The sequence below is a fragment of the Amblyomma americanum genome, chromosome 5 (assembly GCF_052857255.1).
Source record: "Amblyomma americanum isolate KBUSLIRL-KWMA chromosome 5, ASM5285725v1, whole genome shotgun sequence".
Taxonomy (NCBI): domain Eukaryota; kingdom Metazoa; phylum Arthropoda; class Arachnida; order Ixodida; family Ixodidae; genus Amblyomma; species Amblyomma americanum.
Window position 1 is genome coordinate 58,134,599 of NC_135501.1, and position 240,289 is coordinate 58,374,887.

The following is a 240,289-nucleotide window of genomic DNA, read 5'->3' on the forward strand; positions in this document are numbered from 1 at the left end:
CGGCCGCGTCGATAGAAACCACCTCCTCCTAGACGGCGGAGGAAGCGGCAATAGCCTTAGCTATAGTGAACACGTGGGCTGATATTATATTCAGTCACTCCAAAACAGCCATTCGCAATTTTGCGAGGGGCCGTATCACATCTACTTTATTCCGCATCCTTCGAAACGCCCCCCTTCTGATTAGAGAAGTTGAAGTGATCTGGGTCCCGCCCACTCGTCTAATCCAGGGAACGAGGCGGCTCACACGCAAGCCCGAGGTTTCGTCGAGCGGGCAGTGAGCGCGCCCTCCAACCCGAATTTCACGAGAGACGGGTTAATCTCATTTCATGACATCACCCATCACTTTAGGCTGGAGAGACGCGCATATCCCCCCTCCCCCCAAATCGTTACCTGGAAGTTACCTGGCGCCGACTGCAAACACGCTTTCTTCTGAATCTGGCAGTGCTTGCCCTCATGTACACTGTCCAATACGACCCAAGGTGCCATAACTGTGGTGAAAGGGCCACATACGACCACAATCTCTGGAACTCCGCAAATGGTCCGCCTCTGGCGGAGTTGATACAGCTCCCTTCTCCCGAGCGGTGGGAGGCCGTGCTGGTTAGCTCGGACCCTAACATTCAAGTACGGGCAGTTGAGCGGGCCAATGAGGTCGCCGCCAGCCATGGGCTAGCGGCCATCTAGTATGTGTCTCCTGCAACCTGCTCTCGACGCAATAAATGTTATAATCAATCAATCAATCCCGCGGCTCGCTCGTCTTCTGGCACGAATCACTGATCTGCCACGGAGGCCGCTGCTGTCACCGTATCGCCCGGCCACCGCGTGTGTCTTGACTTGACCGCCGTCGGCCGTGAGCGAGAAGCCACGCGAGGTGAGCGGAACTACAGTGTACTAGAATATTATAGTTCAATACAGCGCAACCTTCCTGCCCCACCATTTTGTGTGCGTTCCACACCCCCCCCCCCCCCCCCCCTTGTGCTTTTCACCCCCGTACGCGAGCGGAACACTCCCTCGTTACGGCGTTGTTTTGTTGCTGCTACTTGTATTGTTCGGGAGCAATAAGTGCTCATGCGAGTAGAATACTCGTGTTTGTCTCCTCTGGCCTGATTGAGACCCGCCGTGATGGCGACTTACCGCACCGCGGGTTGGGGGTCACAGCACTGACTGCTACGGCTGGCGCGCTGGTGCTGGAGAGCAACCACTGCTTTTAGCCATTTGAGCGTTATTGGAAGAATATCCTTCCTACCACCTCGGCCTCAATCTTCTTTCTTATTTTTATGCTAATGTCTCATGACTTCCTTGACTAATGACGTCATATGACCTATGACGTCGGTACCTTGTGATGTCACAGGGGACCAACTTCCGGCGACAGATTTTGCGGACACTTCTGGCGTCAACATAGCCATGGAATGCTTTCGCGTTAACAAACTTAGAGGGAAAACAGAACGCTTACTGCGATTGGCCAGCCTTGAGCTGGTCGGACTCCATTTGATTTTGCGGAGTGAACGCATGCGTGGCACATGAGCGCGCAGATAAGCCTGGTAAACCCAGGCGCTGAGCCATCCTCTGTGCTCCATCCCATGCAAGCCTTACACTTACGTCTAGTGCGATCTGCAGCAGCGTCAACGAGCACCGAGAATAGGGAATCCGACCACCTAAGAGTCATTCAAAAAAAATTGTTCTCTTCTAATATCACGCTATATTTGTGCTAAGTACTACACAAAGCTGGTTGTTAGAAATGCAAGGAGGAAGGCAATATGATTTCAGACACCACAGTTTATTGGTAAAATATACAATTCTCAACCAACTCGTTGCAAAGCCACGGCCTGTGTGCCTCTGCAATTCAAGTCACACGGACGCTTCAAAAGAATCCACGCAACTTCTCGTCTGGAGACTCAGAATTAGACCGGCACCGCTGAGCGAAGGCATTCTGCAGTCCCTGTACAGCTCCTTCAAGAGCTTCGATGGACTTCGTTTGTTGACTGAAAATTTTGGCGTCTTCTATCCGCTCGCGTTTGCCCGCCATGTCCATACTCTCCACCTTCTCTAAGAGAGTGTAAAGTGTTTGAAGTGCCTTCCGCTGAAGGTTTTGCAACTCGGCTACCTCGGCACCAAGTTTTTCAAGGGCTGCAGGATCGTTGGCGGTGATATTGCTGCGGTGAACCTTGGGTGCTCGCTGATACATCCTGCAAAAAAGACGTGTGCAGTGAAACCTCTGTGATGTCGTTGATATTGGATTCATGTGGATGATTCCAGTATTGCAAAATCATAAACTTCTCTGAAGAGGACGAAGTAGGTAAGGTGCGATTGTAAGTTCAGAACATCAGAGCGGATAACTCACTGCGGCACTCACGTGACTGAAAGCAACTCTTTCCTCTCTGCTTACCTGAAGACTGGCGCATAATATGCTTGAAGACAATCACAATTGAAACACTACGCCTAGAAGACAGTGTCTTCAATTGTTTACGCTAAAACAAAATATATTTTGAAGGAATTGCTTTCGTTAGTCTTGCGGAAAATGCCGCTAAACTTTCAAAACTAATACACTCTGACTACGAGGACCCATTCACAATAAATTAACGGATCACATTATAGCCCGCAAGGAGCTGTCCGGGCCCGCTTACAAAGCATAAAATTAAAAACCGTTTGAACGCAGCTCGCCGCCTAGTGGTGCCTGAAATGTATATTCACGTTTGCCATGTGCCCTGTATGTGAACCTCGTTACATTGATGTATACTGGCATTCGGCAATGACCAACTTTGTGAACGCATACGCGTGCGTGCGATATTTGTGTATTGGGAATATTGTTGCAGCATATATTTAAGGGGAGGGGCAGTGCCACAAAAGTCGTCGCATATTTGGATAGCTGGTGAGGCACGAAAGAAATCTAGCCTGCGCGCCGCTGAAGGATGGATAACCTTGGAGAAACAACCCCCCGATAAACCATGCCGAGCGCGTAACCTTGAGCGTGCTGTGTGGGCTCCTCTGCACTTCGCCCGGAAGCGACAGCTTGGGGTCGGAAAGAAACAACTCGAGTCTTCTAGAACTTGTGTCCACGCCTGTCTTATGGCGACGCTAGTCCGAAGCGCGGAGAGGTGTTTGTACTTTTCATGCTAAGCGTGTGTGCGCGCATGCCTTGGCGCAAAGTTGCATACGTGGAACGCTTATATATAAAGAGCATTTAGTGCCGTCATTCAGCCTGTGTCGTAGTACTAGCTTTGAAGAATCGCTCCAGCATGACTCCCAGGGCAACAGCACTCGCCCTGCCACAATATGCGAGGCGTCGTGCCCCAGTCTCCGGGACGGCTTAATCGTGAGGCTCCGGTCGACTGTCGCAGCGCCCGGTGAACAAATGGTGTTGTCTATTGTTTGCCCTCGTACTGTGTATTTGTGCACTGTAGTTGCGAGATCTGCTTTGTATTGCAGCTTCAGTTGCATATTGTGCTGCATGTGTTACATTGTTCTGGAAAACACTGTACACATGTTGCATGTGTTCTTATTGATGCTGTGAAAATCCTGTGTACCGTATCTTTGTTATATAAAGCTTTGTTTTTGTAATTGAACCTTTGACTCCAACCCACTCTCTCTCCACCTCCAACAATGTCAGTCCAACTGGCCCAGAACTCTACCGTGATGAACCTTATCTCTCCAACATTCGGCTCTTTTCTCTGTTGCCACTTATCCTGTCCACTTTTCTTCCCTCGTCTTGTCGTGTCGCGGTTCTTTTTACCGCCTTTAACATGTCGGATAAATTGGCCAAGATCATCGCTGTGCTGAACCTGATCTATCCAAAATTCGGCTCTTTTCTGTGTTACCACTTATCCTGTCGAGTTCTCTTTCCACGTCTTGTCCTGTCGCGGTTCTTTTTACCGCCTTTAAAGGGACATTGAGGAGAAATTGAAGTTGGCTTGTATCCATAGAATACCAGCTCCTGATCACAAAAACGCCACTCTTTCTGAAAACAAAGCTCTTGTAATGTAGAAAATAGCAAGAACCAAAATACAGGTATCGCCGCCACAGGCCAATCTCGCAAGTACAAGCGTGATGACTTCCTAGGACAAGAGGCGCCACCATGAAGGAATTTTCCTTACTTCATGGTGGTCACGAATCTCTCAGGCTTGCAAAGGAAGGTTGCGCACCGCACCGCTACCCGCCAGAAATCACGGAGTCTCCCTTTACGTCACGTTTCACGTCACTCCGTTCTGTGTCGTCATAAGAGTTCTCCGTGTCGTCATAAGAGTTCTCGAGTTTGAATCGAAGCGGCGGGAAAAAATTTTTCAACTTCGAATCCAAATTTCTTTGAAATAAATGCATCTTTCGCTCCCGGACAAGCGTCAACAAAGCCATGAAATGCCGAACTATCAGATATTGCTAACAAAAAAATTTTGATAGGGTTCTCCTCAGTGTCCCTTTAACATGTCGGATGAATTGGCAAAGATCTTCGCGGTGCCGAACCTGATCTATCCGAAATTGGGCTCTTTCCTCTGTTACCACTGTGAGATGCCTATTCCCACTGTGAGATGCCTTTTCCCACGTCCTGTTCATGTAGTGACTCTTAAGCCCCTCTAATAGGTCTGACCAACTGGCCCAGAACTTAGCCTTGCTGAACTTCACCAATATTGGGCTCTTTTCTGTGATACCGGTTTCACTCAGTAACGACATTGCGTCCATTCTAAACTTTAATTTACTTTTTGCTGGCAGATCTCCTTCATCGATTCTTAACATATCTGTGATTTAGGCGCTACACCAAGGAAGCAGTTTTTCCACGGCATCAAATCATTTTTCGAATGAAACAGCCGCCGTACCTTGTCGACGCGAATTACGTTTAAGCCTATTTCCAGGATTTCTACTATGCTTTCAACGTTTCGGCTGAATGGATCGCTTTTAACCAGTTCGTCTAAATGGCGCGTTTAAAATTTTATTAATTTCCGTATTGATAATTGAAGATAACTCTTCCTGCTCGATTGTCAATCCTAAATTTTAATGCTTATACAGTCATAGTTTTAATCATCCGATGAACTGTTTATTAGGCACGGACCATTATATAGCCGATCACACACGGCCAAGTCTGACATCAGAGTCATTGTATGTAACGGAGTGTGGCGAGCGAGGCGCTGCGGCTTTTCTCGGAGAACAATATACTAAAGAGGCCCGTTTGGTAGAATTCATCAAGCACTTTCTTTTTTCACTCTTCTCGATAGCTTTAGTTTCCCTGACGAGTCAAATGTCCTGCACGTAGAATGCGGCAGGTGCGGAAGCATTTTAAAATTAAGAATTTGAAACTGTGAAAATATTATTCAGCATATTAATTTGCTATGACTATCAGTATACTTTTACGCACTGATAAATTAATGTGACATTGAGCAAGCATACAGATAACTGAACACCATTTTTTCTGATGCGGTAAATGAAGAGAGCAGCTGGACATAGCACTTGCAATAAACGCGAGTACGTAAACTTGGTATAATCCGGGGTAAGTGTTCCAGGTTCATATATTTTTCGGCATTCGGCCTACTTTTCTTAATGTTTATTTCAAGACACAACTATCAGCTTCTTTACTGCAGAGTTCCGTGTTCTGAGAGTGCATTATCGCCCGTTTTCTGTAGTAAATATAGGATCTCTGCGCTGTTACCTGTCACTTACAATTTGTCATGCGTTTATCATAGTTTCGTCGGTTGACATAAAAGTAATTCACGCAGCAATGTTAGTGTTTACACCCCTGGTGGGACCTGGTATTTTTATTCCGATAATTTAAAGCAAAATATATTCACTGGGAGCCATGCCTGCAGAAAAAGGAAAAGTGGAAATATGCTTTGCCATCCTCTTTAGCTTTCTTGTGCGCGTGCAAATATTTATTCCTCGCGAAGCGCTCCCGACACGTTTCGCTAAAGGAAAGATGTATGAAACTAGAGAGCACTCCACGAAAGGAGCGTTTTGGGTGGCAAGCAAATAAAGGAATTCACAAAATGCCTCAAGCACCCACATACCCGTAGATGAGTTTGCAATGGCCAATAAGCACCCCGTTAAATCCTAAACAAAAAATATTTGATTTGAACGCGACAGCGTTAAAGGCCACGTGTCGCAGAAAAGCCGGTGTCATCGTCGGCCGTGAGCGAAAAATCCTAGAAGGATCAATAAGTAGACACCAGTAGGAAACCGAACCAGCTGCGGTTCGATCGAGCTGGGGAATCGAACCAGGGCCTCCTCCAGAGTGCGAGACGAGCGCGCTAACAACTCCGCCACGCCAGCTCGATGGTTTGGAATGAACAGGGGCTTGTAGTGAATACGGTGTTGTTTTAGAAGGGTGCTTTAGAGACATATTCTGTGGTGAGTATTAGTAATTATCTGGATGAAAATTACAGAAGTCGCAGTTAAGCGAGTAGCAAAGTACGTTACCGCTAATTTTCCCCTTCGCTTGGCGCGCAAGTAGCGCCATCAGGCGGCGCCCAATAAAACAACTCCCTCCTCCTCACAATGTACGCCATTACCCCAACAGATAGCGCGCGTCGGCAGCGCCTCTAACTCGTCAAGTTCAGGCGCATGGGGCCGTGCGGGGACGCAGGAATCACGCGGCGAGCGGCGAACAACGCAGCGCACATCCAATACGCGTTCACCACCAAGCTTGCGGCTTGCGGTCCGTTCGTTCGGCACTGAAACTATGCTGGCGTTCGTGGCATCGGGTTTGTCGAGAACGATGTGCCGGCGAACTACTGCTGCAACTTGAGTCCCGCGGGTTTCGGCAAGGCGCCTGGCAGCCCGTCTCTGTGGTTTTCCTCTCCGCGCGTCCGTTTCACCGTATGCAGCATCAGCAGCATCAGATTCACGCGGCGTCGAATGCGTTGGCCTTGAGCGAAACGTCCCTGAATGATTAATAAATAAAAATTAGTAGCCAGTTTGGTCAAGGTAAGGAATCCATAACCGGTTACGCTATCGCGTCATAATCTCAAGGCGGGGCTTGAGTGCTCCCTCCAGTTTTTGTGACGTTTGAGTGCAGTATGAGTGCAGTATGAGTGCAGTATGGCGTGAAATCGGCTTGTGTTCGATTACTGACATTGCCACCATCTTTTTATGCAGTGAAAAACCAACTTAAGTAGCGGCCCAAAGCCAGTGGTGATAGCCTATGAGGACATAGCGGTAAACTATAGAAGGTGCCGCTTGGCGAGGACCTGGAACGTTGCATTCAGAAACAGCGTCTCTGTAAGGTAGCAGAGTAGAGCCCCAACACTCACGAAGTGCGTCTTTATTGAACATCATCATTTCATCGCAAAACTGGCTTGTGTGCTCTTGTCACCAAATGGAACTCGTGTCCAATAGCCAAGTACGTCTCATAGTCGTGTGAAGGACATTTATGAGAGTGACTTTTTCTTTGGCAACCTTACTTCAACAGATTAGTCAGGCGTGCATGTACGGGCGCTGGTATCGTGAGCGGCGCTGATGACGAAGATGAAGCTTGAAGAGCGACAGGCCATATACCTGAGGTGAAGAAGAAGAAGAAGACAGAACAGAGAAATCTCGGCAACTGGCCTGGCCAGCAGCGTCGACAGTCCGCTCCGTCGGCTAACCAGCCGCGGCTCCAGACCTCTTTCAATAAATGTGGATCGCCTTTCACATCCGGCGGCTGTGCACGAGAGCTTCGACGCACGCAACGCCGCACCTACCGGACTACGCTCCAGCCCGTCCTATACCTCCGCTTGGCGTTGCCGCCGCACGTCCGCTGTTCGCGCCAGGCTTTCGGCAGTTTCTTCTCGCCGCCATGAAAGCGCCTCCTATTGTATCCGCTGAGCTCCTCTAGCCGTGTCAGCACTAATTTCTTCCTCGGCAGCCCGGCTAGCTTGCGTTTTAAGCCGGGAACCCCGTTGTGTGGCTGGCGCTGCTGGACTCGCACTTTCAGGTCAATTACTTGTCCACTCAGCTTCTGCGTTATCAGCACGCCAGCCGTGAACTCCCAGCCAGACTCCAGGCAAAACTTCGGTTGCCGCCTTCTGGCCCAAACATTTACGACGACTTCAACAAGGCCCTGATAGCGTACTTTGGTTTGGAGCTCCCGCCGCCTTCCTGCGCTCCTGTTCCGGGCTCAGAAGCTGCACCGCCACTCAACTCACGACCACTAGCCGAGTTCTCTAGCCGAGGTGCTTCGGCTGCGTACGCCCATCCACCTGCGAGCTCCCGCCCCACTGCGCCTTCTGCCCAGCACTGCCTGGAAACTGTGGCGCCTGCCCAGGCAAAAGCAAGGGTGATGGGCCAAGACTCACCACCAGAAGAGCTCTCTCTCGGTCCGGGCCCCAACTCGCTTCTAGTCGCATGTTCGCCGGCTACCTAAAGCATCCACAGTGAGCCCGTCTGTCTTTGTTGTCGCGCGGCGCGCATACAAGCCACACCAGAGCCATGTCGCGCATCATGCGTCACCCGAACCGCCTGCCATAGATCCCTGCCCAACTCGCGCCTTCACAAGTGACAGAGCCTCCGCGACAGGCGAGACAGCTATCGCAGGAGGTGCCATGCATGCGACGCATTACAGCGTGCCCTATCCAACATCGCCAATGGACTCAGCTCTGCTGTTTCCTTCCCATTCCGACCCCTGCGTCCCGGACTTGTGCCTTCTGTTCCCAGCAAGCGGTCCCAACGGCACCGTGGTCTCGCTTCTGCAGACAGCCGGTAAAGCCTGTGGCCCGCTTTGACTACTCCCTAACAAAGCAGCCCGAGCTCCACGCAGCAGACCTCAAGCTCAGTGCCTTCCGCCGTCGTTTGGCCATCGCCAGCGGCCGAGGCATCGCCTTCCCTTCTACGGCTGTGGTTTCCCCACGCTATACCTTCGTTCCCACCGACTGGGCCAGCGCACATCGCATATCTCCCGTAAATCCCCATGCGGCCACATTTTCTCAGTTGGCATTTCCCGGTCGACTTCAACCTAAATACCGGCCCCACCAGTGGGCCTTACGACTCAAGCACGCCTAGCTTGCCTCTAATTCTTCGATGACTTTTCCCGCCTGTTCCTTCCGTCATCATCCTCATGTTTTGGCTCCCCTCAACCTTTGTGAAGCAGCCAGGCTTGACCACCCGAGCTCCTTTCTCCCGTCCGACGACCTTCACGAACTCTAATTCGAACTTCAGAGGAATGAAGAAACTTGTAGATACCGTTCTATTTCTTCTTGCCGCGCTGCGGTGGCTCAGTGGTTAGCGCGCTCGGCTACTGATCCGGAGTTCCCGGGTTCGAACCCGACCGCGGCGGCTGCGCATTTATGGAGGCAAAGCGCTAAGGCGCCCGTGCGCTGTGCGATGTCAGGGCACGTTAAAGATCCCCAGGTGGTCGAAATTATTTAGTAGCCCTCCACTATGGCACCTATCTCTTCCTTTCTTCTTTCACTCCCTCCTTTATCCCTTCCCTTACGGCGCTGTTGAGGTGTCCAACGATATATGAGACAGATACTGCACCATTTCCTTTCCCCAAAAAACAATTATTATTATTATTATTATTTTTTTCTTATCGCGCACCGGGTTAGCGGGGGAACATCTGGTGCGGCGCTGGCATCGCCAGCGGCATTGATGAAGATGACGCTTGGAGCGCGACCTCGCTCGCGCAGAAAAGAGCACATTCGGCAACCGGCCTGGCCAGCAGCGTCGACAGCCCGCTCCGCCGGCTGACCAGCCGCGGCTACCGAGCCTCCTTCAATAAATGTGGGTCGCCTTCCCCATGCGTTTTAAGGCGACAGCCTTTAATGGCTCATACTCGCGTCCATCTGTTGCAATTTAGGTCACGTGACCTTGTGATGTCACGTGATCTCTCTCTGCCACGCTCGCGCCAGGTGATCTTCTCTTCTGTCGTGAAATGAATTAAAGCGCGGCAAATTCAAATCAGTGCAATGAGTCGCTAAAGGCTTCCGCCTTCCCGCAATTAAGAGATATCTAAGTGCCTCCAACGAATTTTTCCTTTTTTTCTTCCTGCCTAAACAAATAACTTAGTCTCTTGTTCAAATAAGTCGGTAATAAGGGCAGAAATATATCGATTTTTTGCCCGAAGACTGCGGGTTACTGTTCCGTCCAGCCCTTGCAAAAACCGAAGGTCAGTGTGCATACCCTTCGCAGTCGCGTATCAACTCTCCAGCGTCCATAATTCTGGTAGCTGCTGTTTGTCTCGCCTCTGGAGACATTGTATAAGAATTCCATGCCTTGTCGTAGCACATCTTCTGGGTCGGACCATATCTGGAACGATAACAAGTGTGGCTGTTTTACCCGAGGAAGCAGATAAAACATGTACAGTAGCTTGTGGTGTAACACCCGGTATTTAGAAGACCAGGTTTCATCTGCGTCATATCTCGGCGAAATATTCCTTGCGTTCAGTTTTATGCCCCATAAAAAGCAACCGAAGGCCAAAATACCATTAGAGATCTCCCAAAATCAGCTTATTAATTTCAGGTTTTCGAAATTTCCCCTGGTACCAAACGCCAAAACTGTCATGTTGTGCAACAAGAGGCGGTCAGCATTCGACACACTAAGATGCTTAACACACTGAGCGTAACAGTAGCTGTTTTGATTTGACTGAAAACTTTGGCGGCCAAAAGTGGCACCGGTGACTTCACGACCGCCATACACCTGCTAGCAAGGCTGTGATCCACGTGCGCTGGCGCACTTGTCTTCATCGTCGTATCGGAGCGAGCGTGGGCTAGAGAGTGCAATGTTCATGATCGCATGCCCTTCTCCAATGACGCGTGCATGTTTGTGACGGCAGCGGCGTTGTTACGTAACGGAGAAGCAAGCTATATACTCGTGAGTTTGACGTGAGAGCAGCGCTGTTACGTTTTCGGGAACATGGCAGTTATGGCGGAGCCGTCCAGCCGTTGCAACCTTACTGCAGCGTCCTGCGGGGACTCATGCCCTTTCTTTGAGTCATTGGAAAAGATTTCAAAGCGCCACACTTCTTTTCCGTTCGCTATTGCGCATGAAATGTATATGGCCGCCGCAGCCAAATTATTCCACAACCGGGAGCCCCAACTCCCAGGGAGTTCACTAGTGTCGACGCCTATCCATAGCCCACGGGTAGTTCTCTAAGATATGCATACGTCTTTAATGTGTTGCTTAAAGAGAAGTGGTAATTATTTCCTCCGTTCTTTGAGCTGTTTATCGTATACCTAATATCGCTGTGCGCGGGGGTTTCCGCTGTCAGTTATAAAAATGACGGTGTAGCAATGGACCCGCCCGAACACACAAATGTCCCTCCTGTGTTGCTAACGTAACAGAGCGGCAGCCACACACCTTCCAGACATAAAGACGTGGAGAGGGAGATTGTGGTACTCTGAAAAAAAAAACTAGCAGAGGTTTAGTGCTTGTTAAACCTACTGATACGAGCGAAAGCTTTGTTAAGCATGTTTACGCATGGTTTGGCGCCGGAGTCGGTCCGGCGCGCGCCTCATCCGTTGCGAGACTGAGCGACCGAGCGCCAGCGAAGCAGCTGTTATACCCTCGCTAGTCACGTGGTACAGCAACGGCGAGGCTCCGAGCGATGGCCGCTGCGACGCCTCTCCACAGTGAGTCACGTGGTATGACGTCACTTTCCACACCTCCGCTGTGCTTTCTGAAGGTCAAATGCGCACAGAATTTGACCTTGAGAGTTGTAGCGCGAAGAGTAGAGCTGCCGCTCTAAAGGTTTTCAATCAGTCTATCATTTCCCGGCCCTATAGCGGCGGTCCAGAAAAGACACGCATCAAGACAAACACTGCACCTGGCACGAACCGCTGCTGTACACAAAGCCCCGTCACTTTACAACATGTCGAGGTGAGGCTTGGTTATAGTTCTTTACCGTAAGCCACTGTGATAAAACATGCGCATTAGCATTAAGCTGCGGACGTAAGGGACTTAGTTGAAAGCACGGCGTTGCTCTAACGGGAGCTCAGTGTTCCGCCGCTGGTTTGCTTCAGACGTCGCTATAGTGTTGATGTTGTGTCATTGCGTGCTTTTGACCCGCATTAAAGCAGCGCTCCACACCCTGTATGTGACAATGCCACTCTTGAACCTGATGGATGCATGCATTCTGAACCTCAAGTTCAATGTAAAGACTCTAACAGGATTTGCTCACAAGCTACAGTCTAAGAAAAAAATGGACTAGAAGGGAGCGAGAGCCAAGTTGATAGATTTCCTTAAAACGCGCGGAGTCGCGCCCTGTGCCGCTAATTGGAGGACTTTTTTTCTATGTTTTTGTGCCAAATTTTTCAGTAGTGACTAAAAAACGAGGTTTTCTTCTTACACTCGAAGAAAAAAGTCACTATAAGGGGCGAGAAGCTAGTCGACTAACTGATCTGCCACGATCGCTGCTCCTTTTCGGGACTACCTGCAGAGGGTCTAATTTCTGGACCTCTAGAAAAGAGGTGCAACAGTTAGTTTCTGGGAGCAGTCAATTAAAGAAAAAAATTTGGACTAAGCGTGAGTTCCAGGGCAATTTAGTTCGAGATAGTTTTCGATAGCACTTATCGCACATAATAACAATGAAAACATAAAGAACATGAAAATACCAGCATTCAAACCAACAACATTTGGGTTGGGAACCGAGAGCGGATATGACCAGGGTGGAAATGAAGACTGTTTGGAGCAGGAAATTGAAGCCTTATAGGCGAAGCACACACATCGCTTCGGTTTACCCCACGCGGTTTTATTAAACGCATTGTGGGTTAAAGCAAAGGGTGCTTATTTTGCTTTATGCGCTTTTGCGACAACCTGTGGTAAGCCACAAAACATACGGTCTAAATCGCATTTAGAGCTGTGCCTTCTAAAGTGCTGAACCATGTGTACTTTATGCCCAGTCGGTTTCGAACCCGGCCGCAGCGGCTGCTTTTTTATGGAGGCAAAACGCTGAGTTGCCCGTGTGCTGCGCGATGTCAGTGCACGTTAAAGATCCTAGGTGGTCGAAATTATTGCGGAGCCCTCCACTACGGCACCTCTTTCTTCCTTTCTTCTTTCACTCCCTCCTTTATCCCTTCACTTACGGCGTGGTTCAGGTGTCCGGCGATATATGAGACAGATACTGCGCCATTTCCTTTGCCCCAAATCCAATTATTATTATTATTATTATTATTATTATTATTATTATTATTATTATTATTATTATTATTATTATTATTATTCACATTATAGCCTGGCCTCTTGAAAACTAATACAGAACGCCGTGTTTCAATTCGTTTTTTTTGTTACTGGCGGGCAGAGGTGACGGTGAATTGACTATTTGCCACTCGTCGTTTCGCTAAGTGTAGCCGATACTTACGATCACATAGCCGCCGCGGTGGCTCAATGCACAGTTATGGCGCTCGGCTGCTGACCCGAAAAACGCGGGTTCGATCCCGGCGGCTGCGGTCGAATTTCGAAGGGGGCGAAATTCTAGAGGCCCGTGTACGGTGTGATGTCAGTGCGCGTTAAAGAACGCCAGGTGGTCGAAATTACCGGAGACCTTCACTACGGCGTCCCTTATAGCCTGAGTCGCTTTGGGACCTTAAACCCCATAAACCAAACCAAACTTACGGCCACTTAAGCTCATTAAAAAACAGCAACGAAATGAAAGTACGCATTGCTTAACGCCACCCTTACGACTCACATTCGACACGTTTTGAAGTTCGTAGTACTGTTTTATGCACTTTCTCAGCTGCCGGTCGCTTCGGTAACAGGAAGATTTTCGCGCAAAACAGTCTCTCCGCTTCGGCACGGACAGCGGTGGAGTGGCGGTGCTCTCACTGGTTTCAAACGGCAATCTGCGTTTTTGAAAATCGAGTACTGTTGCATTCGAGGCCTTGGCGTGCGATTTCTGCGTGCTGCTATGCTGCGGTTCGGCCCCTCGTTGGTCTCTTTCTGAGCAGTTAGTCCGTTTAGGTTGCGCATGGCAAACATTTGTGGCAATAGGTCCTGATAAGTTCTGTGAATTGTTTCTTAATTCATGCACCCTCCCTTTTAAGCCACGGCGACCACTACGTTTCCGCACTCCTCGCTAAGCTGCAGCCGCTGATAATTTTTTTTAGCTGCATCGCTTTGAATAGCTTCAGAAGCTTTGCCCCGTCTTTTACAGTCTCGTGGCTTACTGGTAATTTCATGGAGACCTCCTTCCTTAAGTACTTCAGAAAAAGCGCCGTCTGTATTATATTGTGTTGTGTTAAATTCGTCCTTGTCAAATAAAATGCCTGTTGATTCTATCGTCCCAGAGATCGATTCTTGGTTAGCTTTTGTTTTTACCTTGTATTAATGAGATTGTTAGAGATATTTCGGTTGGTGTTGTTGATAATTCAGTGTAGTAGGAAAATATTTCTTCCGTTGCCGTCAGCTTAGGCAGAATCGTGATATTAAACAGGCTCTAACATAGTGTAATGATTTGCAAGCAGAAATTAGCTTTGATAAAATAATCTTTATGAGAATATTACAAAAAAGAATAATTTATTTTAGGACTAAAATGCGCACATCTTTCTTTTGGAGGTAACCGAATATAAATGCTTGGCCTCGTGAAACAAACTTTTTGACTCTGTAAAAGCTAACTTCCTCCGAGAACGATTATTCTTGATACGATCTCTATAATTTGCTACACCCGACCTGCACTTTGTTGCCTACAATGTCATCCTTGGACCAATGTTAGCATATGCATAGGCGTATGGAATCTCTTTGTTATTAATCGGAGAAATGAAAGAATAGGGCTTTATGATTTATTTACATCTCATACAAGTGCACATCTATTGCAGGGCTCCTCAAGGGAAGCGGGTTGCCATCGGTGCCGTAAAGGAGGCGAGCATGGCGGCTAAAAATTTTCTCTCAGCTTATAAATGGACGCTATAGCATTGATACATTGCGAATTCTCACTTTTTCCACTCGTTATGCTATACAACAACACTCGCTGACAATACCGCAATTAACCTCTCGAAAAAATTCCTTCACGTTTTCCTTTCCCCCTAGAAGCATTGGAGAATGGAATTGTCCTTTTAAACTAACGTTCATTGTCCTTATTTGACTCACATATGTTTTTGTGTAGCGAGAAATACTATTTTGCGCTCTTATCATTGCCTTTTATGTGTTTTGTTACATTTGAACAATTGCGTTGGTTTTTTTACTTAGGGTGTAACTTATGCGTCATTGGTCGTGAAACTGATTCTGTGCATTTAGTTTTCAATTTTTTGTTTCCAGCCTGGAAAAGACATGGAAGTAAGGACGAAGATATCATTAAATAAATAAGTAAATAAATGAACAAATAGAGCTGTGCTTTTATTGTCATCCTCGCGATCAAACTACCAAAAGGTGAGTACCACCTCATATATTGCAGACTCATAAACGTTGCCACAAAAATTTCACCGAATCCCATAGGTCGACGTTGGTTTACATATGATGATCTCCTGATTGTGCGCCCCACAGCAGGCCGCTGTGATGACTACTCTGCATACACCAGAGCTAGAAATGATAAAAACCTTCACGCTCCAAGAACCAGTTATTATGAAGCCAATTGCGGTGCTTACCTGCAGAACAGTTGCTCCTTGTCTTTGGCCCAGAGTTTATCGTAGTCATTCTCCATTTCATCTTCACCATGTTCATCCGCAATGCAATTCCGCATTTTCCGCGGTTCCACACAATCTCTGGCTGCAAACACATCTGCGAGCGAAGTGATAGCAAAATTCCTTCGAGCATTTATTTTTCAACGACATGGGAAGGACACTAATTATGCTCTATGATCTATAAAACGTGGTAATGGTAGATCACTAGTTATCGCAATTCCGTACATAGAACCAGTGTACTAAGTGTAGCAGTGCGAATATATCCCAACAAAATGCAATGCATGGCATGGTACCACACTTTACATGACGAAATTTCCTTGTATCTTTTCTTTCATAGACTTCGGCAAAAGTGCCCGCTTAGTTCTTTCGATAGACTTACCAGCCGTGTCTTTATTATGAGTATATAGGACTTTTTCGTGAGATGCGACACCATCTTGCATGTGGTCGAAAATGAAATGAAATTGCTCGCCTACTATGGAGAAACGTGGTTGAGAAAAGAGGCGCATTAACCTTGGAGGTCTGATCCTCTTCTGTAAGGCACCAAATGCGAATCAGTAGTGGGTTGTTCGTGCAGAAAGCTGCCGCGTATGCGCCTGTTTACAACGTGCACTGCGCATGTGCGGTACAATCCAGCGGTTGATTTTTAATCAGTGCTGCCTGGAAGAGAGAAGCCAATGAAAGACGAGCATCCTATGAGCGGTCTAATGAAAAGGCAAATTATGTATGCGCAATTTGTAGAATTTATTTTTCCCGCTTCTCTGCAGCCCTAACGTTCTGCTTGGCTCTGCCTCGTCACAACTTTTTGAATTCAGAATTTTGGAAAAGGGGGTGCATCAAAAGGCGCCGTGGTGTAAGGCTCACAGACAGCCCTGTCAGGTCGGCACTCCAGTCTCGTGTTCTGAGCTAGTGGGTTCGATTTTACTACTTTCGTGCACAAAGCAGCATAGGATACTCAGCGTAATGTAACAAAATCAATTGTAGTTCGTCTGTCCAAGAGAGTTCACGTAAGCCGGCCCCTAAGGAATAGTATTGTTTGAGAAAATTTTAGCGAGAAACGTTCTAGAGGGAAGAATGCTTCAATCAGAGTTCGATGGTTCGCTGCCAACGTCCAGCAGTTTCGTGAATCTTCTTGTTGACACCGACCTGGGCGACTGAGAGACAGCGTTTCCGCCGAAGCAAGACGAGCGAATTAGTTAAAACAAGCGTAACAGAAAATATGTGTGATACGTGGGTTTTGACGTTCCGAAGCGACACGTGTTATGACAGACGCCGTAGTTGATGGCTCTGTGTCAGTTTATACCAAATGGCCTTATTTTATGTCTGCGCATATCACGCCGCACACCGCTACTTTTGCATTTCACCTCCATCGAAATGTGGCCACCACAGCGGGATTTCGACATCTTGAAATTGGGACCACCTGCCGAACTCCAAATCCACTCAGCCGCTGCTGTGCTGCGTGTTTTATTTTTCTGCAAGCGTTGGTGCCCGTATCAAGATAGCGCACAGTGGTCCTTAGCGTCGCCACCGACAGATGCCGCTGTACCTCCCAGCACTGCCACGCGTGCACTTCTTGACAGCTGACTGTAGAGCCGCAAACTTCAATGTTTACCAGCGGTTCTTCCTCGTGGATTTTCTGTTATGTTAGCCGCCCTGCTGCAGTGAATTCGCTTAAAAAGCGCGTCTTTTTTTTGTGTCTGATGCGAACAGACTAAGGTAAATCGCTCGAGCTTAGAATGGGGAAAGAATTAGCAGTATCCTCAGTGCAGTGGCAAACAACTTTCCAAAACTGTGAAATTGCTGGACGAGAAAGGAGGTTTTTTTGAGTAAGCAGCTTATCTCTAGAAAGTCAAGTGTTGGTTTAGGTTGAGAATAAAATATAGAGCACGAAAATATCGTTATTTGCCTGCATTTTGGTTATTCGTCTATCTTACAGAGAAGAACGCCTGAGCTTTTCCCCACCAAACTGTAAGGCGTTTTGGGGTCACATTTAATAAAAACCGTCATATAATCATCTGCATACCGAATAGTGTGAAGTAGCCTTTTCCGAAAAATAAGAGATATTCACAAGAAAGCTGGACAGGACTACGCAACGCATTTTGCGCAAACCTATGTACGCAGAACTATGCATCGACTAGCCCAGGAACAAGTGTTACTTGAGCAGCCTTTTTAAGAGGCGTGGAAACTCATTTTAATGAGACCTGCGAAGTGCCAACTATGTTTTCAAATTTCGCAAAAACTGAATCTGTTTAGAAATGAGCGGCAGCAAAAATTTCGAGATCATTTTACAATGCAAGGTGACATTCCATTTTAAGTCAGAAAAATGCACTCGACTGTAGAATGTAGGCAGAATGGCTGGTCTTGTGAGCATGTTGGGGCACTCGCAAGTGCATAGCCGATTGATCGGGCACAAGCGCCACTGCCGTTTTGAAGTGCTGTGGTGGCGGATAGCCCCTGGCACAGTGTTTACGTCCATTTTCTTCACCATTCTCTTTACTTTAAAAATACTGCCTTTAAATTAACGGCTTCTGAGAAACAAAAACCACTGACTTTTTGAGCTCCAATTTTCGAGCTTGCTGCTAACCTTCAATCTAAACGTTTCTGCGTTGGGTTCGAGCCACCACTCATTCGAGATTTCTCACTCGCTGCAGTCGAGAAACATGGTTTGCAGACACCATTTGTTTCGTTTTCGCTACGACCTCTGTATTCCCAATCCTCCCTCGTGGAAGCCGCATATCAGTACCAGTGGAAAAAGGTCCAATCTCCATCCGCCTGCCATGTGCCTTAGCCATCGTGCCCCGCAGCATAGAGCAAATAGCTGATTTTAGAGTAAGCCACGATAGAAAAGTCGGGATGGAATTGGCAAGAAACATCGCGGCGCCTAGCACAAGTTTGCTGCGAATGGCAAAGCTGCACTTTGGGTGGTTGCCTGCTTGCGTCGCGCATAAGGTCCCCGGGAGGAAAGAAACAGGGAGAGCTTGCAAAACGATTGGTCAGAAAGCTTGGCTCTGCTTTGTTTAATTGGAAAAACTTCGGATAAAACAATTTTAATGCAAAGTAATAACGAAAATTCTATTCAAAAAAATTTCGTACGCTCTTGCTTTGCAAGCTATTTTGTTTGCTAAATTCATGGAGGCGCGAATATTTAAAAATTCCGATCAGCAAACCGAATATACGTCTATTCGACTCGCGGAACGAGAGGAATAGTGCACGTTGGAAATTATTTAGAACAAATCAAATCATTTCTAAAGTTATCGCGTGTTTTCGAGAAATTACGACTAAGTTAAATAAAGCACGCTCGAGTCTTTTTTTTTTTTTCAAGAGCTGTTTATCAAACAGCATGCTGCCGCGACCAGTCTGCGAGGGAAAGAGGGTTCAGCGCCATGCCGTGGCGCATTCGTGCGGCGGTGTTCATGATGTTCTCAAATATGTCCTAAAAGACTTAACGATGTGGCAGTGTTCGACATGTTTCACAAACTACGGCTTCCTGCTTGATATCGGAGTCCATAGCTAAAATTCGCGCCCCCTTCATTAGTAGAGATTATGTTCTAGTTTGTTCGCGGTCGACATGAGTAACAAAATGTAGTTTTACTATGCATATAATATTGACGGTCGCCCAGTACAATACAGCGTTGTCTGTGTCCTAGCGGAGGAAACATATACGCTCTTTGACAGCTAGAGCTTTAGGTTCATAATTAATAACGCCGCCACATCAGCTTGTCAGCATTAAATATTCAATTTATCTGAATACTGTAAGAAACAGCGCAATATCACAAAGATTTACAATTCCTACTGGATTCGACTTTCAACTTCAGTATCCGTTTTCGATTCGGTAAGAAAACCGCAGCGGTGGTCTAGTTAGTGGCCTTGGCATCCGCCTGGCACGCGGGAGGTGCGGGGTTCGATCCCTATTGTTGCCGGGTACCCACTGGTGATACAATGAATACAAGCTTTCCTCTGGTCTGGTGCTCGACTTGTTTATGATGAATTGCTTGAGAAGTGGGTTTTTGAACCCGCCTTTAGCAAACGAAAATATCTTGTGGCATGGCGTTCTTTGGTTTCAAATGCCCTTGCACCATAAAAGGTCTCATCATTAGCATCAATGAAAAAGTGCTCCTTTCGCAGACATCTATTTATATTCCTGTTCGGAACCCTTCACACAGAACATGAGAATAATCAAGGGACAAGAGCCAATGGCGAAGCAGTGTCGCTGAATAGCCCGGTTTTCGACCGGGCGCATTGATCGTGCTTGGGCCGGAGGGGGTATGAAGTGTTCGAACTTAAGTCTCACGTTTGTACGCCTCTTTATCACAGGCCAAAGCCCGAAACGCTTTGTAGCCCTCTTCTCTTCGAGTGAAGTTTGCTTTTCTAGAGTAGTGACAGCGGTTGAAACCCACCTCGTAGCAGGACGACGCCTCAGTGAAGACACTGCAATCACACAAAACTCAGATATATCTTCATGCCATACTTAAGTCGAATGAGTTAATCACTTTCATCACCTTGCATGTCAGGTGCAGTGAGAAGCACAGGACTCTCCCCCCCATAGTTATCTCTCATCACCCTTTCCTGACCATCCGGCAATAATGTGGAAACCTTCCAAATCACCTCAGCCGCTGAGACCTGCGACAACCGATACAAGAGATCACCTGCTGATCAAGACCGGGCAATCTAGGCGTTGCTGCTGTACGTTACAAAATTAAGAATGTCGCATCACAAACTTCTATTCCCGTGTTGAAACCCTTTGTTCACTGTTCGTGCCAAGAAAGGCCGGGATGTTTTTAGTGTGTCGCCCACTAGTAGGCCCTACTATATTGAGCACCGGGGCAATAGCACACACAGAGCTGCTGTATGCCGCCTACCCCGAAGGCCACAGAATGGCACACTAACAAGTAGGCGCCCAGCAACGTAATTGTCGTGGGTGTGCCGTGTGCCACACATCAGGAGCTTAATTTTTGCTGTCGAGTGGCACAACTACGAGCCGCACTTTCGGTTCTTCCACCACGCTGGCACTCTTGCGAGAAGCGTGCCGCAAGTCTTGCATTTTGCATCGAAGGAGATGCTGGGGCTCTATTCTCATCGCATGCGGCCTTGGCGCAGCATTCTGGACTCTGCCAAAGGGTAACCACGTGGTCAAGTTTCTTAGTATAAAACATAATGTAACAAACAATGAAAACGAGAGCATAAAAAGTACGAGAATGCTGTCCTTGCACTTGTTGTGCTCCCGTGTCCGTTCCTAGTTTTATTATGCTTGGTACGTTTTGCTAAGCGTCACCAATTTAGGTCCACAGCACGACCAGTTATCCCCCTTAGAGCGGTGGCAATTGGCAACGAGTGTGGGACTCGGTGGTCTTGCAGACAACCCACCGCGCTTACGGGGAGCCATGTTCATGGTCTTCGGCCTCGCTCACATTGCAACGCGGTCCTAACACCCCTGGGAATATGGCTTTTTCCCAAGGGAACGAAATCATACTCGTGTCTGATTAACTCATTGAGGCCCTATGGCCACCGTTGCATTCATAAGAACTCAAACTTTTATCGGGGAGTGTCCGACCCCAGGCAGCGATATCTTAGTTTCACGATGATTTAGAATCCTTCATATCGGAAAGTGGGTGAGCACTCTCCACAAAAGGGGTGTGTTCGCTATTTTAAAAATGGTGTGCATGCCGCCTGAATAGGATAATCAGACTGGAAGAGCGTTACGTTCACTTGGGGAACAAGCATAATTTGCTTAACGGAAGCCCGCGATTTTAAATAATGTGATAGAAGCCAAATATCACGAAATAATATAAGTGCGCCGTAAAAGTCAAATAACAGGCAAATAATAATTGGTAAATAGCGATACGCAACGTTTTTCAGCACAGCAAAATTCTAGGCACATCGTCCACCGCTTTCGTAGAGAAAGATGCCGACTGCTAATATTACCATTTTTTTACGAACTTCTTCGATCTTGTGCAAATTCGAAGGAGAAATTTGTTTTACGATCCACCAGCAGTTTGAGAAATCTTGCTATTTCGATACTGCTGTCTTCAGCCATTCAGACACTTCATATGAAATTTTGTATATGCCGCGAGAAAAATAGTCGTTGGTGTTTTGTGTTCCAAGCTAACAAATAGTTTCCTTGAGGCGTGAATATACAATCTAAGAGAGAAAATATTTATTGAATTCATAATACCAATAATCAGTGGTGCCTGAAAGAGTTTAATGCTGATAAATCCACAGCGGTTTTGTTTTGTCTACAGCTGCCGTGATTATTCTTTGACGACGCACACAAAGTAGTACGGCTGACATTTTTCGCTTCTAAGGAGAATCGCCCAACGGATCATACAGCGTTCATGGTGATGGTAGATAATTTCAAATTTGCACCTTTGACTCAAAAAGATACCCCATACGTCTAACCTACTTTTGAAGGAGTGTACGATGGGGGGCTAGTTGGTAATCCATGAACTAAGAACGAAAACCACGCAAAGGACGATACACAGGAAAGAAGTAGACAGTGTGTAAGCGAGGCTTCGGTCTATCTGTACAAGAAGGAGCTGAAGTTCTTGAACTCGATAAAATAGAGTTTGCTTGTTGCGCATGCGTAGGGTTGGTGATGGAAGGAAGATGTGTTTCAATAAACAGTTGCAAGTCCGCGCTCATCCTGTCTACTTCTTCCCTGTGTATCGTCCTTTGCGTGGTTTTCGTTCTTAGTCTAACCTACTTCTCATTTCTGCTCCAGCTCTCGTAAATATGGTGAACAAAATCATCCTGTATATAAAAACCGTTGTTTTTTAATATTCTATAAAACCAACACCAAATAGATTACGTGTAGCGGCAAACATGTGCAATGTATGTTTTTCCATCGTTTGCAACAATTGAGCCGCTCACTTTAGAGGTGCGCCAAGAAGGGTCATTTTTTTTAGGTATTTCTCATGGCCAGAGTGAAAACGAACGCTTACCTGCAGGCTTTGTTGTAGACTTCGTCGCTAAGAGTGTTCGCGCTGCCATAAGCGGGCGCGTAGGTGTAGAAAATATTGTCGTACTCTTCGTAGCAGCGGGAAATTTCTTGTTGCGTGCATTTGGTCATGACCGGGGTGCGTGGAGTACCTGCGAGACGCTGTTGTTAAGGGTGCAGGCGCCGATGGCGCAACGTGTGTTTCCAAGTATGCTTGGTATTGGTTGGCATAGAAGTGTGCGGGATCGGCGAAAGCAAGAGGTTGCTTTTTCTGGTTAAATAAGTCTTATCGCGTTTTACCCAAATAGAACTTCAACGCGGATATTGCTGTGTCTTGCAGGCTAACGTTTCAAGCATTTGCGCGTTGGCCACTCTGACAAAGTTGGTACTATTTCTTGCCGCACTCTTGCCTGTTCCCACAGTTTTATTCCCCGCACACCACAGGATTGGAACCGCCTTCCAGGACTTATTGCCGCCATAGCATACCTTCATGCTTTTAAAAATGCACTAACATTGTATATTTAGGAGCCTAAAATCTTTTGTTTCTATTTTTTGTTGAGCTTGCTTTCGTTTAATGTATCATCTCTTAATCACTCCTCTCTGTAATGCAAAAAGGCCCCGAAGGTATTAATAAATGAAATGAAATTAAATCACACAATATGTTAGAATAATCATACCTTATATAGTAACATGTAAAGTTTATTCCATTTTCAATAAGGGAATATTTTTACGTAATTATGTATACACAACTTACTTGAAGTATGATTGATAAAAAATTTGATAAAGGAAGAATGAGCGCTCGCGATTATTTTACAAAAGAGTTGGCAAAAGAAAAATAGCATTATTCGATCTGATTAGTTCTTAAATATATCGCAATTTAATGACTGAACGATTCGAGATTATCTTGTAAATTTTGCCATGACTGAACACTTTATTCTCAACTACAGGAAATGAAGAAATACTCAGAAGACATTACGTCGCTTGTTCTGCCAGCTTAAAAATGTGACGAGAACGGTGACAGCGATAACTAGAGCTTCATTTCAGTAATGTCTTAATAGTTCATCGCGCAAAACAGAGTCATGTCCCAAGCGTCATGCACAAGTTTTCTTCAGACAACACTGCGCCGGTGGGTTTCAGGAAATAAAGAAGCGTCCTTATCTTCTTGAAGTGTCGCATTATCGTGGTAATTATTTATTTAAAACATTCCAGTCCTGCTTAGTTTGTTTCTTCAGTTACGAAACGCACTCTGCCGCATTCTGCATTTGAAAAAAAAAATGAACTACTGTTTGCCTTCTTGGTTTCCACTGCGGCAAGTGGTGACATTACCTTTCCTTACTCGGCAATAACAAAGCATTGAATATCCCACTTTGTGAACACATTTATGCTCATGCAAGAAACGACAGCACTAGAAAATCGCTCATTAGAGGTCATAACAGATATTGCTGCAACACAAAGCTTTTCCCTACACAATGGTTACCGCCGGAGGCACTACGTATCTGTAATCAGGGCTGTGTCCTGCAATTTTATTGTGTCCCTGTCTCAAAGTTTTTGCCCAGATTTTTTCAAGATCTCTTCGCTCCCTCTGCTGGGCGCGAACCCAGCGCCGTGGAGCAGTTAGCATAATGTTCGAGCTTCTTTTGAGCGTGTGGTTTAACTACCCTACGTCGAAAGTTTGGTGCCAAATTTAAACTCATCGCAGCCCAGAAGGGCGGGCATGCTCCCTGCTGCGACCGCCACTCTGACTTGCTGCTGCCGTTGCCACCGAGCTGTTCGATTTTACTGGCGCAAATCTGCGCGATAAACCGTTTAAGTCTAAAACTTGTTTCTTCTCATTTTTCTAGCCTCTGATTTCTTTGGGAACTTCTTGGGTAGCTCGGAATACGGCCCCTTTTTTTACTCTCGAGAACGCATGAGGGCATAAAATATGCCATTCTGCTCACCCAGTGCACTTATATAGGCCAACGGAAATCTGCTACCCGACCTCTTCAAGAGAACGTGATTCTGCAAATCGTGTTTTCATTAACGTTTAGCTTGTGGGCAAAGCTTCATTATAGTATAGTTTCATGCTATTACCGGCAAGCCCATTGGTTTCTTCTTTCTGTGTGCGCGTGCGCGCTCGTTTGTGTGTGTGTGGGGGGGGGGGGGGAGTATGTGCGTGCTTGTGGTGCTCGTGAGTGCGTGCGTATGCGCAAGCACGCATTTGAAGAATAAAGCAACAAATTAGGTTGCTGCGAACCTTCGTTCGATGCCAGTTATTCAGCTTAGATAACGTTTGTTGTCATCATTCTAATTTAAGTAATTGCTTGTAATTACCTGCAATACGTAATTACCTCGCTCATAATTACCTGAGGCTGTTGTTCCTCTCAAGGTCCTCCGCTGCTACAGCAGTAAAGTGTAGCATGAACAATACATAAAGGCCTCACGCGTGTCCTTTGAAATATCTCACCTTCTGGAAGAGCGCTGACGACATAGAAGCTTAGCAGCAGTGCACCGGCAAAAGCCGTCGCCATGAAGCCCACGAACTCCTTTGTAGACATCTTTCTTCACTGAACTGAGAAGTTCAAGTTTTTACCGTTTAGCAGCAGCTTTTATATAGCGACTGGAGAAAATGCTACAAAGTGTATGCCCTCTCCTGATGCTCTTCATGCGCCATTAACGTCACCCACGGTATCAGCGGCGCCTTACGCTTGTTTGGGTGTGCTGCCATCCGCCTGGAAGTGGGCTGTTATCATATTCCAGCGCACGCGCGCATTTATCTACAACGCCAAACATATTGCACCTTCCTGGAAACTCCGGCGAAAAACACGGCATCATACATGCTCTGGCCTGTCGCTACAAATATAGAGCCTAACATTTCCGGTGAGCCATTCTGATTGCACGTTCTTTATTTCGGCGGAAAGGGTGTGCATGGCTGTAAGATAAACTTGAAAAAGTATCGAAGCAAATGAAAAATGATGACAGAATTGAGTGCCGCTCGGCAGGAGGACGTGGTGTAACTGGTGAAAATGGGGGGGGGGGGGGGGGGGGGGGGGCAAGGAGCGGCAAGAACAGGTAATTTCTTCCACGCTGTCCGCATGCATTGTGACCCCCATCCTGCTGTTACAAAAGCTAAATTGAGCCTTCAGTTTTGATTGGCTTTGGCACTTTGTTCACATTTTTCTCCACAACCACACACACTCGTTTGCTCAAGAACTCGGAACGCTCAATGTGTTTCGATGTTTTGCTAGAATTATTATTCCTTGGTATCCTCTGGCCAGATCAGGGCGTGACTGAGAGGAATCTTCCCTTCTGGCTGCTCCTGCAATTAAGCATATATGTCTGCCACAGAGTAATATAACTGTGATGCGAACAGGTGTCCTGTACCAGTGGGGCAGCTAGTTCTATCCGCATGATGAGAAGTCAATTAATAGAACCTACGCAACCGCGGTCAACGAGAAGACAGACAAAACCTCGGGTTTTGACTGAGAAGCCAGACAAAACTCACTGCCTTCAAAGCCATCGCCACCGATGTCATCATCATCATCATCATCAGCCTTACTACACCCACTGCAGGGCAAAGGCCTCTCCCATGTCTCTCCAATTAACCCTATCCTTTGCCAGCTGCATCCACTCTTTGCCTGCAAACTTCTTAATCTCATCCGCCCACCTAACCTTCTGCCGCCCCCTGCTACGCTTACTTTCTCTTGGAACCCACTCCGTTACCCTTAAAGACCAGCGGTTATCCTGCCTTCGCATTACATGCCCTGCCCAAGCCCATTTCTTTCTCTTGATTTCGACTACGATGTCATTAACCCGTGTTTGTTCCCTCACCCACTCTGCCCGCTTCCGATCTCTTAACGTTACACCAATCATTTTTCTTTCCATGGCTCGCTGCGTTGTCCTTAACTTAAGCTGAACTCTTTTCGTTAGCCTCCACGTTTCTGCCCCGTAGGTGAGTACCGGTAAGATTATGCTGTTGTACACTTTCCTCTTGAGGGAAATTGGTAAACTGCCACTCATGATCAGCGAGAATTTGCCATATGCGCTCCACCCCATTCTTATCCTTCTAGTTATCTCCCTCTCATGATCCGGATCAGCTGTCACTACCTGCCCTAAGTAGACGTATTCCGGGACAATTTCTAGGCTCTCCCTGCCAACTGTGAACTGTTGTTCCCTTGCTAGGCTGTTGAACATTACCTTGGTTTTCTGCATGTTAATTTTTAGACCCATCGATCTGCTCTGCCTGTCTAACTCGTTGATCATGATTTGCAGTTCACCTCCTGAGTGACTCAGCAAGGCAATGTCATCAGCAAATCGCAGATTATTTAGGTATTCTCCATTTATTCTTATTCCCAACTGTTCCCAATTCAGGCCTCGAAAAACCTCCTGCAAACATGCGGTGAACAGCATTGGCGAGATCGTGTCTCCTTTTCTGACACCCTTCCTTATTGGAATTTTATTGCTGACTTTATGGAGGACTATAGTAGCTGTGCAGTTGCTATATATATCTTCCAGTATTTTGACATAAGGCTCTTCTACCCCCTGATTACGCAATGCCTGTATGACTGCTGAGGTTTCCACTGAGTCGAATGCTTTCTCGTAATCAATGAAAGCTATATAGAGAGGTTGGTTATATTCTGCGCATTTCTCTATCACCTGATTGATAGTGTGAATATGATCTATTGTGGAATATCCTTTACGAAAGCCTGCCTGATCATTTGGTTGATTAAAGTCTAACGTTGCCCTGACTCTATTAGCGATTACCTTAGTAAATACTTTGTAGGCAACGGATAGTAAGCTGATCGGCCTGTAATTTTTCAAGTCCTTGGCGTCTCCCTTCTTATGAATTAAGATAATGTTTGCATTCTTCCAAGCTTCTGGTACAGTCGAGGTCATAAGGCATTGCGTATACAGGGTGGCTAGTTTTTCTAGCACGATGTCCCCTCCATCCTTCAACAGATCTGCTGTTACCTGATCCTCCCCAGCTGCTTTTCCCCTTTTCATTGCTTCTAAGGCTTTCTTTACTTCATCTTTCGTTACTGGCGGGATGACGCATTGCTGTGCACTGCTGTTCTCATTAGCGCTCCGATTACATTGGCTACTGTACAGGTCTGTGTAGAACTCTTCGGCTACGTTAACTATCTTATCCATATTGCTAATGACATTGCCCTGCTTGTCTCTTAATGCATACATCTGGTTTTTACCTATGCCTAGTTTCCTCTTCACTGTTTTTAGGCTACCTCCGTTCTTTATAGCATGCTCGATTCTCTCCATGTTAAACTTCCTTATGTCGGCTACCTTGCGCTTATTTATTAACTTTGATAGCTCCATTAGCTCTATTCTATCGGTAGTGTTAGATGCCTTCATGTTTTGGCGCTTCTTAATCAGATCTTTCGTCACCTGAGATAGCTTCCCGGTATCTTTTCGAGCGGTCCTACCGCCTACTTCTACTGCGCACTCCGTAATTATTGATGTCAGGTTATCGTGCATTGAATGAACATCAAGATCATCGTCCTCAGTTAAAGCCGAATATCTGTTTTGCAGCGCTATCCTAAACTCTTGTGCTTTCCCTCTTACGGCTAACTCGTTAATGGTCTTCTTCTTCGCTAGCTTCTTCCGTTCCCTCTTCAAGTCTAAGCTAATTCTAGACCTTATCATTCTATGGTCGCTGCAACGCACCCTTCCGAGGACGGCCACATCCTGAATGATGCCAGGTTTAGCGCATAGTATGAAGTCGATTTCATTTTTAATCTCACCATTGGGGCTCTTCCAGGTCCACTTCCTGTTTTCTCGTTTGCGGAAGAAGGTATTCATGATCCGTAAATTATTTCTATCCGCGAATTCGACCAATAACTCTCCCATGCTATTTCTAGAGCCTATCCCATAGTCACCTACTGCGTGGTCGTCAGCCTGCTTCTTGCCCACCTTCGCATTGAAGTCGCCCATCAGTACAGTGTACTGCGATTTTACTTTATTCATTGCTGATTCTACGTCCTCATAGAAGCTTTCAACGGTCTGGTCATCATGGCTGGATGTGGGTGCGTAGGCCTGCACCACTTTCAGCTTGTGCCTCGTATTCAGCCTAATTACTAGAGCTGCTACCCTCTCGTTAATACTGTAGAACTCCTCTACGTTACCAGCTATATCCTTATTAATGAGGAAACCCACACCTAGTTCTCGTCTATCCTCTAACCCGCGATAGCACAGTATGTGTCCGTCCTTTAGTACTGTATACGCCTCACCGGTCCTCCTAACTTCGCTAAGCCCTATCACATCCCATTTAATTCCCGCTAGTTCCTCAAACAGCACTGCTAGGCTAGCCTCACTAGCTAAAGTTCTAGCGTTAAACGTTGCCAGGTTCAGATTCCAATGGCGGCCTGTCCGGAGCCAGAGATTCTTAGCACCCTCCGCTGCGTCACAGGTCTGACCGCCGCCGTGGTCAGTTGCTCTGCAGCCGCTGGGGACTGAGGGCCGAGGGTTAATTGGTTTGATCATAGAAGGTTGTGGCCAAGTACTACACCAGGGTGGCCAAATCCTGCTCTGGTGAGGGAGTGCGTTTGTCGGTTTTCGTCACCGAGATCAGGCCGCACTCCAGGCCTGGTTATGCAATTCCATCGACACGCGGATTTTTTTTTTTTAAACCCGGTGGAGAATTGCGTGGCACCAGGATTTGAACCCTGGTCCTCTTGCACGCGAGGCGGATGTTCTACCTCTACGCCATCGCTGCATTCTCTACGCCATCGCTGCATTCCACCGATGTATCAAGCTACAAAAGGCAGCTTTAATCAAGTGCCATTGTAGACTAGAAGATCCGAGAAAAGGAATCGTGAAACACTGCAGAAGGGCATCTTTGGTTACATGAAGGGCCGCTGGTGATTCATTTACTCTTACAGCCGTTAAGGTTTCCTTATGCCAGAGCCCCTTTTACAATCAGATTCACTGAACCAGAGTCCGCGTTCGCTTTTGAGCCCTTAAACTGTTACTTGTTTGCACTTCAGCCGGTTAGCTCCACTCGGACAGATTCACTAAAAGCGGCAGTGTTCCCAGGCAGCAGAATAGCATTGGGCGTACACTGGGCGACCATTGGACAAAAGTGGCATGAACGGAGGTCCTATATTAACATTTAGGCAAAGCGCTACCACTTTGACACATTGGCCCCATTTCCAGGCCAGTTGTGGGCCAAAGTTCGGCCGATCGAGCGGCCAACGCAGGCCTGGCTTTCGTTCCGCGACATGGGCTAGTAGAGGCCTCGGATTGGCTTTCCAGCTTTCGAACATTGGTATCCAGCTATCAATCACTGGTATCCTGCTTTCGAAATTAGCATATGCAACATAACCCACTGCCCAATGACTAGAACTGTGGAAGTAGCGCTCAGCCTATAGCAAATATCCATAAATGAGGGTACCTAAGAATTCAGGACAAAGACCGGTTTATGGCATCGAGCTGCAAGGATCACGCTTCTGGCGCACGCAGAATGGCTTGCGTCGCTACCAGTCATCCTGGGAAATAAAGGAAAGGAGTACCCAAGATCATGATGGCAGAGGCTCTGGGAAAATCATTTATTTTCAAGTTTGCTGCGTGCCGACGGTTCAGGTTGGACAACGCCGCTCGGCAAGCTGCTCTAGCACGCCCAAGACATCCACAAAGTGCTTAACGGAGACGTCATCAAGTGAACTAATCAGTCATAGCTGAAGTAATCGTTGCACTCCTCTTGCAAGAGGACTCTTCCACTGCACTAAAATTTCTGGTCCAGCTCTTGCACGATGACCTCACAATGCGTCGAGCCTCCAAAGAGAGGCATGATGAGCCTAAATATGGCCGTCACAGGGCAAAAACAGAAATGAATAATTAGCACTGAATTTTGTGAGCCACAGTCGGCGTGAAGACACTCGACACACATTTTACAGAATATTTTGTAACAACTAACACCGCATTTTTTGCACAAAGTGAAACTCAATTTGACTTGTACCAAAATGGTAATATTTAGTTTAATGCGCAGTTTCGCACCTTCAGTAAAGATATTCAATGTAAAAAAACAACTACAAAACAATGCGATACTGAAATGAAATTAATGTATTATTTTGTTTTAATGTCATAACTACGTATCTCTAAATTGAGGGCGCACTTTTTATTCAGATGAAGATGCACAGGTTGTAGCATCTCCTCCATATAGACGTCAAAACAGCAGTTTTGAACAAAGCTCATTTTTCTGAACGGGTTTAAACATGAATACGGTGGACGGAAAAAACTCAGAACATCTTTGTTTTTTTAAATCCAACAGTTTATCTTAGTCGCTTCAAATGCATGTAATACAGATTCGAAACTGACTTGAAAACCACACAAAACACCCGCCTGACTGTCCTGAGTAATGCCCTTTTTTCATTGAGAGATAACTTGGCAGAAGCTTTAACCATAAATTGCAGATTTTCTATTGCACCTCCAAGTGTATTTGCCAAAGAGAAACAGCGCGGAAGTAGTACACATATCCTTACTGACTGGTCTGTAGTGGAACAAAAAGCAGTTCTGATTCCTATCTTGCATAAGGGGTACATGACAAACGTATTCCTGAATGCATCGGATGTCAGGTCAAATGAATTCAAACCCGCTGTTCGACAAAGAAGTGAATGTTTGGGGAATTTATTGCACTAAAGACGAAAAATAAAGTTCTTACCATTCGGGCAGATCTGCACTGCGCACGACTTCAAGCCAGACATTTGGCAAGGAGAGTAGGTACATAGAAGTCGTCCTCGTGCTTTGTCTCGTTCTCTTTTCCTTCCGGAAAAAATAAGGCCGCATGTGGTCAAAGCAACACTTACTCCCCAAAGCACATTCATTTCCGAACGTATCTCAAGATAAAATATTTGTAGTACTTACAAATAAGACATTGCAGGCCAGGATAGGGAACCGCGTCAGAGCTCTCTTATAGTATCGGATTTGGGTTTTCGCTTGCGCAGACTACGAACGGAGCCAGCTTGAGTGTGCTTGCTCTTTCGTCGCGATGGTTGGGCGGTTGGGCGCCGTCGTGCCAGTCAAGGCAAGACTGGTCCAGTCAAGAATGTGTCGTGGCGATACAATCGCGGTGTGAGTAGTGGCAGGGGACCCGACGGCGGTGGTGGTGGGGGAGGGGGGGGAATGGTGTTGGCTGCAGGAGGGAGAACCATTATTTTTTCACACAGCTTTTGTTGTCGCAAAAAAAAAAATGTTTCCAGCTGAAAGGTGGAGGAAAGAAGATATTGGGGGGGGGGGGGGGGGGGGGGGCACGAACGGCGGCGCACGGGAAAAATAGCTAGGAGAAAGCGGGTAAAAAAAAAAGCGCTTCGCGGAGTAGGGGTTAGCACGCTGCCTTCAAAAGGGCACGTTCGGGAGATGAGTTGGGGAGATGCGAGACTTCAAAAGAGAGAGGGGACGGGGCCGAGACATGTGAAAGAGGTTTGGAATTCTCACAGAGTGAGTCATAAGCAGTTTTGAAGGCAAGGGTGTGGAAAAAGCGGAAGGTTCAAAGTATTCTTGCAAAGCCGCAGGAGAAGCATCACGTCCGCCGACTGAAAACTTTGAATCGAAAAACGTAGAGCTTCGAGGTGAATTTCGTCAAAACGAATGCAGACACTCGTGCATTTGTGGGGCCGTGTGTTAGTTCAAGATGCCCTAAAGTTATATCATGAAATAACAAAAACATAAAACAATGAACAAAATATTATGCTGGCCAATTCGCACTCTTTCTTAGTATTACATACAGGACATGTGACAAACAAGGTAGGTTGACATGCGTCTAACACCATTTGTCAGTATAGTTATTTGCGGTTCGTCCAAGAATCCTCCAACTTTTTGTTGGTGTGGAAATTTCAGGTAAAAAGTTAAAACAAACAAAACCGTGTTGAATTGTGTCTCGCAACTATTTCCGATGCTTTTATTCAATAAAGGAAATGCTCAAAAGCAAAAAAAAATTATTTTGTGAGCAAATAATTAAAGACGTCAGCAAGAGTTTTACACCTAAATGCAAAGTACGCAACAGAACAATAAAATTCACACCAAACAACATTTTGAAACATTAAGATCTGCAGAATAGGAAGAAAAAAGCAAATCGGAAAACACAGGGGAAGGCGCGATCACAGGGATCGACATACGGAAGCTTAGGAATCTCTTCCCGCGTGATCGCGTGCTTTCATGAAGCGGCGGCCTTATATTTCACGCGTGCGCAACTGATCATTGTAAATTACAATGCTACTGCTTCGTTTCTAGACGTTGCTAAATTTGCACACAAAGTCGGCTTATGGAATGCACTTGCACTAAGTTAATACGTTTGATTTAGGATCTCCATTAAGCAGACACCTTTTGCGCAGTGTGGAAGTGAATTCTCTATAGAGTGAAGCAAACAAGCGCTTTTTTAATAAAAAAAATTGTGAAATGAAAGTCTTGATTTTTTTTAGAAGGAAGCCCTCTTTGGCTGGTTTTGAGATACTCGCGCAAGCAGAGCGTGCAAAAACGCCTTCAAATACATAAATTCCATCAAAATAGGCAGATTATTACATCCAGAAATCGGACAAAGCAACAGCGTGAGCTCTCTCTGTGCACTGCTCAAAAAAAGCATATTTTTTTTCTAGCAACTTGGCTAAGCCATACATAGTTATACGAGTCATTACAACTGGGTCATGCCAGCGCGCATTCGTTAATTACTAAATTTACGAGACCTTTTAAAAGGAATTTTAGTGGTTTGTTGCAGCCGCTTCTAGTTTCCCATTATTAACGACAGAATTCTCTAGATCTGTAGTTGTCCATCTGGATGGTGTCGTCGTCGGCCTTATGCGACAGAGCGGTTCCTCTGTGGCGGAATATGCACAGTTCACTGACCACCACCGAAGTCGCCGTCACGTCGTTGCACAACTAAAAATCAGCGAACGGAAAGAACAAAAGTCGATGGCAGCAGCACCATTGCTATAAAGCTAGTGAATGCGTTTGGGAATTGTTGCGAAGCACTTTAGAACCCAACTAATCAGCGACGGAGCCCGCGGCAGACTTCGCCGCGGTGCGCCTCGACGACGTCGACAAGCTCCACCTTTAGTTTCTCCTGTACGAGAGCTCCCTTTGGCCAGCGCGATATGCAACAGCTTCGGTTTCGCTTAGTTTTTTTTTTCATAACAATGCCTCTATCTCCGACTGCGCAGTCGGAAAATATTCGTTCTTTATCCGACTCCACACCTATACTGCGAAAGTTTTCGGTAAGAAAAAGATGAATAAAACTTCCAATTTTTGAACTCGCAAAAGCCCAGCCCAGGAGCTCAAACGAGTTTTAGCGCGTTCGAAAATTATAAACTGCCGATATGGTACTCGACCACAAAATCAATCTTCTACACAGTATAAACGTTGGTGGTACAAAGTTCAACTTCTGCCAGTATACAGTGGAGAAGGGGTGGCAAGCCAGGACCAATATAGCCAGGTATCGAAACTGACAGATAATTCTGGCAACGAGTGGGAGAACTCTGGCTAACATGACCCCTGATAGCCAGGTTTCGAAAATGACTCAGCCAATTCTGGCAGAGAGTGGGATAACTCAGGCTAACATGGCCCATGATAGCCAGGTTTCGAAAATGGCTTAGCCACATCTGGCAACGAATTTGAGAACTCTGGCTAACGTGGCCCCTGATAGCCACGTTTCGAAAATGGCTTAGCCAATTCTGGCAGAGTGTGGGAGAAGGCTGGCTAACATTTCCCATGATAGACATGTTTTGATGATGACACAGCCAATATCAAATGCTCATTGGCAGCTTTGGGCCTACTTAGGGCCACCCTTTGCCCGTGGCTTTCTAATATTGGCCCGCTGTCATGTGCTACCTGGGGCCCGCTGTCATGTGCCAATGGGCCTACGGACCGCGATCGTCCGTTTTGTGTGACGCGAGGCCCGAATGACAATCTAAGGAAAGGAAATGACGTCTGTCGCACATATCTCAGTGGACACACAAACCGCGCCGTAAGGGAGCGAATATTTCCGACGTGCGGCGCCGATAGTTACAACTACGCGTACCGGTAAATATTAGGTTGGCAACTGCTTCGAAAAGGGTTGTCGTCATTCGAAGCCCTCGTGTGAACGGCAAACCGCATAATGTATGATAACGGCACTTGAAAACAATGCTAAGCATGTTTACTTCTCCGCGCATATGTTTCCCGGTAAAGCTTACGACTGCGTTTTCCTGTGGTTGTAAGCTAAAAACGCCAGGCTGAAAATTGGATCAAAACAGCATAGCTTCGCTGTCCGACCACCTTCACAGCGTGGATTGGAGCGACAATTTTGTTTATTTTCAACGCGCGGTGCCGACAATTACAACTACGCGTTCCGGTAAACATGAGGTTTGCAGCTGCTTCGAAAGGGGTTGGCGTAACTTGAAGCACTCGTGTGAAGGGCAAACCGCATAATGCATGATAACGGCGCCTGCAAACAATGCGAAATACATTCCTTCTCCCCACGTGTGTTTCCCGGTGAACATTATGGTTGCGTTTTCGTGTCGCTGTTGGGAGCAAGAAAAGTCAGGCTAAAAATTGAATGTGAACCGTACATCTCCTTTGCAATCAGGTATACAGCAATCAGCTCAAGCACATTTCACTTCTCTGTGGTTTCACTCCTTGTAGAGCCACGTGTATGAATTTTTAAGTGAGGTCGCAATGGGTCTTTGGGTGTCGTTTTACAGCTTCGCTGTCCAGCCACCTTCACAGCGTGGATTCAGGTGGAAGTTTCTTACGTTCTTCTCAACAAACACGAGGCTGTTAACTGTCTTCTGCCGCTGAATTTCCCCATGCACTCCGGGTTTTGGACGACCGGAAGTAACAGAAACTGCAGCAAGCGTACCAGCAAGGTGTGAATGATAAACGAGGCATGCTGCCCCTGCTCTTGGGATGAAAACGAGATACACATATTGAAATAGTACCTTGAAGAACTGATCCAAGAAATGGAACTTACACCCATATCATGCCATGAATGCGTCACTAACACGGTCAGTGCCTTGTGTGCGTTTCAAACACATCTCGAGAAGATTGGGAATAGTCGCGTTTTTGCTCTCGCCAAAAATTTCAACGTGAGGCAATTGTTGCTCGCAGCGAAGGCAGAAGTTTCTTCTCGAGTTTCCAGCAATTCACCTTGCCTGTCCAGCGACCTCTTTGTCCAGGTAAGAATTTCGCCGTTAGAGAAATATTTCTTTTTTCCTGGCTATTAATTTGCACGAAAGATCTCCTTTAGTGACCTCCATTCTTGTTTGCATTCTGAAGGCGTGGGTGAAAGCCACTCGGTTTGTGCGTTACAGAAAACACAACCACAATACTGCAACACCCTCTTATTGCGTAAGTGGTGGTATACTGGCATCGCATAAAGGTAAAGACGACAGGTGCTTAGCATTTCACATTAAGAAATTATATCTTTTCACTTGGTGCGTACCCACAACTTTAAGTTCTGTAAATGTGCGGCTAATCAAAGCCGACGATTTGTACATTCTACTGTGGCATACTGTGCCATTTCACCGACCTACCTGAAAGCAGTGGGACACTGAAAAAATGCATTGGACAACTCTAAAATTATGTTAAGTGTTTCTCGTGTTAAATGTGTTATTAACTTACCACATTATAGGCAGTTTAGTCTGTGGTTAACGAGAACAACAACAACAGTAATTTTGTTCCTCCACACGTTAGTGATTACAGAAGCTGGAGTAAGTTGTTTGCGTTCCATAAGGCACTGACATCTTTCGACATTTGAAAGTAGCTGTTTATTATTTGATATTTTTTATCCATTTAGTTTGCTTTTAAATCATGCCTGCTTTAAGCTGTGGCTACGAAGGAATTAATTGAAGCTTTGCAGCCGTGATTCATTTAACTTTTCATTCCATATTAACCAGACCGCTTTTTTTGTATCAGACTGTTCGATGCTTTTATGCTTTTTGCGTCTTTTGAAAATTCTCAGCTCTGTGTGTTATATTTCTTTTTAAATAGTTCCTAGAAAAGACCTCACAACATTCGCACCTGTCAATGGAATGTGAATAATACTTTTTAGAAAATTTATATCAGTGAAAGTAAAGGCGCTAAGAAAAAGACACAATACACGATACACCGCTATTGACCTGGGGGACCCCTCCGTTTAGTGTTTTTTTTATTTCACGCTTTCCACCTCACCGCTGTTGACAAATTCGCCTTGCGGTCTGCCATTTAGAAATATCTTGTCTAATCTAATCTAAAGGGAGGTGCGCAAGCCCATTTCTCTTCCCTACGATGAAGCCTGAAGCAGCACGTTGTTTTGAGCAGCATGCACTTAAAGCAACAAAATTACTCTAATATCAAGAGTGCATGCTGCTGGGCCAGTCAGTCGTACATGGTTAAGCAAGGGTACTGCGCAGAGAAAAACACGGGAGAGAAGACGACACGGCCGGGCAGAGACTCGCGACGCGGTTTATTCAAAGCATAAATACTTCTATCGTAATTCTTTCCATCTTCTGCTGTTCTTCCTGTGTCTGTTTTTAAAGTGTGCGGAACTGATCTTTACGAACAACTTACATTGGCATGGCTGCCACAACATTTACTACGCGGTACCTAGAAGCCTGCTTTCTGTCTGATACAACTTTATGAAGGTGTCGCTGAAGCAATCGTCTTTTTTGTTCTTAATAAAAAAAAAAGCTTCAGCAAGCTCACGTGCCATCTGGTCACTACTACGCCTCAAACTTCGGTTCTTCCCAACAAAGTCAGGCACGGATTAATGTCGGTAGTCAAAGCACATGCACCGCAGTGCAAAGCCACACAGAATCCTTTTCTGGTCTTTATCGAAAGCTGGTGCTCCCTTGGCCATTCGTTTAAATATCGGCAAATTTGGCCGATGTAAACTTTCCCACAGGTAAGAGGGATTTCGTATACAACACCTAACGAAGTAGGTGCCGTGACGCTTCGTGCCCCCTCACACATGCCTTTCTCCGGATACAATCCTGGGGCGCAGTCAGGCCACCTTGAAGAACGTAGCGATCGGTTACGTTCTTCAGGTTGTGGACACCCCATGAATATAGTGGGCAACCACCGGCCTGAATCCTTCTCGACCGCAAACATCCTGAGGTGCTCTGACCTTCAACCTCTGCTGGAGCTTCTGCAACGCTGCTACCACGACTGAAATATGGAAGCCAGCTTTCAGCAACCTACCAACCTGATTATTGAGGATGTCATGTACAAGATTAACATATGATTTCTTCAAGGCTCCCCTCAAGCAGAACGTACCAATGGTCCGTTTTACCGTCTTGGAATGCGCAGGTTCAAACGGCAGCAGGTCTACGGGCTAGTGGCGAGTATGTCTAGCTCGTATGACCTAGTTTTAGAGTCAAGTTAACATCCAAAAATTGCTGTTTATTCTGGTCAGGCACCTCGTAGGGGAAGGGCAGACCCCTCCCGGGTTGTTTAAAAACCGTTAGTCTCTTGCGCGTTGTCCGTGTGTATAAAACCGGGTTACTCTTTAAGCACCAAACAGTCATCTACGTATCTAAACACCTAAAAAACTCTCTCATCATCCAAATAGCACACCAGATCACGATCAATGCTGGCCAAAAAAGTATCAGCAAGCACAGGTGCCACACAAGAACCGGTGAAAATACCGTCGCGTTGAACAATGACCTCATTGTCCGAAATTGTAAAGGTTGGCTCATGATAGAATTCAAGGAGGGTTAAAAATTTTTCCAGGGTCCAACCAGTGGTGTCCATTTTGCAATAATGTCACCTCTACTAGCTCCACACTTGCTCCCTTTCTCTTAAGACCATCCCTGCAAAACGAGCCTTCGCAAAAAACACAAAAACAACCTCCTGGACAGCTCAGTACTAATAATGAAAGATTAAGCGTCGTCAGGCTTCAAACACTTACTTGAACTACTCTCTGCTTCTTTCGGATAAGACTAACAAAAAGGATGCGACAATATTCCATTGCACCCTCGGCTTTACAGTCACCTAGCTCAAAACTGTGTCGTACATCAAGCCACTGCTATTGAAAGATGAAAGAATTTGGTCTTCCTTGTTTCCGCCAGTGATATGTTATACACTGCTTTTATCGAACTGTTGCAGTGAAGTCCCTTCTGTTGACGTTTTCGGAGCCCTTGTGCACTGGCTTGATAAAAGAAGACTGGAGATTTTCGACGAAGGCAGAATCAAGGCTTTCTCCAAGTTATTTACAGTAGGTATAGAGGTGCCGGAAAAAGCAAAGATCTGCATCCTGTCTAGCCGACCACCTTCCAGTTGAAGCCTCGCAACCACGTCCCCACCACTGAGCCTAGCGCTCCTTGCTCGCACCAGCCGTCAGCAGAGCTCCCCGCGTTCCGGCTGACTGAACGCGTGATAGTGAGAAAGGGAGCCTCCCTCGAAGCTTCGCGGCGCTTCACTCGCCTCGCTACCCTCTCGTGAAAATAACAGAAACCAAAAAATAAAAGAATGAACTTCCTCTTTCTGGCCGGCCTTGAGCTGAGTCATGGCTGTCAGTCTTCCAGGAGTGAGCATGTCCTTCGCACATGAGCGCGCAGACAAGCCGGGTAAACCCAGACTCTGAGGCATGCCCCTTCCAAACATGCCATCATTACACTTCCTTCGAACCGGAGGTGCCACAGCGTTCAGAAGACTCCCGCAAGAGGAAGACCGACCACCCAAGATTGGTTCAATAAAAATGCTTGTTTCCCCTCCTACCTCTACTTGTGCTCACAACTACACCAAATTGATTACGAGAAAAGTATGGTGGAACACAAAAAGGACTTCAGAGAGCCCATTTTATTAGTGAATTATGCTATTTTCGAGTAGTTGGTTGAAAGGACATTGCCTGTGCGCGTCTACTAGTTACATCAGACAGAGGCTTCAAAACAGCCCACGTGATTTCTCGTCAGGAGACTCGGAATCAGACTTGCATCGCTGAGCAATGTCTTTCTGCAGTCCCTGTACAACTCCTTCAAGAGCTTCGATGGACTTCATTTGCTGGTGGACAATCTTGGCGTCTTCTATGCGCTCACGTTTGCCCGCCCTGTCCATACTCTCCACCTTCTCTAAGAGAGTGTAAAGTGTCTGAAGTGCCTTCCGCTGAAGGTTTTGCATCTCGGCTACCTCGGCACCAAGTTTCTCAAGGGCTGCAGGATCACCGGCGGTGATATTGCTGCGGTGAACCTTGGGCGCTCGCTGATACATCCTGCAAAACACGCGTTAAAGTGCAAGTGATTACGTTCCTTCGATTACGTTCGTATTGGTTTCGTGTGCGATGGCTCTCATATTAAAAAATCAATAACTTATCTGAAGACGAGGAGGAGGGGGTACGATTGTGGGTCCACAGCATCACACAGATTGAGCCAATGCGCCATTGAATCGCGTGAAAGCAAATATCACCCAGCTGCGTCCTTGAGCAGTCATGAATCACGATGGATGCAAATGAGATAAATAATAACGGAAATTTTAGTCTTAAAAGTCAGTGTCTCCATTTGAGATGCGTGCGCTCGGTTTCGGGGGCGGCAGTGGATTGACGTCATAGCTGTCACACGGTTTCTCCTCGGTTTAAGGTCAAAGTCGCGCACACGGCAAAGAAGCTACGGAGCGGAGTAGTAAAAGTTTGCGTTTTCAAAAACCATGCTTTCACATAACATTTCGTGCTTAGCAATGTTAAACAGCCAGCCATTTTTTTTGGTCAAAACATCACTTAAATATAAGAATCACCTCTACTTTGATCGTTCTCTATTCTACACCTAAAGCAAATTTCAATCTCTAGCTCAAATATACTGGCAATACCACCCAAAATATGTTAAGTTATTTTGCCCCAAGCCTAAGGAGATAGACATGTAGCTCATACAGCGCTTGCAAAAACCCTGAATAGAAAAATGTAAATTGGTTTTTATGGAAAGAAAATGGATCAGTAACGCCTGAGACCTCGCTAGACGCCTGAACCGCGCCGAGGTTGGAAGGAAAGTTTTATGGTTTATGGGGGCTTAACGTCCCAAAGCAACTCAGGCTATGAGGGACGCCGTAATGAAGGGCTCCGTAAGTTTCGACCACCTGGGGTTCTTTTGCGTGCATTGACATCGCACAGTAGACGGGCCTCTAGAATTTCGCTTCGATCGAAATTCGGCCGCCGCGGCTGGGATCGAAAAGAACAAAGCGATGAAAAGGTGCCGTAGTGGAGGTCTCCGGAATAATGTTGACCACCTGAGGATTTTAATTTGCACGGACATCACACAGCACATGGGCACCTTTCCTTTTCGCCTCCATCGAAATGCAGCTTCCGCGGCCGGTTCGAACACGAGAAATCTGGCTCAGTAGCTTCGTGCTCTAGAAACCCATGATCATAGTTAATACCTTTCGCAGTCGTGTATCAACTCTGCAGCGGCCATAATTTTGGTAATGGCTGTTTGTCTCGACTCGACAGACAGAGGACAAGACGAATTCAGTGTCTTTTCGAAGCACATCTTTTGGGTTGGGCCGTATCTGAAACGAAAACAAGCATGGCAGTTTTTCTCGAGGAAGGACACAAAACTTGCGGTGTAACAACTACGATTTAGAAGAGAAGCTATCAGCTCTGTCATAAGTTTGCAAAAATCTTTACTTTCCGATTAATTTCCAAAAGAAACTATCCAGAGCCTAAATAACACCACAGGTCTTTCGAAATAATTTTATTCACTGTAGTTTTCCAAAGTCCCGCTGGCACCTAATGCAAAACCGTCATGCTGTGCAACAAGAGGAAGTCATTATTCCAAAATCTAGGATACCGCACTCAGTTAACAGTAACTATTCATTAAACTCGAAAGTTTGAAGGCCAATAAAGGCATCTGTGGCCCTCACGACCCCCATGGAACCGCGTGCAGGGCTGTGATTCACGCGCACTGGGGTCTTAATCTTGATCGCAGTCAGAAGAAAAGAATGCGCCTATGAGTGCATGGGCACGTACATGTGCATGATAGCAACGACCATGCTAGATAAAGAAAGAGCAAGCTGATAAAGAGGGAAATTTGTGCTAGCGCTGTTGGCACATGGCTACGTTTTCGCGAAATTGTCCATTCTTGCTGCCCCGTTCCGCCGCTGCGACATTACTGAACCATTCCTTAACAATTCACACTCTTCTTTCGAAACAGTAGAAAAATTTTCACAACACCGCCCTCAACTTCTTCACGCTGCCGGGCACGGCTGGTACATGGCTACCGCAGCACAGTTTTATGATAACGGGTACCACCAGCTTCTCTAAGGTGTTCGGTAGGAGCGATGCCTTTACAAAGTGTCTGGGCTGCCCTCTAAGATGTGCGTACGTACCTAAATATGATCATGTAATGGCGGATGCGCGCGATACCACAAAAGTGATGACTGCTGAGAGGAGATGAGAAGGAAAATGCGGTACTATTAAAAAAAATTTTGAGTGTCCCGTCCAATCCCTACAGCAACAGTCTAACGGGGTCAAGCATCTAAGCAGACACGGTATGTGCATGAACTGCTGCTCCACACAGATCCCCGTCAGTAAAACACGTTGATGTGATGCTGGCATAGGCTTCTTTACTTCGAGCTGCGCTGATGGTACGCGCTGTATATTGTTCAAATGCGTGCGTAAGGGGCTTATTTGTATAGCTTAGCCTTGGCCTAACGGGAGGGCAGGTGGTGTTCTCCGTATCACCGCTGTATTGTTGTACTCGTCGGACCGGTGTCACTGTTGCGCCGTTGCTTGATTTTAATAAAGTGGCGCATCAGCTCGTGTTTGTGGGAGCGCTGCGCGTGAGTCTGATCCGCTATAATTATGATTATGACACACACTATGCCTCCTCGCTGCTCTGGCAACAGTATCATGTCTAATATATTCTGCCTACAAGCTGTTACGGTCCCATGCTCGTGTGAGTGCCATTTCTGCGTTTGCGTGCGTCCGAGATGTGTGAAACAGCCGATGGCGGGCGCTCTATGCTGTACACGAAAAGGATTGGCCAAGCTGTAGCAATGGCTGATAGCAGTTTAATCTGCTCGAGCATCAGAGCAGACACAATGGTGACATAAATATCACGTGGTATGTACAAGCAATGAGAACACGAAAGCAAAAAAGTTGCAGAATTACGACCAAACAAAAATTGTACTAGCAACGCAACTGATCGCATATTTTACGGCTTTTTTGTGTTATGTGATGTGAACTGTCTCCGAACACTTCGACTTTTAGTTTTAAGACACTGTGACCACCGTTGTCCGCACACTTATCTATGATGTTGCCGCTTATAATGAATGGCGTTTTATTATATTAGTTTTAATAGCTCATTGAGCCTTGCATCTGTTATCGACTCTCTTAACCTTAATTCTAATTTTAGGGAGATCTTTCTTGCGTTATTTTTGTCAATCTGCTTTCATTTTCAGCCTCATCATCAAACGTCCAGCGGCTTTGTGCCGAATGATAATGTAGATTCATAAAAATTACCCGAGTAATTAAACAAATCCCATTATCCGCCTTTTGACTTTGGATAATGATCCTCTTATGCACACCGCAGCTTTAAACTCTGAAGATTAGTCTGCATACGCCACACTAAAAAAAAATAGTTGTGGTTTAACTCCATGCTGAACCTGGATAGCGCGCGAAAGCTGCGCTTCATCGGGCAAGCAGACGCGGCTTAGCGTCGGTAAGGTTGACTGCGTTCCGCACACTGGATAGGTTGCGTGCCCAGTCCGCTACCCTGGCAGGTGACAGTTAAAGTAATGGTTGATCGCGAGAGGTTGACACGCAGTGAACGCTGCGGCCTATTCTACCGCCCTCTACCGGCGAATAGAAAAGTCATAGTTGAAGTGGTGCGACACAGCGGTGGATCACATATGATAAGGTCTACAGCCGCACGTCATTAGGCTCACTTGGAGGTTAAAGGGCAACGCACGGCGAAATGAGGTCTACCTAGCGTAGTGAAGATTTCGCTGCAAAAAAATAAACAAATCACTGAAGAAATGGCTCCTCAAAATTTTTTTCGTGAAGTTTGCTGCGGCACTTACCTGCAGAAAAGTTTCTCGTAGTCTCTGTCAAACTCAAATTCACCATGTTCTTCTTCCATACATTCGCGCATTTTACGTGGGTCCGGACATAACCTTACTGTTGTCACGCCTGCAAACGAGATTGTAATAAAATTAGTTTCGGGGCTTATTTTTCATGATACAAGGACACCGTGTATCCTGCGAGAAAGATTGTTTTGTAACATAAGACAGGCAGTTTTCGCAAGTCCTGTAGGACCACAGCGCCAAACGTGGCGATGCGAATGCAGCCATGCAGAAAGCTCTAACACCAATGCTGACATGCTTTCTGTGATGAAATTTCATTTTAATTTTTGTTTTACAGACTTGCCCAAAGGCCTTATCGTGAGTGCGCGAAATTAATGCTACACTCAAAGATCGTTGGAAACAACTGCGCGTTAAAGCTGTAGCCGTGATACACTTTGGTGAGTAAGCAACTATGCATTAGCGGCAAGTTTGCGCTCTCATCTGCCGCTTGAGCCTATCTCCAGAAGAAACTGCACATGCGCGGCACAAGGCGGATACTCGTTTTCAACCAGTGCGGTCGTGGAGAGGGAGTGGAGATGAGGCGCACAGGCGCACAGATGCCTTGCGAACAAGGGTATTAATGTTTGCCAGTTCCTGGCATCACCTTGTTAGAGTCACTCCCGCTTCCTGTGGGCAACTTGCGCTGAAGTTTGTGGTGCAGTATGCAGCGCCATAACGCACTGCCTAGCGAGAAGAGCAAGCAGTTTTGGGTAGTACTGGATGGGTGCGTGGGTGGATGGATGGATGGATGGATGGATGGATGGATGGATGGATGGATGGATGGATGGATGGATGGATGGATGGATGGATGGATGGATGGATGGATGGATGGATGGATGGATGGTAGGAGCGTCCCCTTTGAAACGGGGCAGTGGTTGTTGCCACTATTCTCAGTTTTTTTTCATTTATTTTGTTTACTCTGCTGTAAGTTGTTAATACAATTCGCCATTTCCTTTAAAAAAAACGTCTTCCTACACTTTAAATCTGATGTCACCTCTCTGCTTTTGTACCACCAATCCTCCAATCGCTTTTTGCTAATTTTCACCGCAGATTTATTTACATGACTATTGTTATCTCTAAATCCTAAGGCCTCAGGAAGAGTGACTGTGCCTGCATCGACATCGGGATGGATACCATCACATTTTAGAATGAGGTGCTCTGTTGTTTTTACAGATTTACCGCACACAGCACATGTGTCATCTTCTTCGTTGAATTTCTTTTTGTAGCTGCGCGTTCTAAGACACCCTGACCTAGCTTCAAAGAGGAGGGCACTGCCTCTTGAGTTATCATAAAACGTTTCCGTCCTGATCTGCCTTTTCCAGCATCGATATAGTTCTACACCATGCTTCTTCTTCATTGCATCTATCCAATTTTTACCTTCGGCGTTTTTAACCAGTCGTTTAATGCTCTTTCTTTCTCCTTCCTTGCCTCTGGCAAACTTACTGGCCAGCTTTCTAGTGCGTTTCCGCCGCTATGTGTCAACGCTCTTTCTGTACACGTATTTAAATACCTTAGCTGCCCACCTGTAATCATCTAGTTTCCTCAGGCGTTCTTCGTATTATACTTTATTACTCTGAGCTTTCCGTGCTTCGAACGTTGCCCAGCCCATATCCCCCTGTACTGCCTCGTTTGTGGTTTTCCCGTGGGCACCTAGTGGTAATCTTCCAACAGTTCTCTGATTTACTTCTAATCGCGACTTAACTTCAGCCCTTAAGCATACAACCGCATTCCCTAAAGTAAACCCGGCACCATTATTTCTTCCCAAATACATCTGAGGACTTCATACCTGTTGTACCTCCAAAATGCCCTATGTTTCATTATCCCGGCATCTCTTCGCCCTTTTGCTATGAGAGACTGTTCGTGCTTTTTCGTGTACATATGCCCTTTGTTTACCCATACCTCGATATTTTTGTATTCGGCCACTCGGGCTATTTCATGACCTTGTATTGTAAGCTCCTGATCAGTTGTACCGTTGAAAACCATCACACCTGATTTAGTTGTGCAAAAACTGAAACCTAGACTGTCTCCTTCGTCTCCACAGCAATTCGCCAAAGTTTGCAAATCTTCCTGGCTATCTGCTAACAGTACAATATCGTCCGCATACATTAAACCCGGTAGTCGTTGCTCAACAACCTTTCCGCCTAATGTGTACGACAGATCATAACCTAGATTGCTTCCTTGTAGCCTTCTTTCCATACTTATCATATAAAACATGAACAGCAGCGGTGATAGAGGACAACCTTGCCTTAATCCGTTGTGTACCTGGACAGTTGTTGTACTCTTAATTCCTTCCCCCGTTATTTCAACTCCATTTTCTCGATATATTTTCTGTAGAAAATTAATTACCTCGTGAACGACACCGTCACCTTTCAATATGTTCCACAGGAGTGCCCTGTTCACGTTGTCGTACGCACCGCTTATGTCCTCTATTAATACTTTTCAGCGCCACCTTCGGGCGCTTTTATTGGCGTGAGCCTCCGCGCTCTGTCGAAGGCGCACGTGCCGTGCGTCAGCTATCTGGGCTACGCCGAGAGAAGCTAGGCAATGAATGCTGTCAGCCAAACGTGGGTATCAATTCGCGCAGAATGTGTTCTCGCGTTTGCAGCGGCCCAAGCGACTGACAAAAGCAGTTTTCATACCCGACCCCTCAATGCCCGGCATGCCCGGCCAGAGCCACGGACGAACACCTTTTGCGGCGCTGCCCTGCTTTTGACGTGGTGCGGGAGCGAGCACTTCAGTCCCTGGGTGGGCACCGACCTGGCACCTTGCAGGAATGGGTCGATCCACCATTACACATCGGATCATCGGACGCACTCCGGCTCTGGCGGGCTTTTCTCCTATACTTCAAGGAAGAAGAAGGGCCTGGCCGTTTCTTCGCAGAGCCGACCACAGGACCACCCCATTTCGAAGAAGAAGTGGAGACCGGCCCTCCTCCCCCTCCCCCACCTCCACCCCCATTAAGCCCCTCATTTCTGCCGCAAGGCTAGGCCTATTTTATGCAGAAATAAAGACGCTTTTAAAAAAGCAGTTTTGAGTCACCGAATGGAACGATTGCAGTGCACTTTGGCAGCGCCGGTTCCCCATACGCCTAACAAAAGGTAGTTCACATGATGCCGCCCTTGAGAAATAAGGTAGTTTTAGATGGTTTCAGCGAGTTACGTTCTGGAGTGAGGAATGTTTTGGCTAGCGAGCGAACGTTCGCCGTCAGCTTGCAGCAGATTGGTGCGTGTCCTTGTTGGCTCCGGACTAATTTAGGCCACTTGTGGCACGTGCCATCATCAGCACGCCTAACATGAACGCTCGAGCACGTGTCTTCAACTGCCATTAGCGCCACTGGGCTTCGGCTGCTGGGTCTAAGACAATATTAGGGTGAAAGCAGGGCACAAGCTGTTTCCAACCGCTCAAACACACCATGCAGCATGGTCTCGCACTCAGCGCCCATCGCACAGGGGCTGTAATATATATGAGCGCAGGACGCGCAGTGGAGCGTTCGTGTTAGCGGCTTGACGGCTGCAGTAAACCGACATCCCAGATGACAGGAGGGCTGTTTTGCTTTACGCTCGCAATGAAATGCCGCTGACGTGGAGGAGATTCAGCGCCGGGACCATGCGATCGGCAGTCAGACCATGGCAGGTTGAAAACAAGCGCCGGTACTTCGAGCTACATGATTGCATAGAGCTAGCATGCTGACTCGAAACAGAAAGCTGCTGCTGCCCTCTCATGCAAATTCCTGATGACCGCAATGACAGCCACTGCAGTAATGCCACTTCATAGCCGTCCATTACTCCGCTGAGAGAATACGTACTACTGGGGCAACAATCTTCTTCCTGCGAATCTTTTATGAGGTCACAGTGCTCACAAATATAGAAATTTTCCCGTTAGACAGATATGAAACATTTTTCTGCAATAGGTTGTTCATTTCGCACCTCTTTATGTGCAGAAAATCTTGGTACTGTCGTGATGACACGATACAGCCCGTAGCACAGCCGCCGGCAGATCGCCCTATAGCGCCCGGCACAGCCATGTGTGCGCGCATGTGAGAGCTGGATTCACGGCCGCGGACTTGGTCTTTAGTAATGGCTCTGACGCTACTCGTTGCAATTTATTTCTTAATTTAGCGTATTTAAAATGCCTGCAAGGGGGAATTACATGAGGGGTGTGTTAAGGATGGATAGCGTGCCAACAGTAGTCAGTGCACAGAAGAAACGCACTTTTTTTAAAGGAGTACATAACGTAGGCAGTTACTCAGGATTAGCATGGATCAGCGGGATACTTAATGCAGTGGCAGCCAAACATCTTTTCACGATTTTTAAATATTGTTTGCGAAAGGAAGTGCCTTGAGCAAGAGGCTTATGAGGATATGGTGTTGGAACGAGATCCCATCGTAATACCGGTATTTTCGCCTTCTGTGTATCTTACAGAGTAAAACCCCTGAGATATTACCGAATTCATGAAACAACATTCTGAATTTCTCGTAAAGTGAATCTTATTATGAGCTAAATTGTGAACCCCATGGACTGTTCCTTTCGACCGCTCAGCACACTGATGTTAATGAGACCTCCGAGTTCGCAAGCAGGGCGCAAATTGCTCGGCGCATGCATGCATGGAAGCACGCAAGCAGCAGATGCTCAAATTTCCCAACCATTTTTAAGAACGGGCGTCATTTAATGTTTGTTAATAAAAATTACCCCGTGCATGAATGCCTGCGTCTATTGCTAGACACATATCTAGAAATCCCGGTTTTGTGAGCACAAAGCTTATTCACGAGCAAAATTTTAAGGGATGCCCGAACACCCGAACAGGTGGCTGACTCGTCGGACATGGGTGCCACAAACTTTTGAAACCGTATGGCTCAGTATTCTTACTTGAACTTTTACCAGTGTTGGAACCTTTAAAAAGTGCCCTTTTCAAATTGAGTTTCTGAAAGCCATTATGTATTGAATTTAGGCTCCGCCTTTCGAGTTAACTGCTAACTTTCGGTATTTACCCTTCTGCTCTGGTTTTATGCCATCAACTTCGGTAGCCACACTCATACCTTATGGGTGGTGCATATCGCTACCTGCGTAATTGGTGCCGATTCGCCGTCCGCGCAGCACATGCATCAACCGCCGTACTGCGCAACTTGCAGCGAAGTGCTATTGTAGCGAATACAGCGCCGAAAAAATAGGCACGGGATAGGTTAGAACCATTACGGCATCTAGAATGGAGTGCGCTTCGGACGGCGAAGTAGCCAGTAGAAAGGGCGAGGAAAGGTTGCAGCTACAGGGATCTCAGCAGATAACTTCAGAGGCTGCGGTTTATCAGACGGCGGAAGAGCGTATAATAAAATTGTAATGGAAGCTATTAATTAAAATTACAATGCATACAAATCACATAAAATGTGTATTTAGGTGGGACTACCTCACAGAGAGTTTGGGACCTATTCATGGGTCGGGGCCCGACGATGAAGCAATGTTGCTGTGTAGCCCGGTTGCCGACCAGGCCCAGTGTTCGTGCTTGGAGCGAACAAGGTAATAAATGCTGCAATGGCGCCTGATGGCTCACCTTTGTACGCTTCTTTATCACAGGCCAAAGCGCGAAGCGCTCTGTAACCTTCCTCTCTTCGAGTGAAGTTGGCTTTCACAGAGTCGGGACAGCGGTCGAAACCAGCGTAGCATGAAGACGTCTCGTTAAAGGCACTGTAATCAAACAAAAATACAGCTAAAGCATCGTGCACTACTGAAGTGCCCCAAGGTCAACAGCATAACTATCATCACACATTGTGCGATGAAGTGAAAAACAAAGGAGCCCTGTGGTTATCTCTCCTTTCTTGACGCCTCCAATAATGCATTAAGGGCATCACTACCGCACCAAGTCCGCTCAAACCGCGCGTTTCAACTGTGCGTTGTCATATTACAACTGTCACGCAATAGAAACAGGTATTATTCTTCTAATAACCTGAATTCAAAACAAATGTTCGCCGTTCGAGACCAGAAACGCGGGAAGGTTCTTTCTGTACGGACAGCTACGTATATTGCGCGTAACACACCATGGGCGACATATGTTGCACGCCGTCCTTCCCGGGTGTCACAGAATGGGACACGTAACACATACGCCGCTGAGCGACGTGAACTCATGAGCGTGCTGTGTGCGCTAATTCGGCAGCAAGTGATGGCTATTCTGGTCCTCAATCCTTGCCATGTACGGCCTTGGCGCGGCGTTCTTGACTACCTTTGCTATGCACTAGTTTCTTTGTGGAACACGAACCGCCATAAACCACCCTTACAGCGGTGGCTGTTCGGAACGAGCGTGACCTCCCTCGTCGTGCTGACAACTACAAACGCAGTGGGGCGATGATGAGGCTATGTCGCTAGGTAACCGAGTTTTCGACCGGGTCCCTGTGTTCATGCTTGGAGCTCAAGGGGTAAGAATGACGCTTCGCTCCTGTCTCCCGCGTTGTCCTGAATGTTTTAAAATTATCAGGTTCATGCTCGTAGTGATTAGCATTTATTTGCTTGCTCAAGATTTGATCAGTTCTTTTTTAATCCCCATGACCACAGTTTTGTTTTACTGACTTCAAAACTGTTTTTTCTTGATTACTGCTTTGTTTTATTAACATAATAATCAATTGTGGCCTTTGTTTCGTTTGCAGACTGTTTTATTTTTATTTTCGTTTCTGCATGTCAGCGCTGAGCAAATATTTTTGGGGGATTGCAGTACAATAAATTAATAAATCTGTCAACATGTCGATTCTATAATATTTGCCGTACCTCACATTACAACCGTGAGCTGGAGGCGCTGAGATTTTGGTTTTTCTCTAAGGTCACGAAACACTATTCTTCATAAAGTCTTAATGCGGAGTAGTTGGCTCATGTAAAAATAAAGTAGGACTGCGCAAATAAGACAAGGAGAGGAAACATAGGAACGAAAACGACGCTACGAGCCGCCGCGGTGGCTGAGTGGTTACGGCGATCGGCTGCTATCCCGAAAGACACGGGTTCGATCCCGGCCGAGGCGGTCGAATTTCGATGGAGGAGAAATTCTAGAGGCCCGTGTACGGTGCGACGTCAGTGCACGTTAAAGAACCCCAGTTGGTCGAAATTTCCGGAGCCCTTCACTACGGCGTCCCTCATAGCCTGAGTCCCTTTGGGACGTTAAACCCTATAAACCAAACCAAACCAAAACGACGCCACGGGAGCAAACTTCCAACTAACTTTTACAGGTTACACTTACAATTACTCATTGCAGGCGGCACGTAACAGCCCTGTGTACGTAGCTAGTTATCAAATTTTTCGAAGAGTGTGCTGCAACTACTAGTGATGTTTTCTCTGAGAAAAATTTAGCATCTTTTATTTCGCAACAAAAAGAGGCGCATTCCGGACAAAACAGCGCGAGTTTGCTATTTACACAAGACTGGCAACGCACCGGAAAGGGTTAACAAGACGCGAAAAGCTTTCCGCCACCTAGTGCAACAGTCATAATATTAATGGCGCCGTTCAAGGGTGTTGTTTTGAGCGAGACCAAGGTTCCGTAAATAATATAAACAGCAAGTGAACAGGCACAGAATCTTTCATTATAAACGAATAGGCAAATAGGCATTAAGTAATATTTGTCCACACAGTGAACATGGAAGCAAATCTTCCGCCATTTTCATACAAAAAAATCTAGGAGAGCACTTAAGTCGCCTCTCGTGCATCAAGGTGAACGCCTTGCTGTCTCAGTAAAAAGCCGTCGTGGCGCAGTGCATGGAAGCGTCCCCGTATCGAAAGCCAAAGACCCTGGTGCGATTCCCAGCCTCGACCCTTGTTTTTTTTATTCACGGCACTGATGACGTCAATTGATTGACAGCTAAAGCGGGACACTTTCTGCGGATGGACGGAAAACGATCTGCCATGTAAGGTAATCGCCTTAAAAGATCCTCCCATATTATTTATTTTTGAATTTGTGTCATCATGCGCACATTGGAAGCCGGAATCGATTCAGTGATTCTCAGTGCATTCAGCTGAGAATTTCTGGCATTTCTACATCACAGTTTGTGCCTAGTCAGGCACAGCGCGAAATTTTGTGCATGCCTAGAAAACTTCATTCGTTGGTGTTTTGCGCTTAAAAAATAACAAAATGGCTTTCATGGGGCCTGCATATGCAAGTTAGGCGGAAAAATATTTCTTTTCAGTCGAAATTATCGGCGTCGCCAGAAAGGGGTAATAGCAGGCAAATCCACCGCCGCCGTCAATCTTCTACTACGACGCGCACATAGCTGATAGTCGTCGACGGCAACTATTTCAAAAATTTTTCGATTCTCAAGCAAGTCACCCATCAGTGCTTTCATTTTAAGTAAACGCGATTTAACTGTTGCACATTTCATTGAAAGAAATTCCTACTGCAAAAAAGCTTCACCGGGCCTCATATTCCACTCATCTCACCAGTTTTCTTTTTCTGAAATGAAAATGCCCAACAGATTCGTTCTTTCACATAAAAATCTTTCTTTTTTTCACCTTTTCTAAGAAACATTCGATTACTCACCCATTAAAATGGGTGTGACGGCTCATGCATGCAACACCTCTTTTGCAATCGTTTCCTTGACTTGGGAGGCTCATTTTTAGGTATGGAAAGAGAGATGACATTTTTTACACAGTTCCCGCGCACAGCCTCCATCCGAGGCAAAAGTGAAATGAAGGAGCTTACCTGCAGACCTTGGTGTACGCGTCTTCGCTCAATGTGTTCTCACTGCCATGCTGAGGCGCGTAGCTGTAGAAAATTTCGACGTACTCAGTGTAGCAGCGGGTAATTTCCTTTTGGGTGCATTCTGTCAGTTCCGGAGTGTCTGGGGTGCCTGGAAGAAAAAAAATTATTATAGGTGTACGCGACGGTTCCCAGTAAATATTATCAGGTATGCATAGCGTTTGTTCGTGTATATCCTGTCTGAGGGATGGAGGAGCGACAGGTAATTTGTTTGCTTGAGAACATCTTATCACGCATCACAAAACGGAACTTCTATTCCGAAATTGTGGCGTTTCGCGGGCAAGTTTGCCCAGTGTTTTCACAAGATACATATAATTTTCGTATTCATCCAGCCATAATGGGTAATTTTATTTTAAACACTTAACTTTTTCGTAAAAAAAAAACTGCTTTACATATTTTACCTATTGGCATACTGATACTGATTTTACTCAGCTGATTCTACTGGAGCAACAACATACGCTAATACCTACTACCCCTTGCCGAAAAGGAAAATACTCTTTGAGAGCACGGCTCCCTCTTCATTCCGTGCCAGGGTATAACGATTTCATAAGGACTAAAATTACCCGCGTGGTGAATATATTTTTCGGTTCAGGCAATATTCACTTCATATTCTAATTCATCCGTAAGGAAAAAAACGAAATAGCGTTCGTGATTCCGGCATTATCAAATTCGTACTGGCTTCGGCCGTTCAAGAAACAACATCAAAAAAACGCTCTGTGCGAGCTGTACCAGACAGATATTGTTTTCATTATTAAACGGCACTTTATCGCTTCAATCCGGCTGCACAAGACATAGTCAACTGACTCTTCTAAACTTTATTTCATAAAAGCACGCAAATGCAGTTTCTTTTCATTCCGAAGGCACCAATTAAAGAAAAAAAAATGTGTCATAGCGGAACCGCCAGGATCACCAAAGATGGGCGCATTATTACGTCGGCCACAACGGTATATTTGAACTCATTCAGTTCGCTGCAGAGACCACTTTCCTTAACATCTTAGCTCTGTTCCTGAGGTCAAACAAACACATGCTTCATACCAGCATTCAGAAGTCATGGATCAAAAATTTAGAACTGACTCGGAACACAAACAGTTTAAACGTTTAAACAACAGTGCGAGTTCACGAACCTCCATAAACCCTATCCTCTAGATATAAACCACTTCGATCCTCATCAATTTAAGGCCGCCATCCAGGGAATCAGCATTCGAACGCTCAGCGCATCACACACGTAATGCAGGTCCGTGGGACATTTGGCCTGTTATAAAATAAATAAATAAATAAATCAATAAATAAATAAATAAAAAAAATAAGGGCGCACACATGTGACCTGCGTTCGCAAACGTTTTAGCAAGAAGAGTAAGGAATTATCGGCTCAGAGTTATTAAGCACGTCTCTGTTTCAACGCAGAAGGCTTTCTGAATTGATTTCAAACCTTGCCGTAATTAGGGACCGGTTCTTCAGCATTTGACACAAAACTGCACAAAATAAAATTTTGCATTCATAAATTGCATTCTTTCCTCAGCCGCGTCATAAAAGTGGCAAGACAAGTTGCACAGGTAGAGAAAATCCCACTTGAAAAACGGCTGCTGTAGCTCACCACACAAAATGGAGAAGCACTTCACATACGTTGTGGAGTTCTGCTACGAAGTGTTCAATCAATCATTCAATCAATCAATCAATCAATCAATCAATCAATCAATCAATCAATCAATCAATCAATAAATCAATCAATCAATTAATCAATCAATCCATCAATCAATCAATCAAAAATCAAAAAGGTTTATTCCATATCAGAGATGTCAGGGATGGGAGCCTAGGTATAGGCTTGACGTAGGGTCCCCGCCCCGTACAGCAACTTCATTGAGTACAAGACCTAAAATTACACAACGCCACAGCACTACAGCACCTAATATGCATATCGACATATTTGTTACAGAAAAATGTTATCTTATTTACCAATATACATTCGCAAAGTATAAATACGGTAAATAAACATAAAATATGCATTTGAAGAGAACAGCATATTGTGATGCAATGCGGGATCACGCAGTGGCTCAGGGTAACAGCAGTGTCTAAAATTCGCTTGAAAAATTGAAAATTGCTTTTTGGGGAAAGGAACTCGCTTGAATAAATAGATTTTCTGCCTGCCTGCCTGTGCCTCAGCTAATATTGGATTTATACCTCTTATGCAAAAGGAAAGGGTGAAATTGTGCAATGGGCACAATGTGCAGTGCCTCAAAGACAGGCTTTGTGTCTGCATCACGTGGAATGCTGTTAATTACACGAACTGCTTTGTGTTGTACTATATGAAGTTTCATATTATTGGAGACAGTGAGTGGTTGTGCGCCAAAACTAAGAAGCAATAAACTATAACAATTGAAAGCAATGAACCATACAATAGTTTGCTATGCATTGTGGAAGAAAGTACAGAAACTTTGAAACAACAACAAATATTAGTAGCCGCCATGTCTACGTGAAAATCCCGTGAAAAATTCTCCTGAAGCACGACACGTAGGATTTTAACTCAAGAAGAAATGTGTGTTATTTTATGGAGAACCAATTGATAACATTGGCTATGACACGGACTTACTTCGGGGTCTAAAGAAGGCAGCTTTTCTCTTGTATATGCTAATATTCAGCAGGTTAGAAGTGGACCAATTGCATAAAAAATGGAGGCATCTTCTAGCACCTGCTTCGAGGCTCTGCACACATCGCGATATAATTAATGAACTGGTACAATCAGCGTTAATGACAAAATTCGTGTTAGGATCAATATTCACAATATCTTTACATAGAGACTGACAAAAAGGCGCCCGAATATTATACCCGGAATGATTTTAATATATTAAGATTAATATATTGAGACTAGCGTTTAAACGAAGTAGGATGAAAATGAATAAGGCAGGACACACCTTTTCTCTTTATTATTCCTCGTTTAAGCGCTATTCCTTTTATATCAGCTTGAACAAACAAACAGCCAAACTTTATGCCTTGGCTTGTTTCTACAAGTTTCTTAACAGGGTTTCTATAAAAACACTGTGTTCTCGTAGCATCCTGTAATCATTTAAATTTGTATCTCAGGATTTTAATCACTGCTTCGCACGTGTTTTGTTTCTTTTGCAAGTGGGGCCCTCTTGGAGCGCCTTTTTCGCGCCTTGTGTATTAAGCAAAACAAACCACTGAAAAGCCCGCGTCACCGAAGATTTTCCGGGCAAGAAGCTAAAGACAGCTTTGGAAATGACTCATTGGACACCATTACGAATATTGCTGCGACACCATTTTTTCTACATTCTCTGGTTACCCCTGCAGGGAGAAGTTAATCCGTTTGTTCCCTCTGAGAAAAGCTACTAGACCATCCTGCATCGGTACTGACCATGCTCAGCTCTTTGTACGATGTTCAAGAATTTTTCCGGTGTTTTTTTTTAGTGCCCTCACTAAAAGTTGCTCACCTTTAAGCTCAGCACGGGAGAGAACGTAATATATTGTCACCTCTGCAACCGACACCTTCCTTGGCCGCAAGCTTGACCAATAAAAAGTTTTTAGTTTAACGCTATGTCCTTCTCATTTCAGAGGTCCATTTTCAGTATGATCTGCTTGACCGCTACCACCGAAAGATCTTGTTGGAAAGCCCTGAAAATTGACGCTTTCTGTTACCCTCAAGACCACTTCAGGGCACGAAACATACAATTCCGCTTGCTCTAAATCCTTGCAACGGCCAACACAAAACTTCGAATACATCAGCTTAAGAAATGTTTAATCTCAAAATCTCCTATACATTAACGTTTCTCTTTCAGGCAAGACTTCGTGGTAGCGTCACCATTATCATTCTCATAATCATGAATTTATTTACACCCATATCCCATATATCTCCAATTAAACACTTGTGAGCCTGCTGCGGCGGCTTTATCCCCGCAGGCTTCCTAATCTCATCCACCCACGTGACTATCGGCCGCCCTTGCACGATTGCGTTCTCTTGGAATCCAGTTAGGTAGACTTAATGACCACCGGTTATCTCTTCTTCGCATTACATGACCCGCCCATGCCTAAAGCTTCTTTGTTTAGACTAGAATGTTATTCCCGAGAATAATATACCTTCACTCACTCTGCTTTCTTCCCTACTCCTAATATTACTTGCCATTTTCCTTACCATGGCTCCGTGCGTTGCCCTCAGCTTATGTTCTCCCCCTCTTCGTTAGCCTCTGTTTAGTTACCTCAGTTGCATACAGCTGCTATATGATTCTCCCTTCAGGGATATGCAGACTGCTACTCTTCCCTGATAATGCGAGCGAAATTAACTCCAAGTCATTCTTATTCTGCTATTTATTTCACTCCTTTGGGCGGCATCTGATTTCACTACCATCGCTATGTTGATTCATTTCCTCACGTTTACAAAAATTTCGCTTCTTATCTCTTTTCTCTTGCGAGGATATTCAACATTACTTTAGTTTTCAGCAAGTTCCCTTTTAGACCCAGCGCTCTTTTTTGGTTTAATGGGCTTTAATATCCCAATGCGATTCAGGCTCTGAGAGGCGCCGTATTGGAGGACTCCAGAAAATTCAACTTCCTGGGGTTCTTTTAACGTGCAATATCGCACAGTACAAAGGCCTTTAACATTTCGCCTCCATCGAAATGTGACTGCCATGGCCGGAATCGAATACCCGTCTTTCGGGTCAGTAGCCGAGCACCGTAATCACTGAGCCATCGCGACGGCAGACCGACCGTTTCTTTTTCAAGCTTTTCAATATTGCTTCGCAATTCTGCCCCTGAGTTACTTAGCAAGGCAATGTTGCCAGGAAATCGGATGTTGCTAAGGCATTTTTCATTTAAATTTGTTCTCATCACTTGCCAGTCTAGATCTCTGAACAACTCATGTAAACACATGGTGAAAATTACTGGAGAAATCATTTCTCCTAGCCTGACAACCTTCTTGATTGCGATTTTATTGCTTTCTACCTGAAGGAAAGGTTGCTTGTACGGTTCGCAGGTATCTACATATTGATCAAATGTGTGAATGTGATATACTGTCGAATAACCTTCCCGAAAGCCTGCCTGACCATTCCATTGACTGCAGTCTATAGTGCTTTCCTTACTCTATTTGCGATTACTTGTAGGCCTTGTAGGAAACGGAGGTTAAGTTGATCTCTTAGCAATTTTAATGTCCTTGACGCCCCATTTCTTAAGCCTGAGATAGCGTTGGCGTTGTTCCAAGATTCTGGCACGCCATACGTCAGGATGCAGTGCGTGTCCAGAGTGGCTAGTTTTTCGACCACGGTTTTCTCGACGTCGAACAAATATCTTGTGGTAACTGCTCCACACCAGCTGCTTGCGCTCTGTGCATTGCTTGGAAAGATTTTGTAATTTTCTCTTTCGAACGTTACCGGTGGGATGCCCAATTCTTTTGCACTCGTGCCTCCGACATTATCGTTCTCATTATCTTCTATACTGTAAAATCAATTAAAGATCTCAGACTGCCTTATTATATTATCAATGTGGTCAGTGCCACTGTCCTCTTCGTTTTTAGCCTCTACATGTGAATTTTACCTATGCCTAGTTTCCTGCTGACCATGCTAGGAATAAGTTAATTCTGTAGCACATGGTCGATTCTAGGTCTTTTATACTTCGTTATGTCGGCTACCTTACGCACTCATTAACTCTGACCACGCTGCGAGTACTTCTATATTTTTGGGGCTAGAGGTTTTTTTGCTTTGTAATTTCTCATTCACATCTTTTGTCTTCTGAAAGAGCTTTTCGGTACCTTGTGCGGCTACCCTACCTCCAAATTTTATTGTGCATTCTGTAAAGATATCTATCACGTAACATATAGGCTCTCACTCTTGCATGGTTTCAAACGGACGACGTTCAAGACGTCGTCCTTTTCTCCTCCACGTTAGACCGCCATCTACATCGTCTTTATACGATACTTACCTTCTTCCGCCACGCAGGTCTTGAAATCATCTCAAAGAAGTGCAGCTTTGGATATTGCCATACTAAAGTCCTTATTGCGCCCTTATTTGTTTGGGCGGCTCTTCTGCGCCGTTGCGCACCGTCATGCCTTGTGTCGGCTGTATTCTCTTAAAGACCCTACAGGCCGTCTGGGCCGCTCCGCCGTGAGGTTGCAGGAAGACACGTCAACTGTGCACTACAAGTGCGGCCGACTGCATAAAAACGCTCGCTCTTTATCCCGCCATCCCTTTGATCCTCCCCATTTCCCACACCGTGAAGCCGACGATTGCGTTTTAACCGTAACGTACTTCGTGCTCATCGGCGACGAGCAGTGTCATGACCATATCTGCGCCCCATAGTCCACCGCCTCTGCAGCGATCATTGCGATCTTTCTCTTAACCGATACGCGCTGCGTCACTATTTTTACACAGGCGAACTATGCACCTTGATGGCGCCAACCTCTTGCTCGTCATTCCGACCCAACCTCGTTCCAGCGCCTGTGTTGTGACTGTCTTTCTCTGTCCCTTTGTCCCGTTTTGCGCTACTCTCACTTTCCATGCCTCTAATGATGGGCCCCTCGGCGTGTCACGCACGCGCGACAACGTGCGCAGGCGGCTCTTCTGGCGTGAACTTTACCCTCTGTCCGCGGTTTTGCTGCTTCTTGAGAGCAATTCCACCGAAGGAAAAATCTCCGGCTTCAACCGAGTGGCCATCTTAAACCTATCGACATTCCGACTCACCCATTTTTCTGTGTTGGCCTCGAGCTGCTTGGGACTTTTCCCATATCAGTTTTCGGTTACAAGTGGATTGCCGTCACAACTGGTTACGCTACCCAGTACGTTATGACGCACGCTATGCCAACCAGGTGTGCCTATGATTTCGCTGACTCTCTTTCCCGTGGCGTCATCCTGTTTCTCTACGCTTGTTGACAGCTGCTTAAGGCCGCTGCATGCTTTCTTTATAGAGCGGTTCACGACCTTCTGCGATGATGATCAAGTTCACGACATCCTCAAACGAACGGCTTTACTGAGCGCCTCAACCGCACGCTCACGGACATGTTGTCAATGTATGTTTCGGACCAACATCATGGTTGAGACGTGAGTTTAGCTGCCATTCCTTGCGCCATGATACCACCGAATACTCTCCCACCTATGCAGTCTTTGGCCACGACCCTTTGCAACCCTTCGAAATCGTACTGCTTCATGACGCTTGGCCCAGTAGCGACGCTTGTGACGCCATTGCCCGTGCTGACGCCGTCACCAAATTGCCCAGGGCAGTCTCGACACTTCTCAGATCACTCAGGAAATCCACTAAAATCATCACCACCGTTACCGCCACTACCCTCCCGGCTCCCTAGTCTTGCCCTGGCTCCCTGCGCCCCCGTGTGGTCCTGTGTGAGAAACTACTGCCTCGTTGCATGGGTCCTTACCGCTTCTGGAGGAAAGTGAGGAATGTGACCTACGAAATCGCGTCCCTGCACCCCAGTCTCCATCAGCTGTACCATCCACTAAGCTTTTGCATGTCGCCTTTTTTAAGCCCCATCATTCGAATTCCCCGCCTTAGGACGCTCAGGCACGCGCTTCTTCCGTGCGGTGTGGGGGTTAGTTTTACGGTCCACAGACTCGAGGCGGAGAGGACTTTGTTCTGTCGCGGAGCTGTTGACGACGACGAGGCCGTTGCAGCTAGAGCTGGGGCGACCTGGTTTCTGTGTGCTCCCTGACTTCGGCCTTTGGCGCCTGCTGCTGAGTAAATCCCGTAAGAATATATTGCTTCAACATTAAGGTCACCATTCATGGTTAAAGTGGAATATATCTTCTCTATTGAGAACCTAAGTTCCTCTACTTTCCTACCTTCCACTACCTCATCAATGTGTTCGTCCTATGTTGTTTCCCCCGTTCCCTGTGCAAGTATAGACTAATTCAAGATCTTACCATCCCGTAGTTTCTACAGCTCATTTTATCGCGTCCTCCATATCCTACACGCCGCCATTATGCGCACACAGTGTGAAATCTACTTCATTTGCGGTCTCACTGTTTGAGCTGTTCCACGTCTATTCCAAGTTCTCCCGTGTGGAGAGAAAACGTATTCACGATCCGAAAATACGTCGTTCTTTGAGCATATATAATACCTCCCCTGTGATAATCCTAGAACCTAAGCCATAGTCACCACGTGCCTGGTCTCCTGCCTGCGTCTTGCTTTCCTTGGCATTCATTTGGCATTGAAAGCGCTCACCAACCCATCCGGTTAAATGTGTTTTCCCCTTACTCATTGCAGATTCCGCGTCTGCGTACAAGCTTTAGACCATCCGCTCATTGTCACTAGATGTAGGCACGTAGCCCAGGGCCGTGTTAAATTTGACCGCTTTATTTAGAATAGTTACCATAACTGTCACCCTGGAGTTAATGCCAAACAAATCCTATATACTTATCTCGAAAAATCACATACACGTGCAACTGTTTTCAATTTGTCCAATATTGTTACAGTTGCTTTGACGCCTTATCTTGATGGTTCCTCACCGCCATCAAATTGAGCGCCACCAAGAGCGGCCGGCGTTCTTCTCGACGACAGCCGAGTACAACTGCGGTTATCGTCAACGCAGATTTAGCCAGTTATTCAACACAACAAAGTTTCTTTAGGAAGTCCTTTTTGGTGTGTTCCTGACTACGGTTGACACTACGCGAAAATATTCACAGAGCAAATAACTCCGCGCGAGTCCGTAAAATAGTTCACAACTGATCTCACTACGGAACAATGAAGTGTGCAAGGTAAGCACCGCCTAAATCAGACTGGTTATGTTCAGATAGGGAGTGTTTGGTAATCGCGTAGTTGCCTTTTTCCTCTCTTCCATCTGTCCTAAAAGCCAGTGAGAGGAATGTATGGAATGTCGTGAATACTGTTATCGTTCATGTTTTTTTCGGCGCGCCAGCGTGCCTCTCATTTACGATCCAGTGTAAGTTAATCAGTGCTAGTAAAATACCTTACCATCAGCGTTGCACGCACTTCTACGTTACCAAGTAACCTTAAACTGTGGCTTTCAATTTGACATTAATTGTTTTTGTGCTCCTGAAACACATATTTCCTCCCAACTTGCGATCCAGTATTCCGAATTTGAAGAAATAGCAAACGCTGTGTTTTGCAGCTGTTTTGGAGTAGGATTTTGCCCCAAAAAACTACGTTTCTTACAAAACTTAGGTCCATTCCTTGGTTAGCACAGGTTTGCACTTCACAAATAAAATATTATTCAAAATAGAAAAATGGTCATCAGAGCTCGATTCGATTCTTTTCGTACACACATATACAGTGGCGATGGTTTGTTCGAACATCTAAATTTTGGGCTAATTTGCTGACAGCTGTTTTGATGCCGATAACTATGCTTTAATAATGTGAAGAAATAATCACATGCTATATCGTTTTGCCGCGTCTTCATTCGTTATTATTTGTCAGCTTAACGACATGAGTCTCTTTTCGCTATAAATGTTCTCTGCTGTTGTAGTCAAACGACTCCTGAACCTAACTACAGCGCAAAGCCGAATCATGCCGGTCGTTTCAAAAGCACTTACCTGCTTCAACAGCGATGATGACATGGAAACTCTGCACCAGAGCAGCGGCGAAAACCAACGCCTTGAAGGTGATGAGCTCGTCTGTAGACATGTCTGTTTACTGACCGAAGAAGTGCGCAGTCTCCCAGTGTCCTCGTTTAGTAGCAGCAACCGCAGCTTCTAAGCAGAGTGACGAGATCGCCACACGCTCTTCGCAAGCTTTCCGCACGCCTTGAAAGCGAGCCAAGCAATCATCAGAACCTCACGCTTGTTACGGGTGCCGCCCACATCCGCGTAGGCGAGCGGTATCAGTTCGTGTCTACGCACTTGCGTTTCTTTCAAGCCCAAACATAACGAGCATGCTGGAACCTAGCGACAACATAGAATCCAATACTCTGTGGCATGGCGATAGAGATACAAGGACTAATATTTCCGGCAAAGAACAGGAAAACATTGTGCAATCTCGATTTATGTGGAAGGGCGTGCGTGATTGTGAGAGAAACGTGAACAATGCAGCGAAGAAAAGAAAACAAAATGCCCAATTAAGCGCTGTTCGCAAGATGCCGTGAGGCCACTTCCGCCACGGTGCGGGGAAGGAGTGGAGAAGGAGCACCCTTTCGCCGCGCCGACCCAGAGATGACCGAGGAAAAGAAAGTTCAGTTTTAGTGCGTGGCGTAAAAGAAGAACTCTTTGGTAGCCTCGTCCACCAGCCGCCGTAAACAGTCGACGAATTCATGCAAGCAGCCTGCACGATAGAGAAGACCCTCGACGTCCGGGCTCGGCAGTACAACCGCCCTTCCTTTGTCTGTGCAATCCGTACGAACACGACGACCACCACCAGCGACAACTTGCGGGAAGTGATCCGTGAAATCGTCCGCGAGGAGCTACGCCTACTACAGACATCCTCCTCACAGCCGCAAGCAGCGACTCTCAAGGATGTGGTACGGGATGAAGTGCAACAGGCACTTGGCACCCCGACGGCCACAGATCTCTATGCCATGACCTACGCTGCTGCAGTACGCACTCCCCATTCTCAACGACAACCACTACGTCCTCTCAGACGTGAACAACTTGTTCCCGGACGCTGCTTCCCTGCCCCCGCCCGCCCAGCCCATGAGCGACGCTCAAGTCCCACGAAACGGGACGCCTGGAGGATTTCCGACAACTGCCCGTTGTGGTTTCATTGCGGTGAGGCAGGCCATTTTCTTCGTTACTGCCCGTACCGACGTACCGCCCTTCGAGGATTTGCCGTTGAAGCTCCGCAATCACGCTTCGGCCAATGTCCGCAGGAAATCGACGAGTACCTGCGTCGAGACATGTACACGACGAACCGGCTATCGCACTCACCATCACCGTCAACCTCGCGCTTTGCGTCGCCACGCCGCAGCTACGCAGCCTCGGTACGAGGAACTTCCCCCAGCCCCCGTAGGGGAAACTAAAGACAGCAACCTCTGGAGGTAAGGTGGCTCACGAGCTAGACGCGGAAGATCCTCAACCGACCATGCCTCATGAAGACGCTGCACCCGCTACGCCGCATGAAGACGCTGCAGTCGCTGTACCGACACCGCACAAAATAACAACCGCGACCACGACGGGAACTGCCTTCGAAACGACGTCGCCCCCCAGAAAGCCTTCGGCGACTGGCCGCACACGCGATTCTCATATGCGACGAAGCCTTGACCCGACGCCGAGAGCAACATGTAATGCAAGAGCCAGGGCATCCGACTTAAAGGTGACTATCAACGGCCGGAATGTTACCGCTCTAGTCGACACAGGAGCCGATTTCTCACTGATGAATGGAACATTCGCTGCGCAGCTCAGGAAAGTCATGACCGCTTGGGACGGCCCCCAATTTCGCACCGCATGGGGCCACCTCACAGCGCCATCAGGACGATGCACAGCGCGAGAGACTGTCAAAAGAGATACCTATCCTGCGTCCTTCGCCGTGCTGCGGGAATGTCCCCGCGAAGTGACCTTGGGCATATATTTCCTCGGTGAGCATGAGGTGATCATCGACCTGCGATCCAAGCTGATCACGCTTTCGACGGACGAGGACATCCCTTCGATGAGTACTCTGGAAAATCACGTTACCCTGAGTATCCCAGAGGAATAAGTGAGAGTCCCACCCCGTTCAAGCGTTATCGTGAACGTAGGCGCCGCTAAAGCCATTAACGCGGAAGCCATCATCGATGGGAACATGCAGTTGCTTCTATACCGAGGAATCAGCATCGCAAGAGGTATCGCACATTTCTGTAAGGGCCAGGCCGAAGCACTGCTGACTAACTTCAGCGAAGAATACCGGCACATTAACAAAGAGACGACGATTGCTTCCTTTGACGAAATATTCGACGTACGAGACTCCCTCGCCCTCTCCGACCCCTCCGCAGATGATTCGCCTGACCAGTAGAACTCGCCCACTTTTGACATCAATCCAGCCCTGCCCCGGAAAAAAACAAGACAAGATCCGCAATCTTCTTCGAAGCTACAGGGAGTGTTTTTCATCGGAAGGTCCGACGAACGCCAATTGCCAAGCATCGCATTTTAACCGACCAGCACGCCGGACCTCTCCGTCAAAGCCGCTACCGTGTGTAGCCGCGAGAACGACAAGCCATCCTGGACCAAGCGGAAGAAATGCTTCGTGATTACGTCATCCAGCCTTCAAACAGCCCATGGGCGGCACCGGTTGTTCTAGTGAGAAAGAAAGACGGCGCACTTCGATTCTGCGTTGGTTACCACCGCTTGAACAGCATAACAAAAAAGGACGTATACCCTCTCCCCCGTATCGACGACACACTGTACTGACTCTGCAACGCCAAGTAATTCTCATCGATGGAGCTCAAGAGCAGCCACCAGCAAATTGAGGTCGATGAATGAGATCGCGAGAGGACGGAATTCATCACTCCGGATGGGATCTTTGAGTTTAAGGCGGTGCTATTTGGTCTCTGTTGCGCGCCAGCGACGTTTCAGGAAGTAACAGATACAGTGCTGACAGGCCTGAAGTGGAAAATTTCTCTCGTATATTTAGATGACGCCGTTGTCTTCGCCTCGAACATTGAAAAGCATGTCAAAAGACTTCGATCAGTGCTAGACGGCATCAAGTCGTCTGGCCTAACCTTGAAAACAGAGAAGTGACACTTTTCCTCTAAAGAGCTGCTGCTTCTAGGCTATATTGTTAGCAAGAAGGGACTATGCCCACACCTGCGGAAAACAGCTGCTATTGAACATTTTGCGCCATCGGCCGATAAGAAAGCATTGCGCAGATCCGTTGGACTGTGCGCATATTACAGACGATTTGTGAAAAACGTTTCGCGCGTCGCCGAACCCCTGACCAACTGACAAAGGCAGACGTGCCATTTAAATTGGAAGCGCCGCAAGCAGAAGCCTTCAAAGAACTTCAGCATCGTTCACAGTCCTCATCGATCCTCGCGCCTTTTGATGTAAACTCCGATACTAAAGTTCATACCGACGCAAGCAGTGTGGGCCTAGACGCCATCCTCGTTCAAAAAAGCGACGGGCTGGAGATTCATCCCATACACTAGTCATTACCCTTCCAAGGCCGAGACTAACTATTCGACAACTGAGGAGGAAGTGCCTTGCTATCATCGGGGATGCGTCAAATCCGCCCCTACTTGTTCGGAGGACCGTTCAAGGTGGTCAGCGATCACCACGCGCTATGCTAGCTAGCCAATTTGAATTACCCCTCCGGCCGCCTCGCTCGATGAAGTCTGCGGCTCCAGGAGTTTTACGTCACCGTTGTTTCGAAGTCCGGACCCAAGCACTCCGACGCCGATTGCTTCTCACGAGCCCTTGTAGATGCACCGTCGCTGGACATCGATGACGACGCCTTCCTCGGATCCATCAGCCACAGCTCTTTTGCACCTCAGCAATGCTCGGTCCCTGACCAAAAACGCCTCATCAACTACTTGGAATTCAAAGTTTCTTCATCCCCGCCTCATTCAAGCGAGGAATGTCTTCTTTCTGAGTACAGATTGACGTCCTCATGAAGAACTTCGCAGCGGACAAAACAGCCTACCTCTTTCTTGTAGAAGAACTGCAGATTGGGCTAGTTGGTGATGCATAGTGGTGGTTCGACAGCGCAACAGCACACACAGACCAAGTAGGAGACGAGACACACAAATCAGCGCTGAACTTACAACTGGTTTTTTATTGGGAAGAAGCACGTCATATATAGTCACGAAAAAACAGCGCACACGCGCAATGTCAAGAAGACACCCAGTGATAGTAAATGGTAAAAACAGCTTTAAAAGCACGTGTGCATCCGCTGGACCGCTACCCACTATGTAGCAGATTGATTTCTAGAGGCGATAATGAAACAGATGGCGTACTCACGCACCTTCACTTTTTCTGATAATATGAAATGCCTCAGCTACTTCCCGAGTGCGCTGGTCAGGATGAACGAACAGGACATCAGTGTCATCAAAAAATGGCGTGCATTTGCACGCGAAACAATGTTTAGCCAGGTTAGTTTCTTCATTACAGAATTAGCGTGCTCCATGAGCCACACGTTAACGCAGCGCCAGTCTGTCCTATGTATGCAAGGCCACAGGACAGGGGAATTTGATACACAACGCCCGTCTTGCAGGGAACATATCTATTTTCATGGTTTATGCTGCAAGCATTTCTTCTGCGCCCTTCATGCCTTCTTTGAACTGCCGCCCCCACCCTTCCTAGTTTGTTAGATGCAGAGAACAGAACCTTTACCCCATGCTTGCTCCCCACCATTTTATTCCGGTGCGACAGCTTGTGGACATATGGCATAACCACTACCCTCCTGCTTTCTTCCGAACCCTTTTCCAGCCCCGAGGTACTTGCAGACAATTTCAGGGAACGGCGGACTTTGCCCGCACTCGAGACGAGAACTGAGTCCGGGAAACCAGCTTCCCTACATCTGTCTGCCTGGGCTCTGAGACTGGGCATCATTTTATGATAACAAGATATCTTTACTGCCATGCCTAAGCATCCCGTAACGATACCGCTTTTTACAAGCTTTGAATGAAAGGACCTGTAATTCAAAAGAGGCTTTTCACTCCTGGGTGATTACTACCAACAGACATGGTTTGATTCTAAAGGCAACTTTAAATCATGGAATTGCAACACTGTTTCCTGAGGTACTTCATGTGTGAACCTCAGCCCCGACCCCTTCTGTGCAAGAACATCAAGAACATTTGACACAAATTCTGGATTCACGGACCTAGCCAGTACCAGGTAATCGTCCACATAACGAAAAATGCGTATACAACAACCGGCTAGATCAGTCTCAACTTTCATATCAACCCGGCTTAGAGAAATGTTACTGAGAGTGGGGGCTACCTTTGCACCTGTGCACACACCCGATTTTTGCATATAAATTTGGCCATCCCACTCAACAAACGTGTTACTCAGGTAGTAGGTTAACAGTTGCAGAAAGGATCCTGTCGTGATTCCACACTCATTTTGAAACACGCATTCATCGTTGTCCTCCGTGATACATTGCTGAACATATTGGATTAGTTCATAGTGTGGAAGAGAATAAAACAAGTAAACCACATCGACGCTAAATCCATCACATAGTGCTGGGCTCTCATTTCGGAGGAAATCAGCGACTGCCTCAGAATTAAGTACGAGAAACGGATCCTTTACGCGAAGTGAAGACAAATGTTTGCACAGATAGGTAGACACAACCAACTGCCAAGAATTGCGCTCAGATACGATTGCCCGGAAAGGAACGTTAGGCTTGTGCGTGTTAGCACTAAAGAAAATTTCTAGCACCGAGTGTTCAGCCTCCCTCACTTTCTTTGCCATACCTTCTAGCTCAAACTTCCGAAGCAAAGTCACTGCCCTCTTCTTGCTCAGCACCGGATTCCTAGTGACACTTTTGAAGTTCTTCATAACTGCTTCATGGGCTTTAGAAGAGACATCTCGTGCAAGTGCCAACCTTTCGACGGTCATCATGCCCGATTCTAGACAAAACTTCGGTCCAAGACGTAAAGTTTGTGCATGCCTTGGATCCACGGCGATGTCTGCAAGTACCAAAAGCTTCCCTCCCGCGGAAATACGCCTCTTGGCTGTGGGAAGGGAAGACCGGACGACGTTCCACAGGAATTCCGTAAGCTGGTCTGTAGTCCTACACCAATCACGAAAAACACGCTGGCTCTGGCGAGGTGTCCCGCTGGCGCATCTTGACCACAACACATCTTTGAAGAATCTTGCCTGGCGCATCCATTCACTTCGAAGAATCTTGCAGACCCTCTTCGTTCATTCTGACCAGCGCACTCGAGAAGCAGCTGAGGCATTTCATATCATCAGAAAAAGTGAAGGATGCGTGAGTACGCCATCTGTTTCATTATCGCCTCTAGAAATCAATCTGCTACATAGTGGGTAGCGGTCCAGCGGATGCACACGTACATTAGGGGTCTTCTTGACATTGCGCATGTGCGCTGTTTTTTCGGGACTATATATGACGTGCTTCTTCCCAATAAAAAACCAGTAGTTGTAAGTTCAGCGCTGATTTGTGTGTCTCTTCTCCTACTTGATCTGTGTGTGCTCTTGCGCTGTCGAACCACTCCTTCTTGTATCTCCTTGTATCCGCGAAGAAGTTCTACAGGTTTCACACGACGAGCCGACATCTGGACACCTCGGGCTTACTCGTACCCTCCGCCGCATTCAAGACAAGTATTACTGGCCCCGACTGTCTGCCGATGCCGCATATTATGTGAAAACCAGCCGAGATTGTCAGCGACGAATGACGCCTCCCACCCGACCAGCAGGATTTCTAAACCCCATTGAACCCCCATCAATGCCCTTTCAGCAGATCGGGATGGACTTGCTTGGCCCTTTCCCGATGTCAACGTCTGGAAATAAGTGAATCATTATATCGACCGACTACCTGACTCGCTCCGCCGAGGCAAGAGCCCTACCGAACGAAACAGCAGCAGAAGTCGGTAAACGTTCGTTAGATAAGGCGTGACAAAACTTTTAGCGCCGAACCGCGCTCCGTAATTTACATATGGGCGGGGGTACGCGTGCTTCCCGCACACATCGTAATATCCTCCCAGACCGCATGGCGTTGCTAAACAGTGCACTACCCGCAGCCTTCATTACCTTACGCTGAACAACGCATTCATCTTCTAGACCAAACCAACATGGCGGGTCTAGTTCTTGGAGCGCGATGAGATTTGAACTGCGCATTTCGCACATCGTCTGGCGGACGCCTTCTTGCCTTCGAGATACTCTATGAGACTTTTTAGGGCTCCAGCAGTGCTGACTTGTGAAAGCTGCTGATTCCGATGTGCTTGTAGGAAGCCTCGCCGTTCTTTAGTGCCATTGCTTAATGGCCAGAGGTTCGTGACAAGCAGCCTTCGTCAGGGTGCTTCCGTCCAGACTTGTAGACCACATAGCTTCCAACTCTTGAAGTCGTAATCATGAATCAGAAATCGGTGATCGAAAATGCATTGAAGGTCAAAACCTTAAACGAATCGTGATGATTGCAGTAAAGCTTGAATGGTGTTCTCTGCACGTGACGGTGGTATATGAGTGCAATCCACAGTTTTCCGGTCGTCGACAGTGGTCCGCCTCATTTAACTGAGCGTACTTAAAGCGGGTTATTCCTCACTAAATATTCCTCTTAGTTAAGACATACACGCCTCCTAGACCAACGCTCCTTGAGTTGGCAATAATTTCAGTCGTGATCGTTACATCACCCTATAAAGAAGAAAACTGTGCAGGACGCCGCATTGAATCGGTAGCTTGTAGAAGTTATATGACGCATCTACTTTAAAGGTAAAGGTGTAAGGGATACGCGTAATGTAGAATAATAGTTAATAATTAACTTTATTAATAATAATAAATATTAATTACGGTGGGTGACACATCCGTCATTAATTAAGGAGCCAAACAGTAATAGTTAAAAGGTGAACTTTCAGTATTCGTTTGCGAGCCTGCAACTTAGCGGGTCTTCGCTGTATTCTGATGTACTACAGAGCTAACAATGCTCTGCCGAAAAAAGCGCTGTTCTAACTAAAACGACTATCTTTAAATATTGTGTAAAATCTCAGGTGAGATACCGAGTATATTTTGGTAGTATCGATTAACAATAAAACCCTACTAGTTCACATTATTGATATTTAGCACTAATATTTCTCTATTTCGCTCCACCTCCTGCCATAGAGGCTCATTGCATTGCGGCAGGTATAAGTAAATAAAATAACTATACATAAATTGCGCTTTACACATCAGAAGCCATGAATAGAGTAAACTCCAAAAAGGTTGCAGTGCAGAGATAGATGTCTTACAGTTCAATAATGCATTAACACCCGAGTGAGGCAAACAGAAGGACCGAAATTTTTCCACCGGGCACTGCGACAGTTCAACGACCGGTAAATAACGGAAGTAATTCTGGCTCGCCTTCCTTCGCTTGTCCGCTCGTTGGGCGACACTGCTGTTGCCCCCGGAAATGTGCGGTAGCGCTTTCGTTAAAGCAACCGACTCGGCAACTCTACGGCGCGCCTCCACCGCCGGCTCTGAACGCCCTTCTCTTACAGACGCACCGGGTCTGTTATTTATTTCACATCAAAGCGGGCCGCGCGCATAGACCAGTATTAACTGCACAAGCGCTTGCTCATCCTCCAGCTGGTCCGCGCGTTCCCTTCGGTGAGCACAGGACGAGCCATCCAGAACGTATGAGTGATTTCTCACCCTGCCGGCCGCTACTGCTTCTGAGCGAAGTTGGGAGAGGTTCCCATGACAGCCACGGAGCCACGCGCTATGCGCCGGCAATGGCAGGATTTTTTCTATTGTTTTCATACCGAGTTTGCAAACAGTAATTCAGCAAAGGGGTTTGCTTCTTAGCCTTTTAGCGGGGCACTTATGACACCCCGTAGGCTCTCAATCTGCCTAATGCAAGGAGAACTTTTGCCCTTACCTTTGTAGAAACAAGGCACGAGACGAGAGACGCGATCAAAAGGCCTCCGCGGTGCGGCTGTGAAGCTAACCACTTTTGGTGGTTACATCTGAAGACGACAGTACGCTCAACGGCGAGCGCAGGCGCGCTTTTACTCGCACTCTGCTGGGTTCACTAATGTATGCCGAATTTTGAGACCGCCTTTATCTCTCTTCCTATTTTCGCTCTTTTCTTCACCCTTTCTTCACGGCGGGGTTGATGTTATAACCGAGAGCCGAGACAATATCTTCTCAACACTTTTCCTTGCAAGAGCACATTGAGCAGCAGTGGTTGTACCGTCGTCTAAAGACCTGTCTAGAGCGTACCGATGTGTACACTTCTATAATTTACGACTGGCCTGGCGCTCAAAAGAAGGCCTTATCGAGCATGCACATTCTCAAGTGTTTGAAAACTATATTGGGGCCTCCAGGTGGCAAAGACTGTCGTAAATGCAAAATAAAGATCGCTGGTGAAGCGCTCTAAACAGTGGTGTCGACGACTGTACATTAGAATAACCAGTGAAACCCATTACACACAGCCCATGGGTGACGTCAGACACTTTGAGAGGAGGTGGTGTCATACTAGTGGGATGTCGTTAAACGTTAAAAAGGGCACCACGCATGATAAAAAGAGATTGAGTGGCCGTGGTATAACATAAAGCCTTCCGCGGGCTGCCGCATTTTGTACGGAATCCTGCTCGTATCGTTTTCGAAAGCAACAAGCAGATATGGCTCGACAGAAGCCCCTGTGACATTTGTGATATGAAAAGCAGAAGAGCTGACACGTTTCGACTGATACTCTTCATATTTGCGCGGTGGTCGTTGTGGCTGCGTTCAAAACACGCTCAGGACGGGCAGCACAGACGAATTGTTCAGCAACAATGAGAATATGGGGGTTGTAGTTAGGCTTATCAACAAGTACTCGCACAAGTTGAAGCATGTGCAAGCATATGCACCTACATTTAGTAATGAGGATGCTTTTGTTCCAAACGTTTTATGAAAAAGCAAAATCGGCAATAAGTAAGGCATAAACAGTAAAATGCAATGACAGGTGTTTTCATAAGTGCTTTATAAAATACGTATTATAAGGTTGAAATGCTCATGACTGGGGGGAGCGTGATTATTTTCTTCGGCTCCAGTTAAATGAATACTTAGCAGGCGGTTTGATGAGGAGTAGGAATAGGAAGAACGGTATACAGCAGGATTTGCGTGTTACTTGTGTGCAAGCAGCGTAATTTAATGCCAGGCGCACTGAAGAATGAACCTAACTTCAGGCCCGTCGGTCACGGTGTTACTATGCTAGGATTTAACTTGTTTGATGTCTGTAACCGCTTGGATTCAGTCTGCAGCGAAAGGCTCGAGGTTTTATTTCGAGGCACTTGGGACAAAGACGCAAAATATTTGACACGCATTCGAAATGAACGCCAAAAATTTGTTTCGAAACTGGCGTTTATGTTTTTTCCAGTATTTTCTCCGGTGTGGATTCCTTGAATAAGATTTCGTTCCCTTCTTTTTCAGACAAATTGTGAATTGTAGTGTTTAAGGTCTAGAAGCCACTAATGGGCTATGGGGGACGCAGTAGTGGAAAGCTGCGGAATAATTTAAACCACCTGGGGATCTTAAGCGCATCGCATAGAACAAAGGCATTTGTTTTAAATTTGCATTCATGAAGCAAACTAAGAATCCTCAATTGACCTGATCTGTATACACCACAATTTACGAATGAATTGAGTCCTAAAAAATAAATGTCAGACACTCAGAACAGTTCATTACGATGTTGACATACGATCACCCGACAAAAAATTTATAGTTTTGCATTAAAAATTGTGCCTTTGCGCTTTCCAGTTTGAAATACAGAAATTTTTAACGTTTCGAGACTGAAGGCGCAGTAACAACAACAAAAATCCTGGGCAAGAACGAGGGCGACGTGAAAGCAAAAACAAGAAAGCAAGCTGGCGCCAGTTTTTATTCAGCGTTGGTGCGTATAGACCACTTGAGCGGTGCGGCCGCCGATAAGCTTCAGCATATATCGCGGCATGCAGCGCGTATAAAAGGGCTCCCGGCACAGTACGTACAGCGCAGGCTCGGCAAGGATTGTTGCCATACGCTTCTGCCCCCAGCTATTGCCGCTGCATTAAGTACCAGCTTGTCCTGATATTGTACCGAAAGTTTCGAGGTGCCGGTGAAAAAACGTTTATCTGGAGGTTTCAGGGATTGACCATAAGCACTGTTCTTAAATGCCTCTGAGAATCAGTCGCCGGGTTCTGATGTACACCAAGTCTATAGGAAATTCCTTGCCGCAAGTTAGATAGATAAAGAAGAGGAGGGAAAGACAGGGATGTTACCCAGAAAGGGGTTCCTGTTGTCTACCCTGCACTGGGGAAGAGGGGTAGGGGGCTAAAAGGAGGAAGAGAGAAGGGGAAAAAGGCATAACACACACACACACACGCACAACGCTGTCACAATTTGTCACTCAATCCAGTCGCTCTCAAGTAGGCAAAGAGTGCCTTGGGGGGGTTGACTTGGGGAGATAAGTACGTTCTCCCCACTCAATCGCGGCTGACACGGTTCAAAGCCACCCGGACCCCACCCCGTGATCGCGTACGCTACCGAGCGCTCGCCGAACACGGCGGGGCTTGCTCTGTGGGAACAAAGGAACGACACATTGGCTGACCCAAACAGGCATTTATTGCTACAGCAACAATAACGCCAGCTAGCAACAAGGTACGCTAATGAATCAAGGTCGTCCGACTCACCAGCAAGGTTCCGAGCGAATGTTCGCCCGCGCTAGGGCAAGGGATATATACTCCGAAGGCCGGACGGGGCGAGTACGGGAGCCTGTCTCCCCGTCGCTTCCTCGCCCCGCCGGCGAAGAGCAGATCCGCGAGCGGCACGTCCACTCGCGCCGAAGATCCCAGCAGAAGCCCCCATGCCCCCTCTCCCGCGCGCCGGCTTCGGCAGTCTCCCGCGCAGCGATGCTGGCGCCCTCTCTTGCCAGTTAATGTAACTGACAAGGGAATGCGCTCAGCCTCGAGGTGAGACTGCCGCTGCATGGTGCCTCGCGGGAAAGCAAACTCAGGGGGCTGCAGGGCAGGTCCCCACATCCCCTCAACCTTAAATACACCCACGTGCCTAAAGGTACATGCTATGGAGGAGTCTCCTGGTCTTCATGTCCTTGAGGCACGTCTTGCAGCGGAGGTCACGCCGACAGCGTCCACGCAGACTTCCGCGGTATTCCGAAGGCGGCGTGAAGGTCTTCGCTGGAACGACTCGCATGGCCCGCGGACTACCGTGTCCGCAGGCCCTCGAATCGAAGGCTGGTGGGAAAACTGTAGGCTAGGATCCTGCAGTAGTCGCCAGGGCAGCAGCAGCCGGAGGTGACTGCTGACTGGTCTCGCCACAGCTGCCCGGGATGGATGCGGCGAACAGGATACAGGCCGCTCCGTCGCAGCAGGTGGAAGCGAGACGATGTGCACCGGACAGCAAGCCTGGGTGGCTCCACCGGATCTGCAAAATTGCCGAAACGCTCTCGGCGTGCCTTTAACGTAGGTCACGGGAGGGGAAACGGCATCCTAAAGGGCCTCGTGGCACATTGCCTAACTCGCTAGCAAAACGTGTCGGCGGTTGTGCAGACGCAAAGTTCGAGTGAACAAAGCCCTTTCTTGAGTTGAACGAGACTGCTCAGTACGTGCAAGGTTACAAAAAAAACGGGCGGGCAGCAAAGTGCGCCCCCTCTCAACGACACGGTCCGGTGGTCGTGTCTCTTTTAACGTGGTGCAGGCAGCTCCGAAAAGCCTCAGGCCTAACTACCACTCCGACAACTACCGTGACCACAACAAAGACCCGAAACGGGTTATGTGCGAGCAGCAGCGAGTAGACGTCAGCTTTGTAGGGTGGTCCTACCCCGCTCACTGCACAAAGCAGCTTCTGAGCGGTCGGCGACCACCGTGTCGGACGGTGTCGGAGCGCCCGGTGCCGAGCTGCAATCGTAGCGGCACCCGTGGCCCCAGGCCACCCGGAGCCGCGACTCTCAGAGTCGCAAAAGAGACAGTAGAGAAAATATATACAGCAACTCGGACCACCCACGCGGCTTCCGTACTCACTCGCTTCGGGCTCGGCGACTCCGCGGGCGCTAGGCCTCGCGCTCCCTCGATGCGGACCAAGTGATTCTCGCGAAGAATCTCCAGGGAAAAAAATGTGCTGAGCATGTCGAAAAGTTCAGACATGCTGCAGCGCAATACATCTCGCAATCAAGAAAGCATGCCGCAGGTCCTAGCGATCAAAATTCACTCTAGGCCTAGCACTTGTCAAATCCGGACAAAGACCGTTCCTCGGACCGACAGTCCACCAATGTTCCAAGAGCAGGCCCCACGTTGGGCTGCCAGATGTGGGGTTTGAATGGGGAGATAAGTACGTTCTCCCCACTCAATCGCGGCTGACACGGTTCAAAGCCGCCCGGACCCCAACCCGTGATCGCGTACGCTACCGAGCGCTCGCCGACCACGGCGGGCCTTGCTCTGGGGGAACAAAGGAACGACACATTGGCTGACACAAACAGGCATTTATTGCTACAGCAACAATAACGCCAGCTAGCAACAAGGTACACTAATGAATCGAGGTCGTCCGACTCACCAGCAAGGTTCCGAGCGAATGCTCGCCCGCGCTAGGTCAAGGGATATATACTCCGAAGGCCGGACGATGTGGGGTTGAATTGGGGAGATATGTATGTTCTCCCCACTCAATCGCGGCTGACACGGTTCAAAGCCGCCCGGACCCCACCCCGTGATCGCGTACGCTACCGAGCGCTCGCCGACCACGGCGGGCCTTGCTCTGGGGGAACAAAGGAATGACACATTGGCTGACAAAAACAGGCCTTTATTCCTACAGCAACAATAACGCCAGCTAGCAACAAGGTACGCTAATGAATCAAGGTCGTCCGACTCATTAGCAAGGTTCCGAGCGAATGTTCGCCCGCGCTAGGGCAAGGGATATAAACTCCGCAGGCCGGACGGGACGAGTACGGGAGCCTGTCTCCCCGTCGCTTCTTCACCCCGCTGGCGAAGAGCGGAGCCGCGAGCGACACGTCCGCCCGGTGCCGACGATCCCAGCCGAAGAGACCCCATCTCGCGCGGGCGGGCTTCAGCAGTCTCCCGCGCAGCGACGCTGGCGCCCTCTCTTGCCAGTTAATGTAACTGACAAGGGAACGCGTTCATCCTCGGAGTGAGACTACTGCTGCACGGTGTCTCGCGGGAAACCAGGCTCAGGGGGCTGCAGGGCAGGTCCCCACATCCCCCCAACCTTAAATAGACCCACGCGCCTGAAGGTACGTGCTATGGAGGAGTCTCCTGGTCTCCATGTCCTTGAGGCACGTCTTGCAGCGGAGGTCACGCCGGCAGCGTCCACGCAGACTTCCGCGGTATTCCGAAGGCGGCGTGAAGGTCTCCGCTGGGACGACTCGCATGGCCCGCGGACTACCATGTCCGCAGGCCCGCGAATCAAAAGGCCGGTGGGAAAACTGAAGGCCAGGGTTCTGCAGTGGTCACCAGGGCAGCAGCAGCCGGAGGTGACTGCTGATTGGTCTCGCCACAGCTACCCCGGATGGATGCGGCGAACAGGATACAGGCCGCTCCGTCGCAGCGAGACGATGTGCACCGGACAGCAAGCCTGGGTGGCTCAACCGGATCTGCAAAATTGCCGAAACGCTCTCGGCGTGCCTTTAACGTAGGTCACGCGAGGGGAAACGGCATACGCAAGGGCCTCGTGGCACATTGCTTAACTCGCTAGCAAAACGTGTCGGCGGTTGTGCAAACGCAAAGTTCGAGTGAACAAAGCCCTTTCTTGAGTTGAACGAGACTGCTCAGTACGTGCAAGGTTACAAAAAAAAACGGGCGGGCAGCAAAGTGCGCCCCCTCTCAACGACACGGTCCGGTGGTCGCGTCTATTTTAACGTGGTGCAGGCAGCTCCGAAAGCCTCAGGCCTAACTACCACTCCGACAACGACCGTGACCACAACAAAGACCCGAAACGGGTTATGTGCTCGCAGCCGCGAGGAGACGTCAGCTTTGTGGGGTGGTCCTACCCCGCTCACTGCACAAAGCAGCTTCCGAGCGGTCGGCGCCCACCGTATCGGACGGTGTCGGAGCGCCCGGTGCCGAGCTGCAATACCAGCGATCTCGTAGCGGCACCCGTGGCCCCAGGCCACCCGGCTCCCGGAGCCGCGACTCCCAGAGTCGAAAAAGAAACAGAGAAAATATATACAGAAACTCGGACCACCCACGCGGCTTCCGTACTCACTCGCTTCGGGCTCGGCGACTCCGCGGGCGCTAGGCCTCGCGCTCCCTCGATGCGGACCAAGTGATTCTCGCGAACAATCTACAGGGAAAAAAAATGTGCTGAGCATTTCGAAAAGTTCAAACATGCTGCAGCGCAATACACCTCGCACTCAAGAAAGCATGCCGCAGGTCCTAGCGATCAAAATTCACTCTAGGCCTAGCACTTGTCAAGTCCGGACAAAGAGCGTTCCTCGAACCGAACCGACAGTCATCCAATGTTCCAAGAGCAGGCCCCACGTTGGGCGCCAGATGTGGGTTTGAATTGTGGAGATAAGTATGTTCTCCCCACTCAATCGCGGCTGACACGGTTCAAAGCCGCCCGGACCCCACCCCGTGATCGCGTACGCTACCGAGCGCTCGCCTTGCGGGCCTTGCTCTGGGGGAACAAAGGAACGACACATTGGCTGACACAAACAGGCATTTATTGCTACAGCAACAATAACGCCAGGTAGCAACAAGGTACGCTAATGAATCACGGTCGTCCGAATCACCAGCAAGGTTCCGAGCGAATGTTCGCCCGCGCTAGGGCAAGGGATATTAACTCCGTAGGCCGGACGGGATGAGTATGGGAGCCTGTCTCCCCGTCGCTTCTTCGCCCCGCCAGCGAAGAGCGGAGCCGCGAGCGACACGTCCGCCCGGTGCCGACGATCCCAGCCGAAGAGACCCCATCTCCCGCGTGCGGGCTTCAGCAGTATCCCGCGCAGTGACGCTGGCGCCCTCTCTTGCCAGTTAATGTAACTGACAAGGGAACGCGTTCATCCTCGGGGTGAGACTGCTGCTGCACGATGCCTCGCGGGAAACCAAACTCAGGGGGCTGCAGGGCAGGTCCCAACAGCCTTGAAGGCAGTCGACTGCTGTGACCACGGACCGAGGATCTTTTGCTCTGTTAATAGGCGAGGATCGAGGCGGTCCAGGGCACAACACAGTGTATGTCTTGCACTCGCAAATGCAGGGCACTCACAGAGAAGATGAGCGATGGTCTCCTCACAACCGCAGCTTTCACAGGCAGGACTGTCGGCCATCCCCATCCGGAAAGCATAGTGGTTGGTAAAAGCAACGCCGATCCATAAACGGCATAACAATGTTGCGTCGCGACGTGGTAAGTTACGTGGAAGACGAAGGCGCAGTCCAGGGTCCAGTGCCTTGAGGCGGAGGTTGCAAAACTCTCCCGTGTTCCAAGCAAAAAGTGTGAGCTCCAGCGCCAAAGGGCGAAGCCCACACGCTGCGTCAGGTCCTGATGTTGATCACATAAAATATAATACATTGCCGACATGTCTTGTATATACTCGTCGTTTGTTGGGAATTCAGTACATACATGCCGTATTCGTAAATGAAACGGCTGCCATTAGCGCATCATCTTCGTTGCCTGTTTTTAGTGCATCACCTCCACAGTCGTCTTCCTAAAATATCCTAATGCGGAAGCTTTACATGGCTAGTCGACGCCTAAATCTGGAGTCGCCCAAAAAAGTGGCGGGGTTACAAAACCGGGATTGGTCGAAGAAGCACGCCTTCATCAAAGGCGAGAATATATGATATGTTACATAGCAATGGTTACTTCGAGCGTATGCAACTGCAACAACTACAAATAAATATATTTTGGAATCGATTTAGTATAGAATAAGAACAAAATCGGAATAGAATTACAATCCTTTCTTATTACTCGCTCGCAAGTTGCTTATCTGCTTCCGGTAAATATTAATTATCTAAAACATAGGGCTTTCGAGGTTCATCGCGCACCAGTTTCCAACTCGAGAAGAAAGGAACTGGAAGGTAGCGAGTGTAGATGGAAAACGTTTGCAGACGAAGCGGTAACAAGAATTTTAACAGAAGTTTTTGTCATGCTTTCCGAACAAACAGGAGCATAGGATAAACAGCAACATTTATTGCTTTCTCTCGTGCTAGTCTTCCGTTCCTCCAAACATTAGCCCAGTGCTGCATCTACTAACTCAGGAGCAATTTCCAGACACGTCTTGAAGTTCTGCTTCCGCTGCGGCGTCACGCGGCGTGAACTTGATCCTGAGACCCGTGCGAGGCCGCAGCACCATTTCAGAGACGAGCGCAACCTGGTCGCGCTGATCGAGCGACTGGACCCGGAAGCGACGGAGGATGTTGGCCACCACAATCTTCTCCTCGGCCAGCGCGAACCTCTGGCCTGAAACATGGGACGAGAGAAAGAATTCACACACAATCAAAGCGTTTGATTCGGCGTAGTATTCGTTAGGATTTGGGACACCACTGCGTAGCGCCACCCTTGCCCATAAGCGCTGGTGAACACTCTCAAGGTTTGCTTACACCCAATAAACATAAATAGAAATGAGAGCAGCAGATTGGACAGCCGTCGCGGTAGCTCAGTTGGTAGAGCGCCGGACGCGATATTCGGAGGTCGTGGTTTCGGATCCTACCGGCGGCATGGTTGTTTTTTCTGCTGCTTCATAAGTAATTTTCTTTAAGCGATAGATTAATCCAAGTATTGTTATCATACTGATAAGCACAACACACATAAAAAAATTAGACATAACCCTATGTACCTTGGTTTCGGTGTACCTTTACCTTATATATATATATATATATATATATATATATATATATATATATATATATATATATATATATATATATATATATATATATATATATATATATATATATCACCGCTGAGAAGTTTCCAAAGCATACATTAGAGGAAACTTGCATAGTTAGGTGAAGGATCTAGGCAAGAAGATTAAGAGAAGTTTGAACACCGCTCCGGTTCCCTTACAATGTAGGCTGTTTTTCGTAGAAGCCCATATGGCTTTTCCGGAACAGTGAAGTTCTGGCTAGATCTTCTTAATACATTGTGAAGTAAGCATCGAGAATTCGGCGAGCGGTATCAAGCATGTCAATAAATTCGACCTGCTGCTGATAAAGTTTTGCACCCGATTTTATTGTCACGCAGGCGGGCATACGCCAGGACGACAGGGTGATGCACGCAGACACGGTGGAAAGAACACCGGTGATCTCTCAAAAAGCCCCACTTGCCAGCACTTCGTCATGCACTGCGGTGTCTCACCCCGAAATTAGGCCTTTAAAAATGCACTTTAAAGCGAAAGCTTTACTGGCCGCGAACTTGCGATTTCACCGGGGCGGTTCTTCGAGGAGGCACATGACGTCACAACGCACGCCTCGCCATGGAGCCGAAGCGGTCTGGCCTAGTCTGGCCGGGCCGGTAGCGGCTGGCGCACTCGGCGCGAAATAGAGCCAAGCTCCAAGTCTCCGCCAGTGCGGGCAGAGTGCATTGAAGCCGTCGAACGAGTCCGCGGTCAAGCACAGTCGGAGTATAGAGGGTCTCCCTTTGGCCGACGTGACGTCGCCACGCAGCCCGCGCTCCCGTTAGGCCGGAGTATAAACGCTCCTTAACAGAGCATGCACTTAACTGCTAACCAACGTAATCGGTGGCGGCATCTATGGGAGCCACTGAAACCCCGGCACACTCACTGAATAAAAAAAAAGTTGTACCGAGGCTCGGAATCGAACCAGTGCGTTTAGCGTGTGAGGCGGGGACGTTACCACTCCGCCACGACGGCTCAAGCTTTAACCATGAATAAAGGTGCTTCTAGTGAATGCCCTCTCTCGATGCAGAAATCGCCGCGGTTTCGCTACGTATGTCCTGGCCTAACAGAGCTAGGCCATCAGGAATTTTTTTTTCCTTTTTAAACAGGAGGGTGAAAAGAAGAGGAAATAATTCCAGATAGAGGGCCAAGAACACTGTAAAGGCAACCGACACAATATCGGTTTTTGTGAAGTAGTATTGTTTTGTCCTTTAAAACAATCAGCAGTTGTTTCTTGTGTTAAGAAAGCGCAAGCGCCTCAACTGTTAATGTATACATTTTACTTTCAATAAATGGTAGTCTACGCTGGTACCGCTCCATTTCTTGCCTTCCTCGAAAAAAAAATCCCGATGTTTTGCACCGCTACTGCAGATTGTAATATTTACCCGTATCTAAGGTTCCAGCTCTATAGATTGAAGAGCCACGCAAACACGCCTCAGCAAAGACAGCCAACGATTAGAGTGCACCACCTACCGATGCAGTTCCTCGGTCCGGCCGAGAAAGGGATGTAGGCGTACGGGTGGCGCCCCTTCGCGTTCTCCGGGAAAAAGCGCTCCGGGTGGAACTCCTCGGGCTTGGGAAATACTTCCGGGTCCCGGTGCAGAAAGTACGTCTCTACGTTGATGATGGAGCCCTTTGGCAGGGTTGTTCCGCCTGGAGTCACGAGAACAGCGACTTTCGAGGTTATATAGATCGAACAGAAAGTATCACTAATGTAGTGCGAAAGCAATAATATATGCGGGTGGTTGTATGCCGCGGCAACAGGGATATTTACTTCAATAATATATTGAAAGGGTTGTAACCATATCTGTACAAGGTAAATTAACTCGCCTAAAGCAGCACTATATTTACCAACTACACAGCGAGAGCTGTGAATCGCTCTTTTCGCGGCTTTCACTTCGTTGTGGTTGTAGTAATAGTCGGCGTAACCAGAAAGTGGAGACCACGTGGAAGGAGGAGAGCAATGTGAGAGCTCAGGACTGCCCAACCGGAAGGTGATTGCCTCGGGAACGATCGGAAGAGAGGTTACCGTGGAAGATTGACTTCTAAGGTTACCGCAGAAAGGGAGCATGGAGAGGGGGAAGAAAGCGTAACCGAAACATGGCCGCACCGGGTGCTTGAGGAGCAGCCACTTTTGCTATTAGCTGGTTATCTTTATTATACGAAATTTTTGGGCTTGCTTAAGGTTCATGGCTTATGAGTGTTTGGAATTGTATACCACTGCTTGTGGCTGCCGTAATATCGTCGCTCTCCTCCTTCGGCACGAGTTCACTGTTTCGACCCTAATCGCGCTGGCCGCTTTTCCACCAAGCCAAACATAAAAACGCGCATGTACTGTTATTTCAGTTAGCGTTCATCTTCCAGGCTGCGAAGCAGACGTCAATCAACTACGCTGAGAAGGCTACGGCTTGGCGTTGGCTTCAGAAACCACGAAGCATCTAACTCGAATTTGGTCAGTGCTCCAATAATTGTTTCTCACAGGTGCGGCTAACAGCCCTGCCCGCGCCGTCTGCGGCTTTGTTGAAATGATGAAACATAATCTGTGCGGGCGTTGTATTTAGAGCGCAGAAATACTGACTAAGCAGCATGATACATCGTTTCGATCGCTGTAGCCTGAATAGATATCAACGTATTTTAACATGGATTGAAAGACCCCGCGCATTGAAGAGATTCCGTGTGCCATACCGCTTCCAGAAGTCGTCTTGCAGTGCGATATGATACAATTTTGCTACGCACATGTTTTAACTGACGCTCTTCATCTTGAACTCACTCCTTTCTCATTAGAAAGGATCTGTTTTCGCTCTCTCAGTGCAATGTACATAACCGGTGCAAGGTTTTTGTCAACCGGCAAATATATTTGAAGCTCACGTAAGAACTGTAAATTATGTGAGGAAGTGACAATAAGAAATACTGATTAGGACATCTTGCTACACGAGAATTTTCTTACATTTAATCTGTAAAGCATGTAATTTGACTGCAGCTACTGTATGCAAAATTACAGCAGACACCACGTTGCGACTCGCTGCCATCAGAAACACGTTGTGCTAAAATAGGCGCAAAAACAAACCTATCGCAGACGGAAACTCATCATGTAAACCACGTTGCGCAATACCGTTCTATAAGGCTGGCAAAATCAATTATGCTAGTCAGTCACGCATGCAAATTATAATATTCCTGCCACACCGACAAACATGATGCCCAATGAGTCACTGACCGTCGAAATCCTCAAGGGCCATTCAGAGCACCGCTGTCGCGTGGCGAGACTTTGTGGAGATTGAGAAGTGAGTATGGGATCGGACGTATTTCATTTTCAACAGATTTATGACAGAAGGCAGCGCGCGATCTAGGAGAAGGAGTTAGATGCAGTGACAGTCCAAACAGCTTGGGTGAAGCAGTAAGCCAAAGTAGTATATGGAAGTGACTGCTATTTTCAAGTAAGCCGCGTTTAGGAAAAGCTAATCCAGTACTTCCCAATTTAGTAGAATTCTTAGAGAGGCAGTGACAGCGGAGCTACAATAGGCAATGGCGGCTGTCTATCACCAGCCGCCTTCATCATTACCTTCGCATTCAACTCAGGCTTTAGCGCAGTGCACGAGGTCAATGAGAGGGACAGTAGCGCACAGTAATGGGACAGCCTCCATCTAAAGAAAGAGGAAGTAAAGAAAGCCTTAAGAGCGATGCAAAGGGGGAAAGCGGCAGGTGGGGATTAAATGACCGCAGATTTCTTGAAGGACGGTGGGCAGATTTTGCGACAAAAACTAGCCACCTTCTATGCGCAATGCCTTAGGGCGTCGGGCGTACCGGAAGCTTGAAAAACGCTGACATAATCTGAATCCATAAGAACGGGGACGTCGAGGTCTTCAAAAATACACGCCGATCCCCTTACTGTCTGTTGTTACATGCCAGACAATTTACTAAGGTAATCGCAAATAAGGTCAGGACAACGATGCATTTCCAACAACCAAATAATCGGGCAGTGTTTCGGAAAGCCGACCGGATAATATATGATCTTCAATCTGCCAGTATGATCATAGAGAAGTACACGGAATATTTCAAACCCCTATTACAGCCTTCATAGATTACAAGCCATTTGACACAGTCGAAACCTCAGTAATAATGCAGCCATTACGGAAGAAGAGCATAGATGAGCCTTATGCAAAAATACTGGAATATATCAGTAACGGTTGCACAGCCACCAATGTCCTTCATAAAGTCAGCAACAGATATTCGATACGAGACGGCGTCAGGCATGGTAACGCAATCTCGCCTATTATATTCACCGCCTGTCTAAAAAAGGTAATCAGAGGCTTGGATTGCGAACGTTTGGGGATAAGAGGTAATGAAGAATACCTCAGTAGTATCGTGTTCGACTGACATTGCCTTGAGAAAACACACAGGGGATGAAATGCAAGGCATAATCAATGACACGGACACGCACAGCTGCACAGTAGGTCAAAAATTCATGCATAAAAACCAAAGTAATGTTCAAGAGTCTCGGAAGGGAACAGCAATTTACAACTGGCAGCAAAGCTCTGGAACTGGTTAGACAAACATCTACTTAGGGCAGGTAGTGACTGCAGATCCGGATCAAGAGAGAAAAATAACTAGAAGAAAAAAATGGGGTGAAGCACATTTGGCAGGCTCTCTCAGATCATGACTGGCAGTTTACCTACACCCTTCAAGAGAAAATATGTGAGCTGTATCTTACCGATACTCACTTCACGGACTGAAAAGAGGAGGCTAACGAAAAGTGTTCAACTTAAATTGAGGAAAATGCAGAGAGGTATGAAAATTAAATCCTTCAACCTGGTAAGATATGCTAAGAGAAGATTGCACAATACATAAAAAATGAGCTAAATGATAACGTTGGGCCTAAGACACCAAGTAGGTACTGCTTAGAAAAAGAAGCACTTAGAACACCACGCAAAAATACAAACTATTGCACGCAACACTTAAACTCTCCAGTCCCCCTATATTTAAATAACCTAGGAAAATGGGTTGATTTCAGGGCACGTATTCACAAAGAAGTCACTCAGAAAATTCCTGCTGGAGAGTGAAATAATAAATGATTAACTTTATAATTTCTCTTCATGTTGCTTTTTAAAATACAATAATTTAACTTTCCGTTTAAACGTGTGCTACATATGTGTGATGCATTTTATATGCTTGATAGTGTTTTTTACAGTTTTATGTTCTCTTCACTTTCAACGTTTGCTGTCTGTGCAAGATGTATGGTATATGCTTGCAAGTTTTGTCTGAAATTCCACCTTGTCTGCCGTTACTGCTCAATAGGGCAGGAGCCCCTGTCAGGCTGCGCCTTTAGCTCCTGCTTTATTGCGCGTTTGTTACCTGTTGCACAATTAATAAACTTCAAGCTTCAAACTACAGATGTGGTATCGGCTTGCTGGATTGGATGCATGAGTAGAGGAAGCAGAGTGAAAATACGAGGACGGAGACCAAAGCGACAGGACAGGCGACAAGAAGAGACGCCTGTACTGTCGCTTCTGTCTTCGTCCTCGTCTTTTCGCTTTCCTTCTTCTAGTCTTGTATGAAACGGAAGATGATATGTCTAACGTTAAGAGACTGCAAGAGGGCAGAATGGATCAAGGAACAAACGCCGATTAGAGATATCCTATGTGAACTCAAGAAGAGGAAATGGGGCTGGCCAAGGCATGCAATTCGAACGCAAGGTAACCGATGGTAGCTAAGGGTAACGCAGTGGATACCAAGAGAGGGCAAGCGTGGCACAGGGCGGCAGAATATTAGGTGGGTGGTTTAGGTTGCTCAGTTTGCGGGGTGAGGCGGCCGCACTGGCGCAGTACAAGGTTAATTGCAGATATACTTGAGGTGCGTTTGTTCTGCAGTTGACGTAGCCCGGATGATCATGATAACTGCATTATTTTATTCTTTATGGTTTGGGAGATTTCTTGGAACGGACGGACTGTTGTTCACCGTGGTTGGATGTCGTGGAGGAGGTTGGAATAGTTTTCGTAGCATCTCTTAGTAAGCTTAATTTCAATTACCACCATTTCATTTTAATCCGGAAGATTTCATTGATGTCACCAATAGTATCCTTATTGACCAAGTGACCTGCACCTATATCTTCTCTCTCCGGTAAATCAGAATATGGCAATACGTATGACCCTTTACGACTAGATATAATTCTTCTGCGATCATAAACTTGGCAAGCTCCACCATATATAATAATGCTGAAAATATTCTCGAAAAAGACCGCTATAAGCAACTTCACTCGAAAATTTTGCGCTAACAAAATGGGACAAAGGGGAGAAGAGACACAGAGGTGCCTTCATCTGTGTCTCTTCTCCATTTGGTCCCGTTTTGTTGGCGTAAAGTCCTCCTTAAGATGTTTCACTAACTCTCCCAGCAATCGCCCTTAAAAATAGTATGTTTACATTAAACGTTCATAGGATCAGTTTTGTACGGCGGTCTAATCTCATCCAGAGATTCTCAGCAGCTTCCACTGCGTCAAAAGTCTGACAGCCGTCATGCCAGTTGCTCCGCAGCCGTTCAATTGTGTCGGCCGGAGTTAGCATATTCGTTCGGGAGAAAAAAGTGGCGGGATCATTCGGAAAAGTCTTCTATAGAACAGATTAGCATTTTTCAGGAGCAATGCAAATTCGCGTTCTGCGGTTCTGCTTTTTAATTAAAAGGTTAGTCTCTCTCTCTCTCATCTAATAACAACTCTTGATTGTGGAGCCAGAGATTGTATATAAAATTTTATGGCCTTACTAACAAAACAAACCAATATATAATTAGCTGATATATGTCGCTTACCCACTGTGAAAGGTTCCATGCAGGCTCTAGTGATTAGCGGCACGGACGGGTATATGCGCTGGCATTCCTGCAAAGAGAACGGGCAGGAATGAAGAAAGCGTAGGAAATGAACAAAGTCATTGGGCGATCGGGGGCCATGAGTTGCTTTGAAAAAAGTAACGTTCAGGCTGCGCCGAGAAAAGGATCGTATCTTCGAAAGGTGAATAAGCCTATTTACAACGCGAAGATGGTACGAACCGAACCGGCATTAACCGACTGCTGTGAAATGACCGAACGCCGTTTTGAGGTCGATAGCTATCTTGAATGGTCAAGGGCACTGGTTCAGAAGGCAAGCAGCTGTCCGATACCAGCTTGGGCGGAAGCTGGCCACCACGCATGGCATAACCATGTGCTGCCGACTGAATGCCGGCTTCTCCTTTAATGCTGCGTCGGAAATGGGTAGACGCAACGCTGAGTTCTTGTCAAGGGAATACCGACCTTAACTGAAGGCTGCGCGCAATTTCAGTAATCGCTGTCATGACCATTATCGCCGTCATCATCAGCCCATATGCGTCTGCTATAGGAGAAAGACCTCCCCCGTATCCCTCCAGATAACCCTACCTTGTGCCAGCTGCAACCTTATCAACCCCAGGAACTCCCTAATTTCAACCGTCTACCGAAATTTCTGCCACCCCCTGCTACGATTGCCTTTTCTTGGTTTCTAATACGGTACCTTCAAAGAACACCGATTATCGTTCCTTCGTACAATATACCTACCGCGGTGGCTCAGTGATTATGGCACTCTGCCGCTGACTCGAAAGACGCGGTTTCGATCCCGGCGGCGGGGGTCGAATTTCGATGGAGGCGAAATTCTAGAGGCCTCTGTACTGTGCGATGTCAGTGCACGTTAAAGAATCCCAGTTGGTCGAAATTTCCGTAGCCCTTCACTACGGCGTCCCTCATACCCTGAGTCGCTTTGGGATGTTAAACACCCATAAACCATTAACCATCTTCCCAATGCAGATCTCTCAGGAGTTTCTGCAAGCACGCGGTGATTAGTACTGGAGTTATTGCACCCGCTCGTTTAACGCCCTTCCTTACTGGGATTTTATTATTTTTCCTATAGAGAACTGTCGGTTGTATGCAGCTGCTCTAAAGATTTTGCAGCACTTTTCCATATGTCTCTTCTAAACACTGGTTCAGTAATGCCTGCATTAATTTATGATTTCTGCTGTGTCAAATATATCTAGCGATCTAGATGTTGGTAGAAATATGCCGATGTAATGAACGTATGAAAAAAAGCCAACCAGTATGTCAATGAATCAGGGCTTTCCCGCAATCTATGAAGGCTACATATATACCTGTGGTTTACATTGTGCGCATTTCTGTCTCGTCTGGTTCCTGGTGTGAGTAGGGTCCACTATCGAGTAGCCTGCATGAAATCAAGTTCTGGTCTACGATTACTAGGATTTGTAAGTATTTACTTCAATAGATACCATGTAGGCAACGGACGTTAAGATCATCGGTCAATAATTTGGCAAGTCCTTCGTGTTCTATTTCCATGGTTTCTTCCGTGGTTAAGCTGAACGCAGACCCTCAACGTATGCCGAATTTTCATGAAACTAAACATTCCACTCCATATAGAGGTTATAGACGTGTCCCTCCTAGTCAATCTAAGCCTACCGGAAGCACAGCCAGTTTTCAATAGCCAAATGCTGCACAGCGAGCCTCGCGTTCGGCCATCTCATATTTTATCAGAGCACTTTCGACCTCGTGGCCTTGGCCACCCACCCTAGACGTTCTGCTCATAGATGTTTCCTTCTTGTTGCGGCCAATTTTGATAACTCCACTGACCGTTTGGAGGGGGCGGCGTTTGCCTCCGATCCGCATGCTAGCAGGTTCGAGTCGATCCCTTTAACTGTCGTGCTTTGCAGGCCACTGTAAGTCAGCCGCGCCGCCGCTTCGATTTAAGGTCTTCATATTTTTCTTTTTACAATTAGTGGAGCTTTTCAATGCAATAACATTAGTCATCACACCAAACCCGATCCGATGTCCGGTGTCGTGAAATTCTTTGAAAGAGGTCCCGTTACCTTATAACGTCATTACAACCTGCACTCATGGGCCACCCTGATTGGTCCAGAGAGGTCACATTGTATTGTGACGTAATCACAGACTGCCCATCGTAGGGGATGGTAACGTGACTAACGGATTGTGACCAACCAGCCCGTCTTCTTAGGTGGTAGTAAATTTAGAACTGGTCAAGGGACATTCATGGCTTCGCATTCCACGCATCAGGTAACTGAGACATCAATATAGTTTTTTTTTGTTATTTAAATACGCAAGAATTTCAGTTGTCGATGCCGGCTCCAGTGGCTTAGGCAGCTAACGCGTACAAAATATCCCTGGCGGCCAGCGATCAGCTAAGCCCTCTTTCTGCCATCTGTTCCGTCCAGCGAGGCTTTGGAGCAGGCCCTCCAGTATTTGGCGGGATCTCGTCATTCAGTGCTTTCAATTGAGGTACACAAAGGTAACATTAAACCAAGCGTGATCAGTCGCAAGTTCCCTGCCTCCGCCGTGTTCCTCATGCGGTTGATAGATTTCAGCGCAAGGTAATTGGTCCGTAGCAAGAATGTCCCAGTTGTAGCTGGAGAGCCTACTAGGGTACGCCCGACGCAACTTTCCCAATGCAGCCAGTGCAGAGCACCTCGCTGACGGGCCAATTAGGTAGCGCAGCCGAGCCAAGAGGCCTTCACGTGCGTCTAGTGGTGCTGAAGTTACGTGAAGCTCCAGCTAACGGTGAAAGCACATTGAAACAGCAGTTATGTAGGCCACTCACCCTCTTTCCGGATATATCCTACCACCTACTCGTCTAAAATGCGTGCGTTGAGAATTGTTTTAAGTTAATTTCTTTTTTTACACGCTCATTTATCTAGCCATTGGTTATTAAATCACTGCAAGTCTTAGCGCTCTTTAATCGTCATTTCTGTCAACACAACGTCATTTTCGTTGCTCGAAGCAACGTTATATCGGACTCAAGCTTTTCCAGACGTTAAATGAGCGCCCCAATCAATATCTGCTTGCGCATGCGCATTCCAGGCAAGCTTGAAAAATTACATGTGCATGGCGGTTTGAAGACAGTTTGTCGGTGTGTGGTCGGGAAACTCTTGAACACACTGTGTGTGCGTGCACACATACCACTGTGGTTTAACGTGATGTTATCAGACATTATTTCTTTGTGCTTTCGAACATCTAGTATTAAGGTTAGATATCCTACATAATTCATTAAGCAGTCTACTTTTCCAATTTACACTGTGTTTCGGGCATTTTTAATGTTCAAGAAATTAAATTCTGCCAAAGAAACTGTGCCATTTAATATTTTACATCTAAACCCACTGACACGATAAGACACCTACGCCAAAATTTATTTTTTTTATTTGTAACAATTTAAATACAAAAATTTCTACACACCAGTTAACTCCGTCCACAACTTTAACATGCATCAGCGGCGTAAACGCCTCACCTTTCATTACTAAGTATTGCTTTTAAGCCAAGCATTGAAATGCTTTACTGCGTCGCTGCAGTAGGCCCAGTTGGCCAAGCCGACCCTAATAAAAATTCATAAAAACTCGAAAGAATAACAGCCTCCTCCCCCCTATTTGAGACTCGATGACGAATGAATTGCTTTTTTTCGAAAAGGCAGCCGTATTGTCGCAATGTTTATTAATTGAATGTCCTCGAAATAGCTCAGGGCCCCGCGTGGCAGTGGCAAAATACCGACATCACAACGGCCGCTATTTTCCCTATTTGCGGTTTATATTTCTGAGATTCTGTCTTCAGCGTACTCTACACAATAATGTCTTTCTCGCATCATGCATAATGAACACCACAATCCGCAGTGTCTCACCTTTAAGGCGCACTCGAGGTACTTCATCTGCTTCAGGTCCTCAGAGGTGACGTGGCGTTCTCGGTCCTCCCCGAAGATTAGGTCCAGTTCCTCGTGTATGAGCTGCTGCTCCCTTGGATGATGGCCAATGAGGAACAGCGCCCAGCTGATCCCCATCGCCGTCGTGTCGTGGCCCTGGAACGGTAGGTGCACATAATTACCGCGGCTCTATCATCATCATCTTCATTATCATGTGCTTAACTACTCGCACTTCAGAATAAAGCCCTCCCACAGATCTCTCCAGTTATCCGGGTCAACTGCCAGCTGCGACCAACTTATCCCCGCGCGCAGACTTCCTGGTAGACTTTCTACCCCCCTCCCCTCCCCCTGCTGCGCTTTCCTCTTCAAATCCCGTCTCTTACCATAACGGCAACCGGCTACACTAACTTCGCCTTACATGCCCTGCTTATGGTCATTTTTTCTTGCTTTCGACAAGGATGGCATTAGTTAGCGTTTACTCTCGGACGCACTCCGCTTTCTTCCTGTCTCTTAACGCTGCATCAATCATTTTCCGTTGCACTGGTGGCTCTGTTGCCCTGAATTTATGTCCAAGCCTGTTCGTTAGTCTTCACGTTTCGGCCCCATACCTTAGTACAGGTAATATATCTTGCAAAGAAAGCTTAAAGTCCCGAAAAAGAAATGCATTCAGTGAAAGAGATATCTGGCATAGTAATTCAACATTAGGAATTGTAATCTCAATTAAAATACTTGGTGTTGTCTTCAGGAGACAGTTCTCATAGAATGATAAGGCTGATCATATTATACACAATTTGTCTCGGGTCGTTGGCTTCACTAATTTAAACAAACATATACATGCTGTTCTTAACTATTTACGAATAGTTACCTTAAACACTGCGAGAGTTACATCGGTGTGGTTTGTGGAGGTGAAGTGTACCGCAAGGCGGACATTACGTACGTGATTGAGCTCAGTGATGAAACGATTAAATACCGAAATTTAAGTAATCAACATTTCACTTCTGATTTCATTAAATTAAGAAATCGAAGGCTGTCAACAAAGAATCTGAGTACAGTTTTTAATTTTTTTCCGGCAATGCGTTTCAAAGTATTTAACGTCAAAAGTACGCATTTTTAGAGCCTACAGTTTGTTTCACACATTGCATAATATAAAAATGGTGTCGCTGGGCGTAGCATTTTCACAGAAATTACACTCACTGCTTCTATCACATAAAATGGTGAAACGGGATCTGTGTTCACTGTATTAGAAATGAGAAGGACGCCATTTTAAAAATGTGCATTGCGGAATCGCAGCTTTACGAGCTAAAAATGCGTATTTTTGAAGTTAAATATTTCGAAATGCGTTGCCGATAAGAAAAATTAAAAGCTTCACTCAGCTTTTATGCTGACGGTCATCAATTTCTTTATATAATGTTGACCCCTAAAATCAAAAGTAAAAAGTTGACAACTTAATTTTAGTTTATTAATCGTTTAATCAGGGAGCTCTATCATGTACAGTCTTGGTCAACAGTCCAATGGCCAAAGGCTTTTCGCTTCTGCCGCGTAACAGAACTGTTACGACACTATTAAAGGCCGGGTTACCATGAAACGCTAGAAGAAGACAGTAGACAAGCTGTAGACAAGCTGCAGACAAGCAGTAGACAAGCTTCCTGTCTGACTTGTTTTGAATGATCCGCTACACGGAGCATTCTAGGAACAGTCATTTCGTTGCAGCTGGACGCTGAGGTCTTAAGACTTTTCACCAAGACTGTACGTTATGTCCGCCCTGCTGTACAATCTACCTGTACAGACCGCACCAACGTGTCTATTGCAGCTTGTTTCAAATAAAGATTGCAAAGAGTAAAAAGAAAACAGGTATATTCGTACCAAGGTTAAAATCATTATATACCATGCACTCGGCACATAAGATCTTGTTACTTGGTCTGGAGAACGACCATGCTAAATAACATGAATAAAATATCTTCATGTTGGAACAAAGCGCCAATGAATATTTCTGACAGCCCTTATGACCTAACGTGGCTTCCGCTCTTTCAGGAATTTAACATAATGGCCATATACGATATGTACGCTTACAACAGAGTTTCAGTCTATCAAAGAGAAATTTAGTAGTAGTAGTAAGTATAGAAGAACTTTTTGTTGGGCCAGATGGTGCATTTTGTAACAAAAGAACTGTAGCGCAACCAAGACGAACACAAGAAAGAGGCACACAGGACTAGCGATAAACTTTATCTAACTTTTTTTACAGGCATATTTTTAGCGCAAAGGACGGGACGAGATAAAGACAAGACGAGCACGGGCGCTACTGACAACTGCTTTATTGAAGAAAGATCGAGGCATATAAATACATATCTGGCCTGCGCCAGCGCTACCTAACAAGGAACTTGGAATCACAGCAGATGACGCGATAGGAAATTGATCTCAGCATTATACAAAACGACAGACGTGTCACTAACGCAGTTCTGACCCCCTTTCCTGATAAAGAAAGCTTCCAAAGTTTCACGGGCAGTTTTTTGACAACTTCTGCCAAGGATTGAAGCACTCCGGAACCGTGGCTCACACTTGGTGCAAGCAATGCAGTGGGCAACTAAATTCGTGCGTTCCTTATTGTAGATATCTTTAGCATGCTCCCGGAGTCGATCGTTTACGCAGCGCCCTGTCTGGCCGATGTACACTTTGCCACATGACAGGGGAATCCTGTACACGACGTTCATAGCGCACTGCACAAACCGTTTTTCGTGGTTCTTATGACAGCCCCTTTTTTTGTCTTCGCAAGTAATGCGGCGGCTCAGCTGAGCAAGTTTCTTAGGGGCTGAAAAAACCATAGGCACGTCAAACCTATTAGCCACCTTTTTCAGGTTGTGGGATACCTTGTGCAGGTACGGTACCACTTCCGGCTTTTGCTGACCATCCATAGTCTTTGCTGCAGATGTGCGCTTACCAGGATTCATTTTCTTGAGGAGCGTTTCCGCGACTGCCATCACGACCGACCCAGGGAAGCCGGCTGAAAACAGCCTACCCAATTGATGCTCAAAACTTGCCTGCATCTCATGGACACACGACTTCCTTAGCGCCAAATCCAAGCAGAGAGTTGCTATGCCTCTCTTTACTATTTTCGAATGAGAGGAGTCATACGGCAAGAGCTCTTTTTGTGCTCGGGGAGAATACGCCCAGCAAACGTGCTTTTCCCTGAACATAAGCCTCAAGTCTAAAAACTGAAGAATCCCTTCGACTGGAAGTTCGTAGGTAAAACTGAGCCCTCTGCCATGTAGTTTAAAATCATCAAGAACACACTGTAGTGTTCGCTCATTAGAAATGGGGCAGAGGTTGTTTAAAACAATTAAAAAGTCGTCCATAAAACGAAAAACTTTAAGGACTTTGTCATTGTTAAAATGATTAAAATGATCGTGTAAAGAGCGATCAATATATGATAAAAAAATGTTGCATGTTCAAAAAGAGTTTTGAAGATCTTACGCTCGGAACTGTGGCGCCAAGTGCGTTTATATTTCGACTGGCTGAGGACTGCCATTTCTGCTCAGTTTCCGGAATGGATTGCTGACAAGATATTCTTCTCCTTGAAACGTGAAGCAGCGCGCCTGACTGAATTTTGGTGGAGCTACAACCTTCGATGGATCCTTGGTACCTTGGGGAAGCCGAAGGTCTCTAAACACCGAAAGGGAGGCCTAATCGTGATGGGTGGTGCTTCCATTCCCTCCAACATTTCGAATCTTCTTGACAAGGGTCCCAAGTTCGGACTGGAGCCCTCGGTTCCACCACACGAACTCGTAGCCTTGAATAGGAAAATGGCTAAGAGGGCCCAGCAGGAAGACTGGGAACGATGCCTCTTGGAAGGAATCGACTGCTTGGCCAAGAATGTGAAAGTGACTGGTCCCAAGTGTGCTAAGGATGGTTTGCAGAATGTTGTGAACTTTTTCAAGGATAATGAGCTCTGTCTTTTGCAAGCAGATAAGGTGGGTGGCTTTGTTGCCTTGCCTAGGTCTATGTACAATGAAAAAGCAGCTTCCCAAGAACTTTGTCCTAGTGAAAAAAGGCCAAACAAGAGTTAAGACTAAAGCAGCCGAACTTTGCAAGCGTTTAAATCTGGAGAGGCTCGCAAGGGATATTGCAGTTAGTGAAAGTTCCGCGTTGCAGGTGTTCTTTAGTGTTAAAACCCATAAACCGGATTCCCCTTTCCGCACTATTGTGAACGAACGTGGTACATGGCAGCATTGTGTCAGTAAGTTTCTTTTGAAGGTGTTGAATGGCCTTGTGATAAATGACCCCTTCCTCGTGAAGAACTCCACCGATATAGTTCGATTTTTTGAAGAGAATAGTGACGTGAAGTATGCCTTCTCTATCGATGTAGAAGAGCTCTTTTATGCTGTGCCTCACCCTGAATTGTTTGCTGCCGTCAAAGATTGCATTGATGAAAATGGTGCTGTGGCTTTCCAGAATGCTGCAGGTTTGACGGTAGACAACTTTTTAGGCCTTTTAGAATTTTATCTTCGTTCCACTTTTATCAAATTTGACGACCAGTTTTATCTACAAAAGAAAGGCATTTGCATTGGTTCATGCATCGCCCCTGGCTTGTGCAACATTTTTTTATCATATATTGATCGCTCTTTACACGATCATTTTAATCATTTTAACAATGACAAAGTCCTTAAAGTTTTTCGTTTTATGGACGACTTTTTAATTGTTTTAAACAACCTCTGCCCCATTTCTAATGAGCGAACACTACAGTGTGTTCTTGATGATTTTAAACTACATGGCAGAGGGCTCAGTTTTACCTACGAACTTCCAGTCGAAGGGATTCTTCAGTTTTTAGACTTGAGGCTTATGTTCAGGGAAAAGCACGTTTGCTGGGCGTATTCTCCCCGAGCACAAAAAGAGCTCTTGCCGTATGACTCCTCTCATTCGAAAATAGTAAAGAGAGGCATAGCAACTCTCTGCTTGGATTTGGCGCTAAGGAAGTCGTGTGTCCATGAGATGCAGGCAAGTTTTGAGCATCAATTGGGTAGGCTGTTTTCAGCCGGCTTCCCTGGGTCGGTCGTGATGGCAGTCGCGGAAACGCTCCTCAAGAAAATGAATCCTGGTAAGCGCACATCTGCAGCAAAGACTATGGATGGTCAGCAAAAGCCGGAAGTGGTACCGTACCTGCACAAGGTATCCCACAACCTGAAAAAGGTGGCTAATAGGTTTGACGTGCCTATGGTTTTTTCAGCCCCTAAGAAACTTGCTCAGCTGAGCCGCCGCATTACTTGCGAAGACAAAAAAAGGGGCTGTCATAAGAACCACGAAAAACGGTTTGTGCAGTGCGCTATGAACGTCGTGTACAGGATTCCCCTGTCATGTGGCAACGTGTACATCGGCCAGACAGGGCGCTGCGTAAACGATCGACTCCGGGAGCATGCTAAAGATATCTACAATAAGGAACGCACGAATTTAGTTGCCCACTGCATTGCTTGCACCAAGTGTGAGCCACGGTTCCGGAGTGCTTCAATCCTTGGCAGAAGTGGTCAAAAAACTGCCCGTGAAACTTTGGAAGCTTTCTTTATCAGGAAAGGGGGTCAGAACTGCGTTAGTGACACGTCTGTCGTTTTGTATAATGCTGAGATCAATTTCCTATCGCGTCATCTGCTGTGATTCCAAGTTCCTTGTTAGGTAGCGCTGGCGCAGGCCAGATATGTATTTATATGCCTCGATCTTTCTTCAATAAAGCAGTTGTCAGTAGCGCCCGTGCTCGTCTTGTCTTTATCTCGTCCCGTCCTTTGCGCTAAAAATATGCCTGTAAAATCCGAACACCAACTAGCCCAACAACTCACCCTGTTGAAGTATATTTATCTAACTTTATACACTGGCAACGCAGCAAATATAACGAAAAACCACACCAAGTGCAGATACCAGTTCACACACACCAGTATCAACCAAACCGTTCAAGATATGCCATCTCCGATTTGTATTGATTCACAGACGTGTCGCTAACACAATATACACATCTCTTCCTTATATGAAATGCCTCCAGTAGTTCCCTTGCCCTAGTATCTTTGCTTTTACCTAAAATCTTTATCTCATGAAACCGTGGTTGGCACTTTTTGCAGGACTGGCATCTAGCCTGCGGCAAATGTTCTGCCGCTCGATGGCACTCAAAACACTCAGCGCAGTGCTGAGGAAGATGCGCACCACTTAGGTCTTTCAGTGAGCGCGCGTGCTCACCTGCCCTTTCATTTATGCACCGCCCTGTTTGGCCCACATAGACCTTCCCGCATGACAGCGGTATCTGGTGTACCACCCCGTTGCAGCAATTCGTGAACCTCTTTCCATGTCTGACGCGGCAACCACTCTTGTTGCTCGCAATGCACGCGAAGAACTGTGCCAGCTTGCGTGGGGCCGAGAAGGCAACCGGCACGCCATGTTTGTTAGCCACTTTTTTCAAGTGGCGGGCTACTTTGTGCACATACGGCACAACCTCCGGTTTGAGAGCCGTTCGTCTGCTGACACATGGCTGCTGCAACTTGATGGTTTTCATCTTCTGTAAGAGAGCTTCAGCAACCGCTTTGATGACTGTGCCTGGGAACCCCGCCGAAAGTAATCTGTCTACCTGCTTGTCATAGCTCCCTTGCATAGTATGACAGCACGATTTCATGAGAGCCGATTCAAGGCAAAGCTTGGCAATGACACGTTTCACAGTTTTCGACTGAGCCGAAGCATACGGTAGTAGCTCCTTCTGTGCACGCGGTGCATATTTCCAACATGCATGACATTCTCCCCCAGTGATGTTTATGCCTAACAACTGTAAAGAGCCCCGCACAGGCCGTCCATGCGTGAACCTCAGTCCCCCTCCCATATCTTTAAAGGTATTTAACACTGAGCTCACAACATCTGTGTACGTCAACTCATTCTGTTTAAAAAAAACAGTAGCATCGCTGCAACTGTTGTTGGTCATTGTTTGAAAGACTCTTTACTTCCTCTTCCGTTATGACAGGACGCCCTATATCTCTGCTCCGCTACCTTAAAGAATTTATCAACATTGGTAATCACATTTCCCTTCTTGTCTAGTAGGCTGTGCGTCCGATTTTTTCGATGCCTAATTTCCTCTCGACCGCCTTAAGGCTACCTTTGTTTTTCTAGGCATGCTCGATTCTCTGCTAATTATATTTCCTTAGCTCGGTTACCTTAAGCTTATTTAATAAATTCGGAATATATTCCAGGTCTTTTCTACGTATCTGGTAAAAGGCTTTGACGCTTCCTCGTTTTTCAGCCCGATCTTTCCTATCGTGAGAGAGGTTACCGGCATACTGTCTAGCTATACCCTACACTACTTATATTTCCCACTCCTTATTGATATAAGGAAGATCATCTTTCATCGCTTGAAAACTTTAGTCACTTTCCTCGGATAAAAGGCGCTGCTTTTTATGTAACGATATCCTTAATTCCTCTGTTTTCCCTCTTGTGGCTGACTCTTTGGTGAGCTTCTTGCTAACTTCCTTCAAGTCCAGGTTAATCTAACGCCTCACTATCCTACGCTTACTATATTTTATCGAATACATCCAAATCCTGCAGGATGCTAGGATATGCGCACAATAATAATTCTGTATCGTCTTCCGGTTCGCCTGTTTGCACAACAAGCTGCCCATGATCTCTAAATTATTCCGTTCTGCAAATTCTACTAATATCTCCGCACTGCTGTGTCTAGAAACTAAACTGACTCATCTCTTGCCTGCTCCCTCTGTAACTAAGTACACTGCTCCCTTCAGCGCAGTGTACCTAGTTTTCACTTCATTTTTGGCGATTTTTAGTCTTCGTGACGATGTAGTTGCGTCGGCCTGTAACACCTTCAATTTGTGCCTCTTAATGAAGTTAATATTGTAACTGCCAACTTTTAATTAACGCTATTGTATTCTTCTACGTTCGCAGCGGTATCTTTATTAAGGATGAATCCGTCACCTTGTTCTCGTTTCTCTGCTAAACCACGATAGAGCAGTACGTGTCGGCACTTTATCACCGTGTACGCTTCATCTATTATCCTAACCGCGCGATTTTGTATGTCACCCCATTTAATGACCGCTGGTTGGTCAAACACCACTTCTAGGATAGCTTCACTGGATATGGTTTCCATTCAGTTTCCACTTCAATTTCCATTTGCGCCTGTCCGAAACCAGACATTCTTAGCGCCATCCGCTGCGTCACAGGTCTGACGACCGCCTTGGCCAGTTACTCCGTAGCTGCTGGGGTCAGGGGGCAGAACTTAACTGGTGTGTTCATATAGTAGGTTGCGATCAAGTACTAAGTAAGAGTTGTGAAATCATGTTCTAGTGCGGGGGTGGGGGGAAGGGGGGTTGAGTTCTCTCCTTTGGGCGCTTAGATCAGACTGCATCCCAGTCATGTTTACTCAATAGACCCCCGTTTTACGACTGTAGCTGTGAACAGTACACTCACAGGATTTCGTGTGGAGCACACCACCGCTAACTCGCAGCGCTCCTGATTATCCCGCTTCTAGCTACACAGTGAGGGGGAGAAATACAGCGCTCCCTGACACAGTCACAAGAAGAATGGATGGCAAGAGTGTTGCCTTTGAAACAAGCTGGTGGCGGACGTCATGAGAGACAATAGATTTCTTTTTTATTTAAAAATCTTTTTTAACAAAAACAAGGTCAACCTGAGGAGCCATATTTGTATTGAATACAAATTCTAATATTTTTAAGGTTATCACAACGACTCCCGAAAAGACTCACTGAAGCCCTCATAAAACCTTCTTAAAGACATGATCGCTGCACCGATAGTGGCTACTGCACGATAAACCGAGCTAGACTTGCCGATGCACATTGGCGGAGGGCTTAGCGTCACGCTTACTGCCGGTGTTTGCCTCTTCATGATCTCCTCCCCTTTACAGACCTCAGCTGCAGCGAACGTGAGCGCAAAGGGGAACAGTTCACAGTTCACAAAAGGGCACAGTTTTGCGCTCGGGTCTCGTGGTGTCCCTATGTGGTGTTGTCCCTTTGTCTTGAATCTATCGCTCCTCAGTCTAAGAAGCACAGTTAACGTGTGGCCACCAAATGGTGCCGTTACCGGCGCATTATCGTGAAGGGACGTCTTGTAAGAATTGCATCAAAGGGGCGAGCCTTCAAGCAACGCCAAAAAAAAGACGGCCAAGGCAATGGTGCAGACACTCGAAGTAATGCTTACACAAGAAAATTGAACGTGGTGGAAACGCGCCGCATAGGGTGTGAATAGTGCTCGATTTCCTCCGTTACTGTAATATCAGAAATATCACCACGACCTGTGGCCTGGCTGCTCATTGCGGCACAAAATTGGGAGTCCCCTGAGATTTATTAGAAAAGATAAGGAAACCACAATATTTTTTTAGAGAAAAACCTGAAACGAAGATTTTTCAGCACATGGTGTCAATCGCTGCATGAACGTTTTTGCTTTAAATTGCATGATTTAAATCCAATTTTGACATCCTGCTTTTCAAAACAAATACGATCGTCAGAGAACAGTGATTTTTATGGCTTGGCCGTACTCAGCTCGAACATCCCTTATTAAGTCTGAGGTGTTGGTGGTAACGCCGTACCCTAGGCAATGAATAATTTTTGAGTATAGGCGGTACTTGTGCACGTTTAAAACTGCCACAGTAAAATGAACAGCCGGCTCGTAATTCACTCCTCTCCAAAATGTTCTACGAGGTAAGAAGCCAAGCATGATTACAAATTTCAACAACAGATAAAATTCAGGTTATGCATGTAACCGACTTACAGGAAATACTATGAATGACTGCCTTGTTTCTTTGGCGCACTGATTTTGTTCCTCTACACTGAAAACGTAATGCATAAGATGCAAGAAATGTAGTTATAACACCATGCCGCACTTCAGCTTAGATGCGCGAAACTGACGGACTGCTTTGCTCTTCTAGTGAGCAGTCCACGCCATAGAAGCGCACCTCGAACATGAAGGTGTCGACCTCTTCCCTGATGCCTTCCTCCGTGATGTTGTTCTTGAAGTGTTCCAGCAGGAGCAGGTCCATGAAGGGGCGGGCCTTTTTGCGTCCCCCTTCGGAGCTGTCGTCTTCGAGGCTGATCACGCCGCTGTCCAGTTCGTTGCGGAGCTCTTGCTTACGCTCGGCTATCACCTGCGGCAGAGCACCAAGAAAATTGAAATACAGGTAGTTATTGAACTCTAGCTTTACGTGTACTCAGATCAAAGAACATTTTATTATTAATATTTTGAAGAGACATAGCAACATGGCTTTCTGCAAATACATAATGTATGTTTTACAGTGAACGATTTTATATGCAGCCCTCCCTTTCAGACTCAGGTGGTGAACTGCCAACATTCAGTACGTGAAGTCACGTGCCATCCCATGAACAGCGCTGGTTATAGCAGAGACGATTGTAGGCAAGGTTGTAGTAGAACATTTTCGCTCGCGGGATACAAAAGCCACGCTGCGTGTTGTCTAGGCCCTGCCGTTCACAATGCTGGCTTTGCAGTTGTAGCTTTGATGTTGCGCTCAATGCATGGTGTGTTTTGGTAGGTTTTATTTGTACTCGTTCAGTGGCTCGACTCGAAAGATGCGCTTCACGCAGTTTGATTCCCGTCGTTTGCACTGCTCGATGTCCAGGTCCACCTTTGATCTTGCGCGCATTTCTGGACGTATTTGTTTTGTAGCCGGTGTACGTCACCACTCTGAAAAAGTTGGTATTATTTCTTGCCGCACTGATTCCTATTCCCACACTTTTATTGAAAGCACATCACAGGATTGGAACCGCTTTCCCGGGCTTATCGCCGCCATTGAACACCATCTTCGATTTAAAAATACACTAGTTAACGTTGTATAATTAGGAGCCTAAAACATTTATTTTATATATTTGTTACGTTGCTTGCTTTTGCTTAATGTGTTATATATTTAATCACTCCCTTCTGCAATGCCAAATGGCCGTGATAGTATTAATAAATGAAATAAATGAAAAACTCTGGCGACACAGCTAGCGCGACGCCGGAGCTATGCCACATTCTAAGATAGGCACGAACTAACGAGAAGCACATGGCTGAGATAAGAAAGAACTAAGTAAAATTTGATACGGGATGCTAAGTTAGGCGTCGTGAAAACTTTCGCCCATGAGGGCGCTAAGACCATTGCGCAGCTTAAGGTAAGCAAAAGTAGATAGTAGGGTCCAGGGATGGCCCTCAGAGCCATTACGCGAGCGATGTTAGGCATAAGCTATACAGGGTGTTTCATCTAAGACTTTACACAATTTTTAAAAATACGCTTCAAGTATGAGTAGTTCATTTTCGGCACAGCATTGTCAGCTGTTGAAGGTGGGGATTAGTGTCGGTGCTCGACGAAACCACGGTCAAGAAGACGCCCACCACGGCCAGGACAGGAGTGCCGCTGAGTGAAGGGGTTCGTTAATGAAGAAAAAAAACTGGATTTATTTACATATTTACAAGCGTCAGAGATCAAAAGTTAGCTGCTTCAACTGCACCCGCTGTCCAGTTTTATATCCTCCTTCTTCCCTAAATTCCCCATGTAGAGGACGCCCTCGCAGGGGTGGGATTGGCCGGAACTTTCACTCGCAGGCACAAACTGACACCTCCGCACATATGGACACGCCCCCGTCAGATGTTGAGCCCGAGAGAGGAGGATGCCGTCGGGGTCATGCCGCGACAGGTGACGTCAGCTGGCCAGTCAAAGGCTCCCACGGGCTGCGACAACTGTTCTTCTTTAGAGGAAACCAACGCGCAAGGCCGGAACACAAGGTCGAAAAGAGAAGCCGAAAGTGGTCGTGCGTCTTCAGAGATGGCGGCGAAGATTGGAGACGATATCGGCCGCTTGCTGGCTGTAGCGGCGTCGGAGACTTCAGAAAGGGATTGTTCTGAAACTTCAGCTCTCCGCTCTTTCGGGTCCCACACTCCGACCGGGCGAAGCTCGGTAATTTTCAACCAACTGAATTTTAGGTCCTCTGTGTCCTCCTTGACGGCCCGCCTGGGAGGGATCCTCGCCAAGTTTCTCGAAGCGCCACAGTAGAAACAGATGTGCTCGCTGCCAACAGGCGAGACTTTCTGTCTGCGTTGCTAATAACAAGTCTTGCGGTCGCCGTTCCTAATGGAGCAGTGTAAAACATTAGAATACCGCTAACACATGCTAAATAGCAGGCTGCTTAACTAATGGCAAGTATTAACCTTTTTTAACTATTACTGTTAGGCTCCTCAATTATTGAGAGTCGTGTACTGACCGCAACCAATATTTATATTATTTTCTAGAATTTCGCAAACGCGGTTACCCTTGGAGCTGTGGCCCAAGAAATTTCGGCTATTTCGGTGAGTTACGTGCACTGTTGAGGATGCTCTGCCCGCTAGCTTCACGAAAGTGCATGCGTTTTGCCGCGATGCATCCAAAACTCGTTGGGCCACAGCGCCGAGGGTAATTGCGTTTTCAGAATTTAAAAAAACTGATATTGATATTACTGTGAACAACACGGCCGTCAATAATTAATGATCATAACCATAATAGATAAATAGTTATCTTTCAACATTAGCTAAACAGCCTGCTGGTTAGCACGTCTCACCTCTATTATGAGGCACAACACCGCTGACAATACTCTCTCTCTCTCTCTCTCTCTCTCTATATATATATATATATATATATATATATATATATATATATATATATATATATATATATATATATATATATATATATATATATATATATATATATATATGTGTGTGTGTGTGTGTGTGTGTGTGTGTGTGTGTGTGTGTGTGTGTGTGTGTGTGTGTGTGTGTGTGCGTGCGTGCGTGCGTGTGTGTGTGTGTGTGTGTGTGTGTGTGTGTGTGTGTGTGTGTGTGTGTGTGTGTGTGTGTGTGTGTGTGCTGAAAAAAGCGGTCTTGTATACTCAAAAAGCCTATTTTTAAAAATTGTGGAAAGTGTGAGCTGAAACACCCTACATGCATAACAGCATGGTATATATGATAGATGCCACACCATGCTATAGTGTGGCTGCGATGTTAGATATAAGAGAATCAGGTGCACTTGCCGTTCGCGCGCGCTCGCGTGCAAGGTGTATTTCAGACACTGCTGCGGCCTACGAAGAACCACGAAGGGCCTTTCGGTTAGCCGCGGGCGGGGCTCGCACAGTGGGGAGGTGTCTGACATCTACCATTTGGTGTGGGTCTGCCAGAAGGACCCATCCCTACCCCTTATCCCCAACCCCAAACGAGAGGACTGGGAGGCGAACCTGTCCGGCTGCTGAAACCCTCGATGTCCAAAGGGCCTTAACGCAGCGCGCCCGGGCTGCGGCAAGCGTCAATGGTATGCCTGACTACGCAGCCCAACTAGGGGCTGTCAGGGCTTGACCCTTCAGGTCATAACCTTTAACAACTCTCCGTATATATGATTGAATAATAAATATTCTCACCGCCACCACTACCGCGAGGAGAACCGTGAAAGTCTTCGCCGCCGCAGAGTAGACACTATCGGCGCCAAGGCCAAACGGAACTTTACCGTCTGATGAACACTGCCGGCGTCCGCGAATGGCCCACGCGACAGTGAGCGGGGGCGCTTCCTGGACCTTCGACGCCCTTAATACGGTCAGCCCGCAGCCAGGCGTATGCAGCCACACGTGAGCAACCTGCAAGTGCTTGCGGGCGACATACCGTAAAAGCGACGTATAAAACGTGCGCGACTTCGGCCATCAGGTCATTTCGAAGGCAGCAAAGTGAACGACAAAGACAAAGACGTGTATTGGTTTAGTCTGTCCTTATCACAGTACTGTAGGAGTCATTGAGCTGATTAGTACGCAGTTTAACAATCAACAGGCAGTAATTTTGCGCAGTGAAAAGCAGTAAGGAATAGAAAGAAGTTGCCAAATATCGCCGGTATCTTTGTACGTGTTCACCTGAACATAGGTCGCCTACATTTAACTGTAGCTGTTGTGTGCTAAGACCAAAGCAGCACAGTACAGCGCGCAGTACACCGGTTCTAGCCTTACGTTTGTGGGCTGAACAACCAACGACACTGTTGGCCTGTTGCTCGCGGAAGCACATTCACTCCATTCGAACTCTCAGTGCGCAAGGCATTTCTCAGCACGATCATTTAAGGGCCACACTGCGACTTACATGAGCTGTGAAAAAACTACAGAGAATGTTTGCCACATTCGAATCAGTGCGAAAGCACAGATTTGTGCTTCGAAGACAAAGTGCATCTGCTCGGACGCGGTTCTGAGGCGCTCTGACAAAAGCTCCCTGCTTCGTCACCTTGGTGGCTTCAAAGGCAAATATTTACAGCGGTCGGATACATAAGGTTTTCACGAGTACGTGGATACCAACCGGTAAGATGGGAGTCAAGAAACTGGAATTCTACGACAGTTGGCGAAGGCGCTAGGCCTGATGACATGGTGGGGATCGTAGGATGCGATCCCGATGAGATGCAGGTTGGGAGTCCTCACGAAGGAAATGCTGAAGCAAAGCAGGCCCTGAATCTGACTCCGCCTCAGTGAAGTGAGGGGCATTCCAAGAGTGTGGTGCAAAAAGCCAAGCGGCAACGCCAGCTGTCTGGCCAGTATGATGGCGTAGGACATGCGAAGGTGAGCAATGGTAAAATGTTTCCGAGACCCCCGGCGCTAGATGTTTTGGCAATTATCAGACCAAGAAGAGGCTAAGATGTGGGCAAATACACAGCGAGCGTATTGAAAGTTGCAGTGGCCATTGCATCAGCCACTGGCCGGCCCGGCATAACAACCGACGTCTAAGTCGTACTCAGTTTCGAGCAGAATATAATCGTGGAAGGGACAAATAATAAATAGGTGCCTCAGCTAATCCTAGGAGTGCAAGAGATAATGTTAGACGGGTGCAAATATAAGACCTGCACATACGTCTAACCACCAGAGGACACGCGCATGGGAGTAGTGATTAAAAATAATCCGGAGGAAAGTGAAGAAGACAACCCAAGAAATATCAGAGACAAAGAGAGCGAAATCCTGGCTTTAAGGAAATTCGGACAAACGGCCACAGTGGCGGTCACCTTCTCAAGTAGCCGATTTGACTTTTACGTCTGCTACAAAGGAGGGAAAATGCCCTCCTACCTTTACAAGAAAACGACTCCGGCCTGCTAAGGGTACAGGATGTGGGCCACAGAGCCGGCCTTTGCCTCAACCCGCAGGTAATGGGATCTGAACCGTGAGAGAAACGGGATCCTATGGAGGGACATTGTGATGACCCCCATAATGCACAGGTCCACACGGGACGGAGAGGCAAAGAGACACCGTATGGCTCAGTTTAAACAAACAGGTAAATTCAATAATTACACATGATTAAGATTATACATCAGAGGCTGGGGCGTCCGAGCTTACGTGCCGACGACTTCATGGGGGCGATGGAGTGGCTCCGGAGTTGGGCTCGAGCGGTTGCTGGCAGAAGCTGCACGCCGTCGGGCTTCGGCGCTGAAGGTCCTCTTGGCGAACGATGTCGTCCTGAGCGTGTATGCAGTAGAATTTCAATAGTCGTCCGTTTCTTCGAGGATGGTTCACAAACCCTTCCTCTAGTGTCGTTCGGCTTGGAAGATGAACAGGAGGCGAGCTTGTAGATGATGACAGCAGAGCATAATTTTACAACATACATATACAGAGAATTAAACTGGAAAAAGCAGAACTGAATTTACAAAAGAACAAACTTTGCACTACTTTACTCATCGACCGGGCAGGTTAGTGCCTAAGTAGCATCACATTACATGCTAAGCATGGAGCCCCAGCTCAGACTGGACTGCATCCGTTTACATGCGCTTTTAAGCACTTGATTAACAAAGGACTAAGGGCGGTCATTTTCAGTGGCCCGCCCAAAGCATCAATTCTCCAATGAAAAATAACATGCGAGATGGGGACAACCCCTTGGGTTGGGCTTAGCCTCGAACCCAGATTCTTGTTAACAATACAAACTAAATAAACAACAAAAACGTCACCACTCTCTCTCAAGTGAGAGTATCCACAGGCTCTCCCTTCGGAGCTAATCCTTGCCTCAGGCATGCATACCGCCACCCACCATCGGTCCGCGTCGTTCGTCAGCAACAGAGGAGGGGGCGAAAGCGCCCTCGATGCTGCCGCGCTACCGACGGCGGGACACAGCTAATAATCATGAAGGGGTTCGTCTGTCGCTCCGGGAAACCAGATTAAGGGTCGCCCCTGTTTTCCCACATTCTTGGCGAGTCTTGCCTGTCCGCCATGACAGGTGTCCGTCACGGCCCTTCTGGGAATGCGCTTTTGTTCACGAGGCACCGCGGGAAGCTGTGGGTGCCTTCCCGGCGATAGCCCACGTCGTAAGGGGGTGGGGGGTCCGTGCGTCAAGCGACAATTTTCGTTCCCGGTATGTACTCGGGGCTCTCGCTTATACTGGGGGGCGGTTTCCGCGTGTGCCGGCGTCCTGCTTTCTGCAAAGGTATGCAGCTGGAAAAGAGGGGCGGCCTTAAGTCCCAACTCGATGCACACACAAGGAATGTACCTCGTAGCACACAAGGAATGTCACACTCGCTCACCCTCCAGAAGAATGTTCTCCGAACATTTGAGTCCCTGCAGCTCCCCTTGTCTTTCTGAATCGCCTCGCACAGTGCGTCCGACAAAACACTTTTCGCTGCACTCAACACCACTGCACAACACCATATGCCTCCGCTGTCATAACTGGCGTCTCCAGGGGCAGCACTGATCTTCTTTTACAGATAAACATGAAACTCAGCACCCAAGCCTCTCTTTTCTAGTCCAAACTGGACGAAATAAATTTACCACAGTTATAAAGGAGCTCCCACTTCTAGCACGATCACGGCACAGACAAAAATATAGATAACGAAAGGAAGTAGGGCAGGTTCTGCATGCGCTCCGCATGCTCTCCTGTGAAGGTGTTACTTAATGACAGAAAGGTTTAACTATTAACTCCGATAACTTAACACATACGCATATAGCAATGTTATGAGCTGCGGCATTACACAATTCTAACCAGTTCACAACTCCGCTCTGTTTACGCCATTAGTCCGACTTAGCTTTCCGATTTCGCAGTGGATATCGGCCTTCATGAGTCATACTAAGTAAGTCTGTGCCCCTTTGTCTGCTTTGGGACTCGCGAGGGCTCGTGGCAGGAGCCTCTCCTGGCGTTATCTGCGCGGCAACCTCGCGCGCTTCTTCTTCTAGCAATGCATGAAGTAAATCCGGTGGCATTCCGGCCGTCACCTCGGGCGCCTGCCGAACAAATGCAGGAGAGGGCGTTTCTTGCGAACTATCTGCGCGCTCCGCTTCACTTCTGTCCCCATCAAAATCCGCGTTTTCCCTTTCCTCATTTCGTGAATACTGAACCGGTGCCGACTTCAGGCGATTTGCGTGTATCGTTATCAAACGCCGGTTCACGTCTCGGACTCTGAAGTTTACCGGAGAAAGCTTCTCGACAACCTCGCACGGTCCTCTCCACTTCGTCTGGAACTTACGAGCTAGCCCAATCTGCCTTTGGCAGTTTTCAATGTACACGCTGTCCCCCACATCAAACGGCGCGTCTCTAGCACTGCGATCGTGCGCCTCCTTCCTGCGCTTCGCCGCTTTCTTTAAGGACTCCTTTGCGATGTCCCTCGCCACTTGCAAGCGCGATTCTAGCTCAACCTTATAGTCGTCCAGTGAAGCGTATGGGACACGACGGGGGCCCTCTGGCACTTCACTAGGCTGGTCCGGGTCTCGGCCGTAGAGAAGAAAGAATGGCGATTCGCCCGTGCTCTCGTGTGCTGCGGAATTGTAGGCAAACATTGCATACGGGAGCCACAAGTCCCAGTCCCGCTGGTCGCGCGAAACAAAATGCGACAGGAACCCGGCCACGGTTTGGTTCAGTCGCTCCACCGCGCCGTTGCAAGCCGGATGGTACGGTGTTGTCTGCTTCTTAGCGATCTTAAGCAGCTCGCAAACTCTCCTCATTAGCTGCGACACGAAGTTCGTTCCCCGATCTGTCAAGAGTTGCCTCGGGGGTCCATGTCGGAGCACGATCTGTTCGACAAATGCTCTTGCAACCGTGTCTGCCTTCTGATCTGGGAGTGCTACCGCTTCCGCGTATTTTGAAAGGTGATCGACAAGTACTAAAATGTACTTGTTTCCGGAAGTGGTCGTGGGCAATGGGCCCATTATGTCCATACCTGTCCGCTCGAAGGGAGCCGAAACCTCAGGGAACGGCTGAATTGGAGCTGGTCTTCGTCCCTTGGGTGTTTTTCTTTCGAGACAGGAATGACACTTCGCACAGTAGTCTCTAACATCCTGTCGCATGCCACTCCAAAAGTACAAACGCTCCACACGCCTGCGTGTCTTCGCTACGCCAAAATGACCGGCGCATGGCGCATCGTGAAACGCGCGAACAACCCTTTCTGTCCACGACCGAGGTAGGACGACTCTCTCCCAAGCGGTTTTCTCTGGTCTCCCTTTCCTGGTTGGCCTCGTGCGCCGACACAGGGTGCCGTCTTTGCCAATGAAATAACCTAGCTGTTCGGGGTGAGACGGTGCGTCCTCTAAGCTTTCGATTATTCGCTTCAGGTCCGGATCTTTGCACTGCTCTGTGCGTAATTCGGCGGGGTCGACTACGGGGACAAACTCATCTATAGCTGCCACGGCAGCTGTGCGGCTGAGTGCATCAGCATTCAGATGCGTCTTTCCTGACTTGTGCTCAACTTCAAAGCAGTATTCCTGCAGGTGTAGATTCCATCTAGCGAGTCGCGAGCTAGGGTCCCTGACACTCATCACCCATTTCAGAGGATGGCAGTCTGTGACTAGCTTGAATTTGCGGCCGTAAAGGTAGCATCTGAAGTGCTTTACTGCCCAGACAACGGCGAGGCACTCCCTTTCCGTAGCTCCGTACTTTTGCTCTGTGGGGCTCAGCTGTCGGCTAGCAAAAGCAACGGGATGTTCTTTGCCCTCGATAACCTGAGATAGCACGGCACCCACTGCGAACTTTGACGCATCTGTGGCCATAACGAAGGGCAAATTAAAATCCGGGTGGCGCAACAGCGGTGCACTCATTAGCTTCCTTTTCAGGGCCCCAAAAGCATTCTCCGCGTTTTCGTCCCAGCGAAAGGCGACATTTTTGGCTGTTAAGGCGGTGAGCGGCTTAGCGAGCTTGGCGAACTCCTCTATGTGCCTTCGGTAGTAACCGATCAGGCCGAGAAACTGCCGGACCTGGCGGACGCTAGTCGGGGATGGAAAATCCGAGACACACCTTAGTTTCTCAGGGTCCGGTCGCACGCCGTCAGCTGAAAAACGTGCCCGAGGTATTTCACCTCGTTTTTGAGGAATTGGCACTTAGAGGGCTTCAGCTTGAGACCCGCTCCTCTTAGTCGCACCAAAACCTGCTCAATATCGCGCAAATGGTTCTCAAAACTGTCACTGTATATGATAATGTCATCCATATACACGAAGCACAGCCTCCCCAGAAGACCTGCCAGGATAACATCAGCGGTTCTCTGCCAGAAAGCAGGGCTGTTGGCCAGACCCATCGGCATTCTTTTCCATTCATAGTGCCCTGAGGGCGTGTTGAATGCCGTTTTCTCGGCATCTGCCGGATCCATTGCTATCTGCCAGAATCCCGCCGCCATGTCCACTACCGTGAAGTACCTGGCAGAGCCCAGCTGAGAAAGCGTCTCCTGTATATTGGGGATGGGGTATGGATCGATGCGAGTTACGGCATTTAGTTTGCGGTAGTCCACTACCAATCGATACGAGCCATCTGGCTTTTCCACCAATAGTGCTGGTGCTCCCCAGGGTGACTTTGAGTGTTCGACAATGCCGCGATCAATCAGGTCCCGCACCTGCCGCTCCATCTCCTCACGTTGGGAGTAAGGAATCCTGTACGCACGCTGGTAAACGGGCGATGAAGTGCCGGTTTCTATCCTGTGCTTTATAACGCCACAGCAGCCCAAATCCAGGTTGGACGCGGCGAATACCTTCGAGTAGTCGTTCAGCAAACCAGCCAGAGCCTCCCTCTCCCTGGATTTTACGTGAGAAAGATCGAACGACACCTTTGGAGCAGCCGAAGGACTAGCATGCTCTACAGTTGCGAGTACCGTATCGGTGGGCTCACGTTGCTCTATCGCAGAGGTGAAGAAAGCCAATGTTTTGTTCTTGGGAAGGCTCAGTGGCTGCTGGCTACAGTTAACCACCCGTAGGGGCACTCTGTGGGCGTCATTAACTGTCACGAGGCACGCGGCTGCCTTCAGGCCATTGCTGAGAGAGTCGACCGGCTCAAGCACTCCCAAGCCGCTCTCTACATCTGAAGGCACAAACGCGTACAAAATGTGCTCCGACCAAGGAAGGACGACAGCCTCCTCGACCAGCCGGATGGCAACCCGCGAATATACCTTCTCCAATGATCCCACTGTTTGACGGGTGTCAATATCGGTAATGCGAATCTCAGCCCCTCTCCTGTTCAAAAACGGAACTTTTGAGTCGCCCGCATTAACCTCTTCCTCAGAGAATGAGACTACTACCTTCCCTTTTATCAAAAAATCCTGCCCTAATATACCTGACACTCCGTTTGGCAGAGACACCGTGTCCGGGCATACGTAGCAGGGGTGCTCCAATGCAATTCCGCCGAGAGAGAAGTGTAACCGGTAGAGTCCACTTATGCCAAGAGGATCCCCCGTTATGCCTACAAATTTGGTTGCCATACCACCAGACGCTTCCAACACCTCGCGGTCCCCCTTCCTTCGAAGCGTGTTAAAACTGCTCTCCTTAAGCAATGTCACCTTTGACCCCGTATCTATCAACAATTCCATGCAACAACCATTTAACTTGCAACGCACAACAGGGCATGCCTCGTCGGCCACACAAACTACCACCACCTCATCATCCACTGCTCCCTCCCCACGCTCCTCAGGCTGGGGAGGACTAACTAGTTTTTTGTCTCGGTATCTGGAGCCCCGCTGTCGGCTTGCTTAGGGCGTGTCTCGCCTGCTTCTCTTTGTGGTTCCCCACGGCGCACGTTTTGGCAGAACCTGGCGATGTGTCCGCGACCCTGGCAAGCGAAGCATACAATTTCTTCAAAATCTCGCATACCGCGCCTGTAGCTTTGTGGCGGTCTCCGGTTTCCAGCGAATGGGCGCTGTTGAGCGCGCGCTTCAACCTGGCGTTCTACCTGCTGAGTTAGCAGCTGTTCCAAGCGATCTAACCGCTCTGTCAAGAGAGCAACCTCAGGGTTGAGCACCGCTCTCTCTATGACGCGTACTCTCGCTGCGGCTGTCGTTAACGCCTCATTTCGTTCCTCATCCAATGCGGCCTCCACGGCTTGGTCGAAATTGCTCGGCTTGCGCGAGAGCACGAACCGGCGCACGGGGTCTTGCAGACCAGCCACGAACAAAGGGGTCATTTCCTCTTTAAGTATATCCTCCGCGTATTTCTTCCTTAGCTGGTCTCCTTCCTCCTCCCTGCTTAACGTATCGCGTGCTAGGCGCTGAAGCCGCGACGCAAATGTTCGCACGTCCTCCCCTACCATCTGTCCGGCGTCACGGAACCTCTGTACCCGCACGTGACGTGGTTCAGTGTCGAAATGCTCAAACGCGAGCTTCTTAAATTCCGCAAATGATTTTGTGGATTTTACTTTTTCGTCTCGCCAGGCAAAATCATGAGCAGCTCCTGCCATCTTACACCTCGCCATTCCCAGCATTTGAGCATCGGACCATCCCCCCATTTTCCCAATCTCTTCTAGCATGGAAAAGAAATCGCAGATTGGAACCCCTGTCTTATCTCCCGTAAACGTCGGAATGACGCTTCCTAATGCCAGCATGCTTGCTCCGAGCGACGGCTGTGGAGTGGGAGCTCCCTCAGATACAGTCATTTTTTTTTCAAGCCCTCCAGTGCCTCAAGCCTCTCAAATGGGGGTAAAAGTCCCACAATCAGTCCCGTGATTCCCTTTTGATTACAATTTTGAAGTCATGAATGTCGCAGCATTCAGAGGACATTTGCTTTTGAGAACCCCACTTCTGACACCAGAGTGATGACCCCCATAATGCGCAGGTCCACACGGGACGGAGAGGCAAAGAGACACCGTATGGCTCAGTTTAAACAAACAGGTAAATTCAATAATTACACATGATTAAGATTATACATCAGAGGCTGGGGCGTCCGAGCTTACGTGCCGACGACTTCATGGGGGCGATGGAGTGGCTCCGGAGTTGGGCTCGAGCGGTTGCTGGCAGAAGCTGCACGCCGTCGGGCTTCGGCGCTGAAGATCCTCTTGGCGAACGATGTCTTCCTGAGCGTGTGTGCAGTAGAATTTCAATAGTCGTCCGTTTCTTCGAGGATGGTTCACAAACCCTTCCTCTAGTGTCGTTCGGCTTGGAAGATGAACAGGAGGCGAGCTTGTAGATGATGACAGCAGAGCATAATTTTACAACATACATATACAGAGAGTTAAACTGGAAAAAGCAGAACTGAATTTACAAAAGAACAAACTTTGCACTACTTTACTCATCGACCGGGCAGGTTAGTGCCTAAGTAGCATCACATTACATGCTAAGCATGGAGCCCCAGCTCAGACTGGACTGCATCCGTTTACATGCGCTTTTAAGCACTTGATGAACAAAGGACTAAGGGCGGTCATTTTCAGTGGCCCGCCCAAAGCATCAATTCTCCAATGAAAAATAACATGCGAGATGGGGACAACCCCTTGGGTTGGGCTTAGCCTCGAACCCAGATTCTTGTTAACAATACAAACTAAATAAACAACAAAAACGTCACCACTCTCTCTCAAGTGAGAGTATCCACAGGCTCTCCCTTCGGAGCTAATCCTTGCCTCAGGCATGCATACCGCCACCCACCATCGGTCCGCGTCGTTCGTCAGCAACAGAGGAGGGGGCGAAAGCGCCCTCGATGCTGCCGCGCTACCGACGGCGGGACACAGCTAATAATCATGAAGGGGTTCGTCTGTCGCTCCGGGAAACCAGATTAAGGGTCGCCCCTGTTTTCCCACATTCTTGGCGAGTCTTGCCTGTCCGCCATGACAGGTGTCCGTCACGGCCCTTCTGGGAATGCGCTTTTGTTCACGAGGCACCGCGGGAAGCTGTGGGTGCCTTCCCGGCGATAGCCCACGTCGTAAGGGGGTGGGGGGTCCGTGCGTCAAGCGACAATTTTCGTTCCCGGTATGTACTCGGGGCTCTCGCTTATACTGGGGAGCGGTTTCCGCGTGTGCCGGCGTCCTGCTTTCTGCAAAGGTATGCAGCTGGAAAAGAGGGGCGGCCTTAAGCCCCAACTCGATGCACACACAAGGAATGTACCTCGTAGCACACAAGGAATGTCACAACATGAACCTGTAGTGCGGTGAGCAGCGTTTGTGGTGCGATGTTCAGCAGACATTCAAATACTGCGTATATTATTCAGAAGCATGGGGCGAAGAAGATGCTTTAACTCGGAGTTGCAAAAGAGAGGGTGTCAAGGCCGAGGACAAGGTACGTTGCGGGTGCAGACGGCGGCCAAAGATCAAGCAACCACTCTGCGTCGGTCAGCTGGGCGTCAGGCGAAAGAAGCAGAGGCGGATCAACGGAGCAATGCAAACGGTGAAGACCGCGGAGAAAAAGCGGAAAAGGAGAGCTGGGCAGCGCCAGTTACATCGAGTCCTCGCTTGTTGGGAGGCAAAGATGAATGTGGCGAACTTGAAATGAGGTTGAAGAGCTTAGGAAAGAAACTCGTGAACTTAAAGAAATAATTGAACATTTATGAAGCATCATGAAAATCGATAGTGCATGGCCTGTCCTGCAAATCTCCGAACCCAAACAGTTTTCCAAAAATAGCCTTAAAAAATTATGAATATGATTATACAGATGAAGTCAGAATTTACAGAAGAAACCGCCATTCGGCAGTTGCAGCTCAAGCAACATCAGCTTGAACATGCGGTAGGCATAGAGCAAAATCAAATAGGGGTCCTTAAGATTAAGATGGACTGGGAAATTAAGGAAAGAACAATGCTGGTCAAAAGGATCTTGGTCAAGAGTTATACTTCCGACAGTTTTTTTGGGCGATGATGAAGATGAGTGTTCCGCACAGGATGGACAGTCATAGTCAAATGAACCAATTAATTATTTCGCAGTGAAACTGCAGAAGATTTAGCAAAAAACTGGACAAATTACAGCAATATGAAATGGTTTTGGTCTAAAACTCGCGCTAAAAGTGCTGCAGGAGGCCAATGCAGACGAAAAGGTAACTGAATACAGGACCTTTCATTTTCGATGAATACACGTGCATATTTTATTGTGCGGCGGATACCGAGCAAGAATACGCTATAGTTGTGGATGCCAGTGCGCAGGTCGACAAATCTCAGCTAATAATATTTAGGAAGGAGACTCTGACCGTGTTACAGTATTTGTGGGGGAGCGCAAATTGAAGAGGTACCAATTGCGAAAACGTTTGGTCTATAAATAGGTGAAAACTGCAACAACGCGAAAGTGACTAGGCGATTGTAGGCAACAACTGGCCAAGTGGCGAGAATGATTAGTAGGGTATCAGACTACTAGCATGCAGTTAAATTAAAGAAACCGTAAAGTTAATACAGGCTCTTATTGTGAGCAGGGTCGCTTACGCAGCGCCATATGTGAAATAGAAGAATAGTGAACAGAACAGACTTGACGTCATGTTAGGCAAAGTATATAAAAGAGCACTTGGTATCCCGGTAAAAGTAGTAAGAGAATAGTGTTCAATAGCATTCACAATAGTGTGGACAAAATATTGAAGGTCATCCAATGTCGCAGAGGATACAGCTATCAGGTAGCAGGACAGTAGGGGACGTACTCCATAGACTAGAGCTCCGATGCATTTCTTCTACGGAGCACAAAGAAGACTTGGATGACCAGCTTAGGCCAGCTTAGATCGATTTGCAGTCGACTCCGAAAAATATGCACCACGAATTTAATAGAAGAAGACAAAAGGCTAGAGCGAACGCCATCAGGAGAACATGGAACGGGATGGAAGAGGCAATTTACGTAGACGCAGCATGACCGGTCAACGGGATATCAACCATAGCATGCACGGATGTGCGGGAGAAATTAATTAGTGGGGAATCAGTTCGATGCACAGGAGTCACAGGCGGCGACTGCTTTAGCGATAGTTTCCTGCAAGTTCTCGCGAGTAATTACGGGCTCGTAGACTGCATATCGTAGCTATACCTGAGGAAGCACACAAATAGAATACTCAGACCTAAAGAAAATTCATAGTCATGTGGACTACGGGAGACTTTGCGGATGTTGGAAACGAAGACGCTCACGCAGTTGCCCGCGTGCTATTACCTAAAGTCTCCCTGCATTCACGGGACATAAATATTCAGAACCGCTGTTAAGCTATAGCCCAAGCAGCACAAGTAATTGGCCCAACAGTAATTGGCCCAACTGTATTGGCAAAGCTGGCCCTACAAAGGACCAGGATGGGGCCATCCTGGTGCAATATTGGGCCTATGACCTTTGCTGCTTGGGAGAGATTTACTCTAACATTTCAGATTAAGGAAGAAAGCATACGCCGAACCACACAAAAATCTTAACAGTGAGCAAGGGGTCATTCTAACGAAGTTGCTATCGAATACTTGTGTAAATCTCGTGAAATTCAGCCTTCAGTTTTCAAATTAGTACAATCCACATTGCGCTTTCTGCGGTGAAGTGGCTTACTTATACCACATGACATGGGCCTGACCAAAAATAACAAGCCATACCAAGAATCAGTAACCCAACAACTAGGACTGAGAGGCGTGCTGTCCAACTCACATTTTGAAAAATAGATTTTGCTGGTAAACCGGGAAAGCGGCGGCAAAAGGCAAAGCGCTCCTGGATTGAGGGCCCACTCAACTATTCTATGCATTAAACTCTTTCTCTCTCTCTCTTTCTGTGCTACGTAGAAGACGTCGATGAGCGGACAGTGCCGACGCTGCCGCGGGACAGAGCGCTCGCGCAAGGCCAGCTGCGGACACGCAAGACATATTTGCCCCGGTCAGAACCACCGGATGACTGCCACGTAGAAGACGACGAAGAGCTGGCGGTGGCCGATCCCCCAGTGTGGGTATGTGCCATATTTTGATAGGCTAACAACAACAACAGCGATCGCGCTAGGCGAACAGACGATGCCAATAGACAACGCGAACACTGAATGCGCACAACGGATGAGTGCTCGGCATTGGTACCCATCGGATTAGTGCCTGTGCACTAAAAGGACAGATTCACTATACTTCCAATACCTCGCTGCGCTACATTACTTTGCAAACAACATTCCTCAGTAGTACTGCCGCGTTCTCATGGGAGAGCTCCCCACGGTGCACATTACTTTACCCCCTTGACCTCCTGTTCGTTGCCGGCGTCGGGCCGCCGCTTTAATGGAGGGAGCAATGCTGCGTGCTCATGGGGGAGCAGACGACGAGGACAAAGTGTGCCTGTGGGCGATTCAGCCATCTTGTTAGAGTTTAGTCTTCTCTGCTGTGCCTGTGCGCCTGTGGCAACTCTTGGTTACAATATTTTGATAGACGCTAGCAGGGCAGAAGAGAATCCGCGTGCAGAAGTGAAAGTGTGATGTACAGTGGTGTTCTACTGACCTAGCTTCATACAGGTGGTAGTTTTGTTACGGGAACCCTTCCATACCTTGCGGGTAAATGCATGAAGCGTGTTGAGGCACTTGGCGGACTCCTTGCCCATGGGGGTCAGCCTGTATATGAAGTCCACCTGAAGGACTGGTCTGAAGACACGTTCCACGAACAGCTCACCCATCCTGAATGAGATAGAGGCGGGCGTTGGTAGTTATGACTGCACTAAAATAGTTACGATTGCAACACTGATTACGGCGCCAGCTGCTATGAAAGTTGCTTGATAACCACTATCATTTTATGTAGCGCCAAAATGGATGGGAAAATCGCTACTCTTTAAGGGGATTTGAAACAATATTTGAGGAGAGCTCATAAACTCGACAAATCGCTAGATTGTGTTGTCGTGAACGCATCTGTCGAATAACTACTACACGAAACAGAGAACCCTCAATACCACGTCAAAGTTGGCGAGCCCCTACCAGCGACTTCTTCATACTTGGAACTTGAACTGTCTCAGATGTGGCGCAGCTAGCATGGCCGTGGCCAGCCAGCCGCGTCACTCCGGCGGTTTTGAAATCTCCGCCCTCAGGGGAATTTCGGCGTGCTTCGGGAGCCGACGGTGAGGCTGAGTGGGTGGGGCAGACGGAGGAGCGCCGACTTTTAAGCCAGCAAAAAGTTACGAGTGGACAGGAAGAGAGGCACAAAAACTTGAATTCAAATTTTTGTACAAATGACATGATTTTTACAAAAAGCACTGCGAAAATTCTAGCTGGAGGATGTGTGTGAAGCGGCGTCATTTAACATTCGATGCATACAGCTACTTGACTGAAAGCCGCTTTGAGATCCCCTTCAAAAGCACCCCATGAAGAAAGCCTCGGCTGTTAATTAAAGTACGGCCGTGCCCAATCGGCCTTCTCATAAGAATGGCAAAGATGGAAGTGCCACCCGCTAAACATTTGTCCTCCTACATGCTAGTTGTCACACTCACTCTCATACCTCCAGAAAGGAGGTACACAGGTGACACCATGACGGCCTCTTTCATTAGTGTCATGTTCCCGCGAAGACCTCCAAGGGATATCGTACCTCGAATGCACTGAGTAGACATTCGTCATCATCATCATCAGCCTCACTGCGCCCGCTGCAGGGCAAAGACCTCTCACATGTCTCTCCAATTAACCCTTTGTTTTGCCAGCTGCGCCGACCCTCTGCCTGCAAACTTCCTAATCTTATCCGCCCACCTAACATTTTGCCGTCCCTTGCTCTGATTGCCTTCTCTTGGAACCCACTCCGTTACCCTTAACGACAAGCGATTATCTTGCGTTCGCATTACAATATCCCTGTCCAAGCCCATTTCTTCCTCTTGGTTTCGGCTAGGACATTAACAGAAATCAACCCGCGTCGTCGCCGAAATGTAAGACAGTCAAGCTAGGCCTCTCTGTCAACTTCATCAATTCATGAACTCGATTTCTCAGCGTTTCAATTGTTCAGAGAAGCGGAATATTTTGTTTCTCTACGTTAATGCAGATATTGTTACATATGAGAGGTTGCTCGGCGTACATTTTGTCTGCAAACAGAGACTGTGTTTACGATTTTATCAACCATATCGACATAGAACTGCTTTTTTTATAGACTTGACGGCAGAGCTGCATTGCTTACAATAGTTTGAGCCTGCAGTAGATAAGATGCCCTCACAACTTCATACTGCCGAAGTAGAGGTCTACGACATGAATAGAAAATACGTCCACCTCATAGATTTGAGTCATGGGCGGTGTCAGAGGTAGGATTTAATTGCAAAAAGATGCAAATTGGCGAGAAGAAACAGTCGAGACTGCAGAAAATGAGTACCGTACACAGCGCCTTCTTATTTTGTTTTGTCTTTTGCTGTGCACGCGATAAGAGCGGGAATAGCACTTGAATATAGTCAGTATTCGAAAAACAGTCCTGGTGTAAACAAATCATGCAGTCTTGTAATCAAACAGGGCATGTCCTATGATTTCTCCTCTATTTCTTTGCCAGTGTGTTCGTTGAATTTAGTGTTTATAGACTCAGGAAGCAAAGGAAAGGGCGAGAAACAACTTTTCAGACGCATCTATAAATTTCAGAGCGTAGTATGCGCTTAAAACGCAAGTAGGCTTTAATGTTGAGAGGAAATACGATGTTACTTACCTTTGAACCTGAAGATACAGCTCTGCTAGAATTCATGGATTAAGTTCCTGACGCATATTGTTCGCCAAGCTGTTACGTAATATTGCCTTGTCACGGATGTTATCTCACCACAAGCGTTGCAAGTTGTAAGTTCTTCAATACGTCAGAGCGGAAATCGCAAAAAAATTTCTTACACTAGATGTCGTCGCATCTGCGGCCGGATCAGCCACAGACCCTTGAAAATCGTATACCTTGCTAGTACTAACAGAAAGAAAAATAGCGAGCAAAAATACATTCCAATATACTCATAGTGTAGGACTAGAGGGGATTTACTGCCACTTTGAATTGACTCTTGCTTCCAGCAGATGGTTCGTAGCTCACACCTAAGTCTCACCTGTTCACCGCTTCGACGTAAGGGCTGTGTTCGTTGCTCTGCGCAGATATTGTCGTTCCCATGATTGTCTCTGCAAATGGCAAACGATGGCTTTATTACAGCAGCTTGAAACAGAGCAGCAATAACAACAGCTTTCATGAAAAATAACCGACCGCATATGATGTCCAAAGTGCAGAGCGTGATGAGAGGAACAACGTCAAACTTCTTTTTTTCGCAGGATAGTTTCTCCAGCTTCTTGACGAGTGCCATAGATTCGGAGTTTATGGTTGACATGAAGTCCTCCAAGATTCTGAAGTGGAAAGACGGCGTGAAGAGGCGTCTCCTCGACCGCCATTTTTCTCCGGTGCTGAGAAAAGAACGAAGATAAGGTATAAGATTATTTTAGTCTCAAGCATGCATTGGAGGACATACTCCCATTCGTTAAAATTAGATGAATAGGCGTCCGTAATGGCGCTTAGTCAGGCGAGCGGAAAAGGCCCTCAAGTGGATCACTTCCCATTCCGTCATTTAGAAGTATCCAGTTTCGTGACCAATGTTTCGCTTGCTCCTCATGCCACAATTTCTTACTACGGAAGCCTAAAACTAATCATGGTGAATCTCTACGCATCTGGTGCTACTCTAACATGGTTATTGCTGCTGACCACGTGATGGTCTTTGAAATAGATCTTTACTGTCATTAAAAAATTCCCAGACATATTGGCTGACCAAAAAGAAAGCGCATACGACAAAAGAGTGCCGTATATTAATAATGCGCTATTATTTTAATTCGCACGTGCCCATCTCCTTGCACTATGCTTCCATCTATAGCCAAATTTAGCATTGCATTTCATCTTGGGAAAACAGAACACATTTGTCACGTCTTCAACACAAACAAAATTATGCCATACGCAGTATTACATTCAGCTTTTTATGCAGTGCTGCTCCGTTACTGCACATTCTTAACATTCTAGAAGTCACATCCATTGTTCTTTATTTTCTTGGCATCCTCATCGACAGGTTCACAAATCACTCTCAGTGCGACAGATCACAGAGTCAATTTCATGGACAAAGTTCCTCGCCGTTCTCAAGCAAGTTTCTTGCTTTTCTTTCCGAGAGATAACCACAGCGCTGTAAGTTAACCACACGCAAGACAGGACGGGCGCTGTCTTGTCTTGCGTGCCTTCTTGTGTCCATGTTCCATAGTGGTGCAGTTATCTGCCAAAAAAAAAAACAATGAACTAACCAGCCCAGACCAAATCCTCATTGAAAGTTTCTTGATACCAAAGTATAAATCAATTGCGGTATATTCACAGTTAATTTCTCTGCCACATTTTTGTTATTATAATTACCACTTAGTTTGAAGCCATCATCTACCTATCATTCATGCTTTTAATGTAATTTTGTCTTTCTCTAGAGTTAACTTAGGCTACAAATTTTTATACATAAGAAAATACGGAGCGCTCGCTTGAAACGCTTTCGTCTATGTGTCCACTTATATACATAACTGTCTATATTGTGTTTCGTTCATAGTTTGAGTCGTTCTTTATTTTTTTGCACACATTTCGAATTGTATAAGAGATAGAAGTATTTTTCCGCTGTTTGTATTTTCACATTTTCATGCAATCTTCTAACAGAAGGTCACATGTGAAGCCGTTCGCTTTGTGACCTTCTCCTGTATTTACCAATTGCGTGTGACATATATTATGATGGATTATAAAAAACTCATTCTGCTTTTTAAAAGCTCTCTCTGGTGATAAAATAAAACGAATACTGTGAAGAACAGCTATGAAATTAGCTTATGAAAAAAAAGCATCCCCATTCCAATTTTTAACGTCAGGCGGATTACATTAGAACGAATGATGGGATGATCTTTCAGACTGGTTTCAATTATTGATACCCTCTGCAGGCATCACACATTTAATCTTAGCAAATTTCCTAACCTTATATGACCGGCTCTCTGCAAGCTGATTCTGCTCTGTCTCCCGTATAATTTACTTATTTCCTTTTCATGTTGTATGCATTGCTTGTTCTACACCAGCAAATTTCTTTCTGCAAAGTTCAATCACGATAGCATTCACTGGAATATTTTTCTAGCACGCGCTTGTCTACTTCTCTCTCTGCAGGCATTACCCTTTTTTTGTTGCTTTCATATTTGATGCACGGTTCTCGATTTAGTGCAACCCTTTTGCTAGCCTTCAACTTTGCCCCTCAAAAATTCGCATTGACAGGACGCCATATTTATACTTTATGTGCTTTCTTCAGGAATACTGATAAGCTACTGTTTTCAACTTCGTTTTCCCTACAAATCCTGCTACAATGCATTCTTATTATGTACAATTTGGGTTGCACCCTACAGATCTGAGCGTACCACTTCGTACCCCCAGTGCTGAACTTTCCATCGCGTGCTGTTCTCCTCTCCCAATTTACCTAAATATACCTTACGTTTCCTTATATTTAAACGAGCATTTCACTTTGCGTGTTTGTCACCTGAAGCTTAGCCTACAATCAAACGCTTTAGAAGATGCTTGCGGCATGGCCTCTGATTTGCCGATTTTGTAACTTACTATTACGTACGAAGCAGCTGAGCATTGATTAATCATGTGGGTCACTACCGTATTGCACACAACATTGCAGAGCGCAATCAAGAGAAGGATATACAATCACGCCATATCCACTTAAGGCCCTGCAATTTAAAACTTGCGCAACACTTTGGACGACAGATTCTTAGACGCGGCGGCCAGATAAGGCTGCTTACTGCATGAAAAGCTCCTTTCCTCCTTTGAAATATGTAGTCAGTATGATCAATGTCTGGTCGCTTCTGTCGTGGTAGTCCAAGAAACCAGGCGTATTGACGCGCATTTCAGGAGATTACGCTAGAGTGCTTTTTAACACTTCTCAGCGCTAGTTAAGACCAATAAAAAGGTATAAGAAAGAATTTTAGTGAGAGTGTGAACCTGTAAACTTATTATTGGCTTTGAAGACTATTTTCTTGAATTTGGACGTTTTTCAACACTCCCACTAATGAACAAAGCGCCGAAAAAGATCATTTATTCATGTTTTAAAATGCCAGTTATCCCGTAGTAACCGTTTAGGCAAAATTGGTGGCGCCATTTTTCACTGTGGGTCTCAGGAGGTTACAGCATTCGGTTCCTGCTAGTGTGATCAGTTTTGTTTCCTTGACCTGAGGCACATCTCTCGCTAACCTCGTACCTATTCGGCTTAGCGCTCTTTATTGTAAATCACTGGGAAGAGGAAATATTTATTTATTTTTTTAATTACAAATACTGCAGGCCCTTCTCGGGCCCAAGCAGAAGTGGATACAAGGCAGAAAAAAATGACAATGGCGGATCGAACAAGGAAGACAGGTATATACACAAATAAATACACAATACAATTTCATCACTACAGAGGCATCGCGGTGGGAATGATGTTCTATCAAGGAGCTTAACCTGTTCTAAAAAATATTCGACTGTGTTGCAGTTCACAACAGTAGATGGCAGTTTATTCCAGTAATGGATAGCTGAAGGGAACAAGGAATAATTGTGAACATTAATGCGGCTTGTGATGCATCAATAAAAAAAGAAATTTCCTCGCGCCTCATGTATTCTTGGTTTTTACTATACAGTTTATCATTTACTGTTTATCGAGGAGCTGCATGTTAAGCCAAAATATAAACCCACACGTTTGATAACACCTCTTTTCTGTGAGCAGTGCGCGCTGTTGAGTTGCATGTGCACAGGGTAACGTGACCCTCCCGCAGGAATTTTCCTTGGAGACATGCGTAGGTATATCCGAGGTTTGCGTGAATGCACCGACTAGGGATTACTGGCGATTGTAGTGTTCCATCCTTTACTAGAGCAGCGACTGGAGATCTAAGCTATCATTAGAATTTTGTTGCTTCGGGTTATAAAGATGGAATAACACCTCTGTTATTTCAAATTTTTCGATGACTGCGCCTTGACAAATGGAAGCGATTTCTTTAAGAGAAAAGACTTTTTTTAAGAGAAATATTTTTAAGAGGAAAGAAAAAAAAATCCATGCGCTGAATTCTTCCCCTGAAAATGCGCTAGAGTGCACCCACTTTTTTGTGTTATTAGCTTTCTATTGGTGCCAGTTTCTACGAAGTGATTGCTAAAATGCCGAACAGCTCATTCAGAAATTTGAGCTTAATTCTCATGCTTAATGACATACTGCAGTTTAACATTCTGATGCAGCAACAATGTACTTAAAACCTTGATCCCCATCAAATGTGAGCACCTCTATTTTAAACGCAAGCGAGAAAAGGCAACGTATTTTCTTATTCACATTTCACTTTTACGTGCTGACCTTGTGTACAAGGTGCTCATGTCTCAAGGCCGAAAGTTATTAGGCCAAATATCCGGCTGACATAAAAAAGTAATTGCTATCCCTTTTGCATGACATCGTCGCTTAAACGTCGTGAAGCTTCACATCAGCTACGACAGAAACCGTAGCAGAGAAATCCATGGTAATTTCGCCTTCAAGGAGCTTGATCATTAGCGTGCAAAATGTAGCACATTGCATACGGCTTTAGAAGTCTTCTTTCTGGTGCGCTGTGCTTACCTTCTGCAGGAACACTTTAAGTTCGCTTACTGCTGACAAAACCAGTGGAGGATATCCCCAATGGGAGTGTGGCTTCATTAAGTTAAACACATTCAGGTGTTAGATGCGAAACCAATGATGTGCATCCGGGTCTCAGTGAAAGTGTACAACGAGGAACACACGACCTACAACATGATAAAATAGACAGCTGGCTTCTGTCTGCAATGTCTTCAATTAGTGGTCTGGGTTTAAGTTCGGCAGATGAGAGAGAAAATTACGTAGGACGGCGTGGCCGTGGCTGGCGGGTGACGGGGCAAACTGAAGATTATTGTAGACAGTCATCTGTGTCGCAGTGTTCGTAACAACGGCTGCTGCTTAAGAAAAATATTCTGCCGTTTTCAAGACTTTCCGCAAAAAATGCGCACCGCTCCTGGCACAAAAGCATAATCCTTCGCAGTCAAGCCGCAATACCTGGTGAGTAGTCCCGTTCCTAGCCAGTTGTGAAGCAAGTGGTACTGGTACCCTTTTGTCAAAATCTTGCTGCTTGACAAAACCTCCTGAAAATGACATTCATTTTTACGATCATTGCAGGGCTTAGTGGAACTCTTCGCATCCTTGAAGGCGCGAAACATGGCTTCATACCATGCGGCCTTCATTGCATTCTGTGTGAAATATTGCCGAAACTTGCATGCGACATATAAATAAACGTCCACCAAGCTAAGTACTTTTAGTAAATCGCTTCGCGCTAAAAAGAATTAAGATATAATCATTAGAGAAGCCTGATATGTACAGGTGTCAGTTATATTGAGACATTCTGCAAATGAAATGGGCACTCATGATTCAATTCGAATGCACCAAGCTCTTCTATCAAAATTATTCCGGAATGTCGTGACACAAAAGCCTCAATTTAAAACGACCGGAAAAGGATAGAACTGCAATGAGTCAATTCTTATTGTTAATACTGGATGGTATTTTGTCATGTCAGTAGCCAATAGTGTGCAGTATGTTTAATTACGTGCTTCTGCCATATACCGAGTGTTACAGGGAAGACTTTAGGTAGTTTTCAAAAATAGGATTTATGAGGTAAAAATCTAGCTTTCGCGGCATGGTATTGCCAGCGTTGGCAGACACCAGAGAACTGGTAAATGATATTAACTAGTAAAATGATTAACTAATTATAAATAATTAACTTTTTAACTATTAGATTTACCCGCCTGGTTGCAAATACAGATTTTTAGCCGGTCGTTAGTGACCGCCATACCAGTTGTTAAAATTTAGAAAACGCGATTACTCTGACCACTGTGGCTCAACCCATTTTGGCTTCTTGGACTAGTTAAGTGCACTGGAGGGGTTGTTTTGCATGCATGCTTTCGAAAGCGCATGCATTTTAGCACTATGCAAATAAAGTTTGTATAGCCACAGCGGCGAGGTATTCGCGTTTTTTTAATTTTTAAAACTGATATCGCTATTACTAACGACAGGCTACAAATCTCTAATTGCAACTAGGCGCCTAACTCTAATAGGTAAAAAGGTAAGTATTAAAAATTAGTTAACCACCTTGCTAGTTAAAATGATTCACCGGTTTTCTGGTGCCCGCCAAGCCTGGTAATACGATGTCGTAAAAGCCATATGTTTACATCAAAAATCTTATTTTTGAAAATTACTTGAAGTCCTCCCTCTAACACCCGGTATGTACGTCACGGTACAGAGCACAGAAACCGACTTTTCTTGGCTCACGTTATGTTCAACAGACTCTCCAAAGAAAGAGATTTATTACAGAGCACGCACATTTTTTTGTTAACTTTTGCCACTGAGCGGACCCTCAGGTTACACAAGCCCCAAAATAACGCGCGTGAAAAATTAAAGCTATTTCAGTGTTGACTACTGACACGCAGTAGTTGACATTCCTAGTCACTGTATTCATGCACTGAACACATAACAGGATGGATCGCAGTGCATTATATGAAGCAGTTATATAGAGGCGCGGCGGCATAACTGGTGCGCGCAAGTGTGAGTGAATGGGGCGTATGTGGTTAGTTTATTCTTATCAGGCAAAGTGCGCTACCGGCTTGGACAGAAAATTTTCGAAGTGCGCGAAATTTCCTGCAAAAAAGAGCTGTAATATATGGTCCTGGTAAGCAATGTTTTACTGAGAACTGTTTGAAGCACAAAGCAATTCAAACTCGATTTTATTCATCGATACGAGTGAATAACGCGCTTGAAAGATTTTCGGCATACCTGTGCAGCCAGTGCATGCCAACAGCAGCAACATATCTCAAGTATCCACAGTTAGAGGCGGTTTACCGACATGCCTACCACTTTTTCCACGTCACTGACTATATGGCGCACAAAAAGAATCTGTCGTCTAAAGTGGTGCCGCAAGGGTTCTGTTCTATGTGTTTCCAAAAGTTTGGTTATGTTGCCTCTGAGGACGTTAAACTTGTGTCTCGGGCATTCCTGAATAATTCAGGATTTTCTGAATGAGCGTGTTTTAGGACACCTTCCACGTAGGTGATTTTGACGCCTGAAACAAATGTGTTCTTTTGTTTCCTAGGTCGACCATCTTTCAATAAAGCATCCGTTGTTAGTTCAGTGCTGTCCTGTGTACTTTCTCGTTTAGAACTCACAGTTTCTATTGCTGCTTTCGTCATGCTTGTAGACTTGACCGCAGCGAACTGGTATATGTGGGTGTTTTTTCTCCTGTTACTAGGAAATCTCAGTCTTTACTCCATAATATATCACATACAGATTGTACCTAACAAACAAACCTAAGAGCAAAAACACTTTCTTCTAGTGCAAGAAACTCAAACATGCACTTCAATACTTAGGGACTACTTTACCTCAATATACTGTGCCTTGTAAAGGGCTAACAATGGCGTGAAACCTAAGTACAGAAGATGTCGCCCATACTTCTGAAAGGTTGCATGGTATCCAGATATTAGAGCAAACGTCACTGAAAAGAAAAACAGACACAGACCAAATCAGCGCAAAAACGAGTGAAGCGGCGAGGACAATAATGAAAGTATTGAGGCTTGTAGAAAATGTAGAATGTGGCAGAAAACAGCCACATCAGTTCACGCTTGTGTTGATAATGTTCCTTGTTTGGAGCAGCAAGAAAACGATCAACGTCGCCGGGCACTTTCCCCTGCTGCGGGGATAGCGGACACGTCAGGAGCGACTAAAAATATTGGCTACAACTTCTTATTAGAGCAGTCGTGTCTCACGGGCCTGCAATTGATCCCTGCACTGACCGCGGCCTTGGCCGCGAAGTTCGGTGTGAAGCCCGGCCCGGCACTAGCCAGCTGCTACATTACACGTAAACAACTTATTCTTGGGGGCTAAACTCCCACAACACAAGGAAAGAAGCAGCCGGAAAAGGCGCTGAAATCGTAAACTTATTCAAAAATATTTGTTTGGCAAACAGGAAAATCATAAGTGATGAGTTCTGATCGCCCGCTCGTTTATCTTTAACAGAAGTCTCGTCCGTGAGCATTGTTCCGAAAGTAAAATGAAAAGGGTCCACACACGCGTAACAGACTATATTGCATTAGCAATTGGTTTTTAATCGGAATCCGTTTTTCGCCCTTAATTGCTGTACGAAAAATTTCGTGGTAACTGCAAAGATAATATTTAATTTTTTATTGCGAACACGGTATTGTAGGGTGAATTAATTGCCACAGTGACCGCTTCTCAATGGAGGCGAACATCAAAAACGCCTCTTTAAAGCTTAGTATGTGTTAAAATAAGCTCTACGTTCATAGAGGTTTTAATAGCGTTCAAATTCGTTTTAGGGAGGTGTAGTCACGCACTCAAGGAAAAACAACGGCTGCTTCTCAAGCTATCGAATGAAGCAATTGAGGATTATATAGCGCAACATATATTGAGTCGCAAGAGGTAACAAAATGTCACGGCTGGTGCGGAAGGCCTTTCCGTAGAACCGATTACTGCGTTGGTGGTCGCTGATGATACAGCCAAGCCAGCGGTGTTTGCACTTTAATGGGCAAATGAACTTGTGAAATGAGCCGTATGTGAAGCGTTGCAAACCTCTACTAAGAACAACGCAGTACCGCAGCTCGGTGCTGGATTTCGCACTTTAGGACTTGTGAGAGTGGCCTTTCGTGGGCGCTGTTCAACTATTCAAACATACCATTCAACTTAGTTCATTGTATGCATGCATGAACGTGCGCTTGCATAGTTACATAGACCTTGCACCCCGAGTGACGATGGAAAACTCGGTCTCCAAATGACTCGTCTGCGTCAACAAAAAAAAATGTAGAGAGGTTTTAGAGCGGGATTCTTTCCTTACTGAAATGTTTCGGGCATGAGAACACACACACACACACACACACACACACACACACACACACACACACACACACACACACACACACACACACACACACACACACACACACACACACACACACACACACACACACACACACACACACACACACACACACACACACACACACACACACACACACACACACACACACACACACACACACACACACACACACACACACACACACACACACACACACGCGCGCGCGCGCGCACGCACAAACACACACACACGCACAAACACACGCACAAACACACACACACACACACACACACACACACACACACACACACACACACACACACACACACACACACACACACACACGCGCACGCACACGCACACGCGTGTGCGTGTGCGTGTTCCTTTGGGTTCCTATGGGTCCGTTTCATCCGTGTCGCTGCTAGAACGCGACAAGAATATGTCACTCTGAATACTAAGTAAAACTCTGGGCACAGACCCTCAGTGTATGACATCCAAGCTCGGGCTCGCAAATTCGAGCTCGCGCCCAGCTGAGGACCGACGAAACAGCACGTTTCCTGTCGTGGCCGTGCCCGCGGACGGCCCTAGCCCGTACAATGCTCTACTTCCTATTACCTAGGCTCTCTCCTGCATTAAGGCGTCAGCCAGAGAAGGTTTTTATAATCGGGTATAAAAGCTGAAATTTGTGAAAATTGTCGGAAAATTTTCAATCATAGCTTCATGAGTGCGATTTGCCTTGGCAGCCATTTCACAAAGTCTCCGAATGTAAATCAAACTTGGCGGCTATGAGACAGAACCGATGCTCTCAAGGGTTTGATAAACGCATCATTTCTTAAAGAGGAGCACTAAAATTTGCACTTGAGAATTTATCGCATTAAACGGGTAGCCTTCATTGCTGTTGGCATGAGAACCATGTTTCTTGCCACTACTGGGCTCGTAGCATCCATAGACAGAAAGATAAAAAAGACCCCCTTTTTTCTTTATCTCTTTTCACATAATCTATGTCCAGCAATTTCCGAGAAAAATTGGAAATTTATAACACAATTTTAGGGCAATATTGAAGGTAATGACCCACTCTTCTGATATGTAGCAAAATCTTTCTTTTTAAAACTTTTTCTATGGGTCGCATTGAACTGATAAGGCCTCCCCCTTAGAAAATCAGTGGGGAATGCTTTTTTACGATAGCTAAAACATTAATAGAACAAGAACTCATGACTGCCGTATGATCTGCATATATGATGATTGTTATAGTGAGTACTTAAATTTTTTTAAATAATAGCGTTCAAAAATGGTCTCGCGTTCAAAAATGCTTTTGTCCACAATTGCTGGGTATGGGAGCTTCACATAACGCTAACACCAGGCGAGATAAGAAATATAGACAGCCCGTGAATAAAAATGACCCTGAAACGATACGTCGAGGAACACCGTACGTCTTTCATGTATTGGAAGTGGTAAATAAATACGGCTACTTAGGGCGGGTAGTGGCCGCTGATCCGAATCATGAGAGGGAAATGACAAAAAAATAAAAATAAGGTGGAGCGCTTACGGGCAGGCTACCTCTGATCATAAATGGCAGTTTACCAATATCCCTCAAGAGAAAAGTACGCAACAGTAGTATGATTGCGGTACTCACTAACGGGGCAGAAACATGGAGGTGACCTAAAAGTGTCCACCTCAAATTAAGGAGCTATGAAGCAGCGAGCTATGAAAAGAAAAATGATAGGCGTAACGGTAACAGACCAAGACGGGCAGCGTGGGTGAGGGAACAAACGGGGATTAATGACACCCTAGTCGAAAGCAAGAGGAACAAATGGGCCTGGGCAGGCCAAGTCATGCGAAGGCAAGATAACCGCTGGTCCTTAAAGGTAACAGAGTGGGTTCCAAGAGAAGGCAAGCGAAGCAGGGGTGGTAAAGAGATATAGGTGAGCGGATGAGATCAAGAAGTTCGCAGACAGAGGGTAGGCGCACCTGGCAAAGTACAGGGTTAATAGTAGAGATATGAGAGAGACCTTTGCCTTGCAGTGGGTGTACTCAGGGTGATAATGATGATGACTGTGCTCTATTGTTCTTCACCATGCGCATTGTTGGGAGTAGTCAACCTATGTTACAGGGTCTCCCACCTAAACCGGACCAAGATTTAAAAAAAAGAGAGCCATCTTCAATCTTAACTTAATCCACGTATGCCGAAAGCCCTGAAAACAGAAAATGTTTGGCTCTTTTCACAATCCAGAACTATTCTTTTAATGGTGGAAAAGTTTTCTTAGTACTTACATCTGAGCCGTCTAACGATGTTGGATATTAGGCAAATTCACTACCTTTTACGCTTGGTAAAGATTCAAAGATTTGTCTTTGACTGCGAAACCACATTTGTCATTACGCGCGCTGGTTTTCTTATTACAAGGCGTAAAAATCATTTGTTTTTTTAACAAATCACCATGTAGTCACTGAAGTCGAATTTCAAAGATGACGTCTAGAGAAAACTGGTAGATCTTTCTGAACGCGCACGACACAACCCCTTGCACAGAAAATTTTTACGCCCTCTTGAACGACCGTTAGCGGGCACAAGCTTTTACACAGTAAACGTTTAAACAATAAAGCGATGTCCTACATGTTGGACGTGAGGCAGATATAGGCTAAGAGTAAGATTTTAGAAGTTAAGTGCCAGCTAATTCTTTTTTGAGTTCGGCCTAATTTATTAAGTCGACGATTAACTGCATAAATATTGGCAAATGGCTTAAATGAAAAGGTGTAAATAAGGTGGTTGCGGGGCAGCATGAAAATCCTTCGACCCAGGTGCTTCCGACGAGACAGCCTTTGGTTTACTTTTCATTTCTGCAAAAAAATGAAGGCCCACGAGATTCGAAAAAACACGACGTGAGAGCGTGCTATTTCTGGCTGATTGCACCGTGATTCCAGCGCTCTCATCTTCGACTTACCAAAGCGCTGCCAAATTCGCGCCCTCTGCGATGCCCGAGACAGAGTTTTGCGTTGCTTCTTGTTCAGAGATGAGCGCCAGCATCTGCATAAGGCACGCCATGCTCCGAGATATATGCAGCAGCTGATCGCGTCGAGCTAGAATGTGGTTGCATGGTTTCGAACCCTGACTAAAAAAATACGTGAATAAACTAGAGATGTTAAAGAAGAACAGTTAGCGTTATATTTGGTTAACATCGCTGACTAGAAGGGTGCAAACAATACGAAAAACAAAACAATGCTTGCCAGACTGCATTTCATATTCCTTTTCACTACCACCACCAGCGCAGTATGCATTAAGGATTTTTCATGCATGGACGTATGGTTGGTCAAAGTCGGCGCACCCATCAGTACAGTCTGGATCAACAGTTTGCCTGTACTACACTTTTAATAACAAGTTCTTCATACGCACTAACCCCCAAAGGAATGCACTTCCAGGAAAAGGTTTTTTTCGCTGATGACGAAACTACTTTTCAAGAATGAGCACGAAAAGACATATGTTGACCCTCCTCTTTTGCTGCTTGCTGATTTAGTTTCTTTTTTCGCTATATGTTGAGTGTTAATGGACTGAAATCCTTTCTAAATGTTTTCTTGCTTGCACGTGGCGGCGCTACTTTGAATTTCTTCTCCCCCTTTTTTCTTCTCTTGCTTTCTCCTTAAAGATTGGAGCATATTTAAAAAGAACTAACAACAGCATCTCATTTAGCAAACATGATTCTCATAATATTGCGACAGGCATGAGGGCGATGCAGAAGGAAACTAGGCAGAACAAAAAAAAAGAACTTGACAGCGAGCCCATTCGGCCCTTTCCGGCAGCACCCAGCTTGCTTCAGTCTGGCTTAGTTTAATTTCGAAGGATGGCGCAAAAGAGACCAGCAAAAAAATCCTATATTCAAAAACATGCTGGCCCTGCACGCCCATCCTTAAGCGTGGCCCGCATGGAGCGTTTTTCCGGGCGATTCGTCGGCATCGACGGCAGCGGAATGTATTTTTTTTTGTTTTTTGCCGCCGGAGAGGACGTTTTTGCCAAATCGTCGGGGTCTGGTGGAACAGAAAAAATCGCCGACGCCGTGCCGAGGCCGGGAGAGGGCAGCGACAGAGGGCCAATGAGAGCCGGAGGCGGGCGTCACGTGATTCTGGACGCAGCTGCGCCGGGGCACCCTGCCGAGGGAGACTCGCTGGCGTTAAGGGTGCGCGCTCGCGAGGGTTTCGCGCGCGAGAGCCAGCGGCTTCCCTTCGCTTCCTGCGCACCTGTCTGATTTCAGTATTGGTGGGGGCGAGCGCATCGCACAACACGGCGGCAAAAAAACGCCACTCGGCTGCTGACCATGCGGGAGTGAATTCGTCGACGCTGGCGCGGGCGTCGGGCGCGCGACGCGATTTCGCGGGCAAAAAACGCTCCTTGCGGGCCACGCTTTAGATCATGATATATACAAAGGGCGACCCCCTAATGTACTTGATTGCACGCCACCTCAAGTGGCCGAGGTTCAGCCAAAATGGAAGCTACCCGCACTGCGCTTTTGAAATTGCGAAACTTTGTAAAAAAATGCCTGATCAGCTCTGCGAAGAAGCAAGTGGTACAGGCCTCGGGGCGATGAAAGAGGTAGCTAGGAGAGAACAACGGTACACAAGCAAGAGCTTGTGACCATTCTGCCTTGTCTCGCAGCACCGAGCTTGCTTGACTAGGGCCAACTGTCCAGTCCCCCTTCACAGTTGTAACGTTACAGAATCAATAGTTTTGTGGAGGTGGCAGATAAAAATTATAGGCATCACCAACAACACAGCTGCAGCTTCTGGAGCCTCGGCCGAACCAGAGCTTTGCTAGACTTGTACCTCGGTCCGTCAACACGCAGCAGAGTGGCGGGCTACGAACAGCAGTGCGCGAACCTTTCAGCAAGTGTGGAAACCAGCCTACATAGAGAATAAAGGGCCCTTTGGAGCCATGGACTTCGCTAGAGTAGCAGGCGAGGATGCTAACTGGTGACTCACTGACTACAGACGGGTGAGCCCATACAGCCTTTGGGAACCAGTAATTCAGATTGAGGACGTCGGTTTCTTCCTGACACACACCACCAAGGTTTACCATTAAAACCTTGAAGATAAGCTGATGACATGGGGGCTTTTTCAACCGAACTGAAACGAATTTTGGTCACTATGTAATGAAGGACAAACGAGATGAACCAACACTCGCTCATTAGAAACATAAGCAGGCAGGACTTGCCTCATTTCCACTGAAGACGCCGTCAAATTGTGCAAATTGTAAACGCTCGGAAGGCGAAGGAAGATAAATCGGGCTACCATGACGGGCACTGCGTACAACAAGTACAATATGCTAATGCTCAAAGGGAACATCGTAGCCGTCTCAGATGTCATACGTCAAGTTCGCATATTTGAGACACTTAAGTGAAGGAGCATAACGCCAATGTCTAGGCGGCTGGTAAATAAGACTACAATTGAAGGCGTTGAAATCCGCTTAAGGAATCTAACGTGGACGATGCAGCAATTTGCCCATGAAAGGCTGCCATGCCTGGAGCGATACACACGGCATCCGACCCCTGTGCTATCTGACACATATTTTGCGAGGGGCGATCGCCATGCGCGTTCGATGCGAGATGACCTTCGGAAATGCAGCCGACTTTCGCTCCTGTGCCGATGGCCCGCGATACAGATTTGATGGCTACTTCTTCCCAAAGCCAATACAGAAGCGTACGACATTCCCCACAATCTCGCCGTTCCTGAAGACGACCAGCCACGCTCTCTACTAGGCAAGACGACGCGTTCGACTTCTGTACCCGTCCTCCTTGTCCGAGTTTTCATCGCCCTGATCCAATATGCCACAGATCAGGTGTCGCAGGTCAAATTTCTAGATACTCTTGCGGTCATCTGCATTCCCGTTGTAAACGTCCCTTGTATCCTGCAACGCCGAGCGATCACTCATTAAACAATTCTTCGCACTGGTCATCTGCCTCGAGTGATCTTTTCAGGCACGACGAACAACGCAGCCGCTTCCCGGTTCCAACTGATGTCTCACATCACCATTTTCCGCAAACATGTGTTAACATCATCGACACTGGCCCAGGAGAGTTCAGTCTTGCTGGTTGTCTTGCTCATGGCTTCTCCGAGGAGTGGACACATCTTGGGGGTCCCTCTTGATGTCAGAAGATGCTACCATGCCTCACCTGAATAAATGACGCCAATCCCAATGCCGTACTCCCTTCGCAAGCAAGATGCATTTCATGTTATAGTGGCGTCTGTGTACTAGAACTGCATGGACGAAACTGGATTGATTCGATATAATTTGTATCGGTCTACTAGGCTTATAGACGAGTGTGGACCATTAACTGTTGCATGCGATCGGTCTTTTTACCAAACTCCATAAAGCTTAAATACGTATAGGTACCCATGCATAGTTGCAGGTTCATCAAAAGCCGGATCCGCACTGCTTCTGGTTTGCTCCAAGCGTCCTTTGAGAGGGCCCGGACGGAAAGCTTAGTTTCATATCCCAAGTAGCATAACGGCGAGCACTGTATTGTTTTTTTCTTCTTTTGTGCAGACTACGTCACTCATTACTAATATACTTCTACTATCGCCTCGGCAAGAGTGTGCCACATAATCAACATTCTTGGATAAAAATATTGGATATTGTAAAACTGTCAGGTAGTAGAAGTATTGAAGGTAATGGTCCATTCTTCCGATCTGTACCACAATCTTTCTTTTATGTTGTTTCCACCGATCGCATCGAGCAGTTACGAAAGTCATCGAACACCAGCGCGGAAGGCTTTTAACGATAGCAATATTCTAAACAGAAAAAAAAATTCTGACGGGAGATCTGCGTATTTGTTTATATTTATAGCGAAATCTTACACTTTAAGAAACAATTTCGCTCAAGAATTTTTCACGTTCATAAATGTTTTTGTCCAGAATTGTTTCATGCAGCACTGGAAGATCCTGCTACACGGACTGTGCCCCCCTAGCGTTGTGATAAGCAACCACGGCCGCCAGTTCGCCGCCTATGTCATCGAAGAACTAAAGCAAACTCTGGACACAGACCTCAGTGTATGACATCCAAGCCCGGGCAAGAAAATTCGAGCTCGTGCCCAGCTGAGGCCCGGCGAAACGGCGCATTTTCTGTCGTGGCCCTGCCCGCGGGCGGCCCGAGCCCGTATAATGCTCTACTTCCCATTACCTATGCTGTCTCCTGCATTAAGGTGTCAGCGTGTGTTTTTTTTTCTTCATAATATCGGATAGCAGCTGAAATTTGTGATAATGTTCGGAAAATTATACATTATAGCTTCAAGAGTGTGTAATCTTTACATAAACAGTCCCCTTCCCTTTCTTGACCAAAACGCATTTCTCTGTGTTGCAGTTTGTATGGATTTTAAATTTTACGATCACATTTCTTGGTGCACACAACGACTTGCGTACACTTTTCACTTTTAAAGGTATATAGCGTTTTCTTCAATACGTAAAAGCCTTAGTCTCACGTACTCTACATTTATTGACATACATTAAGTATACAGTGTAACATGTTGCAGGACTACACATTCTATAATTTTGCACTCTTGCAGGAACTTCAAAAACAATTTTAAGTATCAATATCTTCAATTTATAATTTTCGACTTCTTTGCGTATGTTCTCCTTTTTCATTAGTTATCTCTGCCCTGACAGTTATAATTCAACATTTGTTTATTGTTTATAATAGTATGCTTCACCGCGACATTATTCCGCAATATACACTTTTGGTGATTAATCCTACAATTTTTCATCTTGCCGTGGACTTCTTCAGACTAGCAAACAAACCAGATATGAAAAAGTCAGATTGCTATTTTCAGCCAAGCGATTTTCGAACGAGTTTAATAATGAAATAGAGGACACCATTTACAGCGGTGAAAAGGCGCCGGCATCTATGCATTAACACAGCATGCACAGTTTCCACTCACGGGTGCTCATTCCGACAGGAGAGTCTGGCTGAGTGCAGGCCTTTTTCCAGATCCACATCTGTTGGAAAGGGAAGTGCTCTCGTATTTGCGGCAGGCCTTTGAGCTGCTTGAAATTCCTCGCGCGGATTCTTCGTGCGGTCCATAGCAGAAAAGTGGCAAGTAGTGTGACACCTGTTGCAGTGATCGCTGTGATCTTGACGAAGGCAAATGCTGCTTGTGCCCAACATTCGGGAGATAAGAGGTATTCCACGTGGCCCACGAATAACTGCGGCATTGCGTGAAGGGGCGGCTTGAAGCAGCTTGCACAGAGCCTGTTATAGAAGGACAAATAATTAATTCGGGTTTTCATGCAAGGGCAGGTAAAATTGTTTCGTAATGCTGAACAGTATCGCAAGGAAACAGCAATTTACAATTTGTAGCGAGGCGCAGGAAGTGGCAAGGGTATGCGCCCACTTAGGGCAGGTAGTGAGAGTAGATCCGGATCACAAGAGGGAAATAAGTAGAAAAATATAAATGCAGTGGAGTGAATTTGGGACGTTCTCTCAGATCGTGTATGGGACCTCACCATGTCCCTTACCATGTCCCTTAACAGTATACCTCAAGAGAACAGCTGTGCCTCACAGGTACTCACCTATGTGGCAGAAACGTCAATGCTAACGAAAAGGGTTCAACTGAAGTAAAGGACGACGCTGCGAGCTATGAAAAAAAAACATTATTGGTGTAACGCTAAAGGACAGCAACGGGACCGAGCGGATCAGAGAACAAACGCTCATTTATGTCTTCCTAGCCGAAATCGAGAAGAAATGGGCTTGGACAGTGCATGTAATGCTATGTCAAGATAACGATTTTTCGTTAAGGGTAACGGAGTGGACTCCAAGAGAAAGGAAGCGTAGCAGGGGGCGGCAGAAAGTAAGGTGGGCGGATGAGATCAGGAAGTTTGCAGGGATAAGACGACCGCTGCCGGCACAGAACAGGTTTAATTGAAGAGGTGTGGGTGAGGCCATTGTCCTGAAGTGGACGTAGGCAGGCTGATGATAATGATGATATCACGCTCTTCCAGCTTCATGCTGTATTCCTTGTGCCCTTTCTGTCGGGCTCAGCTCAATACTGAAACTTGGTAAGTCATGAATAAATCAGAATTGAGCCCGTCTTCATAAGGGCAAAACCCGGTTTCACCCGGTCATTTGCACCCCGAGAAGATTTCTGAAAAGTCAGCTTAAGCGCCACTTGGAACCAAAAATGCGTTTTAAAATATAGAGCTGTCCTCCTATCTAACTGTTGATTATTTTCAACCTCTCAAATTGTTTATGCGGCTTCTCTCAATTTGAAGATCAATTCGAAATCTACGATTTAGAAATTTGAGGACACAGCAGGGGTGCTGTCCAGGCGTATTTCTAGCACCGTTGTATAAGTTGTATAAGACGTTGTATAAGACGTCTTCCAACAAGGCTATGAGAAGTTAGACGACAAGAATGGAGGTTCTCGAAGTCGACTGCGCGCTGATATGACCGGTGTCATTTTTAATAAAGTTTTTAGCAGTGTACATACAAATATAACCCAAACATAGCTGAGAGGGAGAGAAACTGCTCACAAGTGTGGCATTGTATTTAAACCTGCGAACATAACATGAATGCTGAACCGTGAGGCTTGGACTAAAGTCAGCGCTATGGAGCGTTGGTCGGCGCGTCTGATACCACGCTGCTCGTTGTGTTTGTGGCGGCTTACAATAGGATATACTTTCTTAGTTTTGACTAGGCTGCCATTTCCGTGCCTAAAATACAGGGTGATTTTTTACACCCACATCAAATTAAGAACAAAAAAGCCCTGTGTGCTAGCGTCCTGAAGTCCACATATTTAGGTGAGCGCTTCCGGCGCTCATAGAAAAACGAAATATTTCCTATGTACAGTTATACTCTTAAAAGAAAAAAATACTATGAACTTTTTGACTGTACGTTCCAGGGGCGTGACGGAATAGAATAATTATGCCTGCTTTCTAATAACCAGACGCAATCACAAGAATAAAGCAAAACAATTAATTCGCACGAAACCCTGCATACTGAAAAAAATCCTCACTTGCGCCGTAGTTGAAACGGAAACCAAAGAAGCAAAGACCGACACGCGATCGCCACTACTCTACTCGCGTTTTTAGTCACACTGATATCGGAATGCGCGGGATGGAGCCGGAAGCTGTCTTCGTCGTTAGTGTTGTCTGCACTTTTCGGGAACTTGGCGCCTCCGGACTGGTAGCGAAGCGAAATATTTTTGTTATCGCTTTGATTAGCAGCCGGTGACCCGCACTAAGCTCTTGCCGTCTGAGCTATAGTCACGGCTTATTGTGGCTGGGGCGTACACCGAAGTAACTCTCAACGGCGCCAACGCGGCGTTCACAGTGGTCTCTGTTTTAGGCCGTAATGCTGTTGCTTAAGTAGGAGCGTCTAGGTATCACATATAGAACAGACATGGTCATTTCCTACCTTACAGCACAAAAAAAACTTAGATTAGCAGCTTAACTTTATACTGGTGAGGAGCCAAAAGATCATGTAAGGGTGCACACAACAGTCACCGGTGAATCTTTTATGACTCTTTTCTTCGGTCTCTCGTCCGTTTTTGCGCTCCCTTCTGCACATCACGCAAATACAACCAGGCCGACAAAATTCTCTCCTGAATCCAAGTCATCGCTTACCTGCAGAAGCGTCATTAAAAACGTTTAACGTCGCGGCTGCAACCCGCATTGGAGGAATGCAAAAGCATTCACGCCTCCTTCTTTTTCTTTGCCCCTATTTGCCTCTGCTTGCCTCTCTTTGCTTCATTTGTCCCTTCTCACATTTATTCGATTAAGCGCTGATGTAAATTTATCCAATTTCACATTTACCACAAGTAATTGTCTTACTTAGTCAAGTTCTATAAATTGCCCTTTTCGAGTTTTCAAACTTGACGTCACGCTTTGTTTTCAAATTTGCCGCCACGCGTTGGCTCCGCCCACACTTCCTGTTTTTCAAATTCAGCGCCACACGTTGCCCTTGCTCCGTCCACTTTTTGGGACATTTTGGCTATAATTAACTAACCACTCTATCGACATATTTTTTTTTTCGCGCAGCATCCTCACATTATCCTCTTTCGATTACAACCATTTCTTTGGCGCTACCTCTTCTTAGTTCCTCACATCTGCTGCGGACACGTTTTGGGGACATGGCCTTGTGGACATAGCCGAGTAAAGATTTCGCTGAAATAATTGTTCTTTACGTGTCTGAATCGACTGGTTCTGTGAAGTGACGATGGACGAACGCCTGCGTGATCGACGACCATGTTGAGATCCCCATGCTCGCTTATATGAGATTTCAGAGGCCTAAGCAAACACAGCACGCATGCCATTGTCGTCGGTGTCAGCGGCACTTTAATTTTTGCTTGAAATTTAATGAACAGGCATGTAAACCACTGTGTACAAAGCGGCCTCGCAGCCTTTTTTTCGTTAGCTGCATATGGCAGTGACTTTTTGTTTAAGTAGAATTTCTCATCCTTTATTACGGAAATAAATCGGCCTTTTATGCGACATAGGGACCGCAGAAAATATGGTTTATGTTGGTTTAACGTCCTAAAGCGGCTCGGGCTATGAGGGTGTCGGGAAGTAAAGGTCACCGGAAAGGTCACATCGCACAGTACACGGGCCTCTAGAATTTCGCCTGCATCGAAATTCGACCGCCGCGGCCGGAATCGAACCCGCATCCCTCGGATCATCAGCGGAGTGCCGTATCCACTCAGCCATCGCGGCGGCTAAGCGCAGTAAATAACATATCGAGAAATGGTTAGGGGAGTAACACGTCGTCCGCCATTTTTCTGCGGACATGTTCAGCTATCAGAAGTAACATTATTTTTTTTTTCGCAGTTTCATGCGTAATGTGCACTTAGGAAATAAAACTGGTTTCCACGATCATTCGGGTGTTTATATCAGCCACGGCATTTTGAAGTTGCCGTTCGTAGCGATTATGACACTTCTATGAAAATCCCTGCGAAACCTATCCGCTAGTGTTCTGCGCTCTAAACGTACCCAACTGTGTTTCTTAAAGCCGAAGCATACCGTATGGGTGGAGCGTTTTTTTTTCTTTTCCATGGAAACAAAAAATGCATGTCAATAGTAGGCACGGTTGAGTAGCTACCGTGCGGTTGTTGCTAAGAAATCCTTTCTTCTTTCTTGTGCACATTGCTGTTTTCGGCTCATAGCTTTCACCGCCTTACATGTGTGTCGCGTCTACATCTTGATCGGATTTTCTGCTGCATCTACAGCTACCAGCAGATGACAACACCTTTCTTTATCTGATAAAGGAAGACGTAATCACCTGCACGCCCGTATCTAGTGGGACATCGACGCTGCCACCTGCCGCAACACTGCAGCGGCCAGATTTAAGCAACTGGCATCACCAAGGCGCTTCCAATGGACACCGGAGAGCAGCTACCCTGCGATTTCGGCTGGGAACTCCTTTCAACTTTGTTGTGAAGGTTAGTCAATCTGACTCGCTATTTAGCAAACGTACAAACATTGTCTCTTTGCTACTCTTTCCTTGCATACAAGTGCTGGCTGCCGCTCTGAATGGTTGTGTGCCTCTTGCTATGTTGCTATCACTTTCCGTGGATTCGGAATTAAATACAGGTCCTGGGGGCGCTGACATAACATAAAGAAGTTATGGCCGCCATAGGTGCTTTGTCGTCCAAGTTTGACGCGCGTCACAGGGAAATTATGAATGCCATAGCGAAATTTAAGGTCAACCATGGAGCCCTTGCGGAGACTGTTTCAGACCTCTCCAATAAAGTGGTTGCCGTGAAAGGTGCGGTTGAGTCTCTTGAAAATATGCCTTCAGGAAGAGAGATTACTACCGCAGTCGAAGGAGCAGTTTTTAAATGAAACCTCTGTGTTCGCGTCAAGACTACACGTTGTGAAGGACCAACCAAGACGCGATAATTTTATTTTCAATGGAATCTCGAACAACTCATAAGAGACGTGGGCACAGTCAGAAGCCCAGATACATCATTATCTTTGCAAGTGCCTAAACATGAATTGGTTTGATTTATGGGTTTTAACGCCCCAAAGCGACTCAGGCCATGACGGACGCCGTAGTGAAGGGCTCTGAAAATTTCGACCGCTTGGGGTTCTTTTAACGAGCAGTGACATCGAACAGTACACGGGCCTCTAGAATTTCGCCTCGTCGAAAGTCAACCGTCGCGGCCTTGACCGAACCCACGTTTTTCGAGCCAGAAGCCGAGCGCCATAACCACTCAGCGACCGCGGCGGCCTCAACATGAATTCCTCGCAAGTCGCAATTCATAGGGCTCATGGATTAGGCCCATTTGTTGTCGGCGAGATGCCGCCTGTTATTGCCAAGTTTGCGTCTTTTAAAATGAGACATTGCGTACTTTCTCAAACATAAAAGTTTAAAAGAGAGGGTGTTTTAATCAACGAAGATATTTGCATACCTACCCTCGATCAAGGAAGGCAATAAATTACTTCGGCAAGGCTAGCGCTCAGTCATATTGTTTGCGACATAGTTAATAAGCTCTACGTGTACAGCGAAACTACAGGCGATGTATGCGAGATCGCACTAGCAAGGAGCGCGATTGCCCCCAAAACAAAACAAAACTCACTATCACCGACCTCACCCTCTTCACATACAAGTTCAGCATAACTATCTCACGTTCAAAGCCAGGCACACTGCATATCGCTTCTTTTCACATGTCTCAAGTATCGCCAAACAAACGCACACCATTGTCATTGCTTATCGACGCATGCTCAGCTGATATAGCTCTGCTTAATGAAACGTGGCTCTCAGAAAAAATAAAAACTGTGAAATACTAGAGTGCGAAAAAACGTAACTTTCAAATTCGATCGCGATTTCCATGCAGGCGGATATGCACTCATTGCCGTGAACTGTGCATTCAATTCCTTCGCTATACCCATTTATTTGTTATTAGAAATTGTTTGCACTTATGCAGATTTTCAAACAGGCGACCTTATCTTTTGTGCGTGTGATAGGTCACCATCCTCAGCAACTGCTTTCTGCACTGACCTTCGTTATGTCCCACAAGGGAAGGTGAAATGGTTTTTCATAAGAATTCAAGGTTATTCAAGAATTGCAAGCTATGCGGCTTCTAGGTAAACCTTACAAAGCACTTTTGCGCAAGCATTTAAAATGGCGACGTAATGACTGATTGAAACCGCGACCATGTTCAAGCTTCTCACGGCGTTGTAAGAGAGCAGGGAAACTCGTGGTGACGTCACTGTTGCCGAAATTTGAGATGTCCGCTCCCTTCGCCTGCACGCTGCTGTGTGTCTTCCGATGCCGCCAAACAATACTTCGTCAGCTTCACCTACTACGGCATTCGTTTTCTTCCTTGAAACTACCCACTCCTTCGCTGGAGACACACCGCCACCGTACGTGGCGTCATCATTGTGCCCTCTGGGGGTTGGTATATACTGCAGAGAAACCTGAACGCCAACTCCGCTTTTTTCGGTGATTACATCACAATTTCAAATGTTAGCTGAGAAAGATTTCGCCCGCTTTAGCGGCAATTTTCACACAGTAGGCTTGTTAAATGCCTTCGAATTCTAAAATACTTTCATTTATCATTAAAAAAAAATGTCCGACACCCAAAATCACATTTATTCTTACTAGGGGTTTTCAGTTTTCCAAATATAAAGCACAAAACAGGTGTTCCCTCTATTAAGCAGCCATCCTTCGCATGCACCTATTTCTAGACATCTGATCCGATTTCAATCTAACGCAGCTGATCTGTGAACCCGCAAGCACTACTAGCACTTCCAATAATACTCTCAAGCTTTTTTTTTACCACAGATCCGGATTTGGTCTCTCCTTCCACATACATTAAAGGCATCAGTGACCACTCGCTTCTCCACTTGGCAATTAGGAAGAAAGTTTGTTCCAAGAAAGTCGTTAAAACTATACGTGATTACAATGCGCCGATACCCCTTCCATTATAGCTGAACGAGAATCATTCAATATTGAGTACACACAAAACTTCTCCAAACGTATCGGTGATGAGAACTGAATTTTGTACAAGAACAAACCGCTAGCACTAGTAGATTTCCATGTGCCTACAAGATAGGTTGTTTCGAATCCTGCCTCACCGTGGTCTACTCGATCCCTGCGCCGCCTACGCAACAACAACAAGCGCATTTCTTTTCGCGCCAAAGCAACTAACTTTCCTGAACACTTGGATGCATATTACCGCATTTACGCAGAATACGCTATCGGTAGTTAACATTACAAAAAAGAATTCTTTCCTTAACACCCTCCCATCACTTCTACAACAACCTAATCCATGTGAATTTTGTAATATTGTTGGTGACAAAGAAAGCAAAGTTATCCAGCTTGCCCGTTCTGACAAAGTCCGGATCCCTCCCAACCAGCGCTGCTCCCGTTTAAATAACGTGTTTTCTTCCATTTTTCTCAAAACTGAGTCTAGTACTCTAGCGTCTGTACATAGCTGTTCTTACTTGTCAATGAATTCTATTACTATCGATTAGGCCGGCATGAGAAAATTGATTGAAAACTTGAAAATATATTCCTCATCGGGCGAAGATTTAATCAAGTGTAAAATGCTAAAACATACTTCACCGTATTCTTCCGTTATGCTTTCGATGCTTTTTTCAGAGCCTCTAGGTTCCTGAGTACTCCCAAGTGATATGAGGGTTGGCAAGGTTGTTCCGGTCCCTAGTTCGGGAAACACTCAATTCCCTGCTAGCTATCGTTCTATATCACTCGCAAGAATATATTTAAACTTTTGGAGCATATTATATATTCTCATCTCATCGATTTCCCTGAGTATAATTCCTTCTTTGCGCCTGAACAACACGGTTTCAGAACGACATGCTCATGCGAAACACAAGTTGTAAGTTTTACTAATGACCTATTCACCCATAATTACGAGAGCTTCGATGTGGACTGCATGTGTTTCCACTTTGCGAAAGCTTTCGATGCAGTTTAGCACTATCTCCGGCTTCTTAAACTTAGTGTACTTAACATTGACCCCAATGTATTAAGCTAGATTAAAAGGTTTCTGTCAAATCGAACTCCGTATATTTATGCGAGCAATTGTTCATTCTCTCACACTTCCGTAACATCGGGTGTACCCTTGGGGTCGGTACTTGAACCTCTCCTCTTCTCTATCTACATTAAAGATCTTACTAAATGAATTTATTATTAATCGATCTGGCTTTTCGCATATGACTGCGTCGTTTGTCCTAATATAACTCCCGGCATTACATAATATCTCATTGGTTAGCGATAACGGTTTTGAAGTTCCATCAGACAAACGCAGTGATGTAATGAATTCTTACTTTCCCTCAATTTTTACTAATGAACCAATTTTAGATATCCCTCCCCTTTCTAAGTTTCCATTTTCACAGATGCCACCCGTTATTATCACTACACATGATAACTTGAATCTTATTGAAAAACTTAGTTTCAAGCGCCCCTGGACCGGACAATATATCATCTAAAATACTGAAATGCACCAAGGACATATCAAGCCAGTTTCTGCAAATAATATTCGTACAATCGATTACTACCGGCTATATTCCAGACGCTTGGAAGCTGAGCAAGGTTGTACCGGTTTTTAAAGCAGGTAAACGTTCTGATTCTTCTAACTACCGACCGAATTCACTAACATTCATTGCTTACAAACCACTATAGCATACAATATATTCACAAGTTGCATCTCACCTCGATTCCAGCAGCTTCTTTTTTCCTAACCAGCACGGCTTCAGATCCAGTTACTCATGCGAAATCCAACTTCTCCATTTCGCAACCGATCTTCACCTAAATTTAGATTCTTTATTTCAGACGGATGTCATATATCTTGACGTCTCGAAAGCTTTCGATCGTGTACCTCAACAGCGCCTTTAGCGAAACTTTCATGCTTGTGTCTTGATCCCCTGATACTAAAATGGATTCGTTGTTTTCTATCCGGTCGTTGTCACTTCACTGTTATCGATAATGTTCATTCACCCACAACTGAAGTTCTTTCTGGTGTCCCGCAGGGCTCGGTGCTCGGCCCACTTTTGTTTTTAATCTGCATAAACGATCTTCCTTCCAACATTTCATCGTGCATCCGTCTTTTCGCAGATGACTGTGTCTTGTACCGTCGCATAACCGCACACAATGATCAGTTGTTGCTCCAAAATGACTTAAACGGAATTTAAGACTGGTGTTCGACATGGCTAATGAAGCTGAATTTTTCTAAGTGCAAATACATTAAATAACACACAAGCGCACTAACCTGAGCTGCGCATATTAGTTGTACAAAACCACCGTTTCCAAAGTTGAATCATACCGTTTCCTTAGAGTTCACATCACCAGCAAGCTCTCCTGGTCCGAGCACATCACAAAGATTGCAGCTGATGCATCGAAATCACTTGGGCTCATGAGACGGCACCTCAGCTTCTCCCCTCCCTCTATTCGCAGCCTAGCTTGGAAAACTTTCGTCCGAATCAACCTAGAATTTGGCTCCCCAATTTGGAATCCACATCAGGCTTACCTAATCGATATCCTAGAAGCCATTAAAAACCGTGCAGCCTTATGTATTTTATCCGACTACGACACCCACTCCAGTGTTACCAATATCAAATTATCGCTTGACATCGTGCCTCTGACGCACAGACGAAGAATCGCCCGTTTGTCATTATTTCATAAGATATACTTCTGTTTTCATTCGATTCGGGACTCTCTTCTGCTTCCACCTTTCCGAACATCACGCCGTCTCTTCGACTCCATGAGCATTCTACGCCTGCACGGCACTTCAAACGCATTTAACAAGTCATTCCTGCCTCTTGCAATTGAAGATTGGAATTCATTACCAGACCATATTTTAATAGAACGCGATCCATATAAGTTCTGGCAGCTGCTGACATCCTATTTGAAAACATGATGTGGAGAAATTCTTGCCTGCTTCTGTTTGCCTCTGTTTACTGTTGTTGTTTTCATACTTTGTTTACGCTTAATTAAAGGTTTTGTATATATCCTGCTGATCACTGATTGTGACAATGTTTGACAGGGACCTACGTTGTTGTGTTCGATGTTCCACCCCCCCCCCCCCCCCCTTTTATGTAACGCCCCTCCCAGGGGTCTTTAAGGGCCAATAAATGATGATGATAACTGATCACGATATTCTATTAAGCTTCACGAAGATCGGACAAGCCTATCCAACTGGTGCGATAAATGTTTTGTGCGACTAAATGCTAACTTCCCGCGGTGGATCAGTGGTCAAGGCGCACATCTACTGAGCCGAAGTACCTGAATTCGGAACCGACCACGGCGGCCGCGTTTCGATGGAGGTGAAACGGAAAAAGGCGCCTCTGTGCTGTGCACGTACAAGTGTACGTTAAAGATTCTGAATGGTCGAAATTGTTCTGCAGACCTCCACAACGGCACCTCTTCCTTCATTTCTTCTTTCATTCCCTCCTTTATCCCTTCACTAACGGCATGGTTCGGGTGTCCACCGACATAAGTGAAACAGGTACTGCGCCAATTCGTTTCCTCGAAAGAAAATTTCCATTCTGAATTTTTTCTAAATGTTAAAAAATGTAAAACAATGCATGTATCGCGTCGCACTAACATCACTGACAACACACGCACTTCCGTTTTTCGCGACACTTCTCTTGAATCCGTCAACTCATAAATATATTTAGGCGTTCATATTTCAAATGACTTATCATGGCATATGCACGTCCGACCGGTCCTTAATAATGCCAACCGGGTTCTTGAAAATTTGCGTCGAAATTTCTATGTTGCGCCTCTGCCAATAAAGCTAGCACTCTACAAAACATTAGTGCGTCTAAAGCTAGACTATGCATGCGTAGTATAGAATCCCAGTCAAATCACACTTACAAACACATGAGAATCCATTCAAAATAGCGCAGTACGTTTCATGTTATCTATTTCTGTCACGTCAGCATTGCTTCCATGAAAAACACCCTTACCTTAGCAGACCTTTTTTCACGCCGCAAATGTTTCCACTTTGTCTTTTCCATAGAATACATCATCCTAACGCTGTATTAAAGGATGATCTTTTTCCTCGCCCTTCATACATATAATCCCGTTCTGACCACATTTTTAAATTTGCTGTTCCATTTTCCGGAACAAAAACGCGTCATGATTCAGTTATTCCCAGAACCGGCACAGACTGGAATGACTTGCCTCCCTCCATCGCTGAAATCTTGCAGGCAGACGCAATTGTCAACACTAAGTGAAGTCGAGGTTAAATGCACAACCCGTAGTTAGGAGCAGCCGCGGTGGCTCAGTGGTTATGGCACTCGGCTGCTGACTCGAAAGACGCGGGTTCGATCTCGGCCCCGGCTGCCGCATTTCGATGGAGGCGAAATTCTAGAGGCCCGTGCACTGTGCGACGTCAGTGCACGTTAAAGAACCCCAGGTGGTCAAAACTTCCTGAGCCCTTCACTACGGCGTCCCTTATCGCCTGAGTCGCTTTGGGACGTTAAACTTTTTAAACCAAACCGAACCAAAACAACCCATAGTTATAAATGTGCGCCGGAATTTGCATTCAAGGATTGCCGCCGCCGCACACGACAGCGGCTCAACTTGGAGCGAAGATTACGAATCCTTCATGCCATGGTAAAAGACCGAATGCAGCCTTCCATCGTTAGCCCTTGAATACTGAGCGCAAGCGTAACGATGCTTGACAAGAAACGAATGAGAAATTTTGCCTGGAAATGGGAGCGTGAAATACAGCCCATAAATGCTTTTCATAGCTAAGACGCCTAAGGCTGGATGCCTTTATAAATGTGATCGTTTCTGAAGCAGGAGCTTGGCAAATGGTTACCGTGGAGTTCTGACAAAAAAAATTAAAAGATGTGAATCGATTAAAATTAGAATCTACGTTTTTTGACAAACTAAAATTCTTGCTTGGGGCTATGTGACTCATTCTTGAAGATGAAATGAAAACTCATTTCAGAGTGGCGCTGGGCCGGCCATGTGTGTTCAACTTTTGTCCTCCTTCGTAGCGCCGTTTTCATTACATCGTTTCGTCAAAAATTCGAATGATCTTGAAGATCGGCCCTGCTGGCACAAGGGAAAGATAAGCGCTTTCTGTCAAGAGGTAATAATAATATCCTCCTACACTTTGACGGAATCTGGGTTCTGATAAAGATACTGATGATGAAGCCGTTATCGGCAGCCCGCAAGGAATATAGTTTTGGGGAACAGATTGTGCCTTCACCACGCAGGTACAAATGAAATGCAACCGTGCTTAATCTCGTAGTAATTCACCATCAAATCAGACCATAGTGAAAACGTGCAGATCAGCTGTCACTATTTGCCCTGCTGTTTTATGTCTTCCAGTAGCTCATTAACAATCTTAAGTTTTTCTCTTCGCGCACTGCCTGCTAACGTCACCTTTCGTCGTAATCAGCATCATCAGCCTGTTTGCCAACCGGAGGGCAAACGCCTCCTTCATGTCTCTCCAATTAAACCTGTCCCTTGCCAGCTGCTGCCACCATGTCCCCGCTACCTTCTTAATGTCATTCGGCCACCTAAGCCTCTGCCGCCAACTGCTACGCTTGCCATCACTTGACATTCACTAAGTTACCCTTAAGAACCGTTGGTTATCTTGCCTTCAGATTACATGCCCTGTCCAAGCCCATTTCGTTGTCTTGACTGCGACTAGGATATCATTAACCCGCTTTTGCTCCCTAACCCGCTCTGCCTGTTTTCGGTCTCTTAACTTTACACCTGCCATTTTTCTTCCCATAGCTCACTGCGTTGTCCTTAAAACTTTTGTGTTAGCCTCTCTGTTTCTGTCGCTTAAGTGAGTACCGGTACGATGCGAGTGTTGCGTACTGAGCAGTATGCTGAATGCATTTTTTTTAAATTGGTCTAAATCGATGAAATTCAGAATGACGGAGGTTTACGCCACAACTATAGATGCATATTGAGTACGAATAGCACTGATTGTAAAAGAGGAGAAGCAGGAACATAATGAGCGAGAGGCATGGTGAAACAGTGTGATCGTTGCTTTAAGTAGGGCTATTGCACGTTTTTAGTCATAACTCCCCGACCCTAGATACAGAGCGATGCAGGCATCCTCTTCAAGCTATGCCTGCTGGCGTAGCATCGATCCTTACAGTTGTTACGTTGTAAACCAATTTTTGCCACGTCAGGCAAGGACACTGACAGCGCTTCTAACCATAATAGGCCACTGTGAACGCAATGCCAACAAAAACCGTCACGAGGTGACATCTGGCTTCTTCGGCGGTTTAGTAATGATGCGGACCGTGTGGCTGCACTTGGATTTCTACTAGGTTACCTTTTTCCCGGCTTTTATACATTTTTTTTTGCATTCACACTTGCTGTCATGAGTGAAACAGCGAGTCGCAAATCAAAATCACGTAAAATAATTTTGACATCAAGGTGACTGAGCAAAATTCCTGTCTTCACCCGCCGTAAGCGTGGCGGACGCATTTCCGCGTATTTGGCGGGTTGCATGCTTTCTGCGTTTCTTTGTTTTTGTTTTGTATTTGCAAGGAACTATATTACAAATAAAAACTAATTGACATTTTGTGGCCCAGGTTAAATCACCTAACTCTGCCCTCTCACTGTCACCTATGGAACTATCATTTCGTTTCGTAATCACTGCAGAATACATAGGGAAATGTGGCTTGATTGCACATAAATAAAGAGTATTGCTTAATAAGCACTCAACATGACACATCTGCTTGGACGGCATATAGCTACCAGGAGTACTACTGATAAAAAACAACACTGTATATAAGAGATATCTCCTAAAAAAAAGCGAAAAAAGACTGCGGAAGATTTGAAAACTAAAAACCGTATTGTACGACCCCAGCAGCTTATCCCCATTTAGGAAAGCATTGAAGATGAGAATGTGTTAAGCTCGGAGTTTTCTTTTTTTTTCACGTTCAACACCTTCGACGACGGAGCGCTCTAAAGGCGCCAATCATTGTGCAGTAAAGTGCGTATAGGAGCGGGAAAGTTGTTCATTCTAATCATTTGACCAGTGCTATCTATCTAAATGGTTAGATATGCTTTTTTGCCCATTTTGCAGGATTTATATACAAAGCAGAACTGAACTGGAACTGTCACTGCAGTGTGAACGTGCTCCTTCTGTCACTGTGGCAGCCTCGCATAACAAAAGCAAACAAAATACTGAATATAACAAGTTTACGCAGGATGCAGTAGCAGCGATTTTTTAGTTCGAAACAATTACAATGGAAGTAGAAATTCATGCGTCAGGCCCGCGAGAATGAATGCCGGTGAGAAACTACCGCAAGGTTAATAACATCCATTCGAAGCTCTTGCAGCACGCTAACAAGGCTAACACAGTACTAATATCAGTACACAATACCAATACACAGTACCAATACAAACACAACACAATACAAGGCTAACAAAATACCGATTTGATATGATGCACAAAAAAAAAGCCGTCAAAAATATGCTTACCTTGGCAAATTTGAAAAAGGACAGATGAGACAAGCCGATGGTCGAAAGCGCGCGCTTAGGACGCTATTCTCTTCCGAAGGTAAAGTCGCCACCAACAAGAATCAGTCAGTGTTTACGTGTCTGTCCGCACCGAATGGCTGCACGCGTGGCGCGCTGGCCACAAATGGCCCAGCAACCGACCATAAGCGGGCGCCGTCGGCGTTTCCAATGTCGAAATTCGTCCTTGGGCAGCGCTCGTGTAGTATTCCCGCAGCGTCGAGTAAGAAATGACCGAGATAACGATGCCCAGGCCCCTAGATTAAGGCCCGCTTATACACCAACTCGCATCAGTGAGACACGCCTCGCCTGACAGAGTTGCACACGTGTTTTCAAAGATTGCAGGAGAAGCGCTCGTCGCCTGGTATGAGCGTCGAGAACCGTAGTATTACATCAGGCTAAAACAAACCTGTTTCCGGCTAGAACGTTCAGCCTTGTGCCCAGCTTTCGAAATGAACGAGAACGGTAGTTTTATGTTGTACTCTGGGAAGGTTGCTAGAAATAGCCCCGACACACCGCCTCACTGAACACTACACGGCGTACTATAACAATGCACTACGGAAGTTGCAGCACTGAAAGCGGTGTGCGCATGTTCGAAATGATTCAGTCAGCTCACATTTTAATTTTTATGTGGCGTTTATTGTGTGGAATATGCTGCGAAAAGAGCTGCTGTAGTATTTACTTAGAACCGTTTCATCAGCATACCATCAAAGAATATATGGCTCAGTCGTCCTCGAACGTGGAATGTTTTCTTACAGCTACATCGTTGTTGAACAGGAAGGTAGACCACAAGTGGCGCTCTCTTTCAACGGGCTTTATTCTCGGATATGCTTGAGAATAAATACGTTTCATAATGACCCAAAGGATACGATAACCTTCGCAAGAGCATCGACGTCCTGCTTGAAAAAAATATAACTATTTTCGATACGTAGCATGGCTGAATATCTAACCTGAGAATTCCCAATTTTCAATATGTGTTCTTCCTCGACGACCTACGATTTTTCCTGATGATATGTTTTCGCCGGTCACAACAGAGTAGAAAACGCGGCAAAACATCCATTCCCGAGCATACTATGCACAATGGTCGTCCGGCTTGTAATGACCTTTGTCCTGTCTTCGTGCTCTGTGCAAATCATCTGAAAAACCAGGTATCATTGTACACAACTTTCACCCACCACGGTTCTCACTACGTGTAAAAAAATGAAATTATCTCTCAATGGTTTCCAATGGGATTTGTGTTCAGGTGCGACTGTGTTGCTACCAAGTTTTTTCTTCGATTCATTGTTATGAATGCTTAGTTGGTTGGTAGCAAAATCATTTAAAAGTCCTGCAGAGCTTTCGCCGACGGGGCCTTAGGTCTCCCACGTGGGGACGTCGAGGTGTTGCCTCGCCGTCGCCTCGCGGGCCTGCTGGACGGCCAAGAGTTGGTCACCGAGGCTGGGGCTGCGCAAGGCAGCGGCCCACCGCGGCGGGAGGTTTCCGGAGTGAGCTCCGTCAGGGTTTTTGCTACAGTCCCAGAACATGTGAGGTAAAGTTGCTATAGCAGTGTGGCAGACCTTGCATATATTTGTAGGGTATGTTCCGGGGTAGAGTCTGTGGTATTGTGCCGGGTTCGGGTACGCGAGCATCTGCAGTTGTCTGCGGGCCACTGCGTGCGTCCTGTCCAGCTTGTCGTTGAGCGGAGGGAAGGTTCGGCGGGCCAGACAGAGGGCTTTGGTAATTTTGTTTTAGCTGCTCAAACAGTCTTTGGTGTTGTCCCATGGACGACGGTCGCCGGCGCGGTTCGCGAGCTCGCGCGCCTTGACGTATGCCGTCTCGTTTCGGTTGCAATATGTGTTCGATACTTCTCCCATGTGCGCCGGGAACCACTGGAGTCTGGTTTGAAAAGCTTTCTCCGACTGGATTTTTCGATTGCTCAGGATTCGGGCCACTGTCTGTGAGATCCATCCTTTGGCGAAGTTTGTGGCCGTTTGTCGCGAGTCGCAGAGAACTATGGTGCACGTCGGATCCTTGAGGGCGAGGGCCACCGCCGCTTCCTCCGCTTCTTCTGCGGGCTCGCACGCTACACTTGCCGTTATGTGCATTTCGCTACTCGAATCGACGACCGCAACCGCGAATCGTGAGCGTTCTGCGTATTCCGCGGCGTGAACGAACCTTGTCCCAGTTTCGTCTCCGTTGCTGTGTAGGAGAGCTCTGGCCCTGGCCACTCTTCTTCCCAGTTGTGTTCTGTGTGGACGTTCCATGGAATCGGGTCGACTCTTGGAGTTTGTCTGATGGCGTCCGGAACAGCGACTTTCTGGCCTTGTTGGGCATGGTAACGGATGCCGACACTTTCCATGACCTGGCCTCCTGCTCTCGTGCCCGCTAATCTTTCAAGTTGTGAAGTGCGCTGCGCCTCGGCGATTTCGGTAAGCGTGTTGTGAAGCCCGAGCTGGAGCAAGCGTTGCGTGCTGGTGGACTCGGGTAGACCCAGTGCTATTTTGAACACCCTGCGGATGAGGACGTTGATCTTGGCTTCTTCTCCCTTGTACCAGTTGTGGAATGCCGCGACGTACGCAATATGGCTCATGACGAAAGAGTGTATGAGTCGTGTGAGAGTCGCCTCCCTCATTCCGTTTCTTCTGCTAGTGACCATCTGGAGGATTCGCATGGCGTTAGCCGTCTTGTGCTCTAATTTAGTGATCGTTTCGCCGTTGACGCCATTGGCTTCGATTATCATGCCAAGGACCCTAATTCTGAGCACTATCGGAATAGTTGCTCCGTTTCTCGTGCGTAGTCTGATCTCTTCGTATTCTCATCTGGTCGTTGCCGCATTCTGACCACACACGGGTGGTCTGCCCCTCTGCGTAGGGCGGTAGAGTGGTAGTTCCGACTTTGTAGGCGAACAACGTAATCCCGTACCCACAAGGTATTCCTCTGTTGCCTCCATTGCTAGTTGCAGTGCCGTTTCGACGTGACCATCGCAGCCTTCGTGCACCCAGAGTGTTATGTCGTCGGCGTATGTCGTGTGCCGGACGTCTTCGAGTTCTTGTAGCTTTTCTGCTAGCCCGATCATGACGAGGTTGAAGAGCATGGGTTAAATGACGAAGCTCTGTGGGGTGCCGGTGCTTCCCAGCGTTAGTGCTTCGAATCTATACAGGCAATACCTAACGGCAATAGCACCAGTGTTCCACTTTATTTCATGGCTGAGGCGCATTGTCCGGCCATAGATTCAAGCATACAGAGCCCATCCCTGAGAAAACACGGCGTTTTAATCAATCAACAGGTCTATGACATTGCAAGGTCCCGTGATGCAACTTTAGGTTTGGTTTATGGGCGTGTAACGAACCAAAGTGACTCGGGTTATGAGGGACGCCGTAGCGAAGGGGTCCAGAAATTTCGGCCACCTGGGGTGCTTTAACGTGCACTGACATTGGACACTACACGGGCCTCTAGAATTTCGCCTCCATCTAAATTCTACCGTCGCGGTCAGAATCCAACCCGCGTCTTTCGGGTCACCAGCCGAGTGCCGTAACCACGTAGCCACCGCAGCGGCGTGACGCACCTGTAATGGGAAAGACGTCGCACAGAGCAAACGCCGACAGAAAGGACACGGGAAGTGCTCCGACAAGCATTTTACTTCGCTTGCCTTGTATATACCCCCCGAGAAACGACGCATATCGTGCCCGGCGAGGCATTTTTGACGCAAAGAATGTGAGCCCCGAATTGTCGCACAAATGTCGCCCTAGTCGCGTTCGAATCTTGCGGCGACCTGGAACCGAATTGCTAATGGTAACTCGCGTCAAGCATCAGTGAGGAGCCGAACTGTCAACCAACAAATAGATGGGCGTTTACGGGAGCCATTCAGCCTGGCGAGTCGGGCTCCTTTTCGCTGCCATGTTCAGTCCCGGAGGTGCCCAAGAGGCACTTGCCGGTATAATGCTATCACGTTCTCCACACGTAGTGTAAATAAGTGGTGATTGTCTTCCTGCAAGGAGTTGCCGTAAACGAATGAACGAAAGAAAACAGAGTTTTCACTGTTCCCGGAAAGTGATTTCGAGCAATAGATTGTTCCAAGGCAGCTTGAAGTTTGCTGCAAATATGTTTACGCGCACTGCCCATTTGTTCGAATTAAAGTGTACTTTGGACGAATCAATTTCATATTTCCACAAGTACACTTTAAAAACATTGCCAAAATGCAAATGCGGTTACACGAAACGCGATTTCAAGCCTTAGATTGTTACACAGCTGCTTGAAGTGTGCTGCAATTATGTTTACAAGGACTCCCCATTTGCTAGAATTAAAGTATAGTTCGCACGAACTAATTTCACATTTACGAAAGTACACTTTTAATAAACTGACAAGATGCTAAAAGCATCTAAATATATTTTCGCGTTTGTGAAAGATGCTCTAAGCATGCTTTAGGTGAGGAAATTTTGAGAAATTTAAAAAAATATTTTTCAATACCAAGCATGAAATTCCAGGAACCTATTTCCTGTACAATTTAATCATTTCATGAATAAAAAGTGTGTTCAAAATAGAACATAAATATCCCGCCGCATGTTCTAAACTTATTAGTTTTCGTTAAGGATGCTCTAATAAAATAAAAACAAAGTACGAGCTTTTGAACGCGTGTCAATGATATGGGTATATTTATTGATGGGGTTAGTTACACTTCCTCCAGGGCATCTGAATTCACATGGGTCACGTTCCAAACTTGAGCATCAGGCCGTGGCAGCGCCAAATATGTGACGGTTGTAGGGAAATGGTATGTCCAGTACAGCTTGGTGCATTTCAATGTCGGTAAAACCGGCTGCGTTGAGAACGTCGGCGCTGTCCCTGTTTATGTGACATCCGCATGCTAGAATCCTGACGAATGGCGTGGCGAACTCCTCGATACGCCTGGCCACGCTGCCCTTCGGGTGTGCCACGTGCTCGCTGAACAGGAGCAGCCCGCCCTGCGAAGGTAACAACCATAACAAGGGGTCAGCAGGCTAATTAAGGATTCGCACAATGGGCGCTCCAAAGTCTGTCGTCAGATACACCTACTGCATTGCGCGCGGTTATCGAAACAAAATTTATTTTCCCTCATCGTTTGAAAAGCAACGGAATATTTAGATGGTGCCAATTTTGCTTTCCTGTCCAGCATGTAAGCCCAGAATTCCTGAACGTCACCATGTAGTACCTACCATCTGATCGCTGCAAAAAGCGAGCATTGTTTAACAGAACTTGTACATTTTTTATTTGGAATTGTGAGAAACTTTTTTTTCTTGCGGGAAACTGTACTACCACAAGGTTGACATTGGTGGCCTGCTCTTTCTACGCGCGGAAAACGGTACTTATAAAGTAGTTTCTGCACTCTAAGCGACCGGTTCTGAGAGTCACAGCAGCTTTTCAAATTCCGACCGCAATTACAGTTGCTTTGCGCCATGCGGTAGGCCTTGGCGCTACTGTCTAAACAATAGCTCATCTTACAAATCACCTAGGCATGGTACCCGAAATTGAGCCGCCACTTCCCAAACCAGTAGGTATAAAAGTAGCGGAATGAACTAGATGGTTACGATATCATGCTGAACGCTCTTTTTGCTGCCCCCATTCCCTCCATAAATTTTTCACGATCGCGTATCGCCGCAGTGGTAAACAATAAAGACCGCTCTGAATGTAAATGAAAAAAGTGCATATAATACGGAACCTTGTCTACGAAATGAAAATCACGGCAACTCTCCAAACAAGAAAGAAAATCAAACACGAGCGGGAACTAGATATGGACAGTGAGAGAAAGAGAGGAAAAGACAAAGCAAAGAGAGAACGACGAATTGTAAATCGCGTACATCAAGTAGCCGCGGAACGGTAATTGTGCTGTACGGGGAGCCAAAACGATGTTAAAAATATAAAAACATTGTGGCGCCAATAAAATTTGAATTCTGGTCGTATCAAAAGGTGAAGTATGGAAGGCGTTAGAAATACTGCAGAGAGGGAAGGCGCTAATTATTTCGGCGAAAGTGTTTTAGCTGAGGCGTTTATTTTTATAACGCTACTTTTAAACTTGTACAGATATGTATGTTTAAGTTCTGGCCTTGTCACTGGGCTGCTTCAGACAGCTGGCTGCAGCTTTTACTTCAAATTCCTTCTTTGATTGCAAATGCAAATGAAGTCCAATCTGATGACTTCGACTACAGTCTTAAGGATCGCAACGACTGTTCTGTGCGAGAGATTTGCGGATGGCCCGCTGTGCAAGCCGGAACACGATGATTTCAAAAGAATGAACAAAAATTACGGGACGAGTAAACGTGATGCAAAAATTCTGAGAAATTCCTCAAAACAGTTCTGAAGGGGGTGATAGTGGGCAACGGCGGTGAGGTGGCTATTTGGAGGCCCTTCTGGAGAGGGGAAGAGGATGAGGAAACGGGTTGTGAGTAGCGATTGGTGGGTGGACAGGCAGAGCTTACTTAGGGGTTTTGGTGGGGATGTGGAAAGTGGATGATGCTTCTGGACGGCAGCTGGCGCTCCCACGGGGTCTATGAATTCGATTTGGCGCTCAGTTGTTCGTTCTGCTGATGCATGAGCTTCTGGCGGCAGCTAGCTTTGTAAAGGTAGAAGGTAGATGAAAGATTTTGGGGTAGCCCTCCTGGGGGGTAGATCAGGTTTGGTTCAAGGTGGGTTCAGCCTCAGTCTTCGGGATACGACTCACGCCGTCTTTTTCGCGTTGTGACACTACTACTGTTTAAAGAGTAAAAAGCACGGTCGCGAGAAAGAGCGGCTAGCTTTTCCACAGGTACGAAACTGTTCGGTTGTCAAATTTAAGCATTACAGACTGGTTAAAGTTAGGCGCTTAAAGGTGCGTCAAATCCACTTCTCCACATAGTTTATGTGGCCAAGTGGACACATAACCTATGTACAGAAGTGAATTTTCCATGTGGGCTTGTGGACACAAAGTTAGGTGATAATTGTCGTCATCAAAGAACTGATTAACTTGAAAGCATTACTTAACACTTATTGACTTGAATAAGCGCGCATGTTTATATCAATAACTATGAGGCCATAGAATTGCTACACATTTTAGTTTTGTATAATTCTAGCGCGCTTGTGTTCCAAGGTACCCGCTTTCACATTTTGAGCCGGACCTGCGCATTAGCGCATGCAAGGCGGTCTCCATCGGCGCAAAACTCTTCCTGGTAATACGCGGCCTTTCGTCTCCCAACGAGCGCAGTAACCGGTGAAATTGACAGCTGTTTCCCTTTCACTTTTGCCTCTCGAAATGGACAAACGGCCAACGCAAGAGCTGCGCCAAACCATGGAGGAGTTTCTGGCCGACTGCCACTGCTTGCATGCGTAATTACACAAAATTAGTGGCAATTTCGGGACAATATCTGAGAACACGTGTGCTCTTGTATCCTACGACCTGGAGTAGTCTATTAAGGTGACCACCTTTTTGTTTCCAATATTAACCTTCACGCTAGCCGCAATGGCAGAAACTGAAGGAACATTATCTTAGTTAGAGGTCTGACAGTGATAATTATAATCTTACTTTGTGCAGCTCTGGCATCATAATCTGTATGGAGAGGTGGATTTTATGTACCACTAAGTGCCTAACTTGAAGAAATCTGTAAAGCTGAACTTTGATGATCCTGTATACAGCATCGTCCAGCCAATACAGATGACAGCGCCTGTTCCTGCCATGGCGGCCCCAGGAATGTAAAGGGGAGCATCGTATCTATATCATCAAGGCAACGATATTAAGCTGAAATAAACAACTTAATCTCCGAACCGGATTCACACCTGCGACAAAAAAAATACAGCAGCTTCATTTTCCACTGCCTCGCACAATTCGGCGACCTCCTTGACCTGTATTTCTGCGTGCATGTGCAGACATCCGTGATTGTTAAACGTCACTGCTTCTCCAGTCACCAAGTGCGCTGAAGTAGTTCATAACGAGGCCAACTGGAGTTTCATACCCCCGGATGCCAAACCTTTGCGCCAGAAATAATAATTGCGAACATGAAGATAAATAATTGTGTACAGATCGAGCACATTTTTACCTTTTAAAGTTATGAACGGGTAACATATGAAGTCACTAGCATGGTTCAGTTGAAAGCCGGATATGTACACGGCGGTTTGCTTAAAAGAAAACGACAATAAAAATCTTGACGTTACGAATTGCTTCGCCTCCTGAAGCCAATTTTGTCGGCAGTTGGCGCTAGCGTGTCGCAACAATTTTATGTGCACAGAACTTGACATAGGCAAAATTTCTGCACTCACAATTTATGAACTCACAACGCAAGTGGCTGCACCCAACGCACGGTGCCCAAAGCGTCGTCTGTTGTAATCAACTCATCTTCTCGTACCACGATAATTGAGAGGAGGAAAACATGCCACCCACGTGATAAATATAGGCGGACCTTTTTGTGCTGACAAATGCATATTAGCACTGTTTTTTCCACAGAGGAATACTGGACAGGGAAACTATTAAAGCAGTTTATTTTTGTTTTTCTCAACCAATCTGATTGCATTGTATGCTTATCATACTGCTCTTAAAGAGGTGCGGTTGCCCTGCAAGTTAGACTTTGGGCTTCATGCGTTAAACTTTCTAGCTTTGAGAGACATTCCAGCATGGGCAGAATTTGGAAGTGGTGCGTCTAAATAATCAACGACTTCGTCCCCAGGCCTGGTATTTTTAGTTCGGACGTCTCACCTTCACGAGAACTCGCTTGCACTCCTTAACGAGCTTCTGGCTGTCATTCGCTGAACAAAGCACGTACGTCAGGAGCACGATGTCGAAGTGGCCGTCAGGCAGCATGTTCATGTCTTCACCATACCCACAAATGGCGCGTTCCAGCTTCACCTGGAAACAAAATATTTTTTTCTCTATCCGACATCTTATTAGGTAACTGCTTTCTACGTACAACATTAGCGCAAAATAAGAGATATTCACAAGAAGGGTGGACAGGACAACGCACTTCCTGTCCACCTTTTTTAGCTACGTTGTTTTTGGTGTTTTATGTTTTTTATCCTTTTTACGACCCTTTCTGAGGTCATTTTGACGTTTGCTGCAGCTGATAGGTGGTATGACAGTGGGCCTCTATGTTACGTGTTTCTTTCAATAAAGGAATCGGCTGTCAGTAGAGCGTAGTCCTGTCCACCTTTCTTGTGAATGTCTCTTATTTTGCGCTAATGTTTGCACGTAGAACTATGCACTGACTAGCCCATCAACAATTTTTACTTGATTAACGCCGTTCTAAAGGCCATTTTCACGCTTTTCTATTCGGCTGAATCGCTTATCTGTTTTTTTCACGAGACAGACATGTGTCTTCGTTAACACGATTCCAGGTAGCATGAACTCCTAAATGATGAATCATATTTCTGGCGAAAAAAGGTGTTCAGCATGTTTTAACACCCTTAATATGCATACTCGCTGTCAAGACAATTTACAGTTAAAATTCGTCTGAGCAGCGCAAAGCCCATTTATTTTGGTCGCGTTGGAATGGACAGCGTTGGGACCTTACGGTCTGTGAAGATTTTGATAGAATTGTGCGCTCGGAACCACTCAGGCAAGTACAGATGTGCGTTTTAGTTCCACTGTGATTGAGTGAGAATCTCGGGAAGAGATTCTAAGTTAGTGCCTTTTAAGCCACCTTTACCTACTGTTGCTATTGATCCCTTGGAAATAAAAAACTATATGTTGAAACCATAGTTTCCTTTTGGCTAGTGGGTTGGTAGTTAGCGTTTTTTATGTTAAAGCCAAAGATCTCTTTTCTTTAAATCGCTTCAAATAATTGTTTCGTGCTGTTCTGTATTATGTTGCAGAGTACGGCGTCACGTATTTCCCGAACGCAGTCGGTTTTTCAATGGGGAATTTTATGTCGTTGTGGTAGTGGCAGAGGTGTATAGTTTGGGAGTGTCTTGTACGTTCAAAGCAACGGTATTTTTACCGGCTCTTTCGTCGCAGAGCTGATAAGCAACCCAGGTTGCACATTACAGCGGGACAATATTATAAAACCGTTGGCAAAGCTTGGCCCTGAATAGGCCCAGAGTTCCCAATTAGCATCTGATATTGGCTGAACCAATTACTGACACATCCAATGATGGCCCTGGTTCTCCATCGTTTTTCTAGTACTGGCTGTGCCGTCATCAAATCATAGTTATCATGGCCCACGCTAGCCAGAATTCTCCCACTATTTGCCATTCCTGGCCGTGCCATCTTGGAATCACGGCTATCACGAGCCGTTAGCCAGGGTGTCCCCACTGTTTGCCAGAATTGGCTACGCCTTTCAAGAAAGCTGTCTGTATTGGCCTTGCTTTGCCATCACTCGTCGAGTATTAAAAGTATACTGGCAAACGCTGCTCAACCTTGCGCCATCTGCTAAAACGACATGGCAACGTTCAATATTGCCACGACTGAGAGAGACAGTTTATACTTTTTCTAACTCGTAAAAACTGGCTTGAGCTTTTTTAAGAAGTTTGAGACCTCTATAGGCTTGTCTCATGTAAGTTTAACTATAATGGTCATGTATACGTGGCAAAAGTAGATGTTTTACGGTGATCCTTGAGATCAAAACACATGTTCCTGGAGCAAACTATAGCATTTGAGCAGTATTTCAGTAGTAGCGCAGTGCTATACTCTGCTACTGCTACTGCCATTCTATCATAACACCAAAGCTACGCGGACTTTTAAGTCGCATTTGAGTCAAATGCTAATCGACTCTTCGAATGGCATTCGGACAAAACGGGGTCCTAAGGTGCTTCAAAACAATTTCCAAACGCCTTCGGAAGGATTCAAAACGCATTCGCTCGCTGTATATACCGCAATGGTGCTGTTGCCGCTGACTTTTGTTCTTTCCGTTCGCTGATTTTTAGTTGTGCAACGACGTGACGGCTACTTCGGCGGTGGTCAATCGAGTGTGCATATTCCGCCACACAGGAACCGCTCTGTCGCATAAGGCCGACGACGACAGCATCCAGATCGACCACTTCAGATCTATACAATTCTTTCTTGAATACTGGGCAACTAGAAGCGGCTGCAACTAACCACTAAAATTCCTTTTAAAAGGTCTCGTAGATTTAAAAATTAACGAATGCGCGCTGGCATGACCCAGTTGTAATGACTCGTGTAATTATATATGGCTTAGCCAAGCTGCTAATAAAAAATATATACATTTTTGAGAAGTGCACAGACAGAGCTCATGCTGATGCCTTTGTCCGATTTCTGGGCATAATAACCCTCCTATTTTTATGGAATTTATGTATTTAAAAGCATTATCGCACGCTCTGCTTGTGCGAGTATCAGAAAACCAGCCCAAGGGGGCTTGATGTCCTGCTAAAAAAATCAAATGACTTTCATTTCATAAATTTTTTAAATTAAAAAAGCGTTTCTTTCCTTAACTCTAGAGAATTCACTGCCACACTCCGTAGTGGGTGTCTGCTTAATGGAGATCCTTAATCAAACGTAATAAATTATTGCAAGTGCATTCTCTAAGCAGACTTTGTGCGCAGTTTTAGCAACGTCCAGAAACGAAACAGTGACCTCATAATTTACAATTATAAGTTGCGCGAGCGCCAAATACTACGCCGCCGCTTCATGAACGCACCGATCACGCGGTAAGAGATTCATGCGCTTCCGTACGTCGTTCCCTTTGATCGCGCCTTTCCCTGTGTTTTTCGATTTGGTTTTTCCTTGCTTTTCTGCAGATCTTAATGCTTCAACATGTTGTTTTGGGGAATTTTATTGTTCTGCTGCGTAATTTGCATTCAGGGCTATAGCTCTTGCTGACGCCTTTACTTATTTGCTCGCAAATTATTGTTTTTTTTTTTGCTTTCGATCATTATGTTCATTGATGAAAAGCATTGGATATAGTTGCGAGCCACAATTCAACACGGTTTTGTTTGTTGTTGCTTTTTCGCGTGAAGTTTCTACAGCACAAAAAGTTCGAGGATTTTTCGACCACTAGCGAATACATCTAATAACAAATGGTGTTAAACACATGTTAACCTTGTTTGCCACAGGTCACGTATATAATACTATGAAAGTGTGCGAATTTGCTTGCGTATTTCTTAAATTATTGTTTTATGTTCTTGTTTTTTCATGATATTATTTTAAGACATCCTGAAGTAACACATGCCCCCCCCCCCCCCCCCCCCCCAAATGCGCGAGTGTCTAAAGTCGTTTTGGCGAAATCCATCTCGAAGCTCCTCATTTTTCACTTCAAATTTTTGGGTCGGTGCACATGAAGTTTCTCCTGCGGCTTTGCAACAATACTTTGACTCTTCCGCGTTTACCACACCCTTGCCTCCTGAACTGCCTTGTCATTCTCCGAGAATTCCAGACCTCTTTCAGATGTTTGGCCCCCGTCCCCTCTCTCTTTTGAAGCCTGTTATCTCCCCAACTCATCTCCTGGACGTGCCCTTTTCAAGGCAGCGCACTAACCCCCTACCCCATGAAGAGCCTTTTTTATTACTCACTTTCTCCGAGCTGTAAGATAAGTAGAGAACGTGAACGTGTTATATGCTAATGAGACCAAGCAGTGTGTCTAGCAGTACCCATGCACGCTATCGCATCAGACTTTTAAAGGCGCAGCTTAAGCATCCCCCAATTTTTTTTTCGTGATTTATGAAAGTATGGGTCATCAATTTGATAACCCAAAAGTCCTTAACGTTTCAAAATTTGTGAACAACGTCTTTACTGTTTTATTTGAAACAAACAGCATTTTATTGATTTGGAACAAACAGAAAACTCGTAACCATGCGCAATTTTTTTTTCGCTTTTACAGAATACAGAAACAGTTACAATTTGATCATGAGCTTGCGAAAGGTGCGATATTGCAGTTTTCGCACCTGCTACTTTATAAAGCAAATGGAGATTTTACTGGTTAAATTGTCTGCCTGTTGAGACAGAATTTTTATCTTATGAATCAGATCCCTCTCAGACAGTTAAGCGATCCATTTTCACATCAAATTCAGATTCAGATCACTTCATTTCCTTTCAGTTGAAAGTGGAAGACGAGGCAGAATGCATGGCGCTTGACAAGGCCTCATCTCCCATCTGCATTTCGGAGCAGGCAGAACTGCTATACATTTACAGTGTTTTCTTCTGATGAAACAGTGTACACATAGATATAAAATATAAAGTACATATGAACACAGAATGCTGGCTGTTGAATAAAGCAACGTTCAAAGTGAATCAAGGCTTCGCAGTGAAACAAAACACATCAGGGCATACAAGACAACACACTTTCGAGAAGATAAACTGTGGTTGAGATGGGTTACATGTTGACAGAAACATGTAAAAAAAAAACTTTTTTCAAGACTGGTGATTTGCATGGGCAATGAGTGTGCACGCACACACACACACACACACACACACACACACACACACACACACACACACACACACACACACACACACACACACACACACACACACACACACACACACACACACACACACACACACACACACACACACACACACACACACACACACACACACACACGCACACACGCACACACACACACGCACGCACGCACGCACGCACACACACACACACACACACACACACACACACACACACGCGCGCACACGCACGCACGCACGCGCACACACACACGCACACACACACACGCGCACACACGCACGCACGCACACGCGCACACACGCGCACATATATATATATATATATATATATATATATATATATATATATATATATATATATATATATATATATATATATATATATATATATATATATATATATATATATGTCTTCAGTTAACATTAGGAATGCTTTATACTGTAATTTGAAGGGCGTAAATAGTATCGTAATATAAATGTAGGACTCAAGTTGGTTAAATAACTTTGTTGCTTGATAATCAACATCCTGTCTCCATAATTTGTTCTCAACTCCATTGCGAGGCGTCCCCCTCATTTCATGTAAACAGGCTCTTCTCAACTTCAGATTGTAAGGCTCTTTCAGGCAGGCTTTCTTCAGCCTTTTCTCAGGGCTGTAGATAAAACCGCTCTTCAGTAAATAAAAAGGCAACAAGATCAAGCATAATGCTTCATGTTGTAAGAGTTAGGGCAGAAATCGTTGCCCACTCCAAACGCGTAATCACAATTTGATAAAGGTACCCTGTGGTGCAAGGTTCCGATGTTTTCTCCGCTCCCTCTAAGCTGACCGATTTATGCCCTCGTAGTAATGCATAAAAAAAAGATAAAACATCCAGATCAAAATATCTCCGGAATTACACGGAATGTAAAAAGAGTATTAATCAAGAGCTTTTCTCGGATGGTGTAGTTTACATGCGACAAATGGGCGCTGATTGAATAAGCGTATAAGTGAACATGAGCACTCAATCGAAAACTCTACGGGATGAAGTCTGCCGCTAGACTGTAAGGATTTCGATGACTGCTCGTGCACGCCGCTTCATGAGTAAATTGTTGGTGTAGGTAGAAGCCATAACCATGATGGCCGTGAAGTAAAAGAAGCTTCTAGGGAAAAAAAATTGTGCATTGTGTTAGTGATGGCACCATATTTCTGTGTAACACTCAAACAGGCTTTCTAGGAGTTTTTTCCTGAGGTAATTTTCGTGGCTTGATATCTACACAGGTCTGAAGTGTTCTTCAATGCAGGCACATCTTTCGCAGTCCTTAAGCTCTTTTGTGCATTTCGCATCAGCTTTTAAAGCATCTTTTTTCTATTTAATGTCTTGTAACTGTCATAAAATCAAACGTCCTTCTTCGATCCTGTATGCTACATATCATAGTACATTTAACCATTCTTTTTGAAATTCATTGTTTGCTTTTATTACTTTCTGCGCATCTTCTCAAACAACTCTCACTACAAGTGGCGAGTGTGGAGATTGCCAGCTTATATATACTCGGTGTGTCTGTTAATAAAATATAGTGTCCTGTCCTGTGTGCTTCAATTCTAAACAACCGTGGTTTTGTACTTGCTTGTTTGCCACTTGCCCTCCACCTATTTGCGCACTCTTAACTTTCCTCTGATTGTACCGTTAAATTTTTTGCCGAAGAGAATTAGATCGAAACTTCGGGTACTAAAAACGGATGTTTACCTTCTGGCGTTTTGAGTACTAGGAACCAGAAAAAAAGGAAGTGCAGCTGTGCGAGCGTGAGGTCAACAACAACAACAACAGTGTCAGTGACGGCCTCTTTTGTTCTGTGGGTATGTGGGGTAGTGCGTCTTTATGTGTACTGAATACGGACTGGCATGCGATGAGTGGAGGCGGCCAACTGAAAAGAGGTGGGTTAGGCCCGAGTGCCGTCCTTGGCTTCACTCTGGCTCGGCAAATTTTCATCGAGATTAGCGGAGGAAGCGTGCTTCTACACTAGGCCTTAGTTCTTGCCTTAAAATGTTATTTTCACCCTCCTACTCCTTTGCAGGCGACCTAGTTTTCGTTTCAGCACCAGCACGTATGGTGGTGTGAGAGTCTCATCATTACCGTCATTTATTCACCTTTAAAGGCTGTAATGTTGGCTCAATATAAATGGGTGGGGGGATCTTAACATGTCACGATAACCAAAATAATGAGTCGAGTTACAGAGTCAGTATGCACAGAGACAACAGAAAAGAGCTCTTGATATTACAATTCAAAAAATGAATCAAAATGTCAGCAGAATGAGGACTGGAAATTTGAATAAATAACAACAAAAGCCAGAAAAATAAAATTACGCATTAAGGTCTAGAACAATCAGGAGCACACACAAGCAAAATTATGATAACAGTAATAAAAAACGTTAGAGCACTCCTATGCTGCGCTTATGAGTGGACGTTATAGATTTTAGATCTTTTTTACAGGATTATTTGATTAGGATGACTGCAGCAATACTTAGCATCAGCAAACTTTGCTTTTCCACTCTGAGAAGTTGACACTTTGAACCCAATTTTTATTTCTATGAATTGTTTCAAATATTTAAATAATGAATTACACACTAAGTTTTCTTAATTACTATCACCATGCATTCGGTTCTCATTCTGAGCATTTTGACACCTTTCAACTCCCTAATTCCAACAAGGAAGGCCGTCAGGCAGGGAGACAAGATCTCGACAATGCTTTTAACCGCATGTGTGCAGTAGGTGTGGAGTTCGCTGACCTTTCGGCGAACACGCTGGCCTTGTGTTCGCATTGAAGGCCGCTCCAGTGGGGTCGGAAGTCGCCAACAAAGGGACCCTTCCTGTCCCGGCCTCCCCTGCTTGCGGCGGACGTCCTCGTTAACTCCGCGCCGTCACGGGCATAGCCCGTCTTAAGAAGCCTAACCATATACAGCTGTCGACATGTGTTCGTTGTCAAGGGGTTGACGAGGTTTCGGGAATGCACGAGATAGGGCTGAGTATTAGCCGAGTGACCGGAAACCCACTATTCAAGTAACGACTGTCTTCTTCTCTTTCGGTGTGTTCTGAAAACAACTTTAGTTATCGTCTCGACGGCATATGTTTGTCGCGTGCGTGAAAGAGAAAACAAATGTTAGGAAAGTGGTAACAGCTGTGTCGTGGGTGCCGTGGGAGAGGGGGGTCGTGTTTGTGCTGTTTGTGTATTTGATTGCAACCTTTTATTTCCCAAATGTTTAATCAAGATTCTCTCCCCAATCTGTGATTAGTTGGCAGAAACCTTATTTTGCTTTCGCTCACCACTGATTGGGTGAGGTGTGTCGCTTGTAATCTTATTGGTGGCTGTCCCCGCTAAGGGCGGAGACAGGGTTTAAAAACAAGCGCGCTGGGTTGAACGAGGGCTCAATTCGTGTGATCAATGGTTTAGTCATGTAAGTAGTTTTCTCCTTGCTTTGTCTTTTCTTGTTTTATTTATGCTGTAAATAAATAGTTAACCTTCTCTTTTCTTTGAGTAACGTCAATGTTTGCGAGTTAGAACCACCGGGTCATAAAGAAACCCTGATTTCATCATCAACAAGGTGTTTCCTCTCATCACCACCTGAAGGGGGAAACTCAACTGTAGGTATTCCGAAGCCTGAAATGGGAACAGTTAGGGATACGAGTTAATGAAGAATACGTAAATAATTTGCGATTCACTGAGGACATTGCCTTGCTGAGACTCGGGAGATGAATTGGAAAGCATGACCAATCAGTTAGACAGGCAGAGCAGAATGGTGAATCTAAAAATTAACATGCAGAAAACCAAAGTAATGGTCAGCAGTCTAGCAAGAGAACAGCAGTTCACAATTGGTAGCGAGGTGCTGTAAGTGCTAAAAGCAATATCTCTATTCAGGGCAGGTCGTGACCTTTGATCCGGATTATGAAAGGGAAATAACTAGAAGAATCAAAACAGGTTGGAGAGCATATGACCGGTTCTCGGAGATCATGAATGGCAGTTCACCGATATCCGTCAAGAGGAAAGTATACAACAGCGGTATCTTAGCAGTAGTCATCTACGAGGCAGAAACGTGGAGGCTGAAGAAAAGGGTTCAGCTCATGTTATGGACAACGCAGCGAGCTATGGAAAGAAAAATGATAGGTGTAAAGTGAAAAAGCGGAAGCGTGTATGAGAGAACAAACGCAGGTTAATGACGTCTTAGTCGAAATCAAGAGGACGAAATGGGCTTGGCCAAGGAATGTAATGCGAAGGTAAGATAACCGCTGGTCCCACGGGTAGCGGAGTGGATTCCAAGAGAAGGCAAACGTAGCAGGGGGCGTCATAAAGTTAGGTGGGCGGCTGAGATTAAGAAGTTTGCGGGCATACAGTGGGCGCAGTTGGCAAAAAACGGTTAATTGTTGAGACATGGGAGATGCCTTTGCCCTGCAGTGGACGTAGACTGGCTGATGATGATGTTGATGATGAACTCCCTTTCCCAATTACTTTTAATTTCTTCAGTTAGTTAGCTAATTACAATCAATTCACAACTGGTCACCGCCTAGCGCACACCAAAAAATCGTCAGTCACTAGAAACATAAAATTGCCATGACATGTTTTCTTTTTTTTTACGAACCCCCGATTGTTTCCGACACGCGGTGTCGACTAGGCCGGCGGCTTTTCGAACGAACGAGCTCTATACGCTATCGCCTCAAAGAAGATCACTTAAAAACGCGGAGCAATCCTATATTTATTTATTTGTACTTCAAATTCCCGCCAGGAGGTATTACATGATTTCTACATGAAGGTTTTGCAAAGACCAAAAGTAAAAAAACCTTTAGTTTATGAATGCACCTTTCACCAACTGGCTGAACTTAAGCGGGTCTTTTTCAATAACTGTCGAATTAGGTGGAGTATTGTTAAATGCAATGTTTCTGAGCACAAATAATTTATTAATTTCTGGTGTGGTGTAGGCGTTGTTACGTTTGGAGACGCCAACATGCCAAGAATATTCAAGCCACTGAGAAGCATCAATCGACAGAGGCTTCAAAGGGCCGTCGACGTGGTTGCAGCGCCACGAGTGCAGGTGGTGGCGTCTACAGGGGACCTCCCCCCCCCCCCCCCCCGCCTTCCTGTTTACGGGATGAAACGGCCTTCTGCTGCCTGAAAACGGCTTTGGTGAACCTGTCGTTTGTTCTCAACGCCGGACCTACCCGGAACATGACGTCTTTCTACCGGAGGGGACGGCGGGGGAGCCGGCAAGCGGCGGGTTGCAAATGAGCCGTGGCAAACGCGGCCGTGTTTGACTAAGCCAACGACGCCGGAATCCTCGTGCTTCGAAAACAACCTCGTCTTACCGCCGTATTCAAGAAAGACACTTAAGGTGTGACTTAAGTTCGTGACTTAAGTTCTGAGTAAAGTATGAGTGGCGAAGGAAGTTTCAAAAACGGCACTTAAGCAGCACTTATGAAAGTAGCGCTTTTAGATGTAAGTAGGCGCCATGGGAACGAGGCTAAGCAAATATTTCTGTATATCTAATAAATTCATGAACAAATAAAGAACAGAAGCGCCAAAACAGCGCTGCTAATACATAGTACAAGTCTCAACTAACGTTTTAACAACAACAAAAAGTTTTTTTCGGCTAGCTTTGGAGAACTAATATTACTTGTCTGGCCACAAACAAAGACGTCACTGTAGTAGCGCGCGTAGTGGCAATAGTGTGTTGTTGGGGGCGTCCTGGAAGGCGGACCCTAAAGACTGGACACGTGATCTACATCACAGTGATTCGACGCATTTTTAATGAACTAAATTCCCCAACTAGGGACCTGGGGACAGCGGACCCTATTTAAGCAGCGATCTGGCGTGTGATCAGCAGCTCCCGATTCACTCTTTCGAATTATGTAAAAACGTAAATAAACCCTTTCAGCCTCTTCTTCCCCTCGAAGATCCTCTCATCTCTTCGTCACCCCCACAACCGCAGTCTCCCGATCCGGAACCTGGGGACACCGACCTTGGCGAGAGACGGCACAGGCGAACCAGGGGCCCGCATCTAACAGCGTTGTGCACTCAGAGATAAAAAGTCGGCGTTAAAGGGAGGCTGAAACGGTTTTCAAATCGCACGAAACTCTGTGGTTGGGAAGAAAGGACCTTGAAAATCATGTGTGTAAATTTTTTCCCGATTCTATCCGCAAACAGAGCTGCAATCGCTTCTTAAAAACCCGCCGCCGGCACGCCCTCGTCGCTTGCGGAAGCACTGGGTGAGGGGACTGCAAAACCGGAGAACTGGCGGAAGTGACGCCATTCACGGAGAGTCGGCCGGCCGTCCGGCTGCGCTTGCTTCGCTGTGCCCGCGCTTTGGCGAACCACAGATCAACGTAATCTTCTGCCAGTGCCGTTTACTTCCTCTCGTTCGGGCGTTCGCTATAATGCTTGAAGCCTGTATACAAACCAGCTTGGCATGGTACTTCTTTCGAACAGCGCTCAGCACACAGCTTGATAGAATCCGTCGGTGGTTATCCCACAGCCTCTTCCACGTTAACCAGACAATCTGGTGGTACGCAGCATGCCGAAACTGTCTGCACAAAATATGTGCATCAACATTTCTTTTTTCGTTATATTACTTTCTTAACTGTTTGTAAACTCTTTGCCTTTTCCAGCTGGTTCACATCCATGCTGAGCTAAGGCCACTTCGAGCACTGTCTTTGAGGCACACAGTCTTGGCCTCTTTTGAGCTCGTTACGCAGTGTGTGCCTTTTGGCTTTTTCCTGATTGCTTGCAGCTCATTGCAGCACAAGCAATTCTCTTAATCTTTCATCAGCGCGCAGCACATGCCGCTCCACCTAACTGAACAAAAAAAAAACGATTATATCAACCTAGTATACTTGAGCAATGCAAACATTTGCGTTCATGATAGAGCATTACGTCATGGCTGACGATCGACAATGGCGCCAGAATTCATGCAAATCTGTCCTTGAGTCAGAACGGCACAGTTGTCGAGCCGCGGTACGCATATATCTGCCATAAGTAATTCTGCTGGTTACCTCGACACGCAACAACAGCAACTATATATATCTCGCAGCACACTAGTTTTGATGAGCAGTACTGAGAGCTCCGAAACACAGCCATAATTATTGTTCAAAAGTGTGTTCAGCATGCCAAAAAAAAAAACAACGCACCGGAGTAAGTGCAGAAGTTACATGGTTGAACAGTAGCCCGAACATGCGACAGAAGGAAAGCGCAGATGGGACCTTGCTCCCGGTCACCTGGACTCTTCGCGCTACAGTACAGCAGTGCACCCACTCCAACTCATCCAGTTTGGCATTCATTTGTAGTTCGAAAAGACCTTCGGGAGTAATTAGGCAATTAACTATAAATAAATGAACAAACAAATGCTTTACCTCGTGCGACTCATATAAGCTTGCCAGTGATATGAATGAGATCATGTTTACAGGCGTTACAAGAAGTTGGTGGTGTGATGAACCAGTTTCTTAAAATGGCCCTGGGTCCACACTGGGCATGAGGAGATTGATGCACAGACTCAAAAATGATTTTGAAGTGATTTAATTAAAGCATCTGGCTCGATGCCGCTTACGGGACAGAAGCTGGGCTCGTCGTCGCCGGGGCTGAGTCAGTGTGGTGTGGCACGGGCTCGATGAATGGCTGGTTGTCTGCAGCGGCCGGGCTGGGAGTTCCTCGTGGCTGTGCTGCCCTCGTTCTCGGCTGGTCGTTGGATGAGCTGCCAGGCGTGGAGGCGCGTTGGCGAAGGTCGAACGTTAGCGACGGCTAGACCCCGGGCTCAGGTCAATGCGCAGCCCCAGTCTTCTGCCTCGCTCCGTCTCCGGCCCTCTCGTCCACTCGCCCCGATCGCTCTCCCCCTTCCTCCCGTCGGCTTCCGCTTTTAAAGCCTTTGCTTCTTTCTTCAGCCGTGGCCGCGCCTTTGTCCACTCCCCCGTGGCTCTCGAGGGGTGCATAATGACGGGGACACTCAAGCGTCGTTCGACAGGGCCGTCGACGGTTACCATATATGGTCATATTTCTCCGCCACAACCAAATATGGTCATGTCTCTCCGCTGCGACCCGACCCCAGGACGGCGCGGCCAACCGTCTCCAGGAAAAGTCACTGACCGGCTCGCCGTGGCACCGGTGCATGTGCACGAATCGTCACATCCGCTCCTTCTTAAAAGGAATGTTCATTGAACATTAGGAATTCGTCATACACACACACGCGCACACACACACGCCGCGCTGTTCGGGCCAGTATCCCGCACAAGTCGCTCCTTTCTTCCCCACGAGCACCGAGCCAGAGCGGAGTTTCAGAACAATTCTTCACCGTAGATACCACTCGAGTGCACAATATAAGACCATAATTAACAGTATGTACAACATCTCAAACAAGAGAACGAACAAAAAATGAAACTAAACGAAGCGCACTTGTAATGTACAAAACAAGGAAATGTACACAATATAAGACCATAATTAACAGTATGTACAACATCTCAAACAAGAGAACGAACAAAAAATGAAACTAAACGAAGCGCACTTGTAATGTACAAAACAAGGAAATGTAGTCTTAGCGAGGTACCTCCCTGTCCACTACTCGGTTACGGAGGTAGTACCTAGCGGCTGGAATACGTCTGCCAGATTGGAATGCCTCCTCCTCGAGAAGGGCGCCTCCGAGCTGCGACTGCATGAAGTGTTCCAGTTCATCACATGGACTGAAATTTTTGTGCCGGCCGCTCTGACCGCTTTTCTGCAATGCAGGGTTATTTACAATGGCGGGCTCCGTGCGAAGGTTATCCTCCCCCTCCTGTTCCCTTGAGGCAGCCGTTTCAGAAAGAGGCGAGCATGTTGGTGCTTGCTTTAACCGGTTAGCATGGACCACAGCGGTTGAGGCCCCTGCGATCTCCCGAATCCGAAAATTAACCGGCGATAGCTGCTCTACTATGCGGTAAGGTCCTTTCCATTTGGGCGTTAACTTACGGGCAAGCCCTGCCTTGACCTGCACACACTCAAGGTATACGCGGTCTCCCACCCTGAAAGGAACCGCCCTAGCCCTAGTGTCGAACCGCCTTTTTCTTTTGTCGGCTGCTTCCCGTAATGCTTCGGCTGTTACGTCATGGGCCACTTGCAATCGAGACGTCAGTTCGGCTCGATAATCATCTAGTGAGCCGTATGGCACCCGTCTCTGTCCATCAACCACCGCATTCGGTGTGTCTGGGTCGCGACCGTACAAGAGGTAGAAAGGGGAGTCACCGGAGCTCTCGTGCACCGCCGTGTTGTAAGAAAAAACAGCAAACGGTATCCAGAGGTCCCAATCCTGTTGGTCTCGCGAAACATAATGGGATAACAGTTTGCTTGCTCTTTGATTAAGCCTCTCCACAGCACCGTTACAAGCCGGGTGGTAAGGGGTGGTCTGTCTTTTGTCAATTCCCAGAAGGTTATACACATCTTTCATCAACCTCGACACAAAGTTTGACCCTTGATCCGTTAACAACTGCCGCGGAACGCCGTGCCGCAGAACCACTGTTTCTACAAAGGCACGTGCCACAGTTTCTGCTTTTTGGTCGGGCAGTGCTGTTATCTCAGCATACTTCGTTAGGTGGTCAACGCACACCAGTACATATTTATTTCCTGTTGTCGTAGTTGGAAGTGGGCCTAGGATATCCATGCCAACCCTCTCAAAAGGCGTCGAGACTTCCTCGAATTCCTGAAGGGGGGCCGGCCTGCGGTTTTTCGGAGTTTTTCTTTCCAGGCAAGAACGGCAGTTAGCGCAGTACTCTTTAACATCTGAACGCATGCCCTGCCAATAGTAGTAGCGCTCCAACCTCCTTTGCGTCTTCATTACTCCAAAATCGCCCGCGTATGGGGCATCGTGAAAAACCCTCAAGACGTGCGGCACCATTGACTTTGGTACCACCACTCTTTCCCACACCTGGCTAGCCTTCCTTCCTGACCGCGTAGGCCGGGTGCGCTTTCGTAGGGTTCCTTCGTTGTCAACAAAGTAACAATTGTCGGGATCCCGGGCGGTCCCCCCAGAAATGGCATGAAATGTTTTCTCTAGCCATTTGTCCTTTCGCTGCTCGGTGCGGAGATCGTTTGTATCTATGGCCGGACAAAACTCATTCACGGTGCGTACCAGGTTAGCTCGACTTAATGCGTCCGCGTTAGTGTGCACCTTGCCTGGCTTGTGTTCTATCTCGAAATCGTATTCCTGAAGTTGCAGATTCCAGCGCGCGAGGCGCGAGCTCGGATCCTTCACGTTTAGAAGCCACTTAAGGGGTTGGCAGTCGGTCACTAGCCTGAATCTGTGGCCATAGAGGTAGCACCGAAAGTGCCGCACGGCCCAAACCACTGCAAGACACTCCCGCTCAGTGGCACTGTACCGCTGCTCGACTGGACTGAATTGCCGGCTCGCGAACGCGATAGGGTGCTCCTTGCCGTCAAAATTCTGAGACAGCACTGCACCCGCTGCAAACTTCGAGGCGTCAGTCGCTACAATGAAAGGCTGGCTGAAGTTTGGATATCGTAGCAAGGGAGCGGTTATTAATTTTTCCTTTAGTTCTTCGAACGCCACCTCTGCCTCCTCCGACCATACGAACTCTATGTTTTTTGCTGTTAGTGCAGTCAGTGGCTTTGCGATTCGGGCGAAATCTCGCACATGCCTTCGGTAGTATCCGACTAAGCCAAGAAACTCGCGAACGCCTCGAACTCCAGTTGGTCTAGGGAAGTCGCGGACGCTACTTAACTTTCCCGCTTCAGGTTCTACGCCGTCTGCGGAAACGATATGTCCAAGGTATTTGACCTGCCGCTGTAGAAGTTGGCACTTTGAAGGTTTCAATTTTAAGCCAGCAGCTCGCAATCTGACCAGCACTTCCTCAATGGCCTCCAAGTGTTCGGCAAATGTGCTGCTGTAAATTATTATATCGTCCATGTAGACGAAGCACCTCTTTCCCAGCAAACCGGCCAAGATTACGTCCGCAGTTCTCTGCCAGACTGCAGGGCTGTTAACAAGTCCCATCGGCATGCGTCTCCACTGAAAGTGGCCAGACGGGGTGTTAAATGCGGTTTTGTCGACATCGTTTGGATCCATTTCGATCTGCCAGAACCCCGATGCGAGGTCGACAACTGTAAAATACTTGGCTGACCCAAGCTGCGCGAGGGTTTCCTGCACCTGTGGCAGCGGGTAGGGATCTATCCTTGTAATGGAATTCAATCGCCGGTAGTCTATTACCAGTCGAAATGAACCATCGGGTTTCTCAACTAGAAGTGCCGGTGCCCCCCACGGCGACTTGGAATGCTCAACAATGCCTTTGTCGATTAGCTCTTGGACCTGCCTATCCATTTCCTCTCTTTGTGAGTAGGGAATTCTATAGGCCCGTTGGTACACTGGTGGCGAGTCGCCAGTCGTAATGCGGTGTTTAATCACTCCGCACTTTCCCAGGTCTAGCTTCGATGCAGCGAACACATCCGAGTAGCGCTGCAGGAGACCCTCAACTCTTCCTCGCTCTTTGCAGTCGATGTGAGAGAGGTCAAACTGCAGGTCCCCTTCTTTTCCCTTCCTTTCATTGACGAGGCCCGTAGTGCAAATCGGGGTACCCTGCTCATCTACCTCAGCCGTGGAGAATGTAGCTATGTTTTTGTTTTTCGGCAGGTGAAGCTCTTGTTGCGAGTAGTTACATAAGCGGACGGGAACCCTTTTCTTTGAGTCAACCGTGACCAAACAGCCCGCCACACTCAGTCCTATTGCGAGCCCCTCTATAGGTTCAACGACTCCTATGTGTCCCTCATCAATCTGAGCTGACATCGCTCCCACACAGATTATCTCTGACCGAGGCGGCACCACTGTTTCTCTCGTTGTCCTAACACTAACGCCCGCGTGTGTTAGCGAGCCCTGTTTCGCGCTCTGTTCCCTATAGTCCACTCGTGCAACGTACTCGGCCTCTCGATTTGCTGATGGGACCAAAGCCCCGCGACAGGAAAGGCAATTCTGGCTTAATATGAGATCGATGCCATGCTGCCGTAACAGGTCCTGACCTACGAGGCCCGATATACCATCCGGCAACGACACAGCATCGGAACAAATGTAGCTGGGATGGTCAAAACTTTCGTTCCCGATTGTGAAACGCAAAAGGTACAGTCCTCCCGTGCCGAGGTCAGCTCCTGTGATGCCCACGAGTCTTACTTTCGGAGATTCTCGGGCCTCATGCACCTGCCTGTCTCCCTTCCTTGTCAGCAGATCAAAAAACTTTTGCTTAAGGAGCGTTATCCGGGAGCCAGTGTCAACCAACAGATTGCAAGTGACCCCGTTTACCACGAATTTGGCAATCGGGCAGGATTCTCCAAAAACGCTTACAATAGCACAGCTATTACTGCTCTCCCCCCCAACCGGCTCGGCTGCGGGGGACTCTACGCGTTTTTTGGCACAATATATTTTTGTTCCATCCCCGTGTTGGTCGGCGCGCGCTGCTGCCCATTTGGCGTACCAGAGTCGCGGTTTAGCTCGGGACAGTATCTGGCAACGTGTCCGTACCCTCTGCAAGCATAACAGCGAACCTGCCTCCTTTCACGGTTCCGGAAATTGCCCCTGTTATTTAACTGTAGGCCTTCCGCGAGGAGCGCCTCCAGCCGGTCTAGCCTATCGGTCAACTGAGTAACAATCGCGTCGGCGCTTGCACTTTTTGGCTCTGTTACAAGCCGCACCTTCTCCTCACTGGAGACAAGCAACTCATTACGCTCCTCGTCTACAGCTGCCTCTACCGCTCCTTCAAAAGTAGACGGCGCCTTAGACAGAACAAACCTGCGCACCGGATCCCTCAAGCCAGTGATGAACTGGGACGTCATCTGCTCCAGAAGCAGCTCTCTGGCGTGCTTTTGCTTTGAACTATCAGGCCCCGGTTCTCGCGCTAGGGTTTCGTTCCCAAGGAAGCGAAGGCGGGAGGCAAACGCGCGTGCGTCTTCCCCCGGCTTCTGCCGAGCGTCGAGGAACCGCCTGAGCTTTACGCTAGAAGGTTCCCTGTCAAAATATTTAAACGCTAGCTTTTTAAATTCAGCCAACGTGCCCGCCTTCCTGACTCCCTCATCTCTCCAGGCAAAATCATGTGCTGCCCCTGACATGCGACATTTCGCCATTCCCAGCTGTTGTGCATCCGTTAACCCGCCCATTTTGCACACCTGCTCCAACATGTCAAAAAATTCAACAATAGACGGCCCCTGACCGTCGCCAGTGAATCTCTCCACCATGTTTGCTAATGCAAGTACGCTTGCCCCAAAGGGCTGTGCACTCGAGTGGGCTTCTTCCATATTAGACCAAATATAGTCAGTGCCTCAAGCTCCTCTCGCCGGTGGTGCAGTCCAGCTTTTGCCCAATGATTTAAGTGTGGACCCCACTTCTGACACCAATGTGATGAACCAGTTTCTTAAAATGGCCCTGGGTCCACACTGGGCATGAGGAGATTGATGCACAGACTAAAAAATGATTTTGAAGTGATTTAATTAAAGCATCTGGCTCGATGCCGCTTACGGGACAGAAGCTGGGCTCGTCGTCGCCGGGGCTGAGTCAGTGTGGTGTGGCACGGGCTCGATGAATGGCTGGTTGTCTGCAGCGGCCGGGCTGCGAGTTCCTCGTGGCTGTGCTGCCCTCGTTCTCGGCTGGTCGTTGGATGAGCTGCCAGGCGTGGAGGCGCGTTGGCGAAGGTCGAACGTTAGTGACGGCTAGACCCCGGGCTCAGGTCAATGCGCAGCCCCAGTCTTCTGCCTCGCTCCGTCTCCGGCCCTCACGTCCACTCGCCCCGATCGTTCTCCCCCTTCCTCCCGTCGGCTTCCGCTTTTAAAGCCTTTGCTTCTTTCTTCAGCCGTGGCCGCGCCTTTGTCCACTCCCCCGTGGCTCGCGAGGGGTGCATAATGACGGGGACACTCAAGCGTCGTTCGACAGGGCCGTCGACGGTTACCATATATGGTCATATTTCTCCGCCACAACCAAATATGGTCATGTCTCTCCGCTGCGACCCGACCCCAGGACGGCGCGGCCAACCGTCTCCAGGAAAAGTCACTGACCGGCTCGCCGTGGCACCGGTGCATGTGCACGAATCGTCACAGTGGCCAGGGTTTTATGCAGCAGCGGTACACGACAACGTTTCAGCGCAATTTACTTTTTTTTATTGCCACTTGCACGTACAAAAAAGATATGCACGCACATGCACCTATGGAAAACATACGTATCACTCGAGATTTGGTTTTCGTGTTACCCTGGTAGGACGTGTAAGCACCATACTGGGTTAACGAAATTTCCGGCTTGCAGGCGCCGTCATGTCGCTTCTCTATTAGATTCTTATCAGGCGGTGGCACCAGTTTTCTCTTATGTAGTCTGTAGTTCACAACGATTTCGGAATAGGTTATAGCGCGCGCTCGTCCAGATTCCGACAGTGCGTCGGTTCCACGGTTACTCGGAAACAGAGAATATGGGAATGCGCCGACTACCCCTGAGTGGACGAAGATATTGATAGCAGAGAAAACTGGGAAGCCCTGCTGCGCAGCAAAGAACCCGCTCGGCAGGAACAAGCCAATCCGCCTGGCGGCTGATGCCGCGAAGAGATGAAATCTCTTTGTTAACCTTTAGTCACGGACGCTCGGGCCCCCGCCCTCCCGGCCTGCGTGCCGGGGGCGGTGAGAAGTAAAGGGTCTCCATTTCCGGTGGAAATATAAGCTGTCATGCACCCATCCATCCAGTCGAGATTTCCAACACGTGAAGATGTCGCGACTTGACTTTCGCTGCCGGCGCACTATGCGGCGTCGTTGGTTCCGCCGTTTTCTGAAGCTGCTGATGGGTCGAACATGCATGGCGAAAGTCCAAACTGTTCAATACTGCTTGAATTATCCATAATATCTAAAACGTAGTCCGTAAAAGCCAGCTGAAGCAACGCGCTACGCAGCAACGCCATCGGTGCTGGCCGGAGATCCCCGTGGATGACGTCACGACGGTCCCGACCAATCGCGCGCAAGAGCGGCGTTTGCTAGGCGCCCTAAGGCGATGGGGCGCGTTTTCTTCTAAAAAACAACTTTTTGCGTTTATTTCTGCTCTTTTTGAAGGATATATTCTTTTTCAGCGGACTAAAAGCTATAAAATGATGTAGAGAACTCATTTTTTTCGAAAAGTGCTTCAGCTTCCCTTTAAGTGCTAAGGGGCGGATGCAAGACAGAGTTCCTTATGTATGTAAATTTATAATACAATTTAATAAAGAAACAAAGTCGTGAAATTTTGCACTGAAGTCACAAGGGCTGAAGGCTGAGAGATGTCTTCCTATTAGTTATAATGTGGCGTCTGTTGTATTGCGATGTGGTGAAATGGGCCGCAAGATGTTGAATGGCTTCAAACTGATTGGTAAGGTAAGTTTGATGGGCATTTCAAATTGCCGAGGCATTTATATATTGCATCATATTGCGGACGAGAATGTGCCGGGTACGCTTCAAGTAGCGATCGATGTGGTTCAAGCACGTGGAACGGCCGAGAGATCACAGCTGGCCATTTTAAAAAAAGAGAAGATATCATAAAATGTAATGGCCGCCTAAACTCTGCCTACACCTGGAAGGGTCGACAATACCGCAGATTGAGAGGATAATAGGCTTGGGCCTCCGCCAACAGCCAAAAGGCCGCTCATCCCATACGGCGAAACTCGTCCAGAAGCAAACCACTGAAATCACGTATATGCTTAGACGTGTCGCCAACCACCACAGTGGGTCTCAAAGAAAAAAATACAATACGAATTGTCCAGGCGCCGATCATTAGCCACATCTTACGCCGCGCTCTGCTTCAAAAATTTAATCACATAGAGCTTGGTACGCGTGGAAGACAAGATGGCATTTGGACTCCGTCCACACGGCTCTACGCAAATTCTACATGTAGGTGTTCAGAACACCATGGAAGAACTTATTGAAATGCAACGGGCAGATCAGCTACTCAGGCTTCGAAAGAAACGCACTGGCAGCGTTCTCAGAGCCGGTAGCACTGGAGCCTACAGTCCACGCCACCTACACCTCAAGAAGCAAATCTGCAGCTTGTCCATCACCAGGACGAGACGAAAAGTGCTTGAAGAGCTGCACTTCATGTGCCCCCACCAACTCGACGCCAGAGAAAACATGCCAGCCCCGTGGCGGGGACAGTTTAAAACTGCTGCCAAAAAACATGCATCCCGTGTTTCACCAGGACAGAAGACAAACTAGACCTAAAACCATAGAGAAGCACTATGCAGCGGTTGAAGGAGTATTTTAAGTCTATGATACGGAACCTGCGTGGGGTTAGCAGCGGTCGCCTTAGTGTACCAGAATAAGGTCTTATAATGGTTAACGTACGTATGATGTGACAGCAACGGAAGGAGCGGCGAAAACGTCAAGCGTACACGCACTCTGCATCACAGTACATGCTAACAGATTCGCATACCACGTGTAATAACTAAATTAGGATAACGTCTCTCGCGGTAAGTATGCTAATTAAGAGCCTTTATAGAGGCCAGAAACTAGGACAAAAATATTAATTATGGCACCAAGCCACCAGGGCATCACAGGGAACAAGAGTGCACCCGCCTCAGCCAGAGCATTTTCCTCCGAGCACGCTACAGGAACCATGTGGAACCCGTTACCCCATTGCTAAACTTCAAATGCTTCATTGCATCAGGCTGTCACGCAGGGTAGTACTCCCGCCGGACATAAAGTAGAAGAGATCTCACAAGACAAGCACCTTTAATACTCCATATAGGCTATACGCCATAGACCGGGAGCCGTTCGACTCGAAATGTAAGTTCTTCGGGGAAAAGGCAGACATATATTGCATGAGAAAAGACGCGTAGACATCAAAAATCAAACGCAGGAGGAATGGGAGGCAGCTCTGTCCAGCTCCGATAGTACGGACCATAACGACATTGTCACAAAAATTAGTGTAACAGGCTTAGCAAATGTATTTTTGCAGTATAAGGCCCCTATCCGTCAAGACCTCCTAACAGTGTAACAAAAAAATTGTTACCAGCTGCATCAAGCGAAAATCCAAGCGGCGCTAATATCAAGAGACATACACTTCGAACCCTATGCGAGAAGGAAGGAACCTCAGTGGCTGCTTTTAGACCGTTCCTTGCTTCTGTGCCTTTAACGATTTTATGCGAGAGCAAATTAGAGATAACCGCTACAAACGACAAAGTGCATTGGTCGATCTGAGGGCCACTGCTAAGCTAAAATTTATGAACAATTTTCAATTTCTCCAGGAACTAATATTTGCAATAAGAAAAAGTGCACGGTTATTGCTTTTAGGCAGACGATGTCCCGGCTATGTTATCACTAAAGGATTGTCAGTTCTTTTTGCCTGCATATTTGATAAGCTTTAATGGTTATGTATGTATCGCGAGCCACCTTCTATTGGTAACTTATGGTCCATTTAGAAGAAGGTGAGTGAAAAGTAAATTAGTTGATTGTGTTTTTTTAATTTCTACCAATCAGTGAAATCCAAGTGCGTTTTCTTTTGTTATCTTCAAACTCATATCGGTAATCATTGCTGAGTATACAGGTACTTGCATAATTGCATAATTAGATGAACTGTACATTTATAACTCATTGCTGATCTTTTTTTCTCCAGTAAAGGGTTATTCCACTTATGTGAACTTTCACTTCACGTGCAATGTTTTTTTTTATTTTGATGGACCACAATTAACCATAAAAAGTATGTCTATAGTTCAATGTATAAAAAATAGGCTATATATTTTATGAATCGCAACTGCACTTGGTTTATAGCTGGTTTTAAATGTGCACTGCGGTCCTGGTTCTGCTGTAAGCTTTTGCTGCCACCGGAGGCCTAGTCCGGCGGGCTTTGTTATTGCCTTTTGCCTCTGCTTCATGGCAATCCTTATGTCATGTGAAAAGTACAAGAAACAAACCAACCTTAGGGTTCGCCGCCAGGTTCTTCTGGAAGGCCGCATCGAACTTCGTGTTTGGCTCCAGCTTCCAGTATTCGACGGGACGTTTCACGAACTCCAGGTTGGCTCCGTATGCAGCGCCCACTTCCAACACGCGCACGGCACCACGCGACCTGAGCGCCGAGTTGTGCGACACCAGAGCGTCAAGTCGGGAGAGAAGGGTTTGTCGCACTGCCTTGAAGCTACGGTCCCACACTCTCTGCCCCAGCGTGTAGATGGTGGCGAAGAAGGCCTCCTGAAACTTGTGGCTGGCGAGCAAAGCAGGCAAAACTGCCAGACTAGTGAGGGCGCTCAAAGCCATGAAAACGTGAGACAGAAAAACGTACACCCACTTGTGCATGGCCAAACTTGGTGCGATGCCTTATCTCCAACGCCTGTCGTCCTGATATGCTTTGCCACCTAATTTTCGGAGGCTCACATCAGCACCTTCGTTTCACACAACGTTTTTACGAGTCTTGCTGCCATTAGGCCTGATGTTCTCTTCGTACCGAAGCGCAAACGTCATTTTTTTGCAGTTCTTACTTCTACCTGTGTCTCCAGAATGGAGGCTCTGATCGATACAGTATTGCGTGTACTGATGTTGAAGTTTCGGATCTCTCGAAAGTGGTGGTCCTGGTGTTTTCTTGCCTCGAGGGTGTTTCTGTTACCTTGAAAGTTTTTGCTCCTGGAAAAAAATGTGGGAAAGAAAATAAATGTTGCAATCACCATTAACTAAATCTTTCGCTCAATTTACTCTTATAAATTATAGCAATACAATTCGGTCCCTTTCAGGTTCAGTTCATGAATTCTTTGTTTCTTGGAGAAGGTTTTTGTCCGTCCCCAGTGAGCACACCTGATACTTAGAAATATAAAAGTCTGCCACGACCACCAAATCTTCGAGAAAATTTTTGTTCAACGATTCCAGACAGTAGCAACATCACTGCAAAGAGTGATCGCTAGGTATTTTCAATGGTAAAAAGTACTGCATAAGCTTGAAAGCTACAGGTTTTTACTAATGAATGTAATCATGTCTCTAAAAACAGATGCGCATCTGGAAGTGATGACATCAAACCGAAACCACTGAAGGCAGTGAGTCAAACAGTGAGCACCCCTATTGCACACATTTGTAATCTAATAATCTCAACAGGAGTTTTCCCATCCAAAATGAAACTTGCTCGCGTGACAGCTATACATAAGGGAGGCTGATTTGACAACCTGAACAATTATAGGCCACTCTTCGTGCTTTCTGTATTCGCCAAAATAGCCGAATACATTAAAAACAAAAAGCTCGTTGGATTTCTCACCTCGCGAAATATTATAATAAGGCAGCAATTTGGCTTTCAGAAAATTAAGTCACCTGAAGCAGCACTGCTGTGAATAAAAGAGGAAATTCTGCACAGTATCGAAAACAAAGTTATAAAGCGTTCGATAGCCCCCAGCATGATATACTCCTAAAAAAAACTTCCGTAATATTATATCAGGGGTACAGTTTTGACCATTCTTAGGAGTTATTTAACATCCCGCGCGCAGTATACTGTGATAAATGGTGCACGCTCCATAGAAACAGTTTGTAATACTGAGTATCACCGGGGTCCGTCCTAGAGCCAGTGTGATTCCTTCTGTATAACAATGATATTGGCAATATACCGGGCGCTACAAATATAGTGATATATGCTGACGACACGAATGTGTTCTTCTCTGGAATTGATTTAGAGGCATTATTTATGGAGGCGAACAATTGTATGTTCAGCCTAACATCATGGCTGGGATGTAACCGCCTTACACTGAACATAAACAAGACCAAATATATGCTATTCCGCTCTAAAGGCACTACAATTCATATATTTCCATCTTTAAAATTTAAAACTATACGGACATAAATCAGTCTTCGACTACCAGATTCCTAGGTATTCCTTTCCAGCAAAATCTCTTGTGGAATGCGCATATTGACGCACTTAAAATTGCTCCCTCGCGCTCTAGGAATCTCAGAGCAAGATGTTATCTTCCAGTTAGTACCGAACGACAGATATACTATTCTCTTATGCACTCACGGCTTTGCTATTGCTCACTCGTTTGGCAAACGCCAATTAAAACAAATTTAAATTCCCTACAATCAATTCAATAAAGAGCAATACGAGCTATCCATAAGTTTCAGCCAACGGATAGTTGTGCGCCTTACATCAAACCATACGGGATTCTTGAAATACGTAGGCTCTACAAATACAAATTAACGCTTGAAATTTATCATGAATACTGGTCCGATGAAAATACTTTTGATTAAAAATATCACGAAAAAAGGAGTTCATACGACTTAAGGAAGAATATTATTATCAAGTCCTGAACGCGAACGAACTACGGGCACCAAATATTAAGCTATCAGATACCAGATCAGATAAACCACAATCCAATGATTAAAGATGTATTAACAAATGCTCGTTATCTAAACCAAGTTAAGAAAATACTGAAGAATGTGTTTTTGAAGGAGGAGTAGCGCTCTTAAGCCTTTTTTAAAAAATTTTTTCAAGTCGACAGTTTCCGTCATGTTTATGTATATTGGGTGTTTTATGGTTATGTGTTGTGTATGTTGGAATTTTTTTTTCATCCATGCGTTGCTGATAGAACTGTATAATCCTTCTTGTTCGTATTCTGCTCCTTTAGAGACTTTCGAGGCGTGAAAACAAAAAGCAGGTTTACGTTTTCTTTTCCGTCTAGAGTGCTCTGTAAAACATGTTTTATTTTCTTTCTCATCCGTTCCTAAACAGTGCCCTTTTTTTGTTTATCTGTACATGAGTGTCAACTGCTGCTTGCCACAGGGTAACGTGACCGCGTCAGGCAATTTCTTGCCTTTAGTCCCGTCCCCAAATATAATGATGTACTATTGTCTTCAATAAATAAAAAAAAATTACAGCCGGCGGCTTAAATAAACACAGCACTCTGTGGAGGTTAACGTTTCAAAACGCGAGCCAGGAAATGAGTGAGGTCTATGAACAAGATGTAAAGAAAGCATAAAAGCCTAATTTCCAACAAAACAAGGGTTGAATGTTTTGACATACTAAGCATCTCATTTTAGAATGAGTCAAACATCTCTAATTAGTGGCACAAAAGCTGCACTTAAAGGAGGCAATGTTTCCCCGTGCATTGCGTCTCGTTCCCCTACGTGTTTCGAAATCTACCAGAAACGAAGACTTTGTATGCTTGGATGTCGGGACTTCCGCTCTTCTGATCACAGAGTGCGGCGCAGCATGTACAGCCGGGGACAAAAGTCTCTGGACCACGTGTTCCTCAAACGAAGCCGATAGCTTTGCTATTAGCTTGCGGCTCGAGACCACTCTTGTAGAGAAAAAACACCAAAAAATTGACTTTCACCTCAAAAAGTGTGGTTTCCAGCCAGTGGCTAATAGCAGAACTAGCGGCTTCGTTTGAGGAACACGTGGTCCAGAAACTTTTGTCCCCGACTGTACATAAATGCACTGCCCGGCACCTGATACGGCAAGCCCGCATTAGGATACTACTTCTTTTAGTACAAACGGTGTATGTAATATATTGCTCCTGCTCGTCTTAGCGCCTATGCTAAAGACATCGCTTTGGACGCTCACCATCTAGCTGCTGGTTAATATATTCAGAATATGACCCTTTGAGCAAGAAGCGGGTGTTTTCCACAAAACACAAACAATATTGTGAACGAATGATTCGTGAATGCGAAATCAAATGAAGTGCGTTAGGTTAGTTGTTTTTAGTTATGCTTTCGACGAATTTTGATACCAACGTGTACATCACAAAACGACGATTCGTTTGGTACTGCACGCATCCCTCGGCGACACAGGATCGCCCGCCGCGGCCTGCGAGGGTTCCTGTCCCATTACGGTTTCGAGGACCAAAGGTCATCGGTACGAATCCCTAAAAAACACCGGGCTTCAGCTCGACAAACAACTTCGCGCGGCGAATCTTGCCGATTCCTGTGCCATCACTTTGAACCCTCTCCGCCAAACGGGTGGGTCATGATTTTGTCACCAATGACGACCGCAAGTGGCGCCAGTCTTTGCAACCGTTCAAAGCGGAACGCCAGCGTAAGGGATAAACCGCCCGCCGTGCCGGTCCGACGAGTGCGCGCGCTTGGTCACGTGATGGGGACTCTCACTTTGCACGATGCTGCCGCATTTGATCGGATGACCGGCCGCCATCTTGAAATCTCAGAATGCGAGTAGTAAGATCTAACGCTCTTTAAAATGGGCAAGCCAGCGTTTATCCGACAGTTACAAACGGACCCCTTGTCTGCAGGACGTTTCAGCGAGCCTCTGCAAAAGTTTTAAGAAATGGTAACGTGCTCTATACGACTCGACTAGTGACGAATGGTAGGCACTCGTCACGACCAGGCAAGCATGTTTATTAAATGTCTGTCATATGGTAACAAATACAAAAAGCGAACTTTTTATACACTAACTTCAACGCAAAAATTTTATTGAAAAGTTTATACTGACTGTTTAAATATCCGTTTAAGTTATATTATTATGAGGGACTTTATCACGTTGCTATGTTTGAGCTTAAAACATTACTCACGAGCTTTAAAAATTCTCGCATGACTATTCGCTCTTGTGCAAAGGCAGATTCAGTGGGGTAGCGTAGCTTCTGTCAGAAGCCCATACGTTCAGTAACATGGCTGCTTTTGGTGCGGAGCCAGCGCCATCTTCGAATTTAGTAAGCAACTAGGTATCTAGTCATAATGAAAAGCAAAATCCCGCACGTGATACGTTACGATTTCTTTTGCGGTAAAAAGTGCTTGAACATCTCGGCGTTCAGCTCGACTTAGTAGACAATTATGAAGTAGGAAGACATGAGTGCTGAGGGCGGACGCAATTTTTAAGTAGTCAGCGCTTGTTGTGTCTTCCTCTTTTTTCCTCGCTTTGAGTGCCGCGCAGCAACTCAAGGTGTAGCATGTCCCGCTGTTTGCCTCAATCCTCGAAGGAAACAGTTCCAGGCTCCCTGTTCAGACTCTCTGACTCTCAGTTCGGGGAGCTGTTTTACAGCACCAAAGACCATCGAGTTTTTCTGGTATAAAAAGAAGCAGTTGCGCAATTTTTATTCGAAATCATAAATTATTATTCGAAAAACACGAATACAAATTAGCTTCAGAATAGTGATTCAACGAGAGGTTGCGGACTTAGTCCAAGAAACAAGTTTTAAAATCCACAGTTGCAGAGTATGGCAAGCAAGATATTTAGTGCGCATAAGTGGCTCAAGAGTGCACTAAACAACGCTGCACTTTGCCAGTGAAGATGGGATTGACCTTAGAAACGTACAGAGAATGGACGTTTTCATTAGTGCGACCAATGGCTACGCAGACCAAATGAACGTGCAATCAAGCGCTCACAAAATGAAAAGGTGAGAGAAGGTCGGGGAAAATGAGCAAACTAAAAGTAGCGAGCTTGTAGTCGTGCAACGAGTTCACAGCAAGAGATCAAAGAGGTTACCCACCAAGATTTCATTTAAGAAACTGGGCTCATTAAAGAATGCTCCGTGCCCAATGCAAAAACAGTATTACAATCTTAGCATCGGGATTCTTCAAAGCGGACACGCCACCACATTTTTCATGCAACCCAGGCTTCACTGATCTACCGTTATAAAGAAGTAAAAAAGGGCGGTACCATAACAAAATATCTACAAACGTTACTCTATACGGAAGCCTTTCTAGTAGCACTTTCTAGTGGTCGGTTGCAAGTGTGTGGCGTAAATTTTCACGGCGGCGTTCACTTCGTGTTTGGGAGAGACGGAGATTTCTTCAGGGCGTTCCAGATCATTTTGAGAGAGGGTAGGCGTACGTGCACTTCGAATCACCTAAATTACACAAAACTCTAGTCCTGTGCTTCATATTTTCCATATTAAAATGCAGGCTAGTACACGATGATCGTTGTATTGTGTCACTATAAGTGCAAAATTTCCGTTCTTTAATTCGCCCAGTACAGTCGACACAACACACAAGCATTCAGACCTCATGCAAGTGCAAGGAACTCAACAAAAAATGGAACATACTATTTCGTACAAAGTACGAAGCAATCACCTGAAAATTGCATCTGACACCTCTCACACCGTCGTGTATATGACACCTTTCTGGCTCCACCGTAGGCGCCCACAGAAAATGGCATGCTAAAGTGACTGTGCACTGTAACATCTGGTACTCTCTGTGGTAGAGTATACTGGCCACTGTACTCTCTATAGCAGCATTCTACTCCTCCAAATTGCCTAAGGAGTGAAGCGCCGCCTTTGGCAAAAGGTACAAATGCCACTGCACTCCCTCTACGGTCAGAACGAGTTGGGCGATGTTAATTTTTTTTCGCTTCTGTAATGTAGCGGAGCTATATTAGTCACGTATACGACACGTATCTCATGTAAACTACGCCCGCCCTTGAGTCCGCTCAACGTAAATGAATAGCTCTCCTTTTGAGCTGCAGAGAAGGAGAGTTATGCCTGAGCACAGGTTCTGAATAAGTACCATTCAGCGAAAGCATGCTTTTACATACATGCGTATGAGAAGTGACTGTCTTGTAACTGTCGCCATTTATCCGAAACATAGCGCAATCGCCAAGTATTTTACGCGCTCCGCGGAGCCGCCATTTTTATTTTGGTACACCTGTTTCAAAAAACAGCGACCTTCCGTGGACAAGCGCTTGGCAGAAAAAAGCGATCCTTCAGTTCAAGGAAAACAGTTCTGTCAGATCCCGTAAACCTTCTCGATTTTCCGCGAAGCAACACTTTATTTAGCAGTGCTGATACGGTGCGAATGTTCGACCAGCGCTCAAGTGAAGCTTCACATCGTTTTTAATGCAGATTTATGCAACAGCAGAGCAGTTACTTTGTTCACGAAGAGCGAGGCTTCAACATACCGTGCACCATGATATTGCTTCCGAGCAAAGATTATCTGCGGCGCGCAGCTGCTGTCGGGACTGTTTCACAATTTACTGAGCTGTGACAACTAATGCGGCAGCGACCTGTGAAGTTAATCGTCAGAAGTGCACGAAAGATACGGAAGAAGCGCCACGGAACTTATCGTGAAAACATTTGAACGTGTTCAAAACCATTAACTCTCGTCCCAGTTACAGTGCAGTGGTAGCGCACCCGTCTCGCAACCAAAGTTCCTCGGCTCGATTTCTCGCTCCGGCGCAGTTTTTCTTTTTCCTAAAGGAATATACCTGCTCCTGCAGAGAGCGTACTCTTGGAAGGAGAGCGGCGACTCTAGAAAAAGGAAAGGTATATGGGACAAGCATATACGCCATAGAAAGGTGTTCCCAGCACTCCTTCTTTTCATAGACTGTATGCACTACGGTCGCAGTGTGATGCCAGCAGAGCAGTTCACACTGAAATTTTTCAGCGGAGGAACACTTCGCGGGCTGTGCGCTCTTCGTCTCGAACCTTGCAGCCGCACGCAACGAAATGACGGTATTATGAAACGACAGGCCTATTTATAGGACTCATATGAGTCCTATAAATAGGTATGTCACGGCAGGCTGCTGACGCCGTAACCGTGGCCGCAGTAATGTTCCTTTGATGTTCAGTGGCCTTCTTTGTTGGTCCGATCGCAGATGACAGCGGCTTCCAATAGGAGTTTTACAAGACGGTGTAGTATTTGTTTAAGAGAGATGTATTTTCTTTTTACATTCCCAAGCTACAGAAAAAAATGCAAGATATGCGGTTCGCAGCTGCGTCCCGGTTGTGGACGCGCATAGCGCATTTACGGCTCGCAAGCCATGACTAGACCAACCACGCACGACTGCACGGAAATGTCCTCGGGCGACCGCGGGAGCTCTGAACACAGAACGACCGCGCACAGTCGCTGCTCCGTTGAAAATTAGCTACACTCGCCGTCGAACCTCTGTTCTTCCCGTGTGACGCATATATATATATATATATATATATATATATATATATATATATATATATATATATATATATATATATATATATATATATATATATATATATATATATATGTGTGTGTGTGTGTGTGTGTGTGTGTGTGTGTGTGTGTGTGTGTGTGTGTGTGTGTGTGTGTGTGTGTGTGTGTGTGTGTGTGTGTGTGTGTGTGTGTGTGTGTGTGTGTGTGTGTGTGTGTGTGTGTGTGTCTTTGCCCTGCGATGGCAGGTACTGCCATCAGTGGGGCTTTGAGACCTATGTCAGCTGGAAATAATACAGTTGGAATTAATGTAGCTGAGAGCTATGTTGTTCTCGTAGCGTCCATATCTGTTTATCTCTTTGTAGACAGATCTCGAACGAAAGAGCGATGCCTCATTATGTATTTTAATTCATGTCTGCGTATGTAAATTCTAGACATGAACATCATTGAATAAGATACGTTGCGGGGCTAGTTGGTGATTCATTACATCTACAAAAAAAAATTCAGCACTAATGCGAGACATGAAATCTAGCGGCGACGTAATAAGTGTACCTCTACTGAGGCGGAGGAGATTGCGATTGCTGTCACCGTAGGCGAAGGCAACATAAGAGGCGAGTCCCTGAGAATCGTCTAGGACGAACAGTCTTCTTGTCGGAATTTACTGAAGGAAAGAAGTGGCAAGAAAGTTCCCCACGCTCTATGTCAAGGTGCCTCAAATAAAGAAAAACATTCCATCATATATGTGGGGACCGGGGCACGCCGGCCTTGCCGGGAACCACGCAGCAGGCGCCATCAGTCAGGGACATATTAGCCGAGTGACGGCAGACGCGTTAGTACTCGAGGCAGTTAGTTACCCAGACGTATGGCGACATACTGGAGCACCTCAGCGGTCTAAAGAGGGTCTATCCCCCACTCATAGCCAGCTCACTAAAGAGCAGACTGTAAGTTGCAGACTGCTCCAAACAAATGCATATCCGTGCTTCTTTATTCTAAATATGATACACCCCACTTGATACAGGACCTCATGAGCATGGTGAGGAGAGACAGCCACACTAGCCACAGGCAGCGCTGTCCAGCTGGGAACCCGGAGATAGGCTTTCACTGGTCGAACGGGTCCAATTTCCGCAGCCGCCGCAGGAGTCCGGATCTAGGCGTTCCACTCATGAAGACTCCCAAACACTCTAAGAGCAGTGCATATACGTTTTCTTCCTCTCTTATAATGCTGTAAAACCGGTGAAACTTTATTGACACGACAAAATGAAAACCAGTGCCACCGTTTGTACTGATTCAACTTTGTTAATAATGTAGGCGCAGTCCGGATTACAAATGGCCGATGCGTACTGTACTTTCGGACGGTAGTTAATGTTATGTAGGCGAGTTTCTTTGAATCTGAACGGTCTTGTTTAACCTTTCGCTTTACAGCGCCAAGTTAGCCGAAGCGAGAGTAAGGTTAATATGGTCACTTTATGAGAAGACAGAAGAAAAGTTAGCTCCAAAATATTTATACGCACTTGTAGGCTCTATAATCCTGTAAATATTGGTTAAATTGTTCAAAATTCCAAGACATTGTTCCCAGAAATATTCATCACATCTATTAGGGAAGAATTGCAAATGAAGTCCAAAGTAATATCAGCGTACAAATGCATGTACACTTCCTTTATAATCATTTAACACATAAAACTAAATATAGCTTTTACGCAAGCTTCCGGGAAGCTTTATTAACAACCTAGCAACAGTTTTTCTGGATAGACCAGCACAAAAGAACCGGGATGCTATATCCAGTACAAGTGATGAAAATTGCGATCATGAACGCTTTTCATATAAAAAAAATCACCGAAGCACCAAAAGATCGAAAGCCGTGGTTAACGCAAGAAAGCTTGAATGTAATTCGTATGATAAGTGCTACACAAATATACATTGATCAAGTGTTCTCGAATTATGTTTAGAAATTATTAATCCATGACATGACGACTAATCCGCAAGGATAATCTCATAACACCCTCGCAGTTTGCTTTACAAAATGTAAATTTACGAGGTCAGCCATTTTGACCAAAATATAAGTAACATGAGGTTCATTTGAAAACAGGAAAGTAAATTAAAGATGGTCCGCTGCCTTCGGAGAGGCACAGGGGCACGAGGAGACGAGGAAATATAATAACAGGAATGTACAAGGGCAAACTGAGCCAGAGAAACGAAGACAGACAAATGTAATGAGTGTAAATGAGTCACTAAAGAGGATAATTGCAAAGCATGATCAATGAGTTAGAAAGGAAGAGCAGAGCGGTGTGTCTAAAAATTAACATGCACAAGACCAAAGTAATGTTCAACGGTCTATCAAGGAAGCAGCAGTTCACAATTGGTAGCGAGGTGCTAGAAGAGGTAAAAGAATATGTCTACTTAGGGCACGTGGTGACCGCTGATCCAGGTCATGAGATGCAAATAATTAGAGCAATAAGAATGGGATGGAGCTCATATGGCAGGCTATCTCAGATCATGAATGGCAGTGTACCAGTATCCCTGAAGATAAAAATATACAACAGCTGTAACTTACCAGAACTCACCTAAGGGGAAGAAACGTGGAGGGTAACGAAAAGGGTTCAGATTAAGTTAAGAACAACGCAGTGAGCCGTGGAAAAAAAAAGATAGGCATAACGTTAAAAGACCGGAAGCGGGTAAAGTGCGCGAGAGAACTAACGCAGGTTAATGACATCCTAGTAGAAATCAAGAGGAAGAAAGGGGCTTGGGCAGGGCGTGTAATACGAAGGCAAGATAACCGACGGTCCTTAGGTCAGAGTGTGGGTACCAAGAGAAGACAAACGTAGCAGGAGGCGGCAGAAAGTTAGGTAGGCGGATGAGATTGAGTGGTTTGCGGGCACACAGTGGGCGCAGCTGTTTGAGCCCAGAGTTAATTGGAGAGACACGGGAGAGGGCTTTGCCCTGCAGTGGGCGTAGTCTGGCCGATGATGATGATAATGAGCTTAAAACAACTGATCAAACACAGAGAAACACTGTACATTAGCTTACTTATAGAGCAAAGGTTAAAGTGTGGGCACTTGTAGAAGTACAGTCGGCGTCAAAAGTCTCTGAACCACGCATTCCTCAAACGAAGCCGATAGCTCTACTATTAGTCGATGGCTGCAGGAGACCGCACTGGTGGAGATGGAAGAACAAATATTTCTCATGCACCTCCAGAAGTGCGGTCTCCAGCCGCTGGCTAATAGCAGAGCTATGAGCATCACTTGAGGAACACGTGGTCCAGAGGTTTTGACCCCGACTGTACGTGCCAAGCAAGGGAGCCTATTGGAGCCTATAGCTAGGCTAGACAGGACTGGGGGACCTAATGCTTATTCTTGCATTTTTGGATGCTTCACAAACAAAGAAGTTATGGCGGCCATGTTTGTAGGCCTACACTAGTCTTCGCTACCCAATGAAGCTCTAATACAAGGTAGCCACAGCCCCTGAAGGTTGAGCACAACCTCGAACCCAGGGCTCGGATACATAAAGAAAGAGCCCAGGGCCCGGATACATAAACACATAAAGAAAGCATTCCTCACTCTCTCCTTAAGCGGAGTCCTCTCCGTCTCAACGTGAGTTTCTCTCCCTTTCCACTCTGCTCGTGCGTCTTCGCTTCGGGCTTGTCGCCGCGTAACCCGGGTGCCACTTCTCGGAGGATGATGTGTTCTCGCTAACTGACAGTCGCACGGCGGAAGCAGGAAACAACCTTCCGAAGCTTCGGTGCTGGCACCAATAGCTGCAAACGAAAGGGCCCCTCGCGAAACCATCCAGAGGTTCACATGTTTCCGCGAAAGTGGTACACGGGTATGCTGGCTTGCTCGGTTGGTGCCCCGGCTGGTGACCGTGGTCTTGTAACATTCAAGAAGTCCTCCTCCGTGGTAGCGGCACTCTTAAGTCGACAATGACTTCCGCGCCTTTGTGCATGCTTGCTGGGAACGCGCAGGCGGGGAGTTCCGTAAACTCTTTCCGTAGACCAAAGGCGCGCAATGGCCTCAAGCTAAAGTAATTAAAAACGTAACATTGTGGTAATGAAGTGCGACCTTACAGGCTACACACTCTTGCTATGTTGTTTGATAATTTGAAATCATTTAACCAGTTAAAGCAAGAAACGCTGCTTTTAAGAACTTTAAGATTATGGTCATCGCAGAATTTTGTTTCGGCTTCTTCGGACACATCTTGAGCGCTGCCAGTGAATGCTCCAAAGCATTGAAACTGCTTTATAAAGAAAGAATCTCGTCAATAAAGGTGCTCTGAGATAATGACAGCAATAATTTCATTGGTAAACATTCCAAGGTAGAATATATTACATCTAGGGTTCCCTTCCTTTCGCCTTGGGGGCCTAAGATATTAATATAATTTTGTTATTTCGTTCATATCTATCATATTGTCACTGATAAACGGTCGAAGCACTCAAATCAGGTTTAATTAAGCGTGCTGGGTGAGCAAGACAGCGAGGAGCTCGAGCGAGGAAGAAGATAAAAACCTCTAGCCCCTAGATTGCGCAAGGCACGGCAAGTCTTATCTGAAACAGTTCAGAGAATGTTACGGCGGCTGGTGTAAACACGCCTGAAGAGCTAGCGGGCGTGGTATGGCTTCACCCGTGCGACATGGACGACTTCGGGGGTCGGCGAACTGTTCCCTGGGGGAGAACTTCATAGTTAACCTCACAGACTTGGCGGAGCACTTCGTAGGGGCCAAAATATCGCCGTAGAAGCTTTTCGGAGCTCCCGCGCACGCGGATTGGGCTCCACACCCAAACTTGTTCGCCGGGCTGGTAACGCACATTTAGGTGGCGGAGTAGTTTGCCTCAGATCGTGACAAGGTGCGGCTCGCGTATGCGATTACGCGTTCGAGACCATCCTGCCACTGCACAAGAACCGCACCGAGGTCGATGTTGCTGGCGTCTGTGTGCAGTTCAGTGGCGGCCGACTCGTCGAAGTGTCCAAGGATGGGCGTACTTTGGAGACGAGTTCGGAGGTCTTCAAAGGCGTTCTGTTGCTCCAGGCCCCAGAAAAACGGTTCGGCATCTTTCGTGAAGCAGGTGAGGGGCTCAGCGATCTGGGAGAAGTTCTGCACAAAACGCCGATAATAGGCGCAGAGACCCAGAAAGCGGCGCACGCTTCGCTTATCGGTGGGCACAGGAAAAGCAGCCACGGCGGTTGTCTTATCGGGGTCGGGGCTAACCCCTTTAGCACTCACGATGTGGCTCAGAAACTTCAACTCTTCGAAAGCGAAGTGACACTTTTCGGGCTTCAGGGAAAGACCGGCCGACCGAATTGCTTCGAACACAGCGCGCAGGCGTCTCAGGTGCTCTCCACACGTATCAGAGAAGATGACAACGTCATCCAAGTACACGAGACAGGACTGCTATTTCAGATCGGCAAGAACGGTATCCACCATCCGCTGGAAGGTTGCAGGAGCCGAGCACAGGCCGAAAGGGAGCACCCGGAATTCGTACAGACCGTTCGGTGTAATAAAGGCTGTCTTTTCCCGGTCGCGTTCGTCCACCTCGATTTGCGAATAGCTGATGCGTAAATCTAGCGATGAGAAGTACTTGGCCTGGCGCAGCCGATCCAGGGATTCATCAATGTGCGGCAGAAGATAGACATCTTTTTTTGTGACTTTGTTTAAACGTCGGTAATCCACGCAGAACCGTAGGGTTCCATCTTTCTTTGCTACCAGAACAACAGGCGACGCACACGGGCTCGCCGACAGCTGTATCACGTCGTCCTGGAGCATTTCTTGAACTTGACGGCGAATGGCATCACGCTCCTTTGAAGAGATCCGGTAAGGCGGCTGACATAATGGCCGGTGGTTGGCGTCGACTATAATTGGGTGCTTTGTGAGCGGTGTTTGCCTAACCTTAGAAGTGGGGCGAAGCAGTCACAGAAAGATTGAATAACGCTTTCGAGGCAGCGTTTCTGATTAGACGGGAGGTTCGGGTTCACGTCAGTTTTTATGGGAGTGGTCGGTGCCTCCACTGATGCCGAGGCTTCGGACAAAGCGTGTTCCGCGAAGTCGCCGAGTTCTTCGAAATGCGCAATAACTGTTCTGCCGGACAAACACTGAGGTTCACAGCCAAAATTGGTTACCAAGAGTTCGGTTCGGCCATTGTTCAGCTCAACAATTCCGCGAGCTACACAGGCTTGCCGACCAAGGAGCCGCGACATGTTGGTTTCAGCGATGCCACGAGTTCTAGTGATGTACGTTGTCGCAATCTACGGTAACAAGCATGCTAGCTCTCGACGGGATTAATACGTGGTCGTCCAAGACGCGTAACTTAGTCCCGCGTGGCTCGGGATCGCCGTCCACAGGGGGTTGAGTGGAAAATGACATGACCAGCTCCTGAAGGTTGATGACAGCACCGTACTCCCGAAGGAAATCCAAACCAAGTATCAGGTCTTTGGAGCACTCGGGTAGCACAGCAAAGCAACCAGGGAAAGTAGCAGCGCGGATCTGGATTCGTGACGTGCAGACGCCAATTGGCGTAACCACATGGCCGCCGGCGGTGCGGATCTGTGGTCCAGACCAAGGGGTCAGAACCTTTCTGAGGGCCGTGGCTAACCGACTGCTCATTACAGAAAAATCAGCGCCGGTATCCACAAGTTCGGCCACATCGCGATTATCAGCTATTACTGGCATTTCGGCAGACACCAGTCGGTCGCAGCACGTCGTTGTCGTTGATGTCGTCGGGTGATGTCGTCGTCGGTCGGATCGTAGACGCGAATCATCGGGTGGAGGCTCTTGACTTGATCCAATAGCGGCGGCCTTACCACCGGGGGACGCCGTCTTCAGTTTTCCCGATGTAGGGACGCGCCTTTGAACTGGCTAGAAAAAGACGGGCGGCTTGGCGAAGAAAACGGCCTTGGGGATGGCGACCGGGACTGGCGTCGCCGCGAGGTCGTTGGCTGCACGTTATCGGACAGATACTGGTCGATGTCCAGCAGCCGTTCTCCGTAGCGTGGTTGAGGTGCGTCAGGTGGAAACCCCCTTAAGCCCATTCTGCGGTTGGGGCAGTGGCGGAGGATGTGGCCGGGCTCCTCACAGTGGTAGCAGAGCGGCCTATTGTTTGGCGTACGCCAAACGCGCGCTTTGCTCATGGTGGACAAGGGCTCCTGCGGTACGACGGGTACAGCTGCTGTTGGATACCGCAGTGAAGGAACACAGGAGTAACGGAAGAAAAGGCTTGTCTCACTGGCCCAGGACGACTTTGTAGTGCTTGACCTTATGTCAGTGCATAGGGCGCTGGCTGCGGAGCTGGTGGCGACTGAACAGCTCGGCGGACTTCATCTCGAACCACGTCCGGTATGGCAGCGACGCTGGCCTGTGGAGCTTCGAAGCGAAGTTTCTCGAGTTCTTCGCGCACCAGGCTCCTCACAAGTTCTCGAAGCTCCCCAGTAGGTAGCGACGAGGGCTGCTACACTAACCTGACGGCCGTAGTGCGCGCCCCGTTCTTGCAGAGAGCGCTCCATGCTTGTTGCCTCCTTGGCAAAGTCGGCCACCGTCCTTGGCGGGTCACGCACCAGTCCGGCAAACAATTGCTCTTTGACGCCGCGCATCAGGTGGCGCATCTTCTTGGCCTCCGGAATAGCAGGGTCGGCGCGATTGAAGAGTCGCGTCATGTCCTCGGAGAACATGGCGACGCTCTCGTTCGGCTGCTGCGACCTCGATTGCAAGGCGATTTCAGCCTTCTCCTTTCATTCGCTGGTTTTGAACGTGGCTAAGAACTCTCGGTGACAGATCTTCGAGTTAGTGAAGGAAGCTTCGTGGTTCTCATACCACGTCTTGGCTGAGCCCTGTAGTGCGAAGTACTCGTTCCGCAATTTGCGCTCGCCGTCCCACTCGTTGAAGCCCGCCACACGGTCAAAGCTGGCCAACCAGTCTTCGACGTCCTCAAACCTCTCACTGTGGAATGATGGGGGCGACCGAGGTGTGTGAAGGACGAACAGCGGGGCATTCCTGGAAAGCTGACTTGTCTGGCCAGCCGTAGCGGACGTCATGGCCCTTGCTGATCTTGCGAGTTGACCGAACTCTGGTTGTAGGCCTCGCAGGCGGCGGCTCGCCTTGTGGATTGGTGTTGTAGCCACGCGTTGGGAACTGACGTCAAGAGTGTCCTCGAGGTCAGCGTACATGGACCGTTGCCCAGCTCCTCCACCAAATATGTCACTGATAAACGGTCGAAGCACTCAAATCTGGCTTAATTAAGCGTGCTGGGCGAGCAAGACAGCCAGGAGCTCGAGCCAGGAAGAAGATAAAAACCTCTAGCCCCTAGAGTGCGCAAAACACGCCAAGTTCTATCTAAAACAGTTCGGCCGCAGTATGGCGCCACTGGATTCATTGGTACTGTGGCAATATTTTCACCTGGTAAGCAGTACAACACCACATTCAAAGACCATAAAGTTGAAGAAGCTAAAAAAATTTTTACGCATAATTGCCGGCGTCCCATGCGATGCCCACACGTAACCCTTTCTGAAATTATTGACAAAAACACCTGTCAGTGAACACTACAACCGGTTAAAATTTCGACGTTACAAAAGCAAACATAATACCGAGCAGCTAGTTTTTGAAAATCTGGGCAGCTTTAACCTACACAACCTGATGATGAATGGCACTGCCTGGTTCCTGAAATTAGAACGCTCGCAAAATGCTGCGATTTCTGGTTCCCCTCATGCTTAAATAACTATTGACACAAAATTAAGGTGCATGTTGTAAACTAGGAAGCGCGAAATACCGGACGACGGACAGAGTAAGAGACACAAAAAACCGGTTCAAAAAACACAAATAACGTCGTCCGGTATTTTGCGCTTCCTAGTTTACAGCATGCATCAGCAACTAGCCCGGCAGCTTGCTCTCCTGAACTGCATTTTAAGGTGCATGTTTTTTTTAATTTCTAATGATGCGTTAGACATTGCAATGCACGAATCACCGCGTGATAGTCGCCTACGACTGCTAAATAATTTATATTTGAATTTTTTGTGTCAAAATGTTTCGGTTTCAACAACCTAACGATATCTGTGACGCGAAATTGCCGTTCAGTTCACGTGAGGCACAACAACCCTGTATTATAAACGCTAATGCGCAGTTCAAATTCACTACAGGACTTAAGCCAGCCTGATAGAAGAGCTGCTAAGACAACAAATGTTGTATGAGCAACTATATTCACGTTGTTTTCGAGCTTGAGGTGACCTAGAGATGATTTTCACGTCACAACCATCGTTCGCTTGATGAGCTGGTGAAAAAATTCAACCATAAATTATTTAGCGGTCGCGGGAGACTATCACGGGTTGATCCATGCATAGTAGTGTCTAAAGCATCATGCAAAAGAAGAAAACACGTAACGAAAAATTTGGTGTCTATATTCCTTTAAGAGGCCACGAAATCATTGTGTGGCTCAAATGACAATCTAGATGTTTATGAACGGATTCGTACACACTTTCTTGCTTTAGTTCTACACATTAAGATTCTAGCGTAATTGTTCTAGGTACTTCTAAAACATTGCAATGCGCTAATGGTACATGGTGTTTATATTGTGCTTTAATTTGGAAATGCAAATTTTCTTACCTTCTTGCTTTCCGTTGAAACCGACTGCGGTTTATGCAGGGACCCCGTTCCCACTGAAGCCTCGATGAAGCGTAAAACAGCCCCTTCGCTCAGGACGGCGCTTCGCTACTGGTGCTGTCACATATCTCCTAGTCGGCCAGCGCGGCATGCGATGTGCAGTGTGCACTGGAAATACGAATAACCTGCCGTGGCGATCAGGTCATATTTTCCTGCACTTGCATGCCTATTAAATATTCATGTTCTCCCTTTGTGGACTAATCGTGCCACTGTGATTGCGTGCCCTGCAGAGGCGTGTTATTGCAGGGGCACTTTCGTCGGTCTTGTCGAGCGTGAGGTCTTTTTGCCAGGCGCCGAATGTAAAATGGAGTCGTGCTCACCGCACTGTAGCTGTGCGAGGGTGCTGGCCTTGTTGACAGGCATAGGGCCACTGTAGCTAATATCTGCGCACACTGCACATATTTATTTTTCCGGCCACCCGTGATTACCAGTCGCAGTGACGTTAAATTTCTCACTTCTGTATTTAATTTCCGCTCGTCGTAAAATTTTTGTGACACAATTTTGTTTTTTCTTTATTTTACCTGGAATTTATGACTTCGATCATTTTTTGTTTACTGTGAATGGACCGTTTTGTTTCTATTCTCCAATCATGTTTTTATGTACAGTGTGTTTCAGCTAATACTTCGCACAATTTAAAAAAAAAATATGCGTTTTGTGTTAGAAGATCGCTTTTTTCGGCATATCATTTTCAGCGGTGTAGTACACCAGAATGCACTTAAGATGTGCTAAATAGCAGACTGGTTACTTAATATTGAAGTTAAGGTTCGTTCTTCGGGCTCCACGACCGGTGCCCCACCGTCCGACACGGTATAACAGACGAGATCCAGCAACACTTGACTGAAGGAAGTAAAACTGAAACTTAATACAGGAATTCACATATTTAAAACAGAATAAACTGCAAGCATAATTACATGGAACTGGTTTAGGAAAAATCTTACCTCCTTGGCATCGCCGAAGATGCAAGGGGTCTAAATCTAGCCCAGAACCCCTTTTCCCAGGCTCCGGGGCCCGGTATTAAAGACCTGGAAGCCTGGCTCGTCCTTTGCATCACCCAATCACAGCAAACTAACACATGATTGGTTTAGAAACGGTATGGCACGCCTTCCAGTTTCGGCAAGGTTCTAAAACCCTCTCCCTAAAATACACAGCACGAAAAGAGCATCAAAATTGCTATAAGAAAATGGAATTCCGGGAATGGACCCTCGAAATGATTGGCCCACCAGGTTTACGTGACATGCCCCATAATTCGGCAGTATTACTCAAACTCCCCCCTTCAGAAGAATAAAAGCAAAAACAGCCACACATCGTGCCCACACGTGCAATCGGTTTCGTCGAAGCTCGTCCACCCTGACGCCGTTCCGCAATTAGCTCTGTCGTCGGACTCCAGCGGGGTGCTTCCGCTTTGCCCGACTGCCCGCTCGGTGCCGACCTTCTTAGGGTGATTAGCGTTCTCGTGAGCATACGCGGCTTAGCTTGCCGCCGGCCTACCGGCTAACCAACGCCCCATAGATACCCGATCGGTGGGGTTAACTCAAATCTAGATGCCGCTGCCCATCCGTCCTTTTCATTGCTCCCCTCCTCGAGAAGATTACTACTTTTCAAGGTTTTCCCACGAGATGCTCGTCGCAAGGTCGCGTCGCGTTTGGTGTTTGTCAAGACGCCGCGGATCATTCGATCCCTTGCAATTGAATTATTTTAACTATTACTCTTAAGCTCGTTAATTAATGAGAGGCGTGTAGCACACTGTAAGTCATACCCTCAACAGTTTTTAGAATTTCGAAAACGCGGTTACCCTCCGCGCTATGATGCAACAAGTTTTGGCTACATCGCAGCAACACAATTGCGCTCTCGATAACCTTGCAGGCAAAGCTACTTCTCCCAATCCAAGTATCCCGTCGAAATAGCCAGAGTTGGTTGGACCACAACACGACACGTAATTGCCTTTTCGGAATTATAAAAACTGATCTGGATACAATTGAATCCCGGCACAACGAATGCCCCTTCAACGACATTTTCGCCACAACGAAGTAATTTTCAATCCCCGCAAAATCCCCATAGGATTTAAGGTATTAAAATTCTCTCGAAAACGAATTAATTTGTGAGCACGCATTCGCTTCTACGAATTTTTCCCGAGCCTTCACCGGTCAGTGGCCCGCCTTTCTTCAAAAGTTCGGCGCTGTACGAGATTATTTCTTGCTAAAGCAGTGGCTTGGAGCAGCTAAATATTGCAGGGAATGTATGTTTATTACATTTTCATGTATCCTTTATTAAAAAATTTGGTTGGGAGTCGTTTATTCGTCATATGGACGCAGCGAGGGGACTTGTTGGCGCAGAGGGAAAGGCCGCCGGCCGCACGAGGGCCAAAGACGAATCTAAAATCCAGTCGCCAGCCGCCCCTCCCCGCTTTCTCCGCAGCCCTTGCCATTTTCTCGTGTGTCGGTGTGAGTTGATCGTCGATCTCTCGCTGTAGTCAGATCTCGTCGATCGCCTCTGCCACGTCGTCGCCAACGCAGAAGCGAAAATTTATTTCTCTAGAAGAAAAGGTTAGAATTATCGTCGAAGCGGAAAGCGGGAAGAAGGAAATTATTCCCGCAGATTTTGGCATCGCGCCGAGTTCGCTATCGACGATTTTGAAGAATAAGGACAGCATTAGGTAGGCACTTTTGTCGGGCACTTCAGCGCAGCACAAGAAAGTGACGCAACCAACGTATGAAGAGCTCGACAAGGCTGTCGACGCTTGGTTCGTCGATAAGCGAGCAACAAACATGCCCGGTAAAATTTTACAGCAGAAGGCCCTAAATTATGCTTGTTTGCTAGGGCTGAGCGACTATAAGGCAAGCATAGGATGACTGAATCGCTTTAAAGAAAGGCATAACATCGTCGGCAAGGTTTTTTGCGGTGAATCGGCACCTGCGGACGTTGACGGCGCATGAGCATGGGCGGCGGAGAGCATGACTGACATAACGAGCAGTTACGCTCCGTCTGATATTTACAACGCAGACGAGACGGGCCTGTTCTATGAGTTGCTGCCAGTGAAGACGCTTGATTTTAAAGGGCAGCGTTGCCACGGAGGCAAACATAGCAAACAACGAGTGACTGTGCTGCTGTGCACAAATGTGGATGGGTCTGACAAACGCCGCGCGTTATTTGCAAAAGTGCAAAACCGCGCTGCTTCAAGGGGAACAAGAGCCTACCTGTCAAGTACGGGGCAAACAGCCGGTCGTGGATGACCCGTGCCATTTTTGCTGACTGGGTGGTGGCACTTGACCGCGACATGAGCAGACAAAATCGAAATGTTTGTTTGCTCTTGCACAATTATTCAGCGTAACGCATTGACGACGTCAAGCTGTCAAGTGTGGAGCTGAAGTTCTTCCCGCCGAACTGTACCTCAGTCATTCAACCCCTGGACCAAGGCATCCTCCGGAGCATGAAGTCTTCCTACCGGGAGAGGTTGATTCAGCGGCTTCTCCTGAACACCGACACCGGTAGGGAGACGAAAGTCGATCTTTTCATGATTATAGAAATGATAGCTGCGGCATGGAGAGCAACACGGTGCAGCGTGATCCGCAACTGCTTCAAGCACGCCGGGTTTGTCGACAGCAAGGCGACCAGCACGACTGCAGCCGTGGAAAGTGTACCATCGTCATCGACTCCGGGGATTGACGTTACTTGGAAATCGCTCCAGGAAGCTGGAAACGTCCCTGCTGACATAGCGCTGGACGATTTCCTCGACATTGACGCGGACGCGATTGTCCACGAGGAAAAAAGGGATGAAGACCATCAAAAGTGCTCGCGAGCCGGAAGAGCCGTCCGAACATGAAGACGACTCTGGTCAAGATTTACCTGCCCCGGTAGCCTCATCGCAGGTACTGGATGCCTTCGACGTTATTAGAAAATTCCTTGGCACACACGATGACGACGTCGCGATGTCGCTGTTAACAGAGTGCGAGAGTCGCGTGACGCCGCTGCTGGCAGTGAAACGCAAGCAGGCTAAGCTTACAGATTTCTGGCAATAAAACTCTGTTTTGGTTTTGCTGGAGTTATTGCCTTGTATTTTTGGTTAATTTCTCGGCAGCGAAATTTCGCGACAACGAAATTTCTCTCGCGTCCCGTCGATTTCGTTGTAGTGGGACGCAACTGTATTGCTTATGGTGGGCTACACGCCTTTCTACCATTATGGAGCCTAACAGTAATAGTTAAAATTTACCTATTCATTATTTGTTAACCAGTTAGCTAGGTAGGAAGTCTGCTGTATTCTGATGTGCTACACCACTTGTATTGCTATGCCGTAAAATCACTCTTTTCGCTCAGAAAGCCTATTTTTAAAAAGTTCATAAAGTCTTAGGTAAAAACCCTCTATAGACGGCTTCACAATGGCATCCAGAATATCTGGTAATGTTTTATATCGAGCGTTAGATTCATCCTTCATGCTCTGTTATGCGTTATAACGTGGCAGCGTTGATGAGCTCATGTCGCAAAAAAGTTGGTGTCTCGTTAATAAAATAATGTGTTCAAGGAATCGAACCCAAGTCTCTCTGATTGCGACGCGAGCAACAGCTGAACACGCTACGGAGGATCCTTTTTCCTTTATTAGATGAAAGTGCACCCAACCTGGTAGGCTTCAAATCCGACTTAACCTCTTCTCAACACGCAACCCGTCGCACACAGTCGCACCAGCATCCAGCGCTCACTTTGCCTGCACATCAAAATTCCGGGAGACACACGCATGCGTCGTAGAATGGGAGCCAGGCAGGAGGTCATTCCTACGCAGCATATAACCACCGCTCTATAGCACACCGGTCTCTGAACAGACACGTCGATGAACGCGGCAGCACTACGTGGTGATCTGTCATGCCGGTCTTCCACAAGCTAAAGGGTCCCATGAGCACTAAAATATCACATAGAACCTTAGGAACTCCATTTTAGTTAGAACTCTTGTAGTGTAGGGCATAATATCAATGTCCTTTTTGAGAGAACATTGAAGTATGTCCCCCCCCCCCCCCAAAAAAAAAAAAGCACGGCATCACGACGAAACACAAAGCAATGAGCAATAGGTCCTGGCTTCTGACACAAGCGACCGTGGACAGACCACGATACAAAAGTCACTTCTTCGCGGAGCCACCTTTTTAGAAGCAAGGTTGACGTGTGAAGTTTGAAAAAAGGAGTATCTTTCCGGCTTCTTGAACACACATTCGTTTCACCCGCTTTAATACACTGCTGTCTTCAAAGGAGAGGTAAGGCTGCCGATAAATCGGAACAGGAAACAACTCCTCAATCAGAATTTTTCTGACCTTTCTTCTAGATAGACTGTGCAGGAATTCCAAGGAAAACAGTACAGTGAGGAAATGGAATGTTTCGACGACTTGTTCAAGAAAATCCCGCAAAGGCCCCTTATTCCCATGACCAGTGGGGGCGAACAGAATGGGCCAATGGGCAATTAATCGTCTGTTAAACACAGCTAGGATGAAGGGGTGGTTTGCTGTTTCAGAAAAAATGAAAACTTAGGAGAACACATTAGAACTTCTAAAGATGTTCGGCGAAAGCCTGTGGCCATTCGACTGTGGGCGCCATGCAACGGCACGTGTGGCGAAGGAGCGCCGCCGCAACGCGTACTCGCTCCGCCTTCCGTTGCAGGCGTCGTCACTCTTGCTATGCACAGCTGTGCATGCGCTTCGGCGCCGCCACCTGTCGTTGAGGGGGCGAGGAGGGGGTGCGCCGGTGCGGGGACGGTCACACCTGGCACTGTTCCAGGCTTTGGATGCAACGGACGTGCGGTCACCCCGAGTATAAGCCATTAAAGACTTTCGCCTTAAAATCCTGAAACCAAGCTGATGAACAAACGAGTGCTGGAGACCAGCTCGACCTGCCTACAGGAGGAGAAACAAGTTGACTGGAGACATAAGTTCCCATTGAGAGCATCACGAAAAAGTCGCAAATATGTGCATTGCCTGCACTTTTTCCTTGCACAATGCCACACCTGCATGACATAGACAAACTAAGAAACCAAGAAGATATTGCGTACTTGTACTTGTGCAAAGAGAGACAGCTTACTACCCATCCAAGCCTGCGTTCGTCTCCTAACTAACGAGATCTGGAAATCCCAGCGAAGCCTGCAATTACGATACTGATGCAAGAGAACCCCCAAATATTTTAGACCTTCGGAGTCCCACCTGATCCCGAAAAAAAGCTTTATTTTGTACCCCAGTTACGTACCCAAAAACCCCTTTGATTTATCAAGGTTAAGAGACGCACCCGAAATACGACAAAAATGCTCAGTTACACGCAAAACCTCGAGCACACTCATTTTATGACAAAAGAAAAGGCAAACAGAGCCAGCATACGCCAAAACCTTAATTTCACATTGCGATGGAGTGGAGCCACGAATTGCTATGTTGCTGATGATACTACGACTACAACACGCTACGATGGTTCGTAGGTTCGAACTGAATAAAAGTGGACCTATTGAAAGCGTTGTGGTCACTGACTTCGTGAGGTCTGTGTACTGATGCGTACATGAGTAATGCCTTAGTATATGGTTAGTATATCCTCGAGCTAGACTGTCCGCGGCCTCGTTTCCCTCGAGCCCCTCGTGCCCAGGAGTCCAAGTGATTTGGTGCTTCCATGTGGAATTTTGAACTTGTGGGGTAGTCAGAATGGGAGCGACGGAGTATGGAAGTCTGCCAGAGAGGAAGAGGCGACACGCGGACTGGGAGTCGGTTGCGCATATCCTTAGTATCTCGCAGAACAATAGCACTTATCTTCCTTTTCCACAAAATTGTTTACAGCCATCATTCCTTCACAGTAACTCTTACACAACCGGCCCGCACATCTCATCGGTTGCGTAATGACCTCAGTTTTAAATGCCTTTCGGGAAGGACCACTGCATAGAGCTTATCAGCCCTACCCCTTGAAATCATTTATTGGAATGGTCTTCCTGACAACGTTGTTCATATTTCAGATCTTGCTATTTTGAAAGAAAAAATAAGCAGCATATTGTTCTGAAGTGGGTTTTTGAATTTAGTTCTAGTTTCTGGTTCTTTGCTTACTACTGTATAACAAGGTTAAAATAACCATCTTCGCTTCTGTGCGCGCCCAAGTTATGTAAATCACATCACATAATGCTACAGTCGGAGCCCTTGAGATAATTAAAGAAATAAAAAATAAAAAATAAAATAAATAAATAAATAAATTGCCCTTACCAACTCTATCAAACGCAGTAAAACAGAGCGGTCTATAACTATTGCTGTCTACTTGACGTGAACGGTGCTTCTGACAATATCACACATGAGGTGATTCATTCAGCCTTACATTGAAATGGCATTATTAATAATATATTTTTCGTGTGAACATGTCAAGGCGCGATAGCCTTGCCTTAAATATCTCGTGAAGTTATTCAGAGAGAGATAATAAGTCCAACCCTGTTCACTGTGTCTCTCGTTGGTTAGGAGAAGCGCTAACCGCTTACTGTTCAAATCTCCCTCTACGCAGATGAAATCTGTTTGTGGTGCTCCGAAAGCAACAGGCGCGTTGCGCATACACGACTACAGGGGGCCATAGGTTGTACAGAATTATTTTTAATCAAGCTGGCTGCCGTCATGTCTGTAGTAAAGAGCGCCGTAATTGCATTTGCTTGTCATACGTGCTGAAAGTTGCTGCCACCCCAATGCTGTATGTCACGAGCCAGAAATTCCTCGGCGTGACCATCGACAAGTCGCTCTCGTGGTCAGATGTACAGCAGCTAAGAATCAAACTCAGTTCATACTTCTCTATCTTTCGTATGGTGGAAATGTACAGCGCAAATAAAGACGAGGACTCAAGAAAGGCACATGGAACGCACAAGAGCTGACTTGGAACAGTTTATTTCGAACCTCGGACCAGCATATATAGATGAAAAAAGCTGGCAAACATTATGTATGCGCAGCTGGTGACACATTCATGTGATGACGCAAGTGTAACAGCTCTTTACCAGTAAGAGCAATAGATGGCTTAGCCACGCAGGACCTACACAACCGCTATATTATTTGACCTTAGATGATTTCTCAAGACAATTGGCAACAGTTTTTGGCGACAACAGAGCAATCTTGGTAAGCGGGCTGGCACACGAACTCTTGATCTGAATCACAATCATTTTCGTCTTCACCATTTTTCCTACAGTTCCTAGACTGTCCGTCCAGAAACACTCCTTGTCGTTCAGACACATAGTTGCAATGTTTTCGGAGGTGGTCGTTTGTTAAAACACCTACCACTTTGTCTTACATAGCTCTTCCCACATTTCAAAGGGATGTTGCCGAAAATAGGATGCGCACATTCTATGAACTTTGTTCGGTGCTTCTGCTTGCAGTTCGGATTCTTCGAATCATTGGGCCTGGACAGTCTGCCCAATTTTTGCAGCTTATCAGGGGCACAAAAAAACAACTTTTACGTTCCCTCTGTTCGCCGACTTTTTAGGCGATGAGACAGGCCTAGGATATGCGGGATCACATCAATCCGTTTTGTTTTAATGTGGTAGTGATTTACGATTCTCTTATGAGCACAGGCGCTTAAGAAGGGTGTCTGCGGCACTGACCAAAATATGAGTAGAATACCCCGCGGCTCTGAGACGAAGAAGCTGTTCACTGAAACTAGAGTCACTGAAGACTAGATTTTTTCATCTAGATATACTGGTCCGAGGTTCGAAATACACTGTTGCAAGCTAGCTCTCGTGTGTTCCATGTGTTTTCCTTGCGTCCTGCTTTTTATGTGCGCTGTACATTTTCATCATGAATCACCAACATGCACAGACTTCAACCTTAGTGAATCTTTCGTACGCTCTAGACTACCTGAAGACGCTTTTCTACATAATCATTACTGCAGCCGCATAGAACGCTAAGTGAAGGCCTCCAGCGCTATAGTCTCCCAACTCTTCAGGGTATCTCGCAAACAAACACGAAACTGATCGAAGCCATGCAAGCTGAAGTCTTGCAGACGAAGTTTCTGGCGTGTCAGCCTAGCCATCCGCTCGCAACGTACTGCATAAATGAGATTTCGGATGTTCTCCTGTCACAGTGACCGGGCGCTGTAAAGCCCTCCTCACCACCCTGGAAGTTTGGTGCACGGCATATCAGGACAGCAATACTTGGCACTCAATGCAAAACCAACACCCCAGGACCAGCACTTGCATACTTTGCTCTTGAGCACAACAATGGAGGCTACAGTGCTCACTGCCGCATCTACACTGACGACTTTGTCACCTCTGTCTCATCAGCAGTTGGCGTCTGGATTCCTTCAAAGGGCACCACATTTCCTGCGATACTCAGTCACCACAATTCGACTACTGCTACCGAGCTTTTACTTATACTCTGCAACAACCCCGAGCAGCGAGGGTTATCTTCAGTGGATGCCGCGCTGCACTACAATGGTTAATGTTATCGCGCGTTCAGGAGCAGCTCGTTATCGATTTCGATAGGCTACATACTGAGGCCTGTGAGCAAAGCCACCATGTTGTGTTGTGGTGGTTACTCCCTCACCGCGGCCTCGCAGGCCGCAGTGAGGGAGTTGAATGATCACGTTGAGGTCGCAGCAAGAGCTCCGTGGTGCGACTCATTGCCTTATCCCGTAGTGACGGCGCCAGACTTGTGGCTACTGAATCGTGACGGAGTCAACGCTCTCTGTGGTGTGACCCACAGCGTCGATACAGATGCCGATACTTTTTGTCTCGAACACACTTGTGGCTTTCTTCTGCCAAGCAATTTAGACAAGCATGACCGTAATAGCCTGAACAGAATTCGACTGGACTATTCTTGCATTCAACACTTTATCCGTGACATTGGGGCATCAAGCCGCTCTCTGTGCTCAAAATGTGGTGTTCGCGAAGATATTGAACACTTCGTCTGCTGCTGCGAGATTTTCAACACTCGCAGCAAGATATACTTATGTACTTTTGTACTCTGCCAGGACAGCGCACACTGCCTGTGTGTTATGGGACCTTGGAGTGATGCGGCTTCGGCTGCATGTGGGACAAAAGCATTACAAGCTTTTCCCGATACACGAGTTTGGTAGACGGTCTTTGATGATGCTGTCTATTTGTGAGTACGCGAGGGTTGTGTATGCTTGATGTCACCTTTTACCTTTTCTTTCCAGCCTTTTTTCTGCTCTGCCTAGCGTTGCGATGGTCATCAGGCTGTGGAGTCAATTACACCAAATTCCTCGCCACCGCTTTTCTTGTTAGCAAAGAAACATGTCTCGTCTTCTGAATCCAGCAGTATATCTCCGAAAATTTATTTACAGATACTGTTGTCTCATTCTGAGACTCTGCCGAGTGTTTGTATAGAACGGAAATAGAAAATAATTATTCATAACCACTTGATTTACAAACTGTTCACGTAGTGGCTGCCACAAAAGATCAAGTTCAAGGCACACCTCCACTCTACGCGGGATAAAAGAAAATTTAGTTTAATCAAAGAAAGACGAGAAGGGTACAGTGTTCATTGAGTTCCTCCAGTGGGCCACATGTGTAGAATGACAAGTGAATGAAAGGGGAGCAGCCATACAAAATAGCTTGTGCACCATTTTGTGTAGCATGATAAGCCGATCACATGTTCGTTGATGCTCCATGGAATCCAGTGATAATACATGATAATGCTCAGAGTGGTAAAAGTTGAGAACGTAGCGAAAGGTGAACGGATAGTGATAGCTGCTTAACGGCCGCTGGAAAAAAGCGTAGAGATTAACTACATTAAATGTTGGGCCGAGCAGAAGAGAAGGTATGGCATTTTAAATGACGAAGTTCCAGTTCGAGATGGGAGCGCGAATCCACAGTGCATGCTGCGCGAGAGTTAAGTAGAGAGCTGAAGGATCTGCAGATAGCGGTCACTCCTTACTATATCGTATGTGATGCACAGGTGTGAAGTATGCAACCTTCTGATTGTGAAGTGACAACGCAACAAAAAACATCCGCACGCCCGCGTTGTGCTCAAAGTAATGTCCACCCTTGAACGTCACATTTCGCATGTACAGTACCACGTGGCCTACTAGTCAACGCGTCGGCGGGAGTTTTGAGCAGCGCCGAGCAGTGCAGCCTGGGTAGCGTGGGCGACGCAGTGAAAATGGAGTGACGCGATTTTATGGATGTCGCTGTGTGCACACAGTAGGCGTGCGATTGTCGAATTTCGGCAGAACTGGTGAGCATTTGTAGAGCCGCAGTGCCTAGGGAAATAGAGCTTTTGAAAGTCTACGAACATGCAAGGCTGTTACAAGTCGTCAGCTCCAGATATCTAACTTCAACCAGGCGCCTACCTGTAATGGTGATAAATTTACCCATTAGAGTTTAGTGAACGACCTTACTAGTTAATATGGTTGACATGTTTTCAAACGTCGGCCAACACTTCAATTACTTTGTCCAAAAAGCCATTCCCTTGTCTAACAAAACCTCTTCTTGAAAATTATTGTTGGTCTTTCCTGAAACATCTTGAATGAATGAAGCCAGCAGTCACTGAAAGTATGGAAAGCATAGAGGCCATCTCGATGTTCAATGTCAGGGGTGCCAACGGTGCGAGCCATTGTATAGCAGTATGCAAATTGAAGCACGGGCTCGGACGTAAATAAAGGAATAATCTTTGAGGCCGTGATAATTGCCAAAGCCGGAGACCTATGTTTATGCACTTCAACAATCACACTGACACACAAGGAAATCTGTTTTTTTGTCATCATCATCTAAATTTACTCTCCGTCTGATTCGATGCGCTGATACCGCATTTGCGGTCATTGTTTTCGTTTCTTGTTTTGTTTCGGTTGAAGTGGCCCTGTGTCCCTTGTTCTGACGGCCGCAGTTTTTGACTTATAGTTTTGGCTTAGCAGTTCTGACTCAGAGTCTGCTACGGCATATCTACTGTGGTTGGAATAGGTTTTTTTACATGGGACTACGCTTTTGCTTCGATATACATGACACGGTTATTTTAGCCTTGTCCTTGCCTTCACGTTTACATGAAATTTTCTGGTCACTGGCTCGCGCTTCTTTTGACCGCACTTGGATCCATTTTTTTGCTGCACTCGTGGCATAACTTTTTAGGTAGATTGGAAGCTCTTTTTTGCTTTTTCTTGTGTTTTACTCGTGTTCCTTGCTGTCACGTGGATTTTGGATGAATTTATAAGCTGCTCTTGGCTCTGAATATACTGATTGCATTATTTCATCTTCAGTCATTTATGAATTTCTTTCGTCCTCGTCGGGACGCGCTGCATCCTCTAACAGTGCAGGGGAAATAATTTTTTCTAGCTTGGTGGTCATTTTTTAATTAGCATTTTATCATTTCAAGCTTTTAAAATGATTCATTGCAAAGTAGAAGAAAGACAACATGTCGCCAGCGGGATCCATGCCCAGGGCCTGAGTATTTCGCGTATGGTCCGTGCTCTACCAATTGAGCTATGGCGGCCGGTGCCCGACCTTCTACTTTCGGCGCTATTTATGCTGCCTGTAACTTAACCTTGACAGTATTAACTACGCCAACCTGGTCCATAGCTGCGCACATAGGTGCACATAGGGCGTCTATCAGACAAAAATGATTGCGCTACTATTTTTTTCTTATTTCCGAGCTCCTTATTCCCTTGCACACGTCAACAAATACTTCTAAAATCTATTGCTGCTATAAACTAAGAAACCCTTTCCCCTGTGCTATAATTGTGACATTTGCTGTGCGCCCACTCCAAACTATGTGGGACATTTTCAAAACCCTTTTTGTTTGCTGGTCAAGAAGCTTTATGTAAGCGGAACAAAGGAACTTTGCTTTGTGTCTTGGTCTGTTTCTGCAGTGGTAACCACTAAGGTAGCTTTTTTCCTTCCGCACGCCCTGTGGTCGCCGAAATGAATTCAGCTACGCACGCCGGAATTCGATGACTAGTGTCATGGTTCCGTTAATTTCGCAGAACACGAAAGTAAGTCTAGGAGCGGGAAAGTTGTTCATTGTAATATTTTGACCAGTGATGTCCATCTAAATGGTTAGACAAGCTTTTTTTACATATTTCGTCATTTATACACAAAGTAAAAACGAAGATTAACTGCCACTATAGTGTGAACGTGCTCCTTTTGTGACTGCGCCAACCATGCATTACAAAAGCGAACACAACTTGTATGAAGTGCCTGAAGAAATTAACATCACGAGTTTATGCAGGACGTAGTAACACTGTTCCTTTAGTTGGAAAAAAAATTACACAGGATGTTCGAATTCATGAGTCAGGCCCGTAAGAAAGGATGCCCATGAGAAACTACCACAAGGTGAATAGTCGCCAGTCGAAGCTCTTCTAGTACGCAGTACGGGAACGCACTATATAAGTAGAAGGCTAACGCACTGCTGATTAAATGTGGCGCATAAAGAAGTTTCCACAAATACGCTTACCGTGTAAAATTTAGAAAAGGAGAGATGAGACGAGGTGATGGTGAGAAGCCTGCACTTGAGACGCTGTTCCAATCCCGAGCTACAAGAGGCACTAGCCAAACAAGTCAGTTTTTACGTGCCTTTCAGCGTCGAATGTCTGCACGTGTCTCACGAAGTCCACAAATAGCCTGAACACCGACAATAAGCGGGCGCTGTCGTCGTTTCCAATGCCGAAATTTGGCCTTGAGCAGCACTCGGAGTATTGACGAGGTTGTTATTCAGGGGGAGGTGGACGCGCGGGGGGTACTTAAGAAAACAAAGAGAAGGGCGCAGCCCGGTAACTTCCTCCTTTTGTAGAGGTGCACCGCAACTGAGCCGCGCGGGTAGGGGGTAGAGAAGAAAGAGCGGAGAGGAAGCGGGTCTGGTTTGGAGAGGGTGGCACAGGAGGGTGCAAGGGGTGACACGAGTCGAGCCCATCCCAGCCCTGCGCTGCGGGAACCCGTTTGGGCGGCTAATACCGCATTTACACGGGCGACCTTAGGGGGTTATAGCATACCGTTATCGTGTTTACGTTACCGTTTACCGTGTTACCGGACGCCGGACTTTCCGGTTAGCGCGGCGCACGCCAGAAGACGTTTTAGCGTACCGTCTCTCCCCGTAACAAGTTACCGTAAGGCTAAAACGAGTTATGATGATTGCAGACGCCCAGATTTTAATGAAAACAAAAAAACGGATGCATTGCAATCATTTCTGTGTAGTGAGATGCTACACTTTATTAATCTTTTTCTCTGCATATAAAGACTTACCGACTCAACTTCAGCTAACAGCCGACTCAGCGGCTTTTCAAATGTGCCCGTGACGCTAGACACATTTGGCTACCCTGACCAGTAGAAAATTTCACTAAGTAGACCTCAGTAAGCTTGCATACACAGCGCACGTTGTGTTGCGAGCACTGTAAAAAAGCGCAACTACGACACCTGTTTGCCATGCCGCATCGTCGCTTCTCTATGTGTTTGGGTGTAAACCCAGTGTTGCCATCTAGTGTCAGTAAGTTAAAGCGCGCCAACTCCGGGCCGGATTAACTTTTTTTTTCCTGCAATTACTGATGAATATAATAAGAGAATCGCCAGTCTTTTTTTCGGGGAAAAAATCATGAAAATGCAGAAAAATGTTAAACAGGGAACAAAACTGAAGAGCTGCAGTGTAGTCGTTGATATTTGGCTATGTACACGACATATAGTTAGGCTTAACTGCTCAAAAATTGGCAAAAAATCTCAAAAGCATGGCCTAGCTGTTACTCAAACCTCCACGTATGAGTGAGAGTTTGCCAATTAAAAGCGAATGCCTTCATTTATAGCGATTAATGGCGCCGAAGAACGCGGCGGCGGTGCTGTATTTGGTCCGAAGCGGCCTAGCAGGGCGCCGCCATGTTTCTTTAAATAGATTCCTTAAAGTGCAAGTGGACGGGTAAATGGCGGCGCACGCGCAGATGTCGCTAGCCGGGCCCGGTAAACGGTAACATAAACACGGTAACGATATGCTCTAACTCCCTCTTAAACCACTGTTAAAGGGACACTGAGGAGAACCCTATCAAAATTTTTTTGTAGCAATATCTGATAGTTCGGCATTTCATGGCTTTGTTGACGCTTGTCCGGGAGCGAAAGATGCATTTATTTCAAAGAAATTTGGATTCGAAGTTGAAAAATTTTTTCCCGCCGCTCCGATTCAAACTCGAGAACTCTTATGACGACACGGAGAACTCTTATGACGACACAGTACGGAGTGACGTGAAACGTGACGTAAACGGAGACTCCGTGATTTCTGGCCGGTAGCGGTGCGGTGCGCAACCTTCCTTTGCAAGCCTCATAGATTCGTGACTTCCATGAAGTAAGGAAAATTCCTCCATGGTGGCGCATCTTGTCCTAGGAAGTCATCACGCTTGTACTTGCGAGATTGGCCTGTGGCGGCGATACCTGTATTTTGGTTCTTGCTATTTTCTACATTACAAGAGCTTTGTTTCCAGGAAGAGTGGCGTTTTTGTGATCAGGAGCTGGTATTCTATGGATACAAGCCAACTTCAATTTCTCCTCAGTGTCCCTTTAAGGTAACTACGGTTCCCCGTAACTATAGTTAGTCGCGCTCACTCGGCAGATGAAAGTGCAGTTACGCCCCCTAACCACAGTTACCCAAAACGAGCTTGCCGACCTCCGCTTGCTACCTTAACCGACAAGATGGCGGCGCCCGTGGAAACCGCAACATAGAACGACTCGACCTCCCAGAGGCGTGTCATCTGGCCTGATTCAACAACCGCGGCCCTGATACGCATCTGGGAGGACAAGCAACCTGCGCTGCGCGGTAACACACGCAACGCTTGGATATATGCTGCGACTTTATCGGAACTGAACGCCGAGCTACCGCCGGGAGAAAGCCCATACACCAGCAAACAAGTGAAGCGTAAAATGAAAAACAAACCTCAACAAGAAATACCGGTAAGTGCGACCTTTACCGAACGATGCTTGTGCCATCGGGTTCTTGGCTCTGTTTTCATAGTGCAGCTGAACTGCTTACGTCAGCCTCGCATGTGCGACACTAGCATGCGTTGTCACTGGAGCAACACGTCGATTCCCTTCGCCGTCGTCGCACAGTTGTGGAGTGTCGAAGACGGTCTTGAGAATGCATTGTTGAGGTAGTAAGGACTCGAGAGTAATGACCTCAGACAGGAGCAGCATACGTTAGAACCTTCGCTCGTGCACGCGTGCACGGCGCTGCATGCAAACTTCGTCTTCCTCGTTACACACGTGTTGTTCGTCGTTTTTATTTGCAAATTGCGAGCTGCAGCGCTGACAGCATTGCTGCACGCGTCGCTATTTATGACCACCTGCTAGAGCAATAATGTAGTTAATTGAATTTCTAGATTTATTTCATATTTCTTTACCAGACTTCCCTGTGTACTAGCAGCATTTCTGAAGTAGTATACACAGTGCAGCCTGGGAAAGATGTATGAAAGAAATAAATCTAGAAATTCACTAAGTAAGATATGGCTAGAATGATAATAGTTGAGCCATAATGCACAGTCGTGGCTTCAATTGCAAAGCTGCAACTAGCAGGATTTATTTTACCCACATTGCAAATGTAAATTGCATTCATTATTTTACCAGTACCTGTGCATATGCATTAGACACTTATCTAAGAAATATTAGTCTTGCATTAAGAGTATGTAAAGTGAAGCTTAACCCACTTAGAGAAATGCTGTGATCACAACGTTCAAATGTTTTTATTTTAGCAACGCATTTATTAGCTCACATCATTTTTATTTCTCCATGCAGCTGAGATGGACAGACATTTCAACTGGGTCGCCTGTTGTCCCATGGATCTTCTACTGGCAGCTCCACAGTTTCCTCGGCTGCATTCCCATCAACGATGATGGGTGAGTCGAGAAAAGCTTAGAGGTAATTTGTGACTTATAACATTGCATGTTATCTTTCGTTCAGATCACTTCAGAATTTTATTGCTGTTCATTTCTCAGTGCGGAACATATGCTCATTATAAAATGCTGGCCAACAATAGATAATAAAAAACAGACTCAAGCAGTTGTGTAAACCAATCCCACAAACATGAGCACTGGCCTCCACGTCTACATTTTTCCCTTGTGGTGTTGTCCTTTGTCATGAAGCGTGAACCAACAAGCCAAGCAACTCCCACTGCTCGTCCATAAATCCTTGTCTTTTTCTAGTAATTCTACATATCGGTAATTAGCTGGTTGTCTCCCCGTATACTTAATGTTACTATGCCAGAGTAAAGACCGCTTTGTTGTACAGGGAGTTCAATGCGCATTGCTAGTTTAAGTTACGCCCTTTTTCTTCAGGTGGGAATCATATGTCAAAAGGCACACACTACGGATGGATACTACTTAAGTCTCTAGCAACATGAAATATAGTACGCACAAGAATTTCGGTGCATTTATTTGCGTGATATAAAAATATCACGTGCTGTATGACCATTCATCTTTCACACCTGTGCACATGCAGCTTCAGCTTCATCCTACTCTCTTGTAGATACCCATCAACACCATTGATTCCATTAGCAACTGGGTTGGAATACAGCGGAGTAATACGGCAACGTGTAGATCATAAGCTGATAGTGTTAACTGTTGTCTTCTACAGGGACACTGAAGGGAAGTAGCAAAGTACATAAAAAACTTCTATGTAATATCTGTAATGTGCAAGTACTTCAATAAACATAGTGGTGGGCTAGTTGGTTTTTCATACTTAAAACGAACGACAGCGTAAAAAAGGACGCCCCGCCGCGGTGGCTCAGTGGTTAGGGCGCTCGACTACTGATCCGGAGTTCCCGGGCTCGTACCCGACCGCGGCGGCTGCGTTTTTATGGAGGAAAAACGCTAAGGCGCCCGTGTGCTGTGCGATGTCAGTGCACGTTAAAGATCCCCAGGTGGTCGAAATTATTCCGGAGCCCTCCACTACGGCACCTATTCTTCCTTTCTTTTTTCACTCCCTCCTTTATCCCTTCCCTTACGCGCGGTTCAGATGTCCAAGATATATGAGACAGATACTGCGCCATTTCCTTTCCCCAAAAAACCAATTATTATTATTATTATTATTAAAAAGGACAATCACCGAAGAGAAGCGTTCTTGTGTCGTGTCCTCTTCTGTGGTTGTCCTTTTTTGCGCTGTCTTCGTTCGAAATATATAAGTAATATCTGTATTGTATTGAGTTTTTGTCTCTAAGCTTTTTGTGTATGCGTTCTGTATTTATTGCCATTGCACTCACTAACCGGTTCAGTGGAGTTTTTGCTTCTTTCTGTATCATCCCATTTTTCGGTCTGTTTTTAAGCCTTGAATGATGAACCAACTGACCCAGCAATCCTTGGAACCATGTTGACGTTGACGAAGGCTTACCATTGGACAGACTCGGGGGGAGGGGGGCGTATGTAGCGTAAGCTACTCCCACAACCATGAGCACTAATCGCAATGGGGAGCGTAAATGGCACTTGCGTTTTCAAATCGCAGCGCCTTGTCGTGCCAGAGTTCGCACCTCACCTCCCATGTACTTTTGTTCAACTCAATCTCATCAGCTGAGTTTACCCTTGCTCAACCATGCCCCACATGCTTGCTCACGTTAAATATATTGCTTGTTATTGACTTTGATCAGCTTGGTATACTGTCTTGTTCAGCTGTTCATAATTTATTTTTTGTACTTACTGCGAGCCATAACTTTGGCCCAAGCAGGAGGGACACAGAAATATAAAAGCCATAAAACCATTAGCCGCAACAGCCACAAGTCATTTAAAGGACATAAAATCCAACATTCGTCACAACACCAACACTAGGAGCCGTACAAAAATCCTCAAACTCGTCCACAAAATATTTCGAGTCACATAAATCTAAAGGAAGACTACTGCACTCCGCAAGAGTATTCAGGAAAAAACTGAACTCAACCCATTTGTTCATGTGAAAGTTTGGGCTAGGGAATGCTGATGTACAGTATTGTGCGTTTTTATCGCTGACACTTTCAAAAATTTCCCCGCCTCAACCGCTGGCTCGTTTGCGGTGAAACTGCACACAGAGCTTGCGTATTATGGTAACTTTTGTATCGTAGCAAGTTTGACAATGGTACTTACTTAGTTCAGGCGCACATTATGCGAAAACGTAAGCGTCTACGAGAGATCGGCGAGCCAAAACCCGCAGACGACGCTTTTTCGCTGAGAACCGGCAGTGGCGCCATCTGTTTTCGGCAGCGGAAAGCGTCACGACTAGGCCGCCGAGGCGAGCGTTGCAAGGAGCGCGGGCCCTTTGAATATATAATAATAATTGGTTTTGGGGGGAAAGGAAATGGCGCAGTATCTGTCTCATATATCGTTGGACACCTGAACCGCGCCGTAAGGGAAGGGTAAAGGAGGGAGTGAAAGAAGAAATGAAGAGAGAGGTGCCGTAGTGGAGGGCTCCGGAATAATTTTGACCACCTGGGGATCTTTAACGTGCACTGACATCGCACAGCACACGGGCGCCTTAGCGTTTTTCCTCCATAAAAACGCAGCAGCCGCGGTCGGGTTCGAACCCGGGAACTCCGGATCAGTAGTCGAGCGCCCTAACCACTGAGCCACCGCGGCGGGGCCCTTTGAATATGCCGTTCGGCATTTGCTTCATCTTAAGTATTTTCAAATTATAGCACTGAAAAACAAACCAATTCCAGGCGTATCTCATCATTTGCCCTATTAAAACGATATTGCCGCGACACCACCTTATCGCTTTGTTTGCGACGCAAGACGCGACTAGATTTATCTCGATTGATCGCAGCCAGGCAAAGCTGATTCTACGTTGTTCCGGAATGTTCTAGTAGCTTTGCGCCCTTTATCTCGAATGTTCGCTATCAGCTTTAAATTGAGCACGGCCGACAGCGGCGGGCATTCTGTTCGACGACCGCCGAGCACGCGTGTCGCTTCGCCGCCGCCGAGTGATTCAGTCCATTTTGGGTGCAAGTCAGCCCAATAAACAGTTCTTTTAGAAGACCCTTTCGTCCGTGTTCATCGCTGCTTCGACTGCCGTCACCACTACGTGACATCTGGTGGAGGTGCGGGGTAGCCTTCCATGTTCCGGACGCCCCCTCCAAGTCGTGAAGCCAGCCCTGAGCGCTTCGCACCCGAGGACGAGCCAGCAGCTCAGCGAGCCAGCCGACGTCTCCAGGGAGAGGAGCCTGAGTTCGGGAAACTGCCGGACCGCACCAGACAGCGAAAAAGACGCTGCTACCAGTACTGCAACCTCGCCAAAGATGTCGACACCGATCATACTGCAGCAGCCGCGGGTGCCGCCAACTTTCAGTGGATCCCTAGGCGAAGACCCTGAAGAATGGTTGGACCAATTTGAGCGCGTGGCGTCATTCAACAAGTGGGATGATGCGGCAAAGATTGGACACGTTTTTTTCTCATTGGATGGCTCCGCACGCACGTGGTACGAAAACTACGAGTCGTCCCTTACGACATGGGAGCTATTCAAGAGAGAATCATTGAAGGTATTCACCAGGGTCGTGAGGAAAGAAAGAGCCGAACGACTCCTCGAGTCCAGGATCCAGCTTCCGAATGAACCCGTCCGCAGTTACGTCGAGGAGATGAAGCGCCTATTTCGGCACGCCGATCCCGGGATGACCGAGGAAAAGAAAGTTCAGTTTTTAATGCGCGGCGTAAAAGAACAACTCTTTGCAAGCCTCGTCTGCCAGCCGCCAAAAACAGTCGAGGAGTTTATGCAAGAAGCCTGCACGATTGAGAAGACCCTCGACGTTCGAGCTCGGCAGTACAATCGCCCTTCCTCTGCCTGTGCAATCCGTTCGGACACGTCGGCCACCACCAGCGACAGCTTGCGGGAAGTTATCCGCGAAATCGTCCGAGAGGAGCTACGCCGATTGCTGCCATCTTCCCCACAGCCACAAGCAGCGACTCTGATGGATGTGGTACGGGAAGAAGTGCAACAGGAACTTGGCACCCCGACGGCCACAGAACCCCAGACCATGACCTACGCCGCTGCAGTAAGTACTGCTCAGCCCCAGCGACAACCCCCTCGTCCTCCCCGAGATGAGCCAATCGTTCCACAACGCCGCCTCCCAGCCCCCGCCCGCCCAGCCTATGACCGACGCTCAAGCCCCAGGAAATGCGACGCCTGGAGGACTTCCGACAACCGGCCGTTGTGCTTCCATTGCGGTGAGGCCGGCCATATTCTTCGTCACTGCCCGTACCGACGTATCGGTCTTCGAGGATTTGCCGTTAACGACCCACGACCACGCCTCGGACAACGTCCGCACGAAATCGACGAGTACCTGCGTCGAGAAGAGTACACGCCGAACCGCTTTTCGCGCTCACCATCGCCGTCAACCTCGCGTTTTGCGTCGCCACGCCGCAGCTACGCAGCCGCGGTACGACGAAGGTCGCCCAGCCAGCAACCTCTGGAAGTGAGGTTGCTCACGAGCTAAACGCCGAAGATCCTCCACCGACCACGCCTCATGAAGGCGCTGCACCCGCGACGCCGCATGAAGAACCGACACTCGCTGCACCGACGCCGCACACAATGAGAACCTCGACCACGACGCAAGCTACCTTGAAATCGACACCGCCACCCAGAGGAGCTTCGACCACACGCCCAACCCGTGACTCGCATACGCGACGAAGCCGTGACCCGACGCCGAGAGCGACATGCAATGCAAGGGCCAGGACCTCCGACCTAGAAGTGACTATCGACGGCCGGAAAGTTACCGCTCTAGTCGACACAGGAGCCGATTACTCGGTGATGAATGGAACATTCGCTGCGCAGCTCAGAAAAGTCACAACGGCTTGGGACGGCCCACAAATTCGCACCGCTGGGGGCCACCTCATTACGCCATCAGGACAATGCACAGCGCGAGTGACTGTGAAAGGACATACCTATCCTGCGACCTTTGTTGTGCTACCGCAATGCTCCCGCGAAGTGATCTTGGGTATGGATTTCCTTAATGAGCATCAGGCGATCATCGACCTGCGATCCAAGCTGATCACGCTTTCGACGGACGAAGCCATCGCTTCGATGAAAACTCGGGAAAATCACGTTGCCCTAAGTGTCCTGGAGGAAGAAGTGAGCGTCCCACCCCGTTCAAGCGTTATCGTGACCGTAGGCGCCACGAAAGCCATAAACACTGAAGCCATCATCGAGGGGAACATGCAGTTGCTACTAGACCGAGGAATCAGCATCGCAAGAGGCATCGCACATTTCCGCAATGGCCAGGCCGAAGTACTGCTGACTAACTTCAGCGAAGAATACCGGCATATTGTCACCACTACGTGACAATATACACACATTAGGCCGGAAGAACGGCTCTTTTTCTCGCAGGACGCTCCGTCGTCGGAAGGGAATGGTGTAAGCTGTTGAAAGAAACAATACTAATTTATTGGCAGTACACGCCGTACGCTCGTGTGTACGTTCCGTCCATGTGTCCGTATCTTTCTGAACTGTTTTAAGAATGATCTGCCACCGACTCACCCTTGCAGCTGCATTGGTTGGAAAGCTGGCAACTAAAAGACGTTCAGGCTGCAAAGCAATCAATCCTCAAAGTGGCCTCCTGCAGCGTCTATGCATCGCTGCAACCTGTGAGCGTATTCGCTGAACACTGCAACTCTCCTGTCGTCGCTTATCGTGTCGAATTCTTTTTTATATGCTCCTGAAGACGCTCAACACTGTGAAGGCTTCCAGCCCTGTAGACGCGCGATTTTATGTATCCCCACACGAAAAAATCGCACGGCGTCAAGTCTCGCGATCGCGGTGGCCAAGACATATTGGGCGACCCACGCCCCATCCACCGGCCCGGAAATTCTTCATTGAGCCATTGTCTAACTTTGCTTGCGTAGTGAGCAGGGGCGCCATCTTGCTGGAAGATGCTTAGCTGCTGCTGCATGTGGTACTCCACCAGCTCCGGCAGAAATCGCTCCTTCAACAGGCGCAGATAAGAGTCAGCAGTCACAGTGTCCTCAAAGAAGAACGGGCCGACCACTCCCTCTCGCCAAATTGCGCACCAGACAACAGTCCGTGGCGAGTTCACGGCCCTGGTGTGGGTGAAATGCGGGTTGTTTTTCGACCAGAAACGTGTGCACTGCCGGTTTACTTGACCGTCCAGGTGAAAAACAGCCTCGTCGCTGAACATAAAAAAATCGAGGCGTCCAGGATCTGCTGCCAGTCTCTGCTGCTCTGAGCGACAGAATGAGACCCGCTGGGCTTTGTCTGCTGGGCTTAAGTGCTGGTGTACACGCACCCTGTACGGACGCCATCCTTTAATCTGAAGTGCTCGGCTCACCGTCGATGGGGCTACGCCGAAAAGAAGCCCAGCACGGGTGCATGTCATACGAGGGTTGGTTTCAAAGACCCCCTCAACCGCATCACCGATTCCACGGTGTCCCTTTCCTTTATCTTTTCTTGCTTGCCTGTTCACGGATCCAGTGTCTTCAGACTTATGGCGCCATTCCGAAACGGCTATGTGAGACGGTGGCCGCCGACGAAACCGCACCATAAATTGTTTACGGACGTAGTGCATTGAGTTTCTCTCAATTAGCCACACCACTGCCGCAGCTTTCTCTTTCGCACTGTAAGTTGGCATACCGCAGCTCAGCACACAACACAGTGCAACGAAGACGTCTAAACAGCAGGGAAGAATAAAAAGTTCGCACCACACAACGAAATTAAACGAGAACAGCAGCTCAGGACTTCATGGTGTCACCCTCCGATGCTTTCAGAGAGTTCCGAAAGCAGACGAAATGAGCTGAATTGGATAAGCCACTCGGCAGAAGAAGATATCAAACAATATTCTTATTAAGGTAAAGCCTCTTTAAATCAGTTGTTTTGTTATTTTTCCGCTCAATTAGCCGAAAATGTTATAAGCGCTTCATTTGAAGCAGACGCAAATGCCGAACGGCATATTCAAAGGGCCCGCGCTTCTTGCAACGCTCGCCTCGGCGGCCTAGTGGTGACGCTTTCCGCTGCCGAAAACAGATGGCGCCACTGCCGGTTCTCAGCGAAAAAGCGTCGTCTGCGGGTTTTGACTCGCCGATATCTCGTAGACGCTTACGTTTTCGCATCATGTGTGCCTGAACTAAGTAAGTACCATTGTCAAACTTGCTACAATACAAAAGTTACCATAATACGCAAGCTCTGTGTGCAGTTTCACCGCAAACGAGCCAGCGGTTGAGGCGGGGAAATTTTTGAAAGTGTCAGCGATAAAAACGCACAATACTGTACATGTCGGGATCTTCATATTTATGGTCAGGAAAACAAAAATTCTATTTCAGTTTGGCCATCACAAGTTTGTGTTTTTGTAAAATATTGTGGAAGCGGATGATCGCATTATATTATGACACATTTAACCCCTTTTCTGAGACAACATGCTGTCTAGTATGTTTCATCATGTGCAGCTGCCAGTTCTCAATGAGGCACCAGACAGCTCAGAAGCGCTCTTTTCATGGGAGGACAGCCTGCCTGAAGGAAGCAGCAGAGACAGAAAAGCGCCACTGTTGTGTCTTCCTGTGTTTGTGCTTTTGTGCCATTCAATTCTATGATGAACCAGCTAGCCCAACAGCAAGTACTTCTGCTTTCAGAAGTAGGAGTGCAAGACAAACAGCTTGTACTGCTTGAAAAGATAACAACAAGTTAGTGATTAGCAATGTGGCAAGACGATGGCCAGTTATACACGAATATTGCAAGCAAACAGCAAGTGATAGAATAGCAGGCAATACGCAGACCATGTGACACAAACACAACAATGAAAAAGGTAGTACAATGGCAATGAATCAGCAGAATAAACAGCAGTCCTCAACATGATTGAATAATATAAAAATGGAAGGCTGATGCTGGCATTTTACTATTGTCTGCGAGCAAAACTGTTTCAAGAAAAAGATTTGTTTACAGAAAGTAATGAAATCTTCATTATCAGTTAATTAGAGGTGGTTGCATGTAGGTGAAGGTTTGTTTGTCATAAGGAGTACTAGTAGTTGGTACGAAGCACTTCGTTTTGTAGCTTAACAAGAACCAATAATTAACATTAGCAATATAATGCAAGCCTATTTTCTGAAGGCCTGCCCACGACGGCGGCGTTTCGATGGAAGTGTAAAGCAAGACACTCGTGTTACTGTGCAATGTCAGAGCATGTTACTGAACCCCAGGTGGTCAAAAATTCTTCAGCCCTCCACTACGGCATCACTCATAGCGTAAGCCGCTTTGGAACGGTAAACCTCATTAACCAAACCAAATCTAATTTATGTAGCACATGTAGGTAACGAGAATTACACTATTTGTAACCCTCCTAACCTTCACCCCAGTAGGCAGTATGAATTGTGTACATGCAATGGTAGCCATTTAAAATGAGCCAAAGCCAGAGTCTGCTCCTTCAATAATGTGTGTGTAGCTCTTTTCAGGGCTGTTCCATCTTGGTAGAGGTGTCCTTCTTAGCTGCCCTTTAGTTCCCCACGGACTGGGTTCTAGCTCAAGGCAAGGTCCTTGGGCAGGGCGCTCCTGATGGCCACACCTGACGTCTCTTCCCGGTTGCTTGTGCACACCGGCATAGGCCGCCTTTCATCCGCGCTCTGAATCACACCAAACCAGCTTCAATCAAAGTGCTCACTGAGTTGCTCACAAATGTTGTGCATCACACAAGAAGCATGGATCACATAACTGACATTGTGGATGTCACACTCAAGGCCCTTCAGCACCATTCTAAAGCGTGCCTTGACACGCCTAAAAGCATTTTCGACAACATGTCTGGCACTTGGCAGCCGGTAGTTAAACGTCTGTGAGGGGACCTAGAAGCACCTGGAAGGGGAACAGCTTCATCAGGTGCGTATGCAAGGAGAAAGCTTGATTACCACGAAGAATTGCGCCATCTTCCGCACCTTCAATGACTTTTGTTTCTTGGCGGAGCAGCTGACTAGCCATAGTAGCTGGCAGTCGAGACTTCTGAAACACTGCCACGTCGTTGTTCCTACCAGGGCACCCAACATTTCGTGCATAGGAGCCTGTATGTGTGGTCGACGACGGCAAGAAGGATGACACTGTACCACCCATTTATGATTGTATTAGTCAGCAGCTTCTTGCTTTGGGGGTGTGGGGGGGCACACCTCGATATGACAGCCATCCACTGCACCGGCACCTTGAGGGAAACCACAGACTGCTGTGAATTTACACATTCGCTCGTAAAGCTCAACTGGTGTTGGGATATACACAAATCGTTCTTCAAACTACTCCACTACCACGCCGCAAAATTCGTGCAATATTAAAGTAACTGATGCAGTGTTCACGCCAAACAAGTTGGCAGCAGTCCGCTCTTCTGCTGACGTTGCGAGGCGGTACAAGCCGACCGCCACGCATTTCTCCAGCGAAATAGCTTTCCGCATGTTGGTATCTTGAAAGCTCATGCTTCCACAAACAGTCACCGTGTACCGGAATGTGCCGCGGTTGATCAGAAATATTTCTCGGAGTCTGCTGTAAGGAAGGTGCGGAAGCGTGGTCTCGTAGCGCGAGTCTGGGCGCAGGTACACAGACAGATTTCGCTCAAAGACGGACTAGTGCAGGGCCGCCAACAAAAAGGGCGCCGGCCGCCCCCGGTGTCGCTTCCTCGTCTCTTCAAGCACGACAGTTTCAGCGCTCAGCGCCAGCATCTGCTGCACCACGAACGCAGCCCAAAATTGAGCGTCGCCCTTGTTCGCGACAGGCCTGCTAAGGACCAACATAGACTTGACACACAAGACGTCCGAATGATCTTAACTACACAAACAAATGAACAGTGCACAGCACTCACTGTGAAAGAAAAACCACGAAAAATAAACAACGATAGCAGTGAGTAGGCGAGCAGTGATGCGTCGCAGTGAGCAGTCAGGGGAAAAAGAAGCGAAAATAGCTAAAGTAGAACGCGCCGTCAGCAACGAAGTCGACTGTGATTATTGTTTAGAACTTCTTTTCAGATTTCAGCTAACGACAACCACAAGCACAAAGAAAAAAGTTTTTAAGCAGGCCTTAGCACAAGGAGCAACGTTTTTCTTCTTACGTGTTCTTTTCAACGTAACCCTGCTTGACAATGCGCCTCAGTAGGTGACGTTTTAACTTCACTGATGCGAATATCACATGATCTGTTCCGTCGAACTAACCGACATGGCTAAACTGTGTGTCAGCGCAGCGAACTGCAGTTAACTCTAACCGCGGTTAACCGCCTTAACTGCAGTTAAGCTTATCCGCGGTTAGGGCTGCCCGTGTAAAGAGGGTACAACCATAGTGTTAGATTGGGTTAGGGGCACTGGTACGAACGCACTAGACGAAAGACGCAGCCGCAAGGCGCTGGCGGCACTTCTCGCGGTGCGAAAGGGATGGCCGCACAGGCGGCGAGGAGTGCGCGGGAGAGCGCCGCCGCGCAAAGCTCTTTCATGCCAAACCGGTCGATGTCCCTTCTCGTGGAGGAGCGCGCACGACTCTGTTGCCGCCTCTGGAAGGTAACTTTGCAAGGAGCCAAAAGGTGGCGACACAGACACTCCCCACGTGACTAAGGGCCGTTGTACGATCGTTTCGGAGCGCCTTCCGCCTCGTCCGCTTCGGGAGCGGTCCGCCAGTTTTCGGCCGCCAGGCGGACGTGAGGCGGAAAGGTGTTGTACGATCACTTTGGCGCTTGCGAGCGAGGCGGATGGTCCCAGCATGCCGATTGGCGCGCCGGGCATATCCGTCTGTCCAATAGCCTTCTCCGGCTGGTGGCAACCTAGCCGGCGCGAGCGCACCGCCAGCATCGCTCCACGCGCCGAAACGGGCTCCCGCATCCCAAGGGGCAGATCGGTATGCGCCCGACTACCTTCTCCCTTGCCTCCTTTCCCGCCCCCCTCTCCAAACCCCGATATCCCTGCACACTGCGCTCCCCCCCCCCCTTCCCTACCTTTCCCGTACGAGCGCCCCCCCCCCCCCCAAATAATAACCTCTTTTCGTGGTGACGTGGTACTTTTTTCCGTTCCTCGGCGACCTGCACCTAGGCCTAGTAGGCTGCGCTTCGGCATCGCCATGGTGTGCGTGTTGAAGTTCCTGCTTTTGTCGGCGGCTCTCGTCAGCGACCCTTGTGTAGAGATTTTGCCCACTACGAGACGAAAAATGCAATGCTCTGGTTTCAGGCATGCACGTTAGGCAGAAACAGAACTTTGTACCAGTGCAAAGTGGAGAATCTGTGAATGCTAATGACCACAACCATTTCAGCCGATCCAAGCAAAAAAGAAATGGGTTCAATTTATATCTGGTGTCAGCCTCAACTGATCCAGAGTTGCGTCAATACTGCAGGGCTCCTAGGAATGAGTGCAGACTGGTATTGCAAAGCCAACCGCCACGCAACAGTGCATAGCACATTTCAAGGCATTAAAAAAGCCTTGTAACTGTTGTTTGATAACATGTGCAGGAATAGTGCTGTCATGACCATGAAACAGATGGGATCGGATAAGTGTTGCAGGCAACTTATATAAGTGAGGAATGTTCAATTATGAATTTACTGATGAGCAAATAAATTTCTGCTCGTGGAAAATGCGAGGAGGGCTAAGAAAATCCCGGAACATACTACATTGCCGACACAAGTTCTTGCAGGCCAACCAGGGTTATCATCACCCTGCAGGCAAATAATCGTGTTCATAGGCAGTCACAAACAAATGAAGGCAGCATATGAACATGCAAATGTGCATGGATTACATCTCTTGAAGGCTTCGATAATGCCTCATCAAATAAACTAATGCAGCTGATAGCATTAAGCGCTGCTGCTCAACAACTGCTCGGCACTGACAAAATCATGTTGGCAAACAGGCCTCCAACAAAAGCATAGAGACAGCTTAATTCACTTTGGTACCTTTGTTTGACGTGTGGCACACACACACACACACACACACATACAAAATGACGGTGCCCCCGAACTGACATTTGCACTGCGCACCGATTTTTTTCACACAGGCTACATAATGCCGCTGGCACACTGTCTCAACCTGCGCACCCATGATCATAAAACGCACCACTGTATCGTGCACCAAGACGCACAAGACTGGCGACGCTGCTGTTGTCGCAGCAGAAAACACTGCGACGGCCGTGCAGCCAAGATCGTGTCAAGTCGCACACGCAGCAGTTTGCTATGTAGCAGAAACAACGTCGTGGGCTCGCCTCGGTCACGATCACTGCAGCCATCGCAACGGAAGCGACCAGCTGCACAGCTCCAAGTTCATTTCAACATTCGGAAAACGGCGGGCGTCGCGAGTTTTTCGCAGATGAACATATCGCTGACTTGACGGGAAAGCACTCGCACCGACCATAATCACTTTCACTACGCGGACACTTGTCGCTATGCTGTGAAACTTGCGCACGCACAGGAAAATAACTCGCAGCAGAAATTCAAAACGCTTGCCACAACCACAAACAGCTCGAAATAAACACTTCGTGACACCGCCATTGCACAGGTCTTGCGTCGGTTTGCAGAGCCGCAGCAGGAATTACAAACGCATGCAAAAACCAAAAACAGCTCGAAATAAACACTTCGTGACACCGCCACTGCACAGGCCTTGCATCGGTTTGAAGCGGCGCTCTGTCAACTCCGTCAGCGTAGATGATTACAGAATTCAACTAGTGGAACTATCGCTCGCCACTGCTGAAGGCGGCGAAGTTTGCAGTCGCTCTGAACACTGGTAATATCAAGATGTGTACAATATAATATGCTTCGCGACATCGCTGCCACTGCCCAGGCCGCGCTCCCCAGTTCAGTCAACGGATGGCCATCTTGCCCCGGCAGGCCGGGGCAGAGCAGAACCGAGGCGGAGGGAGGAGGGGCTCGGACGTCACTGACGTCACGGGAAAAGCAGCCAATAGCTGCAATCCGGTCCCCGGCCGGATGCGCTCGTCCGCCAGAAAGTTGAAGTTCAACTTTCCATCCGTTCGCCGAACGAGGCGGATCCGCCAGCTCCGCTCGCGAAGGGGACGAGGCGGAAGGCGCTCCGAAACGATCGTACAACGGCCCTAAGCCGGGCGCCCCTGATTGTCTCCCCGCCGCCGAAAATGGCTTCTTGACCAACCTGCTGCGCGGCAGGTCAATCCGGCGCTATAGTGCCTAGAATATCCTACTAGTGTGTCGAGCGGAGCGCTCTCCCAATGGGAGAGGGTGGCAGAGCGCGCGATGCCTGCCAACTTTGGCCGCGAGGGGCACTGCTCGCCGTAAAGGTGCCGTCGCTACCGGACATGCCGCAGTCGCTGCAGTTGCGTTGGTCGTGCGCGGTGTGGATTATAACATTTTGGTCGCATCTGCGCTTTTATCTGTTGTTTTGTCCGTGCTGTTCCATGTGAGGGAAAACCACAGCGACTAATGATGGTAAAATCGAAGCATCAAGGCCGGGAAAAAACATGTTTCGTGCCGCTCCGTCGTAGTGGCTACCGGTCGAATCCGAGCAAGGCTTCCATGTTCTGTGTGTCCTCGGACCCAGCAAAATGCCCGTTAAACTATGATGGGGAAGTCACCATAAACTGCTCAGATACCATCCCTGCCGGTCCAATCATTCCCCTTTTAATGATCGCGTATACAGCTCCTCCGGTCGAAAAGCCGTCGGCGTAGTGCTAGTTGGCACCACGCATCGGAAATAATCGGGGACTGAGTAAAACAAATCATATCATGGTAATTTCTTGTTCTGATGATTGCCGGTTGGTTGGTGTGTGATTGGCGATGACGAGTTAATGAATTGATTGTATATAATTAATTGAATAACGAAATAAACGAAAATATGAAAAAGAATGGAAAGAAGGGCTTCAACGGTCGAGGGCTTCGGATTAATTTTGGATCAGAGCCACGGCGGCGGGCAAAAATTATTCACGAGGCATCAACTACGGCACTTCTCTCTGCTCTTTACGCGACAGCGTATACAGCTCGTTCGGTCGTAAAGCCGTCGGCGTGGTAGTAGTTGCTGTAGTTATAGTAGGCGGCACCGCGCTTCAGAAATATTCCTTCTCTTACGGCGCGGTTCAGGTGTACACCGAGATATGTGAAAGGAGTCATTTCCGTTCCTTAACACCAATTTGCATTTCATTTTCCTTTCCTTTCCTTACGGCGCAGTTCGAGTGTCGACCTAATAGACAGTCGTCATTGCCTTTCCTTAAATTGTCAAACGGACAAAGCGTCGCGCCGGAAGGGCGATAGCTTCTTCCCCTCTCCTATTTAGTCCCCTCCTTCAAAGGTTCGCTCACGGCGCGGTCGAGGTGCCGATGGAGAAGCGAGAGCGTTAGTGCGCCGTTTCCTTTCCTTGAAATCAATTTTATTACGGCCGCGGCGGCCGCGTCTCGATGGAAGGAAAACGCCGAAGCGCTCATCTGCTGGGCGATGTTAGCGCATGTTGAAGACCACCACGTGGTCAAATTTGCGGCACTTATATCTTCTTTCACTACCACCTTCCCCCCTTTTTTACGGCGCAGTTCGGGTGTCCCCCGAAATGTGAGAAAATTACTGCGATATTTTCCTCAAAAACAAATCATCGATTTTCAAATTTTTTCCACCATTTTATTTGAAAACTACACTGACTGGTGCCGAAGGCAGTAGTGGCGCTGAAGGATAGCTCAAGCGCACGCGTAACTACAGCAATGCAGCAATATTACAAATGTAAGAAACCGGACATGCGAATTTGATATAACGGCCTTGTTTGACCGCACAAAGAAAATCGCGCTGAAAAGATGTTACCTGGCAAAATTTGAAGAGGAAAGCCGTAAATAACCAGGAGAGCTGTCGGTGGCACGGGCTCAGAACACTTTTCTGCTCACTCCAAGCACACAAATACCACCCGAGTGTGTCCGTCCCTTCGTACGCGTCTGCCAAGAGTGTTGCACGGAGTCTGCTGATGGGCCGCGTATCTAGAAAATCGGCCGTGATCCGGGTACAGAGTGTTGCCGCGAGGTCATCTGAGAAAGGACCGTGATATCATTGCGGAGCCAGATCGATAAGGCTCGCCTGTGCGGCTGTCTGCAGCTGAGACAGCGCGGGCCCACCGACGTGTTGTACGGACCTTGTAACAAATTATTGCAAGTACAGGCTGATTATCGCGATCGTCGCGGAACGTAATGAGCATTGCATCAGGCCTAACGAAACCTGTTCGGCCTTACGGCCAATTATATCTCTGATAAGAAAAGTCATGGCTCGCTTTGGGACCGTTCCAAAACCCCGTAAGAGCGCGTGCCAACTGTGAACACCGACAACGTCGGCAAGAAAAGCGAGAGTTGCGGCATCGTTAATGAGGTGTGTCGGTTTTCAATCCTCCATGGGGAAGCAACGCGGTCGGAAACACCTTGCACCTTGCAGCTGGCGCGGACAACGGGCCAGCCGAGCTCAGCGTTTGGCCCATATGGAAAGAGAACATTATCGTCAGGGGGCCGGAAGCCACAGACCAACACTTACAGCAACCAAAGAAGACTTACACACAATAGATCCGGTGTCATTTGACTCGCAATGCATATTCTGCGGGAAGAAGGCAGACCTGTACTATATGGAATGGGCCTGACAACGAATCAGGTGGTCACTGTTAATAACCAGCCAACGTTGGAGGGGTGGGTGGCAGCTCCGACCAGCTCTGACGAAACGAATCAAAAAGAACTCATCCGAAGAGCCCCGAAAGCCGCCTAAGCCAACGTGGTTCCGGATTGAGAGCTCCAACGGCCGCTACAATCGCCTAAACAATTTAATTAAGATATTTTCACCACCACCAGTGAGGACCTTTTATTATGACTGTTCGCGCAGAGCGTTGTGAGAAACTGAGCATTTTTCGTAAACATTGCCCGAACCTTTTTTTTTCATGTTCATAGACTCCGGCACATGCGTAACCATTTTATTCACCCCACCAAAGCACCGGTTTCTCTTGAATAATTGTAGACTCCTGCAACTGTTTGTATAACGCTCAAGATTAGCGTACGCATTGTGCATGACATATCACGACAGTGCTTCGTCATCTTGAAATTGAACTAGACCAAGAACGGCAGCTATTGTAATCATCCATGACCGCCAAGCTCGCTTACGGCTTGTTTGCGGATGCAGGGTACTCCCATAAACTCATTGGGTTTCAAGCCAGTCTTAAAAGTGCACTATAGAGGAATATGAACGCGCCTTTTTACCGCGGAAACTCTACCTATACGTTCCGGGCATTCTTAGAAGCTTCGAATTATTGTCCTGTGCGGCCGAGTGCCGTAATTGAATCAGATTAAACGTCCCGGCTCCCGCCTTTTTTTGAACTCAACGCGGTGGGTAGGCGGAGTCAACAACGCGTTAAGTGCCTTTCAGCCAGCCCAGTGGCGGCTTCGCTTTCGCTTTTATGTTGTTTTTATAGGTTTCTGTGAGTAAACACTTTAAGTCACCGACAATATATTCGCAAATTACGCCCATGGAAATAAAAATGTACGTGGACTCTGATTTACGTATCACTCCGCCAATGCCAGAGCGGCAAGCCGCCACGGAACTGGCTGACGCGGTCATGGTAAAAAGGAAGAGAAAAGGCAGATATGTTAACGAAAAGGGTGCTCTCGTTGGCTGCCCTGCACTGCGGAAGAGTGATGTGGGACCGATAAGGGAACGAGAGAGGGGTCGAGGAGCAGAGTTACACCTGGTCTCTCAAGCCAGTCGCTCTGAGGAAGCTAAACAGGGCATTGCAGACCTTGATGGCAGTCAGTTGCTGTAACTATGGCCCTAGGATCTTATCCCCTGCTAAAGGGCGAGGATTGAGGCGGTGCAGGGCAAAACGCAGCACACGTCTTTCGTTCGCCAGAGCAGGGCACTCACATAGGAGATGTGCAAAGAACGACCTCGTTCTTTGGAATATCTCATGATCGCACGATTGCCCTGACTTAATCTTCAATTTCTAGCTACAACGGTGATCTTCATAACATAAACTATGAGAAAAACCATTCGCCTACTCACTCTGCCAGTTGTTGTGGTGTGTACAGCCTAGTATAGAATGGGCACAGCTGTTCGCGCTCTCTGAGCGTGCGCTTAGCCTCAACCTGTTTGCATGTGAGCACTGTCATATTGCGCTGATGCACGGAAAAGTTGCCGTTCACGGAAGGTTGTTAACTATTTGGGCACGTGTACTTTTGGGGACTCAATGCTCCACGACTCAAGAGCTGCAACCGAATACTAACTGTGCTATTAATCGGTGGTCTTTGATCCCGCATGTAAAAATGAAGTTAGGAATAGAAAGCTTCGTTGTGTGATAGTGAAATCAGGTGACTGCTGAAAAACACGACAGCTATGCACGAAATCCACTTTTCGCAAGACCTGAAGTCTTTTTCACCGACAATACATGGCGTATATGAAGCGCGAAAACGCTTCACGCACAAAAGACACATCCTGTTGCTTACAGGCGTCATCATTGCTTGCTATGCATTGCGCTTTTATACCCCTAATAGGCTAGTGCCGAGCACTTTTTCTTTATGACGTACCATTGGCCACCAACATTTACTGATCATAGTTAAACGCAACCCTGAACTAAGATGAGCAACAGTTCCTTGCTCAGTAAACCTTCGCAGGCTATATTCCGAAAATAATCTCGATAGCGTTCGGCCTCAGATTCGCCAATCCTTCAAAATGACCTTTATCATAATTTGCAGAAAATGAGAGCTTAGAACACATCAAATAAAAACATTGTGGGTCCATGTTTGGGCAAGATGCATTTAGTAGCTGCAGAGAACACCATACTTGCCACTCCTGTGTTTTCATTTTGAAGCGGCAGGAGAGAATAGTTATTCTTTGCTTCATAGAAAACGAGACGCAACATCCATGGGACGAAGAACGATACGACAGACACTGCTTGGCTGTGATGTCTTCTTGTATTTCGTCCCGCCAGGAAACTTAACTTGACATAGTTATTTCCTCTGCAAGCACACATTCAGCTGCTGCAGTGATGATCGCATAAAGTGTAAATAAGAGCGCAGGTCCGTCGACTGCTCCAAGCGGCCCACTGTGACTGCTGCATGAAAACAGATGGACCATTATTATTTTTCACCAAGAAACTATCGTCAGTTAACGTTCTTCAAGAAAAGATGAAAGGCGGAGGTTAGGGCATTGAATACCTCGGCCTCCATGGGTCGCTTCGTGCGGATGCTCGACTGTGAACAGAAAAAAATCATTAATTACTCTAGGAAATTTTGCGCAGTTGATGAAGTATGCACCAATACAACTTATTTGATGAGCTGCTTTCTTTATCCCATAGCTACAGCGCAACTGACGAGACATAGTACGAAGGAGACATCACAATGCTATACTAGTCACATAAATTTTTATTCCCTGGCCTCGTGGCCAGTACTCAAAAAATGATGAATATATGTCATGTGTAGAAAAAAGAAATGCTGATGTAAAACTGGGACTTTCGACATTCACTGTTAGGGCAACAGTATTTCTTTTGCGACATCACTACAGAGTTGCACCCTGATACATTAGTCCTGAAACCTCGCTATCATATGGGCTTCTATATTTCCTTTTTCAACCAGTCGCGGTTTCTGCCTATCGGGATGCACTCCGCGCAGAGTGGCTCGCTGGCGCTAATGTCATCATCACGTGGCACTTGCAGTCCCCGCAGGTCTTTGCTGCTTGACTGGATAAGGAGACGCGACCGCCGTTTTAATCGTGCTCATTTAATCTTTCACTTAGATGTAGGCCTGTCTGGCCGATCTATTTAAATCTACAAAATTTTGGCAAAGGATACACTACTCCTTCCTACTAGGGTAGTAAATGGCAACCGTGCCTCTTAGGCAGCCGAGTGGGTCTACTTATTATCATTTATTTATTTATTTATTTATTTATTTATTTATTTATTTATTTATTTATTTATTTATATACTCTCCGGGCCGAACCCTTCTAGAGAGGAGTGGTTAACAAAGTAGAAAGAACATAATTAGTACAGTATTACCACGTTGTATAATCGCTAAAGGCATTTATAAAGAGGTAGGCGTCTGTAATGGAGGCAACGGAAGTGAGTAGGTGGTTCCATTCCTTAGATGTCTTCGGGATGAAAGATGCGAAATGATGGTTGGTGGGACTGCTGGGCACATAAACCTTGAACTGGTGGTCGCTGCGTGATGAGATATATGGTAGTGGCACAACTAGAAAATCTCTCAGGTATGGGTTAGAGTGGTAGATTTTGTGAAAAAGACATACGCGAAATCGCACGAGGAATTGAAAGATCAGGTACATTTAGATTTCACTTCATTTGAATTGCACTTGCAGTTCGATGATAGAAAAAATGAAGTGAACAGCCCGATTTTAGAATTTGTAGACAAAACTTTCTTGACCTGATTAAGCGATCGCTTAAGCTCCAAAAAAAACAACATCGATTAGGACAGCGTTCGTTTCTCTATTTTTGGGAGCCCAGTGACTGTCTATTCTTGTCAAGTTAATTCTGCAAAAAGAGAACCACGTGGCTACCTGAAGACGTGCGGTGATCCTTTTGCACCTTCCCAGGAAAGAGTAGTGTACCTTTGCCATTATCTTGTGGAAAGGAATAGATCAACCAAACGGCGACATCTCAGTGAAAGGTTAAAGGAACTTTTACATCACTTTGTCAGATATGTCCCCATTTTAAGTCACTTAGTTAACTCTTGGGGGGACTGAAATTATCGAATTTCGATGGAGGCGAAATTCTAGAGGTTCGTGTACTGTGCAATGTCAGGGCGCGTTGAAGAACCACATGTGGTAGAAATTTCCGGAGCCCTTTACTATGGCGTCCATCATAATCTGAGTCGCTTTGGGACGCTAAATACCAACCAACCAACCAACCAACCAACCAACCAACCAACCAACCAACCAACCAACCAACCATCCAACCAACCAACCAACCAACCAACCAACCAACCAACCAACCAACCAACCAACCAACCAACCAACCAACCAACCAACCAACCAACCAACCAACCAACCAACCAACCAACCAACCAACCAACCAACCAACCAACCAACCAACCAACCAACCAACCAACCAACCAACCAACCAACCAACCAACCAACCAACCAACCAACCAACCAACCAACCAACCAACCAACCAACCAACCAACCAACCAACCAACCAACCAACCAACCAACCATTATATCCCGATGATGATGACTCCAACACCAGAGAGCCATTGTTCACGAAGTGCATCGCGACGATCAGAACCCGCGGCTCGGTGACAAAGGAAATAATAGAAGCGCATATGATAGTAAGGTCTCAGGATGAATATATCAGCGCACCATCTGATGCGCTGCCGCCAAAGGAAAATGTTACCTTGATTACGAATGTTGGCAAGCGCCTGCGTATGTTGGAATTTGTGTTTCCTATGAGACATTTACAAAGGCTGCTCCACCAATAAACATTTCACTTGCGAGTCTGCGCTATTTTGCGTCCTCAATGCTATGTCTCGTTAATTGTTCTGTTGCTATGAAATATGCTCGATGCAAAAACGTGTCAGACGAGCTTCCGTTATGTATTACAGCAGAAGCTTCAGGCAACCAGCATTGCATGGGCGGCACTGGAATTGTTGCACTGCGCGTATAAAACCCAGTTTGCGTGAATTGCTTGGGTCGCGATAATCACGAGAAAGCATTTTGTTTGATTAGGGTTTTGGCTGATAATGCTCCTTACCTGCACTTCAAGTAAAACGTGATTTAAATGGGCAGGAGGTTAGCCTTTTAGGGGAATAAAGGATTTGCCACCGCCATTAGTATGATTAGTGCGATTAGGCAATAGCTCCAAGAATTGTAAGCGTTGATCCCCTAGTAAAGGGGTGCACAGTTACCTTATACCGCGGTAGCACACCCTTAACGACAAAATGCAAACAGAGAACGCTTTTTATGGGAATTTAGAGCGGGATAGTTTTCCTGGCAGCACCAATCACAAATAACACCAAAAAGTAAACAGAAAAATACAAGCGCCGATGTATACGAGGATTCCAACCTACAACCTTTGGACTCGGAACGGAACGCGCATATGACCAGGCTGCCACACCAAACGGCGCCAGCAGGATATGAAAGCGATATATACGAAGCCCACAAATTACTTGGTTTTATTGGTTGTTGCTGTTGCCTGAAAAGATGATGGCACATACCCACGGTGGGGGATTGGCCAGGTGCAGGTCCAAACAGGGAGTGTCTAATCCAAGTGAATCTCAACCGATTTATCAATTAAGATTGGGAGTGAAAAGGAAATCCTTAATTTGATTGAGCATGAGGAAATCGAGTTGTAAATCAAGGAAACAAAGCTCTGCGAGTAGAATTACTAATGTGAGGATTGATAAGCACGGAAATAATTTTGAGAGAATGAAAGTTTAAAATAAAAAATAAATAAATAAATAAATAAATAAATAAATAAATAAATCTAGAAATTAACACAACAATCTCCCGGTTGCACTGATATACTTAGCAGTTTGCTCCAACACATTGCTGTTTAGAGCAAAATATGGTGAGTTTTTTCTTGTAATATGCTTTTGCAATATGCTGCGGTAAACCTTAATGCATAAGCACATAATTTTAATTATGCTTTTGGTGGAAAAATAACTGCCAAACCGTGTATATTTTCGCCTGGAGCTTAGCAACTGAAAATCATTGTGTTTTCTTTGCTTTTTTCGAATAAGGCGTTCTTATATATTGCAGCTGGCAACTGCACATTACAGCCTGTTGAAAACGAATTAGAAAGCCGTGGTTTACTACGCTTTTTATTACTGGCGGCCAGCGGCGAAGGGGAATTGAATGGTTGCCACTTACCGTTTCGGTAAGTGTTGCCGATGCTTGCACAGCATTACATAAGCTCGCAAACAAATGTTAGAGAAATAAAATTACATAGAATGTTTTAACGCTAACATTCTCAACTCACATTGGACACGCTTATGGTTCATGGGAGTTTAACGTCCCAAAGTTACTCAGGCTATGAGAGACCCCGTAGTGAAGGGGTCCCGAAATTTCGAGCATCCGGGGTTCTTTAACGTGCTCTGACATCGTACAGTACACGGGCCTCAAGAGTTTCGCATGGATCGAAATTCGACCACCGCGGCCGGGATCAAACCCGCGTCCTTATGGTAAGCAGCCGAGCACCATAATCAATTATCCACAGCGACGGCCCACATTTGGCACGTATCGGAGTGTGTAGTACATGTTTATGCAACTTATCAGCTACGGACCGCTTTCGTTCCACGTATCCATTTTCGCATGCAGAATAGTCTATCCACTTCAGGACGGTCAGAAGCGGTGCTCTCATTGGCGTTAGACGACATCGAGCGATTCGAAAAATCGATTACTAACTATTGCAGTGAAGATCTGCTCGGGTGATTTTTGTGTGCTGCGGTGCTGAGGTTCCTATCCCCAATTAGTCTCTTTCTTGGAAGTTGGTGCGTTAGATTTGCGCATGGCGCACACTTGTGCCAAGAGGCATGCCGTGCGCAAACTTAGGGACTAGGAGTGGATTTTGAGGACTAAGGCCGCATTTGCTTCCCCACGAGGCCTCATTTTTTCTTGAATGTAGGGTCTCTGGCCATACCCAGATGCTGCTGCACGCCTTGTGTGGCTTCGACATAGCGTGGAACCTCATGCCTACAAGACTAGGCAGAGCGCGTGGAAACGCACTACGAGTACGCCTAAGAAATGTTTATTGAGGCGAAAGCCTAATATGTTTATATGTCCCATTAGCACAAACGCCGCCGTCCGCCACCATCGGCGTCCATGGTACGAAATTCCTCAGTGACGTCACCATGGCCTCACATGACGTCTGCAGTAGACCGTAAGATAGAAACATGTACATCAAAGAATAAAAATAAAACTTCTTGCTAAAGTGCGGCAAATTGAACCATGGACCTCCGCCCTATAGGCCGTAAACCCAGTAGTATACGCGTTTCTTCAGGACTGACTAGGTGCGTCACGAGCAAGCAAAGAATCTTTAAAGAATCTCTCAATAGAGCTCGCTATGAGACACTACCTTTGCATTGAAAGCACGCAAGCAGTCTCAAGTCCCCTGCGTAATTCTTGCGCTCGCTAGTCTGTGTGTTCAAAGCTACGGTCTACAAAGCAAATGTCATCGCTGTTTGTCTATAAAGCCTCTAACATAAGTCATTGCTGTCATTTTTTCGCCTATATATATAGCCACTTGAGCAAAAACTCGCCACTGGATACTCGAAAATAATCTGTCTTCTAAATTCCCCAGAAGAATCCCGCATTTCTTCTTCGACATTCCATTCTTTCAACAAACCTTGACAGAGACACGCAAGTAAAAGAAAAGTACCGTTCAATGCACTCGCAGTTCTGCTCACTCCACACGTCCAAAAATTACTCTGTAATAATAAGCATAACGACAAAAACCCGATACAATTTTCTTTCCAATCCGCTGAAGCTTGTTTCTCTATCTGAAGCGGGAGGGTAACAACGATTGCGTAAGCACCGCGAAAAATGGCTAGTGGACGGTGCGTGCATGGGCCCCCAGTTTTAACGTACCGGAACGACACGTAATCTCGTATTGGAGCTGGTGTAGCGGATGGCTGCAGGTTAATTTTCGCCGCCGATATTTTTTTCAATCTACTCTGACATCGCACTGTACAGTATGTTTGCATTCCGGCATCACGCGTTTCGGGCGTTAGGTTTATTGGTGTTTTAACGTCCCAAAGCAACCCAGGCTTTTAGGGACGCCCAACCCAGGCTTTTAGGGACGCCGTAGTGAAGGGCTCAGTAAAGTTCTACCACCTGGAGTTCTTTAACGTGCACTGACATCGCACAGGCCACGGGCCTCTAGAATTTCGCCTCCTTCAAATTTTGACCGCCGCACCCGGGATCGAACCCCCTTCTTACGGGTCAACAGCCGAGCGCCATAACCACTGAGCTACGGCAGCGGAATTTCTGGCGTCAGAATTATCAGCAGCAGAACACCATAATCATTGACCCATCGTAAATATTATTGTACATCAAAACAAGTTTGTGCATTCATTTCATATTATTATTTTTCTTGCGTCGAGGCACGCACACACTGGTACTGCGGTCAAAAATGCTGCCGCATTTCAAGGTGACGTTACAGCGTTCACCATGTGACGCCGCTGCGCTGCGCTTCAGCTCTCGGAAGAGTGCCCTATGCAGCCTCTTTTAGGCGTAGACCATCACAAGAAGCTACACGGC

General features: G+C 46.8%; 4 protein-coding genes across 7 annotated transcripts; all 4 read right to left on the reverse strand.

Moving 5' to 3' along the window:
• Positions 1-1,773: 1,773 nt before the first annotated feature.
• Positions 1,774-25,074, reverse strand: LOC144132469 (uncharacterized). Of its 2 annotated transcripts, none has more exons than XM_077664902.1 (6): positions 24,878-25,074; positions 22,436-22,583; positions 19,789-19,925; positions 15,465-15,597; positions 10,072-10,197; positions 1,774-2,183 (listed from the first exon to the last, which is right to left on the reverse strand). In XM_077664902.1, exons 1-6 carry the CDS (start codon positions 24,966-24,968, stop codon positions 1,859-1,861), a joined length of 960 nt encoding a protein of 319 aa, XP_077521028.1. In that variant the 5' UTR covers positions 24,969-25,074; the 3' UTR covers positions 1,774-1,858. The 2 variants fall into 2 exon arrangements, with proteins under 2 accessions (XP_077521028.1, XP_077521029.1); XM_077664903.1 differs by lacking the exon at positions 1,774-2,183 and adding an exon at positions 7,347-7,470.
• Positions 25,075-39,128: 14,054 nt separating this feature from the next.
• Positions 39,129-61,872, reverse strand: LOC144132470 (uncharacterized). The gene is made up of 6 exons (XM_077664904.1): positions 61,635-61,872; positions 52,078-52,225; positions 48,958-49,091; positions 43,372-43,480; positions 40,729-40,857; positions 39,129-39,574 (listed from the first exon to the last, which is right to left on the reverse strand). The coding sequence occupies exons 1-6, from the start codon at positions 61,723-61,725 to the stop codon at positions 39,250-39,252; spliced, it is 936 nt and encodes a 311-aa protein (XP_077521030.1). The 5' UTR covers positions 61,726-61,872; the 3' UTR covers positions 39,129-39,249.
• Positions 61,873-78,742: 16,870 nt separating this feature from the next.
• On the reverse strand, positions 78,743-150,679 carry LOC144132471 (cytochrome P450 4c3-like). Of its 2 annotated transcripts, XM_077664905.1 has the most exons (12): positions 150,515-150,653; positions 136,029-136,339; positions 126,626-126,738; positions 124,257-124,342; positions 119,399-119,592; positions 119,247-119,316; positions 116,766-116,892; positions 100,101-100,289; positions 90,149-90,322; positions 86,266-86,332; positions 80,944-81,123; positions 78,743-79,034 (listed from the first exon to the last, which is right to left on the reverse strand). In XM_077664905.1, exons 2-12 carry the CDS (start codon positions 136,300-136,302, stop codon positions 78,829-78,831), a joined length of 1,680 nt encoding a protein of 559 aa, XP_077521031.1. In that variant the 5' UTR covers positions 136,303-136,339; positions 150,515-150,653; the 3' UTR covers positions 78,743-78,828. The 2 variants fall into 2 exon arrangements, with proteins under 2 accessions (XP_077521031.1, XP_077521032.1); XM_077664906.1 differs by lacking the exon at positions 136,029-136,339 and having other exon boundaries at positions 150,515-150,679.
• A 4,485-nt stretch (positions 150,680-155,164) lies between these two features.
• LOC144134723 (thiol S-methyltransferase TMT1B-like) lies at positions 155,165-231,019 on the reverse strand. 2 transcript variants are annotated; one of them, XM_077667568.1, is made up of 4 exons: positions 230,869-231,019; positions 181,763-182,461; positions 159,222-159,371; positions 155,165-155,487 (listed from the first exon to the last, which is right to left on the reverse strand). In XM_077667568.1, the coding sequence occupies exons 2-4, from the start codon at positions 182,135-182,137 to the stop codon at positions 155,254-155,256; spliced, it is 759 nt and encodes a 252-aa protein (XP_077523694.1). In that variant the 5' UTR covers positions 182,138-182,461; positions 230,869-231,019; the 3' UTR covers positions 155,165-155,253. The 2 variants fall into 2 exon arrangements, with proteins under 2 accessions (XP_077523694.1, XP_077523695.1); XM_077667569.1 differs by lacking the exon at positions 230,869-231,019 and adding an exon at positions 212,662-212,817.
• Positions 231,020-240,289: the final 9,270 nt, after the last annotated feature.

Excerpts from the sequence above, each read along its gene's own strand:
- LOC144134723 (XM_077667568.1), bottom strand. The coding sequence starts at position 182,137 with ATGCACAAGTGGGTGTACGTTTTTCTGTCTCACGTTTTCATGGCTTTG. Across the intron at positions 159,372-181,762 it reads ACCTGGCGGCGAACCCTAAG|GTGAAGCTGGAACGCGCCAT; the intron begins GTTGGTTTGTTT and ends TTTTGTTTCCAG. Across the intron at positions 155,488-159,221 it reads GCAAGCGAGTTCTCGTGAAG|GGCGGGCTGCTCCTGTTCAG; the intron begins GTGAGACGTCCG and ends TTACCTTCGCAG.
- LOC144132469 (XM_077664902.1), bottom strand. The coding sequence starts at position 24,968 with ATGTCTACAAAGGAGTTCGTGGGCTTCATGGCGACGGCTTTTGCCGGT. Across the intron at positions 22,584-24,877 it reads CGTCAGCGCTCTTCCAGAAG|GTACTCCACGCACCCCGGTC; the intron begins GTGAGATATTTC and ends AGCGTCTCGCAG. Across the intron at positions 15,598-19,788 it reads TGATAAAGAGGCGTACAAAC|ATGTGTTTGCAGCCAGAGAT; the intron begins GTGAGACTTAAG and ends CTTCGCTCGCAG.
- LOC144132471 (XM_077664905.1), bottom strand. The coding sequence starts at position 136,302 with ATGCCGCAGTTATTCGTGGGCCACGTGGAATACCTCTTATCTCCCGAA. Across the intron at positions 126,739-136,028 it reads TCCTGTCGGAATGAGCACCC|TGACGTTTGCTCTAATATCT; the intron begins GTGAGTGGAAAC and ends TTTTCTTTTCAG. Across the intron at positions 119,593-124,256 it reads GGAACGGGACTACTCACCAG|CACCGGAGAAAAATGGCGGT; the intron begins GTATTGCGGCTT and ends TTCTTTTCTCAG.
- LOC144132470 (XM_077664904.1), bottom strand. The coding sequence starts at position 61,725 with ATGTCTACAGACGAGCTCATCACCTTCAAGGCGTTGGTTTTCGCCGCT. Across the intron at positions 52,226-61,634 it reads CATCATCGCTGTTGAAGCAG|GCACCCCAGACACTCCGGAA; the intron begins GTAAGTGCTTTT and ends TTTTTCTTCCAG. Across the intron at positions 40,858-43,371 it reads TACGAGAAACTTTTCTGCAG|ATACGGCCCAACCCAAAAGA; the intron begins GTAAGTGCCGCA and ends TTTTCGTTTCAG.